The sequence below is a fragment of the Dermacentor albipictus genome, chromosome 1 (genome assembly GCF_038994185.2).
Source record: "Dermacentor albipictus isolate Rhodes 1998 colony chromosome 1, USDA_Dalb.pri_finalv2, whole genome shotgun sequence".
Taxonomy (NCBI): Eukaryota; Metazoa; Arthropoda; class Arachnida; order Ixodida; family Ixodidae; genus Dermacentor; species Dermacentor albipictus.
In genome coordinates this window covers 257,462,459-257,745,135 of record NC_091821.1, presented here as the reverse complement: position 1 = coordinate 257,745,135, position 282,677 = coordinate 257,462,459, and the positions used below count along the sequence as shown (strand labels likewise).

Sequence of the window (282,677 nt, the reverse complement as noted above, 5' to 3'; positions counted from 1 at the left end):
GCTGTTGTGCGTTACATTCGAAGGCAAATGGCTATTTAATCATTTTTAATGGCGAATTCTGAAGTCCAATACGATCTGAATGGCAAATACCATTCGATTAGACTATATGTTTCTACTTCATTTCGCCTGCTGGTACGTTGAAGGAGATCGCCAGACAAGCCATGGAGGTTACTTTGGTAACGGCTTCCCGGTATCCCCGATTCAGTCTGAGTGCATAGGCAATATCTCGTCCATAACACTGTTGCTCACATTAACGTCCAATAATTCCCTTGATTCCTGTTCGCGGAAAGTCAATTGGTCCACGTAGGGCTGGTGCAGCTTGTAAAAGAAACACGCTTATACCGGTCAGGAAATCTCACTTTTTCAGTCAGTGCAGTTAGAATATTTGATAATTGTTCTCTTACATATATGTCGTGGATATATATGTCTATGTGCCCTTAGATTTACCTAGAAGTGCATTGGTCATCTGCATCTCTTTGCGCCACGCCGTCAATAAACCTGGTTAATTTCACTATAATATTGTTATCTGTTACCATTCTCTCTGATCAATATTCCACCAACAAGAAGCGCGCGTAAAATGACACGAGTGTGTGAGCGAGAAAACTTTATTTCGAATCAGAACGATTCGCGTCCGGCTATTTAGTGGGCTGGGGCACCCGCCGAGGTTACGGCCAAGAGTTCTTTCTTTTCGGCGGCTTCCTTGGCCCGCAGGACTGCCCACAGTTGGTCTTCCAGGTTCGAGCTGAGCAGCGCGGCTTGCCATCGCGCGCGGAGGCTGTCGATGGAGGATTCGCTCGCATTGTCCTGTATTAGTTCCTGGCATTCCCGTAGCATATGTTCTAGCGTGGCTCTGATGCCACACACTTTGCATCTGTCTGTTGTGTATATGTCTGGATAAATAGCGTGCATTAGTATCGGGCTCTTGTATGATTTGGTTTGTAGTTGTCGCCACTAGACAGCTTGCGATCTAGTGAGTTGTGGATGGGGTGGAGGATAAGTGCATCTTTGCATCTTGTAATGGTTGGTGATGTCCTTGAACCTCGTCATTCTGTCTTCCCATTCCCATACTTCGTAGGGCCTCCTCGAGCTAAGTCAGTCCTCGAGCGACGTTGTGTGCCGCCACGTTAGCGGTGTCCTCTCCCGTTGAGTGGGTGGTGTGGGCTGGTATCCATAGGATTTGGACGCATCTGTCTTCCCTTGTTGGTTTGCCTTTTCTGAGTATGTTAAGCGCCTCAGCTGAGATCCGGCCGTTCGCGAAGTTGCGTACTGCCGTCAGGGAATCGCTGATTACATAGTATTTGCGTTGGTTTGCGCTATGGCTAACGCTATAGCCGCTTCCTCCGCCGTTTCGATGCGTGTCGTGTTTATAGTGAAGTTTGTGCAGCATTGCCTGCCGTGGTTAAGTACTTCTGCGACAAAGCTATGTTTGTGTTTGTAACGTGCAGCGTCTACAAAGACCACGTCTTTGTTCCTTCCGTAGTTCTTTGCCATGGTCTTTGCCCTGCTTTTTCTCCTGCCCTCGTGGTGTACAGGATGCATATTCTTGGGTAAGGGGGGTACCGCCAGTTTGGCCCTTTTTCCTTGGGTATGTCCCGTTTGTCTCCGTGCTGTGTGTGGCTAGCGGATCCCTAATTTATCTATAATGTGTCTGCCCGCCGTCGTCTTGGAGAGGCATTCGTATTGCGCTATACGTTGCGCTTCTATTAGTTCCTCTAACGTCTTGTGCAGACCCAGCTCTAGGAGTTTCGCCGTGCTCGTTCTTAGCATGAGTCCAATGACTTGTTTATATATCTTCCTAATCAGGCCGTCCAGCTTCTTCTTTTCTGCGGCATCCCATCTGTGGCATGCCGCCACTACGTGATCTGACTTATGACGAACGCCTGGCTGATTCTCATGACGCTTGCTTCTTTCATTCCCTCGTGCCGGTTGGCCATTCTTTTGATCAATCGCACCGTCTGAGATACTTTAGCTTCGATTTTGCGAATAGTTTCTGGATTCGTACCCTTGGCATCTATGATCATTCCCAACACCCTTATCTTCTCGACTTTGGGTATGGGTGTTCCATATTGGGTCATGAGTTGCACGTCTTTGTATGTTTGTGTGTTGTAGTTCTTGGGAGGTCTCCCCTTTAGCGTTGGTCTGTACAGCAACAGATCAGATTTTCCGGCCGAACATATTAGACGTACCGGTGCCTTCTAGGTATTTGTCGACTGTTTCAACAGCTTCTTGTAGCCTTTGTTCAATCGATCCATCACTGCCATCGTTTATCCATAGCGTGATCTCGTCTGCATAGATTGTGTGGTTTATTCCTTCGATTCTTTGTAATTTCCTAGGAAGACCAATCATAGCCAGGTTAAAGAGCATAGGCTATATAACCGATCCCTGCGGTGTGCCTGCACTGCCAGTAGGTACTTTCTCAGAACTCAGATCTCCTACCGTGATTGTTGCTTCTCTACCAGTTAAGAAGTTTCGTATATAGCTGTACGTCCGCTCGCCCAAGCCGAGGTTGCTGATTTGGTGCAGTATGGTTTGGTGTGCCACATTGTCGAATGCCTTCTCGAGATCTAGCCCGAGGATGGCTCGAGTCGATCTCCCTGGTTCGTCTATTACTTGGTGCTTCAGTTGCAGCATGGCGTCTTGTGTAGACAGGTTCCTTCGAAATCCTATCCTCGTGTTTGGGAGTAAGTCATTGTCTTCTGTGTAGTTGGTGAGCCTCGCGAGGAAGGCATGCTCCATTAGTTTGCCCACGCAGGAAGTTAAAGATATGGGTCTTAAATTCCCGAGTTGTAGTTGTTTGCCAGGCTTTGATATTAGGATGACTTGTGCCGTCTTCCACTGCTGCGGTATCTCTCCTTGTTTCCAGCGCTCGTTGATACATTCTGTTAGTTTTCCAATGTACGCGTCGTCCAGGTTTCTGAGTGTCTTGTTTGTAAGGGCGTCTGGGCCCGGCGCCGATTTGGTGTTGGGTTTGTGCAGCACTGCTGTTATTTCTGCTTCGCTAAACTCTTCATCGAGGTCGGAGTTCTGTTCCCCCTCGTATTCGGCATGAATACACGGCGATGCCTGTGATATGTACTTGAGTTCGACCTCTTTCAAACATTATTGCTCTGTTCCTTTATACCCGTATAGGATCTTGTGCATGTATTGCCTGTGCACCGTTTTTGTTTCCTCTGGGTTAAAGAGATATTTGAGAACCTCCATGTCATTCTTGCGGTAAGTTGCTGATCAATCTCCATGCATAGTTCCTCCCAGTGTCGTATTTGGAGCTGTTGTGCATATCGTTCTATTTATTTCTTTAGTAAGGCTATCTTCTTCCTTAGTCTCTTGTTATGTTTCTGCGCTTTCCATCGTTTCTGCAGGCCTTGTTTGACCTCTCACATGTGCGAGAGCCTGCTGTCTATCGCTTCTGGCTGAGCCTCTTGTGGGATCGCTTTCGTTGAGTTCGAGATGCCTTCCTTTAGGTTGGCTGTCCACTGGTCAATGTCTGTAATGGTTTCTATGTTCCTCTCTTCCCTTATTTTCCTCAATTTCACTCAATCAACTAACCTGAGTTGATAACCCGTGATATTAATAAAAATTTCTTAAGTAGCTTCATACGTAGCATTCTTTCTTATGTAGCTTTTTGTTGTTTGTTTCTAGGTTACCACTTTTACACGTGTTTGTATTGCCCCCCCTCCCCCCCCCCCCTGAGTAATGCCTTCGGGCCTTCAAGGTGATAATAAATGAAATGAAATGTTACAGATAGGCGGCTTCTGTGGAAAATAATGCCTTACTTTTAGAAAAGAGTGTTAAAAATAGCAGTTTACCTGGCTGAAACTACAATTGATACCGGCCGACAAGAGTCGCGGGCGCACCAACGCAAGTAAAACCATAAAAAATTTCACTGCACAGACTATTTGTGAGAAAAACTGGGCGTCCGCCAGCGTACGCGCAACGAAAGCGCGCTCGCTAGCAGACGACGCACTGACAGCAAAATTGAAGACTACATCTTCTGTAACCCATGCCTCAATGTGTACACGTAGCAAAAAGGTGTCAGCGAAATTGCGTTGAATATGCCACGAAGCGCGTCTCCGCCCCAATCCAGTTCGCTCGCAGCGGCCTCCCAAAAGTTGGCCACACGCGGTGCCTCAGCGAGAGAGCGCTGTTTGGCCCACACGACCATAGTCTAGTACTCTTTGATTAGGAGGCTAAAACGAAGACTCAAACAACAAAAAGAATACGGTTGATGGCACAGACGGCAGCGGCAGAAATAGCAGTAAAGGTCAACCAAGAAAACAAAGAAACAACCACGAAATCAAGCGAGCAAGGAGGAAGGAAAATCTAAGGAGTGGCTCTGACGTCAATCTTTGCGAAGTAAAGTAACGCCGGAAGTTGGCGTTACTCCGCCATCGTGTCGGATCTCTCTTGTTTACATTTCTCGCTTTCGGCGCGCTACCAAAGACGCAACTACGCCGGGCTGCGCGTCGTAGCAATCTCACCGACTGTTAAATCGCGGTGAATTCCATCGCGACACAACCTATGGCAAGTCCATCAGCAGTTTATGAGAACTAACGCGCATGCTGGTCGTGGCTTCATCGGAATCGTTTTGCTTTCTATGAACGCGCTTCGGGCGGCCGCTCACAGCGGAGGCCCGACGAGCCACAGCGCACCGACAAACACTCCGGCAGGGGACGTCGTTTATATACACCGACTGCGGCCTCAGATGTGATGTTTCACGGTAAGTGAAGCTTCACGGAAAGAAAGTTCCGCGGCGCCGAACAGTAAGCGCGTTTGTGCGCGGCTAGCGCGTTGACCGGGCCTACGTGCACGTTCTTCTATCGAGCCTTGTTTGCTCTTGCAACGCATCTGCCAACTTTCACTTCGCTACGCCTCTCGTGCACACAGATGTGATTACTGCAGTAAACGGGGTTCGTCCCTTCATTACTCACAGCAGCCGCTTCATTCCTATACTTCGACATGGCTATTTTACGCCCCACAAATGCATCGTCCGCTGTCAGAAGCAGGAAAACTGCACAGCCGTCACTGACGTGCAAGGTGTTTATATCAAACAATCTGAAGCACAGCGGTTTCAGTCTGTGATGACAAGTTAGCGTGAATCCACCGAAGACGGGACGAAATATCCCCACGTCGTCCTTCGTCCGTGGCGTGGTGTACGGCGTTGCATGCGCGCTCGTTTCACGCTTTTTACTTCTTCCAGTCCCACCTGGCCACGACTACAGTTGGGAGAGCACAATCTACATAACACAGCGCTGTTAAAACACACGAAGACCAACGCAATCCAGCACACGCGACGCCTTTGCCACCGTACTAAGCCCGCGGAGCAGCACGACACATTCATAACAAAGCCGCCATCGTGGCCCGAGAACGTGGCCGATACAGCGAAAGAAAAAAATAATAAAGCAGACAATTGAGAAAGACACCGCGTCACTTCCTCCACTATTTTCTCCTCGTGCGTGGAGGGGGTGGGCCTCAGTTTTTTTTCCTTCCTTCATGCAAAGAAGCAATTTGCAGAGTCCCTTTGATAAAACTCAAAAGTCACGATTTTGACTTTACAAATACACGACCTACGGAAAAGTATGATAAGCGATCAATGATCTTATTTAAAAGACTTACTCTACGCACCAAACTGCTTCACATGTTTTCGTAATTAGCAAATCTATATTGCGTTCTTAAAATAACATAGAAATATATAATTCGGAAATGCTGTTCAAGAACTCAGTTTGCTGAAGACAACATCCCAGCATAAGCCATTAGCTCCCATCTCTATACCAATAGGTGGTCTACCATGTTATTGACCCGTCACTGGGACTCAAGTCTTCGTGTCGTCTTTTGTTGAAATCAACTATTTCTAAGCTCATTCCACATATACGCACCGGTTGCGGTCGCGTTGCCCAGGGAACGGGTTCTGTGTTGTCCATGGTTGTTTGCCATGATCTAGCTTGTGTTAAAGGGGTCCTGTACCACCTTCACCGGCTTAGTGAAAAGACGTAGTCCGCGGATAGCATATACTGTTGCGAACATTTCAGCCAGCCACGTTTTGCAGCCGTTCGAGGCGCGTGGATCTCGCAAGTGCAGCGCGAAGTCACGTTTCTCTCAAACGCTCTCTTTTCGACCGAAGCCTCCTCGCTCTTTTCGGGTCGCTTAATTTCGTATTATAGCGTGTTCCCGTACGCGACTGCTGTTGGCCTACAGCTGACGTCAATCAAGCCGGGTATTCTAGGATCAGTGCGCGTCTTCCTATAGCGCTACTGTGTATATTTATTGGCGAAGTTTAGTCATCAGGAGTAAGCAACCAAAAATCTACTTTCGAATTTTGATAATAATTACGTAGTTCCTGAAGAAGCCGACTATCGATGCTCACGCTCGACAGCGACCGCCGACGTAGCAATTAAACTGTGGCCGCCCTGCATGTCGGTGTCGTAGCCGTCGGATCTCGCTAATTTCGGCTATCCTCAAACGGCGCGAAACTTAAGGCCAGAGAACACGCAGGCCTGCCAGCGCGGCGTGCTCTCTCCTGGCGGCTCCTGGTTAGATGCCTCGGCAGACTTATTGATAGCGCCTAAAAATGCAAAAGTTAGCTGTGGCTACAATCCGGCGGTGCAGCTGGCGAAGGACAAAGCCAGTCCGCACCACGTAGCACGGCCAGACGAGCGTATGAGCGTGAACACGCGCTCAAGCCCTGTCGTGCAACTGCGCATATGCCCTGCGGCAGTGTTGCCAGGTCGGACAATGCGGAATAGCCCAAAGCTAGAGAAATTCTAGCCCAAACGTGGCCAAACGCAATAAACAGCAAGAAAAAATTGTAGCCAAATATAGCCATTTTTATTTTCAGTTTTATTTGCATATATGTACTTTTTCACATTCGACTACGGCAATCCCTTTTAGCGAAACCCGTCGTAGCAAAAAGTTAGTGACGGTCGACTCTCGACATTAACAACGGCGACATCATATGCTTGCACAGAGAACATCTTTTGGTTGGCCCCGGAATGTCATGTTCCGGCGAATCGCTGCAGACGGCGAAGCTATCGAGATGAATCTTGAATGCAAGCACGAACAAAAAAAAAATCACAACCTTTCCACTCTCTGAAGATGGCATGGCAGCGAAACAGACGACACTCAAAGTTCTCAAACGTAAAGCAAACTGCTTTCGCTGCCATTCCATCTTTATAGAGTAAAATGGTCGTAATTTTTTGCCTTGCGAGTCTGGCGTAGTTGCTCGTTCGGAGGTTCCCGGCCTCGCGATTGCCGCTTTCGTTCAGCATTGCGGGAACGTTCTTCGTCGGCGGTCGTTTCGCGCCGGCGCCGTTTACATTCTCGTTGCTGTTCCATGCGGCGCTCCTCGCACGCATGTTGTTCTTCGGGTGTACGAACTATACGTGTCCGCCCCATTGATAACGCAGCTTTTAGCCTCGATACCTCTCCTACTTATATACTGCGATATCCTTGACGTCATGCTATTGTCCACGGCGAGCATTGTAATCTGTTCCGCATTTTGACATCTGCGCCGCCGCACTGCACCTGTATGGGTGTGTAAGAAATGACTAATTCCGTTTCTGTTGCCGGACGCAAAAAAAAATAATTACGAAAGGTTAGTCATGTGCAGCTTTCGCTGTAAAACTTGGAGGACGCTTCGTCTTTAACAGGGGAACGCGATAGCATTAAAAGATTCCTGACTGCTTCTCAAGCTTCCTGGCAACTGGAAATTAAAGGGACCCTGAGACGATTTTGACGATTTTCTACAAACGTACTGAGTCGTTAGAGTAGGTCCTTCTGATCATTAATTGACGCATCTAAGGGCTCCGCGTAAAGCGTGTAATTTATTATAAGGCTTTAAGAACGCACGTCGCTGCCGATCACAGCACACTGTGCGGCGGAATTTTAAGCCGCCCCCACCCATATGACGCAAATCACCCATATGACGTCAGTGGGGCGGGCTATCCGATTGGCTGACCAGGGCGCGTGATCGATAGTTTTTGCAACTTTATGGTAAACAAATGATGTTCGTAATAGTTGGAATGTTAGTTCATTTGTTTTTATGAAAACAAAGTGACAAATGGAATTCAGACGAACAATTTTTCAGTACACTTAGCACTTCCGGCACACAGCAAGGTGTCGTCTGCTCGTGTTACAACGTGCTCCGTCTTTGACGAGAACTCCGCCGTCAGTGTCGGTCTGTCTTTTCGCGAGCGCTATGATTCGACTTTGTTGCATTGTGGACTGCAAACGTAGCGACTGGCAATATGTCAAGCTGCAACATGGTGTCCTTCTGCAAGCCAGTAGACGAGCGGACTGGCTGCAGCGCATCGGACTGCCGCTATCCGATCGGCGCCAGGATTTGCGCGTTTCGGCCCCTCACTTTACACCGGAAGATTACTAATGTAATAGCGTTTCGCGAGTCCGGTATTAGAGAGATTTAGCCCAGCGGGTTTACGGCCAGCGGAGACGCGACTGCGCATGCGCACAACGCTGAGGTGGCCTGCGGTTTTGCGGAGCAGCGTTTACGCCCACTGGAAATCACTCCCGAGCGGAGGGTATGCACTCTAAAAACAGTTGCACCCTTTGGGGTGTATACTTATCCCACAATAATAATCGTCATCTGTCTTGCCCGCGTTTCCCTTCTTTAACGCTGCGAATCCGGTACTTCCCAGTCACGAACGGCATGGGCGTTATCAGTGTGACGCAGCATTCTCGACATATAATATTTATAATATTTGGGGTTTTACGTGCCAAAACCACTTTCTGATTATGAGGCACGCCGTAGTGGAGGACTCCGGAAATTTTGACCACCTGGGGTTCTTTAACGTGCACCTAAATCTAAGCACACGGGTGTTTTCGCATTTCGCCCCCATCGAAATGCGGCCGCCGTGGCCGGGATTCGATCCCGCGACCTCGTGCTCAGCAGCCCAACACCATAGCCACTGAGCAACCACGGCGGGTCAGCATTCTCGACAGGAAAGTAGCTAGCGCAGAGTTTTCAAGAAAGGAAACGCAAGCAAGACAGATGACGATTATTGTTGTGGGACAAATATACACCCCAAAGGGTGCAAACTGTTTTTAGATTGTGGGGAACCAGCGCTGGAGTTGTCACGACGCCTGCAGCGCCGCCCTGGCGGTTAGAACGTGCACAATGCAGCCTCCCCCGCGGACGAAAATTGCTACTGGTAGTGGCGTTGCGTGCTGTGAAAGTCGAAGGAAAACAAAAGGACGCCGACGATACTGTTGCGTATACAAGTGCCACAACTACGTCGGGATGAGGGAGGATGTATCCTACTGCGTCTCTCCATCTAAACCCTACGAACAAGAATAGAGGCGGCGTTGGATCCAAGCAGTCAGGCGAGCGGAGTAAGTTCGCGTCTTGTCGCGCGGTCAAGCGGCGCGCATCCGCTTGGAGACCATGGTCTCTAAATCGAATTTCGTGTGTTTGCTTGGTTTATTCGATAGTTAAGACGGTAAGCCGTGACAGACAGTACCAAACAGCAGAATCTGCAGTCGGCATTTCGTCGGAAACAAAATGAGCAATAGCATGCACCATCCGGCATATGTACCAACCATTTTTCCTTCGTAATACCACCGCCAAGCCCCTTCCAACGCCACCGCACCAAGCGAAAGATACGAAAGGTAAATATTATCCATTCATTGCCAAGAATTATGTGGGAGGGAAGCTGCCTTGTAATACGAGTTGTGTGCGCGTACTGCCGGCGCACGCGCGACTAAGCTGCCTATGTGTTTTTAAAAATGCGCATGCGGATGAGGACTCGGAGCTGAGATTCATCCGGTAAATTTATGTAATTAATGCTAAATGTTGCCAGCGTTGTTACGGATCCAGCAGCGCAGCACTCAAACCTTTGCTTGCGCGAGTCAGCTGATGCGATAAAGCTTTCATCTCCATTGCCACGTAATATATGCACCCCGAGCATGATAAAGGGCGGCGCAAAGCCCGTGTACGATACATTGGCTACATGCTTGCAAACATCCCGGAAACACACACTTTATACATGGACACATCACGCACTCAAGAGGGCTATACCTCGGTAGTTTTGGATGGCACTGAATCCCTGAGAGACTCTGCTGCAATGCGCGGAACAAATGCCGCTTACGGAGAAATTCTCGGTGTTGCTCTTGCAATTCGGTACGCCATCCGTGTTCCTGAGGAAGTGTATATATTGACGGACTCGCAACAGGCATGCCTGGCATTCCTATCAGGACATGGCATCCCGAGAGCGGCGCACCAAATTCTCAAACAGATCCCGCAAAATACACCAACTACAGCTCCCCGCATCCAATTACTCTGGACCCCTGGTCATACCTCGCTGCCGGGTAACGAACGCGCACATGCGGTTGCCCGAGAAATTTCCCTCCGGGCGACTCGGCGTGGTGAGGCGACTAGTTCAGAGTGGGGGGATCCCTTGCTCCGTTATAATGACATACTCAGTCATTATACACGCATTCGTCGCACCCACGCCGCACCACCGCCGTCCTTCTCGCGGGAGGAAGCAGTGGCATTACGCCAGTTACAAACCGCAACTTTTCCTAATCTCGTCTCTCTCAATAAATTCTACCCACACTGTTATGCAGATCGTTGCCCTGGCTGTGGCAGCTCGCCCACAATCTTCCACGTCACGATTGAGTGCACTGCAAACCTCTTTCCTCCCTTGCCAACTCTCCTTTACCCCCTACGCAACAAAGAGCTGTGGGACGATGCCCTCCGCGACGGACCTCCCGAGGTCCTCCGAGCAGTGATACAACGTGCTCGAAACATCGCCGGAATCATCTTAGGGACCCTGGACTGAGGGTTCCTCCCACACTGCTCTCGCCATTCAAATATTATTAATAAAGGTGTTTTACTCTCTCTCTTCTCCATTGACTGCTGTGGCGAAGTAACATTAGAATTTCTTATGTCTAGCCAGAGAAATATGGAATGTCTTCAGGCCAACTAATACTTCCGAAACCATAGCGCAGCACGACCGGAGCCGTAACTGCTAGATTTGCGAGGCAGCTAGGCGCAACCGTTAAAGAAACGCACGTGCTCGCCGCGACACACTGTGAAAAACATATAAAGCTTAAAAAGCTTCTTTCGTTATTTCTTCACTTGATGGCGCTAGCTTCTTTACGAAAACTGTCCACTTGAAGCGGCGCGAAAACGGAAATATACGAACTATAATACGGCCGCGCACGTGTGTGTCGTCTGGTCGGGAGGCTGGAATATGCCGCGTCTCGTCGCCAGGGCGGCGTGCTACGCACACTTTTCGACGCGCCGCCTATCCAGCGCTGGTTCCCCATACGCAGCGCGCGCGGGCGTGCATGGGAAATGCAAGATGGCAGCCGCGAACATGAACGCTGGCTAAGGAGAGGCCCTGACGTCACTCTTTGTGAAGCAAAAGTGAAGCCGGAAGTTGGCGTTGCTCATGGCGATGCTCCGCCTTTTGTGCCACCCTCCTCTCTTGTTTACATCTATCGCGAAACCACGCCGCGCTGCGCGTGGTTTCGCGCGCGGAGCGCGCGCGCTCGCGCAACATCCTGCAGAGCACGGTGTATGTAACACAGCGCAACAAGGCACGGTGACTAACGCAAACCTGCCCACACAGCGCCTTTTCCACGGCACGAAACCTACCAGAGCAACACGGGTGAGCGCTCAAAAAATCAGAACAACGCCGCCATTGTGGCCCAAAAGGCGTGGCCATGCAACAAAAAATAAAAATAAAAAAGCAGCAAAAAGAATAAGAACCTATACGTCATTTCCGCCACACTTTTCTCCTAGCGCGCGGAGGGGGTAGGGCCTCTCCTTAGTTTCCTTCCTCCGTGACGCCGGCAGTTCTACATCGACGACGGCGACTGCGGCGCTGACCTGTACATTAGTACTCAGTACATTATTAACAAATAATGTACGGAGAACATGTTATATATCTTTATTCAACATTTCTTGCATTATAAAAGCAAGCGTAATTCAAATTCATTTCTCAGTAACTCCTATTCGGACGACTAGGTGGGGCAGCAATGCACCCCGCCCTTTACCCCGCTCAAGCGGGTGAGTGATTCGCCGGGTTAAAATTCTTTTTTCGCGAGCCGCTCCGCTGGCGCAACGGTGGAGACCGCGAGCGGAGCGAAGCGTAAACCCGCTGAGCTAAAAGTCTCTATTAGGGTAAACGCAAACGCAAGGGGACAGGGCCTAAACTTATCCCCTTGCGTGTCGTTTCATGGGATGCACAGAAGCGCAAATGTGAATGGTCTGCACGATGCAGCCACCTGGTGGCATAGAGCGCAACCAGGCGCAGTAGCAGTAACAAAATGTATTCTTTGCTGCTGGTGTAAATTTTTCGCAGGAGTGTAATCGTTAACACGTCGTTTTTGTGAATATTTAAAATGTTTTACGCTTGGTTAGAGCAATATTAGCTCTTTCATAGGCTGGTTAAGCTCTGCGCCACGGGTGGCTGGACCGTGGCGACCGATCAGGCAGCTCACGTACGTCTACGCTAAGGTTCCTTCATTGGATTGTGTTTATGCCTCCGCCGTTGCGTCGAAACGTTCAGCCAATGTGTGGTTACCGGAATACCAAACACGTCGGCGCTGCGACAGAATGCTCGCAACGCACACTGCTTCGATAGCGCTCGCTTGGGTCAACGGCCAAGCGGCTAGCGGAGAGGTATCGCGCGGGCGGGGGCGGGCTCCAAAACAACCGGAAGTGGACGATGTGACGTCGCATCGTGACGTAGAACCAGTGAAGGCGGAGGTTAGCGTCGATCGTTCGGCGAACGAGTTGAGGAGGAAAAGCATGGCTAGGGAGGAAGGTAACTTGTAATCGCTTGTAGCTCCATTAATACGTAACGCTTCACTTAAATTGTGGTGCGAATTTTCTACTTAAGCTGAATAACCTACGCGTCTAGAAAATTTGTCCGAACCCTTTCAGGGGCCCTTTAAGCAACCGTAATGCTTACGTGCAAACGCCGGCGCCTCACCCTATGCACCGACGGCATGCTTTCTGCTACTTTTCGTTTTTTGTCTCTCGTCCACACGGCGGGCGCCGCCGCTGCCGCGGATGCGAGCGCCATCGGGAAGGTGTTGCAAGGAACCGAGCGCACGGTTCCCACTAATGGCGATTCGGCAAATCACACCGCTGCACACCGGGGCGCCCCAATGCACCATTTCATCCAGTCATCGTCGCCCCAGGGCGGCCCGGTGCGCGTCGGTGCGATTTGCCGAATTCGTCATCAGACAGACTTCAAACGGCAGCAGGAAAAGGGGTTGGTGTTGAGTTTCAGCGCATTGTCCTCCTTGCAAAACGAGTCGTCGCCGCAGCCATGGTGGCGCCGATGGGCTGGGGACTGACGTATTGCCGTCCTTTCAAAGCGAGTCGTCGCAGCATACATGGTGGCGCCTTTCCGGCGGTCGCTTCCCCAAAGATCGCCAGCCCCCACCGGTCGAATGTAACAGCGTGAACTTCCATGTGCCTGTTGCTTCCCTTTACTCGTATTAACTTTAGAAGACCCAGTTTTATGTAGTTATGTGCATCATCAAAGCATAAATTTGGCCTCGTAAGAGAAGTATGACAACAAGAAATAAAACGAGAAGCTTCACAGCTGCTTTAGCTAAAATCCATGAAATCTAGTACAAAGCGCGAGAAGGTTAGTGGGTGAACACGCGAACGCTTGGCTCGCGCGACTCCCACTCCGAAGCACCCTTACGAGGGAGGAGCTGCCTCGGGCCGCTATCACGTCGGGACGGGCGGGTCGTTCCTGACCGCCGCGCCTCGGGCCCCCTGGACGGCCCGTAGCCGAGCGGCTACGTTGGACCTCTTGAGCGCCTCCTCCCACACTTCTTCCGTGGTGAGTTGATCGCGGTCCCGTAACTAGGGACACCGTCGGAGCACGTGTTCTAAAGTGCAGTAGCCATCTCCGCAAACCGGACAATCGTGCCCGAACGACTCCGCGTACCTGCTGACCCTCGCTGGGCTGGGATATATGACCCGGTCTGCAGCACGCGAAGGCTAGAAGACAAGTCTGGAGAGCTTGGCACGGGGCGGGGCATGGACCCTACTGCCGAGCTGATAGTGCTTTGCAATCTCGTTGAACGTGTGGAGCGAGTCCTTCAGCCCCGCGTCCGCGCCCGCGAGCGGTGTTTCCCCGGCGCGGTGGGTAAGTTCGCGCGCGCGCGCGTGGGACAGCTCGTTGGCGTTGGGAACGACGGCGAAGATCCGAGGCTCCATGTGGGGCGGGAACCAAGCGATGACGTACGGGGCGACGCGTCTGCCGCAAAGCAGGGCGGCCGCCCCCTTCGAGACCGAACCCGTGGCGAAGGCCCTGACCGCCGCCCGGGAATCCGTGTAGACCTCTGAACCGGCGCATTCGAGCGGCTTATTAACGATCGTGAATTAAGAAGAATTATAAGTTTGCAAAACAACGTTTTCAAAGCCTCACTCACGAATTTGTTTGAGCGAAAGGAAGTTTATTTCGGCCCTTACGTGACGCAGACCGATGTACGAGGTCTTTCTCGAAAGTTTATGGAGTGAGTCAGCAAAATATTGGGCGAAAAAAAAAAACACACACAGGCTCAATGAAGGAAAAAAGAAAGCTAAGGTTGATGGCGGCAGCGGTAGCTAGAGCAGAAAAGGTAAAGCAAGAAAACAAAGAAACAACCAAGTAAACAAGCAATCAAGTTATAGGCACCTTTTGATAAACGCGAGATTAGTCATGATTTTGATTACAAATCAACGATCTCTGGAAAAGTGCTTAAAGTGTTGAACGCATTTATTTAAAAGACTTACTCTCCACACGAAATTATTTCCTTTATTTTCGTAGTTAGCAATGTTGTGATGTATTCTTAAAGATACATTGAAAACTATGATTTGAAAAAGCAGTCCAGGGACGCGGTTTGCTTACGACAACAACCAAGCATAAGCCACGGACTTTTGTTTCAATCAGCAATGTTGTAAGTTCGTTTGGCGATGTGGTCCTCACTTCAAATATGTGACAATTAGTTCATGTGTAACTGTGAACTGAACTGAACTCTGCTCAGAAAGTAACCGTCCTCATTTTACTGGTACAACAGCGTGGCGTTGTTGCTAAGTGCATGGAGCCTTTAAGTCAACATATGGTGATTCCATAAGAATACGTCTTACCTAAATGAAAGAGCCACAAAAGATTACATTACTCCTCGAAAGTGAATATAAATTATAGCAGAAAAGATGAACATTTTCCCTGTGCCGAATCGACACATCCCTTAAATGGTGGGTCGTAGGGAAAAAACACATTGCATTGCTTTGACGTGAATGTACCTAATTTCCGTCAATTTACACTGTAATCTTAAACGATATACAAAATTATTTGGACTACAACGATCTGCCATACGCGGTAGTGGGGCCTAAATTCCGATGTGGGCGGACGGCAAAAAGAGTGGTTAAGGTGCACAGTGAGAAACCCGCAGGTGCCCAAAATTAATCCGGTGCTTTCGCTTGCAGCGTTTTTTATAAGCCACTCTGCTGAATACGAATGTTCAACACCATATTTAGGTAATTTTGCCTCTTAGTCATCGGAATGCAAATGCACGAAGCGTATATTGATACTGCAGAATTCGTTGCGCGTGAACTTCGATGTGCCTGCGGTTTCCCTTTGCTGGTTTTAAATTTGGAAGACCCAGTTTTATGTGGTTATGTGCATCATGAAAGCATAAATTTTGCCTCGTAAGAGAAGTATGAGAACAAGAAATAAAACACGAAACTTCACAGCTGCTTTAGCTAAAATATATGATATCTGCTACAAAGCGCGATAAGTTTAGTTGGTGAACACGCGAACGCGTGGCTTGGCGGCGCTGGAGAAGTGGCGCATGCGCAGTAGGTGGGAAGCCGCCGGCAGTGCCCGGTTTCCTTACATGGCATCGGTGGACGCACTCTGTTGCGTCTCTACACCACAAAAGGCGTTAATTAGACGCTTGCCACGAAGCAAACACCCACCCATCCATCAGCGCCTGTCCAGATGTCAACGCTGCGTGGACACCGATTGTTGAGGGGTCCACAAAAGGCCACCATCCCCAGTACTACCTGATAGCCTAAACTAACGATGAGCGGAGCGAATATCAAATGCTACCGAATAACGACGGCGACCTTGGATTCGCAGGTTGCTATCCGGCCGCATATACCATCGGGCTTCGGAGGCGGGGTTACTGCACGTTGCGAGAGCATGGGCGTGGTAACGCAACGGATTCGACCATCGTGGTTTGCTGCTATAGACAGTGTTCAGATTCCCTAGTCTACTCGCCTAGGGACGAGGACGGTATTAAAATCGGAGACTTTCCGCGCCGAAGAGGCATAGGGCCCCGATGTGAACTCAGACGTTTAACTTGCTCCTGTATGGAGTGGGCTTCCGTAACTGGAGCAGTGTAACTAAGCCAATAAACCATTTTTCCTTCATTCCTACTGCTGGACGTACTTGTCAATGGGCTTGGTGGATTCCTTGCGTTAATGCCGCCCTGTACCTCAACAACTCGCCGCATACCTTATAGTAATGAATGAAGCCATCGGCGACCGGGTCACGGCGCGCGCTTACTACGGCGCCATCCAGGCACGTACGCATGATGTCTGTTCGGGGGGGGTGGGCAACCCAAGGTAACTTTTCTATGCAAATGAGGAGGGCGTGTACCATTACTAGTACAAGTGTGAATAACGCCCACCATTCACTGTAAACACGCGTAAATCCGAAAAAGAGAGATGAAATAAGGTGTATCTCACAGGTACGCCTCGAGGTACTCCTTTCCTTTACTTGGCGAACAAGGAACCACGTCAAATGGATTCACGAAGGAAAGAACGTAAAATAAAGATGACTATAGTAGAATACAGCTTTAAAAAACAGCATTTGGCAACCAAGGCACATGGACCGCGCGGGTATGGTGGCTTCTAGCCACCATAACACGGGGTTGTGTTACTCCGCAAGCCAATCACAGAAACAAACAAAATCATCGTGATGCAGCATTTTCAAAACAGCGACTTACTTGATACCCCCGGAGCGTCTGCTGTTCTTGAAGAGTCTTTTGATCGGCGCAAGCAATGAGTTGTGCAACAGACATTGACAACGTTTATGAAGTCTGAGCATTTCACTCTTCAAAAGTCTGCGATACAGTTCATTTCACTGCTGAACCCGTTTTACTCATGAAACTTCGCTGCCAACTGCACTGAAACTTGAAAATAAATAGTTGCAGTGAAGCAATAAGTTTATTTGAGTGCAATAAAGAATTACGCTTTCACATTCCGCTATAACAGGCGAGAGAAAACCTATAAACTTCCGCCCTAATAATTTTATTTTTGTGGTTACCGCCTTATTTGGGTAACAGGAAAAGCTTGAAGTACGAATTATTTGCAGCCTGCATGGCGGAGGAACAGTGGCTGACGGTTATGAGAGCGTGGGTGGGGCTTCACTGCAGACTTAAGTTGTATTCCGACTACAGTAGCGTTTTTTTTTTTTCAGTTAGCTCTGGAATAAATATTTAAAAATATATATTTGCGGAACTACCACAGTTCTTTTGAATCCCTCGTTCATTGCTTTACCAAGTGCCCAAACCAACTCGTATTATTGTTATTTGAGAAGTTGCGTAACGATGCGTGGACGCCAGTCCCGTACAACAGCGTAGAGCGCAGGAGGCTGCTGTTCTAGATGTACTGCGCCCAACACGGAAGGTTAGAAAACCACCGACATAATCACAGCAGAGACGTGGCTACGTCAGGCGGCTCGACTGATAACTGTAGAAGCGTCATTCAAAACACACGAAATTTTTTCCACTTCCGGCGGCGTTTTCTCTACTTACTTTTTAAATAAAATGATGATCCATAAATATTTTCATAAAGAAGAGTTAAATTTGTTAATTTTCGCTTTTCTTTTCTGTTTGGCTGGGCCTTGGCTCTCTCCCTCCAGTAGATCATTTAACATCTCAACTGCTTGCGACTCTTGTTTCCAGTTGACTATTTTGCACTAAAAGTGTTGTACAATTAGGGAAAAACCAGATGAGGCAACGGGCGACAGTCATATTGCTTATAGTTTTACCGGTTATTGCAGGGTCTGATGATGGACGCCGCTTCCCATTATCTTATTTTCCACCTTATCTAACCCATATCGCGGGTACATGGTTCCGGGGATCCGCCAGCGTCGCGGCGAGCCCTCACTCGTGGAAGTGATGGGGCAAAATGAAAAGTTAAAGGCAGCTGGCGTTTCCTCCGGCCGTATCTCGTTCTACGACGCACAGACCAACTGACCGCGAACCGAATTAGTTTCCTGGTCCCTGGATGAGTCCAAACAAAGAAGGTTGAACTAACGAAGAAACAGCGATGTGCGTGACCGTTGAATAGATGGTGACAACGCACCTCGAGTTTATCGCGCGGGCACCGAATCGATGAGAAAATTGCCCTTCACACCCCAGCAGAGGCCAATAACTACCATAACTACCGTACGAAAGGAGTGAAAAAGGCAGCAAAATGTTGACCGCCGAATAGCTGTCAAGTCTCAACATTGATTTGGCGGCACTTAAGGAATGTGTGTGAGGAGCGGTGGCGTGCGCGGGGGGCGGGGGGCGCATCCCGCTCCCCCCTTGGTTACGCGCCTGGTGCTATCTCACACCCGGTCTACGGCGTTGAGCACGTCTACTGTGGCACTTCAATTTCCTCCTCACCCTCTCGCCCTACTCTCCTCAGGCAGGCAGGCAGTGAACTTTGTTAAGGTCCTGAGGAGCGACTCCGAAAACCCCTTTATGACGGAGGAGCCGCCGCGGGCCGCTATCACGTCGGGACGGGCGGGTCGTGCCTGACCGCCGCACCTCGAGCCCTCTGGACGGGCCGTAGCCGAGCGGCGAAGTTGGACCTCTTGAGCGCCTCCTCCCACACTTCTTCCGTGGTGAGTTGATCGCGGTCCCGTAACTAGGGACACCGTCAGAGCACGTGTTCTAAAGTGCAGTAGGCATCTCCGCAAACCGGACAATCGTGCTCGAACGAGTACGCGTACCTGCTGACCCTCGCTAGGCTGGGATATATGACCCGGTCTGCAGCACGCGAAGGGTAGAAGACAAGTCTGGAGAGCTTGGCGCGGGGCGGGGCATGGACTCTCCTGCCGAGCTGACAGTGCTTTGCAATCTCGTTGAACGTGTGGAGCGAGTCCTTCAGCCCCGCGTCCGCGCCCGCGAGCGGCGTTTCCCCGGCGCGGTGGGTGAGTTCGCGCGCGCGCGCGTGGGACGAGTCGTTGGCGATGGGAACGACGGCGAAGATCCGAGGCCCCATGTGGGGCGGGAACCCAGCGATGACGTACGGGGCGACGCGCCTGCCGAAAGCAGGGCGGCCGCCCCCTTCGAGACCGAACCCGTGGCGAAGGCCCTGACCGCCGCCCGGGAAACCGTGTAGACCTCTTTGAAACGGCGCATTTGAGCGGCTTATTAACGATCGTGAATTAAGAAGAATTGTAAGTTTGCAAAACAACGTTTTCAAAGCCTCACTCACGAATTTGTTTGAGCGAAAGGACGTTTATTTCGACCCTTACGTGAAGCAGACCGATGTACGAGATCTTTCTCGAAAGTTGGCGTGAGTCAGCAAAATATTGGGCGAAAAAAAACCACACACAGGCTCAATGAAGGAAAAAAGAAAGCTGAGGTTGATGGCGGCAGCGGTAGCTAGAGCAGAAAAAGTAGAGCAAGAAAAGAAAGAAACAACCAAGTAAACAAGCGATCAAGTTATAGTCTCCTTTTGATAAACGCGAATTAGTCATTATTTTGATTACAAATCAACGATCTCTGGAAAAGTGCTTAAAGTGTTGAACGCATTTATTTAAAAGACTTAGTCTTCACACGAAATTATTTCGTATATTTTCGTAGTTAGCAATGTTTTGATGTATTCTTAAAGATGCATTGAAAACTATGATTTGAAAAAGCAGTGCAAGGACGCGGTTTGCTTAAGACAACATGCAAGCAAAAGCCATGATCGTTTGTTTCAATTAGCAAATTTAGCAACTGCATCGTGGTTGAGTCGTCATCAGTTCAAATATGTGATAATTATCTCGTTCGCTCAGCGCACGATTTAGCGCGCTGTGCAGAAGAAAACATGACTAGCGGTATAATTCAGTGCTACACGATTACTGAGGCAGAACAAGCGGATCGCAGAGGGTGATCACGCGCTAGAACACGGTAGATAATGGCACAGTTTCGGTACCTGCGCACCTGACCGCACGACCGTGGGAAGAAGTAGACGAAGCGGAAGTACATCTCTCTTGCTTCGGTGCGAAGTAAGACAAAAAACACGCAGACATTCTGTTTGTGTGCTTTATTATTTCCCTAAACTTCATTGCGTATATTCAAGCAACAGATCGCGCCGATAACAGATGCCTTGAATAATTCTCTAAGTCATGTGTGACCACGAGCGACGTCTCATTGCGGACATGACTCCGTAGGCGCAGGTTCACGACTACGTCACCGGCCGGCTTGGAGCGCGGCGGCCTCGAGGCGAAGGAAAAACGGCGTTCACTTCCCTTTCACTTCTCTGCGCCCCTCGAGCACACAGATATGGTTACTGCAGTAAACGGAGTTCGTTCCTTTATTACTCACAGCTACCGCTTCATTCCCATCCTTCTACATGGCTGTTTTACGTGCCACAAATGCATGGCCCGCTGTCAAAAGCAGGAAAACTACACAGCCGTCACTGACGTCCAAGGTGTTTACCGTACGTAATCTGAAGGACAGCGGCTTCAGTCTGTGATGACAAGTTAGCATGAATCCACCGAAGACGGGAAAAATATCCCCACGTCGTCCTTCGTCCGTGGCGTTATGTACGGCGTTGCATGCGCGCTCGTTTCACGCTTTTTACTTCTTCCAGTCCCACCTGGCCACAACTACAGTTGGGAGAGCACAATCTACATAACACAGCGCGGTACAACACAGGAAGACCAACGCAATCCAGCACTCGCGACGCCTTTGCCACCGTACTAAACCCACGGAGCACCACGTGTGAGCGCACACAACCATAACGATGCCGCCATTGTGACCCGAGAACATGGCTGATACAGCGAAAGAAAAAAATAATAAAGCAACAAATTGAGAAAGACACGCGTCACTTCTTCCACACTTTTCTCCTTGTGCGCGCGGCGGAGGGGGGGGGGGGGGGGGGCTCTCCTCAGTTTTATTCCTTCCATCATTCAAGCGAGTAATTTGCAGACTAGCTCCCTTTGGTAAAACTCAAATCCACGACCTACGGAAAAGTATGAAAATCGTTCAGTGAGTTTATTTAAAAGACTTACTCTTCGTGCCAAATAGTTTCACACGTTTTCGTAATTAGGAAATCTATAATGCATTCTTAAAGTTACATCAAAAAATATCATTCAGAAAAGCAGTCCAAGAAGGGAGATTGTTTAAGTTAAGCTCCAAGCATATGAGTGTGAGGGGTTGGGGCTCTTCTCAGTTTGATTCCTTCCATCGTACAAGCGAGTAATTTGCAGACTAGCTCCCTTTGGTAAAACTCAAATCCACGAAAAGTATGAAAAGCGTTCAGTGAGTTTATTTAAAAGACTTACTCTTCGTGCCAAACAGTTTCACACGTTTTCGTAATTAGGAAATCTATAATGCATTCTTGAAGTTACATCGAAAAATATCATTCAGAAAAGCAGTCCAAGAAGGGAGATTGTTTAAGTTAAGCTCCAAGCATATGAGTGTGAAGCGTGCCTACGTTTAGCAGTACGCAATTGCTTTGTGCGAACCAGATATACGCATGTGATTTCTGTGTCTGCGTGCTCTCCTATACACGATCCTTTTTGAATATACATATTCCAGAGTATCACTGCAAAATTATGTAACGCGTGTCTGTCCCATCATCATTGTACGTAACCACTGCGTACATTGTATATACTGTGTGGTTATGTTAGTGAATGAGGCCTCGGACACCTCCTTCAGAACGTGCCGTGTATACAATGCTTCATACTTTGTAAATGTTATCGTCCTGGTGGAATATGCCGTGATTGTGACTTAGTGTTCGTATCGTCTCTTCTTGAAATAAACTCTTTATAAACACAGATTGCGGTCGCGTTGCCCAGGGAACAGCTTCTGTGGTCCCCATGGTTGTTTGACATAATATATTTTTTGTTAAAGAAGTCCTGAACCACCCCACCGGCTTAGTCAAAGGACATAGTCCGCGGATAGCATATGCTGCTGCGAACATATCAGCCAGCCATGTTTTGCAGTCGTTCAAGGCGAGTGGATCCTGTAAGCGGAGCGCGGAGCCACCTTTCTCTCAAGCGCTCTCTCTTCGACAGAAGCCTCCTCCTCGCTCTTTTCAGGACGCTTAATTTGGTAATATAGCGTATCCCCGTATGCGGCTGCTATTGGCCAACAGATGACGTCAATCAAGACGGGTATTTTCGGACCAGTGTTCTTCTTCCCTACTGTTACTGTGTATATTTATTGACGAAGTTTAATCAACAGGAATAAGTAACCAAAAATCTACTATGTAATTTTGATAATAATTACGTATTTCCAGGAGGAATCCCACTATCGTTGCCGGAGGTGAAGCTGGCGAAGGACAAAACCAGTTCGCACCAGGTAGCACGGCCAGACGAGCGTATGAGCGTGAACACGCGCTCATGAAAGCCCTATCGTGCAACTGCGCATATACACTAGGGTTGCATGTAGCTGTGGTCTGCTACGTAGCGTTGATCCCACGCCGAGTCCACTGGCTAAGCGCACTGCGGCTCCAATGAACTCCCAACAAAGAAAAAGAGCAAGGGGACAATTTGAACTGTTCTGTAGCTCGAAAGCACTCAGGTCGACAACGTTCTCACAGTGAGGGACACGATCTTCAAAGAACGCTTCATCTTGCCCAGACATCTAGTCAAACTCGCAGACCTTCCAAGTTAGCTGGGACACCCTGTATATATATATATATATATATATATATATATATATATATATATATATATATATATATATATATATATATTGTGATGTCATAGTAAGGGCTGACTTTTATGAGCCCGATAGACGCGGTGAAGCACCCTCGGCGCAATCCACGCTGATGATGTTCCCACACGCGCGATGAAGATGAAGGGTACACACATGATAATAATATAAAGATGATTAAGAAGTGCGCAATAAATACCCTACATCTACTTAGGGCAGGTAGTGACCGCGGATCCGGATCATGAGACAAATAATCAGAAGAATAAGAATGGGCTGTGGTGCGTGTGGCAGACATTCTCAGATCATGAACAGCAGGTTGCCATTATCCCTCAAAAGAAAAGTGTAATACAGCTGTGTCTTACCAGTACTCAGATACTAGGCGAAAACCTGGAGGCTTACGAAAAGGGTTCTACTTAAATTGAGGACGACGCAACGAGCTATGGAAAGAAGAATGATGGGTGTAACGTTAAGGGATAAGAAAAGAGCAGATTGGGTGAGGGAACAAACGCGAGTTAATGACATCTTAGTTGAAATCAAGAAAAAGAAATGGACATGGGCAGGACATGTAATGAGGAGGGAAGATAACCGATGGTCATTTTAATGGTTGCGCACTGGACTCCAAGAGAAGGGAAGCGTAGCAGGGGGCGGCAGAAGGTTAGGTGGGCGTATGAGATTAAGAAGTTTGCAGGGACAACATAGACACAATTAGTACATGACCGAGGTAGTTGGAGAAGCATGGGAGAGGCCTTTGCCCTGCAGTGGGCGTAACCAGGGTGGTGGTGATGATGATGATGATTATGATGATGAATAAATGCCCTTACTAATTTTACCCGCTCAGGAGCGGCCATCCTGAACCTAGAGGAACGGGGAACGCCGCGTGAAGGGCTTCATGCTAGAAACGTGGACCACTTCGGTAGAAGGGCAACGACGTCAGTTGAGGTAACAACAAGGGTCACATGATAATTAACGGGAGAAGTCATTTCCAGGACCGTGAATAGGTCAATAAACCGAAACTGAAAGTTCTCACACAACCCGGGAGTGTTAACTGGTGTGCAGAGCAGCACTTCATCGCCGGGCTGGCAGAAAACTGCGCGATGAGATGCTTCATAATGATCTTTGCGGTCCTGTTGTCTCGCTTCGGTGTTGACGTGGGCACGCTGGCGATACTGGACGAGGCGGGAAACATATATTTCGCAAGAAGATGGAGATGGACTGGCAGGGGTAGAGAAAAAAGAAACGTTGAGAAAGGAACTGGGCGAACGGCTATAAACCTGGTAGAATGGCGAGTAACCGGCTGTGAGTTGAACGGCGGTGTTATACACGAAAGGGACGAATGGCAATATTGCGTTGCAATTTTTGTGATCTGGATGAATATAGGCGGCTATCATGTCACAGAGCGTACGATGAAACCGCTCTGTCAGTCCGTTGGTCTGAGGATGCATGGTAACTTGCAGTAGTCTTGTGAGTGATGCCAGAGGCTTTGGGAGCACTTCGCCTGCCAGTTGTGAAAGGAATGTCTTTCCGCGGTCGCTCAGAAGGACACATGATTATGCCTTGAAGAATGAAGGCGGCAACTTCGGAAGCAGATACGGAACTCACACAAGCTGTTTCGGCATAGTGCGTGGAGTGGTCGATGGGTGTCACTATGCATTGACTACCGGCGGGAGTCATGGGAAGTGGCCCATAGAGATGGATGCCAGCAACTAGGAACGGTTCCGCAGGACATGAGACTCGTAGTAGTTACCCACCAGGAGCTGATGTTAGCCGCTTTCGACGCAGACAAATGGCGCAGGAAGCGATGTATCTCGCCACAGTGGTAGACAGGCCAGGCCAGTACAAGCGACTGCTTATGCGGTCGTAAGTTTTCTGAATACCAAGGTATCTTGGGAGCGGCACTTAGAAGCTGTTCTGTATCGTGTTTTCATTGTGAGATGCAGATTACGACACTGTTTGTTCTTGTTGTTTTGATCCTTGGCAGCCGCTATTTATTCCTGTGTCAAGAAATAAAACGCTCAGTTGTTAGTGCGCCTGCGTGGTGTTGCGACGCCTGTTACTCGAACCTCGACCGGCGTTACTATTGGGTAGCGTGGCGTTGTCGGCAGGCTGCACGCGTCGGTAGAACGTGGCGACCAGGCAGGGGCGGGACGATTTCTAGAGCGAAACTTGCACTGTTTATTCCATGGTTGGGGATGGATATATAAGAAGAGAATGAATTAGAAATACATTTCGGGGCCGCTTAAATAGGCCCACTAAAATCGTAGGCTGAATTTTCCTCACTTCAACGTCACGTGACATGTACTGAGCCCCGTCGGTGCTTGGCGGCTGCTCCCTCTCTCCTAGGCGACGTTTCACGTGCTTGCCTCTGCTGGCGGCAACCCGTGGGTCCTGTTTGGTTCGTGGAAAGGGTCTCCCCCTGAGTCGTACAATTTGTGGAAAAAGGGGCCCGAAATCACTCCGGGGCGCCCGCCAGACCGGCAACCTCTCGAGACAACCATAGCAAATCAGGGATCCATCCGCCGTTTCGATTAGGCATGGGCTTTCGATCATAGTTTTTTCACGAGGTGTTACACGCCAATCGTAAAAGTGGTTGTCCCGTGTCGCCTTCCTTCCTCCGTTTTTTTGTTTTTTTTTTGCGCCTTTGTTGTAATCATGTATAACCAACTCGCCCACCAGCACGTGCTCAGTTATCTCATTGTTACACGTTGTTGACCTTTTAAGCAAGAGCTGGTTCTTGAAAGCGAGGTCTTTCATTTTACATGCCCGAGGGAACCGGCGAATGTACTCGGTATTCAGCCGAGTTGAGAGAGGGAACAAGTTGATCGATGTTTGCTTTTTTAAAGACATTGTCCTTCTTAACGAGTTATCCCCACTTTTCCGTATTGGGCATTCGAATTTCTAGTCTTCTTTCGTGGGCCGATCTCGAAGACAGTGCAGTTTAGAATGTGGGCTGATATTGAATATAGAGCAATAAAAAAAAACTGAAGCAGTTCAACGTTCCTATGTATATTTATTCATCTCACGTGAGGGGTGACGCGTTAGTGTGCCGTGCACAGTCACTCCGTGATTCCCAACTTTCTCGGAAAGACGTTATCTTTGATCGACTTTAACTAGAGCGGGGCCCGAACTGAAACTTTCCAGCTCGTGTGGAGATGCACAGCGTTCACGAAGCATCGGCAAAAAAGCATTCAGAAGTGGATAAGGCCCAGCGGGCAACTGCATCACGAGAAACACATCGTAGACTGCCTTCTGGAATATCTCCAAGAAGCAGACCTGTAGGTGACGGAACTCCCACCCTTAGAAGCTGTTATGAACTCCAACCGGTGCCACCAGTGTTACGACTTCCCAACCGGTGCCACCAGTGTTACGAACTTGCACCGCTGCACCACGAATACGGCTTTGTGGTCCCGTAGCGCTCGTCACCCGTTTCGTGACAGAGCGTTGGTAGCGAAGACTCCGAGCCTGGCGTCGATGAGAATAACAAAAGGGACTTTATACATTATATACAGGTTATCATACAGGACATGAACGGGTCGGCACTGGGGCCGAGTGCTCACAACAAACGCGACTGTTCTCGCACGACGACGTCCGGCGAAAACGCGTTACACATCTCACCCCAGTCGGGAGCGACACACTCTCCCGGTGGGGTCGGCAGATCCTGTTTTCGAGGCGGCCTGTCGCGGCTTTTATAATCCCCGAGGCCCATTGTCACTCAACCGGCCCAATACAAAGTCAGCACACGACGGTCGTCCGAGGGGTCCAACCAGCGACCGCGCTGGCCACCCGGTTCAAAGTTCGCGCGCGCGGTGACCTCCAGGCAAGGGAGGTGCGGCGCCGGGCCGTCTGGCACACGCGGACACGTCTAAACACGCTGCTCGCCGAGGCTTCTCCCGCACGACGGCGCAGCCTCTTGTCTTGTGAAGGGAGAATTATGGCGCTCGCAGGATAGATTCCGCATCCTGCAGCTTCGGAATCCGGGCTTGTGGTAATGGCACAACAGCATCCCCGCCCTCAGATAAGGCGCCGGGAAGACGAGCTGCCTCCACGTGGCTCGGATGCCAGGCGCGCACGTTCGTCAGGCTCGTCCAAGTTCACGTCCAGTGTCGGGACGCCAGGTAACATCACGTGCCCAGGTCCGACTCGCCAGGACAGGAGCTCTGCTCACCACGTCGTCGCCAAGGCACCTTGACCAGCTCCGCTCGGGTCGTTCCTAAGACCTTGCTTCTCGCCACTGGTCCCGCTTGGTCGTTCTGCAGCTTGCAAAATCGACCGGCAAAAGGCAACACCCAACACGAACAAGTGCCCTCTGTCTCCCGTCAAACACCAGACAAAGCCATAATTCAAATCAACCTAATTAATCGCTATCCCCTTTTGCTCCCGCTGCAACAAGAGGCAGGTGTACGATCTAGCACACAAGGCTCAAACAATCAGTTTTCAAATCAACAACACACCAAAATAGAAACAATTATTAATCAGCAATAATAATTACAAATAGAATGGTCCCCTTGAAATCGCTTTGGACCGAAAACATACTTCTGAGGAAGCAAATGAGGTCATTCATTTTTCCCGGCGATATTTTCGCGGAATCTGAAGCTGCTTATATTTGCGACCCTGCTTATCCGTGTAGCGGCGGTACAATAAGCCAGGTTCCTTGCCAAATGAAACCCCCTTTTTTTCCACTCCCCGTTTGACGCTCTTCCTCAGATCGGCTAATGAACAATCTTCCTGTTGCTCGCGAATCAGACTTTTTCTTTCAACTGCAGCCTGCTCCTGCCGGCTGGCGGAAACCGGAGCGAGTGTGGAGCCCGCGTCGCCTAATTGCGGCGTCGCGTCTATATCGCGGCTAGCACTGCACGCGTCACTCCCACTCACTTCCAGGACCCGCTCGTCTAGGCCAGCGTCCGAGCTCTGCCTCTCCCGTGACTGCTCGCCACTCAAGTTACCTTGATCAGTCCGTGTGCCGCACCGCCTTTCGCTCACCGACACTAAGTCAAGTTCCCTCGACAGCGGGCGCGCTTTGGATCGCGTGGGGGCCATGTACGCCACGTCGGCAAAGAATGATTTGCCCTGATCCCTCAGCAGCTGCTCCGAGTTATTTGAGAAGAGGTAGGAAAATTGCTCCGGGAGGGCGGCTGACACAGCGGCTTCGGTGTTAAGTTTTCCAAACTCTCCTTCAATGATAACCGTTGCGATCGGTAAACAGACACTCTGCTTCTCGGCCACTTGCCGTATCCTAACGCACTCTCCCGTAAAATCACTCGAGGAGACGAAAGACGGGTGAACAACGTCCATAGTTGCTGCAGAGTCCCGCAGTGCTCGGCACTTCTTGCCGTTTACCTTAATTTCCTGCACATAGGGCTCCAATAGTCGTATGTTTTTGTTAGTTTCCCGTATTGTCGCAAAAGCAATTTTCTCCGGGCAGCTCACTGCGATGTGCCCTTGCTTTTTGCAATTGTAGCAAGTTAACGGCTTCCGTTTTTCAAAAGAACGCGTCGTATCGTTTCGCTGCTTGGGACCATCGTTAGCATTCTGAGATGCATTCTGTCCTTCCCTTACAGTTTCTTTGGTAAGAGACTCATCTTTCCGAAACTCGCGACGCGTGATTTGCTTCCGTTCGTCGGACTTCCCGGAAAACACATCTCTTCTATCAGCTTTTTCTACGCGCACCGCCTTGCTGTGCAAGCTGCGGCGGGTGTAATACTCTTCCGCTAACTCTGCTGCCTTGTTTAGCTTAACCTCCTTTAGCCTATCTTGCAGCCAGAGCCGGACATCCTCATCAATGCAACGGTAGAACTGCTCCAACGCGATGCATTCGACAATTTTGTCGCGGTCGTCGTAAACCTCTTCGCCCTTCAGCCATTCCACCAAGTCGGCTTTTAGACGAAACGCGAAGTCAACATTCGACTCCTTACCCTTTTTTGCATACCGGAACCTCTGCCGGAAAGCTTCGGGCGACAATTTGTACTTCCGCAGTAGCGCTTCCTTCACATCACTGTAGCTCTCAAACGCCTCTTTCGATAAGCAAGTTATTACGTCTGATGCCTCCCCAGGAAGCAAGGCTAACAGATTCTGTGCCCAAAGGGATCGCTCAATGCTATTTCGTTCGCACACGTGCTCAAATTTTACGAGGTATTTGGCCATATCCTCTCCGACGACAAAGGGTGGAAGTTGATCGCGTATTCTTGGAACATTAGAAGTGAGTCTAGGCGCTGGCGAGCTATTTCGGGTCTCCAACTCTTTCATTTTAAGCTCGTGCTCACGAATCTCTCTCCTTTCCTCCTTTTCCTCCTCGCGACGTTGCTGTTCTCTCCTTTCCTCCTCGCGACGTTGCTGTTCTCTCCTTTCCTCCTCGCGACGTTGCTGTTCTCTCCTTTCCTCCTTTTCCTCTTCGCGACGTTCCTGTTCTCTCCTTTCCTCCTTTTCCCGTCGTTCATTTTCCTTCCTCTCCTGCTCGCAACGTTCCTTCTCCTCCCTTTCCCGACGTTCATTGATACCCGCCCAGGCCTCAGCGGCTTCCTCAGCCGTTACGTCCCCAGTCCTCATGACCTCAAGGATCGCATTCTTTCTTTTGGTTGAGCCCAACTCAATGCCCAACTCCTCACAAATTTCGAGAAGTTCCTTCACCTTGTACTTCTCCATCGTTCACACTGTCCTCCTGCTGTTTACCCTTTTTGAATATACCTGCCGTACGCTACTATAATGCTACTAGTAAGACATATGCAAGTATTTCACACACTGCCCTGTCTACCCCCTCAGCATCCCCTGGTTTTCAAAACACTCTTACTAGGCTTGAAACACACAAGGTTATCACAATGCAACACCAAGTCAATCCCTGAGCTACTATAACCTGTGTCAGAGAAAGTCTGGTGTTTGAGGTAAACTTCAGGCACTCACCGCGCCGAGGTAGCTGATGCCGGTCAATCCCGTAGCTGCCATCCAGTGTTATGAACTCCAACCGGTGCCACCAGTGTTACGACTTCCCAACCGGTGCCACCAGTGTTACGAACTTGCACCGCTGCACCACGAATACGGCTTTGTGGTCCCGTAGCGCTCGTCACCCGTTTCGTGACAGAGCGTTGGTAGCGAAGACTCCGAGCCTGGCGTCGATGAGAATAACAAAAGGGACTTTATACATTATATACAGGTTATCATACAGGACATGAACGGGTCGGCACTGGGGCCGAGTGCTCACAACAAACGCGACTGTTCTCGCACGACGACGTCCGGCGAAAACGCGTTACACATCTCACCCCAGTCGGGAGCGACACACTCTCCCGGTGGGGTCGGCAGATCCTGTTTTCGAGGCGGCCTGTCGCGGCTTTTATAATCCCCGAGGCCCATTGTCACTCAACCGGCCCAATACAAAGTCAGCACACGACGGTCGTCCGAGGGGTCCAACCAGCGACCGCGCTGGCCACCCGGTTCAAAGTTCGCGCGCGCGGTGACCTCCAGGCAAGGGAGGTGCGGCGCCGGGCCGTCTGGCACACGCGGACACGTCTAAACACGCTGCTCGCCGAGGCTTCTCCCGCACGACGGCGCAGCCTCTTGTCTTGTGAAGGGAGAATTATGGCGCTCGCAGGATAGATTCCGCATCCTGCAGCTTCGGAATCCGGGCTTGTGGTAATGGCACAACAAAGCCCATCTATTTCTCTTCTTCTTCAGATGGTAACGACAAATATGGAAAAGAGGTGTGTGGCTTGCGCCATTATTTATACTCCACCTCATTAACTCCGTGCAATGCAGTGAAGACTACGGCTAGCGTCAGCCTGTGAGTAAAGAAAACCGGCTACCTGTTCTCGGGAAGAAAGGAAGTCTCGCCCATTGTGCACTACGAATGCTTCCGTAACGCTTCCGTGGAGCCCTTCTTCTGGTTCTCTATATATCGTGTTCCGGTGAGGAGTAAATTCGTGAAGCATCACTTCTGCGGCAGCCCACGTCTGAATGCTACCGTTCTTTCTTTTCTTTTTCTTCGCAGTTACACGCACACTTTTTTCTTTAAAGCACAATTGTCGACAAAACAAGCCTGTGTTCTTTCTCCGTCAACCTAAGCATCCTAGCTTTGATCTCTGCTGTGAATAGGAAGTATAGTCTAATTTATTGTATATAGGGGGAGAAAAACAAAGGAAAGGCCGCAGACATCATAACTGTCTTACTTCTCGGTGAATACCTGAACTGTCTCGAGACCATCTAAAAAAAAAAAGCCGTGTAATAAACAGAAAGAACAGGAAAGTTACAAAGAAGTGGCTGTAGAAAAAAATTAATTAACATGCTACAAAAAAAAAACAGAGCTACAGCCTCCGCCATGCTTAACCGGGACACACCTCGAGTGCCTTTTTGCTTCTCTTGCGAAGGTGCTGGAAATTTCTGCCTTGGGTGACTTGAGTGTGCTAGCTCAACAATGCCTCTCCCTTCCAAAGCATTCGATGTCTGCTCCAGCTGGTGCTTTAAGCAGCTAGATGTGTTGCTTTCTTGCACGTTGAGACGCTAGTCGCCCAACGTTGTGAGCGTCAAGGCGAAAGGATGGAGAGGAGAACTAGAACTGGGAAATGCGATATACATCCTCCTCAACGATCGTCGCCCCTTCAGCAAATTCGCAACGGCCAGGTAGCGCTGAGTGCCAAACTCGTGCGCGAGCACAGTGTGTATGATTAAAGGGTGTGTCAGTCGATCGGTCTGCGGGTCTCAAGGTAGGGGGTGCGCGTTCTATTCTGTCTCAAGCCGGTGTACCGCCCGCAATCGCGGAGGAAATTCTTGTGCGGCCTTTGGCTCGGCGACGTCATCCGAGCCAAGGAGGCGGCGCAGAGATGCGTCGGGTTCCGCGCACTCTCGCACCACCGCCGCCAGCTTGTCGGCGGCCAATTGCGACGAGATGCCGGCGCCGCGGTTCCGAGCCCGCGGCTCACTCGAAATAGCAGCGCAGCGTCGTCGCCGCGCCAGCGCTCCCCCGGTCCCAGCGTTGCCGCACTGCAGTCGGAGAGCTGGCTGTTGACCGCGCGGTTCATGCCGAGTTCATTAATAGCCTGGACGGTGTAGGCTGCGCTGAATCGCCCAGTGTATGCGGCTGATTTCTCTGAAGGCACGTTTTCTCACGTAATGTGAACACAGCCTGTCGTTGCGGCCCTGGTTGTGAAGGCGGGTTCTATGCCATTCAGTGCTTGTTAGGCCTTGCAGCGCACGGGTACTCCAGCATGCACTGCGGCGGGATGCGATTTGATAGTTTGACAATCAACCGATACTGTCGCATCGATAAAATTGTGATCTCGGTCAAAAACGTATCAGGAGATCTTGATTTCTATAAGGTTTATTTCTGTACGTGTATGATTAGGATAAATGAATAAATAAGTAAAAAAATAAGTCATTGCAGTTCAACTTACGCATGTTCTGCCTCTGAGGTACCCAACTGAAGCATATATGGTCTCGGCTGAGCTCCTTGGTATCGGGGACGGGGGGCGCATTGTTACCCGAGGTACTCTAGGTGTGTCTTGCGCCGACTGCGACATACTTGACCACAGTGATTGTCCAGCGGAAGCGAACACAGCGAAAAAAAACTGATAGCCATGCCTTGATTTCACTGATTTGAAAACAACAAGCTTCGTAAAGGATGGTGTAAAAATATAACGTCATCCACTATTTGGGTATTTCCAATTTTTCTTCGTTAATCAGTATTTTTTTTTCTTTGGCTAATTGTCATCGCTCCTAGCACCTTAGCCACAAGTGAAATGGGGTAGCAGGAAGCGCGTGCTTTCAACCTCTATCTATATTAGATTAGATTATGGGGTTTTACGTGTGCCAAAACCACGATCTGAATATGAGGAACGCCCTAGTGGGGGACTCCGGATTAATTTTGACCACCTGGGGTTCGTTAACGTGCACCTAAATCTGAGTACACGGGTGTTTTTGCATTCGCCCCCATCGAAGTGCGGCCGCCACGGCCGAAATTTGATCCAGCGATCACGTGCTTAGCAGCGCAACACCAAAGCCACTAAGCAATCACGGCGGGTTCTAACATCTATCTTTTAGTAACGTCTGCTGCCGGACTAGTTGGTAAATTACTTTTAGAAATGGTTTTACGCGCAAAAAGTAAGACGCGGACAACAGAATAAAAGACACGGACAGGCGCGCCCTGTCCGTGTCTAAAACCGTTTGTAATAGTCTGTCTGTCTGTCTGTCTGTCTGCCTGCCTGCCTGCCTGCCTGTCTGTCTGTCTGTCTGTCTGTCTGTCTGTCTGTCTGTCTGTCTGTCTGTCTGTCTGTCTGTCTGTCTGCCTGCCTGCCTGCCTGTCTGTCTGTCTGTCTGTCTGTCTGTCTGTCTGTCTGTCTGTCCGTCCGTCCGTCCGTCCGTCCGTCCGTCCGTCTGTCTGTCCGTCCGTCCGTCCGTCCGCCTGTCTGTCTGTCTGTCTGTCTGTCTGTCTGTCTGTCTGTCTGTCTGTCTGTCTGTCTGTCTGTCTGTCTGTCTGTCCGTCCGTCCGTCCGTCCGTCCGTCCGTCCGTCCGTCCGTCCGTCTGTCTGTCTGTCTGTCTGTCTGTCTGTCTGTCTGTCTGTCTGTCTGTCTGTCTGTCTGTCTGTCTGTCTGTCTGTCTGTCCGTCCGTCTGTCTGTCTGTCTGTCTGTCTGTCTGTCTGTCTGTCTGTCTGTCTGTCTGTCTGTCTGTCTGTCTGTCTGTCTGTCTGTCCGTCCGCCTGTCTGTCTGTCTGTCTGTCTGTCTGTCTGTCCGTCCGCCTGTCTGTCTGTCCGTCCGCCTGTCTGTCTGTCTGTCTGTCTGTCTGTCTGTCTGTCTGTCTGTCTGTCTGTCTGTCTGTCTGTCTGTCTGTCTGTCCGCCTGTCTGTCTGTCTGTCTGTCTGTCTGTCTGTCTGTCTGTCTGTCTGTCTGTCTGTCTGTCTGTCTGTCTGTCTGTCCGTCCGCCTGTCTGTCTGTCTGTCTGTCTGTCTGTCTGTCTGTCCGTCCGTCCGTCTGTCTGTCTGTCTGTCTGTCTGTCTGTCTGTCTGTCTGTCTGTCTGTCTGTCTGTCTGTCTGTCTGTCTGTCCGTCCGTCCGTCCGTCCGCCTGTCTGTCTGTCTGTCTGTCTGTCTGTCTGTCTGTCTGTCTGTCTGTCTGTCTGTCTGTCTGTCTGTCTGTCTGTCTGTCTGTCTGTCTGTCAAATTTCCTCCTTCCTTACCTTTTCCTGCAGTTAAGTAAGATCAGTCCCACCCTTGTTTGACTCATGTATAGCTGTATATCGTGAGCCCTAGAGAACGATGTGTCATCAACGTCCGGACTGTCTGCAGTTATCGCTGCTTTTACATCACAAAGGAATCGGCATGCTGAACCTGAAGTTAACGAAACCTTCACTCTGTTTTTTTTTATTTATTTATTTGTTATTATTATTTTTTCCTTCAAATTATAGCAACGTGGATGAGTGATCGCCGTGGTAGCGGTAACAAAACGTCGTAATACCCCCCCCCCCCCAAAAAAAAGAGAAAAAGATACACTGGCTAACCAAAAAAAAAAAAACAAGAAAGAAACAGTCTGGAGATGACCAAAATAAACGCTGCCAGCTAGGCCGGTGTTTGTTTATGCCGGCCACAAATAGCCCCTAAGGCTATAGCCGCTCTGATCGTTCCGGCGTTGCCACTCGTTAGCCAGGCGAAAAGTAAACTCTGACTAACGCAGTCGGCAACAGGCGCGCTGTACCTGCTTTAGTTGCTACAGCCGAGTCTAGCGAGCCTGGCTGACCATCCCTCCCCGCCCCCCCCCTCCCTATTCGCCCTCTTGATTTCTCTCTTTAAAAATTGAGAGTGAAGAAATTAAGGAGGCGGGGAACCAGACTTCGTGTTGCCTCCTTCGCGCATAGCAGTGGCCACATATCTCAGGACAGTTCCTGCGAATCGAAACATGCGCAGCACTACGTTTGGCACATTCCTTAATTGAGATTATAAAGAGAGTAAAGGTGTTTCTTAATATTTCACCCGGCTGCCTATTCGTTTATATGCCAACGTAAGGTGCAAGGCTTGCTTCGTCTGTCTTTGGTAGTGTGCTTTGGAGAACCGACTTTTTTGCTCGAAAACGTTGTCTGTATTCTGTTGGATTATAAGTGGTACACGATGAAGCCAAAAAGTGACGCTCTTTGGTCATACTTAGCCCTTGCGCCACAAAACACTACATTCATGATTATCAAGCCAAAAAGAGTGTTTAATAATACCTCACTGTAAAGATGGGTGCACTTTCTACTCGGCAGCCACTGCAACTGGACGGCGAAGTAACTTTCTCTGTAGCTATATGGCCTCCTACGAGAATCTCCTCTCGGAGTCGCTCTGTACACTTGAAGCGTTCATTTTATGTATGAACACACAAAGCTGTTAACAATTAACTTGCCCTATAGCTTCCTCTGACTTCATTGTATATTACTTCTTACGGCTGTGACTACCAAAAATATCCGGCTGCTCGGATCCCCTTCGTGCTCGCTACACTTTTTATGGGCATTTTTGTGTCCAAATAACAACACCTGCCAACCTTCACAAGAATTCCTTAAATTCACCGACGGGAGATGAGTATGGCACGCATTTTTAAGAACTTTGCCCTTAGTACCAACTTTATCTAGCATACGTATGCACTTTTTTATTGATTTAACTTCAGGTGCAGCACAGAAGCAGAAGCAAACTTGGAACAGGAGAGACTGACAAGCAACACATTGTGTTTAGGTCTTAGATCGGACTGACTTTTTCAACGACCTTGCTGCTGCCGATTTCGCCTGCTTCAGAAACTATGCTGAATAAGCTAACTCAAAGCAAGTACTCCACTAGTATTCGGCGTCTTGCAATGCCTCAGTAAGGTGGGGCAAGTACCGCATTATTCGTTTCGTGCATGAATTTCTTTCTGAAATCTCGCGTCACCCCATCCATCAACTCCCTTAAAACTCTTTGTTTTTGCAAACGGAATTTATTTTTCGTAAAATAAGACGCAAACAATCGTAAAATCGCAGAACAAGCCCAAATTCGCAAACTTTACGAAAAATTCGGGATAGTTGCCAGGTATGCTATAGTTCACCCGTCGAAATCGGCGTTTTGCATGGCGGAACACCTTCATTGAAGGTGTAAATGACAGCATTACACACTTGTGGGCTTCACATTGGGATGTCCCGGATAAGGAAGGAGTCAAGGAAGAGGCGCATGTGCGGCTTTGTAACATGACACTTTTTAGAAAGCTGGCATTTCTTTTTAACAGAAAACGAAGAAACGTGGTTGACTTGCTGCTCATTCATAGAGGCAGGTCTGTACAAATATTACGCTCACATTCAACAACACGCGATGCTTTGTCGGGTAAAGTATATTCTGCCTGCAACTCCGCTGAGACACAACATAGTGCTTGTCGTAAATATAGTTGTCGATAAATTTGCAATGTAACAGCGCTTGGACTCCACAAGTTCTAGCCGCAAGAACCGCCTGATGAAATAAGCACCTCGCATGTGCCCTTTTTGTACCAGGCAGCCCTCAGACCACCTATCATTCATCACGTGTACACCGCCTTCCTTCCGCCAAAAGCAAAAGCGTCTCCCTTTGTTGGACCATTAAGACGACGACGCACTACGGCCGTGCGGTTAGAACGCGCGAACGTTCAAGGCGTACCGGTGTCGGAGTGTAAAGTATGGGGATCAGAAACTTCTTCACTCAAGCAGACCGCCGGCGATGGGCTCGATATGAGAACGCGGGGCACGCCGCAGACGCAGTTGGCTCGCAGCCCGCATCTTCGCGAGCGAGACGAGCGGGCAAGAGCGACGCCAGTCGATGACGTCACCGTCGTGGCTCCTCGCAAAAAAACGCAGGCGGGCCAAACGTTCGTTCAGACTTTGATGCTGCTTCTGCGTTGTGGCCCCTGTCAAAGGTGTACACGGTGAAAGTGGGAAAGGCGTTAGACCTTATATATGACGGCCGTCGAAGTATTAATGAACCCTGGTGTGAACTCCTTGAGTAAACAGTTGCAGGCAGACAGGCAGGCGGACAACATCCCTCGTGATGGAGCCCTGGCTATACCATGTAATAGAGCTCAAAGCGGCACTGTAGAAAGTGAACTCAAAGTGAAACTCCAGAGAAACGTGAAGGCGAATTTTACTCCTTCATTACAATTTGTATAGAAAAAAAATGTACATGCATAGTATGACATCGATATATTGGTACGTTAAGCATGCGAGACCGTATTAAAAACAGAATTAAATTCTGGAGTTTTACGTACCAAGACCATAATCCGATTATGAGGCACGCCGAATAGTAGGGGACTTGGAATGAATTTTTACCACCTGGGGATATTTAACAGGGACCCAATGCACGGCACACGCGCGTTTTGTCTCCACGCAGGTTGCTATATCCAATACTGCATCCATTGTGCATCTGTTTTTTTTAAATCCTGCTAATTAGTTGGACGGCACATTCGTTTCATTAGACCACCATTTAAGTCACATGTCAATAATTTTCTCCATTACTTTGCATGAAGAACTTGTCAAATTAACTGGGCGGAAGAATTCTAGGCACAATGGCGTTTTACCCGGTTTTAAAAGTGGGATGATTCGAGCGACTTGCCAACAGCCAGGTACAGTTTCATCTATCCATGGATTATTATAGCTGTATAAGAGAGCATTTGTACCTGTCGGCCCGATGTTTCTTACCTTATTGTACGCAGTGCCGTCCGGCCCAGCAGCACAGTTTTGACGACATGATGCAATTGCACATCGGAGCTCACTCAATATGAAAACATAGTCTAATTGCGGATGTTGTGCCCAATAGCAAGCAGTAATTTCCTGCTTAGCTAACACTACTGAATTATCAAATTCTGCACATTTGGATGAAAAAGCAGGTCTGGAAACAAGCTCTCACTCGTGTCCCAAGCTACAGCGAGAGCATGAAATGGGAAGCTCTGTGTTACAGGTCCGCTTAAAGAACGAATTATTGGAAGATTCGTGGGACAGACGTGTGACGAGACAGCGTGCCGCAGAAATTGCGCCAGCGCCGTTTGCCTAAATTTTCCATGCGTCTGCGCATTACATTGTGAATTAATTTTCTGAACGTTTTTGTATTCTTCTGAACTTCCGTTCCGTCGATACGCTCTTTCGGATCGGCGTCTCATGGCTCTTAGGTGTTCATAGTCTCCGTCAACTGCAGCCTAATCTTTTGGACTTGAGACCTTCATCGTGCACATGTTCACATTATCCTGCAAAAATTCAGTAACTCTTTCAACCGTTGTGTATTGATTAATTTGATCCGTTAAGCGGTACCGAAAAGCTTTCCAGTTGGTTAGTCTGCTGCAACGCCTGATATCATTGTGCATTGTTATGATCGACCTGTCAAGTGTTGCCCAAGTTTTCCAAGAAGCCATCGATTACCACATCTGGCGACGGGGGGATGCCCCACCAGCGACACGCAGCTGTCATGGTTGATGTTCACGCCTCATCATTCACTTCGCTTCAAGACAACAACGTCGCCCTTCTCGTCACGAAGTGGCCGTGCACTTATCGATGACAGGGTCCCCGTCGAGAACTCGTGGGGAAAAGCATCGACGGCAGGTGTTTGCCTCCTATTGTGACACGATGAAGACCGGTGCACAACGTATTCGAGGAGCACGCGATGAAGACAGGGGCACAACGTACCCGAGCAGCACGTGGAAGACCAGTGAGTGGCGATAGATGTGGTGAACGATTCGGCGATTGTGACTGGCCAGTGGATTCTCCTCAACGAGGCAAAAAGGGGTTATTTCAGACACTCCTGGCACCTTTTGCCTAAGCAGGTGATCAACCAGTTCGTGCTTCTTCTTGTCGAGTGCTCATATCAAGTCTGGTTGGCACGCTGTGAAGCGGTTTTCGGGAGACGGGCGCCGGGCCTTCACGAAGTGCCTGCGAAAGCACGGAAGGAGGTCTGGCTCCACCTCCCCCGGGAACGGCATCCCTTGGGCGACATCATCGTGCCGTGATTTTTTATGAGTCAGATGGAAAGCTCTCCATTAAGTTATGATGCATGCTCCTAAGGTCGCTCGACTTGGCCGGGCGTGCCAGTCGATCTACGGGGTTTTGTTTGGCTCAGTGGAACCCAGAGCCCGAACCGGTCCTGGCGCACCCCCGTGTGGTCACACTGCTCCGCAATGCGAGGGACTGTCAGGCTCGTGTCCCGTGAGACCGACATGGCTGTTTGTTTGTTGAGTGCAGTAGCTCAGTCGCGCTGCACCACAGCAGCCCCATGTCTGGGAAGGACTGTTGGCCCGAACCAAAGCCCCCCGCCTAGTCAACCCAGGTATAGGGGGAGTGCCGGGGTCAATGTACCGAATGATGTTGGGTTGGCGAGTACATGTAAGCTCTGGGACACGGCACTTCCGGGTGCCAAGTCCTCTTCCCATCTGACAATGGCACCAATGAAGTGAACACATTCTTTTCTACCTTTTTTCATCATCACGATGCCCGCCTTAGTCGTCGTTTCTTGATTCTTGCGGTTAAGAGCCACCTCACCCGGTGGAGATCGTATCAGCATGCTAGGATTATTTACAAGGATGGGAAATGATCACTTCCGCGCGTTTCCATATCCGTTGTCCATACAACACCATTCATTAGATTTTGTGAACACAGGGTAACATCTATGCAGCTTGATTAACTATATACACGAAGAAGTGTTGGCGATCCATCGTTTAAAACACTCAAGTCGCATTTATCTATGGCGTACTCAATAGCATATATGACCACGTGCATCACAGTGATCACTGCGTATTCAAGACCCATTCAAGAGCTAACGAGTAGCCGGCGCATTAAATTGTGCGTCAACATCTCCTTATATCTTATCAATTATAATAAAAAAAATACGGGCGTTTTTGCATTTTTGTCCACATCGGTAATTAGGGCGGCCTCCACGACCGGGTTCCGATAACGCGTCTTCGTGCTGCAGCGCAACGCCATGGCCGCTAAGCCACCACTGCGTGTGCGCCGTATTTTCAAACATTCCATTTCATTTTCCATTCTTTCGCCCTCCTGCATTTGCCCGGACATGATGCTGCCGCACCGCTGTTATCGCTGGGACCGGCCACTGGCCGCGCCGCGCGTATTAAGAAGAACGGATTCAATTGAAATGGAACGATTTAAAACACGGGCCCGAGACCCATATGTAAATCTTTGTTCACCTATACCGGAAGCTTGGGAAGCTTGATATATACCAGAAAGGCCGCTAATCTTAAGCATGCCGGAAGCGACGTACGCCACTTTCTCGCACCAGCCTGCGCCGATGTCGCGATTCTATTCCAATTCTCGTCCTTTTCGCGGTTAGTCAGTGTTCCGAGCTGCGCTCCGCCTGTGTTCAATCAATACGATTGCCCGTTCGTGACTGGTGGACGATAGGACAGGAGTCGAATCGAGCGAAAGGTTTCGCTACATTACTCCTGCCCTAGATCCTTACCCTTGACGTTGTATATAGCCGGAAGTCAGCAAATACTCGATGTGATAACTTTCGCCAAGTTTCGCTGTGCAAAAACAGAATGGCGTGAAATCCGTGATGTGGCACATATACGTATTCAGAACACGGTTAGGCCGTGAAAACGAAAAAAAAAGGAAAAAAATAGTGCCTTTCCACTCTGTGAAGAAGGATAACCAGCGAAGCTGTATACTGGGATGGCTATATTGACAACTACAATGATTTAAATGGTTATTGCTCGCCGTCGCCTCGTTAACCTCGCCGTCGCCTTGCGTTTACCAACTCACGGTACTCGGGATGCGCCCTCTCTCTCTCTCTCTCTCTCTCTCTCTCTCTATATATATATATATATATATATATATATATATATATATATATATATATATATATATATATATATATATATATATATATATATACCCCGGCTGTCAACGATTAGTGGGTATACTATGACGTTTTATTATCTCTGTCGATGCGACTCGTTAGAGCGACGCAAAAATGCTTCGCTGTAAAAAAAAAAGAGTTTGATTGGTTTAGCATTTCATTTATCTTCTCAGAAACAACTGCTTTCCCGCGATAGAAATACTAGTAGTTATTGGGTATTTCGCGTAAGTTGAACCAAATTTGAAAAACATACCGGCGCATCTTAGGCGAATGAAAGCGATGGCATATTTTCGTAGTCGTCTGGAGCTATACTAAGACAATATTTTTAAAGTGCTATTATTTAGCTAATTAGCTGCGTTTATTTACGCAAAATCTGAATGTACGTTTTCGTCCATTATTTATATTTAAAAAGTTGTATAGCGTGCCCAGAAACACCCTGTGAAGTTGGTTCTATGACGTTGCCTTTTGCGTATGGTTCTTTTTGTGCTATCAAGAAATAAGCAAAAATATGAAAAAAATTAATACTTTGGGCGCTTGCGTGTCTCGATTGCAAAGCCCTCAATAGCGTTCGCAAAGAACGAAGCCCGCATGCCAGAAATATAAAAAAGGAGAGAGAGAGAGAGAGAGCGACGAGAGAGAGTGCATCCGAGTTCAACGACTGCCCTATCATTTAGGACAGTGGCGGCGATCCCAAGAAATGTGACGACATATAGGCTGGACGCCGTATGTTATTTATTATTTTATTATTATTATTATTATTATCATTATTATTATTATTGCGACAGCAATTATATGGACACTGCCGGCGTATTTCCGCCCTCGGCGTCGCCGTCGCCGTGAAGTTCCGTATAAAGTCTAAGGGCGACAAAATCGTGGCAGCGCGCCGTATGCTGCTTGTGCGAGTGAAAGCGTGCGAGGGTGAGCCTGCGATCGCGACTCAATAGAGAGTTTTAGCTCAGCGGGTTTACGGCCAGCGGAGCGGAGCGGTCTCCACCGTTGCGCCAACGGAGCGGCTCGCGAAAAAAGAATTTTAGCTCAGCGGATCACACGCTCGAGCGGGGTAAAGAGCGGGCCGCTCTGCTGCCCCACCTAGTGGTTCGAATAGGAGTTACTGAGAAATGAAATTGAATTACGCTTGCTTTTATTATGCAAGAAATGCTGAATAAAAATATATTACATGTTCTCAGTGCATTATTTGTTAATAATGTACTGAGTACTAATGTGCGGGTCAACGCGGCAGTCGCCGTCTTCGATGCAGAACTGCCGGCGTTCATGTTCGCGGCTGCCGTCTTGCATTTCCCATACACGCCCGCGCGCCCTTACGCACGCTCGCGCGCTGCGTATACCCTCCGCTGGGGAGTGCTTTCCAGCGGGCGTAAACGCTGCTCCGTAAAACCGCTGGGCGCCTCAGCGTGGTGCGCATGCGCAGTCGCGTCTCCGCTCGCCCGCTCCGCTCCGCTGGCCGTAAACCCGCTGGGCTAAAACTCTCTAATCACGCCTACGCAAGAGAGGGAAGTGCGGAGGAAGCACGCCGTCCTCTGCCGCACGCAAGGCTCTGGATGGAGGGCAGGGAGGGGGGAGGGGGGGGTCGGGCGGCCGCGTGCGCCCGCCCGGGCGCATTTCTTCAACTGCTAGTAAGCACAGCGGGGCGTGGCACTTTCGGAGGTGCCCGACGTTTCTGCGCAGGCTCGAGTAAGAGCGGGTGCGATAGAGAAAGTCTGAGGGCTTTTGCTCCTTGAATGTTTGGCTTTGGCTCGGCACCACGTAGGAGATTTCTTTGCTAGTGTGGTATACGTTTGGTCCCCTAGGCGTGCCGGAATTGCGGAGCAGTATTTTTGCTCTTGGCAGGCTTTTATTTTTGCTCTTGGCAGGCTCTATTGGTACAACGGTTATCTAACCTGCGCATTACATGACTTCCCAGCGCCATTTTTTTTCTCTTAATGTAAACTGGAATGTCGGCTATACCCGTTTGCTCTCTTTTCCAAACCGCTCTTTCTGTCTCTCAACGTTATGCCTAGCATTCTTCGTTCCATCGCTCTTTGTGCGGTCCTTAACTTGTTCTCAAGCTTCTTTGTCAGTCTCCAAGCCTCTGCCCCATATGTCAGCATCGGTAAAATGCACTGATTGTACACCTTCCTTTTCAATGATAATGGTAAGCTCCCAGTTGACAATGTCTGCCGTATGCGATCCAACCAATTTTTATTCTTATCTGAATTTCATTCTCATGATCAGGTTCCCTATGATTAATTGACCTAGGTAATCTTACTCCTTCACAGACACTAGAGGCTGACTTGCGATCCTGAACTCTTGTTCCCTTGCCCGGCTATTCATCATTATCTTTGTCTTCTACATAATAATCTTCAACCCCACTCTTACACACCCTCTGTTAAGGTCCTCAATCATTTGTTGTAACTTGTCTGCAGTGCTGCTGAATAGAATGTCATCCGCAGGTATTCGCCGTCGATCCTTAGTCCTAAGCCTTCCCAGTTTAATAGCTTGAACATTTCTTCCAAGCACGCAGTGAATAGTATTGGAGAGATTGTGTCTCCTTGTTTGACCCCTTTCTTTATAGGTATCTGCCTACTTTTCTTGTGGAGAAATAAGGTCGCTGTGGAATCTCTGTAGATATTTTCCAAGATATTTAAGTAAACCGTCTCTACTCTTTGATTACGTAATGCCTCTATGACTGCTGGTATCTCTACTGAATCAAATGCATTTTCGTAATCTATGGAAGCCATATAGAGAGGCTGATTGTACTCTGCGGATTTCTCGATTACCTGATTGATTACATGGATGTGATCCATTGTAGAGTATCTGTGCTGATATAGCGCCTGTGCCCTGTGTCATGTGTGTGCGTTATAGGGCGCTCTCGCCCTGATGTCTGAAACGTTGCGTCTGTGACGTCACTTGTCACATGTGTGTTTGCTATATAGATGTGCTGCTTGCGTGAAATAAAGGGTTGTTGTTGTTATCATGCCGGGATCGGGGCCAGGCTCAGTTCCTTCCTGCCCGCTGCCCGGCTGCGCTAGGCGTGCGGCTAGGGCCGAAACACCACATTCCTGAAACCTGCCTGTTCCCTTGGTTGACTAAAGTCAAGTGTTGCCCTTATTCTATTGGAGATTATCTTGGTGAATATTTTGTATAATACATGGTAGTATTCTTTTCGGCGATAAGGTAGCCTCGCCACCTGCGGGATTATCTGAGCTATGTCGACTGCTCGGTTGGAATAATCGGATGTTCCAATCCCCCCCTTTTTTTAAATCTGACAATAGTGTGCCTGACTTTAACCTCCTCCAGTGCACAACATCTGCAGGCTTGGAGTGACGCCTGGCGCCGGCAAAAGATGCCGAGAGCGAGTGGGGCTATACTAATCCAGGTACAACCAAATTAGGAAGACCCACTAAGCTTCAAAAAACACACTCCTTCACCACCAGAACAGGAATTGGCCTCCCAGGTACAGTATTCGGCCACCCCTCCCTCACGATTCTTAGAATTAACCCGTGGCCTTCAGTCCCTAGCAGCTGCGGAGCACATGACCAAGGCGGCGGTTAGACCTGCAAGGTAGCAGAGGGTGCTAAGAATCTCTGGACCCGGACAGGCCGCCAATAGAAACTGACCCTGGCAACCTGTAACAGCCGAACTCTGCCGAGTGAGGCTAGCTTAGCAGGACTCTTTGAAGAACTATCAGATATTGCTTGGGATATCATTCGCCTTAGCGAGATTAGAACTGGTGAGGCTTATACAGTGCTGAATAACGGCCATGTCCTCTGCTATAGAGGTCTCCCAGATAAGAAGCAATACTGGGTAGGATTCCTAATCCATAAGGACATAGTGGGCAACATTGACGAATTCTACAGCTATAATGAGAGGGTAGCGGTAGTCGTAATCAAACTTAAGAAGTTTAGATTAAAGGTAATACAAGCCTATGCTCCAACATCCAGTCACGATGATGAGGAAGTAGAACAGTTTTATAAAGATCTTGAATTAGCGATGAGAAAAGTACAAACTTAGTATACTGTAGTAATGGGCGACTTTAATGCAAAAGTGGGGAAAACGCAGGCCGGTGAACAAGCAGTTGGCAACTACGGCGTCGATTCTAGGAACGCTAAAGGAGAGATGCTGGCAGAATTCGCAGAAAGGAATAAGCTGAGAATAATGAACACCTTTTTCGGGAAGCGTAGTAACAGAAAGGGGATCTGGAAAAGCCCTAATGGTGAAACAAGAAATGAAATTGATTTCATACTTTGTGCAGATCCCAGCTTAGTGCAGGATGTAGAAGTGATAGGTAGGGTTAAGTGCAGTCATCATAGGTTAGTTACGGCTAGGATTCACCTCAATTTGAAGAGAGAAACAGTAAAATTCGTCAAGAAACAGGTCATCCTAGAGGCAGCGGTCGTCAAATGGGGCGTCAGTGCCCGCTGCTTCACCCATTTCACCGCGCCGGCAGCCAGCGTCCGAGTGTAAAAAAACTCGACCCCACTCCGCAATGCCGGCACGCCTATGGACAAACGCATACAAAACGCGCTAAGAAACTTCTCTTCGATAGTGCTTAGGGAGAGTCATGTATTCAAGGAGCAAAATCCCCACATTTTCTCTCTCGTGCCCGCTATTACTAGCGCATGCGCACAAACGTCCGACGCATCCTGACGTTTATCTTGAAAGCGATCTGCGACGTGGACTGAGTCCGCCGCGCGCTGTGTTTTCGCGGCTTAGTTCGCGTTGATGCGAAAGGCAGCGCGAGGGTCAATTCGCTCGCTACTGCTGCCGTGCTTAGGCTACGTTCACACTTGGGAAACCGCAAGCGGACGGAAAAGCCAAAGCGGCCGGATAATGTTTTTCGCGCATGTACAAAACGTTCACATTTGTTTCGCCACTACAGCGGAAACCACTTCCGCTTTCGCCCACATCTATCTAGTTTGCGTACGTTTGTCCGCGCGGTGGCACTGTTCATCACACTATTTCAAGACATACGTTCATTCATTGACCCATCAGTTAGTAAAAGCTACCATTTCGCGCAACTGCGCGTGTTGTTTTTAACTTTCGTCTACCATGGAAGATAAACAAGACATAGTTTCAATAGCTTTAGCTAGTTGCTTTTCCTAAAAATAGACAATGAGCAACGGAAAATGTTAAATTTTACGACCGGATGTTTACATGCGATTGCAGCTTCCGGTAAAGCGGAACTTCTTTCCGCTTCGCCTGGGCGAAAAAATCGGTCCGAGACCGATTTTTTCGCCGCCTGGTTTTCCGCCCGTTTCTCCGCCTGGGCGGGCGGATTTTGTCAAGTTTTTTTCCGCTTCCGCCTGCTCCGAGACCAAGTGTGAACGCAGCCTTACTCACTCGAGCGTTTTTACAGCGGATTTCCGCGGTCATCGAATGAAATGCGTTCATGTTTGCTTGAGCGCGCGTGACACCATGCTTGTTAATTTAGTTAGTATACCAATGTTTACACGTTCATACGGCCAATAAAACTACTATCCTTTATTGCTGTCCACCATTTTGCTATCGCAATCAATGCTTCGCCTTTCGGGCGAGACTGCGACCTATTACTATTATTATTATTATTATTATTATTATTATTACTTAATTATTATTATTATTACATTTTGCAATTGCATGTGGGCTTTCTGTTCTTTGGAAATATGGTTTAAAGCGCTGCAGTCAACACGCAAGTGCGAAATGACGTCACTGGTACATGCAGTATGTCGTTATATTCTAGAATACCGGAGAGAAGTCAACACAAATCAACAGGGCCGAATTCTCAATTTTCGTTCGTAAGTTTTCTTTGCCATGGACCACCTGCCTTCGCTATATATATGCGATATCCAGCATCGTTATGGCTCGAATTTGCTACGAACAATTTAAGCGTATGTGCGCTTTTCGCGAACACGGGCCCAGAAACGACAATTTGATTCATTAACGAAGTCTTGCGAAAACTTAGAAAAAATTGATGTACTATTCATGATTCCCACTGTGGTCGAACGACTACGGCGTCACATTTCCTTTTTATATAGCACCCTTACATCGACACTGCACGAGGCCAGACACATCTCCAAAGACTCATTATAAGGTATGCTGCGAGAGAAAGTGGTTCAATGAAATAAACGGAAGCAAAGAGCACTTTTTTCGAACTGTTTAACGCAAGAACAGGTCGTCTTCATCATGTGAAAGCGGTCTATGGACCCTTTTATTCGTTATTTTGCCACAATGTGTTCATGTGACCCCATGGAACCTCCCGGTCATGCATTTTTAACCGCGAAGTTACCGAAGAGAATGTAAGTATTTTGTTCAATACTTTATTTGAAGGTTTTACCTGTTCAGATATGTAAGGACCGTGCACGTCGAGCTGACCCATGTAGCTTTCTCGGTGGACTTAGCGGCCAAATTAATTTGTCTTATACATTCTAACTATACGACAAAACTGCATGGTGCTAGATGGAGAGCTCTATACATACATTTATAGGCTACAGTGTATCTTGCATTGTTCTGAAGGGCTTAACCGGGAGTCTTTCGAGGCCTGGGTTTGTAAGCATACAAAGGGTCTGATGTTGCTTATCATCGAAGCCCGCAAGGTGGTCGAGTGGAGTTTCTTAAAAAGGAAATATTGTCATGCACCCATGAAGCCACAAAATAAACCTAATACAGGTCTCTTGGGAAGGAAGCTTCGCAGTTGAAGAAAAAAAAATACGTCTTGGTCTGTAGTTCCAACCCGGGACAGACGCCTTTCAGGGGTGGTCGCCCTATATACTATCTGACCAGGAGGCTAGTAGGTTGTACGGCGAGGCCCACTAGATCAGCAGCTCCAAGTACCGGGATAAAGAATATTGTTGTACCGGGATATATTGTACCGGGATATATTGTAGAATATATTGTACCGGGATAAGAATATTGCATGTAAGGTATGACACATACACGGGATTTCCCACAACTTGAAAAAGATTGCCCAAAGAGCGAATGTAAGAGTTGTTTTTTCTGCTCCCGACAAGCTCGGCAGGCTTTGCAGGCTGACGGATCCAAATGCCGTCCCTTCCGATAAATGCAGAAAGCATCACCGAAAAAAGTTTGTCGAGTGTGTACACCGGGTGGTGTACAGCCTTCCGCTTTCATGTGGCAAGAAATACATAGGACAAACTGGGCGTTGCCTCAATGATCGGCTCCGTGAGCACAGCAACAATGTTAAAAACGGCTCTGGCGGTTTCTTGGCGATCCACTGTCGCGATCATGGGTGCAAACCTCTTGAGGATCAATGTACGATTGTTTCCCGTGGCAGCACGCAGCTCATCCGTGAGATATCTGAAGCACAGATGATCGCAAAATTGGGTGATGCGTGTGTCAGCTTCCCGTCTCTAGCTCTCACAGAAAAAGTATTACGTTACTTGGACGCGGCATCACACGACACGTAACCATGTTACTTAATTTCGCACTTCATTTCCGTGTAAGCGCATGCGCGATCTACGTGCATGCCATGTATAAAATGACGCAGTGGCACAATAAACTTAGTTGAAAGTTTGCGCTTGGTGTGTCGTCTTCTTTCACGTCCGTGTCGTTTTTTATGTCGCGCAATATCATTTAAGCAATGGATTACCAACTTGCCCGGAATGCTGCTCTCATTACTTTCTACCATGTTTTCCCTCCACCCCTTCTGACTTTTCAAAATGGCTCCCGTAGAACCGCCCTTAGAGCTGAGTGTTAATATCACCCACAACTACATGTCTGTTCCGGACTTCAGCAGCCTGGTGGCACACGAAGGTCTGCAACTCCATCTTGCTCTCTGACCAATGAGTCAGCCCGCTCACTCGTATACATGGCACTTATAGACCATCAGATGATAAACTGCATTCTGTCATTCTGCTGAATTTGCTGCAAAGCATTCAACTTGTGCTCTCAGGGGAGATCACATCTGCCGGCTCGCCCGAAAAAATGCAATTAAGGGAGTGGCAGTGAAATGTTCACGTATTTGGAATCTGTGACGTACAGCAGGAATTTCTTTTTTTTCTTGCGCAAGCGATCATTGTCACTGCTTCGCAATTTGTGAATTTTTTCACCTCCCTGTGTTGACACGAACTGAATGGACTACAGAATCAAAATGAGTCACTATTTTGAATTATTGTTTTTCCATAACACGGTAAAGCGGTAGCTCCGTATGCCAAGTGGAAGTAACAATCTAAACAACTCGAATGATTGTAACGATTGCACAAGCTACTCTGTTCAAGTACGTCACATGCAAAATATTGCAGACGCTAGCTTAAACGTAGACGTATGCTTTCGAAAAAGCACGAGACAGAAAAATGATGACCCTGAGGCGTGACAAAACTTTTCTGCAAATTTTCTATCGCGTAGAAGTCGCCGTGGCATCAATAAATGTAGTCTTTTATTTTTTTAAAGAGTTCACGAAATTGCCAAAGATCGCCTGTGGCTGTAGCAGAATTCTGCTCTTTGAGCTAGACTACTCTAAGGGGCGGACATTATTTGCACGAGCAATTGAAATGCATAATAAAGAAATTACTGTTATGTCACTAGTTAACTTTTAAACTAATTACTTAACGACACGTGTTGCAGTTTACGAATTGTAACCGCTGCGTCCGGAAGGCATATTCATTTAGACGAATTTTGAGGATGGCGCCAGTTTCGAGATTTTCATTTCCAAATTGTGCGACAATATACAATGGCGTTCCAGTTGTTTTTGTGCTACAATGTAGAAAATGTCTTTTTAGTAAAAAAGTTTGTAGAGCAACAGTGCATTCTCACCGCAAGTTTGGCGGCGCTCATCTCAAAACTGGTACTGTAGCTTCAAAATTTCTTACAAGTGAATGTTCCTTTAGGGCTCACTGCTTTCAATTCGTGAATTGCAATATATGCCCTAAAGTAAATATAGTTAAAAATATTATTAGGGAAAATTTGTAATGTCCGCTTCTTCGAGTAATCCAGGTCAATTGGCTGATTTGTGCTTTATACGTACCGCTGGCTATACTTAAAGTTATGTTTACGTCTGGGGAAAAAGAAACGTAAGGATTATACCACGGGTACGCAGAGATATTGATAAAAATGGTTGGTACGCACGCTGAAACATGCAAGGGCGTCCCAACAGGGTTTTATGCTGGACGGCTGCGTATAGTAGAAAGGGTACGTATGCCTCCGTGAGACATCACCCAAACCCGAAAGACGTACTTCATACGGTGTCGTTACACATATGCAGCATAAACTAGGACATGTAAGAAACCTATGTATGTGAATAGTAATTTTCGGTACTGAATCAAACACGATTCGAATAGTGCCAGAAATGAATCGAACCGAATATCGAATGCTTTACGAATAGTTTTCGAATAATAAAAAGCCATCTTCACTATTAATAAAACACGGTCTTCACATCCTGGTATAATCCAACGTTAAGCAAGTTTTTGTCGTTACTTTGCATGTTATGAAACGTTATTTATTAATGTCACAAATGGAGCATTACGAGCAGAGAAGCAGCATATATATTCGCGCACTCAGGACTCGTTGTTGGGTGCGAACGATAACGATAACGGTTTAGTCGGAGAAATTTGGCTCCTTGAACGATGAACCATGTTGCACCAAGAAGTTCTGAGGTCTTGTCTTTACTGTGGTCGCCGGAATGAAATATCGCACTTTTGCTCAAATGTTACTCTTGTTTGCGCACAGTTGGCGATTTGAAATATTCGGAAACTATTCTAAGCATGTTCGTAGTTACTAACAGTAACTGTTCAAGACGAAGACCGAGTCGAGAAGGGTAACATTGAGTCGTTATTCGAAAGTTTCGAATAATCGCACACCCCTATCTGAAAGCAAGCAATGATGGTGCCGTGAAAACGAGCTTGCTACGTGGAGGGCACTGACACCGGAAATATGCAGCCACGTTTGTAGGAAGCATGAAGAGAGCTTGAGGGGTCTTCAGATTGAGGCTAATGGTTGGCTATAGACGTAGGCTTATTTCCTACGATTATTGAACATTTCTCTATGGAATAGGCCATGTGTCACTCAACGAGCTTCCTAGCACCCAGAAATGCATTTCTCGCTGCTATTTTATCAAACAGGGCTATCCCACGTAATGCTTTACATTGTGCAATTTGACCAGCACAGTTTTGCGTGTGACACGTGAACTGATGCGAAACGACTTAGTTTTTGTCGAGACCTGTGTCAAATTGCACATAGCCTCCTAATTACACATCTATCTATCGTATCCCTCTTTAGCCTAATCTCATTTCCCATCCTCCTATGCTGGCCACCGTTCAAGTGTCAGCCGCAATGCAAAGCAGCTGCAGTGCGGTCATCAGGAATTTCCTCGATTGCTCCTCTCTTGCATAATAAAGCAACCAACTACTAGAGTCGCCAGCCACCCAAAGGGTAAGCAAGGCGTTTATGGTTTGCACTGGCCAATGTGGCGGGATGACCTCTAGGCGCGCCCGGTGAACTGGACAGCGTGCCGAGTGCCTCAGCGTCGCGGGCAGTTGCTGGCGGCCGAGCCAAGTGTAGCGGCGGCCGCAGGTACAGAGCTCGGCTGAGGCAGGCGTTCGAGCACGCCCGAAGGGGCGAACCTGCTGCCGGCGGGACCATTGTGGAAGGCGAGTAATTTCCCCCGCGCCAAGCTAACTTTGGGCCGGGCCCAATATAGCCTCGGCCTCGGAGCAGAGGGGAGGAGGGCTGCGGGCTTGTTTGTTAATGCTCCGGCGGCTTGGCATTCCGCCATATATGTATATTTGAAGGCGGGCCAATGGCGCGCCGACCACGTGAGCCACGGCCCAGTACTTGAGCCCCGGTCGACCAGGAACGTCGGGCCTTTCCGCCGCTCGTCTTCGCTCGCACAGCCGCGCTCGCACTCACACACGCACCGGCAGCCATGGTGAGTAGCGGCCTGGAGAACGCACGCGCCCCACGCACCCCGGCCGGTTCCCTTCCCTGAGCCCGTGCTGCTGGACTGGGGCGGCCCGGTCGCGAAGTGTGGCTCTCCGCAGCGAGGCCGCGACCGACGGCTTCGGCTGGCTCGCTCGCGGCCGTCCGCTCTGGTTTGGCACCAAGGTGACCTTGTCCGCCCCAGGAGACGTCGCTTGTCGGCCCCGTATAGTGATCGAATTCGGTGCGGTGTGCTCTTGTGTGCAATGGGGAGCAGCGCTTCTGTAGAGGCATTTTATGCGCCAGGCCCAAGACACGTGCTGATTGGACTGTGATGGACGGGCGCACGGTCCTCGGGACGCCCGTCCACTTCATTCACGCTGCTAGGCCTGTCGCACAGCACCGTGTAGTAACCATGCCAGCGGCCTAAGAGCTCCCCTTCCAAAGATGTTTCACCTTCACGGTTCGCAAATGTTTCATCCTATATGCACGTGCACGTTATACGTGTATTCGATTGCACCCTGCAAAAGGTTAAGTGCACTATCACTGTCATTCGCGTTTGTAAAGGTCTATCTAGGCAACGTAAAATTTTGCATGTCTGTCCACGAGTTTCGAAGCTCGACGCGTTGCTCCTTTGGCATGTCCTGCAGTGTGCATTATTCCTTGTGGTAGCTGTGTTGGAGACAATGTGAAGTGCCTGCCGTTTTAATAGTTTCGCACGAAACATATTTCCAGATGCAGAAGTCACTGTATAGCAGTCCTTGTTTGTAAACCTTTACGTACACGTGGCTACCGAAGTCGTAAATGTGTCTATAAGCTGGCCAACACGCCGATTTTTGGCACTCGACAATAACGCTGGCGCGCTTGCTTCCTTCTTGGAATCGTGCCAACGGCGGGCCACTCGATCGTAACCTGAACAACAGTGTAGTGAAGACATGCCTCGCATTCATATGGTTTTGCTGTAGGCAATTAAAGACCGTGCGCCAGTCTGTTTTCAGGACATTTTTGTTTTGTTATTTCTAGATTCCAAGACGCTGGTAACTATTTCAGGAATGTTCTTCAGCTTACCTTTGTCTGATGTTGTAGTCTCCATAGCTTTTTCGTAATGTGGTTGGGTTGTTTTCTTGACTTCCGAAGAGCCAAAGTTATGAGTGAGGTATGCGCATAGCAGGACTTCGTACTGAACAAAAGTATGCACAAATGAGTTGTGTTCCGATGTCAGAATACCTCAAGCGTAATGTTAGCGCGGTTGTGGCTTTTCCTCGAAATTTGTGAAGCTGGAACAGTTCCAGAAGAAAATATATAGAGTCGAAACTTTTCCCGAAAGCACCATCCTGGGGCTGGATGCTAGTTCCAGGAAGATATATCGGCAAAAGGACCTTGTTTCGACCTTATTTCACCTACAAGATTGATGTTGGACCCTTCTTGCCTTTACATTTTCATGGAAGACGCATGAAGACAGGTAGAAACTTGTTTCGTGGTAGGCAGTTTTTATTTTTCCTGAAAAGAAGGTACAGGGTACGGATTCATTCGCTACAGAGGCTACATACCTGTGCTTGATCCAGATGCTTGAGAGCGCTGAGAGGTTAGAACTTAACGCGCTTGTGAAAGGGCCTTGCTTTTGTAGGCTGAACTGTACGTGACCTAGCAACACTTTGAAGTCTACTACACACTGGTGTACCTATCGCTTCACTGCAAACGCTAGAAAGGAGCCGCAAAAAGACAATGATAACATTGACCAGGTATCTCGTACATGCATGGGATGCGATCAATTCAGGGGGGGGGGGGTGCTTCTTCTGCGCACGGCACCAACCCTTGATAACTTTTAGGGTAGTTCCCGTAATACACGACTACACTGTTAGTATGCCTGCCTACTTCTCTGTCATGGATTTCTAGAAGTAGTCAGCTATACGCCAGTGGCAAATACTATGGGCTATTATGGCGAAACAGCGCAGACGACGGGACGTGTGAAAAATGGACAGGACAATGCGCTCAGCAGGACACAGCGCACTGTCCTGTCCAATTTTCAGACGTCTCGTCCTCTGCGCTGCTTGGGCATACTGTACGTAAACCTACAAGCCCAGCTAAGAGTCATCGTGTATCGGCCATGTTCGCGGTGTAGCGCGCAACCCCTCGAACTATAGTCCGTGGCGCGAGTGCGAGCGGGACAGATAGAGGCAACCGATGCGCTCTCTTTTCCACGAATATTGTTTCTGTATTGGTTTGGTCCCTGCTTTCCTTCTTTCATGCTACGTCTTTCCATTACGGCATTTCTGGCTTGTCAAACCTTCTGAACGTAGTGTAAAAGTCAGTTCTCTCCATGGCTTTCTTTTTTGTACGCTAACCGCAACTTGTTCTTATAATGTCTTAATTCGGCTCGTAAAATTGATTCCTAAGGCTGTAATTTATGAACTGTAGAAAGACTAGCGTTTTTCTTTACCGTCCTGAACTATATCTAACATTCTCACCTCTGCACTGTTTCAGAGGTATTAACCTCCTTGAATCAAACGCGTGTTTTTGCCACGTCTGAAAAGCCTTCAGCATCTGTACAAGGATTCCGCGTGAGGTCTCACTGTGCATGCTGCGTCGTTAGACACCATCTTGGTTCGTTACTGTTGACCCCGTCGGCTTCACGACCTAAAGCTTTGTAATCTCATACCAGCCAAAATGTTCATGCTTTCGTTTTCAAATCACTTGCATGCGCCTGTATTCATAAAGCCGCTCCCATGCGCATGAGCGGTTCGTGAGAACAAGCTCCGGCCATTCGTGAAAGCTGACTTGGTTATGGCGAAGTAGAAACAGAATTCCTATGTAAAGAGTAAATCCTGCCCCTGATTAGTGATGGGGCACCGTCTCAGCTATGAAATACCTTGTAGCTTCTTCCATTAAGAGGGCGCATGCTTCTCAAACGTTCTCAATCGTGCCGCAGAACCATAGAGAGAGAGAGAAAGTACATTTTATAGAAGACAGCACACGAGCGTAGGCTCTTCCACTGTGTAATGGGTGGCCCCCTCAGTCCAGGAGTCCAGCGGCCTTAGCTGCCCTTCTCGCTCGGTTGATTAGGTTGAGCTAGTCCGTCTAGACGGAGCTGGACAACGCTGCCTCCCATTGCCGTATGGGGTGTGTGTTATTGCTGGGGTGTGCTTGCGCAAGCCCATACCATGTGGTAAAGCGTCGCGCATTGATCGCAGCTTGGGCATTCATAGCAATAACAGCGCAAGGTGTATTGCGTGGTAGAGACTCAAATGTGAACATGTGTTTATTTGGAGTTTTCGCCATATTACGGTTTCCTCTCGCGTCAGAGCATTATGAGGGGGCGGTAGTGTTCTTCGCGAAAGGCATGTAGGTTAATGCTATGTGCATGTAGGTTAATGGTATGGGCTCGAGGTGAAGCTGCTCGGCTCATGGAGGAATGTGTCTATACGGTAAGCGATGAGGCAAAACGAGAACAAGGTGAAAGCAGGACTCAACGTTTCGACAAGCGGACTTGGCTTCTTCCTAGCAAAACGAGAACTAGGAAGAAGCCAAGTCCACTTGTTGAAACGTTGGCTCCTGCGTTCACCTTGTTCTCGTTTTGCTAGGAAGAAGCTAAGTCCACTTGCCGAAACGTTGGCGCCTGCTTTCACCTTGTTCTCGTTTTGCTCATCGTCTTGAATTTCCATCTCCCGCCATCCCCGTGTTTTCCCTGGATTTATACTGTAAGCGGCCACACACAGTGTTTCTCGACATTCGTTCCCAGTAAGGCCCCCGGTATGTCAGCAGCATTTGAGTTCTGACAAAATTTCTAAGTTCACACTACATTTAAGCTGTGTGCTTGTTGCAGGAACAACTTGACAGCCTACCCGCTACAGTGGTTAGTATACATATACGGCGTTCTGCTGAGCAAAAAATGGCGAGAGCGGTGCCTCTCGCTTGCGTGGGCGGAGTGTAAAAGCGTCCGCATACTACGTCGATTTGTGTGGTTAAAATTAATCCAGAGCACTGCATACACTGCGGGATCTCTCATTGGTCCCATGTTGAAGCTTCGGGGGAGTTAAATACAGCGCATTTTTCAGTTCGCCGTAACAGCACCACGCAGTGTAGGGAGAGACGTAGAATGGCAGTAAGGAATATGGTGAGAGGAATACCACGGGAAAAGCCGCTATCCCGAAATATAGCATGCCCTATCTGTGTATCGAATCGATGCTTCGCCTGCATATTTTCGCTGGACGTATTCGGCTGCACACGTTTGGATCTCTCAGAAATGCAATGCGCGACGAAGGTGGCGGTACAGGAGCAGCGCGCGCACATCGCCTTGGAGGCAAGAAGGGCCAGTGGTGCAAAGAAAAATTAACGAACGTGAAAAAAATATAATAAAAAGAGACACGGAAGGCTAGTAGCAGGTAACGTCAGAGCAATGAACTCGCAGACGAGGCTACAGCCAAAGCTTCGCGTCCGGGAGTTTCTGAGGCTGCGGGCACGCGTAACACTATTGAATGACGTAACCTTCATATTTTGCTGCTCGGATGGCGAGCGTAGTTGTCTTCTCTGCCAAGCAGCCAGACAATGCCGGGAGAGGGTGTGCAGAGCGCGCGCAGCATGCCGGCGACGGCAGGCGACTATTTTCGCCCCGCGGCAACCCTTCGTCAGCGGCCTCAGCTCCTCTGCAGTTCCGCGGAACGGAACGAGAATAGTAGTGCGACCGCCGACGGCGGGCTCAGTCTTATATGGCCGCGGAAACGGTGCTGCTCCCCTCGCCGGCCGCTATTTTTAGTGGGATCCCGGGATTCTGATGGAGGCCCCTCCCTCTACGGCTGCATTTGCCGCCTGGCCGGCTCCTATCCGGATGGACGCGGCGCCGCCGACAGCTGGCTGCCGCGGTTTCCGTTTGCTGCGCCGCCAACGTTGCGCATTTTTGAGGGTCTTCTCGATGCTCGTGTTACACGAGGCCGCAGCACGGCGTCGGGATAAGGGCACGGTGGTCGCCCGAAGTGCTCTCACTGCAAAGATGTAAAAACGAAATCGACAAAGTCAATACACGTGGGAGTAGGTTTCAGGTCTGGCCGGCGATGTTATTTCGCGGGCATGTTGCAACGTTGCGGTCACTGCAGCTACATACGGGAGAGCCGTACCGAAGCAAATAAACGAGCTTCGGTTACAAGCGTGCATGCAGAGCTAATAAGGCAAGTCCTTGTGAGGCTGCTCGCGTGACAGCTGTGAAGTACAGCTCGATGCAGAGACAGGGTCAAAAGTTGGCGAGATCTGAGAAAAAGCTGAATATTTCCTAAGCCTGGGCGCGCAGCTTGGATTTCAAGCGTGCCACGTGCACTGGTTTACGCGACCAACATATTGGTGTACTGTTTCATTGGCTGCAAGCTGAAACTAGGCTAACATTCCCTTCCCTTTTTCGCGGAACCCGCATTTCGTAAACTATTGGCCCTGCCTGTACATTGCCCGGCGACAGTGACACTTACGGGACCGCACACTATTTATACTCTCGTGAGGTGGTCTTAGCACGCCTAACAATATAACTGAGTCACAATAAGAGCATCGTATCTGTACCTTACATGCAACGCATATTTTCGGTAATTTTAAATTGCATGCCGGTCCTCACGGGTGGCCCCCAGCTGAGAAGTTAAATATTTACTTTCCAAAGCTTCCTCCGCATTTTACTTATGGTATGTTCCATTTGACTACGGCGCAGCAGTGACGTCACCAAAATCATAGGATTAATGCCTGCACTGTAAACGGGGCGTAAAGGCCTAAAATAATTATGTTCATGACCATACTGTTTAGGCCACTTCTAAACAAAGCGTTTCTAACAAGAAGCAACTTGCTAAGTGGCGTCAGCTGGCCATAGTCGTCTGAAGGTTATATTCGAGGATAAACCTTACCTAAGCATTGTCCTGACGGGCACCTTAAGGATGTTGCTTCGGGCATTTGAGCCTATATTACCACTCGTATTCTGAGCTTTTCGCTCACTGCTATCCAATTGTTCTCTCCGGATCGTTGAAATCATGCGCGAAACAAACTGATCGCGTGCTGGCCGCTCCTTCCAGTTAGCTGGCAAAGGTGCACTGTTATTCACAGCTGCTGTCTAGATCCAGGTTGATTTTTCGGTCGGAGGTGGAGAATACACCATACGTTCTTTTTTTTTTTCCTTTCTTTTTTTTGTATTTTTCCTTTTTGGTACCTCTTCAGCCCACGCGGTTGCTGCACCTTCGATTGCGCTCTCAGCGACTATTTCTTCGATCGTCAAACGTACTCGAGCATTTCGGGCATGAACATTTTGGCCTGTATTCAGAAAATGTTGTTGTTACGCTCAATCTGTTGGTAAGAGGTCATGCGAGCCAACCATGATGCTGGACATGTCGGCGAAGGCAGATGGCTAATGGCAAAGAGTACTCAGAACGAGCAGCTTTGTGAATGCAGTCCCTGGGCCCGTACAAAAAAAAAAAAAGTTCTTGCGCTAAAACTGTTCGTAAGATCCGATGCCAGCCAAGCGGGGTAGCGGGAAAGTTATTACCGAAATCGGTCGGGCAGCGGCAGAGAAGAGCTATAACGCATTCGGCCCACGGCCTGAAGGACGGCACAAATCCGGTCGCGTGTGCGCGTCAGCATGCGCCGCTGCTTGTGCTCGCGTGTGTGTGTCTGACGAGCCCACGCGCCTGCCGCAGGGAGACTCTGTGAAGGAGAAGAAGAAGAAGAGCAAGAAGGAGTCCGAGCCGGACAAGGCCCCCGCGGCGGCTCCAGCGGCCGCAGCGCCGGCCGCCGCGCCGGCCGCCGCGCCCGCCAAGAGTTCGACCAAGAAGCGGGCCCAGCGCAGCACCTCGAACGTGTTCGCCATGTTCACGCAGCACCAGGTGCAGGAGTTCAAGGAAGCCTTCCAGTTCATCGACCAGGACAAGGACGGATTCATCAGCAAGAACGACATCCGCGCCACCTTCGACTCGCTTGGCCGGCTCACCAACGACACCGAGCTCGAGTCCATGATCTCCGAGGCGCCAGGACCCATCAACTTCACCATGTTCCTCACGATCTTCGGTGACCGCATCACGGGCGTCGACGACGAGGAGGTCATCGTCAACGCCTTCAACCTCTTCGACCAGGGCAACGGCATGTGCAGCGAGGACAGGTGAGCCGCGTCCGCAGTTGGCGTATAGGCCCAATATTAACCAACTGCAATTGCGCTGCGGCCCAAAATAACTTGAAATTGCCTGAAACTATATTAGATCAAAAAGGCTCTTTTGTCGGAAATAGCTCCACCACAATGGTGTTGATAAAAAGTCACGTACGCAGATCACTTCGTAACGGTGCTTCGTTCAAGGCTGCCTTTCTCTCTCTCGTACATAGTGCGTTCAGGAAAACTCGATTGATTCTGGCAAGTAATATGACTCACTATACCTTCAAGCACGTGAAGTACATTTCCCACCAGGCAGAGCGCGCGAACCACTTTCGGCCGACTTTGTAGTTTATGTTATACTGGCATACGTACGCCTCGTGCAGGGATATTCGAGCAAACTCTCGTATGAGCTCATGAAATATGAATGGTCAGATTGGCTTAGTGGACTGCAGTTATATTGCTTTTGTAGCTGTTGCCTAAAAATTAGTAATAATAATAATAATAATAATAATAATAATAATAATAGCCTCAGAACCATATAAGGGCCCGCAATAAAAGTTAGCTTCCCGTACACTAAGTTGGCATGGCATTATCAATTCTGCTATCATATGTTCTTGCAATTCTCTCCAACAGACGACTTCATTACTAACGCCTTGCGGTTGTGCATTGTCTATTATATCCATATCTTAAGCTGAGTAGCTTAAGTCAAATAATTTATGACTCCAGTACACGTGGTACTACTTCTATGCTATACTACGGGATCATTCACTCCAGGGCAGCTAAACATCAGCTTGTACGTATAGCCCCAAAATGTAGGCCAGACCTATATCGTGCCACTCGAAAAGAGGTCTCTCGGGACAGACGATAACTCCTTCGCCTAGCTACTTGCGATATAAAGCCTTAGTGTCGTTCCAACCTTGCAGGCTCCGGCAGATGCTGACCACCTTCGGAGAGAAGCTCAACGAGCAGGAGGTAAGTGGCTCTGGCGTGCGCTGCAGCCGGGCCTCACCCTTCACTCACCACCTTCCGACTCGCAGGCCAACGACGCATTTGCCGAGGCTCCCATCGACAGCTCCGGCAACGTGGACCTCAAGAAGTTCGCGTCGATCCTCACCAAGGGCGTCGAGGAAGAAGAAGGCGCGTGAAGAGCCGTCACACTGGACGCACGTGGCCTGCCGGGGGTGGAACAATAAAATGAGGCACTGCTTGCATTTTTTAATGATATGAGAGGAGAAGATCGAGGGACGACGCTCACTTGGCTTGGCACTTCTCGAAGCTCCGGCTCGCAACACGGGGTCGGGAGCCGGCTCTCTGTGGCCCTCGTATAGCAGCGACCTGTTCAGGAACGGTTCCTTCGCCCCTTCCCACCGCTTTACACCCGATTCGTGGAATAATAAAATATAAGAAAGAAAATGCGCTGCTCTCTGGTCCAAGTGCAGCCTCGTCTATTCAGTCAGCAGTCCTCTCACCTGCGGCGAACGAGAAGAACCGTAAACTGGGCGAGTCGGTACCGATTCGTGATTGGAAGGGCGGCGCTATTGAGCTGACACGGATCGAAAGGAAGACGCAGTACGACACAACAACGCTTTGGCCGCCGTATTGTGTCTTGTTGCTTTCGTTCCGTGTCAGCTCCATAGCGCCGCCCTCCAAATCACCGAACGAGGCTCGCGGCTCCAAAGCACCGACATTAACGCTGAGCTACCAGATTGGAATTCTTGTTCTTCACGTGGAAGAAATACCTCGGAAGGCGTACAGTAATGCCTTAAGTCATGTTGCGTTTCGCGTTCAACAGCCTTCGAAGCGATGCTATCTGTACTGCCTCTGTGAGCTTCGCGACGCTGCGGCGGCTGGTGCAATATATTTGCATGCCTTCGCATTTAGGAGGCGCCTCGAAGTCATTTAAGGTCCCCTTTTGTCTAAGACCTCAAAGGTATTCTATAACACGTCCTGCGCCGGTATGGTACAGAGACGCTATTAATTGTAGGGATGCTGACATGAGCATAGCTTTGTTTCAGTGATAGCTGCTAAAGGTAAGGCTCTTAACTGCATATGCCAATGTTTTAATCGAAAATGAAAGGACAGAATAATTCTTTTTAAATAGTAAGATAATCTTCATCGACAACAAGTTGATGCTGCGTGTTGGTGTTGACCAATGAGCCCTGTGCCTACTCAACTGTAGCGCTCTGAGCATCTGCAATTTTATTCCACAGTGCCTGCAAATATTTCAGGGCAGATACAGCAGGGTAACAAATACGAAAACAAAGAACAAGACGTTAATATTAAATCTCCGTATACATAGCAAAGCCTCGTTTTGTGTTGTGTGTTTGTGTGTGTTCTTATTTTGCTGGCAACGGACCGAATAGCAGCACAACAAATTTTACTTGCGGACGTTCCCTGCGCACGCATGGAGGCGACACCTGATGGAAGGAAGAATTAAGATCCTGTAACGGGGACTTGACGAATTGCTGAGTCATTTCGCTACCCGCAGCTATTGTCCATATAACGCAATGCTAATATAGGCAAGTTAAATGCATAAGGTAAAAGCAACGAATCATTTTTGAAACTGCGCTCATGTCTACTTGTTTTGGCGTTGTTTGTAGTCAGAAAATAACGGAGCACCCAAACAGGCACTGATCTTAGATCCAAATGCTATGTGGCACAAGAGCACGCCGGGTTTGGCGATGCTCAGTATGAAATTCTAGGCAACCGTCAACGTGGCGCCGAAATTCCCCAGCTATAAAAGAAATAACTTCGGCAAAATTTGTGACACATATCTCCTTTTAACGAAACAAAATGTCACGATCGTCTCTGGCCGCACTTCCGTGCAATGCGCACATCCATTGCATGCGCAAGAGGAACACCGTGGCGACTAGCTGCAAACCAAGTTGGATATATGGTAGATGTCCTATTTGCCTCCAAAACGGTGCATTGATAATAGGACATGATTTGCATGTCCCACAGACGAAGTGTCCTCACTGGGCAGGGAGCAGCCTCCCGTAAAAGTGAAATGGGTTTAGTCCTATACACTCGATTCCCGTTCATTCAACCCTAACGAGACCGCTAGAGTCGGTCGAATTATACGCAAGGTCGAATTGGCAAACGGCAACTCAATTAACGAATTCAGATGTTTTTCAAGATAAAGAGAGAGATCCTGATGAATTGCGTTCTTGACCTCGATGCACAGCGCTGTGTAATTGCCACGCGGCGCCATGCTGAACGGACGATAGCAGACTGCTCAGTATTAAAAAAATTAAATTATGGGGTTTTTTGTGCCAAAACCACTTTCTGATTATGAGGCACGCCGTAGTGGAGGACTCCGGAAATTTCGACCACCTGGGCTTCTTTAACGTGCACCTAAATCTAAGTACACGGGTGTTTTCGCATTTCGCCCCCATCGAAATGCGGTCGCCATGGCCGGGATTCGATCCCGCGACTTCGTGCTCAGCAGCCTAACACCATAGCCACTGAGCTACCACGGCGGGTAAGACTGCTGAGTATGGAAGCGCGACACAAGTGGGAACGGATGGCTTCACGAGCGGAAGGAGCGCCGGCCATTAAAAGATAAAAATAAAACAGCTTCACGCCTAGGGAATCAGTAGCGCCCTTTGTTGAATTTATCGTGTCCAGCTTTTAGTAAGCCCTGTGGCACATGATGCAGCGCCAGGGGACAAACGAGGGGGGGGGGGGGAGGAGTGCATAAACAAAAGCGGCATGCTTTCGCTTTCTAAGTGAGTTTTCCTTCCATAGCAATGTATTTTCTCGCCGGGATATTGCGTGTGTTCGCATTAAACGAAAATTCGAATTACCCGAGGGGAAATTATCGGGATTCGACTGTCTAACAATTTCTTCGCTCCACCGCCAGTCTACATAGCGAGAGAAGAAGATTAAAAAAGAAAAAAAAGCCGGTAGATCCAACGCCCTGTGGGGATCGATGCTATGCGAAGCAGTGGGCGGAGCCTACCAAGTTAACGAAACGACCATGAGAGCACCAAGACGTAGGCGGCTGTTTCATGACCTACATGACACACAAGTCATGATTTTCATGTCATGACCGATCATTTATGTTTGTCATACACACTTGTCATACTATGCCAATTTTGGTACATACCAAGTTAACGAAGCGACCGTGAGAGCACCAAAAAGTATGCGGATAGATAGATAGATAGATAGATAGATAGATAGATAGATAGATAGATAGATAGATAGATAGATAGATAGATAGATAGATAGATAGATAGATAGATAGATAGATAGATAGATAGATAGATAGATAGATAGATACTGTCAAAGTGGCAAATATTTGCCAAGAAATATTTCGCATTTAAAAAGACAAAGAAACGCGAAGTGAGCGTTAAAGTGAGGAGTTGAGGTAGCGGATCACAGAAACAACAGCAAAGCCAAAGATCGCCATGTAGCTTTTCTGCGCACACAGCATTGTTAATAACTTACTCACTCACTCGTGCAACAGCTGTTACATTCAAGTATGTGTTATGTTCTCTCTCTCTCTCTTTCGCAGCATGTGTTTACGGCATATATTGTGCAAAGAGAGAAGCCGGATTCAATCTCCGTTCAGTAATTTGCGCGTCTCGGAGGAATGAAAGCCAACTAGATTTCATGCGTGGGCCCGTGAGTGACATTCAACTCTCACCAACTCCGTGCAGCGAATGCTAGTGCTCGTCTCAGCCAACCAGTAACAACAGCCGAGTGCATGTTCCAGAGCAGTACGCTGTCATCGCGCGCTAATCCTTACGTGACGCTTCCATTCAATCAGCGTTGTGCGGCGGGCGATCAGTCTACACCACTTATTCGAGGCGGATAACGGTCAAGTCCTTCAGGTTATGTTTGGCTAACGTCATGCAAAGCCACTACCATATTGATACCTCACACATCTTAACACCTTTAACTGGTTATACTACTCGTCATAAACACTCCCTAGCAGTAACCCCGTTAACACCGCACAACAACTGCTTCAAATACTCTTATTTTACAAGAACAATAGTTCATTGGAATAAACTTCCTAATAAAGTCGTTACAGAAAATTTTTTATCCCGTTTTCAGGCGCACCTGCACTCATGAATCAACTGCACATACTTTATTTGCTCCTTTTTCCATGCATTTTGTCCTTTTGCCATTTTCGAATTCAAGCGTCGGCATGATTGCTTAAACTGTATGTTTTTGTGGATGTACTTCTATGTTCCCACCCTGCTAAGATCTTGTAAAAGATCGCAGTATCTATAAATAAATAAATAAATAAATAAAAAATAAAAGCTGTCGCAGCACTGCAGAGAGTCGGTGACGAGAGCAGTGCGTTGGTTAATGTCCTTCCCGCCATGTGGCGCCACTATTTTGGATCATCCTTCCGGGTTTCCCTGTGAGGCCTCCGCTTGTGATACGTATCCCCTGCGCGCTGCACCCTAAAATAAGTTTACACCCTTTGGGGTGTATATCTGCCAAACAACAATAATCGTCATCTGCCTTGCTTGCGTTTCCTTTCTTGAAAAGCGCCGCGGACGCTACTTTCCTGTCGGCAATGCTATGTCATGCTGATAACGCGCATGCCGTTCGTTACTGGGAATTACCGGGTTCGCAGCGTTAGAGAAAGGAAATGCGGACAAGACAGATGATGTTTATCGTTCTGTGGCAAGATACGACTCAAAGGGTGTAAACTTTTCTTAGAGTGAGGAGACAGATCCCGCAAGAGGGAGGCGTGGAGGAACGCAGCGCCCGGAAGCATTGAGGAGTGGTATCGCGTATTTGGGTGAAGGGGCAGAAATTTCTACAAACAGCAGCGCTAAGAAAAATGCAACAAGAACCAGAGTAAATTACGTACTTTTTTAAGAGGAAGCTTTTGCCTTTCAGAACTACTGTCTAAATACGTAAGAAAAAAGAAAGCGTTTGGATTAGATTTGTTGCACTTTAGACAAAAAAGTTAGAATCTGCTTATGTTGGCAGCAAAATTTCGACTAGGCCATCTTTTTTTTTGCAAAAATTTTCAAAATTATCAAGCATCAAAATTAAGACCTCTCCCTCAACAATAGAAAACAACAACACAGTTTTGCAAACTGTATGTATTGGTACATACCGAGCAGATTTTCGAAGACTGCCAAAAATTCCTGACACTAGAGGGCTCAAGACAAAACCGCAATTCTTAAGCAAAGCTTTTTTTTTTTTTGCGGACCCTCTCGGACATTACTGAACATGGCTGCTGACTGGGTGCAATCTTAAACAAATTTACACCCTTTGGGGTGTATATTTGCCGCCCAACAATAATTGTCACCTGTCTCGCTTGCGTTTCATTTCTTGAAAACGCTGCTCTCGCTAGTTGCCTGTCGAGAATGCTCTGTTATGCTGATAACGGGCATGCTGTTCGTGACTGGGAAGTACCGGGCTCGCCGCGTTAGAGAAAGGAAATGCGGACAAGACGGATGACGATTATTGTTGTGTGGCAAGATAGGCCCCAAAGGATGTAATTTTGCTTAAGAGCATGCTGCTGCTGCCTTACCGAATAGCTGACGCAATAAAAAGAAAAGAAAATTTAATTACGTGTCCGATTTATCCTTCGCATTGGCTTCCGCCCACAGAGCCAGACAAACCAGGCGAAGGTCCTGTGGAATATAGGTGAATATTTTTACTCCCACAATGGAGGACTTGAAACACATAGTCGAAATGGCAGAGAAAAAAAACATATTTCAGACTGCTGCTCTTGCAAAAAATGGACGATTCTCTCCCGCCCCACGTCTTAGCTAGATGCCGAAGTTTGGTGCCGCAATCTGACCCATGTGAGCTACTGTTACAAAATTGATCAAGTCGTACACCAAGGTAACGCACAACCATTGCGCAGTCACTTCATCTCAGTTTGCCTTTATTCGATGGAATACTGGCACCGTAGGCCACAATCGGACTTATGCTTACATCGTACCAACGCCAACTAGCTATTAGAGGATTTCCGCGTATTCATGATGATTATCATTTCCATACTATTTCCCCACGTCGAAATGAGAACGTTGATTGGGCTCGCGTGTCGCAGGCCAGGTGACGTCAGAAGACGCCTGAGATAACCTCGAGCTACAAACTTTACATTGTCAGCAGCCACGTAACTGCGCTAATTAAATAGATTAATAATTGTATTTAACTAAATAGCGACAAAATTAACATACGTAACCTGTTTTCCGACGTTCGCCGTTCCCGATATAATCTGGTTTCGAAAAAAAATCACATTTTTATCTTGAGCGCTCTATATAAATTTAGGAATTTTCGGCAGTTTCTGAAAAAAAAACACCAGGTATAAAACAGACAGTACTTAGGTGTTAAACGCAGCTATATATTATACGAATAAATTGTGAATATGACAAAACCTAACATTGCAACAATTGAACGTAAGCTGCAAACTAATGCATCATGTCTGCCCGCTTTACGCGATATAATACGGTTTACATAAGTGCATCGTTTGCTTTTTGGTGTACAGTTATGAATGTTGTGATTGCGCTTCAAATATTTCATACACCCAGTTTGAGCAATTTTTTTTTATTTTAGGTCTCAAAAAAAATTCTGATTCAACCGACAATAAAAAATTTCTTTCTCTCTTAAAGTAAACATTTTTTTTTTCCAAATCGCTCCTGCAGTTGTTTAACGACAGCATTTTTTTTTTAAATTTAACGTGTATTCGAATAAGGAAATAAGAGTTGGCCCCGAGCTAAATCACAAGTGGCACTGAACCCAAGGAGAGCTTAGGGGAAGAACATTTATATTTGGTGTTATGCAAAAGCGTAAACAATTGTGTTCATTTCTTATTGAATACGAGATTTTGCGAATAAGGAGTTTTGTCAATTCGGTGCCTGGCATTTTATTATAGCCTGTTTGTAATACAATCTTTTTCTATACTAAAAACTACGTAGTCAGAATAACATTTTTTTTGATGTTGTTGTTACTCCAGCAGCGTCTCAAAACTCTAAAAATGCTAAATAGCGTCTTGCACATATAGTTCGCTTTGCATGTACTACAGCAAAGCTGTATACCTCTACCGCCCAAGGAAATGTTCGTGTCGTTGGCGTGGTAAGCAAAAAAACTCCCCATACGTGGGCCGATCCCGGAGATGGTGCGATGCCGGGCAGACCCGCGGCGGAGGTGCAGTTCGCCATCAAGGGACCGACATACACAGCTTCACTGGTCATCCTTCTTCACAGAGTGGAAGGGCACTGAGTTTTCGCTCCGGTTTGCGTTTAGCACTGTTGTACCCGGAATCCCTTCTCGACATAATAATGCTTCACCGGCGAGCGTGCAGCAATGAAAGCCCCTTCACGCTGCATCGTCGCTTTCTCAGGACCAGAGAGAGCTGGCGACTAAACCAGCGTCACCGGAGACTAACGGACAAGCAGTTACCTTCCTTATTTTCGGCTGTTCGACTGCCCAGAGCTGTCGGGCAAAACGAGCGCCCGTCCAGACACGGCTGAACCAGACATAGACTGTGACGCGCGCAAACAGAGGAGCTCATTCCGAGGCGACAAGAGCCGCCGCCCTCCGTGGGAGCAATAGCTGCCGTGAAGACCACTCTACCTGAACCTGACCATGACAAGCAGATCGTCACGAAAAGCCCGCTAATTGATAAAGGGGGCCAATGACGAGGACTTCCTACTGCGCTGCACTTAATCCTATATTTTCAATCTCCTTCTTTAGAATCTCTTTGTGGGAACGACGTCAACATAAAGTTCCCGTTTGCCCCGTCCTTGCCTCGTGTGAGGGGGCGATCGCGGATCATTGGTGGCGGAGTACGGTGGAACGGTGTGACGGCATGGGCGGGATTTTGCAAACGGGTCGACGATTGTGATTGGCCAAAAAGAAGCACAGTGAATTTTCCCGACGAGAAAAAGGGGGAAAGAAGTGCTTAAAGGGACTGAAAACCAATTTTCATGGTATCTTTTTTTTTTTAACGCAATCGAAAGCTTACCGATCAGGGTGTCTAATCATGAAGTGGTAACGCGGAAAACACCGTGGAACATTTTTTATCAGAATTTTTTTATCTGCAGTGAGGATTGTTGCGACTCGGGGTTCGAAGACGTGGGATCCTCTTTTCTCGTGGAGGAGAGAGTGAATGTGAGGCTGTGTCCGATATTCAGGACGTTTGACAAACACGTATATATTTACATATGTACAAGAAAATGAAAAGAAATACAGAAAAGTTGATGATGAAGTGGTAGTCGCCGATCACTCCCGCCATCCGTAGATCCTTTTATGCCTTGCGTAATCATTATTTAGTCCCTTCCCCTAATCTGGTGTCAGAAGGCCGATGACATCAGGTCCTAGCAATCCGGAGGTAGGTTGCCCTTTTCCTAAAAAGGGAACTTGGTCGGAAACATACACTCTTCCTGGAGACAAACAAGGAAAGGAGGGGAACGTACGCTGACTCCGATCCACGGTATAAGAAAATTCGTACACCGTGCTTGCCGCTTAGCAATGCTGCGCAGTGCTATTTTTATACTCTGCTTTCACTTTCTCCAACTCTCTCTCCCCCAGCTTGGCGAAGCTGCGGACGCAGAGAGAAACCCAGCGAATTTCTAACAGCTCCACTTTAAAAGCGGATCTTGAGTATTACGGCTGTGTGCTCGTGCTCGTGCTGGTGCTCGTGCTCGTACATGTAAACCATTATCCCGTAAATTTGTAAATAAACCCTTTTTCTCATCTTTTGGACGTCGCCCCGGACCTCTCGATCGCCCGACACCTGACACATCACCTGTCACGGAACCGTAATGGCCGCTCAGACACACGAATCGCAACAGTATGCATCATATGCTGCTTTCGTCTTGCAAGCTGGAGCATGGGCCGAATGAGAGCTAGAATTATATTTACTTATCTTGTTTACCTGCCTACATATCGCCCCGCGCACTTGTTCTCGACATTTTTCGACTTCGCTGTGGCCATGAATTTATCACACGTTTTTCTGTTAGTCATTGGTCCCAGCGGTTGCCCGAGACGCACTCGAGGCATCACTGACTGTATTTTGCGCGCATCCATTTCATTTTCTCTTCGTCTCTTCTTTTCCTATGTCGCGCGGTGTGGATAATCCTGGTGATATCGGCGGCATGGCCGACGGCGTCCAGTGCAACGACGAAGGGCTAAAAGAAATAGAAAACCAAATGAATTGCCACAACATATAGGCCCCGATTACTATCACGTCGCTAGTATTGTAGCTCGTATAGCTTGGTGTGCCTACCGTTATCACATGTGCAAACGATGCAGGAGACACATTCTGGAACTTTGCGGTGACCATCGGCCATGGTGTAGAATCGATGCGTACCTATGCGGTAAATGATGCTGGGACGGGTTCCATCTAATGATAGTCATCCCAACTTTTTTCCCCTTTCTTGCGCTTCTTCAGTAGTCGTAGTGGCGCTGTAGATTACATTATGACAAGGATCGGTCGGTTTTGGGTGGTGGGTGATTATTTATTTATTTATTTATTTATTTATTTATTTATTTATTTATTTACATTGCCCTCAGGGCCCAAAAGGGCGTTGCAGAGGGGGTGGACACAATAAATAATAACAATACAGCACCTTCAAACAATTATTAGTGTTTAAAGCGATGAACTCAAAATGCAATCAGTTATTAAAATTAAAAGATGATGCATCCTCGATGCAGACGATGGAAGGGGGAAGGAAGTTCTACTCTGCACTGGTATTTGGCAGAAAAGAATCTGAGTAAGCATTTGTGCGACAGGAACGAATGAAAACTTTAAACCGATGATTAAGACGCGACGACATGTACAAAGATTCTGAAATGAATTCTTGTTTAAGTGAGCTATCTTGGTAAAGACATTTGAAAAAGGCAGATATGAGAAATATTTCTTCGAAGCTGCAAATTATTAAGGTCAAGGTCTGATTTCATTAAAGTAATGCTAGCTGTGCGGGAATAATTTGAAAGGATGAAACCAGCTGACGTGTTCTGAACTCACTAAATGGTATCGGCTAATGTTTTTGACCAGGGTCTCAAATTGATGACGCATACTGTAGCTCGAGTCTAATTAGCGTTTTGTAAAGCAGTAACCTTAAATGGCGTGGGTCTTTATAGAATATCTGGGTATGTATCCAGGGGATCTGTTTGCATGTTTTATATCGTGATGTGTTCAACGTGCGCAGGCCACGAAAGTTTATTGTTTAGTTGGATTCCTAGATATTTCTATGAGAGAGAGAGAGCGCGCGCAAAAAAAAAAAAAGAAAGCTTTTATTGTTTAAAAGGATTTTCGAGAAATGGTCAGGGCCCCTTTAGTCCAGGACCCCTCTAACCTCGGCCGCGTATTTGACCTGTTTTATAAAGGACTGCTGTCCCCCAAGCCTGAGCTGGCTAGCCGTGCCTCTCATTGCTCCATTGTGCGGCTTGTTCTATCAAACGGTTATGATTCACAATCTCATGTAATGTGTTGTAGTGACTGCCGCCTCACCACGGGAGTCGGGCCAGTAGCGAGTGGGGAACATGGTATTTCGTAATTTAAGGTAGTGGAATACCTCGGTTTTAACTGTGCGCCAGCTGGCTGCTTCCTCCCCACTGAGTTGTGGGTGAGGGGGAGGTACCTTTTTCTGGTTGCACGCTGATGAGCGAGAATCTCTTGGACATTCGTTGGACTGGGGTTATTACGGTGGCTTCCCGGCACCGTCCCAGTCGAGCCTGCCCGGTTAATAATCCCTCGGCCTAGCGAGTCGACCAGTTCGTTCCCCTCCAGGCCCGTGTGTCCTGGACACCATACGATCCGGTTATGATGGGCGAATTTCGTCGGTATTATTGGGCGACTTGTTTTGTTCACGTAGTACCCTGAGAAGCGTGCGACATGCTTCTTGTGAGTCTGTGATTATGGTGATGCTCTTTTGCGTGCGTTCCGCGTGAGCGAGGGCCATTGCACGGCGAAAGTTTCGGTAGCCGCCGCAGTCCCTGCCCTGACGGATGCCGTAAATTGTTGCTGGGCTTTCGTGTCGACGATTGCCACTGCGTGACTCTTGTTCTTTTGTGCTCCGCTGCCGTTCGGGTGTACGTTCGGATACGCGGCAACGTCCGTGAACATTGCGTTGTACGTGGGATTTTTTTTTCAAACATTGTTATGTTGTGTGCGTGCTTTATGCCTTACTTTATTGTATTCCGCGGGCATGTTTCTGGGTATGGGGGCCACTGTTATTTGAGCTAGTGTTGAAGTCGGTAGCGGTGCTACGTGTTCGCTGATGAATTGTGGATGTGGGGGAATACGTGCCCTTGTCAGTAGGGCCTGTCCCGCGTGCGTGCAGCTCCGCCGGTCCCTCTGAGAGATTAGTGCGGCTTATCTAAGCTCTTCAAATGCGTTGTGTACCCCTAAGGATAGCAGGCAGTCTGTGGACGACTCCTTGGGTAGTCCGAGGGCAGCTTTATATGCTGATCTTATTATGATGTCGACCTGCCTCTCGATCCTCATTACTAAGGAGGTGGTAGGGCAGGCCGTACGTGCATGACTCGGCTTTTCACTAGTGCTTGGACGAGCCTTAGCGTGTCGTGGTCTTTCACGCCCGCTTTGCGATAAGTTACGCGGCGGATCATTTGTGCGACGTTATTTGTGATAGTTTTGAGTGTTTTGATGGTGTGGGATGTTTCCCCGCTACTTTGGAGCCACAAACCCAGGATCCGCGTTGTCGCGACTTCTTGGACCGTATGTAGTCTCTCGAGTGTAACCGAATGACCTGCGATTTTTCGGGGGCGCATCTGAGGCCACTGCTCCTCGATGATTTGTCTACTGCCTCTGCTGCATGGTTGTTGTAGTACGTGTTGTTTGTGTACCCGGGGGCCCCTTGCTGCCCACAGCGTTATGTCGTCTGCGTACAGAGTGTAACCCAAATCAGGAGTTTGGTCCAGTTGTTGCGCTAGACGACACATCGCTATGCTGAACAGCAAAGGTAAGATTATTGCCCCTTGTGGTGTACCTCCAGTGGGCATCTTTAACTCTTGGGGAGCGATTTGGCCAGTGCCTATTGTGGCGGTGCGGCTGGCGAGAAAAGCCCGCATGTAGTCGTACGTACGTTCGCCACATGCCGTCAATTCGAGTTCCTCCAGTATTATTTTGTGAGGAAGCCACGTGCTCAAGGTTGGTTCCATTGATGATGTAGCCGAAAGGAGTAGGTGAGATTGAGCGACGCGAGACAGACATAATTTTGCATTCAGTGGGATTTAAAAACAATATCCATTGTGAGCACCACCTTGAAATGTTATCTAGATACAACTGAAGAATAAAGTTATCATGCTGATTAGTTATTTCACGGTATAGGACACGATCGTCGTCAAATAGTTTAGTAGAACTATTAAAGTTACGGCAGGTAAGTCGTTAATGTAAATCAGGAATAGTAACAAACCCAATACAAAGCCTTGAGGAACACTTTTACGGAACAGTGTGGGGATGCAGAATCGTTGGCTGTTACAAAATATATTGGTACGGTTGGTTAGGAAACATTCTATTCATTTCAGAATATTAAGGTCAATACTAAGGGTACTAAGTTTAAGGAGTAGTAACTGATGAGACACGTCGTCAAACGCTTTACAAAAGCTTGAAAATTACATTTATTGCGTTGGCATTCGTCTAAAGAGGACGACATGTGTACATGCAATATTAGAGGGGGGGGGGGGGGGGGTTCGTTTCGCAGGAGTAGACGAGATTGGAAAATATGACGTATTCAAGGATTTTGCAAAGGACGCTGGTAAGTGAAATGGGTCTGCAGTTGAGAGAATTCGGGTTACCTGATTTCAACAGAGGAACCCCCTTTCCCCCTTCCAATCTGCGGGCAAAGTAGAGCACTCAACAGATGGGTGATAAAAAATATAGAGGAGTAACGCAGCAGTATTCCTCAAAAATTTCGAATTTCGTTAGCGCCACATGGAAGACGATAGTTTTAAATGTTGAATTAGCTTCAGAATCCCCGCAAAATTGACAGCAAGTCGAACCATGGGAAAGAAATCTTGTTTGCGCATGCACAGGACGATATGAACACAGCAAACAGAAAACGACGTCGCGAAGGTATCATTTAGGACCATGCAACATTCTACATTGCTCATGGTGTTACCATCGGTACCTGTAAGACATATGTTATTTTTATTTTTCAAATGCGTAAGAATTTCTATGGCTATCGAACGAGAATGCTGTTCGTCCGTCATGTAAGACGAATTCAGTGGCTTATGCCCCCTAAACAATGGCTCATACCCCCGTAAGCAAGCTAAAAAATGCAGTGGCTCATAGCCACGTAAGGCAGAGGCTACACAAGCGCGCAGCAAAGTGAAGCCAATAGTGCATACTTTCATTGAAATCACCCATACAACACACAGAAGAGCATACGTTTCAATAAAGAGCAATATAAATAAAGAGTACGTACGTCCACGTCCTGTCAATCACTTAAAATTGTCAGTGTAACACTAAGCGCAATATAATCATGAATAAAGAGCAAGCTCAAAACAAGCATCCAAACCATCAATAAGGCATTGCATGCCCCCCTCAGCAAATTTAGTGTCTGTGTACAAGAGCTTTTGGTTGGAAGACAGGCTTTCAGGGCAGTCAGCTTGCAGATATTTTCAAACGGTTTTTGAACAATATGCGGCATATTGAAAAGTCCGCAATCCAGAACGGGATAGACTACGGACTGGGGACATAACCTTTGTAAATCATCGACGACATAACTCGCGTATAACTGCAACAAGCGAACACGCTCAAACTAGACTACAAACGCTTCGCGCACGTACGGCCTGGAACACTCGTTTCCTAACTATAGCGGCGAGGCGAGGGGTTCCTCACTTTGACGTTAGAGGTCGCTACGAATTTCGCAAATGTATGCAAGTGGTCACTTGTTCGTGCGCGCGAGCGTGTGTGTGACCAGAGCAGCAGGGCGACTGATTTCTTGTACTCCTATAAAGAGATCTTGCAATCTGTTCGGTGCAACATGCGCCGATCCTTAAGGCAATGCCACATAGTGTCTCAAAGCATTGTCACAAGGGCCTTCAAGGATGGAGGACACTGGTGCACTGTTCTTTTTACAAGTAAATTATTGCTATGCAACACGACGCACGCGCAAAATATTTCAAAGCGCTAGCTTGCAAAGGAAAGAATGGCATGGCGCGGTTGGAATGCGAGCACAGCGCTCCCGTTCCAACCCGGTCATCGGTATGGCAAGATTGGTACGCCCTGCTTGCTTTCTTTTCTTTTTTTTGTACTCCTTTTCCCTTGTTTCGTACGCCTGACGGTTTGCGTACCAAAAAGCTAAAGCTCCCTAATGGGGAGTTTTAGATTTTAAGTACGCAAGCTGGTTTGTGTGCCCAAAGGGACTTTTGCGTACGGAAAGCGCCACGCCCCTAACTTCGCGTACGCAAAGCCTCTTCGGTACGCTATTGCGTCTGTGGCCCATTAGGCAGAGACTCGGGATATTACCCTGGATGATCCTGGTTGAAATCCCACCAGCGGATACTTAACTTTTATTGCGAGAGCAATTATATGGACACTCCAGGCGCATTTATGCCGCCGTCGCCGTGATGTTCCGTATAAAGTCCTGGGGCGATAACATCGCCGCTGCGCGCCGTATGCTGTTTGTGCGAGTGAAAGCGTACGATGGTGAGCCGACGATGGCGGATCAATTGCGCGCAAGGGAGGCGAGCGGCCAGGAAGCGCGCAGTCTTCCGTCGCGCGCAAGGCACAGAGGGGGAGGGCGGTCTACTCCCGCAGCAGCTGCCTATGGCGTGGCCGCCCGGGCGCCATCTTGAAAGCGATCTGCGAATAGTAAAGATCTAGGCGCACCGAGAACGAATGGCTTCGTGTGCGCTTTGTACTCGCCGTTTAGATCGCGTTGCAGCGAGAGCCAGCACGAATGTCAACTCGCTCGATCGCTGTTGCTGCCGCGCTTTCTCACTCCAGCGTTTTGAGAGCGAGTGTGCGCGGTCATCGAGTGCGATGCGTTCATGTTTGCTTGCGCGCGCGTGACACCATGCTTGTTAATTTAGTTAGTAAGCAAATGTTTACGAGTTTATACAGCCGATAAAACTACTATCCCTCCTTCGTACAGCTGCGTGCTAATTTGCTATCGCAATCGGCGTTTCGCCTGTCGGGTGAAACTGCGACCTTTTTTTTTTTTACTGATATTACACGCACACACTTTCAAGTGCGTTAAGTGCTGCAAGTTCAGCTCGAATATGTGTTCTCGTGTACACTGCTTTTGTGCAGGTGGGTTCTCTTGCTTCATTGGCTCAGTGTTTTTCATTATTTCTTTTATTTGCTTTTTCCTAACTGAGTGACGCTTACCGAAGCAAACTGAAGCCTATTTTAAAAATTAATATTGGCACGTGTACTTACATATCCTTTTCGGGTGACCGCTTATGAGCGTCTGAAAATTGTTATCGCTCAGCGCGGGACGCGCCTGCATTTATCCGAAGTTTCTCGAATGTTATCGACGGATCTTGCTACTGTCTGTTGTCACCGATTCTTGTGTAATCTGATTGTATGTGCGACAGGAATTGCGTAAAACATTCTGGAAGACACGCGGGCACCAGCGCTCGACGCACTCGACTATGAGGTCGAGTCAAGCCGTTCTACCAGCGCTATCGAACTTTGAGGCTTTGCATAGATGAACTTTGGACTTTTTTTTAATTGTATTACTTTCGACGTTGTTTCTTTGTTGTTGCTGTTTAATAGCTGTCATTTTTTTCCGCTATCCTGTTATGTTTGTAACATCAGGACGATGCTTCCTGAGAGGGGGGCATTGACACGTGTACTTGTATATCTTTTTCGGGTGACCGCTTTTCACCGTCTACAAGATGTTATCGCTCAGCGCGGGACGCGCCTGCATTTATCCGAAGTTTCTCGAATGTTATAGACGGTTTTTGCTGCTGTCTGTTGTCACGCGAATTGTGGAGAACTTTCTGGAAGACACGCGGGCACCAGCAATTACTCTGGAACCTTCGACGACTCATGTATAAAAGCCGATGGCTTGACCGGCAGATCAGATTTCGACGATAGCCGACTGTGTTCGCCATATATCGTTGTGCTTTAAGTGTAGCCTGTTTTTGTGGGCACAGGTTCGTCCAATAAAAGTTAGCTTCGTCATTCACAGTATTGCTACTGTGTTCCTTGCCGCCACTATTACGCGCAAATATTGTCGACTCCCGTTAATTTCACCTTAGTGGAACGGCAACATTTGGTGGAATTATCCGAAAGGTTGAATTTAGGAAAGGCGGCCAAATGAATGGATTCCGATCTTTTTTTTTTTCATGGCTTGAAGTAGCCTAACGTATTTTTGTTTCTTGGTTATGAAGCGGTGGGAGACCAACCAGCATGGGGCGAAGAGGAGCCGACATATTTAAAAGCTGTTTCAGCGTGACACGACGTGAAGCAATTAAGCAGGAACGAATGGCTTCACGGGCGGAAGGCGCGTTCGTCCCCAAAAGATAAAAAGTAATTTTGAATGAAAGAGGCTCACGCATAGAGAAGCAGTAGCACATTCCGCTGAATTTCTTGTTTTAAAGATTTTACCGTCTTTTGGTAACCGATATGCCCAGTGGATGTCGAATCAAGCGAAGCGGCAGGCTTTCGAACGAATTAAGCGAGTTTTCCTTCCCTAGCAATGTAAAATTCTTTGTAAGGTTTTCCGGTGCTTGTAAATTGAGCGAAAATCGAATTAACCGAGTCGAATTAACTCGAGCCGACTGTCCAGAGACTCAATTATAGATAGGTACAGAGAAATGGAGGTGATATAAGTGCAGTCCTTAAATATTAGGTAACAGCAACAGTCATCTCTTCTTTAAAATATTGATTAAAGCTCATATTACAATAGTTGACGACATCATGTGCATTCGCTGCATTCATTCATTCATTCATATCCCATTTAGTAATTCATTCCATTTTGTAATTCGGGTTTTGAATTTCTCACTGTGTCGCCTGGCCAACACCACCAACATTCACCCGACCAGCCATACGACGACCAGCTCAGGCGTATTAAAGATTGCCTTTCCGGACAAGTTCTCTACATCAAAGAACCGTCTTTATTCAGCATATCCGTTATCATATCCCAATGTAGAAGTTCAAAGCAGCTGTTACGGCGATTTTCTTTTGGCCAATTTTCGTCTCGTTGAATGCCAGAATTTTTGCAAAGCTTCTCGTATTGTCACGTTGCAACTTATGCCCCAAGAGATTGCGCGTTGCCTGACAGTACTGTACGTTAGCCTTCCCTTACCTCGTCAGGTTTGTCTTCGTGATGAGGCGTAGGCGCGGATGTGACATACGGGAGTGCTGCTACGAGTCCAAAACTGAAGGACACTTCTCGTCTTATCGTCGCTTTTTTATTAATTTGTTTATTCAACTTCCTGTCTGCGCGTACGTTCAGCATTTAGTGTAGACGAAAACTAAATACATTTCATTTACACTTACCAGGTTAGGACTGCGAAGCATCCACATGACAGCCTACTGATTGTACAGGGATAAAATTTCGTATCATCTTTACTGGCTATGTACACACAGACTTATTAATTCAGCGCGAAGACAACAGAAGACGGAGAGTTAAAAGAACTCGTCCTGTGCACTTCTAGCTCTGTGTCTTCCGTTGTTTATGTATGCATCCTTTCCAACTGGCCCATCTTTCTACCTTAGTGTATACGCAGCATCGAACGCTCGCTCCATTTTCTTCGCCTGGACCGAATGAACAACGTGCAGAAGAAAAAAGCCGAGCTCAGCCAGTCGTTCAATCTCGGCGAGCGTGTATCGCGCGACAGCGCGACGAATGGCGATAGGACGCGCCAAAGCCGCAACTCGGTTCGTCGCTGCGGAGGTATAGCTTAGCCGCCCTGCTTTTCTTGGCTCGGCGCCCCGAGGCGGCACCTCGGGACAATGCTGTGCGGATCACGGGAAGCTGGGGAGCGCGATTTGTTTTGATAGCGCCAACACGGATACGCGCTCGTTCAGCCGCGAGCAGGGCCCTTTCTGGGGTTCCGCGCAAATGCGTGTCGTGCTGCTTCTGTTAGTACGGTGCACGCGCGTGCGTTTGTGTGTTTTCACAAGCTTGCCTGTAAAACTACCGTATTTGCCTTTCACGTGGGGCATCAGTTATATATATATATATATATATATATATATATATATATATATATATATATATATATACATATATATATACATACATATATATATATATATATATATATATATATATATATATATATATATATATATATATATATATATATATATATATATATATATATATATATATATATATATATATATATATATATATATATATATATATTACGTGACATACAGTAAACGAGTTCTAGTGCTCAGCAAATAGCATACTATACAGGTTCTGTGTAATCGGCGATGGTGATATATGGGGTTTATAGGTGTAAGGGCCCGGGATGGCCAACGACCGTTAACGTGTAACAGAAAGGGACCTTCTTATGTACCATCGACCTTGTTCTTCGTGAATGCGCTGAGCGCTTATTAGTGTATAGCTAGCTGGCAATTCACCCGTAACGTGAAAGCATCGATCATCATCTCGCATTCAATCAGCGCGCGGAAGTGTAAATTTCGTTAGCATATATCGTTAAATGAACTAAGGAAACGAACCAAAAAGCACGACACGCTAATTATACTTTTTCTTTCTCGTAGCGCAGATTTCCAGACCAAAAACGTAATTAAATCTCGGTAGGCCAAGCCATCAAAGCGATAGCGATTAATCTCAGCTGACGGAGAAGGGTTGCGCCTAAATGAGGCGCTGACAAACGGCCTCGCTGGCAGCCGACGGCGCTTGAGAAGAGGCAGCCAAGGAGCGCTGCCACCGCCGCTCACCACGCGCCCCATCAATCAGGGGGAACAAAGCACGCGGCCTGTAGGCGCGCTGTCTTCTACGCGCTTCACTTGGACACGACAAGCAGCCACACCTTCCAAGCCAGGCCCGCCACCTGTCAAGTTCTCTGGGGCATGTTGACGCAACATCGACAAGCGACAGCAGGGGAACCGATGCGGTCCACTTCCTCGATAAACGTGCGTGTTCGCAGCCGACAAGCAGACGACAGTGTCGTCTGCGCGTCGGCCGTCACAACGCTGGCCTCGCGAGCCATGTCGCATAATGCGCGCAGGCGTCGAGTGCCCGACGCGAAAACAAGCCGTCTCTTTTTGTGTCCGCGGGTGACCGCGGTGTTTTGACCGGCGGCGCGAGACGCGGAAGCGGTCGGCGCGTACAGGACGCAGCTCACCCTTGACCCTGTAGTAGGTGGAGCAGCGGTGGCAGCGTCAGCAGCAGCAGCAGCAGCAGCAGCAGCCCTTGGCAGCACCCGGCGGCGCGCGCGGTGTGAAGTTTCGCGGGCCGGCTCCTCGCGACGGCGACTCAACGCGGCCGCGCGCCGAGCGCTTTTTAAGGGTCTCCCAGTCCGATACCGCGCCTCGGGAGCTTGCGGCAACGCGGGGCCGCCCGCTTGTCCACGCGCGGCGGTGGCGAGGGTGGAGTTTGAGCACTCCCGGGCCGGAAGCCGCGGCCGCGTGGGTGGAGAGTTGGCGAGCTTCCGGGAGCCCGGACCGGTTGCCCCTACAAGGAGCGCCCGGTGGGGGCGGACGGGCACTTGGGCCCCGGCGCACCAGTCCTGCTCGCACAGCCGTCCGCAGCAGCCGAGCGTTCTGACGCCTGCCTCTTGAGCCACCGAAACAGCCACCATGGTAAGTGGTCCGGTCGCTGAGGCTTTCTCACGCTGCGTCCACGTTTTGCAGGGTAGCCGACCATGTTGTTTCGTGCTCTCCGTCGGCCGCTGTCAAAGAATCGACAGCTTTTCTCATAGCTGGAAGCTAGAAGTAGTGTGCAGTATAGCAACGTATATTTGGCGCAAATCATTTTTTTTTCAATTATGAAACCACTTATGGCCCTACCTTGTGTTCTCTTAAAGACAACTGATGATTACAATTACGCAGAGTATTAATTAGTCACTGTTTCATTATTCATTTCAGTTTACGTCTTGCGTTATCTCGTCTTGTGTTTCAGTTACGTCTTGCGTCTAGAACCGTTGATTTCGCATAAGGAAATGTGGTTTGGACTTGGGTGCCTGAAACATTGGCTCACACCAGCGGTCTTTGCCTCCTGGTTCTGGATGTGACTTACAGTCATGGGCATTTAGCATCCTTGCGGTGGAAATCCAAGAGCAAACTTATTGTGAACGATGCGCGGACACTTTGAAAAAGTTACGGTGTATTCACGTTCGAAGATTACTTGTTCAGGAGCTTGCGATAATGCTTGCGTATCATGTGTCGGTATGTTTCTTGTATTCAACTTTTGAACCGTTTGTTTTAGCTATGACAGTTCAGCCTTGTGTATATTGCCTTGGAGGAATTTCAGTTCATACTTCTATGCGTTGTAGAAGGATTACGTTTTCTTTCTTTCTCTTTTTAGTTGCCTCACTCTAACGCAGGGGGATTAATCATGCATTAACCTGCTCCTCTTAAAGACTGGTGCGTTGGATATTGTGATCAGTCGGTCTCAGTCAGCTTGACCTTCGCGTGGCCCGCTTCGAGAGTCATGATATAATACCAAGTTACGAACCGTGCAGCTGGGTCGGTGCTTCTTGGCATTCGGAAGCCTCTCGCTCGCTTTCGGCCCCTTCAGAGTGCAGGACGGGTACAGGTGGGGACGAAAGCAGTGGATTGGATTGATTTGTCTTACTTAGCACGAGTGGCATGCAGTGCTCTAGAGGCGGAACGCTCATGGGGGGCCAAGCGAGCCAAGTTTGTTTCCATCGGAGAAGCCTCGCACAGGTGGAGACAAGCTCGGCTCCGTGACGGATGATTGAGATCCACCAGATTAGCGGCGCTGCGCGCCGGGAGGCATGCGCTGCCTTTGAAGTGCGGCGGCCGCCGTCGCCTCGGCGTTTAGAGGGGATTGTTTGCGCTCGAGTGTTGAGTGGCCTCTGCTGTCGTGCGCTGTCTCCGTTGCAGCGATGCCAGGCAACGGATATATAAATTGCGAAACAAAACAATCCGAGGCGGGTGGGGCGAGCAGAGATCAGTCAACTGTACCCTTGTTTGACTCTCACTGGTTTCGTGAGATTCCCGTAGGCAATCTCACGCACGTGCTTCTCCGGTGATAAAGGCCTGCAGAGGTTACGCGATCACTTGACTGCAATGAAAAAATCCAGAGAAAAACTACCCGTTTTCATTCAAAGTACACTGAATGGGACTAACTTATAGCGCTGGAATGCTCATGAGCCACACGAACTGTCTCGTAGCCTACTCAATGTTGATCGCGGTATTAGCGTGCGCAGATGGCTGTGCGAAGTTTTTTATTTATTTATTTATTTCTAGAAAACAAATTCAGTCACGTCCTTTGGCTGCAATTCACATAGGGGCCTAGTTAGCCGCAGAGAGTAAATAGAGAGAACGAGCGGGGGAAAAGACAGGTCTTTATAAATTCACGCTCTTGGTTGCGTACAAAACACACGGACGAAGTGAAGGGCTAGGCAACACAATCGCTCAAGCCGTATATAGTACTCCCTTCATCAGTGCTGTTTGTACGCAACGCAGAGCGTGAATAAGTACCAACCAACGCTGCTTTCATTTGGTCTGCTGTTTATTAAGTTCACGAGATGGGTACGCCCTCGTTCTATTTGTTCTATTGCACCTGGTGGCAGAAGCTGGTTTCATTACGGATAATATGTGTTCTTTCTTAAATGATAATGAAAATAAACACATTCACAGATTATTGATTTTGAACAGTCGACGCAGAAACGCTACACTGACTGCATACTCCGACATGCAGGAGGCCCTTACGCAAATGCGCAAAGGTATAATGCGAGCTAATTGCTTTGTGTTGGCTGACATGGCACGTTGATGAATGCGAGGTACTGGGCCCTTAATTTTGCTAGGGTGACTGCGGCTGCCGCAATTTGATACTATCTAGTCGCATTATATAAATAATGGTTGACTTACACAGAAGACTATATATATCGCCTTTCTGAATAATGATCGAACGCCATACTTCCAAAGCCAAAGAAGAAATTTAGAGCTCTCTGTCTGGAAGTTCTGGAAGCTTGGACACACAGACTGATATTCTACAAGTATCATATTACCAGCATTCTTAAATGTGTTTACTATTTGCATAAAATTGCATAAGGACTATTTGCATAAAACTGTGACTGAGAAAATACAATAGCCTGCACAGGTCTCTTTTGCATGCAGTGCCGCTGACGTTCATGTTCTTGGTTATAAATTACCGTTTCTCAGGCATACTTAAATTTGTGCGCAAAAACAAAAAACAGAGAGAGAAAGGACCACACTGGCGAGTACACAAACACAAGACACCTAGTACGTGTTTGTGCACTTGCTCCAGTCTGGTTCTATTGTTGTTTTGGCTCACAAATTTAACTATGCTCAACCAACTAGCCCACTGTCGATTTTTTCTTTTCTTTTTTTTTTACTTTACCCGCCGTGGTTGCTCAGTGGCTATGGTGTTAGGCTGCTGAGCACGAGGTCGCGGGATCGAATCCCGGCCACGGCGGCCGCATTTCGATGCGGGCGAAATGCGAAAACACCCGTGTGCTTAGATTTAGGTGCACGTTAAAGAACCCCAGGTGGTCGAAATTTCCGGAGTCCTCCACTACGGCGTGCCTCATAATCAGAAAGTGGTTTTGGCACGTAAAACCACATAAGTTTTTTATTTTTTACTTTATCATGCACGTTGACGAACTTGCGCCAGCAAAGATCAGAGCCTGCTTGTTGCGAAGTGGTATTTTGCACCACCTAAAGCACGTACTCCGCAAATGGCGTATGTTGCCTCCGAGACTACCATGCACAACTTTGCGCGTACACCAATCTCGGACGCACATATGACATTACAAGAGGCTTCAGACAAGTGGCTTCACGAACCAGCGCAAACATTAAGTATAAGTTGCTGTGGAAGTAAAAAGTGTAGCGGAAGAGATAAACGGCCATATATCACATATTGGTTCCGCGCCCATGACATCCATGTTTAGTGTTTCAAACAGACGGAATGCGTTACAAGCATCAAATTAAGTGATAGCGTTTATCTGTAATGTTGACAAGTTTACTTGGAATGGCATCGCCTTTGCAACCGATAGTGGCAGATGCATAGCGTGTTACAAGTGAACCGGCCGCTAGAGCGAGCGTGCTTCTCACGACATGCGAGTGGTGCAATGGCAGTGAGAATGTCTCTAAGCTTTGGTGTAAATACGCTTACATGAGGCTGGGAACTGGCTGTGATCCAATAAACGTGAAAACATCCCGTATCGAGCTTTGGACGATGGGGGTTGTTGTCTAGAATGCACTACGTGCGATATGATTTTAATGCGTTGGATCTGTCTTCGCATATCAGAACAGTATATGAGCGATCGACCCCAGCTTGGGTACGCATAATTTATTCGGTAAACTGCCGCATGAGTGGTTCAACCATCTCTTCCCGCATCAAATCAGCATCTGTTGAAGCGGCAGCTTGCAGGTGTTTTGTGACATGGCCTTAGTATTGGGAAAAATTATGTCATAAAGTGACATATATGTTTTTTTTTAAATGCGTAAGCATTTCTAATACTATCCAACGAGGAAACCCGTCCGTCCGTCCGTCCATTACGTAAGACAAGATCGCTTTCAAGATAGAGCTCGCTGCAGCGAGCGAGTTGACCTTCGCGCCGCCTCTCGCTTCAACGCGAACTAAGCGGCGAAAACACAGCGCACACGAAGCTATCAACACTCGGCGCACTCTGCCTCCATCGCAGATCGCTTTCAAGATGGGGCTCTCGCGGCCGCGCCATGCATAGCCGCCGCTGGAGTACGGTTAATCGTGGTTGATAATGGTTCTCATCGAGAGGAGGCAGCGTCATCGACAACGTCTATACGTATGAGGCCTACGAAACGTGACACTGTTCAGTGACATCACGTACTACAGCACGCATCGGCAAATGCTCACCTTCCAAAGCAGCAGCATCATTCAAACGCACCATCATATAAACATGAATGAGCATTGCTACTACTCGCCTCTTCTTTGTCTCCTCATGCTGGTCTCAGTTACGCTTCGGTGCTGCAACCGCGCTTCTCCTTTTCGCGATTCGTTCGCAGTGTTTCTCGCAATAATACCAAACGCAGCAGCATACGACGACGAAAGAGCAGGTGATTCGTAGCAAATGCTTACGCACCATTTAGGTAACTCCCACGGAAGGTTCTGCGTGTAATTTTTCTCCAGAGACTGAAACAGCTGTGGATTACGTAAATTGGGGGTGAGAAGGGAGAGGTCGAAGAAATGGGGACATGGATACTTGCCCGCCAGATGGCATACTGAGCTGTCTGACCGAGTATCTGCAGTGGCAGCCACCTCGGTGCCCACAAGGGGAAAGCAGGTGAGGGCGACCGTCTGCAGCACTATACACCGTCACTGCCTTCGGGATCGGCATGCAGGGGTGACATACTATGCATCGTTAAATAAGCTCACCCGATGATACGCACATATGTACAAGGTAATATATATAGTCCCGTTAGTCTTGAAAAGATCTGGGGGGGCGGGGGGAAGGGGGTACTCTTCAAGAAACCACTTAGTGGACTGTCCATTTCGGCCGCTGCCGAATGGATGCAGCTGTAGAAGCGAGGAGGAGACGAGCGGCCCTAGCCAATCAGCAGCGACCGAAATGGACAGTCCACGAGGTGGACTCTTACAGAATACCCCCCCCCCCCCTGATGTCACTTAAGGTTTCGTACCTGATAGATACGCAGAAAGTAACACACAGTTTATAAAAAAGTTGTTGCGTCAACTCATGCAAAGAGGGGAAGGTAGTATACTGGTATTCTATAGGCACCTTGTGCTAAGCTCATAATTTAGCATGAGAAATAAAGACTACTTTAAGAGTAACGAATCTTTCTCCTCCGTGGGGACTACTAGTGAACTGAATGGCACATAGAAAAAAATTGCAGGAGATCCAAGGAGTTGGAATACACATGAGTGAATCTGTGTGTGGTTGCATAGAGTCGAAACACGAGTACACATGCACACGAACACACAAACACACGCACGCACAGCGGAGTTGCTGACTACTACCGAATACGACGGACGCCTTGAATGCACCATGGTTTAAGAGGCAGCATGCGCATATGAACATAGCGCAATTCGAATTCAGCGCATAATGATTTCAGAGGCAGTATACAGATACGTACAGCGCAGTTCGAATTCATTCAATCCGCAGAAGCATTTATTTTCTCATCACCGTGCAGCCGTGGATTCGCGAAGGCGAGCTTTCTGGTTCGTTTTGTGCTCTTCCCCGCACGGCCGGCGCCGCCGCTGCCGCGGACGCGGGTAAGCGAGCGCCATCTGGTGGCACTGCAAGGAATCAAGCGACACGAGCGGCGCGTGTGCTCCGCTGGGATTGGTTGGCCTAATAGGCAAGGGAGCAGCCAGGCCTCAGGCACGGTCACGCAACTCGGCGATGTTCGCAAAGGAAAGCTTCGCTTTTAAAAACAGCCTTCAGATCAATATCTGCACTACCGAGGGTTCGACACCATACCGAACATCTGATACTATGCCTCTCCCGCACAGACGCCCCTATATCAGCACCAAAATTCGGCTCGCTATCTTCCTTTGAAATTTACTGTATTAATACGAAACATTTCTTGCCTCGTACCAAGCTATTTGCGATATGTAGGTTCCTGTGCAGCCTCGCGGACATCTTCAACAGAAAGAACATTCGCGCCCGATGGTGATTTCAATGAAGGTCGCCCACCGCAATAGCTCGATGTTTTATACCTATTAGGCCGCATATACTTACCTTGTCCCAACTAACTAGCAATTTGAGATTTGCGCGTGCGTCGTGTCACATATAGCAACAATTTGCTTTAATTAACGATAGTACGTGTAAGCTCGCGGCAATTTCCATTAGGTCAGTGCCGCAGGAATGCTATCCATGAATAACTGTCAACCTCACCAAGGTAATTCGCGCACGTCATGTTGCATAGCGTCAAGTTGCTTTTTACAGCGAGAGCGCGCCAGTTTTTCCCCATTCTTCCCTCGTGGAAGCTAGTGCCGCCTTCGGGACCGACTCTCTTTCCCCTGTCCTCTCCTTGTAGCAGCTAGTGCATTGAGCACTTTACCGCCTTCGGGATTGGCCCATGTCGTAGCGGAACGTGTAACGTTTCTTCGCAAGAGTTCGATAGATCAGTAGTAATGCTATCGTCATCGTTGTGCGCCGTTGTCGTCACACGCTCGCTCGCGTCACACAAAGTATTGCTCGAATTACACGGAAACGTTGCGCCATCTTGTAACGATTTGCAGAACCCCAGAAGATGCTAGAGAGCCAGCTGCCTGCAAAATGTTTCACATAACATTTAATTCCCATAGTGTCTAAAATTTGCATAATTTGATCAAGCAGAGTTTTTCTAATGAGAATGGAGTTTTAAATTGTTAAGTTGGCCTTCACCATAGATGGATGCACGAATTATTATGGCTGTACTCACCACTAATGCGGAAGTTGTGTTAAACAAGCGTTGATTACTGCGTAAAAGGTAAGTTTCGGCACTTGCAACACACATTTCACTACGAAAATCTAGCTGTAACATCACGTACATTTTCTCCAGTGGAACATTATATATATATAGGTAAACCAGCGAGGTTTTGGCACGGGGCAAGGCAGGAAAGTTGTCAGGCCGTCTATTATACAGTTCTATTATACGTGGTCGGCTATACATGTGCTCTAGCAACGCGACAAGCGCCCGTTTCAAACGCTGTCGTCTGTTCATATGAGGCGCTTCCCGTTGAAGACTCATCGCGGTTGGTACTGTTTGGCCTGTTTGAACATTCACGGTAGAATTGGCTTGAGCACCGTTTAATCCTTGCTTCAGGTACACGGGCTCTCTGGAAGAAAGAGACTCCAGCAAAGCATGGCCGATCTATTTTCTTGCGTCAAGTGCCACATTTATGTCAAAGATGGTTCGCAACCCCGGTAAACGAGGTCAACAGCGAGGACAGTTACGGCGAGGGAAAGGGGGATCCACCAAAGGCGCTTTTACTGCTGGCGATGTTTTGTACAAGCATATTTTGTAGAGACAAGAAATCCCTCTATTCTCCCAGGCACTGCTTCCCTCCCGGCCCTTCGGACCTTGCACTGAAAGTACTTTCTTCGCTCCTCCGTCACATTCGGGCAGCTGCAGCCATATACCTAGTCAAAGCCTGTCAGCAAGAATTCTTTGACTCTGTAAACAGTTGATTTTAGCAACGCTGCTCAGCATTCTCGTCCTGCTTCGCCTGTAACTACGATGGAAACTAATGTCCCAGGGCGTGGCAGCCAAGGCGCAAATGTCGGCGCTTGCTCCGAGAATACTGCCGCCGTTCCACGGTGCAAAAATATATCGCACCGCTGACGCGAAGGCGCGCGCCGTCTTGCACAAGCCCGGTTGTAAAACTCGCCATGTCTGTCCAGCATTTTGTGCCAAGCGGCCTTTCGTGCTGCTCGAGGAGAATAGTTGGCAGCCTGACAGACTTGTCCTCGTTGCGTCATTCTGGCAAAAAAACGCGACTGCAGCGGCTCTCGAGCGAGACACGCGTGCGAGACACGTTGATACTTTCGCGTGGAGAACCATGGGAGGGATTCGGGATCCCGTTTCACCCACGAAATTGAGCTCGCGGGAGGATTGCGAGCAAAAGGAGTCCTTGGTCGCGTTCCAACTATAGGATCGTCTGCAGTTTCCCCCCTCATCGGCGAGCGCTGCCTTAATGTAGAACTTGTTTTACTTTCGTTTAGGTACACATTACCGCACTGTATACGAAAGATGTATTAATATCCCCGTGGTGCGAACGGCCGTTATTAGAAATTGAGCTGGCTATATTCAGCCCGACGAAGAATGCGGCTAAAGTCGCGCGTCGGACGCGTGTGACATATCAAATATGCGCCACCCGGATGGAGCTTATAATAAATGTCCAGGATGTTATCGTCCTCGAGCAAATGATAAATATTAGAGCGTATACGCAAACCGTTCGCAAAGGCGGTGCAGCTTGACCTTCTTAATTTTTACTTTCAGTAAAGTCGCTCTCTTGCATTTTCTATTCGGCATACACACTAGCAGAATGGTTCTTTCTTTTTCTTTGATTAAGACAAATTGGATATTTTTCTGCACTGCCAGGTATATCCCACTGTGTCCGTCTGCTTCGTTATAGGCATGGTCGAGATTTGGCGACCGTTTTCGTTTCGCACCAAAAAGTTTCCGAGACAAGCATGACAAATAAAAGAACAGAAAAACGGCTTCCTTGCGGCAAGTTTTTTTTTTTCGTCTACACACCACTGTGCAGTTCATTAAATGTCGTGAACACAAGTAATAAGCGGCGCGGTACGAACATGTCAGGTTTTTCAGATAAGACATAAGTCATTTCTAAAAACTGCCCTGTATACGGATAAAAAGTTTATTTCTATGGCGGTGCGTGACGCACATTCAAGTCATAAGAAATTTTCCTATAACCGCTGATAATGCGTTTAAATAAACAACGTTCGCTACGTAAGTTTCAAAAATATTTATCTCATGCAACGTTGTTACAAGCACGCTATTGAACCCAATAAGTTTTCAAGGCGTGTGCTTTTTAAAGTAAGTACGTAGGTATAACCTCTAGTCTAGAACAGTTCTATCCGTCATCAGGACCTGAGGCGAAATGCACCGGCGTTCCACCTACCATACAAGCACCGCGGGCGAAAATTAATGTATTTCGCGGAGTATATTTAGAAGCTGATGGTAGTGACAGGATTCTAATAGGATATCGTATGTTTTAGAGAGACAATAAATAGAAAAAATTAGTTTAGATGCATCGCATCATTTATTCACGCTTTTACGATACAACAACAACAATAATAAACACTGTTACAGTCAGAGAAGGTTTGATAAGCCAGAAAAAGACGTGAAAACAAGAGACGGGTGGCGAAGCCGCATTCAAATTGCCTCACAAAAAAGCCCGCCATGAGGTCCTGAATTTCGGTAAGGTAGGGCTATAGTTGCAACGGACTCAGGCGGCGCTTTCCTAGCACGCGCTGATCTTGATAAACTCCAGTTAAGACAGCGCTCGTCTTGTGTTCTCGCGTTGCCGGCGATTTCCGCGCTTAATGCAAGTATGCGCAGTCTCCAAGTTTTACGACGTCTGCTGAGTAGGCTAGTTAATTCTGCACATTGTATTCCAAAAAATAGCAAAGGACTGCACTTGGAAAGTGTCGAGAACTTCTGCCGCGCCAAAAAGAATACTTTGAAATCCGTGACGTCACACCGAAGTAAACCGGCCCTGGAGTTTTGGCGAGAAATTCAAGAAACAGTCAACCTTTTACCGTGAAATTACCAAATGTAGAGTTTTACAAAATACCTTATTAGTCTAAGATTATTTCGTGGTCCTCTTTAGTGTCCCTTTAAAGGCTGACTATAACAAAAATTTACTTTGACTGAATTGGTCACCTGCAGAAGAGTAGTACACACCAATGAATCAATATTGGCAAAGATGCAGGGTTGATAATGCTATAATTGCCTTATTAAGAGCTTTTAAATAGCACCTAAGGTTAAGACGCGTTGTAGTTAGCTGGTATGACGCAAATATCAGACCATGGCCTCCGACATGTTTAGCACTCCGCTGGCACCGCTCGCGAGCTCGGAGGTTCCGCGCCCAGACAGCGCGCTGGGTCTCGCCCGCCGTTTTGGTTTCCGCTTCATTGACGCCGAGCAAAAATAGCGGCGTATCTTTCTTTCTGCCCCCCCCCCCCGCCCCACTCTCCCACCTCCTTCAATGCCAATATCAAAAACTTCCATTTTTTAGGTTTTTTTTTTTTGTGACGTACGCACTTGTGTTTCAAACGCAAAACTTTGTGCGGAGGCTGCTCTATATCTACATTATATCTGAAACTAGTACTATAGTAGTAGTGGTAAACTTTTTTTTTTTACTAGGCCCTTTCCACAGTTCAAAATGTTGTAGTTGGAATCGCGCTATCACAACAAGCACGATGAAGTAACTAATAATACGTTTGTGGGTTTATTCTAGTTTGTTAGAACTTCAAACTGTAATCATAACACAATTGATCATACCTGTCAGCGCAATTGTGGCAAAAAAAAAAAACGTGGCCCCTTTATCTTTGCACCATTGTTTTTTAGTGGCACTCTGAGATACCCGGCATAGCCTGTCGGAGAACCATAACTGTTGGTGAGCAATGTTCCCTACCTACGCCTAACAAATCATTAACGTGTAACTGTCCAAGAGTCCTTAGGTCCAGCAACGCAACAGGGAAAGCCTGTCCAGCAGCACCGATGGCATCGCTTCGATGGAGTGGTTTCATGTGATTCGTAGACAGGACGTGACATCAAAGAATGGTGCTATGATTCTTATAGTGAAAGAATAACAGTGCGAAATGACGAGGGCGAGACGAGAAGGCGACACACACATGCGCTGACTTGCAATTACTTTTGTTTTCGGCAGTGTACGAAATTTATAGCATACAACATGACACACGAAAAAAATAGAAACGCTATTATCATTGGTCAAAAATATAATTTGCGTTTAAGATCGCACGATATTCTCAAAAATGATACAGGCAGCATTTTTTTTTTCACGATGACATTTCAGAGAACCTCGAAACAGAGTTCTTGCCTAGGGCTGACAAGTAATAAACATGCTTCTTCATTTGGTGATCAGTGATTGTCAGAAGAGGAAAGAATGGCGAAGAAGATTTTGCCGGCCACACTGTACCTGCCTGCAGTCAACGGCTGACTCCTGAATTTTCCTTTTAAAAAATCATACATGATACTCAGTTGCATAAGAAAAGAAAGTCTATTGCAGTTAACAGACAGCCAGACGGACAGCGGAGTTTCTATAACAACTTTTGCGAGGGCTTGCCAGTAGGGGGAGAGCGGAGTAGAATAAAAAGTGCGCAGAATAAAAAGAAATTCTGAAGAGTGAACTAATAGGTGCAGCAGAACAAAAGTAAAGTGAATAAGCGATAGATGTTCTGGTAGAACGTGCCTGCTATCCAAACTATCGCTAAAAAGTGTTTACATTATTGTCTCGTCGGGCGTTATTGCGATAAAACCAACAATTTTTTTTCAATTGGCTTTACAAAGCGAACAGGTTTTTCACAATCTGTATTTCCTTCGTAAGTAAATAGAGAGCACTTAGCTTGTCCGTAAACGAAGTAAACCATTGCGGCCAAGTTGATGGCGTCACCTGTTGCCGCAGAGTTTAAGTAGAGAGGACACGGAGTTAGTATGGAGGAGTGTAGTTAGTAGTTAGCATGGAGGAAGGAAAAAAGTCGCAGTTTCGCCCGAAAGGCGAAGCATCGATTGCGATAGCAAATTAGTAGACAGCTATACGAAGTAAGGATAGTAGGTTTATCGGACGTATAAACTCGAAGTAAACATTCGCTTACTAAATTAACAAGCATGGTGTCATGTGCGCCCAAGCAAACATGAACACATCTCACTCGATGAGCGTGCAAACTGGCTGCCAAAACGCTGCAGGGAGAAAATGCGGCAGCAGCAGCAGCGAGCGAATTGACCTTCACGCTGCCTCTCGCTTCATCGCGAACTAAGCGGCGAGTACAGAGCGCACACAAAACTATAAACCCTCGGTGCACTCATCGCAGATCGCCTTCAATATAGCGTCCGGGGCGGCCGCCGGAGTAGAATGTTGAATTCTTGGTAGGAGTAGTAAACGCGTGAGTAAACGTACTGGCTTTGTCTAGGTCTGGCGGCTACCCCGTTAGGCCTAGGTGGTAGGAGGGACCTATTTGATAGGCTTAGTTAATTCTTTCAGCTAGCTCTTCGGATTCTTACATGGAGTAGGGAGTGATAATTGTTTATTTTTGTTTGGGATAGTGGTCGAGGTCGGCTTTGCGTGAGTGATTTGGCGAAATTGCTCGTTGGGCCTAGGGACGTAGGTCTAGCGATGAAATCGAAGAACGTGAAGGCCGCGGGGGACGGGGAGCAAGTGCAGTGCGACGAGTGCCTGCTATGGTGCTTCCTCGACGAAACTAAGTTCCAGAATTTAGCAGACGCGGAGGGGTCTAGCTTCACGTGCAGGTCGTGCGAGGGCGTCAGGGAAGCCGTCCCAAAACTGGAAGGGAATTGGGCGGCTAAGTTCGAAGAGCTTAAGGCAGACCTGAGGGAGGAACAGGAGAAGCGGGTAGCACTGCAGGCGAAAGTTGAAAATTCCGTCAAGGTGAAGGCGGCCCAGGCCGCGCAGTTAGTAAGGACTGTGGCCGAGTTTGAGGAAAAGAAAGAAAGGAGCGCCGAACTGAAAAAGCGGCTCGACGCACTTGAGACGCGGGCAGCGGAAAACGTCGGGTCAGGACATCAAAGCGGTGGCAAAGACTCAGAAAGTAGGGTAGACCCTACAGGCGAAGTGGGAGGCAGGGAGCCAAAGCAAGCGGTCGCCAGCTCGCCGCCGGTGAGTCGGCGTAGCTATAGTGAAGCAGCGCAACACGCCCCGAGTGAAGCGACGCTGCAGCCACAGGAAGCTGGAAAGAGCGGCACCTACCTTGAGGCCACGCGGAAAAAGCAGGAGCCCAGGGGACAATGCCCTTTGTCGAGTCAGAATCACGCGAAAAAGGACACAGGGAAGCAGGGAGAGGTAGGAGAGAGTGAAAGGGTGATTATCGCTGGCGACTCAAACATGGCTGGGTGTTCAAAAGCAATTGTGGAGAGGGTGAAAGGCGACAAAAGAGTGGCGGTAGGCACATTTCCAGGGTGGACACTGAGTTATGTCATGGAGCGAGCAAAAGAAAAGCTCACGAAAAATGCCCACGTGCGCAACCTTGTCGTAGCAGCAGGTGGGCTAAATGACGTCCTAAACAGGAAAGGGCCAGGACTAGCCCAGCGCTTGGCGAAGGGGGTGGACGACTTGCGCGAGCTATCCCCTCAGGTGCAGATCGTGGTGTGCACGGTGCCGGAGGTGCCTGTGCGTAACAGTAACGTACAAAGAGCCGTAATGGCTGCCAATGAGGCAATATGGAAAATGAGCCGAGAGAAGGGCTTCGAGGTTGTCGAAGTAAACAGGGAAGTGAGAAGTTGTGGTTTTAAACGAGATGGGATCCACTTCAATTACAGGCTAGCACGAGAAGTGGGCTGGCGACTTGGGCGTCGTGCTGTTGCTTTTTTAGGGGGCCCGCGGGCGCTCAGGAGGTCAGAGTAAGTAGTAATGAAGAAGGTCCCCTAGGGGAACATCAGAAGAGCATCGCCGCCGATAACAGAAAAAGGAGGAAAGCAAGAACAAGAGCTCGCCATGCAATAGGCTACATAAACATGCAGGGCGGCAGAAGAAAGGAAAAGTGGGCAGAGATTGAGGAGCAGTTACACAGAGAACAAATAGGGGTGTATGCGGTTACAGAAACGCACCTTAGAGACTCAGAAGAGCCGCCAGTTATTGATAATTATGTATGGGAAGGGTGCAACAGAACTAAGTCGGAAAGAAAGGGAGGGGGAGTCGGAATGCTCATCCATCAGGGAGCCAAATGAAAAAGAGTAAATTCACAATGTCATGAGCATCTTTGGTTATCAGGTACCATGAGTGGGAAAGAAACTTGGCTGGGAGTTACGTATTTGTGGACGGGAAAAAATTGCACAGAGAAGAATAAAGAGTTAGTGGAATGCATAAGCGCTGATATTAAGGGTTTCGGGAATGGTGCTGAGTTTGTCCTATTAGGTGACATGAATGCCCACATACAGGATTTAGATGGCTATACCGACAATAACGGGAAGTCAATGCTAGACCTTTGCGAGCAACATAACCTCGTGATCGTGAATACAGGGCCTAAGTGTGAAGGACAGATCACGTGGGAAATGGGAAACCGGCAATCGACCATTGATTACTGTCTGATGACAGAAGGAATTCATGATAAGTTGAGAGAAATGGTCATCGATGAGGAAGGGTTTAGCAGCATAGGGAGTGACCATAAACGCATCATTTTGAAAATGGGATATGTAGTTGGGAAAGAGAGCAAGGAAAGCACAATGGCTAGCCCAAATTTGAACGCTGAACAAATAGGAAATATAGTCACTAGAGTTGAAGAAGAACTTGGCAAGTGGCCAAGTAAGGAGTGGGAATATGGTGAGCTTCTAAGCGTAATAACGACAGAGATACGGAAAGAGAAACAACATGTTCGTTGGAAAGGAAAAAAGAAACCGAAAAGCTGGTGGAACAAGGAGATACGAGAAGCAATCGCCGAACGACAGAAAGCATCTCGAGAGCACAGGCAGGCAATGAAGGCGCAGTTGCCACAGGATGAAGTAACCAGTAAATGGGAAATATACCGGGAGAAAAAGCCTATGGTTCAAATACTCGTGCAGGCAAAATTAAAAGGTGAAAGTGAACGTTGGTTGTCAGAAATACGTGAGAAAAAGACGGCCGCACCTAGAATATTTTGGAATCACATAAAATTATTAGGCAGGAAGTCAACAACAATACAACAACATATCCTAGACGAAGATGAAAACAGACTGGAAGGAGAAGCGGCAATAAATTACATCCGGAACGCAACAGCCGAATCCTTCCAAGGCAATGACGAGGTTGTACTTGATGAAAAGAAGAGCATGAAAGAGACCCAAGTGGAAGAGGAGCTGGTGCTGACAAATTTAAACTGGAAGAAAGCGGAAGAGAAAATTCCTAAGCGCACAGCCACAGGGCTAGACGAGGTTCCCGTTAGGCTGATAAATGAACTGGGACCAAAAAGTAAGGAAGCTCTGGTGAAAGCAGTGGAAAAAACTTTAAAAAATAGATGAATACCAGACAGTTGGCGACAAAGTAGAATGAATTCAATTTATAAAGGTACGGGGGAGAAATACAGAATTCACTCGTATAGACCGTTGACCATTACATCGGTAATGTACAGGCTAGCAATGCAGGCAATCAAATTAAAGCTTCAAGCATGGGCAGAGAATAATGGCATTTTGGGAGAGCTTCAGAATGGCTTTAGAATAGGTAGGCGCTTGGATGATAACTTGTTTGTTCTTACTCAGTGTATCGAAATATCAAGAGCAGAAAGCAGACCGTTGTATGTGGCCTTTTTGGACATTACAGGAGCATACGACAACGTAGACCGGACCATTTTGTGGGATATTCTGGAAGGGGAAGGCTTAGGTAACGATTGTCTACAGCTTTTGGGAGAGATTTACCTAGAAAATACCGTTTGCGTTGAATGGGAAGGGATGAGGAGCGCGGAGAAAGTTCAAATCAACAAGGGACTGAGGCAGGGGTGCCCTTTATCCCCGCTGCTCTTTATGATGCACATGGTGAGGATGGAGAGGGCGCTAGAAGGAAGTAATATCGGGTTTAATCTCTCATACAAACAGGCAGGTGCAGTAATAGAGCAGCAACTCCCAGGTTTATTTTATGCGGACGACATTGTGTTGCTCGCTAACAAGCAAAGTGATTTGCAACGTCTGGTTAATATCTGTGAACAGGAAGGCAACAATTTAGGTTTGAAATTTAGTGTTAGAAAATCAGGTGTTATGGTATTCAATGAAAACAATGAACAGACAGTGGAGATACAGGGCCAAGAAATACCTCGGGTAACAGAATATCAATACCTTGGTATATGGATAAACGAAGGCAATGGATATATGGAAACACAGGAAAAAAACCATAACAGTCAAGGGGAAGAGAAATGCAGCCATAATGAAGCACAGAACGCTATGGGGATACAATAGGTACGAGGTCCTCCGAGGTATGTGGAAAGGGGTAATGGTTCCAGGACTTACTTTTGGAAATGCGGTTGTTTGCTTTAAATCAGGGGTACAATCAGGGCTCGACGGGAACCAAAGGTAAGTGGGTCGCCTCGCATTGGGCGCTCACGGGAAGACTACAAATGAAGCTGTGCAGGGGGATATGGGCTGGACTAGCTTTGAAGTGAGGGAAGCTCGCAGTAAAATTGAGTATGAAGAACGGCTGAGGAATATGGAAGAAAGTAAATGGGCTGGGAGAGTGTTCAAGTATCTGTACAGGCAAAAAATTGATTCACAGTGGAGGAAAAGAACTAGGAAGCTTACCAGCAAGTATGCGGCCTGTGGGGTGGGCAACACAGCAACAAAGAAGGTCAAGCGGAAATTCAGAGAGGCTGAATTAATCTCATGGGTGGCGGCAATGGAAAAGAAACCTGCCATGAGTAACTATACTTAAGAGGAAAAAACGAAATCAGGAAAAAAACCATTTATGATAACTCAAAGGGAAGCTCATTACTTTTCGAAGCGAGATCAGGATACCTTGAAACACGCACCTATAAAGCGAGATATAAGAAGGAAGAAGAAGCATGTGCTTGCTGCGGTAAAGCTAGGGAAACGACGGAGCATATTTTATTAAAATGTGAAGACGTCTAGCCAGCGGTCGATTTAGGCACCACTGGCCTCCTTCAAGCCCTTGGGTTCAGCGGGAGCAGTGGTAAAGCAAACATGTCCGCAATAGACATTAGTAAGAGGCGATTGGAGGATTGGTGGAAGAAAAGTAGGGAAACGACAAAAGACGGAGACGTACAAAAACACAAGCCCCGTTTACATGAATGCGACAGTGGCGCATCGCATTTCCAAGCGCATTTGGGAAAGGCGATGCGACGCCGTTTACATGTAGCGCCTTAACTCTCGCAAAAACGTAGCGTCATATGGTGTCGTATAAGTGAAGTGCAACCGACTTCCGGTGTAACTGGTTTCCGGTTGTGGGCCGAGTGCACGTTGGTGGTTGAATACCGATAAATAGACAGTTTTAGTTTAGCGTACGCAACTTATAGCGTACGCTCGACGCTATAGTGTAGCGGACGCGAAGCAGCGCACGTTTTTTGCAGCTTTAGCTGGCCAGCGAGATCTTCGGATCTCGGAGGCCATTAGTCGTCGTTGCGGCTATTTTCCGACTATACCGATAGGTAGCGCTGACATCTCGAATGTTTCTTTCGTTAGGCTTCGTCTTGTTCGAAACGAGAAGCGATCTCGAAAACACCACAAGGTTATCCATAATACCAAGTCGTCGAAGCGGCCTGAGACTAAGCGAAAGCCGTTTACACAATCATTTGCTGCGAACGAAGTGCATTTTACAAAAGCAACGCCAAATTCAATTTGAAGCGGGCAGCCGGGACCGCCGCCATGTTGGTGGCTAATTCCTTCCCAGCATTCCTAATGCGACGATCCTGCCGCGAGAGTCGACTCGCGCCCGTAAATCTACCCTCGCCTGACGCATTAATGCGATGCGCCTTCCTAGCGAATTACTGCTGTTTACATGAATGTGATGCGCTGGAAATGCAATGCGATGCCGCCGATGCGACACTGTCGCATTCATGTAAACGGGGCTATATAGGAAATGGGGGGTGGTGACATGAGAAGGCAAGGAAGCGGTTGCGGGCAAACAGGATAAGCTTAAGTTCAAGGTACAGTATAGTACGTTGCTGCTATTTCTGAAAAATAAGCGCCATGCAAGTATGTCAAGCGGACAAATTACGCAGGGCGTGCAGAAGCAGAGCCGCATTAATTAAAGCGCACCGCAGGGTCCAGGAGACACTACAGAAGCGGTCGACCGTCATATCAACACTTCTGCGCCCGCCGCGTAAGCTTTGCGGGTATGGCATTGGTACAGGTCGTGGATTTGATCCCAATCGCGGCAGCCACATTTCGACGGGGGCGAAATAGATAACGCACGTGCACTTACATTTTCGGGCACGTTAAAGAACACCACGGTGTCAAAATTAATCCGGAGTCCGCCACTACGGCATAATCCAATTCAAGTTTAATACTTCTGCCACAATGCGATGTGCAATGTGAGGAAATGACAACGCTCAACCCTCTCAGAGGTTATAAAATATGGTGCACAACAACGCCTCAAGCAAACACCTCTCCCTGTGTGTTCTGAGTACTGCGCAGACAAACGGCAGTGGTGCACGCAAGGTAACGTTTAACATCAAATCACCACTCTCGTGTTAGCACAAACGTTGAAGAAATTAAGCTTTAGCCGTCAACATCACCGCTAATTATCGTCAATCAAAGCATCCAGCACGGAAAGCTTCGCTTACATCGATTCCCACAGTGCGTGGTATCTGCATGTTTCTTATACCGCAATATGTCCAGGATCGGCCCACGAAAGAGGCTAGAAACGTACTAGATACGGAGAACTCGAGGCAACTCGTGAAGAACGGCATTGCCTTTAAATACTCTCGCCCACAGACTACATTTGTTTCTTTAATTTCGGTCCCCCTCCTCAAGGCGCAATTCGGCAAACCCAGACGCTTTCCTAGAAGAAAAAAGAAGGAATATATTGTTGTCATTCAGCAGCCTTTACTACCGATGAACCCTCGCAGGGTAGAGATTTGGCGGTGTTACAAGCGAAGCTGTTGAATGGGTAACCATACTATGTTGTACTAGTAGGTTGCTGACAGCATTTTTGTTGGAAAAGACCTTTCTAGCGCATCCGCAGAATATTTATGCAAGTTGACCATTGTATGATATTCAGAGAAAACAGACAGTGGTTTTGACATTAAACAGCTGACCAATAAAAAACATCAAGAAAAGATGTCAAAGATCGAGTGAGAAAAAAAAAACTGGAGGCAGCTACCAAACGCATTGCGCCACGTATACAAGAATGCATCTTGGTCCGCGTTCAAAATTCCGGTCGCATTATTCCGCCGTTTGGAGCGCCCAGAAAGTAGCGTTACTGTTCCCCAAGGGGAGCATATTAAGCACCCTTCCTAGAAGCTCCCAGTGCCAGGTCTCCGGCAACCGTTGTATCCGCGTCTTCTTGTCACCGCTGATCAGTATCTTATTTCCTTGTAATATTTCTCAAAGGCAGAAGTGGAATCGAAAACAGAGGGAATGATTTTGACAAAGAAAAACCTACACCGAGCAAGCAAAACTTAAACAAAAAAAAAAGCCGTTTCGTCTTGTTTACGTACCTCTTTCTTTGTCATGTTTCATGCTGACCAGACGGGCTTCCATCGAACTCTCGATTAAAGGGAACGATTTTGTTCGTCTTCTTTACGTACCTCTTTCTTTGTCATGTTTCATCCTGAACAGACGGGCTTCCATCGAACTCTCCATTAAAGGGAACGATTTTGTTCGCTACTGGCCAACTTCTTGTCAGAGCCTTTCGACGTTTTTTTTTTTTTTTAATCAAGGGAAGGCAAGGAAGCGACATCGTCCCGATAACCACAGTGTCTGTTCTGTTCTTCCGCAATGTGCAAAACAAAACTGTTTCTTTACACGAACGCAAAGCGCATTTAGTCCCAGTTTTCACCATTACTTCCCACTTGTAGATACGCTGCAGTAAAACATGTCGAGTTTTACAGCCCTCGTCCAACCTGAGCTGAACTACAGTTCAACCTCCAGGTTTTTTATTTTGCATTTTACTGGGCTGCATGCCTGATTATTTTGTGCGTTTTAATAAACTCCCATCAGTGCTTTCATGCTGCGAAGCGGAAGGCGTGCTGCGTTTGCAGTGTTTGCAATGTTATTGAAATTTTTCAGTTATGACAAAACTTTATCGCTTCACTGTCTACGAAATAAAATATATCCGAGAACACTGCGCAGCCTCATGCGAAGCCCCATACTTTGTTAAGCGTTATTGTGATGTTAGCCCGTGGCTTATCAAGATATGCACGTCCGCCACGCTCGATTGCGATGTTTTACCACTTTCCTTATTTTAATGTGTAATAAGCAACGCACCATCTATTAATAGTGTTGATTCATGAAATTTTAATTTATTCCTCCTCGGGGGCGGCCTAGGCCCAGGCCACGAATTTGCCGGATTGTGTTACGACTTTGCATCGCTGCACCACTATTACGACTTTGTGGTCCCGTAGCGCTCGTCACCCGTTTCGTGACAGAGCGTTGGTAGCGAAGACTCCGAGCCAGGCGTCGATGAGAATAACAAAAGGGACTTTATACACTATATACAGGTGTGAACAGGACATGAACGGGTCGGCACTGGGGCCGAGTGCTCACAGCAAACGCGACTGTTCCCGCACGGCGACGTCCGGCGAAAACGCGTGACACATCTCATTCCAGTCGAGAGCGGCACTGGCTCCCGGTGGGTCGGCGGATCCGGTTTTCGAGGCGGCCGCCTCGCCGCTTTATAATCCCCGAGAACCATTGTCACTCAAACGGCCCAATACAAAGTCAGCACTCGACGGTCGTCCGAGAGGTCCAACCAGCGACCGCGCTGGCCACCCGGTTCAAAGTTCGCGCGCGCGGTGACCTCCAGGCAAAAGGAGGTGCGGCGCCGGGCTGTCTGGCACGTGGTGACACGTTTGAACATGTTGCCCGCCGATGCTTCTCCGCAGGACACCGCTGCCTGACGGCTCAGCATCTTGACTTGTCAAGGGAGAATTGGGCGTTCGCAGGATAAATTCTGCATCTTGCAGATTCGGAATCCGGGCTTGTGGTAATGGCACAACAATTGTCAGTAAAGTTGCAACCACCACCATCACCATGAAGCATCAGGACTGTCATTTAATTTTTATCGCTTACTCGCCCCCCCCCCCCCCAACGACGACAAAAAAGAAAAGAAGATGAAAAACAATTTTGCATTGGCAAAGGCGTCCGACCAACTGTGGCGAACACACGTTGCAAATGAATGCGTAAATACTTGAGCGATTTTGCATGGTTGCATTTCTCAAGCAGGCCCCTTCGTCAGGATAAGTTGTTTAGAACCCACAAGGTGGGAGCCGCCACCAAAAGCTAAACCTTTTCCTATTCATCGAACGCGCGTGCACGAGCGTGTCCACCATGGACATGGAGATGGGGTGACGAGCCGCCCCGTCACCATCCCCCTAGTGATGCGTATTAGCGATGCCCGCGACCTACAGGTGGCGCGCGTGGTAAACCAAGATGGCTGTCCGTAAAAAGATCGCGAGCGAAGCGGAGGGCGCGGAAACGTATTGTGACAACTTTGCGGCACCACGGCACTTTTATTACTTGACATATTGGGCCGCATGGAAGCGGAACTGTGGTTATATAGCTAATTAAATATGAATAAGTACAAATGAAATCTATACTAATGCATTTTCTGTGCGGTTATGTAGCTTGTTCCACTCGCGTGCATGACAGTGCCACGGGAGAATTTTAAGGCCGCCCCAGTACATGCTCTACTTGACTCAAACATAAAAAAAAAGGGGGGGGGGGAAGCTGTCAGATGTAATTTGTGACAAGTAACACCATTTTATCTCTCAACTATTTGTGGCGTTCTTTAAGTATGAAGCAGTTCTTCAAACACTTACATATGCTCGCACTTTATGAACATTACATACGAAGGTAAGGAAATTCATTCGCCGATGTTCGTAGGGATCCTCAGTATCTGAACTATCAATATCTCACATACTTCATTGTTGCACATTTCCCTCCGGGCAAATGTTTTGCAATGCACATGCGACGTGAATAATATTAATAAATATACCGGGACTGCATATACCGGGACTGCATTGGAAGACATATTGCTGCGTGTTTTTGACAAATTGCTTCGACTTCTTGCAAGGTTACGGAAAAAGATCTTCTTCAGCCTAATTTATGTAGCGTTTCATATGCCGCGTAAACGTGAACGCGTCGATCATATAGTAACACATGAAAGAGTAATAAGCATACCCCAAAAATTTTAATTGCCTAATATTTCTGCCGGAAATCCTACAACCGGTGCGCTGAAGGTAAAAAAAAAAAACGAGTGAGAAAAAAAAGACTGAAGCAAGTGTACACATAGCCCATACGTGCAAGGGTCTTTTTGACCAGTTCACGCTTTTTTTATTCTTCTTAAAGGAAGTACTCGCTGCCCCTTTCTGTAATTGCACATAATCCTCTTCATCGGTGGGGACACGACCCTGCCTATCCGTAGCCTCACCACCCATTGTTTCTAGGCGGATTTTGCCGGAAAGAAGAAGACTTATTGAAGAAGGCTTATCTCGTTGAGGGAAATTCGGGTTATGCACTTCTTGGAGGGGATGGAGGGGGAAAGGGGGAGTAGGCGCCAGGCAGCATACAACAGCATCATCCAGGGGTGATGGCCGGCGAGCGAGGCAGATGCCCATGGGGAAACGCAGCACGTGCGATTCCTGTTGTTCTTGACCACCGTACGAGCGAAAGCGCTAAACAAAAGCCCGTGCCTGCACGGAAGGTGTTCGCACAGCACGGACTGGCCACGTGGCGAGTCCGCGTTGTCGGCTGTTCATTCTCTTCGTGTCGTTGCTCTCGTGCACCGCGGTGCGACAGTAAAACTGCGTGCCTTCAGTAAAACTGCTCAGCCACGAGTACCGCCCCCACGAGCAGTGGACAACACAGCGGTCACTCTCGCCCTCTTATTTTTCTCACGGGAAATAAGCGCCAGACAGGAATCCAGTTGCGCATTTCACGGGTGATAATGACCCTGCTTTCTCGAAAGTATGACTCGTGAAAGCAATGCCTAGGGGCGAGCCGGGAACTAATGACGCGAAATGAATCTTTAGGGAAATAAGGAAATGAAGACAGAAGTTTCCACGCAAAAGACACTGAACACACGCGTTGCCTATTAACAAGAAGAAAAAAAAAGTTCCGGTGGCGGAACAGGCGAACTAATGTGGGCGTTTCAAAACACGGTCATGAAAGCGGATCATAAGAACGTACACGCATATCCTCACGCGGTTTACCGCTCAGGCACAAAATGGAAACTTATCGCAAAACCTGAATTCGAAAATCGGGACGCTGACCTTATAGCGAGTTATTTCGCCGTCTAGTCTGACCCCGTGGTTTGGGAGGTTTGAGCAGAATATTTGCGCAAAATATGTGCACTTTACCCGTGTTCATACGCACGCTTTGCTCATTCCGGTGATGGCTGACGAAATGACCTCCGCAAGGTCACTTTTCTGTTGAACTTTAAACCATTCATTGTTATCATGCGCCCACTGAAATCAGTCAGACCAGCGTGTGTGGGGGTGCGAATTCAGTCGATGAATACATGTTCTCCTCGGTCGCATTAGTCGCGCCAATCCAGGCACCTTCGTGGCTGCGCTTTCCTGTGGGAAAAATAAGAGGGTGAGGATATGCGAAGGCGCACTGCACGTTGCAATCGTGAAATTGTACTGCAGCCCGTGCTCCCGCAAGGGCTGCAGAAAACAGCGTCAACCTTTCCTTACCCCTTCAAATTGTACTGGCGCTAAAGCTGGCTGTGCACTAGAGTTACTGTGGCGCGCCAGGTGATCCAAGGTGGCCGGCACAGAGGTTTCCAAGATCTCCGGCTGTACGTCCGGGTCAAAGCACGCCGAGCTCATTGCCATCGGCTGCGGAAAAAGGTAGCGATGACGCTACCTCTTTGCAAAGCAGGGGTCTTTAGCAGAAATGGTGGATCTCTTTCAAACCTATTCAAAAAAAAAAAAAACGCCTGTGCCTAATAGAAGACAAATCATGAGAAGCGAACAAACACTGACACCAAGGACAACATAGGGGAAATTACTTGTGTTTAACAAATGAAATAAAGAAACGATAAATTAACGGAAATTAAAGTGGATGAAAAAACAACTTGCCGCAGGTGGGAACCGAACCCACAACCTTCGCATCGCAACCGAATAGAAGACAAGAAGTTTCTGAACGCCGGCTACCTCATTTGTCCGGGCGTCCGTCAATGCATGCAGACTATTCAAGGGCTGTTTGTACAGTCGTTGCACGTCCAACATAGGAACTCGGAGTTTATTTTTGACAAAGAGAGTCTTATCAAAATGCATGATCTTTTTGTTGTATTTTTCAGTCGCGCTGTCCGCACGCATCGCCACGCCTTGCGCGCCGCGCGTGAATACATAAATAGCATTCTTGAATATAACGATTGACGCCTGCATATCGTGCATATCCAGCATGGCGTGCTTGCTTGTTGCACGGTACACGGGTGTTTTTTGCATTTCGCCCCGATCGACATGCGGCCGTCTTGGCCGGGAAAGAAAATAAAGTAGATTAGTTGCTTCTTTTGATCTAACAAAGACTAGTACTGCATAGTTCTTCAAACGCAATAGATTAAAACGTCATAAAACTACCGCGCGGAAAAGTAAGACCGGAAGAATACTTCAAAACACAGTACCGCGAACGTACGCAGCGTCGCATATGGCCTGTTAAAACTATCGACCGCCTCTCAAAATTAACGCCCCGTTCACTTTCCGCTGAAACTCGAAAACCAGACACAGCTGCCTAACGGGTATACAAATAATGAACTGTTGCAATGGCATTCGGACAGCCTTATAACGTTGTAGGGCATAGGCGCGGACTCGTTAGCTTGTCGTTTCATGCCGCCTTGAGCACGGACTATGCGTTGAGTAAGCTACAACCACAACGTCGTAAAAGCTTAATGCTTATACTTTTGTGATCGATGTTGACAATAAGCGCTTTGCTTGCCGATGCTGCTCCAGAAGGAGTCCTTGGCCCCAACAAAGTAGGGCACCCTGCAGTGAAGTTTGCCTGTACATGTCGCGCCACCTAGCAGCGGCGGTGCGCACCCGCGGGTAGGCCCTCACCGTCATTTCACCATTGTCTGTGTGCTAAGAAACAATGCACTGCGTCGAACACAACGGCTCTTGCAAAAAAAAAAAAAAAAGAAAGGAAAGAAAGCTAAGGTCTCCAGCTTTCAAAACCTAAATCCTTCGTGAAAGCTTCCTCAGACTAAAAAAAAATAGCCTCACCAACCGAAAGAGAAAAAAATGCGATTGCTCCTCTGCAAAGTTTTGGCGCACTGGCCTTGGCTAGCATCAACCTTAGGCACCCTTTTGTTCAGAAATCCGTACTTCAGTGTGCTGACTACACGTGACATTTTATTTTCAGTGTCAGTGAAATAAAGCAGCTATAAAGATTATGATAATGTTTACGATTATGTAACTAAGCAGGCTCTTTGCGTGCGCCGTTTGACAGCTGTCACTCATAAGTCAGTTCCACAGTTTGGTGTTTTTCAAGGTGCCTATTCATGTCTGATCGACGGTGAACTCCAGCACATTAAAATGGAGGTAAACTTCTTGGACGTAACAGCTAAAGGGATGCGATAAAGCCAACTGCTTCAGGCACTCAAGGCATGCTACAATCTTTTTTTTTTTCGCTTGTTTTGCACACGCAATAACGTAGTCTGCTTGGCGGCGAAAATATCTTACGTTGATGGATATTAATGACAACATTCCTTCGACATCACGTAATTTTAATGTTTAGAGTACGACGAGTGATCCTGCGAAGATCATCGCTAAGCAATAAGCGATGATCGAAATGCCGAGTGTCATTTATGGGCCAATAATGCGCGATTTTATGTTTGAAATGCGTTCAAGGCTAGCGCTTTCGACAAGAATACTAATTCTAGTATTCATCTAGAGTACATCCAGCTCATGGCGCACAAAAGAAATTCACGACGTGAGTACAAGCCATTTAATGAAAGGGCACGAACTGCCGCTTGAGATACGCACGTTGCCCTGTTTTGTGACGCACTTCCCCTTTGGTCGTCTCTGGGTTATCGCTATGGAACAACAAACATAATAATCTAGCGAAGTTTTCTTTACAGCATGCGCTGAAATATAAGCACGGAAAAGGAGACGGAAAGTTTACGCACTGAACTTGAATACGTTAAGTGTCACTGACCACAGGACTCGCGCGTCAACAGCTGGTTTTAACCGCCCCTCATCTTCTTGTGTGTCTCGTGCAAGGCTGAACAGACGCTGTGTCCATGTTCTGCTTCGCCTCGTCCTGCAGTGTCGAATTATGACTATTTAAGCCAGATCGCGTGTCAGAAATTATACCACGAGTCAGTGGCAGCGAAAATTCAGGCAGTTTCACTAGCCGCATATGCACGAAAATCATTATGGTCTCAGCCTTTGTTTAATTCGCGCGCTTCTTTTTGCGAAAGAACGCAGACGATGTAAGCGAGGGCTCCATTTGAAAGGTCGTCGGAGGGTTTCCGTGAGCTCGCGTGCCGCATCACCGTGAAGGCCAGAATAAGCGGGCTCAAAAAGCACCAGGTCGTAAGCGCGAGGTCTGACACTGCGCTTCTTGACAAAGGCAGCCCGAGCGCAGTGTTGCCTAACGCCCGTTTTTTTTTCTTTGCCCTTTCCACCTCCCTCTCTTTTTGCGGTGCAGTCCAAGCGAGGAAAGAGTGACTCCACCAAGAGGCGCGCCCAGCGGGCCACTTCCAACGTGTTCGCCATGTTCGAACAGAACCAGATCGCCGAGTTCAAAGAGGTGGGTGCAGAGTTTCTCGCGCTCCAAATTTGGCGCCCTCGCCGGAGTTTGGGCCCTTCTCGCCGGAGGAGGAGAGTGAATGGCGAGAGGGAGCCGCTCCGCGTGCCAACAGCCTGCTCGCGAGTCGGTCGAGGCCCAGCCAACCAGGGCTGTCGCACGCGGTTTTTGGGTCCCCGCGGTGGCGGGCTCGGCTTTCACGGCGCCCTCTGCACGGCGGCGTAGTAGCCCGCGGCTCGCACGTGTGTGTCAGCCAGCCCCGGTGCGTGACACGCGCGAGCCACCCCGAATGCCTGCTGTCATCTCGCTGCCTGCGTGCCGCTGCTCAGATGGCGGCACAAACGCCGCCGCCCCCGCTCAGTGGTTGCTAGCCGCCGCGACGCCAACATTGCGACACACATTTTCCCTTCTCGTCCTTATGACACCCTCCCATCCCTTTACCTCCGCCAATTTTATTTTCTCTCTTCTTTCGCTCGGTCTGAATCGAGTCGAAGCAACGCGTTATGGGAGTGCCCGCGCGCGCGTCTCTCTTTTTTTTTTTTTTTTTTTCCTGTTCCGAGTTGTGTCGTCGTCTTGTGTTTCGAGGTCAGTGTGCGCGGCTGGCGCTGTCTCCCGGTGCGCCACAGAAACGTGCAGGCACAAGGGAGAAGAAGAAGGACGACACGAAAGCTTTTTCGTCTACCGTGTGTCCATGTTTCTGGGTCCGATTTTAAATCACGAATTCGTGCCAGCGCACGAAGGCGCGAAATCAAGGTCGTGCTAGCTAGGCAATACGAGAAAAAACGAATCGGCATCAGCACATATTTCTGCGCGGAGTGTCCCAAATTAAAGCGGCCACGATTTGAAGACAATGGAAAACTCGTAGAACCAACGGCTTTAAGTACGAATTACGCACCTAGTCGTCATTCTCGATGCTTTCAATGCAACTACAGGGGGAAAAAGATGTTACAACATAATTGCTCTTTCTTTAAGGCCAGAGAAGTTGCACCACCGGTGATGGGAAAAAAAGAAAGGCACCTACCAAATGGACCATCGGTCACGTTTTCTTTTTTCTTTTTTTTTTGCAAGGCTGACTATACAGACTTAAAGCATTCTTACTGTTCTTTTATCATTCTTGTTTGTAGTTTTTTTTTTTCTTTTACTTCCTACTATACGATTATTGGCCTTGGTGGGCTTGTGCTACTTGGGACACCACGTAAAATTTAGCTTGTCAACAACTTCCTCAATGTCGTATCAACCATTTTATCACTCAATAAACTGATTATTTAATGCAAAACTATTTTTACACAATGAAAGAAATGGTCACTATACAAATTATGACAGCACACAATGGATTCCATGCATTTAGCGTCCTCCACTGTTTTTCTACCATTGCCTCTGCCGACTTTCTGCCGCGTTCTCGGTGGTAGTAACGGCCTGTTGAGGAGCGGGTAACAGCAAAGCTTTTCGTGCATGATAGAGGATTCAATATGCTACTATTGTGGCTTCAGTTACAAACTTACCTTTACATTGATTCTCTTCTGAAGCGGCTCTACGCAGTCCCAAGCGCGCTGCATGACATACTAGTGATCGAATTCTCACTCGAGGGCGCCTGGACGCCAAAAAAAAAAAAAAAGAAAGCGCACCATTAATGCCACCTCAGAGCACAGTTCGTCGTACGTCGGCCCATGGACGCTTCTAATCATTGGCAGTTGAATAAGAAAATAATAATAATAAATAAAAAGAAATCAGCAAACAAACAAACTAAAAGAAAGCCAACCGTCTCCTTTTTCTCCCAGCTGCTTCTAGGGATACGTATTAGCGGGCTTTGTGTAGGGGAGGGGGGGGGGGGGCGAGGGGGTGGCCCCCACCGCGAGATCCCTGGACGTACCGGTTTAACATTCATCCCAGCAAAGCATCTTGCCGCTATCTCGGCGTAGGCGCTGTGACATGCCGCGCCGAGTTGCTGATTGCTGTTAAGTTTGTGGCGACGGCGGTGAGTATATAGTACTCGCTCTGAAGGCCGCCGGGCCGGATGTCGCTTCCGAAAGAACAAAGCAGTCGCGGGCGCCGCTCGGAGATCTCGAAGTCGCGCCGACACGCTCGGCCTTTATTCCCGTCCCCGCCTTGAAGAGCCAGTGTGTACAGTACAGCTCGGGAATCGACCCCACTGGGTTCCGTGCCGGCCTCGCCGAAGCGCTGCTGCGCGCGTCTGTCGGCGCATGCGAAGTTCTGTGCACTGCTGCTGCCTGGGTGGCCTCAAAACTGCCTCCCCTGGAAGTCTCGAGGCCGAAGAGCTTTGCGAAAAGCGCGCTCTCAGTTTACGCGAGCATTCGCAGAACGGAACAGCGTGTGCATGCGCAAAAAAAAATGAGGAGAGGACAGACAGAGCGCTGTTTTTTTCCGCAAGTGTTTCCCTCTGTTTCAAGCATAAAGATCGAAGATGAAGCGACTAGCCCACATCAAAATGCCTGCTTTGTGTATTTCAACAAATAAGCTAGTGTTCGGCTGCCACAACATTATACCAGGATAGTAAATGCGCTTTTTGAAAGAAAAAAGAAAGCCCCGTCTTGCTCAACACACACACACACACACACACACACACACACACACACACACACACACACACACACACACACACACACACACACACACACACACACACACACACACAATTTTCAAGTGCTCAGTCCGTTTTTATAGCATTCGAACTGCGTAAAAAGAGAAATAAAAATGTATTTCGAACATTTCAAAGTAAATCTTAGTAACCAGATAGCGTCATCGGACAAATCGGCAAACAGTGGCTGAAGCGTGCCGACAGTTCCATGATTATTAGTCTAATGGGTTTTCCCTCTAATCTGATCGTCCTATTTTGCCACTTTTTCCCCCCTCTAATCTAATAATGGGTATTTCCCTCTAATCTAATCGTCCTATTTTGCCACTTTTCTCTCTCTCTCTCTCTCTCTCTCTCTCTCTCTGTCTATGCACAACTCATGTTTGACATCAACTGACCGCAGAACACAAAAGCGGGGTCAGGTCGCAGCATGTGCCGTGCGTAATGACAACTGTCATACGTCCTCCGTAATTAGCTAATAGACCATTTCTTGAAATAAATATGTATCTCTGAAGTTATCTGCTACCACAAATGTACCCGGTCTGGTTCCCCCCTCCTCCCTTCCCCCCTCTCTTTGTTGTGAGCAGAAAAAAAAATGATATAAGGACGCATTTGCATGTGCCTAATTTTTGGGCACCTGCTATGACCTTTCCTTCAATTTGACGGTCCTTCATGTGTGGAACCCGCACTGTAACGGTTTCGCCATCTGCAGTTGAAAGTGAGGCACGTCTGAAGAGCTTGCTGAAGGTTGTTGTCGCCGTTTCACAGGCATTCCAGATGATCGACTCCAACAAGGACGGCTTTGTCGACAAGAACGACTTGCGAGCAACCTGGGACTCACTCGGTAAGGATTTAAGGCTGCCCTCTAGCTGAGAGCGGCCTCAATTCTTTTCGTGGTTTCTGTAGAACTCGACCTAATTCGAGGAAAGCTGATGGGAAACTTTTTTTTTTTTGCACGCTTTGTTAGGTTACTTTTTCCCTGAAACTGTACCGACGCACACAAGTGACGCTGCAAGCTATAGCACTGTGAAGATGACATTGCATATCGGCGACGTTGAAGGAATACACGACTACCCCTTCTTTTTCTTTTTTTTTCGATTTGCACTTTCGGCAACTCGTTTACATTCCGTCAGACACTGCCTATGTGAGCGAGTGGGAAATTTTTGAAAAACGATGCAGTATAAGAATAAAAACGGGTAATATTTTTATATTGAATTCGATACATTGTTAGCGCTGCACAACTTTAAAAAGTGTGCGACACGCATTTGTAGATACGAGAATAATTAACTAACTTCTAAGTTTGTACGCCTAGTCCAAGTGGTTTAATTGGTAAAATAAAGCCACCCAGCATTCAAGCAACCCCTTTGCAGGAGTGACCGGTATTATCTATTGTAGGCTGTTTTGTTCTTGCCGAGTCGCTTGCAAAATTAACCGTTTGCCCCCAGGTGCGTTTTTTTTATGTGCAAGGAAGGAGGATGGAAGCTGATGGAGTGTTGGCTTGTGGGCATTCAAAAGCTGTTTTTTTCTCTTTTTTTTGAAAATAAGTTGATATGGCATTATCGTGGTTCTCATCGCATAAATTTGTCGAGTTACAAAATTCACAATGGATGATTCGTCTCTAAAACCTGACCGTCTTCAGATATCGTCAGTGACAAGTCAGTAGACTAGAAAACGTTTGCAGTAAGTCCGCAGTTCTTATTGCCATATTGCCGCGGCGATGCTTGCAAATGATTTTGTTTACTGGATACGGCCTCGCGAAAATTCCGTTGTTGCAAAGTTGGCTGACTTATGCGATCTAAGGTCCCAAGGGGACGCGGTGGCTACGAAATATCGTCATATGGGGGAAGGCTCCACATTAGTCTTTGATCAGCCATGGTTGTTTAACTCGCACTCAAAGCGCGCTTGCTGTACACGTGAGCTCTTTTGCATTCCGCCACCTATATATATATATATATATATATATATATATAGAATTTGGCCACTGCAGGTATGAATCGAATCCGGGACCTCATAATCAGCAGCAGAATGTCACAGCCACTGAGTCATGACGGCGGGTAATGGCTGCAAAGATAACTTGCAACTTTAGGTGCATTTGTGAATTTATGTCTGTATTTAGGCGTAGCAATAGAGCGCGGATTACTAACTTGCTACACGTGCGTGCTGTGACGCATTCTGTTTTCTGTAATAAGAGAATAGTTTTTATTTTTACATCTCGCTTCCACAACGACTACCCTCACGCATGACGTTCACCTGTGCCTTTGCGCACGCGCTACCTGCAGGCAGGATCATCCCCGAGAAGGACCTGGACGGCATGATCGCTGAGGCCACGGGCCCCATCAACTTCACCATGTTCCTCACCATCTTCGGCGAGCGTGTCTCGGGTACGAAAGCTCTGCGTATCTCGAGGATTGTCGTCACAAAAAAGTGTATCGAATGGCTTGAGTGTCGCGACACATTACCGGCGCAATTAATCGATAGTTTTATGAACTTCGGTTAAGCGTACTGGAGACTGGTGAGCGACACTGCGCGTGCGTAAAGCCTAACCTTTGGCTCCGGTTCCTTAGTGTGCAGGTCGGATAGCCTGCGCTAACTTTATCCGCTATTTCTAAAAATATGCACTGGTGATGTCAGCACACTTCTCTACACGTAAATGAGCTGGGATTTTCTTGTTTTCTTTTTTGCGCCGCAACCATACAGGCGACCGAACTTTAGGAATGATTCACAATTGTTAAAATTAAATTATGGGGTTTTACGTGCCAAAACCACAATCTGATTATGAGGCATCCGTAGTGAGGGACTCCGGAATAATTTGAACCACCAGTGGTTCTTTAACGTGCACCTGAATCTAAGTACACAGGTGTTTTCGCATTTCCCCCCATCGAAATGCTGCCGCCGTGGCTGGAATTTGACCTCGCGATCTCGTGCCTAGCAGCCCAACACAAGTCACAACTGTTCGCATAGGAAACGCGGTGAGCCGGTATACCAGTCTCCAGTCTCAACGGTTTCGACTACGATCCCTGCAGAAGTAACTTATGCTTCAACAGAGTTTTTTTTTTCTTTTTTTTTTCTGACGCCAACCGAACATATAGCATGCACATGTATAACTACGGAGAAATGGAAAGGGGATGTGCTTATAACAATTAAGCTGTTGTTCTTTCTCGTCAAGCTGAGAAGAAGAAAAAAAAGAAAGGAAGGAAGGAAATGAAAGAAAGGGAAAATAAAATCACACAGCTGAGGTTTGGAAAGTGAAAATTGCGCGAATATATGTTTTAGCAGCACAGAAGGAGACAGAACCCTCGTCTGCCGCACTCCCAAAATCAGCGCAATATTCGTAGTAATTAAATTTTGTTTTACGTGAAACGGCTATAACTTCATCAGCCTGCTTATTTTTGAAATACACAAAGGAACGCATAAATACAACGACAGAAATTTCGCACGCTAGAGGGACGCGCCCCGCAGGTAAGGCGAAGTGCCGCACGCATTCTTGCAAATATCTCCTGGTTCAGTTTTTCAGCCTTCTTCCAGCGCAATAACGCATACTGGGTCCTGTGTTTGTATATACCTGAGGCGCAGTAGCTTGTGTGTGCATGTTAATGCGAAAGCATTAAATGGCTCATGAGGCGAAAAATCCGGTGTTGGCGGCATGACCACACGATGGCACAAAAAGGCTACGAACCTTCGACCTTTGGTGGGAGCCGAACCCACGACCTTTGTTGTTAATTAAGGCGAATGTAATTAAGGCACCGTTAATTTAGATCTAACTAATTAAAACACTCGCGCCCACGACATTTGGGGGGAGTCGAGCCCTCGACCTTTGGTGTTAATTATGGCGAAGGTAATTATGGTACAGATAATTAATGTAGAGTTAATTAAGGCGCTCGAACCCACCACTGCTTGTTGGGAGTCTGCCCTCGACCTTTGATGAGAGTCGAACACACGACCTTGCGTTGTGGCATAATGTCTAAGCATCGCGTGATGGTCGCAATGTTTTCGCATTCATCCACGTTGGGTTAACTATGTGCTTCATAATTTTTTTTCATGAGGCTTATCCAAACAGCGCACTGGCTTTATGTATTGGACAATGCGATGTGTACACATTTCCCTATCCCGCTGTGCCACCGTGGCTTTTAGTGGCTCTGTGGTCCTTTGTACATACAGCATGCAGGCCAATTTTTAATCCGTTGTCCAAACTTGCAGGGACCGATCCGGAGGACGTCATAAGGAACGCCTTCAAGACATTCGACAAATCTGGCAGTGGAAAGATTAGCGAGAAAGAGTGAGTGCCAACTTTAGACCACGAGTCGCAATTTTGTGTAAGATCTGGAGTGCAGCAGCAATCCCCCCCCCCCCTTTTTATTATTATTATTATTTCTTCTCTCGTTGACATTGATGTCTCAACTTGGCAGTGTTTGGTGTCAGAGAGAAACAACTGTAGACGAAGTAGGAAGCGATTATATCACACGAAAGGATATGTGAGAGATTAAAGACAGAAAGAAGAATGTTATAGAATGGCGCGAGGGGACCAAGCTTATACGAATGGTTTTGATATATAACCGCTAGAAAACAATGTAAATCATCGAGGAAAGAACATGCATTGAGCTACTATTATGCTGCACCTAAATCCACGTACACCCGTGAGCAAAAGTATATGGACCAGGGATCACGGGATAAAACTACTTTTCTCCTTTGTCTGTGAATGCAATATGAAAGTAAAGATTGTAGTCCAAACTTGGCATTACGAATTTTCTAGTGCACTCGTCAGTTTCGCTTTATGCGTGCTATTTACGAAGAAATTCTGTTTCTTCGGCAATCCTGTGGTCCGTATACTTTTGCTCAGGGGTGTACGTGCACAGAAAAACGCAAGCACTGAGAACGGGACGTGACATCTCAGTGCGCCACTTCCAAATAAATCTGTTTGTAAAAAAAAAAAGCAAAGGTCTCACAAATGTAGCCACCAGTACCAAGACGCAGCCATCACACACGCACCCGGGCTCTAAAATCGATATAAGATCCCTGCGCGTTTTGGCATTTTCTACGCATGCATACAACTCAGCTAGACTAGAGTCGGCATTTAGTGAAGTATTCTGTTTATTGTCCTACTTTCCATGAGCTCAGCATCAGTAATCCTCCCGTGGGCATCACCGAGAAAAAGTTGAAGAAGCTCAAATCATCATCGTTTCCTTAATTTTGTTTGTTATAGATTTTTTTACTGCATCCCACTAGCGTTTGTGAGGACGGCAGTGATGACTAGCCCATATACGTAAACCCATGTCCCACGAAATGAAATTCTTAGAAGTAATGCCATGTGTGGCACCGTTCCTTTGCCCTTGCATATGTTTTGTAGGTCCACGTAGAAAAATTAATTCATTAATTTGTCATTCGTTGTACGTCTTGTTAGTATTTAGTCTTCAGCTACTCACGGTGTTTGTTGTGTTTTTCAGATTGAAGAAGGCACTCATGACTTGGGGAGAAAAGTTTCAGGAATCTGAGGTGAGTTGGCATGCCGTGTACCTGTACTCACAGAAGATAAAACCTGAGTAGGTGATTCGTTGGTGTTTTGTCTTTATCACTTGTTTACCGATGAGCACGGATCAGAGGCGTGGTTATAACTCCAGTTTCGGTGTCAGACGGCAGGGTACGGGCGTTACGCTTTGGTAAAAGAGGGAGACACGACAGGGAGAATGAATCATCTTGTTTACTATACCACCCTTCACTGGGGAACGGGCTAAGGAGGTGGAGAAATATAACAAGAGAGTAGCGAGAATGTACACACACGATCACAGCCGGTCACGATAACCGCACGCTATCACATCCCATGATCAGGTTCAGCACACGTATCGTCGGTGAAACTAGCGTGATTGCGTTGACACACGTTTGAAGTGCAGAAACAGTGCAAGTAACTTGTGCCTATCAATTTCTGCTTGGATTGCTAGCCGGAATAGTAATCAGACGTGGGGAGGGGTGTGTCGGCACTACTGAAGGGACGAAAACACGCAAAAGAACGAAAATAAGAAAAACGAAACCAGGAGTTGGAAGGGGGGGGGGGTGAAAGTCTCAGTTTGCTTTGATAAACTTCCAAATAAATCTTTCGATTACTTGTGATAACTTTTTGAGGGGTACAAGTACACAGCAAACACGCAATTTTTTTTTTTTAATCTGCGACGTCACGCTTACATACTGGCACTGCGCTTTAGCCCCAATATGAGAAAGGGAAAGCTTGACATTTGTTCCCTCTGTTAGTTATCACCCTTCTGCGAAATAAATTTCGTTAAAGAACTCCGAGTGGTCGAAATTGATCTGAAGCCTCCCAATACACATCATAACTACATCCGCGGTTTCTGGACGTTAAACCTCGCAATTTGATTTAATCTGCCTGGGAGTCTCACACAACCAGTTCGCCCAAATGGATTGATCGTGGTTTACGCGATGGCTGATTTTGGCACGTCGTGAAACTCGGTGAGCAGGTACTGTCAGCCGTAATGAAACTCGAACAAGGAACTATAGAAGGCGCATTTCCCTTTCCACACTCGCCGTTGCGTATGAAACGGAGCTGATTCGTTCACAGATGCTTAGTCTTTTGGCCAGAGCGCGCTTAACGTCTGGTCACGCTCCGATACCACATCTCCCTTTGAAGTAATCAGGTGTGTAAGAGGTGCACGTGATTTCCTCCCGTTTGCGTTTCATTGCGGCGTCATAATATATACACGCGAAACTGACTTGCGAAAACGCATCGACATCAAAACTTAAAACGACAGAAGGCTGAGCTAGTTGGTAAGAATTCATAGTGCAAAGAAGGGTTAAGGCGTGCAGAGGAGAGGACACAAGAGGAGAGAAGTGGACAACACGAACGCCGACTATCAACTGAAGAAGATGAGTTTTTTTACTTTCTTTTTTGCGCCTCAGTGTGCTTCCTTCAGTCGATAGTTGGCGATCGTGTTGTCCACTTCGCGCCTCTTGTGTCCGTGTCTGCACGCCTTACCCCTCCTTCGCATTATGAATCGACATCAAAATTTTGTGCGAGGACTCCCGCGCGCTCACTTCTTCGACGACATTTTTCACGAGCGCTCGGCACCGACAATCTCTGTTCCCTGGCCCTCGCAGGTGGACGAGGTGCTGAAGGAGGCGCCCATCGACCGGGACGGCAACATCGACATCAACTCGTACGTGAAGATCATCTGCGGCGGCACGGACGACGAGGAATGAGTCGTCGTGCGTTGGGCGCCGTCCCGCCGTCGCTGGTGCTCGGACGCTGCGGCCCGAAGCTCCGGCTGAGGCCGCGTCTCTGCAAGAGCCGAGGAGGCCGCGTGCTCTGCGCTCGCAGCGATGCTCGCTTCGTCTTCAATACACGCGGCCGCACCTGATGCGTGCCGCTTGCCATCCGACCTGTCTGTGTGTCTGTCATTCGCGCGGTAGAGAGGCTAAAATCGAAAAAAATATAGCGATTACTATATATAGTATATTCAAAGATTTTGCTTGCGCGATTTCAAGATACACCGACGACAAGGCAGGCGACAACCCTCAGCGACACTTACAACTGATGTTTCTTCAAGAAACACGAGACATATAGATTTCAGTTCGTATTCGCTTCTTACCGAAGGAAGAAGTCAAAACCACCATTATAGTTTCGAAATCAAAGATGAAGGAACTATTTGGACGCTTTTTTTTTCGTTCAAGAATAAGGAATGAATGCAGATGTTTATGGCCTGTGTTTTTTGAAGAACCATCAGAAGTAACGCTCGTGGTTGCCACCTTGTCATCTGTGTGACATGAATTCGTGCCTACAAAAGGTAAGCGCAAGCAGTGTTATCGACATCGAGCGCCACTGCCGACCATAAGAAGGAATAAACTTGGAGGGAGTCTCACGTGACAATCTTGAAGCCTGTATGGTGAGTTCCAATTCTGGCCAGCATAGGAGACAGTCTACGTAGACAGCTAGAGAGAGCTTCGTGGCGAAGTAATGGAACGCGTTTCAAGCCGTCTGGAAGACGCTTCTGCGACGTGACGCCACCTCGCGGCGACAAAGAAATCTTGAAAAAAGTATACATTATTTCTATATTTCAAGTCTTCGCGCTTGCGAACCTATAAAAACCTCGACGTGACTTAGATTAAGAGCATAGGAAAGCGTGTCTACGTTTCCTTGTGCGCAGACGACATTTATGTCGGGTTTCCAAGCGTCCTGCTCAGTCGTCATTTTGTTTGGACAGGAAAATAGTCTGAATTGCTTTTGACTTCGCTGCTGTCTTCGCGAAGATGTCTACTTTGACGTCTTCGTGAGAACCGGAACGGCACTTAAGATGGCCGCTGTCCGCTTAGCCGTCTACTTTGCCATCTACGGCGAGTACTGCAACACAGCCTTAGTCATAAAAAATATAGGGGAAAGTAGGCCCTGGTCACGTGATACGCAAGCGGCAGATTCTAGTCGGCTCGCTTTGGTTGCGTCTGCTGCGGTGGTTTCGCAATAGGTGCATATATGACAGGCGTGACGAGCGCCCGCTTAGTGAACGTCCAAGCAGTTCAAGCGTGTAAGCAGTCGAGTCTGTGTTATGTCCAGTAGGGTAACGCACCGAACCACCACACATTAAGTAGACACGACTCGCCCCTCAGAAGGCCCATCACCACGCCACAAAACAAATTTTGGTTATGCGCTGGAAGTTGCTACGTGCCTTCTAAGGAGTGCTCTACCGCAAGCATTTTTCAAACTAATTCATTATTGCCGAGTCAGGAATGTTTGAAGTGCCGCAAACCTATTATTTCAGGAGGCGAGTGTCAGCGCCAATTAACATACACTCTCTCTACTTGTCCCGTCTAGCCTTCGCACTCGAAATCGCTTCCCTGCGTTCTCCCATACCGGAGCCAAAGGATCGCGTGACGCATGCATCACGGCGCCCGCCTTCAAAGCGAAGCTTCCTTTGCCTCCTCTCTCGACTTTTCCCCTGTTGCTGTCGCTGTCTTGCACACCGTGTCTGGGGGTGGTAGAGAACGGAGAGGCGTCTGTGAGCCCTGTGAGAACTTCGGGGGCGTCTCCACAATGCCCTCTGGAGTAGGGTGCCTGAACGGCGCTGAAATGGAAGCACCCTACTCTGGAGCTCCGTAATCGTTGTCACACTGTCCTCTGGAACTACACCGCTTACTTTTGTACTCACGTACAACAGCCCAGAGGAGACATAGTATGGTAGAAAGAGAAGACAGAGAATGCGTAAAATTAGCGCCCAGACGAATTGGGTGAATAATAGCCACTCTTCGCTCGCGGCAGCTTACATACATAGAACAATCACGAGAGAAGGGAAAGCCTCATTCAACAAGCATGCTTCATTTGGGGTGTCTTCACACGTAAAACCCCAGAATTACATAAAAAAAAGCTACCAACTAGATATGGCAACAGTTGTGGACAAACAAAAAATAATGCAAGGTATGATACCGCATGTTTCGGCTATTTCTGAAAAATAAACACGTTTCAATTTTGTACATGCGGACAACTGACGCAGCGCGTGCAGACGCAAAGCCGCACTAAAGCACCGCAGCATCAAGACGACAACACGTAAGCGGCTGTCCAGCAAGTCAACACTTCATCCATGATGCGATGCGGCCGTGTGAAGGATTGACAATGCTAATGCAGGTTGCGAACAATCGCGCTCAACAACCTCTCGAGAAAACACGTTTCGCAGTGTGTTCTGGGTACTGCGTTGATAAACACAAGTGGTGCACGACGCAAAGTAACATTTAACATCACATCACGACTGTCGTAGGCTGTCACCATCACCAGATATGTGGACGCAAAGAGCCCAGAAAGCTTCGCGCACATCAATTCCCACAGTGCGTGGGATCTGCATAACTTTTTTTCTCTCCCTCTCTCTTTCTCGCACGTTTTTGTCGAGTGGCGTACTTCCGGAAACAGCCTCGCGCGCGATCTCTTGGCTTTGTCTCGTTTCATGCAGCGGACTATTTTGCGCCCTCTGCAAAGAACACCTGATAAGCGGTATACGTCAGTGCCACAATGACGAGCGCTTAGGCAGACGCGAGAAGACGAAAGAGCAGGATCGCGGCGCAGAAACACGGTAGAAAATGACATAGAGTTTTCTTCACTGCGCACGCGACTGTACGACGTGGGAACAAGCAGACGAAACGGAAGTACATATCTCTTTCTACTGTACGAAGTAAAACAAAGACGCGCAGACATTCGGTTTGTAGGTTCTATTATTTCTCTAAACTTTAATTCGTCTATGAAGCATAAGATTAGACAAATAAATTATGTTGTCTTGAATAATTCTCGAAGTCACGTGTCACTGAGAGTGACGTCACAACACTGCCATGTAAGTAGGCGCACTTGTGCGATTGCGGTCGACTCTCCGGCTGGGAGCGTGGCGCCCGCGAGGAGACAGGCAAACTGCGTTTAGTTTAAAATTTAAAGGGACACTAAAGGTTACTAGTAAGTCTACGTGGACTGTTGAAATACCATCACAGAAACCTCGAAACGCTTGTTTCGTGGCAAGGAGAGACTTATTTTAAGAGAAAATGCGTTCTGAAGCGTCCGCGTACCTCTAGCGCAGTTCAAATCACCCGCCCTCCGATCGAGGAGAACTGACATCATGGTCTCATAGTGACGTTGCGCCATCGGTGAGTAGAACGGCGTCCGCAGACGGCGCTACGGCTTTTCTGCGCAAAACGCAAGCGCGCGGCCAGAAACAGAGCCAAGACAGAGCCGACAGCAGAGCGAAAGCGGGAGTATGGTGGCTAGCGGAAGGAGAAACTAATTACGTCCCACATTACGTCCCACGGCACACGGAAAGTCCGTTTTCGTTAAACTATACACCAGAACACCGTGAATTCAAAGGGCGCCGCCATATTGATGAGCGCCGGTCGCGCCATCTATCCCAAGCGCCGCGAAGTAGCAGGCCTGGGCTGCCACGCCGGGAGATGCGACCCGGCGCGAAAGCGAAACTTGGGCTTTTTAGCTGGGCGGAAGGCGTGTTTCACGTTTTTTCTAACCTGTCATTTTCGCTGTCTGGATTCAATCAAACTTCAAGACCTCGTGCAACTCCACAATGGACACACTGAGTGCTGTGCAGACTGCAGAAGCGAATACATCGGGTAGGTACGCTATTACGTTTGTACAAACCGCGCGCTATATGCTAGAACACCTGTGAGCTTTTTGGCACGTAACATGTGAAGGAATTTACAGCACTGTGTTGGTGCCATATATTATTAAAGCACGCAGAACACTGTCATCTGCACTTTCAGTTTGGTCTTGTTTGTAATGGTCTCTACTGGGTTGGCCGCGCTTGGCAACCAACTGGCGAGGTCGTTTGACTGCCTGGTTAGCAGACGCCTGCCCTTCACCACCTGCACACTGAAAACAAAATAGATGTTATAGTAAGAGGGGCTGTAGTTCTTTCCCATGCCACCACTTTTGCGAAGATATAAAGTCCTCTCAAAATGAAATAGAAAATACACCAGGCCAATTGTATCGTGCAACCACTTAAGAGTACAACATTCAGAACAAAAGCCTACAGCACTCGAACAAGGAGCATATGACGCTAAACCTGCACTCATTGGAAAATGAGGTACTACAGTAGTTCTAATGTTCAACTACATGTGCAGTCAAAGCCCGTATAACAGGGCGAGCATGACAGATGCAGGTGTTGTACAGTTGCACAAACCATGACAGGGCACGTAAAATTACCAGCCCTACTTAAAGCTGCATCATCAGGACCCCTTTGGTACAAGACAACAACCGCACCTGCATTCCGAGAAATTAGCCCCACCAACTGCAGCTACCTGCTACCAGACCTGTTTCGCTTGTGCGAGGCCATCGGATTGTTGGCGCTCCCTTAGAAAAGAAAACAGTAAAAAAAAACTAGTGAGAACGATCAAAATCTTGTTACAAAATACAAGAATAATTAAGCACCTTATTTTCCTCGCCATATGAACGGAAATATTTTGCGCTTTGCCCCGCATAACAGCCCGCACGCAGTTTAGAGCTCAGGAGGCTCAAATGAATTCGTTACGAATGACACCTGCAACACCAGCTCGTAAAGGTAGGTGCGCTGCAAGAACACCTTCGGCGACGAGTAGTCGTCGTTTACGTTTTTGTGGACGCATGCTACGTAACGAGCAGACTTCGGTTTACTTTCATTAGCAATAACGCTCACCAGCAAGGCCTACAACTTGTCGTTCACGCTTAATGGTCATTCCGTGCACCAGCTGCAAGTATCGCTAACCGCAAACTCAACTGTTCCGCTTAACCGTCGGGAGCTCTGCCTGAATGAAAACACGAAAAGGCTTGCCTTTTTGTTATAGCCAAGGCGAAGCACCGGCGCGGGATTCTGCTCTGTAGGCTTGTTGCCCAGAAAGTGCTCGGAGCAAACCTGCGTATTACGTTTGTAGGGCGCAAAGTTGAACGTGGCACCAAAATATACACAGATCGAATACTCACTCGTGCATTTTCACTGGGTTGGTAGTTCTTCCTATTCACTGCAGCTATCCACCGGTGGCGCAGCTTGGCATTCTTCGTTGCGGATGGAAATCGGCGCAGGCTGAAAACACCGCACCGGCACGATTCCCTACGTGTGTTGTGCTCTTCGCAAACAGCGCTAAGCACCCTGCTCCTTTTCCGCTGGTTGTTTTGGCATCCAAACACGACGCAATGATGCCCAGATGACTTCTTCTACTTTGGATCCGTGTGAACGGGCACATTTCCGCACTTTGGAGCCCTAGAGCTGGCGCTTGCCATGTCTACTGGTCGCCGGCGAACACACCATAGAATAAAGAACAACTTTAGAGAAGGGAAACTGTACCTTCCACAGTGGTTCGAAAATAAGAAGCGGCAGCGCATGGAACTTAGTGGGGAACCCGACAGATGGCGCTACTTAAACAGGAAGCGGAAATGCTTTTTTTTTAGTACACTATTCAATATGGCCGCTTTACACCGGTGCCGTACGCTGGGTACGCGCCGTGTTCGCCTCGCTGGCTTTGCGGCATGCCTCAGCTGCCGCGTTTTAATGGCCAGGAGACTAAAGAGCCTCTACTGACGCCCATACAAACAAGCCACAAGTGAGTGAACAGGACGTGCGACTTTATTGGCAGAATAAAACCAGTGCACCTTCTCATACAAGATCAGAAATAAAATTTGCATGTCGAGATGCGCTGAAACCATTAACGCGAGCTCGTAAACTGCTCACTTTCGTTGCCGCACATGGCGATCTGGTAACGAGCGACAATCAGCAGCGCAAGCAAATTGGGCAGTGCACCACCTGTTTGCATTGACAGTCGCCGTAACTTGCATTGCGAAGCAATCCGGTGACGCAAGGCATCTGCTGCCGCAACCAACACAGCGACATGGACTAAACAGCTTTTTAGCGTTCCCGCCTTTCCAACCTGCACGTTTCTTTTTGTTCTTCCGGGGGCCGCTAATGTGTAACTCATAGTTGGTGCGCCACATTCTCCATGTGGGCATCACCATTTTGCAGCCACTTTTGCAGGCCTTTCCACCCATGTGGCTATCAACTTCGGACCATGTAATAACGTGTGCTGTCTCCGTTCACGCCACATCACGGCCGATGAAGGCCCACAAGCATACTTGGCCGGCGGCTGCAGCAAGAAATGTCGAATGGGGAGAGCACCAATTACGGTGCATGTAAATTGGGAGTCTTTGTCGCTGTGTGGACTCCAGGAGCAGATGGTTACCTCGGGAGACTGTTGCCCATGCAGCTAACCAGGTCGCCACATCGAAGAAACATAACACGGCGACCATTATCAAATTAGACTCTGCATTCAATCACCGCATAAGGTTCAGGCAATACACTGTACATTGGCTAAGATCCACATGACAACAGTGGGCATTCACGCACTACAAGTTGCATACAGCACATTCAGCTATCCGACTTCAGGCACAGTGCTTGCCTACGTCGCACATGGTCGTCTAGTAACGAGTGACAACCAGTAGCACAAGCAGATTGGACAGTGCCCCACCTGTTTGCAATGACAGTCACCGTAACTTGCACTGCGAATCAATCGGGTGACGCAGGCACCTGCTGCCATAGCCAACACAGCGACATGAACTACCTGGCATCCTAGTGTTACCTCCTTTCCTACATGCACGTTTCTTTTTGTTCTTTCAGTGGCCACTAATGTGTCGCTCACACTTGGTGCCCCACCTGCTCTCAATATCGATGTGGTCTGTTTTGTGGTAATCGCCAATTCGCAGCCACTTTTGCAGGCCTTTCCACCCATGTGGATATCAACTTCATACACTTCAAACCATGTAATCATGTATGATAGTCTCTGTTCACGCCAAATCATGTACAAATAAGGCCACAAGCACACTTTACCCATGGCTGCAGCAGGAAAGGACAAACAGGGAGCACCAATCACAGTACATGTAAACAAGGAGTTCGTGTCACTGTGTGGACTGCAGGAGCAGGTGCTTACCTCGAGAGGCTGTTGGCCAATACAACTAAACAGGCTGCCACATCCCAGAAATGTAACACGGCAACCATGACCAAGTGGGACAACATTGAAACAAGATTATGTAATCAAATCACTTCAGCATACTCTAACATAACGCTCAATCTATACATTGGCACTATGCATTGGCTGCGATCTACATGACAACAGTGAGCATACACGCACATGGGCTGCTTGCGGCACATTCAACCGTCCGACTGTAGGCATAGCGCTTGCCTTCGTCGCCCACTGCAGTCTGGTAACAAGCAACAACCAGCAGCACAAGCAGATTGGACAGTGTGTCCCACGTGTTTGCACCGACAGTCGGCGTTGAATGTGAGCAACTTGCATCGCGAAACAATCGGGTGACGCAAGCATCTGCTGCCACAGCCAACAGCGACATGGAGTGCCCGGCATATTAGCGTTACCGCCTTTCCAACCTGCATGTTTCTTTTTGTTCTATTGCATGCCACTAATGTGTAACTCACACTTGGTCCGCCACATTCTCTATATATGGACATGGTCGGTTTTGTGGACATAACTATTTTGCAGGCCTTTCCACAAATGTGGATATCAACTTCATACACTTAGAACCATGTAATTATGTACGAGAGTCTCCGTTGATGCCAAATCATGGCTGAGGAAGGCCACAAGCAAAATTTGCACACGGCAGCAGCAGGAAAGGACGGAACGGGGAGCACCAACCACGGTGCGTGTAAATTCGCAGTCTATGTCAATGTGCAGACTGTAGGAGCAGGTGCTTGCCTCGAGAGACTGTTTCCCAATGCAACTGACCAGGCTCCCACATATGAGAAACGTAACACGGTGACAAGTACCAAGTCGCACAGCGCCGAAACCATATTCTGCAATCAATCTCTTCAATGTAGCTTGCACAAAAACACAGGCTGTCGAGCAAGAATAGCAATCCTGAATGAGACTAGGAATTCAATATGGGAATGAGAAAGCTTGCATTCAAGAAAGAAGCCACTCTACCTTGCAAGCATTGAAAGCCAAAAACATTAACAAAAGTTAAATGCTAGATAGCACACAGTGTAAAGGTTAATGCAAGACACACGCCAATGCCACATCAGCTATTTCAGGAGAGGAATTGGACATGGCAACATACACTAGAAAGAACTGCTACACATATGTTATGCTACTAGACAGTGACTGGCATTAAGTATGAGCAAAGAATCGGTTGACCTTTAATGTTTGTATGAGGAATAGGAATGATCTCTAACAAAAGTGTGGAATGAAGAAGCGTGCATTCATTGAAACAAAATTATACTTGGCAAGAACTGGCAAGGCCAGGGAGCTCCCTAAGGAAGGGCAAGCTGACAGAACACTCTTAGCCAGCGTCGTCTGTGCTTGTTCAGAGGTTGCAGGTACATCTGAAGACAAATACTTTTTGTTGTTGAGGTACCTGGATGACTCGGCCAATATCCGTGCTGGTGGAATGATGGCGTAGGCTCTTTTCACTCTTGAAACAGTCGTCCGTAGACTTGATATCTCATCCAAATAATTCTGGAATGGCTTCTTTGTTCGTGGTCTTGTGAATTCAGCTCCAGCCCCTTCCTGTTGGTGTAGATGGGGGCTCCCGTGATGACCAAGATGTACTTGGCACAGACTCTGTTGGGGCAGAACAATGGCACATGAGATACAGCAAAGATTATCCAAACTCATGTTCTTTTATGTTCGAACTAATTATGCTGAACTGTAAACATGAACAAATGTTCATATCGTCTGCTACAAAGAAATGACATGTATCTCAAGACTAGCAAGCCAATACAGCATATATCAGGCATATTTATTTCTGAACCAGGTGTTGTTTACCTTGTAGTAGCAGCCAAAGTCCACACAATGACCTTGTTGTAGCAGGCAGCAGCTTCTGTTTAGTGCATGGAGTGTGTTGCTTTATACTGGTGCCATCCTCATTACTGCATGTCTGGAACAGAAATTTTGACTGCATCAGAAATTGAATAAGCACAATTTTGCAATATAAAATGCGAAAAGGTGCGACATATACATTGCAATGGTTTGTGACGACAGAACACATGCAAATGTACACTGTTTGTTCTAGGGCGCTTAAGCAGCATAGTAAATAAATATGGTTACTCCCCGTAAAATCGATGTCTGCGTAACTACAATGCATGTCAACAGCTTAAGTATTATTAAGATCACAAATAAGAACATTTGTGCGCTCGGTTATACACTAGAAGAGATCACACTGCTGATTTCACAAGCAAATAGATGAAAGACGTGAAGCTATTAGAATTGATGCATTCTTTTTGTGCATGAACGTGATGGACAGCTTCACTACTGCAAAAATAGATGTCCTGAGGTAAGCCAAACTGAACAGCAAGAACATTTGGAACCAACAGGTACTAAATATGGGTGAATTATCATGTGTGCAACTGTTTAATACATTAAATTCAAGCTTCAGTTTATCAAAAGGTTATTCAGTTCTGTGAACGAAAGAAGTTGCCGGCGGACTCGAAAAAAAATATATATATTGATAAGGCAACTCAGTCACTTATGGCTACGGCTAAAACGAGATGAAAAATGTGACGCGCGTTCCGATATCGTTTCTCTTTCGTGAATGTATGCATAATGATGGCCTCGCAACTGAAAGTTTATTTCGGAAACAGCAACGGAGGGTCCCGACTGCCCTTATGTAATGCAGCATCTAGTTCGTTAACTTACCTCCGCCTGTAAGTTAACGAGACGAATAAATTACATAGCGATTGAAGCAGTGATGTTAAACGACTCACCGGTATTGCTGTCCCCAGTCGCAGCAGGACCCGGCTCCCATTTCGATGCAGACGTGTTCCACATGGCTCACGACTGAAACCTAGCTTTCAGGCTTACACTCCAAGTTAAATAACGCGAGATATCGAAGCGCAATAAACTGGTGTTCGCACAAATTAACCAACCAATGTACGAATTAATGAATCCGTACCTGCCGTGCACGCGAATATACCGGTAAAAATTTTAAATCCAGGACAGAGGTCACGTGGGAGGTCGATGATGCTGAACGCTATTTTGCGTTTAAAATGACAAAAAACAACAAAGTTGGTAATGAAAAGTACAATGTAAAATTAGGAATTATACTTTTGTAGTCTTTATCATGCAATAAAAACGCTTCGTTTACTGTTGAAGAAAGTTTGAAGGTTAAAATTGCGCTTACTACGGCGCCTCTAGCGGGAGATATAGCGCTCAACGGGGAACCTTTTTCATTGGCGTACTATGCCTGTTTCTTTAGCAGCGCCGCGCGGTCGATTTTTTCGCCCTCTGTGGCCATTTGTTGAACTTGAGAGTGTGCCACCCCTGAACACACTTTGGCAGCCCAGTACAAAATAGCGCCGGTCGACCGGGCAACCCGGGTGCGAGAGTATGCGTTCGGTTAGTCTGGGTGCGAGACTAGCGTGTTCTGGTCTATGGGGCTCTTGCATTGCCCAGGGGGCGCTGCGAAAAAGGTGCTAAAAAGCGCCCTCTGTCCTAAAATGGGTCGTACCAAGCTCCGTCGTCTGCTTCGGAAAGCACGTTTACAATATGGACCCGCCACTTTCGGTTCTGTTGTATCACGGCCTGCAGCGAATATCCGGTGCCGAAGATTTTTTCAGGGGTGGCACGCTGCGTAAAGGCAAGAAATTATGCAGTGCCGAATACCTGTATGCCGTTCAAGAATTAAGCGGCGAAGTTTTAGCGCGGTGTCAATCGCAAGTGAAGCGAGTCGCGTACGAAGTGGAACTTCAGGTTAGGTTTGCACGTTGCTAGATTCAGGCGCACAAACGCGAGGAAATGCTTGATATAAATGAATCCACAGCAGCGATAAGCAGACATCATGTGTACGGAACTGCTCGAGCACACGATCGTACGCGCCGCGAAGGCAGCGGTCTTTCGACATGCCGCGAAACGGCGGGCCTCCTGCAATATTTGTTGACTGCATGCCGCTAAACAAGTAGTTATGCCTGCGTTGTCGTAGCGGCCATCTGTCCCTTTTAGTAACTGCTAATAACTGATGCAATGCATATGAGCTCGCACGTCCGTGCGAATCGCGCTGCAGCGCGAGCTCGTAGCTGCTCGCTTGACGTAGCTTTTAATGACAGCGCTCGAACATCGATCTGCTGTAATCAATACTACCTTGCTGCGCTGCCTCAACATGCTGACTTGAGGTCAAGTATGAGCACATTTAACTCTCTAACCTGTGCTGCTCGTAGTGGGGTAGTGAATCGTCACCGAATCAGCCCGGCCATTTGTGGTCATTTGCACACACCTGGTCACATAACCACTTCGCATCGGTCGAATGGTTAATTGTCGCTGTGGCCGGGTCTCGAATCGTGAATTACCAGCCATGCCTGCTGCTATGTCGGTGTGCTGTCGGGACTGTAGGTGCAAAAGACCGAAATTTAGAACGCAGATAATCAAGCAAGCTTCAAGACAGGCGAAACAGTCAGCATGGCGCGAAGTTTCGCTTACTCAGCGCGACGAACTGCAGCTATGCAGCGTGTCCGACGCTCCACTTCGTGAGGCCTTGAAGGAAAACGGTAGAATCTGATGTTGGGATTCAGGCCTTCTTGCTCATGGCAGCCCACGACGCAGAAGTAATGACGGTGACGCCTTCTCGAGGCTGGGCTAGGTCTTTCCGGATCGGCGTCACCGATTCCGTCTGCTCCCAGCATTACATCCCACGGCACACGGAGAGCCCGTTATCGTTAAACTACAGGCTGCGGCGAGCTCGCAGCGTGGTCGACATGGTCTACGAGAAGTGACGAGCTTTTTCGCACTCGCAACAGGGCAGAAAAAAGTGCGAATCGACGCAAAACTCGGCCGAGAAACGTGCTTCGCCACAGCCAGGGCTCAATACGACCCAAGCTGGTACGACCCAGATGTCGTTTCCCGCGCCGCCACCAGGCGCCGCTACTATACCTCAAACTCAAGCGCAAGACGCCCATAGGCTGCGGCGAGCTCACAGCGTGGTCTGTGAGAAGTGACGAGCCTTTCCGCACTCGCAACAGGGCATAAAAAAGTGCGAATCGACGCAAAACTCGGCCCAGAAACGTGCTTCGCCACAGCCGACCCAGATGTCGTTTCCCGCACCGCCACCAGGCGCCGCTACTATACCTCAAGCATAGAGAAAGAAATCTCCAGCGCAAGACGCCCATAAGCTGGTACTTCATTCTATGACGCAAACTTCGACGCTCGTCGCAATGGACCCTGACACCGACAGATTGTCTCGCGATGGTGGGCTCAACTTCAGCGATTTGAGCACCGACGAGCGCGACCTGCTGCTGAGGGCTCGCACTGCCGGCGTCGTTGCGTACTACGACGGCGGCCTCGACACCGGCTCTCCGGAGCGGGAAAGCAACGAGGGCTTCCCACGACATCACATGGACGTGGCATTCTCGCTGCTTGTTCCAAATGAAAGTTTCGCGAGCCAGCAGAACCCTCACAGCACGACGCGATAATGAAAGTACTGAAACTCCAAAGCGTGCGCGGCGCAGAGTCGTGCGCGCAGAGTCGAGCGAAAACGAAACCTTTCGACCACCCATACTACTGAAAGGTAACGTCAAAATCTTATTTTTTGTTAGAATCGAGTAGACGTAGACAAGTGGCATTTTCTTCCGTCTTATAATCGAATGAGATGATATTTTTAATACGAGTAGTTGAGTATTAGTAACATAAATTATGGGGAGACCTTTCGTCATCGGTTTAGTACCGGAATGTCGCTGGGGGGTCTCAAATCGTGTCATGCATTTACCTCAATTTCTCGGTTACTAAAGCTCTGTTCGTGATTATATTGACGCCTTAGACGTTCTAGGACATTGCTCTACCACTTTAACTTGACTTTCTGGTAACCTTTAGTGTCCCTTTAAGCTCTTTCCGTGGCGCGTAGGGATGTAATACTTAGCATACATGATCCTTAGCCCGAATTGTATGCACTGCGCTTGTCAGCTCGAAAAGGCCAGGCCTGAAGAGGGGCCCCATTAAGAAGCAGGCAGGCGACAAGGCTGAAGCGAACGAAGGCCTCGGGTAAGCGGCATTGTGCCCAACAGCTCGATGACCACCTCAAGGACGACTGGTCGCGTTTCAGGGCGGTTTAGGTGAAGCGAGGAAACCTTTCACCCTGCAAAAACATGTGCAGGCAACCGAGCAACCCTTCCAAAGGCGATTCGTCGCGTTTGGGGACGACCATGCTTCGGTGTTCTGGACGGCTTTTGAGGCGACAGTGGTTGCAACTCCACTAATCGCGGTAATAAGCGCAAGTGACACCTTGAAAATTTTGTAGCCATGGATCAGGCACCCCAGCGTTCCTCCACGCTTCATGGCAGCAGATTTGAAGCAAAGAACGACGCACGCGGTAGCAGAAAACTACTAGGGTGCCTCGATAGCAGCGCCGCCGTACTATCGAAATACCCTAAAAAAACCACCCGTTACTTCCTACGTGCCTCCATACGTGTGACGGCAGGTGTCACTAGAGGTTACCACGTACCAAACAATCTCGAATAGTCCGCCAGTCATGTGGGCCGAAATATACCCAAGAGGAATCGCGCACGTTGTCCCCGGGGAGTGGGAGGGGAGAGAGAGAGATGGAGATTCTTGTTGAAAGAGGAGGCGAAGTTGGGGTAAAGTGCAGAGCAGTTGTCTCTCCGGAGAGGAGAGAGAGAGAGGTTCTTGTTGGGGAAGGAAATAATTGGGGTAAAGTGCAGTGCAGTAACTGTCTCTCAGATGAGGAGAGGGGCGACCTCAGAGGTGGTTGGCTTGCCGAGACCTGCGGAATCACGTGACCCTCCCTCAATTTTTTTTTCTTTCACTGCACCATGACCATAACCGTACGCTGCCGGCGAACTGAGGCGCGCACAACTCGAGGCGAGTTTTCGAGTCGATCTGTTCACCAAGGCCCGTATTCACAAAACGTTCTTACGCTTAAAGCGGTCGTGCGAGCCAGTAGTAATGTAGGACGTATCATTAGCGAAGGCGATCAGCCAATGAAAAACAGCACTTACGAATGAAAAGCTTTGCAAATTCGGTCCCAGATCTGTTGCATAGTGCCTCGAGCACCACATTATCACACAACAGTTTCGATTACCAGATTCAGTGCGCAGCGTCTCAGTGGTTATGCCGTTCAGTTGCTGAACACGAGGTCGCGAGTTCGGCTATACCGGCCGCGGCGGCCCAATTTCAGTGGAAACGAAGAGAGAGAGAAAAAAAAAAAACTCTGGAGTATGCGTCGATCAGTGCAAGTTAAAAAAATGAACAACCAACTTGACCAGTGTCCCTCATGCCCTCAAAAAACATAAATGAATCGGTCCATCGCACTTTCATCTTATTCTTATGATCTTATTCCGATTGGCGCGATGCGCAACTCTAGGTTAGACGGAAAGTCACTTCAGCAGCAGAGGCGAGGTATCGCGAAGCTTCATTTTACCCCGCCTTACTGCGTCACAGACGAGTGGCACCGCAAGCCGCGCTTCGCGCTGCAGCGGGCGTATTCACGGGTAAATTGAACGAATAATTTGACATCAAATATTTCAGTCTACATAACAATTTTGAAATGTAGAAGCACTAAACTAGATTTCTATGACGATTGTTTTCAGCTTTCTAATATAAAAATGTGCCATAAAGTTTGTAATTACGAAGTTATTTATTTTAAATATGTTATTTAGTGAATTAATCACTTTGGTTTTTCCTGTAAATGATGTCCGCATGGGTACATAATCTATCTGTAGTGAGGTAATATAATAAATGTTGAAGGCTTTAAGAAAACGACCAACCCTTCCCGTACCGGAAAATGGGGTAAGCCAAGCTTGGCCTGCGTGCACCTGACCTTTGTCACGGTTAATTAGCCCACGGGTAACGGTGCGGGATTGCTTCGGCCTCCCGTTCCATTAGCTCGGGATCTTCTATTCGTGGCAGTCCGGTTGCCTGGGCTCGGGCGGCTCTAAATGCTGGATGGGCTGTTAGAAATGGCGAGAACTCGCCCTTTCACGGGCGAGTTCTCGCCGCTTCTCGTCAATGGCTGCTTGTTCCTCAAGGGAACGCACAACGCGTGGCTGTCCCATCCGTTTTCGAAGACTGAACGGAACGGAAACGAAGCTGGCGGCAGCGCGTGCGAAACCCTTTCCTGTCCTTTCCCTCCCCGTTGGAAGCGAAACGTCGGTGGCGTGAGCGCGCGCCTATGCAGCTGGAATCCTTGCTAATGACTCACGTTCCGGCCCCGGCGCAGCTGTCAACTCATGAAATCACCCTTTCCCGCAACTGCTCTCCTCTGGGAGCAACTGTTTTTTTTTTTTGCGTGACCACGAAAACGCCACCGAAACTTGTGAGCCAATACAAGCTTCGCTTGAAAACGGAGCTCGAAGTAAAAGAAAGACATACGCTGTATGTTGTAATGGCCTCAGACTAATGTTCCAGTACGGAAACAGCAGCAAACAGCAGATAACAATCCTGCAGTATTTTCTGACCATTGAGGGCTATGCAACCTTTTCAGGGTTTTGCAATTTACATACTGCATAATACAAAATTTGTAGTAAAAAGACAGGAGCGATTCCTTCGTCTGAACTCATCTACTGCGACAGAAACATTCTCGTACAGTGAAGAGTTCTTGCTTGCTTGAGTTTTCTTCGTATAACTGCGCTAACTCGCTACGGGGGAATTGACAAGATGTCAGCAGTTATAAGAGTGTTGGTTGAGGAAGGGAGGGGGGATGTATAAAAATTGTAATTATAAATCCTGTGATAGTAGAGGAATAACTTTACCTTCTTTGTGATACGCAACTGCCTACTTTATGGTATAGTATAATGCACGTCGTGGAATTCGAAATACAGGAAAAAAATACTTTCACTCAAATCTCGTAGTTGGCACTGAGTCATTTTGCACGTGACATGAGTTGTATAAGTTTTGGCCTCAAGATAAATAATCCCTAGACGAAACAACTAATCGAGCCTGAAAATCAAGACGCCTTTAGCACAGCAACTGCCTCGTTCCTTGCGGCTCAAGCATCAATTTACACTCGCAACTATAGCACTTGAAGATCGCAGAGCAGAAACACAGCACTGGAGGTGTGTACTTATTTCTCCTAGCTTTTCATGGCATTTCTGCGCTACGTCTTGTTTATTAATAAAGCTAGCACAGGCTTAACTCGGCAACGTATGCCACGTTGCAATCCTGCTAGGACTACACCCGTACGTGTTGGAAGGAGAGCTCTGGTTCGGTGCGGTCTTTAGGCCACGCGTCTTCCTGGATGAGACGGCCCGGCCCCATCACGGTGATGTATAAGTGAATGCATGCAGGCATGACAGCACTGCGGCAGGTACATACGCAGAAACCAAGTGCCTTCCCTACCCCATGACACACTCGAAAAAAGGCGCAGTCGGAACTGGATTGAGGGTCGCTAGAACCTAACTCCGGAAGGCTCTCGAATATCTAAATGATGTCACCGAGAGGCTTCCCTTTAGTCTCTGGAATGCACGTGTAGACGAAGGTGACCTGCACAACAGTGACCAACGTGAACGTCCGGAAGAGACCGGAGAAGTTGAATAGACGGACCAGGTCCAGGAACTCCTTGCTGATAAGGAACTCGCAGAAGAAGCAGAAGGCAGTGCTGACGCCAGTAGGGAGAGCACGGGCTCTGGGTGATAGAATCTCCCCCATAACGACCCAGGGCACTGGCCAATGCCGAGGCAGAAGGCGGCAATATACGCGAGCGGCACATACCGATAGCGATGGTGGAATTCTCCATTGTCCATGTCCTTGTAGTAGTAGAATTAGGAACCCCAACACTGCCAGGCTGGCAGTCACAATTAGACATGAGACAAGCTCGAGGCAGCGGCGGCCCGCGCGGTCGACGAGCAGGGATGCTGCGTGCGACAAGATTACTTGCCCACCTCCTAGCATAAACGTGCAGTCGGCGGCCAAGATCTCAACTGGACGACTCGATTATCTTGACCGCGCAGAAGGTGATAACGTCGATGCCGTGGAACATGCTGGAAAAACGTGAGCAGGAGCGTGCAGGCGAGCGGCAGCGACTAGCTGCGCTGTATAGCAAGTCTCCGACGGCAGCCAGCTGACGCAGCAAGCTTTCCACGATGGCCAGGCACTCGGCCTCGGCGCAGAACTTCGGCCCGTACAGGAACCACAGAGCGTCGAGCGCCTTGTCACGTCGGCCGTGGGCCACCAGCCAGCGGGGGACTCGACGGCGAACGCCAATGCGACGGCCATAGGCACGGGACGGCACATGATACACAGTAGAGCAAGCGTCATCCAGTCGAGTCACTTAATTGCCGCCTACGAAGACGGTCAGCGTGCACGCCTAGCGTCATGGCCAACTGGACGCCAGAGCCGAGGAGGCCGCGAACGGGCGGCGGGCTGATCTCGGCCACAAACACGGGAACGCGACCCGCGAACATCCACGTAAGGCTGGCGATTTTAGGAGCTACCCAACTATTGATTTCGAGAATTAACATGGTAGCCTTCTTGTGTCACACATAGAGTTGCGAATGGCCATTCAGGTGTTCCTGTGGCGAAACACCAATGAAAAAGCCACGAATGGGATGATATTTTGAGCATTTAAAAAGATACGTAATTTTCAGAATGAAAGTTCGAATTTCTTCTTGTGATTTCTGAATCAATAGCATCTTATAGAAAGCAGTCAAGGTATTCACGTTCCTGACAGGTACACAGAGGGGACGATGCCAGACCGGACCTGTACAGGTAAAGATTTAGGGGTGGGATGCGTAATTTTGTTATGGAGATTTCTAATTCACGTGTGTGCCGCTATTTATTGTCCCATGGAAAAAGCAAACGATTATATCCCGACGTTGAGATTTCAATTTTTGTATAATCTTAGAATAGATAATTTTTTTAAAACTTAGCCCCAGTGACATAAGCCGAAGTAGGCATAACGGACATGAGTGGTCCAACAAGATATTGAATACACCTACATAACCAGGCCAAATGGCCACGACACTCACGATTTCAAGTGCGCGAATGATGTAATTAGAAAAAGGAAGAAATCCTTTCTCGAAACACACAGCTCACATTATTGACGAGCGTGCGTGCATTGCGACGCAGCCGAAATCACGAAAGCGTAATAACAAAAGTTGAGAGTCCTAACCCCGACACAAATAGAACAAAATAATTACACGCCACGATATGTACGGAGAGTATTCGGTTGGTTATGATACTAACGTACGATTGAAAGTAACAACCGGTATAGTTGAGAAAAGAAGCCAAGTACACGTACATTACTAGATGGACAGACACCGCCTTTTTATGCATGCAAACCTATTAATATCTGCAAAGCAAATGAAAAGTGTAGTTCATGTAATTCGAGACAGTAAATATGATGATTAAATATACAGACGGCTTTAAAGCAAGGCAACTTAGTTTCATGACGGCAAGTTATCGTGCAAAATAAATGTGCAGGTGCACGTGCTCACACCATTCTTCCGCTGCGCGAATGTCACGTGTCATTCGGCAGTGGCGATCGCCCGAGTTGTATTAACGCAGGGAACTGAGAGCGGCCAGAATGCACACAGGCACTTGCACAATCCTTTCTCCCTGCAGGTTCCGATCGCAATCGTCTTCCCGTATATATTTATTTAGCGACAAACGAATGCTCGGGGTTTCTGAATCAGAAGTTCTCGGATCGAATAGGATTCTCAAGACAAGATTATTGTGCTAGTATTAAAAATTGCAGAGGTTTGTCCACCACATTAAATAGCTGTCACCTGCTTTTACTTGCCTTGTTGCTTTTCCTCAATGTTCTAAAATCAATTATATGCAATGTTTCTGCTCATCGTCCAATAGATTTTAATATATGCGAGCTTCATTGTAGAAAACGCGAGAAGAACGACAACTGTGAGGTCGCCAGGAGTCTGACGATAGGTTATGGGCACTGGCTACAAGCATTCCGTCGAGATTATTGGCACAAGACATGCGTGCATGTTTATATAAATGGCAGAGAAGCTTTGCGAGGTTTCATTAACGTGGTGGAATTGAGTGCAGACGGTGCAAAGATGAACCTCCAGCTTACCTGATTTGCATCTTGGTGTACTTTTGTGAGGAAGCGCCCATGCAGTCGGCCGAGCCGGGGCATCCCGCTAGCAGCAGCAGCGAGGAAAATCTGTTAGGAAAAGTAAAAAATCGAGACGTCGTGAAAGGCGGTGGACGAGACCACACAAGACTGCGTGGACAGTGCAGAATAGAATTTCAGCCCTTGCAATGCCTGACCATTTGTTGCAAATCTCCAGAAGTAAAAATAAGGCACATTATTTAAGAGCATGGGCAGGACATGTAATGAGGAGGGAAGATAACCGATGGTCATTAAGGGTTACGGACTGGATCCCAAGGGAAGGGAAGCGTAGCAGGGGGTGGCAGAAAGTTAGGTGGGCGGATGAGATTAAGAAGTTTGCAGGGACGGCATGGCCACAATTAGTACATGACCGGGGTTGTTGGAGAAATATGGGAGAGGCCTTTGCCCTGCAGTGGGCGTAAACAGACTGATGATGACGATGATGATGATGATGATGATATTTAAGAGCAACGACAGCATATCCAGTCGTATGCGGCGTAGCGTGAAATGGCGATAGCGAATAAAAACATTTCGCGTGCATTCACTGCTCAACGCAGTAAAATCCATGCAGTAATTCTGCTGGTTACTTTACCTACTATAGAGCGACCAACGAAAAAAAAAACGCGCTGTCCCCTCCCCCCCCTCCCCTCCTCCCTCTCCTCAGACCAGGACATATTTTTATTCAAGTGCGAAGTTTTCTTTGTGAGAAAGTGTTATGGGACTCATTTGTGGCTACTCTCACGTGCACGGCGACGTTTCTCTTTCAAGGTGCCATCTTTAAGGTATACGCGGCTTCAATCGGGTTTTATTCTTGGGTTAATAATATATCACAATTTCTTCACAGCGAGATGCCATAAACAAAGAGAAAACGGAACACAGCAACGACCAGCCTGGCACCAACACACAAAGAGTAGCAAACAGTATGTTCACCCAAAAGCGCAGCAGAAGATGGCATGACTTCGTTGTGTGCGCGAAGCGTGATTCGCAGCATGGCGACACGTGGTGCATCACGTACGATGCTCACGACTACGCATCATGAGCATCGCTTGATGGTGGGCTAAAGATGCAACCGCCGGGTGCCGAGTGCCGTCGCTGGTGGCATCTTTACTATCCGCTCACCGTTAAATGGGCATCATCCATCGCTATCGTTGCCCACACTTCACTCCTAAGCACTCTAACCGAGACTCCATGCATAGCGCCTACGTTTTGTTGAGGCCGAAGCACGGGAACATTCTTCTCGATCCCCTGGTTCAACTCATTGCTCGACAGCCGTCCTCTGATATCCAGCCTGCTGACTTTTAACGTCAAATGCCTCATATGAGTACACGCCCGCGGTGCGTCTTCTCTCGCAGCGTTTTGTTCGTACAACGTTTCGTGCTGCATAAAAAAAAATTTATCGCTTGTCCTCTTTCTCTCGAGCAGCCGAGAGCAACGAAACAAATACCTATATCGCATGAAAAAGGCTTGGAGAGTTCGTTCGAGCTACCTTTTATTTATTATCTTTTGCAAGAAAGTTGGTGTGTTACATTCAGAAGTTAGGTGAACAATATCTCTGGAATAGATTTTTATCTGAAGCTTCTTTTCCTGTCACCAAGTACTATTGCTATCGCTCAAAACACACTTCGCTAAACTATGGGGGTGTAATACAGCAAACAGCGCAAAAAGAGAAATAAGGATAGTGAAACGAACGACACGAGCGCTTTCCTGGCATTAGGCCCATTGCTTCTTTGTTTTGCCGTATTATGTCGTGATACGAACAAGCCTGGGTGACAACCACATTGTAATAAATTGTGGGGTTTCGCGACCGAGAGCAACATGCGGCCTGTAGGGGCTGTGGAATGGTTCGTACGACCTGTCGTTCTTAAGGCGTTCTTGCCATGCTAGCTTTTCTGCATTTTGCCCTAATTGAAATGCGGTCTCCGGTAGCTGAACCCGCGACCTGGTGCTCAGCAACAGGGCGTCATAGAGATTGAGCCGCCTTTAGCCTTCAGAATAGCCTGCTGTGCGGGCAAGTCATGCGGCTGCCTAGCTTGAGAAACGCAGCTTTGAGTACAATAACGAGCTCACGAGCAACCAATTCCGAAATGTTTTAGTGTGAAAGAGGCTAATTAAACAGAACCGATCCCTTCAATAGCGCTTCTCTGCGTCCGCGCAGCTAACCTCCCTTTTACGAAGACGCGCTAAGCCAGATAAGCGCCGCACCATTCGGGCCACACACGGGATCTTGAATGACGCGAGCGAAAAAGCGCGAGTCGAGGGATGAGATACAGCCGCGGTGAAAGGCACGCCTCGCGACTTCGGCATCGAATGGAGACGACGGAGAGGGGAACGCAGGATGTGTCACGAGAGCGAAGAGCCGAGCACCGGTGAAGTGCGCATCTCCAAGTCATTTCGCTCTGACGGCGACTGACACCGTCCGCTGTGAGCGTGATCATGCCCCGACGGTGATAAGGGGAGCGCGATATCTTTTTTTTCCAGCAATTGACCACGAGCCGCTGCGCGATCCCCGACGAGGAAAAAAACATGAAAAAGCTCGAGGCCCGTCCGGCTCTCGTCAGAGCTGCGGTGAGCTTCCCTGTGGAAGCGATGCGGAAGAAGCGTCGTCCCTGCTCGAGCTTGGCTCCGAGCGAAGACGGCGGTATCACGCCGGGTTTGCCCGACGGTGCCGACGGCTCGATGCACCAGTGCTCCAGTACCGCCACTCTGTCCGGGGGCGCCGGGCAGCGGCTGGCGACGGTCAAGCCTACCCACAGCGACGAGTCACTGGCCGAGCTGTTCGCCCTCATTGAGAGCAACCCCTGCCTGTGGAAGAACGACTCGAGGAGCTTCAAAAACCTGCGACTCAAGCGTCGCCTTTGGGAGCGCTTCGCCGTTCACCTCCAGAAGCATTTCCCCATGCTGGGACCGTTCACTGGTGGTGAGTTCAACCTTCTCTTAGTGCGATATATATACTTGTACCCATCCCTATATGTCGGATAATCTACGCCTCTAAGTGAGCGTGACCGCTGGCATGGATATTGGCAGTGCCTGTTGGCACCACGAGCGTCTGAGAAGCACGCGAATTTGGCTTTCTGCCTCCTTGCGTCGTCTCTACTTTCCGTCTTCCGCGAGGCGTCATTCTGTATCCGTATTGTGTTAGGCAATTTTTTCGCAGTCGTACTATTACGCCGTCCATTAAAGGGCCTACAAACGGACTCCTGCCAGTGTGCGTTAAATCTTGGTGTATCTCCTAAGAACATGTAGCCACAATATTGCTACAGGGCTTCTATAATAAGCATCCTTTTTTTCTTTTTTCGAACGACGAGTGGTCGCGCAACTCGTGGCAGCCTGCTAAACGCGTGAACAAGCGTTTGCCAATAGCACTCGCATCTTCACGGGACACACGCCTAGGTGACATCTGGATGTAACTCTCCACGGCACGTGTTTAAGTCAGAACGCGGTTCGCTAGCGGTGCATTGCCTCCAACTCTTGCGTATTTTCCGCAAACGAAATATGAAATGTCGCGTACCATGTTCACAACACGACGGAACAGCAGTTCTACTTGGGCGCCTATAATCAACTAATTTACAGCATTATTTTGCCTAAACGGAACAAAAACAAAGCCGGATGCTCGGCGAACTGTTTATTGGCCCGTGTTCTGCTTGAGGTCTACTTGGAAACTAAATTCGTATCTACATATTCCAAATGTCCTAGTGCTCTATCCGCTCCTTCCATTGCAGACAACCTACGATATGTGTACAGCATCAAGAGGCGGCAGTACTACGATGAGTTGAAAGACAAGACTGGGCGGGCAAAAAACGGAGAGCTCGAATACACCGGTCGGTGGAAGTTCTTCGACTGCCTCAGCTTCCTGCGGGTTCACTCGGAGCCCTTCCGGGCTGCCGTCATTAGTCCACTACTTCACTTCGAGAAAGAGCTGCTGGTGAGTGGCGCCTGCTCTTGATGTTACCGGTTACCTACGCCCTCGCGGCAGTCCAAGACTAGTTCACAGCAGTAGCAAGGCAACGTTAGACGCGCATACTCTATCTGTACGCCAGCAAGTGTTCCTGGGCGCAGCAAGCAGAGCCGAAATCCGTCACGTAATCTCGAGTCAGACCGGAAAACGACGAACATGCGCGATGTTAATCGCTCGAGTCGTTCGCGCTCGTCATGGTTCTCCATCGAAGGTTTACACGTTGTTCATCTTTTGTTTATCAGCGGGCTTCTTTATCGTAACTGTTTGGCGTATATGAAGTTCTCCAATTACATTCCCTCCTATCACTTTGTTTCCTTTATATTGTGTGACGTCCGCGAAATTAGTATTTCTGCGCTTTGCAACAACGTATTTTTTGCAGATCGAGCTGGAGGAAGAGAGTGACGATGCGCTGTTGGACGACGGTGACGGGGTCATAATGGAAGCGGACGAGCCTAGCATCTTGCCCGACAGCGTCTCGGCGCCTCCTGCACAGCCGGGGGTTGCCAACGATGAGGTCGCCACTGAAGACTGCGCCGAATACACCAACCGCCTTGAGTCTCCTTCGGCTCCACAGCCCGCAAAGAAGGTCCGGCTTTCCCCTGACAGCGTTGATGTAACGCCACTTCTCCCTTTAGCCACGTGCAGCAGCAGCGGCGGCAGCAACACCGGGCCGCATGTCGAGAGTGTGCAGTCGCTCAGTGCCGGCGGCTACTACGACGAGTGCGACCAGTTCGGCAATATAATTGCTAATTACATGCGCCGGCTGTCGGATGAGGACAGGCTCGAGTTCCATTGCCACATCATGAGCTGTACGAAGGACTTCTTCAAGTGCTTCACGCGTTTCAGCGAAAGACGGCGCCCTTAACTGATGTGGACATTGCGTGGCTTCACCGAGTCAGCTGCTCTGCATAATTAAAAAGTTGCACCATGCATTCACCCTTGTCGTCACTTTCCTCACTTGTGGATGTGAATCACTCCGCACCGTCTTCGTTCTCGTCAGTAAAGATACCTAGGTTGTAATGGCAACTAGTCTAGGAATATATAACCAAAAAATTATGCAGATCCCACGCCCTGTGGGAATCGATGTACGCGAAGCTTTCTGTGCTGATTACTCTGATTGACGATGATTAGCGGTGATGTTGACGGCGAACGTTCAGTCTTCAACGTTTAGTCTAACACGAGAGCGGTGAGTTGACGTTAAACGTTACCTTGTGTGTACCACTGCTGTTTTCCTGCGTAGTACACAGAACAAACAGGGAGAGGTATTTGCTTGAGCCGTTGTTGTGCGCCATATTTCATAACCTCCGAGAGGATTGAGCATTGTCATTGCCTGAAATGGCACATCACACTGATGCAGAAGTATTTAACTTGAATTACATAACGGGGCTGTGCGTGCCGAAAGCACAGTCGGGTAATGAGGCACGCCGTAGTGGTGGACTCCGGATTAAAATTTTGACGCCGTTGTGTTCATTAACGTGTCCCTAAATCAAACTGCATGAGTGTTTTTTTTTTATTTCGCCCCCGTCAAAATGCGGCTGCCTCGGTCAAATCTATGACCTCGAGCAATGCCAGAGCAGCAACAGAAGTGTCGACGTGCGACCGCTTCCTTTGTGTCGCCTAGACCCTGCGGTGCGCTTTCATGCGGCTCTGCTTCTGCACGCACTGCGTAAGTTGTCCGCTTGACAAATCTGCATGGTGTTTATTTTCAGCAGAAACGCACCGTACCGTACCTTGAACTTAAGTTTATCCAGCGTTTCCTTGCCTAATCAAGTCACCTTTTCTCTATCCCCCCATCCCCCCCCCCCCTTGTATTTGAATGGGGACTGCGAGCGAAGAGTGGCAATCCTGTTTATTCACTCGTTTCCCGACTGCATCGGTTCTACCCATTCCCTGACCCCTCTCTCCAATCCTCTTCCATTCTCTCTAGCTTCCCTCTGGACTTGCACTTTGGTAGAAAGGTAAGCGCTTGCGGGGGGTCACGGATTATTACAGCTGTCTAGAGGCTAATGGGGCGACGACCCGGGAGCTCCAGAGGACATTGTGCACATTCGACGCGGTGCACAATGTCGCGTCTCCTCGCGTCTCTTCTCTGCCACGCTCTTTCCATGTATATACACGCTCTGAACGCCCCCCCCCCCCTCCCCCCCTCGGCGCGGTGTGCCGGACAGCAGCAGCAGTGGGAAAGTCGAAGGAAGAGGCAAAGAAAGCTTCGCTTTAAAATATCAACGCTAACAGACTATGCCTATTGGCGCCCATCGTTCGTGTCTTTTATTTAGCCTATGTGCTGATTGCATGCAATAACCAGGGTGCGGAAACTCCTTATGCCCACTTTGGGACACTCGGTCCCATGCCGATACGCGGCGGCAGCGATGTTTCCGCCACTGGCGCTTGCCGCATATCCAACTGGAAATTATTGACGAACACAACAGTGCCTCCATGACGTCACTGATGAGCTCAGAAGATAGAGGGAGAGGTTGCGCCGCCGAGAGGAGGAGTGTTGCCGCGAAGCCCTCCTTTCCCACTTCGCATGCAAGCGGGCTGCGTTCGTGTTCTCTTGCACGTCCGCTGCACGGTGTACAGGGTCGTCCTTTTTGAAAGGGAACACGCGAGCGCGTGGCCTGTGCTCTGCGGCGGCTTCGTAGAGCGCCGGTCAGTGGCAGCCAGAGGAAGCACGTCCGCTTTTGGCGTCATCTATTGACGGTCAGAATGACTAGGCATGGCCGATTGGAAGCGCCTACTGGACTCCCCTCCCCGTTTTACTGATGCGCAAGGAGCGGGGCCTGCAGCTAGCAAATCGCGCTCGCACTGCTGGCCCCACTCCTTGCGCATCAGTAATACGGGGAAGGGAAGTCTAGTAGGCGCTTCCAATCGGCCATGCCTAGTCATTCTGACCGTCAATAGATGACGCCAAAAGCGGACGTGCTTCCTCTGGCTGCCACTGACCGGCGCTCTAGGCAGCCGCCGCAGAGCACAGGCCACGCGCTCGCGTGTTCCCTTTCAAAAAGGACGACCCTGTACATTGGCCAAATCGCGGAGCAGATTCGTGGCAGAATCGCGTGGCTACGAAGCGCTTGTTTTCTGCCGCGTTTGCTTGCAAGCTTCTATTCGTTGTTCCAAGCACTGGGACAGCGCTCGTACACACCAGTACCAAGCAATTATTATGAAAATATATTTATATTGCAAACCGTCCTTAACTACCAATATTCGCAGGTAATAATTACATTTCGTGAAAGCAGTCGCTATGAAATTCCTAACTTGTGGTTAAGTTTAGGGCTACAGTATAAAGAAAATAACTTAATGGCACCTGCAATCGTTAATTTGGTTCATGTGCTGTGAAGGGTACAAACTAAAGCTGGCCGATTTCTCAGTCGGCCAAAACTCAACACAAGTAAAAGTTGAACGTTCTTGTTTTTATTCACACATTCCGTACTGGGAAAAGACTGACCTCCACGCAGTGGAAAAGTGTCAATCTGCAGAAGCAACTTTAATTCACAACTGAAATTTGTACATAATGAGCGAACATAGATTCCAGAAGATCCAAGCCAATGCGAAAATTAACCACCACGGACTGGTCACACGGAACTTGACTATCACGTATTTTATGACGACGATACATTTTGTGGCTTGCAGAAAGAAGGTGGAGTACAATACATGTATTTCATTGACAGTATGAGAAGTAAGGGCATGCTTTCTAATTAAAAAAAAAAGTAGGGACCCACAGAATTTAAAGCTGTCTACATGCATCTGCATGAACAGGAAGTAGCCTATAATTGCTGCAATTATTTAAACTACGTGCCAAATTCGGGTACAGATTTCTAAAGCGCATTTAACTGCCTGTCGTCATACTTCGCGTCGTATTCATATATACAGAAGAGCACAGTGAATATTAGGACACTATTTTTACACAACAGCAACGCAAGGAAGCATGAAACCATTCATTAGAAAACTAAATAGCACTCTTCATCGAAAGGGGATTAAATAGTCTGTACTTGTATTACTGGTATCATTAAATACATTTCGCCAGCAAAACCAATAACATTGCGCCTTGTCTAAATACAGATGCTCAAAAACTTGCACAGGTGCACCGAAGCTGAGCCATGTGCAACGTAGCAGAGCAATAAAAACGAACCCGCACTCAAGCCCTTCAGTACAAGTATTTCACCGACAGCAGATGGGCTGCCGTCATGACGAATGGGTCGAGCGACACTGCTCCTACGTCAGTCCACTCGGGCTTGCATAGAACTGATTTACTCATGCAATATGAATACCTGCTCAGAAAACGAAGTGAAGTACTTGTGCTTACCAGCTGTCATTAGGAAACCTGAAAAACTTCGCATAACTGGAATTCCCGGTGTTGGAACACCACAGAGCCGCGCAACACACGTGACGCCCCGATTTAGCCATCTTCGTCTAATGCTTGGTTGACCTGGTTTCCTGCGTCTTCCGTTCCTTGCACGCCTGATCAAGCTTCTCTGTCTTATCTTTCCCATCTTCACACTTGGGACGGCAACCGAGGCAGATGACCAAGCGCCATCCTACTTTTGATATCGCTGAGCGAGTGGCAAGGGTGAGCGGAGGTAAGTTCGACGGACGCACGAGGACAACCACTTGCCGCGCTTCGCCCGATTTAAAATTCACAAAAAGAGAAATAAAAGATAACGATGTCCGGCAACCACTTGGAGCGCGCACGTTCCTTGAAACCGAAACTAGCACTCGCCTTCCGGGGGTTGCCATAACTTTGATGTTCCCAGTTGCCCAAATTGGTACCACATTAAACAATTGACCTATGCCAGAACGATATTAGCGCTTCAATCGTCATTCCTTGCGTGCTATCGCCTTCCACGATTCTGGCGCATTCCACCGATTTCTCTCATGTTTGGAATTCTTATATTGCACATCACTACCTCGCCAAGACATGTCTCTTTCTGGTTGTCGTCAATACGTGAAAGAAACCGTCCGCACATTCGTGAACTTTTTACAGTAACCATCATATCTCTACTATACCCGCAGGTCAGCGTTCCTCCGCGCAATCGCCATTTTTGTGCGTGTTGACATTCGCCGCCTACCGGATGGCGTTTAGGCTCCTAACCGCTAGTGATTCTCCGAACAGTACAAACAGTACAAAAGCCGGCCTGGAACCGTGAAAACCATTTGCAACCAGCACAACATCATTTCGAAGTCCATGCATGTGCTCTTTCTCCGTTTTCTGAGCTGCGCTGTGCAGCTTCCGCGGGATCGAATCCCGGCCACGGCGGCCGCATTTCGATGGGGGCGAAATGCGAAAACACCTGTGTACTTAGATTTAGGTGCACGTTAAAGAACCCCAGGTGGTCGAAATTTCCGGAGTCCTCCACTACGGTGTGCTTCATAATCAGAAAGTGGTTTTGGCTCGTAAAACCCCATACTTTTTTGTGCAGCTTCATTCCTCGGAGCGCGAGCGTGACGCGGCACCAAAACGCGCCTTAAACGCGGGCGCCCCGGGCAATGGCTGCTCGCGGCACTGTTCCGTGCCAGTGAGCCACGCACGGGTCCCTGAATGAATCAGCGATTTTTGTCGTCGTGCGAGCCTAGCTTTCTCAATGATTCTGGGTGGCGGAACGCTGCCAGAAACCGCATTCGATATTCCCGTAACACTTCTATTATCTAGCGCGTGCACTGCAGAAACAACCCCGGCAGCGAAGCCACTTTCAACTTCTATCATTTATTCGTCGGCAAAGTCTGCGCAAGCCCTTTCGTCGTTTTTGATCGTGGAAACGCATCTGCATAAACTAGTTCCTAAATCGCCCAAATGCAGTACATGTTTCAGTGTTTAAAGCCTTCAAGTTGCATGCAACCTTATACACCTGTCATTGCATCTTCGACTTCTGTGGTGTTTTCATTATTCTGTATCTCGACAGTACATTCGCCTACGTAGTACGTCCGTACGTGCAATTATGTATCAGTGGCGTGCTTGTCCGTCCCAAAAATTTACCTGCTAGAATTTCAGCACCCGTGCATTTACATGTTTCGATTGATCGGCCAACTACGAGAAAAAATCAATATATGTTCAATATCTCTCCTAATTTCTCTGAGCTCCCCGTCCTGCTAGGCGTACTTTATGATTACAAGTTTAAAATGAAATGGCCTCGATGTTCTTTCGTGGCTAAGACTAATGGCTGGTTGTTGGGGCTCACGTGCGTGCTTAGTGTCACTGACGAATTCTGTTGCATTTAAATCCGTCTTTTTAAAAGGGCTTCTCTTTAGCTCCAGAGATGAAGGGTACCGACTGTCATGCTCGTATTCAATAGTTTCATTAGCTGCCCACCGCCGCCCAGAAATATACGAGCACGTGACTTCAGTTTTCTTTCATTCTTTAGGAGGGAGGGGTTCTGATGTGAACCGGTTTTCAGTCCGGTCAGCATAGAGGCTCGTTTGCTAAAACCGCATGTAACGAAATCGTGTTATCGATTTTATATCTTTGCAGTGGTACTACACACGCGCCCTATACTTTGATAATGCTTTGTATAGAGGAAAGGAGCCATTACTGGATCATGCATGTGTCGTGTGCGCAGATGCTCCTGTTATTCCTCCATGCATGATGCAATCAGGGCTAAATCTAGCTTCTCGCTCGGCGTTCAGAGAGGCATAGCTCAGCAGTACGTTTGTCGATCCGAGCGCGTGTGCCCGCGTTTCAGAGAGCTCATTCTACCACAGTAGGTATTATGCATCAAAATCAAACCTGTGCTTACCGGGAATTATAAGGCTTACACATCTGCATTTTGTTGGAGAAATTTCACGCTTGCTCAGTTATGGCGCCCCGGCGTTCGACACGTATACTATAGGTCCAGAAATAGCATGAAGAGTCTCAGGTATACGAAGACAGAGTGATCTTAATCCGCTACCACCGTCTATGATTACGACGGGCATACTATCTGATCAGGGAGCGAGTGCGATTGCTATATTCGAACGTAGAACCTCCCCCATCTGTATCATAATGTAAGCATGCAAAATTTGTAATACGTGAACAAATGTCGCCTGTGTTTTTGTGCTCTGGTACCAAAACAGCCTCAGCAACACGCACAAGATGTTTCACGTTCTCCACTGCGGCTGCGTCCCCGATACCCCCCGTCTATACCCAATTTTTTCATTGCGAAAGCACTACTAGCCTATCAACCTGGATTTTGCCTCTGGCTGTGTGAGGCCTCTTCAGTAGCGCGTTTCTTCACACGCGTTTCGTGTGCACAGCCTCTTCTTCTTCTTCTTTTAACACATACGCCCTCGTGCGTATACGTGTGAAATAAACATGTAAAATGAATCGGGATTGTCCTCGGAAACCTCTAAAGAAGAGCTTCGTCGCGCAAAGTGCAGCGAACAACGAGCTCGGCGACAGGGGCAGCGGGAGTCGACCGACGAAGAAGATGCGGCCAAGCGATTGCGACTGCAGCAACAAATGTGCCACGGCCACTCAGGACAACAACAACAGCAACAACAACAACAACAAAGAAGACAAGTCATGGCGTTGAAACGTGCCATAAAAAAAGAATTGCATGTTAAAATTGTTCTTTTTTTATTTCTTATGCTCCCATACTTCTTACTGTGAAACTTAGATATTTGATCATGCGTATCTGTAACAGTAGAGATTTCAATTAAAATTTACAAGATGCTTGTTTCATTTCACCTCATCTTCCTAAAAAATTGCTAATAACAGTTTTTTCACCACCCGATCCCCCCACAGTGCGTTTAATTTATTTTCATTTATTCATTTATCATACCTTCAAGACCGCAAATGTATTATAGAGGGAGTGAGGTAAAAAAAGAAAACGTTACAAAGCAATAAACAATAAAGGAAGGCAGCAAGTGACGTAGCGATAGTCATGTGAAGCCCGAAGTGAAGGTGTTAATTATGGCCATGCGAAATTGTGCGTGGTGTTCAATGGAAATTATCGCGCCGGGAAAGTGGTTCCATTCTTGCTGAGGCCCGGGAACAAAAGACACACGACAAACTCCAGTGCGACACTGAAAAACTCCAACTTTGTGGTGAGGATCAATGCGAGGAGATATGTAGGTTGGGGATGAAATAAGATTATCTTGCCGATATAAATTCTGGAAGCAATTTTATGAAACAGAGCTAAGCGAAAGCATTTGCGACGAGCAGAAAGCGGTGGAAGTTGCAGGATATTTTTCATAGAAGTTACGCTTGCCGCGCGGTTATAATTGCTTAAGATGAAGCGCGAGGTATTATTTTGAACGCGTTCGAGACTGGGTTAGTGTTTCAGCATGCGAGTCCCAAATTGATGAAGCATATTCCATTTTACTTCCAATTAACGTCTTGTACAAAGCTAACTTTAGTGATGACGGAGCAGAAATTTCGACGGATATAACTTAACATGCGATTACTTTTATTGATAACGCTGTCGATGTGTAAAGAACAGGAAGGTGTAGAGGTTAAATGCACACCTATGTATCTGTAAGATGTAACGGCTTCCATGGTAGTATTGTTAAGGTAATAGGTCGAAAGAGGAAGTTAACGGTGGGTTACATGCATGGTTTTGCACTTAGATGGGTTTAGTTGCATTAACCACAAGTCGCACCACTTACAGACAGCGTTTATGTCATTTTGCAAGACGTTAGTATCAGCAGTGCAGAAATTTTATGAAGAATAACGCAGGCGTCGGCAAGGAGATAAATGTTAGAAGAAATTTCGTTGGGTAAGTCGCGAATGTAAATTAGAAAGAGGGGAGGGCCTAGAACTGATCCTTGATCGAGGAACGCCAGATTCAACACGGCTAAATGGAGACAAGTGGTTATTAGATGAAACTAACTGTGATTGAATAAGAAGAAAGTTCTCTAGCCATGCAAAGAGATTATGATCAAGATTCAGTTTATTAAGCTTAAAAATGAGTAGTTTGTTACATACCTTGTCGAAATCCTTTGCAAAGTCGAAGAGAACAGCCTGCGTATGAGCCTTTATCCAGAATAGGATGAAGATCGTGAGTGAAAGATGGCAGTTGTGTTTCACAGGACAAACGTTTGCGAGAACAATGCTGTGCGCGTGTGAAGAAAGAGTTATCGTGTAAGTGCTTGACTAAATGTGAAACAAGATATGTTCGAGTACTTTGCAAGGAATGCTAGCGAGGGAAATGGGGCGGGAGTTATGAGCTGAGCTTTTGTTGCCAGACTTGTGAAAAGGAACCAACTTCCAAATTTTCCAGTCTCTAGGGAGCTGATGGGCGTCCAAATATTGCTGGAATATATTTTGAAAGTATTAAAGATGAGTAAACAGCAGTGTTTTTCAAAAACTTTGCGTTAACCAAGTCTGCGCCAGGGTTTGACGACACCTTGAGATTTTTATTTTCTACAAGTGACTCGATCGTAATAAAATCCATAGCCGGGTAATTGCAACTCTCTATGGTTGGAAGCACAGGATCAGGACATAGAACGAAATTCCTGCAGAATAGGGAGTTCAGGATTCGAGAACATTCAGCGTCGGGTATTGTTGATCCACTACAATCAAAAATAACGTACAGCGCGAAGGACAAGGACTGCGATAGACGACATACACAGCGCTGATTGATCGCCTTTCTTGGGCTGGCTACCCTTTGGCCTTAACTTCAGCCATAGCGGAACAGCTTCTGAGGCGCGCAAAACGTGATGAGCCCGCTCAATCAGGGAACCAGCTGGCTGAAAGACGCAGGTTTGCAGTGCTACAGTATGTGCATGATGTCTCCCATAAGCTAAAGAAAATTGGGCAGCGTGCAGGGATCACAGTCGTTTTCTCAGCCCCGCAAAAGTTGGCAAGGCTCTGTAAGCGTGTAAACGCGCCTAAATCGCATCAGAGTTGTTGCTCTGTCGGGCACAGAAAACGTTTTGTGACGTGCACAACGAATGTAGTCTACCAAATTCCCTGTCTTGCGGCAGTAAATATGTTGGACAGACTGGCAGGTGCTTAAACGATCGACTAAGAGAACACTGTAACAACGTCCACAGCACTGTACAAGGCCACTTGGGCATCCATTGCCGGGACTGCGGCTGCATGCCCCTCTTTGAAGATACTGAAGATTTAGCGAGACGCAGCTCACAGCTCACCCGGGAAATTGTGGAAGCTGATTTCATCAGAAAACTGGGTAGTGTGTGCGTTAGTGCCCCCTCTATCGCGCTGACCCCTGGTGAAGTGACGTATCTAAACAGATAGAAATCGTAACGTTTTTTTTTAATTTTTTTTCAGGTGACCATGCTCTTAGTACAGTGACTTGCTGTTAGAACACCCCATGCGACTACCTTTAATTTTCTGCGCATGCCCCCTCTTGTATATATACACACGATGTGGCAACGCAATAAAATATTGTTGGAAGTCAGCGCTGTGTATGCCGTCTATCGCAGTCCTTGTCCTTCGCGCTGTACGTTATTTTTGATCATGAATTACCGACTAGCTCAAGCAACCACCCTAGTTCACTGTAATCAGTTGAGGTTATCATCTTTGTAAGGGTTAATAATGCACCAAAACTTTTTTGGGTCATTTGTAAGTACTTCAGGGAAACTTTTCTTGAAATAGACTTTTAGCAAGTTTCTTTAGTTGCTATGTAGCTTTGTTCACGTTCTGGTAAGCATCCCACTCAGATACCAAAGTACTTCTTTTTGCGAGGTGGTACAGGCGCTTTTTCCGACTGCAAAGCTGCTTTAGGTGGGTATAAAACCAAGATACCGTAGACTTTGTGATATTGTACGCGACGGAATTTATCTCGCATTGTCGTTGCAGAAAGGACGTGACCAGCGCACGCCTTTGTTACGGCATGAAAAAGTCACGAGACAAGTTGCAAAACTCGGCTGGTGCAGATGCGCGGTGTCCATACTTTGATGTTACCGTATTAACATAATACTGTAAAAGTAAGCACGAATCGACTGCACGAACAACAAATAACATGAATGGTTGTGCCTAACAATGATCGGGCTCCTTCGTTCCCATTTTCGTTCAAATGACAAACTTGGCTTTTTTTAATGGGAAACTCGAAAATGGTCCCATTTTGGAGATGTTTTAAATCTCCCATTTCACTCAGTTTCACTCGCGATTTTCTGAATAAGGAGCTAAACATGATCAGCATCTCTCGTGTACCGATAGACAATTTTATCGACTGCACTGCAGGAGCCCACAAAAACATTTCCGTTGCCCATCCCGTCAAAGAAAATTCCAGACACAAAAGAAAGGATTGAACAATGATTGCTGTGTTCGGCGACTCTCAACCTCCGTTTTAGAGCATCGCGTCGCTTTCACAAACACAGCACATGGCCGTGTTTACCCCGTTTATAATCTGACTGTTTCATCACAGAAAAAAACAAGAATGTCAAAAAAATGTTCAGCCTTGTGCGATCCGAGGCGCTAAAACGTTACGCATCGTCCGATAGAAGACTTTTATATTCGCTGTTATATTCGGTTATATTCGCTATCAGGCGAGTCGAGTCGCACATGCTCATAGTAGCTGTTTCAATCGCGTTTGCCGCAAGCGTTTTCCGCCAACGGACGCGGTTGCGAGGAACATGTGTGATCGCATACGAGAAGCTGGGGTGGGTGATGACTGGTCGGACACGGAGACAGAAGGCCACGTTTTTTTCACGAGGGACTAGGAGATTTATTTCCGAGTTGCGCGCAAGAGCGCATATGCCGGTAGAGATTGCCGGACTGGGTGAATCCCTTGTTGCAGGCGATGCAGACGTAGGGCCGCTCGCCGCTGTGCACGCGCATGTGCTTGTTGTAGCACGACACGTCCCCGAAGGAGGCATTGCAGTGCCGGCAGCGGTAGGGACGCTCCCCCGTGTGGATCCGCGCGTGCGTCACCAGCGACGATTTCTGCACGAAGCACTTGGAGCACTTGTCGCACCGGTACCGACCGAGCATCTTGCTCCGGTGGCGCAGCTCGTGCGAGCGGTACTTGCGCGCGGAGGCGAACCGCTTGTGGCACACCAGGCACGTGCGCCGCTGGTTGGTTTCCACCGCCGCCACCACCGCTGCTGCAGGCGAGAAAATCGAGCAATACAGCGCGAGTGTTATACAGTCATTCAGAATTCAGATGGACTGCGCGGGAGAGTTTGCTGTCCCTTACAAAGAAGGAAACAAATTACGATAGTGCTCGACAATGCAGAATGGCGGGACTAAGTTAACACGAGAAAAGCAACCTCAGAACAAAGGTGACAAGGCACTATTATTGCTCATAGTACCTTGCTGGTGAAGCAGCGCACAAACACGGACACAGTGAAGACAAGCAGGAATAGACGACACTCGCCAGCAAGGTACTATGATCACTCACCAACTAGCCCAACTTTCCACGTTACTGAACGATTATTGCATTTTACGTACGACAGGAATCGCCGAGTCCGTATTCCCTCGCCAGATCAGGATTCTGTTGGACGCGCAGCAGAATTCGCTTCCGGAGTGGCAGGTGTTCAAAGGGCTGCCTGCAATGCGATTATGTGTACACATAAGGACTACGAAGAAGAAAAAGTACACTGGGAGCAATAAATTCTGGGGTTTCACGAGCCAAAACAACGATATGATCTACGAAACAGGCTGTACTGGGGAAGTTTGACCACCCGGGGTTCCTTATTGTGCACCTAAATGTAAGTAAGTACACAGGTGCGTGAACGAGAGAGAGAGAGAGAAGAAAGACATATTAACCAGAGATTATCTCTGGTTGGCTGCCTTGTATCGGAGGTGGGGGAACGATGCAATAGATGAGAGAAAAATGACACGAAGAAAAGAAAAACGCACAAACGAAATGCTGCCGCTGCGGCCAGGATCCAACCCGCGTCTTCATAATAATCATGCTCCGATATCTCTTTCTGTATCTTCAATTACGTATTACACTCAATAAGTAATAAAACATTATTCCGATTCTGAGCCGAGTAGCGCAACGCTATAGCCACTGGGCTACCACGGGGTGAACAAGTTCCCGTAAATACAAACTGTCTATAATAAATAGCAGCGTCCAGGGATAAATGTTTTCACAGTACGCACTATTGTTTCGACGCTTCTTTGATGCCGGTAGCACAATGCTCGCAAAAGTAAAAATACAATACAAATACAAAGTGCACAAGTTGAGTTGTTGTAGGCTACTGGTGGGATTAGCCTTGCAGTTGCTGCCGGCAATTGCTCCACCGTAGCGACACTTAAAATAATTAAATCACGTAATCCGACACAGACCTCCCAATTACAAATGTTCACTCCTCAGTTCACCGTGTGGAAGGTCAGGTCCTTGTCATATGGCGCTATGATGTTCACTTCGTTAGGATCAAACTAGTCGTAGAAAACGGATTTTGCGTGCGCGCGCGCGCACGCACGCACGCACGCACGCACGCACGCACGCACACACACACACACACACACACACACACACACACACACACATACAACCTCTTTTACAGGTTGTTTGCGCACTGCTTTTCGCCGCGTTGTAGCTGTCTCCTTATTAGCGATCCGACCGCGTTGCTTCAAACCGAGGGTCAGTCGCAAAAATATGCTAGGTCAAAACGTGCCACAATACAACATAGGCGTACTTGCCAACCTCGGAATTTGAACAACCATACAATCAAAGGTAAAAAAAATACATACATACATACATACATACATACATACATACATACATACATACATACATACATACATACATACATACATACATACATACATAGAGTAGGGGAGGAATACTAGAATTGATCACTCAAGATTTGCAGACGTTCTGCACGCAGCCTGCAGTTAACAGGGCTCCATACCCGCAGCAGGAGTGATCTGCGCCCCAGACAAATGTTTATGATGCTTATTCATTAAATATTCCCACCCGCCGCAGTGGTTTAGCGGCTATGGTGTTGCGCTGCTAAGCACGAGGTCGCGTGATCAAATCCTGGGCGCGGCGGCCTCATTTCGATGGGTGCGAAACGCAAAAACGCCCACGCTCCGTGCGTTGGGGCCACGTTAGGTGGTCAAAATTAATGCGGAGTCCCCACCACGGCGCGACTCATAATCAAATCGTGGTTTTGGCACGTAAGAACCCCGCAATTCAGTCATTATATATTCCCGTAACGACGCGCGCAATTTCAGCAAGTGCGTTCAGCAATCGCTGCAGAGCGTTGGATCCATATAATCGACGGTTCCGGAAAATCGGTCTGCGAGAAATTGGCCAGCGAGTTTACTTGCATTGTTTTGGAATAAATTTTGTCTTAAGTGCAAGCAAATTTGAAATCGTAAAATAATTGGTTTCAGTAATACCAATTGCGAAGCTCCAATAATCGGACATTTTACGATAAAATCGTAAAGGTCGGCCAGGCATGTTAAATTACACAATCATCGCATCGCTGTCAGAACAGTCGGAAACGACAAGATGCGCGAAAATGTAGAAAAAATGGCTGTATTACCTTGGGAGCTGTTGGTCGAGGCCCATCGCGTGTGACGGAGGCATTGGCGACGTTGTCAAGATGGGAAGCGTTCCGGCTCGCGTATGACCACCGAGTGACGAGTGTATGTGGCGGTTGGCAGGAAGGAAGGAAGCGCCTCTTTGTGGGGACTGCCCTAGGTTTTGGGGAAAGCGAAAGGCGCGTGGTTCCTCAGAGAGAGAAGTGGTTCTTGAAGGGGGGGATGGAAAGGTTGACGCTGTTTAACCTTGAGCGCGGCTCGGCACCTTGAGGGAGGGAAGAGAGAGGCGTAACTAACGCAGAGTAGCGATGCGTCCAAGGTGGCCCACTGGGCCTAGGGAACTCTGGATCGGTGCGCTGCGTCCTCATAGGCAGTGCACCTCAAGGAGGCGCTGTCATAGGCCGGAGAGGGGATGACGTCGACCAACCCTTTTCCTTTCTACGGCGTTGAAGAAGAAGCACTGGCGACTGTGTCGGCGTCCTCTCCTCCTCGAGATCTCCGTGTTTTGTGAAAGAATAAAAAAAAAAGGAAACGTTAGCGTTTGTGGTTTCGCGAGCGCTTGTGCGAATCCATCGAAGAAACCAAGCGCTTAATAACATTGTGATATAAACGGCGGTTTTGCACTGTTCCCTATCGCGTGGATTTTTGTACGTCCGCGTAAGTAGCATTGTTTGCGTTCATTCATTTGCATTTTGTGGAGTGCCGCTATACGCAATTCCTAGTATCGCTCGTGCTTATCTGCTCACTCAATTTCTTTCCTTTTTTTTTTACCTCTTTCTAAGCTTTCATTCTGTCGCACGTGGAATAAACTATCAGTTGCCAGCCAGCGGACGCCGTGGGCAGAAATCCAACCAGCAACCTCGTGCTGTGACGCGGAACGCCATGGCCACTGAGCTTTCCAAAACTTTCACAGCTGCAACGCATTTCCTAGTGAAGTGATTTTTTTATATGTACAGGGTGTTCCAATTATCATGCACCAAGATTTAGAAATATGCAAATACCACGTAGCTGGCCAGAGCCAAGGTAATGTTGTTTGCCGTCGCTTGGAGACATTCAGTTTATTAATTTTTAATTCCGCCTAATTTTATAGTTAGTCTTAATTAATTAATGAACTTCTCAATTATTGTAACTAGATGGAAAGTGTCTATGAGAACATTGGAGAGCTACACTCCCGGTGCAGCTTTCTGTTGCTTAATACGTGCTTCATAAAATTGTCTTTCCGAACGTGAAAGAAGCCCGCGCGACTGGCCGCTCGAGGCCCTTTGCGTATATTCGCAGGCTTTTTTCACGCTCAGAAAAACACTTTTATGAAGCACGTATTAAGCAACAGAAAGCTGCACCGGGAGTTTTCCGTGTAGCTCTCTATCCATCTGGCCTGTTTAGTATGACCGCATAGGGGATATATATATATATATATATATATATATATATATATCCCCTATGCGGTTCCCATGCGGTTCCCGCAGGTGGGAACCTCATGGTTGTGGGTTCGGTTCCCACCTGCGGCAAGTTGTTTTTTCATCCACTTTAATTTCCATTAATTTATTGTCTTTTTATTTCATTTATTAAGCACAAGTAATTTCCCCTATGTTGTGCTTGGTGTCAGTGTTTGTTGGCTTCTTATGATATGACTATATATATATATATATATATATATATATATATATATATATATATATATATATATATATATATACGGTTACTGCGAGTTCTCAGTTTTACTGACCTAATCCATTCAATTACGGGGCGGTCAGCCGGTTTTTGCGTTTGCGTTCAACCAATCTCCTGCTGACCACTACAAAGCTGAAGGTGGTGGGTCTTGGAATCATGCGTTCTTTTTTTTTTTTTGACAGAATTCCGATTAAAATGCAGATATTCGTTTTCGCAGGCAAAACACCGGAATTTCATTTAATTTCATTGCCAGCGCGATTGTGAAAAGGTTGGGCGCCCAGGTGTAGCAGCGCACAGGCGGCCGTACAGCTGGCTGAAGTGGCAATGAGCTCAGCTAATCGCCCCGTCTACCCAAAGCGTGGGAACGACGCTCGACGGCTATGCCGGCGACGGCCTTAAAGCTCCGCGGATAATTGCCCTATTGACCCAGAGCGTGGGGGCGAGCCTTGGCGGAAAACGACAGGTCAGTCAAAGTTGCGGCGACAAAAGCTGGGCTGGCGCCGACGGGGGCATTTCTTCGCCGGAGACAGTACAGACCGTTTTTTCGTAGGCGCCGCCATATCGTGAGCGCAGTGGCGCCGCCTATGAGCAGCGCCATACTGGCTTGGGTGAAAGCGGTCTTTTGCATGGCAGGTATACGCTCGGCGGCAGGTTCTGGCGTTTGTTTTCGCCGTCGTGCGGCCTGTTTAGTATGACGTGCGTCTTCTACATGGTAAACGGTTCTGTGAGACGTGCTAAGTGGGTTAAGGCGTCATGGCCGGAATTTCTGCCGGCGTTGAGGTGGACGGAACACGCAGTGCGATGTGCGCGCGCATATTCGAGTCTACAATCGGCCTCGGAGATGAATTGTGTATTTCTGAATGTTCCAGTCACTAATGTGACCTTATTGCAGTATTACCCTCTATTTCTAAGCTGCGGTTTAGGAGCCACGAAACATACGCCACGATCGTAACAGCGTGAGCGTGGGTACCGTTCTGCTACGATAGGAGCTGTGATGTTATACTTTGACAAGCGTTCAAACTGTTCGCTGCAGGTTACATTGCGTGACTACTTGGTTCGATGGATGAGGTTTCCACCCCTGAATAAAATAGTTTTGGCAAGTGATAGCAGCATACCTTACAGTCTGAATTACGCTTGTCCAGCAAAGGGACTGTTTACGAACTGCGCGAGCGTCCTAAGCAGTGGTAGGTGCTGGATTACATATATCTTTGTTCTATATACCGCATGGACCAAGCATAACGCATCAGCGGTTATATATTTATAAACGTTGTGCGGCGTGACTATGCGAGGCCCTGTTGCGGCGTTAGCCCGTTTTCTCTTGATTTTTCTAGAAAGAGGATGATAACCGAATTTCTTTTTCGGTTGCGTTCGTTCCGTTCTCTACGACGCACTCACACGCATTACGGAAATTTTGTCCTCAAAAATAGGCATCGCATTCTTTTTATGCGATACCTCATATATTATGGCTGTATGCAGGCCAAAAAGGCAATGCCGAAGCGCACAGCTTACATATGTACCGTGCTGGATCACCAACCGCAGCGATCGCTGTGTTGAGCAGCGCCATCGGCCTCATGCAGGAAGGCTAGCGTAGACATATGGTAATTTCAAGCCTACTAGACTTGAAATGCGCGAGAACGATGCCGGTGCATCACAAATATTTGATTGCGCCTGCCGCTTAGATGTTTCGTGGTTGCCTTAGGTTGGCCGTGCACGAGCATGCGCTCTTATGCTTTATGTTTTACTCCCCACTCCAAGCGATCAGATATTGAGCAGATTTACTATTTGATGCTGCTAATACAGAGACACTGGTTTTCTTTGTTGAATTAAAACCGATATAAGCAAAATAGTTCACAACACATACACACACCGCGACTGATAATGTGCGTACACCGCGGCTCATAAAACGCGTCACATTTTTGCGCCCCCAAGAGATATTTCCGCCTACTGTAGTTACCGATGCACCGATAGGCTTCCCTGACGACCTTATATGAACGGACACGGCGTAAATTTCACAGAGTACGATCTAAAACATCAAGAAATCGTTCCGCAGCACGCGACAGCAATACTTTCAAGCAGCGCCGCGCCGGATCGCCCAAGCCAGCCAGAAAGGCTCTCCGCGCGCCCTATCCTCCTCGCCCGATGAAACGGTCTCCCCATCCATACCTCGGGAGCTACGCAGAAATGTAAGTGCACCCTTCCCAGCTCCCCTCTGCCTGTGGCGGGACAGTTCGGGTAGTATTCTAGTACACTGTAGTTCGGGTGAGGCAGGTGCAATGTCTGCCGCTTTTCCCTGCCCCGCCTGAACTCTTCCTAAAGAAAGAGAGAGAGAGAACCTGCCGTATGCGCGTGGATGAAATTTTGAGCGAACGGTCGTCAACGAACGCGGGTGTTTACTTGACCAATCGTGCGTTTATTATTATTATTATTATTATTATAATTATTATTGTTGTTGTTGTTGTTCACGATGAAGCAAGCACAAATTTTTTTTAACAATGTTTTTTTGTGTGTGTGAATGCTTGAAAGCAGTAATGATTAAGTCGAGGCACTTGTAGAAGATCTTTTTTTCTTTCCTTTTTTATCCTTTCGTTCATTGATCTCTCTCTCTCTCCTCTTCTTATTTGTTTTTTTTTTTAAGGATCGCAAAGAACAATGAAGTAGACGTCTTCCGTCGCCGATATTTCTTGTTTCTCTGTCTCTTTCTTTCTAATCTTCTATATCATTATTTTTGAACGCTTGCAAAGTAGGCTGTAGCACAGGTTCTTTTGCCGACATATCGTTTTCAAAGCTTGCAAATGCGATGCAACACCGGTTTCTTTAGGCTTACTTTATTTTCTTTTATTAATTATTATTTTTCTCACAATTTCGAAGCTCAATGATGCCCACGATCTCGCGGCCTGTTGCGGATCGAGGTGGCGTTCGAGCCAGAAATTTACCAAGCCCGTCGAAGACGGAAGAAAGGGTTTATTTCACATTATTTACACTGGCTCCAAATACGGAAGCCCACTCCATGCGCCGTTGTCAGATGGGAAGAGGACTTGGCACGCGGAAGTACCGTTGTCAGATGGGAGGAGGACTTGGCACCTTTGAAGGCACCGCGTCCATGAGCATACATATCTCATCAACCCATCATCATCCGATACATTGACCCCGGTACTCCCCCACAACCCGGGTTGACTGGGTGGGGGGACTTGGTTCGGGCCAACGGTCCTTCCCGGACAAGGGGGCTGTTGTGGTGCAGCAACACAAAGTTACCGCACGCAACACACAAACAGCCGTGCTGGTCGTACAGGACTCGAGCCTGACTGACCTTCGGACTGCCTCGGCGCAAAAGAGGCCAAGGCATACAACCATGCACAGCACCAAAGCCGTCCGCGGGGCAGCGCGACCAACCAAGGGTGCGCCGCCACCGGTTCTAGCTCTGGGTTCCACTGAACCAAACAAAACCCCGTAGATCGACTGGCGCACACGGCCGAGTCGAGCGACCTTAGGAGCATGCATCATAACTTAATGGAAAGCTTTCCGCCTGACTCATCAAAAATTACCGCAGGACGGGCCCACACTTCGAGAAACTTCGTCTCGCCCAAGCGGTGCCGCTCCCGGGTGAGATGGAACCAGACCTCCTTCCGTGCTTTCGCAAGCACTTCGTGAAGGCCCGGCGCCCTCCCCCCGAAAACTGCATCGCGGCGTGCCAACCAAACTTGGTAGGAGCACTCAGCGAGGAGAAGCACGAACTGGTTGACCGCCTGATTAGGCAAAGGGTGCAAAAATCGGACTGTCTGATAAGGAATGCCTGGGAGATTAAAAAGACTAGCAATCCTACGGAAAAGAGCTGCAGGAAGCAAACACTGCGCAAACGCATGAACCGTGTCCTCACGAGCGCCACAGAACGGGCACACTCCACGAACCGGGACGGCTGTGAAGGGCCTGTAGCCCAACGGCAGGCACCCTCGCGCCAGGCGATACATGAAAGTGGCACGCCTAGCGTCGAGGAAACTGGCCGTGATGAGCTTCCAGTTTGGCCCCTCGTTTCACTGCACGAAAGGTCTCCGCCTTTAATACCGTCGTCTTCCCTAGGCGACTAGACTAGGGAACCTGATGTCTGTATCGCCGCCAGTCACAATCGTCGAATCCGACAAGATAAAGGTTGACAATCAAACGTGCCGATAGGACAGCGCTCAGAGGAAACGCATACCTGTCACCTTCCGTCGAGAAAACCCTAAAAGGCTGCAATGACCCCGTTCCTGTGTTAAAAAAGAAAAAAAAATGTTGCGGCGTCTAAACATAAATGCTCGGAGCATAGCAAACAAGATCGCCGAATTAGAGAGCATTGTAACTGCCGACAAACCCCATGTTGTAATAATAACATAAACCTGGTTGCATAGTGATATCACCGACTCTGAAATAACACCTCGCGGTTACGGAATCTACAGACATGACAGGGGGGATTCCCGCGGCGGCGACGTTGCAAATCTCCTCCAAGAAACATTGAGTGCTGCTAAGATGCCTGATATTACAGGAATTGAATGTGTTGTTGTAAAAATTTTTCTTGACGAGTGTAATCTAATCGTAGAACAAATACTTGGGAGTAGTAATAACATCATATCTTAGGTGGAATGAACATGTAACATACATTTATAATAAAGCAATGAAGAAACTAGGCTTTTTGAGGCGATCAATAGGAAACGCTTCAGCTGAAATAAAACTCTTAGCACATAAAACTTTCATCCGACCCATTCTAGAATACGCTGCGATTGTCTGGGATCCGCACACACAAACCAACATCGCTATAATTGATAAAGTCCAAAGAAAGTCAGCCAGGTTTATTTTCAATTCGTACAGCTGGCGCACATCCCCATCATCTCTTCTAGAAGCTGCAGAACTGGAAAACCTTGCAATAAGGCGTTACCGGGGCAGAATGACAATTTTCTTCTTACTGTATCACAATCAATTAGGAGTAGATAACCGGCTAGTCACCGCTACACGTGCTCTTATCACAACAAGAATGTTAGAGATTTTACCTGCAGGACCAACGTATTTAAAAATTATTTTTTCCCGCGCACGATTTCCGAATGGAACGCACTACCTGCCACAACTGTCGAATGTCCAACGGTTTCATCCTTTCTTTCTGCACTTTGTGAATAAACCATAGCGTTCATCCCTCGTTTTTACCAGTCAAATCATGATTGTGAAAGGTTTCTCTTATGTTGTTTGTTATGCAGATTCTTGTGCAGTGTCAGTTATGTTGTATATTTGTTTTTTTTTTTCAAATGCCTACTCCTGCCTAAGGCCTGGTAAAAAGGCTGGCAGTACTTGTAAAATAAATCGCACCGTTCGCACCGTTCCGATGAATCCCGCTTTCGATGTTGTACCTTCGCCCCCGCATATTTAGCAAGCGCGTAGCAATCTGGGAATCTGAAGTCGAAGCTGTTCCCACGGTATACCAAAAGGGCCAACGTGGCCCTTTTCACCAAATGATTAGTTCAGGTTGGCAGGTGCAGGTAGAGGTGCGCCTCTTGTGGACCCGTCAACCGTCGGTGTCAAGGACCCGCCGCGGTTGCTCAGTGGCTATGGTGTTAGGCTGCTGAGCACGAGGTCGCGGGATCGAATCCCGGCCACGGCGGCCGCATTTCGATGGGGGCGAAATGCGAAAACACCCGTGTACTTAGATATAGGTGCACGTTAAAGAACCCCAGGTGGTCAAAATTTCCGGAGTCCCCCACTACGGCGTGCCTCATAATCAGAAAGTGGTTTTGGCACGTAAAACCCCATATATTATTATTATTATTATTCGGTGTCAAGGCTGCGTTGACTTCTCGATAGGATTCAAGGAATGGGCGAGGATGCCTCGTGGCAAACGTCTAAATAATGTCATTGACCTTGTTGAGACGTAACAGGCCCATATCTCTTTCTCACTCTCTTTTCGTAAAGGTCGCAAGGGTTGAGAAATGGCAGCCTTAAGAAAACTGCGGATTTGTGCGAAGAAACAAACTAAACAGGAATTCTGGAGTCTTAATTACGTACCAATACACGATCTAACTAAAGAGGGAAAAAAGCGGGAACCCTTGTTGCTGTCGTATATCCAGTTCACTATCTCAAAAAACCCACAATGACCTTCGTGGCCTCGTGCGTGGTTGTATTTTGTCCATGGACGTAAAAGAAAGCTTTCAAGAAGTGGCCGGTTGTCGACGCGTGCCCAAGGTCCGCTCATCGATTGTCCTGCTCGCATGTCCGGACTGCCCGCACGGCCAATAAAAATGTTGATAGTTCCGGCTAGAGGTCGCACGAAGTGGCAATTTATGTAGATGGCTCGAGCAATTTCTTTAGATGTTGCGGGGGTGTGGGGGAGGGGTATCCTGGAGGGAAGCTCGGGAGCACGAAAATGAAGGGGGCCGACGACACGGGGTCTGGCTGAGACCAGTAACTTGCCTTAGCGAAAGCCTGCGCTCTGACGAGACATTCATTAAATTACTAGACACTCTCATTGGGATGCGTTGTTACATGATATTACTTGTTTTCTCCCACCAAAGGCCGGGGGTTCGAGTGCCTTAATTGACAACTCGTATATCTTAATTACCTGTGCCTAATTAACTTCGCCTTAATTAGCGCCAAAGGTCGTGGGTACGACTATCAATAGTAGCACCATCAATTTTGGTGCCATTGAATTTCGGTCCCACCAAAGGTCGCTGGTTCGAGTGCCTTAATTAACACCAAATGTTGCGGGTTCGACTCCGACCAAAGGACGTGGGTGGCATCATTCTGTTGGCTGCAGGGGGTTTTACGTAGACTCCCATCGCGGGCTTTCTTTTTTTTTCTTTTTTCTGACCACGAAAAAGACGGATGTGCGTTACAATCGAGGGCGTGTTAGAATCTAGTACAAATACGTATCCTCACGCCAAGAAACGCCTGACCGCACATGGTCGGACGGTTTTGCGCTCGCCCAGCAAGCTCCGCAGACCATTCCAGCTGCGGGTAAGCTTTCCTTTCTTTTATTTATTATTATTATTTCTTTTTTTTTGCTTTTTCGCGTGAGTGAGAAGTGCGTTGTATGCCATCGCTCACGTCATCGCGAGAACATGGGATTTTATAATCTTAGAAGTGATAGCAAAGATCACGTACGCCACGTGATTACGGATCGGGCAAATAGAATCAAAATGCGTCGAATTTTATAGCAGGTGTCGCCAGGTCATTTATGCAAGTAATGAAACCAAACTAGCTAGAAGTACATGTTGCTGGGCTAGTCGGTTCATATTGATGAGCAGACAATAAATGTGATCGCTTTGTTTCTTGTCCTTCCTTGTTTGCGCCAAAGCGATCATATTTATCGTCTACTCAACAATATAAACTAACTAGAGTGGTGTCGACAAGTTGTTTACAAACGTTGTCTCGAGTATACCGTCTTTGTGCTATTGCATACGATTTCTTCCGTTGGTTTACGTCCACCGCTTTCCGACGGGGGTTTCAGCTCCCCTATTTTTGTGCCATGGTCTCTGCCGACTTTCTGCCGCGTTCTCAGCGGCAGTAACGGCCTGTTGAAGAGCGGGTGGCAGCAAAGGTTTTCGTGCATGATTGAGGATTCAATATGCTACTACTGTGGCGTCAGTTACAAAATTACATTTATTTTCATTCTTTTCCGAACCGACTCTCTGTAGGTCCGAGTACTCTGCATGACATTCAGGCTGTCGAATCTTCACTCCAGGGCGCCTGGCCGCACAAAAACGCACCGTTGGTAATAAAGTCGGTCCTTGGACGCTTCAAGTCATTCGCAGCTGAAAAAATAATAATAAAATAAGTCATACCATTACACGTTTAACATTCCAACAAAGAAGTCAGCAAACAAAGAAACAAAGCCAACCGTCTCCTTTTTCTCCCAGCTGCTTCTAGGGGTACGTATTAGCGGGCTTTGTGTCCGGGGGGGGGGGGGGGGGGTCGCCGCGAGATCCCTGGACGTACCGGTTTCACATTCATCCCTGCAAAGCATCTTGCCGCTATCTCGGCGTAGGCGCTGTGACATGCCGCGCCGAGTTGCTGATTGCTGTTAAGTTTGTGGCGACGGCGGTGAGTATAGACTCGCTCTGAAGGTCGCCGGGCCGGATGTCGCTTCCGAAAGAACAAAGCAGTCGCGGGCGCCGCTCGGAGATGTTAAAGTCGCGCCGACACGCTCGGCCTTTCCCGTCCCCGCCTTGAACAGCCAGCGTGTACAGCACAGCTCGGGAATCGACCCCACTGGTTTCCGTGCCGGCGTCGCCGAAGTGCTGCTGTAAGTTCTGTGCACTGCTGCTACCGGGGGCGGCCTCAAAATAAAGCCTCCCCTGGAAGCCTCAAGGCCGGAGAGCTTTGCGAAAAGCGCGCTCTCAGTTTGCGCGAGCATTCGCAGAACGGAACAGCCTGTGCATGCGCAAAAAAAAAAAAAAGGAGGAGAGGACAGACAGAGCGCTGTTTTTTCCACAAATGTTTCGCTCTGTTACAAAGTACAACGATTCCTCCGCGACTCGCGGCTGCGGCGGAATGCTACGACCACGAAAGCCAAACCTGGGCCGTCCAGCAGGTCCCGGCGGCTCTTGAAAGACAAAGGCCGAGCGAAACCGACGGAACGTTGCCCCTCAGGGCGACCGACCGCAGGAGCAACACGCGCTGGAGTTAAGTAGAGACCACCCGCTGAGAAGACGTCTGGGCCCGCGTCACGGCGCCATTTAGTCATGGTGTCGTTCTGCAGGTGACTACATGAAGTTGTCTCTCTCTCTCGCTCCGTTTCAAGCATAAAGATCGAAGATGAAGCGACTAGTCCACATCAGAATGCCTGCTTCGTGTATTTCAACAAATAAGCTAGTGTTCGGCTGCCACAGAATTATACCAGAACAGTAAATGAGCTTCATTATATATATATATATATATATATATATATATATATATATATATATATATATATATATATATATATATATATATATATATATATATATATCAGTAACGGGGAAGAAAATGACATACATCACCACTAAAATTGCAGCGTCACGTGCTGGATAAGTACATGACTAAATTGCGATGTAGTGAAAGCGAAGGCACGATGGCATTGTTTTCACCACTTTGATGGGTGGCGAAGGTTCCGAAAATTTTGCATTCGCGTTGCTCATGGAATGTGTTCGATCTCTTTCTGATGCGAGCGCTTTCTTTACACATCGTAGTAACTTTCCTGTATCTTTATTGCCTTGCTTTTCTCATACTGCATCTTTTCGTACTTAAAATCAGAGCGGAAAACGACGGCAAGACGAAGACACAGGACAGCGCTGTGTCCTTAAGTCGTGTTGTTTTCCGTGCTGCTTTCAATTAGACATCCATACTAACTAGCCCAACTTTCTACCTTTCTGTAATCACATCGTTTCCATGGCCGTGCGACACTGCTGGTTTTCATTGAAGAGTGAAACAGTTGGAACACTCGCCGCCTTTCCATTTGCTGTTTTCCTTCCTACCTACAACAAATGAACTTACTGCCAATTACTTCTACTACTACTACTACTACTACTACTACTACTACTACTACTACTACTACTACTACTACTGCTACTACTACTACTACTACTACTACTACTACTTTGTTGTAGTTGTCCTCCCTGCTTTTCGCTTATCGTTATCTCTCTCCTTCTCTACTACTACTACTTCTCTAAACGGGCGACAGCAAGTGCACAAAGTGGTATACGTAGTCATAGGGGTGTGCGAATAACGGAAACTTTCAAATAATGAGTGAACTTATGTACAATTTGTTTGGGCCTTCGAATGGAATAGTCGATATTGGTAGAAACGAATATTTCTCAAATAATTGTCGAAAATATTATATCGTTAGCTATGCGCGACCAAACATAAAATTGGTGCAAAATGTGTTAAATTTCGTTCCGGCAGCTATGTACCGTAGCAGACAAAAAAAAACTATATACAAGTTACATATATTCAAACACCATATACGTCGCCCAGGGAGCCACACTTTTCCAGTTAAGCCATTATATATCCTTCGCAGTCACCGGAGGGTCAACAGCCTGTTTGCTCTTAATGCTCCATCTGTGCGTTTAATATAGAACACTTCCTAACGCACAGTGTGATGACAGACGCTTACTAACTTTGTGAATATGCGAGGATGTGAATTTAGTTTTCTTATTCGTGAAAACGGGGGCTTTCTATTATTCGAAAACTATTTGAAATGTATTCGATTCGATTCGCTCATGGCACTGTTGAACTCGCACTCGATTCGGTCTCTGAAATTAATACTCGCATCGCCCATAGCGGTAGTCGCAAGCGGAGCTTGCTGGCGTGCGAAATACGCGACGTCGCTTGCCGGTGTTTATAGACCGTTTTTTCTTAGGCGCCGCCATATTGTGAACGCAGTGGCGCCGCCTATGAGCAGCGCCATACTGGCTTGGGTGAAAGCGGTCTTTTGCATGGCAGGTATACGCTCGGCGGCAGGTTCTGGCGTTTGTTTTCGCGGTCGTGCGGTCTGTTTAGTATGACGTGCGTCTTCTGCGTGGTAAACGGTTCTGTGAGACGTGCTGAAGTGGTTTAAGGCGTCATGGCCGGAATTTCTGCTGGCGTTGAGGTAGACAGAACACGCACGCGATGTGTGCGTGCATATTCGAGTATACATTCAGCCTCGGAGATTAATTGTGTATTTCTGAATGTTCCAGTCACTAATGTGACCTTATTGCAGTATTATCCTCTATTTCTAACCTGAGGAAACATACGCGACGATCGTAACAGCGTGATCGTGCGTACCGTTCTGCTACGATAGGAGCTGTGATGTTATCCTTTGGCAAGCGTTCAAACTGTTCGCTTCAGGTTACATTGCGTGACTACTTGGTTCGATGGGTGAGGTTTCCGCACCTGAAGAAAATAATTTTGGCAAGTCATAGCAGCATACCTTACAGTCTGAATTACGCTTGTCGAGCGTAATTACAAAGTAAGACTGTTTAGAACTGCGCGAGCGTCCTAAGCAGTGGTAAGTGCTGGATAAGTGATAGCAGCATACCTTACAGTCTGAATTACGCTTGTCGAGCGTAATTACAAAGTAAGACTGTTTAGAACTGCGCGAGCGTCCTAAGCAGTGGTAAGTGCTGGATTACATATATCTTTGTTCTATATATATATACTGCATGGTCCAAGCATACCACATCAGCGGTTATGTATTTATAAACGTTGTGCGGCGTGACTATGCGAGGCCCTATTGCGGCGTTAGCCAGTTTTCTCTTGCTTTTTCGAGAAAGAGGATGATAACCGAATTTCTTTTTCGGTGTGTTCGTTCCGTTCTCTACGACGCACTCACACGTATTACGAAAATGTTCTCCTCAAAAATAGGCATCGCATTCTTTTTATGCGATCCCTCATATATTATGGCTGTATGGAGCCCAAAAAGGCAATGCCGAAGCGCACAGCTTACATATGTACCGTGCTGGTTCACAAACCGCAGTGATCGCTGTGTTGAGCAGCGCCATCGGCCTCATGCAAGAAGGCTAGCGTAGACATATGGTAATTTGAAGCCTGCTAGACTTGAGATGCGCGAGAACGATGCCGGTGAATCACAAATATTTGATTGCGCCTGCCGCTTAGATGTTTCGTGGTTGCCTTAGGTTGGCCGTGCACGAGCATGCGCTCTTATGTTTGTTTTGCTCCCTACGCCAAGCGATCAGTTATTGAGCAGATTTACCATTTCATGCTGCTAATACAGAGACACCTGGTTTCTTTGTTGAATTAAAACCGATATAAGTAAAATAGTTCACAACACATACACACACCGCGACTGATAATGTGCGTACACCGCGGCATATAAAACGCGTCACATTTTTGCGCTCCCAAAAGATATTTCCGCCTACTGTAGTTACCGATGCACCGAAAGGCTTCCCTGACGACCTTATATGAACGGACACGGCGTAAATTTCACAAAGTAAGATCTAAAACATCTCGAAGTCGTTCCGCAGCACACGACAGCAACTTTCAAGCAGCGCCGCGCCGGATCGCCCAAGCCAGAGAGGAGGAAAGGCTCCCCGCGCGCCCTATCCTCCTCGCCCGATGAAACGGTCTATAGGAACGCGTGTGTTCCATATCGCTCACGTTTGCGATTCCGGAGGGTACAGTTGCTCACGCGCCACCGCGAATCTAGACAAGGGTGTACAATCAAGTTTTAGAACAGAAGTGAATCCAAACATTGTTCGGAGTTGAGCGACCATGCACGCAACAACACCAAACGCTATCCCCCCCCCCCCCCCGCCCCTCCTCTACCCACCTCGGCTTCCCGAAAGACGCAAACCCGGGTATTCGGCACGGAGAACGGCGTAAAACTTACCTCGTGAAATCATAAGGAATAAATAAATTGCAACCAAATGTCTATCCATTAAAATTATTTACCTTTGTGAACAAGACACAACGGCGACAAACTACGGAGAGCGCGAAATCAAGTGCTTACAAGAGCATTAACGACATAGTTGAAAACGGGATAATAACGTACATTAATAAATGTCGATAGGCAGTAAACGTCCGTGTGCAAGGAAGCCATTTTTAGCGAAATAAATGAGACATATAGGGCAGGAAATCATACAATGGCAAGACAGCTTGCCATGCCGTAAGTAAATAAATGGGGGAATTGCTAAGAGCAAAACAGAAATACCCGCCAACATTATAATGACACTTGTAAAGATGAGGGAACAAAACTAAAGACAATATGCATGCTTTGTGTGTCTTCAACAATCTGTATTCGTGGTTAAGGACGTATGTTTTACCTTAGCCAAAGTTCCTGCCGAGAGACTTTCTAGTGTAGGCCTGTCCTAATCAAATAAAGTCGAGCTTCTTTAGAACGAAGTGAACTGCATAACAAATGACTTCGTAGACCCCAAGCACTCCGTCACAAAGGCGTCCGACTGTAGAATGATATAGGGCGCGTTCCAATTTTGGCCAGCATTAGACACTTGGATAAACTTTGTAGCGTTCCAGGTACCACTCCTATCTGGCAAGGATCAGACGTTCCATCTCCTCCCCTACGCAACCAGCCAGCGCGATGGGCCGGTATGACGTGAGCTCTAGTGGTAACTTGCCAGGTTTGAGGAGTGCTACCAGACGGCTTGCCTTGCATTCTTGAGGAACGTTTCCATCCCGCCAGGATTAATTCATTGGATATATACAGCAACGCATGCATTTCGTGCTCGCTCTCGCAGATGTGACAAGATCCGGTACGATATGCTATCTGGCCCAGGCGACGACGACCGATTACATAAAGAGCCGCATCGAGCTCCTCGGTAGTGAAAGGCAGGTCTATGCGTGAATCTTGTGAATGTGGCATGATGCTATCCGTACCAAGGCAGGTCCATGCGTGAATCCTGCGAATACAGCATGATGCTATATCCGTACCAAGGGAGCCAACGTGTACATTGATTTACCTGCAATCTTCCTGCAGAAATATTCCGCTTCCTAACGGCGGGCAAAATTGTGTGAATCCTATAGACCACCGAAAACCTCTCTCTCACATATGGAGAACCGTGCGAGGCCTACGTGTACTTCCAGAACAATGCGTGACATTCAAAGCCCGGGCGCTTTTCCAATGCCGAGAGGACATCGAGATACCATCAGTAAGCATTCTCAGTGCAGAAAACACCATACTGCCAGGTTTCGCAAGAACGTCCTGTCAATACCGGCGATAAAATCTACGTCACGAAGCTGGAACCTTTGCGTCTGTTTGCTTCTGAAATTAAACGCAAAAAAATATTTCCAACAGTTGTTATAGGTTGGTAATCAACTATTAAAAAAAAGTCGAGATTTCTTGGTCAATATAGAAATAATAATGCAATGTAGAGCCAAACGATTGGAAGTCTCATTGTAGAAAGACGTAGCCGGGGCGGTAGCGGTAAGGGGCCGGGGCATCGCCACTGCGCTAAATCTGTTGAAAAACATGAGCACCCATATTTTGAAGGAAAGTAAAAAGAAGTGTAAAAGAAAGTGGCCCCGTGGAATGCAGACATCACCACGTGAGTGATGTAATCGAAGCGATAGTAATAACGCGTAAGTTTTAATGTTTCTGGGAGGCAATCAACTACAATGTCAATATAAATTCAATAATTAATACGCAATAATATGAACAGCAGTAAATATAGCGTTCTGTCGTATTGCTGCCGCTCTTCTGTTAGCACGACGGCAGGCATGCGCCTACGGCGGCTTAGGGCGCGCAAAGCTGGTCGCTGGGGTTCTAGACAGAGATAATGGGCACGCCTTGTAGTGTCTAATGGTAAAGCACACTAATGATGCAGTGTGAGTTGTGAGATTTTTATCAATAAACAGTAAAGCCCTAACCTTGGCTGCAAATTTTCCTTGGCCTGAGCGCATGCCTGTATTTTTTTACTACGTTTTTTCCCCCCAGGTTGTAGTTTTGCTGTTCGTTGGCACCTGGTTACCTGCTTATTGCCTGACTTTATGTAGCAGCAGCTGTACCGATTGCCATGGTTCGGAAAATGCATCGTGCGTTTTCTTTTTTTTTTCCTTTAATTTTTCTTCACCCATTTCCGAAACACGTTTTCTTTTCTTTTCTTTTCTTTTTTTTTTTCGTGACAGTTTTTTCTTTGGAGCTTGAGCCCGCAAACAATCGCAAGGCTTCAATACGTCATAACATCCACAGTTCCAAAATAGATCGATGGCTCGCTTGAAACAATTTGACACGGTTTCAGCAACCGTCATTTGACTTTATCGGCGAGCGTGAAATTGGCATATAGAAGCGTGACATCAATATTTAACCATAAAACTTTAGCATTATCGCATTACGTTAGTGGGACGCACGATAAATGAACACAGCAAAAAGGGCTGTCCAAACCGACACTACTTTCTACCAAGTACCATGGCTTTTGTAAGGTGCAACTGAGGTTCAATTGACCACTTGCAGAAGTACGACTGCGCATGCGCAAAAACCGGCCGCGGGGCGGCGCTTCGTGAGCGCCGTCTCCGTGGTTGGAAAGCAAACTGCGCTGCTCGGGCGTGACATGCCGGCCAACTGAGTCGCTTTCGGCTGCACGAGCTATTATTATGAAAATGGAAATAGTAACTTCTTCAGATTTCCGCCCGCGAAGGTTAATGTGGAGAAGTTTGCGGACGGCAGCGGTGAAGCGGTCGAACCCGGACGGCACGCCGTGGCAGCTAACACTGCATTCTAGGATCTGTGGCTTATGCAGGCAACTTCTATTCCCTTGTCATCTCCTGCCAGTTCTGCAACGCTGAACAGAAGGCCAGCGACGTGCTGGCAGGGCCCATTGAGGCTTTTAAATATAAAGAATGCAGTTTTCCTTCGCGCTCGTCACTGAGTGACCCTGAGTAGATGCGAGTACGATTAAGCGATTTGTGGAGAACGGCGCAAACAGATGCGGCCAGTCTATGTACGTCATGTCATTTGTGAGTCTGCGCTCGTCTTTTTTTTTCCGTACATGTCAGTTGTGTTGCGCTCTCTTCCAACATGACTTCGAACCCATTCGTCAAACTATCTGCCTTGATGAGTATTCGCGAGTGAGCGGGAGCGTACAGGCCTGCGGACGCACGCGCTGCCCATATTTAAGCTAATATAACATATAATAAAATAGGTTGGCGTAAGCTTTGAGACCTTAGCGCTCGCAAAAACAAACTGAATAACCTACCGCATGCGAAATTTGGGATACGGCTTCGTAAACCACAAGCATGCAACACAGCAGTTTGGCGAAACAGCACGAGATGAATATCAAATTTGCAAGCTAGAACGTGTACACCTGTTGTTCCATGCAACAACTAAGAGTTCGGGGAATGCGACAGGCATAAAGCACTCATCCGGCCACACATTCACAGTGCTCTCCGGCAATGTCGACAATGGCTTTTGTGAACCATGCTGTAACCACGTAGATGCCCGACTTCATGGATGGTGTGTACGTAGCTCCTATGAGGCCAAGTGGAAGGTCCACGGTGTTTACGTTAAGTTTTATGTGCTTAACTTTACCCTCTTTTTTTAAAGCCCATCGGCGGTGTGCTTGACAAACGCACGAAGTGTTGGCATGAAGATAACCCCACGCATTGTCGCTCATTATCCAGCGCTCTGAGAAGTCAGCTGTCCGTCCCATTTGCAAAAACGGCAAGAGAATGAAGTCCTCTTCAATCATATTTAAGGCAGGTCATATATGGCAAGTACCAAAGAACGTCGACGCTTTCACAAAACGTGAAAGAAGCTCTGCAAACACAACGTCGCCACTCGATGCCGCCGTACCAAAGCAAGGCTGGAGCCGGGATGTTTTCCAACCAAGCGGCGAGGCGCAAGCTTCCCGTTTTTCGCGCTAGGTGGCGCTCCGACTTCTGCAAGTGGTCAATTTCCTGTTTGGATAGCACAGTGTTCTGTAACACTCATCACTGAAGACAGTCATTAAAAAAAGCAAACGACAAAGCAGATAGAACTGCAAAGGCTCCAATAACGATAACAGACCTCCTTTTCTTTCTTTTTTTCTTTAGAAAGTGGCATAAATTAACAAGTAGCAACAGTGCAGCAACTTAGCCGAAACATTTGAAAATGCTCGAAGCAATCTGCGGGACGTACGCACTATACGTACTCGGGTTCAAGAGTGAAAGGGCTTATAAACTGAAGCTCGCATTGTTTTTTTGCGGATATGCTTCGGACACCACTCACCGGAGAGGACAATTGCATCCACCAGCCGCAAAAAAAAAAGGGGGGGGGGGGGTGGGAACAAAGGGGCGCCGCGAATAATCATTCCGCACAGGCTTCCAGCATCGGAGGTTAGCTGCGCGCATGCTGTAAGCGTGGAGTTGCTTTCATTTACCCCCGGTAAGAGCTGCGCACCGCTCGTGTTCTCCCCCCCCCCCCCCCCGTGCCTTCTTTCAATCTTTTTTCTTCGGGACTGCGTGACTAACCGGCACGAGTATGACGCCGTGTATCAAGTGGCGGTCCTTTCAGGTCCGCACCAACACGAGGAAAGAGAAAAGGCGCAGGTGTCGGTCGGATCTGTTTGTGCGCGCTTCGGCTTCGCAACGGGAAAGCGCGGCGAGTCGAGATAGGCGGAGTAGCGATAGACATCTCCATTAGCTTGTATCGGTCCGCCGAAGCAGGTGCGGCTCGCTGCCGCGGATTTTCAGCGCCGACGAGCACGCGGTTCCGAGCGGGCCGTGACCGCCGGGATCGAGTCTTCTGGTGGCGCCAAGCAACCCCCACCCCCCACCCCCCCCCCCCCATCCTCCACGTCCCCACTCTCACAGTGCTTTGCGAGGCACGAGCATAGGTCGCATTATCTCTTTCTACCCTCGCGGCAGAGGCTCCCTGCTTTCCCCTTCCTGAGTGCGCCACAAGTGGAGTCAGGGATGCCAAGCCTGGGGATCTTTCCCTGGATTTAGACATTTGAAAGTCTATTTGGGGAAACGAATAAATCAGTTGGCATCTATGGAAATGTCACACTTTTTACGACAAGATTTCCAGATTTTGCTGCTATTCGCCGAAGTTGTAGTTTTTCTGAGATGCTGCCCTGGCCTGCGCAGTCCGGCCTTCTAAAATAATATTACTGCACTCGCACGCAATCCGCGTTCTTCATTTCAGCCATACCCTAAACTCTGTCCACCATATATTTGAACATGCAATCTGTCCATTTAATTATAAAACTAAGAATTCTTATAGGCGACATAAGCATTAACATAGTATGCATTGCTGGCGATTATCGTCGATGCACTTTGGGATGTAATGTTTGCTTGCTGCGACGCCTCGTAGCGCTCCTCCTAGGACTGACGCACTCGTTCACGTTGCATTTGATACCGCGTGCCTTGCCTCAATATGCCAGGTGTTACTTATTTCACTGACCATCATTCTGTCTTTTCGCTGCACTAAAAAAAAAAAGAAACTATATAGTAGATATAGTCCCAAACGGGTAACAGAAGTGTTTGACGGCGACCTTTTCTCGCATTGTTGCTCAGTCTGAGAGAAGTGACGTGCTTAACCGTAGCGGGGCCATACGACATTCACAAACGCGCAAAAGAAAATTATCTAGAGCGTAAAAGGGGATTGGAGCACGCTTTTGTATTATGTGAAAGAGCCTTTCATTCTTACGAGAGTCATGGATGGGATGATGACCTCTGGAGTTGCATATCCGCGTGACGAAAACAGCTCGCACGAAGAGTAAATCGAGGCACTTTTAGCTGCCTTAAGTCTATCATGCGCCGTCCGCTACACTGAAGTACGGAAAGGAAAGCCGTTATTGTAATAAAAACATTACTGGCAGAAATAAAAATCTCAAAAGCTCGTAATTATTAAGTAAATTTATGAGCTGACGCATGCCATAGAGCCCCATTACTCAGACAGAATTAACATATTGCCAAATCGTGCTGACCTATAGCTATGACTCAACTCCTTGCCGTTGTCAGATGGAAAGGTCATGCGAAAGTACCTCCTCCGATCGCCAGGTTTCCCCTCCAGGATTCCTCCACCGATCGATCTATGGCACGAGTCTGCTTGCCTTCTCTCCGAACTTAGGATGCCGACTCGAGCACCTATTTGTTATCATAATGTGGCATCCGCTCTCATTCTAAGCACAGTCGGAGGAGAGAGAACAGAGATAAGGAGAAACAGGGATAGCGCACCAGGGAAAATCGGCTCGGCTGGTCCGCGCGAAGGAACATAGCACAGATAGAGGGGTAAACAAAAGTGGTGGGAGAGGGCGAAGGCATGTATAACACGGGCTAATGCATAATTGCAGGGCCGAGCAATACACAATTTTTCACGGGGTCACGTTGTCTATAGAAAAAAAAATAAAAAGGAAAGAAGGCAAGAAAGAAACGCAGCGGCGCTCTTAGAGCCTGCAGCGTGAAGGCGGTCGCGACTTAGCTCCTAAAACTCCTGCTTCAGCCAAACGCAAAACTTGGAACACGTAGTGCATAGCTGAGTGCAATGAAAGAAACGTGCCTCGTGTGCGTCTAGTCTTTCGTCCGGTTCAGGAGCGTCCGTATCTTTCATCACATCGTCTCTCGTCTGACAGCCGTGCGCTTGTCCAAGTAGACTCTTCCCTGTCATGGAGGGAGAAAGAAACAGGAAGGTGAATTAGGTAGCGCAATTGAAGCCAAGAAAAGTCGGTCCAACACGTGATCGCGTCGCGTAAAGTTTTCTGTGTGCCATCCACCGCCGCGATGGGCGTGCCCAGCGCACGCTCTTCCGCCAAAGACAACAGGCATGCGACGGCAACGTGCAGCTGGCCGCACACGCACGTTGCAGCGAAGACGATAAATGCGTTCGCTGTAATAAATTATTGAAGATGCACGAGCACATCGGGAGGGCGCAGAGGCGTTGGTAAAGCATCCCAACAAGAGCGCGTCGATTGAAACCTATATTGGCGGCGAGGAGTTACGGAGTCGCCATCTATCGGAAGCGCCTCGCTGGCGTAGTATGAGGGATCACGTGGCGCGCTCCTCATAGGTTTTGCTGTCAGCGCTCACTGAAAACACCACGCGCGAGCTCTCCCGGACATTTCTGTAAGTACTTTCGAAACGAGAGAAATTTCTTACTGTCTAAATAATAATCTTGGACAAACTGAAAGCACGCAATCACTTACAGACGCTATCTCTTTACCGAATACGTACAGTCAACGCCACTGCGCGCGGTCACCGCGATAGAGTCTCCCGAACCGGCTTCTTGCGTGTGAGGTAGGTAAACACTGAGAGCAAACTATGTGAAATATGTTCTCATAGTGTTTGTATAACTAAATGGAGCGTTTTAGAACGAAGCCTCAATGCAGCGATCGCGCAGATTCGCAGCGACCGACTGCGCGTCTGCTTGCTTGTCCGCGCACTGTTTCGCTTTCTCCGCGCGCACGTTTTCGCACCATGTCATGAGCTTTAGGCCGCAGAATATGAGCATTTGACAGTATACAAGCAACCATTGTTGCGTGGGCGCTATCAGAGCTGTTCAAAAATAATTTCATTGTAGAGACTTCGACGCCTACGGGGACTGTGATGTGCCGTCGCGACGATTCAATCTTTTTTTTTCTTCTGAATTCTTTGACCTTTCAATACTATTTCTCGAGTTGCGTCGCACTGCATGTTTATCGGTGCACTCAGTGTGCAATTTCCCTCTGCTCCTTTTTTGTAATCCAGTGCATTAATTCATAGCACAAACATGACCATATGCCATGCTTTTTTTTAAATGTGCTTCTTACCGCTGCCTTTCCACTCCACTGAACTTGCCAGTATCTATAGCATCGACAAGTTCATACACCAAACCGTCATGACATTAGTCGGGCAGCGGATTCGGGCGAGCGTCTCAGTGCGCGTTTTCAGAACATCGCAGACCGGGCGCCATAGCAGAAATCTTCCTCGCGTCTGTGCTTGCTGCATACCCAAGTTGCAGCCGATGACTGTTTGCCGGTTTTATGTTTCGCGAGCCAAGCTTCACGCAGTTTCTTGTCCTGCGGCTACGTGTGAATAAGGCTGACACCGGCCTACGTTACGTGCGTCCGGCCCTGCGGCACCGAGCAGTAGCCTACCATGTTGCGCGCCTTCAAAGGCACCCACTACCTATTGTAGTGCTTACAAGCGTTGTAAAGGAGACAATCGAAGCGGGAAAATTTCGCCACTAAATGGGGACCGCAGCGTTCGAGGGAATTTAAACTCGTTTTCAGCTCCCTTCGGCGCGCCCGAAGCAGCCGACGCGGCCACTATGTCCACGTGATCCCTCCTAGCACGTCACGCCGACGGTGGCGCCAGCTTTTCCAGTGGTGGAGCTCGAGGCCAATACCGGGAATCAAGTACACTGGCCCGAGCAGGTCTGTCGAGCAGGGTCACGTACGAAGGGGGGATGACTTCACGGAGAGTTGGCTTGCGAATGCTGGCTGCCGTGCCGTAATGCTCCCTCCTGGTTTATTTCCTTCCTCCGTGGTCCATGCTGCATGACGCGGCGCATGCGCTGCGCGCTTCTGTTGTTTCTCTCCTTCACTCCCATATCCTTCCCCCTGTTGGGTGTTGGCTGAGCCGCGCTCCCGCAAGGGTTGCAGAAGATAGTGCCAGCCTTTCCTCCTTTCCCTACAAGAACCGCCTCTCTCTCTCTCTGGCTGACTATTACATCAGCTGTGTAAGCCCAGCGCTCGCCTCGTGTACTTCTTCGACGTGTTACGCTTGTTGTTTTCGTTTTCGTCGTGCACCCGACAGGTTCACCAAGAAGCTTTAACGCCAGACACTTGCACAGCGCGAGGGAGGCAGCAATTACCTGCACACACTAGACCACGACACTCAACAAGAGCGCATTCGTCCGAAGGGCTATACAGACTTGCATTTATTAAAAGCGCGTGTAAACTCATTAGAATAGCAACAAATATCGTGCATCAGATATACTTGTTTCCCTCAGGAAATTCGCTAAATATAGTTCATCGGAATCCGCTTAACACAAACGCTGGACGAATATAATATATTGATGCCCGTCGACGTGATATTACGTCTAATTATCCTGTATACCGATACGGCGCTAATAGGATTCGGAGAATACACGAAACGATGTACAGGTACAGACGTCGTTATTTTACTTTCCTTCTTTTTTATGTTACCGCATTTCTTGGGCTGACGAAAGCTTTTGGTATACCACAAACTAACTAGTCTTCTTTATTGTTCTACGCGTACCGTACGGCATCTGAGGTAAATGTACTATTTCTCAGAATACCAGCTTTCGCCTATCTATTAATTTATATCTCTGTATGTGGGGTAATGCTTACACTAATGCGGATACGTGCAATTATCCTTAAGGCAGCTATGTTACAGGTAATTCAAGTTCGAAAGTTTCACTTTGAATCGAAAGTTTACGGCACCCCTCAATACCTCAATCTGGGGTCATTGCCTTTTATGTTACGTATGAATGCCTTGTTTAATTCTCTTCACAATTCTAAATACATCCCAGACGCAGATAACATCACAATATTATCATCTAATCATTATTTGCACAATAGCGGCGAAACTCTGTAAGGATCTTGCTAAAGATGGCACACGGTGTCGTTAGAGCTGGCAAAATACTACTGCCGGAAAAATGCCTTCATGACTATCGGTGGACACCAAAGATTGGATCTCTATACGAGACATTGCCTCGGTGTGAAATAATCACGCATGTCCAACTCTCGATGCATCCGCGTTTCTTGAAGCCTCGCTCGAGATTTGACAAATGCATTAAATGTCCAAAATCTCCTTAGGAGTCATTGCACCATTTTCTCGTGTGCGAGTTCCGAGTTAAGTATACCAGTCGTTGACTACCAGTCATACAACTTTCGTTCAACATCTTGGTGCCTACCTGTCTGGAATTCAGCATTTGCAAGATCCAAGTACTTCGCCTAATTACTTTCCGTCAAGTAAATATCCGTCTGGGCGTTGGCGGTAACATGCGAGTCTTATGACAGAACGTCCGTTTGACCTGTTTATATTAACCTCGACATCCTTTCGTACCTCCCGTAAGACCTGCTTTAATGCGCGTGAAGAAGGAATGAACTTCACTCTACTTGAGGGCAATATTGCACTTAAATCCCAGTTTTTGCACCTACGTCTCTTCCAATACCCACAACTAATCAAAATTTCGCAGGAGGTTCTCCCGACAGTTTTACCTTGGGACCTCCTCTTTGTTTCACTTCTAGCTTGCACATTTACGCGCTTTTATGCAAAAAAAAAAAGCTCGTCTGACCATCCGGCCGCGAACTCCGCAGAGCAGGTCACCGCCTCGAGTCACAGAGGTGAACAACGTGACTACCGAGAGACTTTAGCGCAGTCAAAACTCGCGAAGACGCAGCAGAGGCGAGTTCGGAGGAGCGCCGGCAATAATAATATTCCAGCCCCACCGCACGGTCCCGATAGAGCACCGGTCACGCGCCCAGTGACAACTTATGACAAAGGCGGGCAGGACGGCCTCGGCGCCTTCCCGCCGCGGTCCGTGCGGTTCGTGAAGACGGGAGGTCGCGCACCGGTCGTGCTTTCCGCGCCGTCTCCGCGAGAATGAGCGTGAAGGTAGGCCGCCCTTGGCCCCCCCAGAGAGCGACCTAATCGGCGTCGCTCGTGGGGCGCTAATAGGCGACCCGCACGACAGGAGCTCTCTCTGCTTGTCGCGCCAGCGCCACTGATCGCCGCTGGGTCGTAAACGGTCGCGCTCGAAGAACGCGTGCGGTGACCGCGAGTGGCCGGCAGCGGTTGGTCGTCAGCCAGCCGAGGAGGAGCGCTGCGGTTGACGGCAGCCTGCGCGCGCGCCGAGTCAGCAGGGTCTGTTCGGCTGAGAAAGCTGAATGAATTTGCACCCACGCCGGTCGGATTTTCATAGTTTCGGAATCGGGGGCCGAATCGACGAAGATTGGTGTTCGTAATTGCTGTTGGCCATTGGCCGGGCGCATTCTCCGATAATATGTGCAGTATCATTATTGGCTTGAATATGCTCTCGCGAACAATTTTAGCGTAATATCTTTTTGTGAATACGCGCTCAGGACCTCTATTAAAAAGTTCTTACGTAGGTTCTTAGAAAAAAGAAAGCCAAGAGCTTAGAGAAATTGTATCAACTGCGTATTAGCGGTTGTCGTGTGTACTTACAACCAGTATAGTTTCATCACAAAATATAAATAATCGCTCTTATTTGGTCAGCTTTTTAACTATTGCTGCTCTCCCTCTCTCGTCTGGATGAGTTCCGACGTAGAAAGTTATCGGGTCATATTTACCAAACGGGCAAATTACTGTAGCAGTCATCGCCTTCCATCATTCTCACGGTATTCACTCTTTCCTTCCTCCAAACAGAATAGAAAGCAATCTTCTCCTCTTTCGCACTGTCGAACGCCTCATCGCTTCGTCAGCGCTCGGCCACTATCATGCATTTGCGCCGTTGTGCGACAAGAGCCGGATGCCCGGAGGCCTACAACCGGCGCAACGCCCCGTCACTTCGCCGCGACCACAGCCGAGCGTGTTCACCCTTTGCGCGCTTGAGCGCAGCACAATAGCGGTCGCGCAAGCGCCCCATCACGTGTTCTTTTATTATTATTATTTTTTTCAGTCTTTCGCAGGATCTTTCATTTGTCTCGGCACAAATGACCAGGCAAACTTTACCATGCCAAAAATGTTCGAATACGAGGTTATTTGAGGCGCTCCGTAACTTTGTAATTGATGTGTTAGAGATTCAAGGAATAAGGAAAAAGTTAAGTAATAGTTAGGTAATAAAGGCAATAAAGTTAAGGTTGGGTAATAATAATAAATGTTAGGTAATAAAGTTAAGTAATTAATATTTAGTCATGTAAAAATGCTAGTTATAAGTACCCACGACTATCGCGAAGATGCAGCTGGTACGATTTCTCTAGAGCGTCCCTTTATTTCTCTTTCTTTCTCTTTATCTTTAAATCTTGGTCCAAGTTAGCTTGGACACGGCCGGTATAGGCAGTCATATAGTTGGGTATTCCATCGCTGTGAATCTGTTTTTCCTCGTCTTTGAACTGCTCGTGATATTCGTATATGTGAGATTCTTTTCACAGCCGCCATTCCAGCCACTCATTTAGTTTCACAAGGCTGAGTTCTCAAAGTGACAGCGTAATCGCCTTTGGAAATATTAGAATACCGAACTGATTGACACTGTGGAGGAACTAAATGCTGTACTCTATATGACCAACACCTAAGTGTCGATAAGTGTTTACATCTTAATCTTCTCCGTAGAGTCCTAAACCAATGGCGATAAACATGCAAGCAGCAGAACAACGAATGTGAGAAAAAAAAAAAACTGCGATTCACGCATGTCTCGGCGAATATTTCGGCAAGGCACATTTCATTCAAACGCTTGTCTTTCGGCTGAATGGTCCGTACTACCGAGGATGCGCGTAGCCCGCGAAAATCTCGAGCGGCCGACAGCGCGTAGGCGCCCTGCAGGAAGCGCACAGGGGCATTCCAGCGTCGTGGCTCCCGCGGCGGCGGCGACGACGTCACGCCGCTTTACGCCACGTTTGGGGACTCACGCAATCCCGATTAGCCCGTGGCGCGTTTCCTCGTCCGGGTAATGGTTCCGGCGACACCGCGGGACACTGGTCCCCGGCGTCGCTGCTGCTGCCGGCGGCCAGCTGCAGAGCGGTGCGCCACCACCCGACACGACGACGGCCGCTGCGCGAGGGACCAGGGGTGCGGACACCGACGGGAGGAGCCAGGCGGCGGCCGCCGGCGCACGTGCGCCCGGCCCGCGGGGATCGGGTTTCGCTGACGCCCAGGTAGCGGGGGGCCCGCGAGGCTGAAACAAAGCGGAGCTGCCTCCGCGCATCTGCACGGCCGGGAGGACCAGGCGGACGGTCGCTCGGCGGACGCTCCTCGGTGGCCACCGAAGTGCGCCACGCCGACACCTTCGGTGCGACGGACGCTCGAGCGGCCCGGAGAGACGATGCGCCGGCGTGCACCCGTTGCCGCAAGACGGCTGGAATAAGGTATGGGATCCGCTGTCTTCTAGCTTAACGCACTCGTGCAGCCTGCTGTTTTGTGTCTGTGCGAGTGGTAGCGAGCTCTCGTCGTCGGCACCGAAGCCTGCCTTCGGCTCGCGCTCTGTCCGCGGGCGGCGTCGGGGCCGGGGGCGGGGGCTCGGGTTGCGGGCGGCGTATAGCGAGCTCGCTCTTTGTGCACCCCCGCGCAGCCGTGGCCGTCCAAAAGGAATCCCCAGCGAGTGCCGAAGCCCCGCCGCGACCGGAGGAAGCCACATCACTGCCTCCTGCGCCCGGCCGGGGCTTCTCGGCGCAATCGTGCGCTCGCGGCCACGAGCGCTGCACGTGCCCTAAGGATTCGGAACCCCGAGGTTCTGGTTCCAGAATCCTTAGAGGATTCTGGAAGCCCTCCCTATGGAGTTCTGGGACGACGACGAGGCGTGGAAGTGCTCACAGTCGGACTTGGCCGACCTTGTCAACGCCGAGCCGGACCCCCTGGCCGGCTTGCTCTGCCATTCACCCAGGTGAGAGACGGTGGCGCGCCTCCGGACCCGCGCCTTCGCCACGTGCACCGCGACATGGCTGCATGCACATGCGCCAAGGCGCGGTGGTCGTCGCGCTGCAGCAGTGCGTGTCGCCGCGAGCCGCAGTCGTGCACCGCCCGACAACGTCCACCCACGGGCACGAAACCCCCGCGCAGAGTGGCGCCATACCCAAGGAATACACAGCGAGCTGCTTCGAGCCGCCCTGCGCGCGACCGTTGCAGTCGCGCGTTATTCTTTGGTGTGATCGCGCAATAACCCAGCTGTGCTATGTACCTAACCACAGTTTAACACTGGTAGGTTTTCGACGTGGGGACAACTGTAATGGCGCTATGACCACTGTCTCTGACTTCGCATTCCATCGTGTTGGTCGCACGTACCCCATGTGAACGCACAGCCTTTTGCTAAAAAAAAAAATACGTGCGAACAGGCATTCGTTGCGCTGAGGACGGTTGCTATCCTGCGGCGATTTTCTGTGCTTGCATTCTGTGTGAAGAATACAAAATAATCACGATCACGCTCAAGTGTATCGGCTAATTTTAAGGGGTCAAGTGAACAAATTAGATGGGTTATCTACTCTCGTATTGTCTACTAAGACGAAGCAAGTTCTTGTTCTCTGCGGTGCTTAGTTGGCGCTTCAGTCTCTGAGATACAGCGCAATGACCATGACTATACATACATGAATACAAGAACTCGCATTCGTGCACCCTCACGAACGTAAAACGCACACATGCCCTGACAGAAAAGTGAGAATCAAGAGTTGCAAGTGCCGCCCTCGGTTTCTCACGATTAAGTGTGCCAAATTCACGTGTTTTCTATAGCCTAAACTGTGAAATTTTGATGTTCGTACGCTTGTGTCTTTACGACCTTTGTGTTTTGCATTTGTCTTTCTCGCGTGGAAGTTCGGCGAGAGCCAAGCCGAAGCATCGTTGGGGAGTTTCACCGCGTGAAATTGGGCGTCCCTCTAAGTATTTCCTTTAACTGAAGAAACTGATGCTAATGCGCTCGGGTGAAATTAAAAAGCGGTGTTCCATTGGTCTGCTCTTACAAACTATTGCCAGATCTTTATCATGCCTTGTTTTCTCGCGCGATTGGTGAATGTGTTGCTCTCGCTAATTTAATAAGCTGAAGGCGACCGAGTACGTTTCCCTTACAAAAACGTACTTTGAGTTTCATTTTACTGCGCACCAAGTTCATTTTGAGTCCATAGAAAATTAATTCAACGAAATTGCTAATGAGTACGCTCAGTAGAGATTTAATTGCCTGAAAATAAGAAAGCGTCAGTTGACTGGCAGTCGATACGCATTTAATTGACTAAAGTAAAGAAAACGTCAATTGGCTCACACTCGATAGACATTTACTCGACTTTAGTTAAGAAAGCGTCAAATGAGACACACTCAATACGCATTTAATTACTGAACACTCGCAAAATTTGAAAATCGGAAGGCATTCATTATAATAAGATATTATATTAACAGGGTTGTGGTGCTGTTGAGTTGTCTATTAGGTTGCCATAAACATACAAGAGTAAACATACAAGCAATGTAGAGTAAGGCGTTTTACCCAACGTTTGACTAAGCATGAGACATTTCACGAGCCTTCCAAAGCAGCGAAAACGCCCAAACGTGTAAAAAAAGAAAAAAAAATACCACGTGACGACGAAAACCGTTGTATACAAATTATCCAAGCGCTTCGTTACTGTTAACACTTTGCTAACCTTGTGAGAAAACTGTTGTCTTGCCCTGCACTCGCCATAAAAAGAAAACTTATTTTTCTGGTCTGCCGTTTTCTTCTTTTTTTTCTATTTTCTTTGTTTACCTATACATATCCGAGACGTCTGCCCTTGTCTCCAGTGCGGCTGAGATATAACATCAATCCGAAAGGGAAGAGGAGAGGTGGGGGTGGAATCGGCGGAAAGGCTTCGAGTCTAAAATTATTAAACCTTTTTCTTTCTGCGTAACATAACATTGCTTTTTCCTTCTTGCATCTGCGTTTGCTGTGCATGCTGTTCCCTCATGAAATATCCCTTGCTTCCCCCTGTCTTGCCAAAGTACAAATGACCTGAGTCAATGTTACTAGATACGCACCTCATCTAGTAGCGTTGGGCTTGAGTCGCATTTATTTCGCACGGCACTACGAGAGGCTGAGAACGACAATTCCTCATTGATGTGACCATTCGTTCTTATACAGCATCGAGCGCTATAGCTGGCAAATGAACAGCGGTTGAAAGGGACGTGTCTGTCACGTGTTTCCTCGACCCTTATGTGGCCGAAGTATTCTTCCGGGGAAATTCCACTGATGTGATGCTACAGTTGGAGCTGGTTCATGCGCATTTCATGCTATCTTTTATGCTGCGTAAATGCCTGGAAACTTAAAAAGCAGCATGCGAGTGCATTACTATTGACGGATACATGGTGCATCCAATAGAATAAACGCCATGGATGCACCATGTTTTACATGGTGCATCCATAGATCCGTAGATCTTATAACCGTAGATCTTATAACTGCATCTTGCACCGTGGTCTTAATTTTTTTTTGTTTTCTTTGAACAGCTTGGCTAACGGTAGCTGGGACACACGCTGTACTGCCTACGTCAGTGCACACTGTTTCATGTATAATTTGACTCAATGGCCCTGAGCCGAAGGAAACAGCGTGCACAGTGGGCAGCACTGCTAGAAACTCGGATACGTGAAAATTCTGAGGCACTCGAAACGGAAACTTGGCAAGAAAACGCAAACCACTGTTGTTACTTACCATGGCAACGTTATAGAAGCACGAGCGCAGTATTTCTGTTCTTAGAGAAAATTCACTTTAGCAATGGAACCGTATGCAAATCACAACGAGCGCAGTGCGAGAATGGAGCAGCCTTCATCAAGGGCAGCCGGTTTTGGAACCGTTTTTCAGGTGTGCGCTCGACTTCGCACACACACACATATATATATATATATATATATATATATATATATATATATATATATATATATATATATATATATATATATATATATATATATATATATATATATATATATATGTGTGTGTGTGTGTGTGTGTGTGTGTGTGTGTGTGTGTGTGTGTGTGTGTGTGTGCGTGTGTGTGTGTGTGTGTGTGTGGATACCTTGCACATGGTCGCGAGCAGTTAATCATGTTTCTACGTAGGAAGACACCGACGAAAAGCTATTTACAAGTATATTTACAAGGCAATATGGCGCAGTTGGCCAAGAGGCAACAGCCCGCGCTAGCTTCCAATCGTCGTCGTCGTCTTCCTACTGCTCGGCTCTTCATCATTGGGAATACTATCCCGTAGCAATATCAAAGTTCTATAGGCCTATACTCCAAGTTCACTTCCCGCGTAGTTTTCCTCCATTCTTAGCCTGAGCTATACTTCATAGGGATTGGGCTGGCTGGAGATTCGTGGCGTATGACTGCAGCGTTCTCGCGTCCATTTGCTTTCATGTCAGCCTGTTTATATCTTCCAACTTGCGTCACTAAACTTGGGCGTCACTATTTGTACACCGTAAGCACGATGACGTCATAGCAGGATTGCACCGGTCTTGCGATAGAATCAGCACTCAATCCTCCACGCTCGTGAGCAATCTACACGCGTCTGCGCCTTGACAGCACAAACTCCTAATTTTATCTTCATGCTCGATGGGCATTAGCGTTACCCACATATGCTCAACCATACAGAGACGCCAATTGGCGTTCTTGCTTTGAACTGGCAGCTTCGACCGACGAGCACACGCCTTCCCTTTCTGTTCCCGATCCCCTTCCATGTTAAGGAGAGTGTAACATGCATAACGCTATACGTATACGCCGGCAGAATTCTCTGCATTTTAATCGCGAGATTTCTCTCTCTCTTAACAAAAACGGTTGTAAAAAAAGTTAGTATCCACGGCAGTTACTACCTCCCATGGACATTCATTAACTTTTTACTGCTTATTTATTAACATAAGTGATCCCCGCAAGTGCACGCAGGCTAAGTTAATGAAGCCTACAGTACTCTTAAGCAAAATTACACCCTTTGGCCTTTGGGGTGTATGTATATTTGCCACACAACGATAATCGTCATCTGTCTTGTCCGCATTTCCTTTCTTTAACGCTGCGAGCCCGCTACTTCCAAGTTACGGAGGCATGCGCGTTATAAGCATGACAGAGCATTCTCGACAGGAAAGTAGCGAGGGCAGCGTTTTCAAGAAAGGCAACGCAAGCAAGACATGTGACGATTATTGTTGTGCGGCAAATATACACCCGAAAGGGTGCACATTTGTTCAAGAGCGCACCTCGTCCTGGTCTTTGTGTATTACGCCTTGTTGTGACAGTTTTATACAATATATAGATAAGCACTTTAACAGTTATGTGCTACGTCGTCGCGCACGCATGTGTAGACAGTACAATACAGAAATTTAGGTACATAACTAGACCCGTATTCAGAAAACGTTCTTACGCTAAAAGCGTTCATGTCAGCCAATAGTGATGTAGGACATACTATTAATGAAAGCGATCAGCCAATGAAAAACAGCACTTACGAACAAAAAGCTTTGTGAATTCGGGCCCTGATTATCTATCCTATCATACATGGGCGCTCACCGGTACTAATGCTCCGCCAAGCTAGGTATACCGCTATAAATACCCCTGAAATCGGTCATAAATTACATGTCGCGTAGTCACTTTGTTGTTCTGTACGTGTGCTGTTCTTGTTTACCATTTGTTCATGACTTTCTGTACATACAGTTACTCGAAGTTGTATCACGATATGTGTACCATAACGAATGAATGGGACAAAAATAATATAAGCTACGTGGTTCTCGTTTTCATTCGCTTACCCTGTTACGCTTTTACAATGGCAACGACCGAATATGACATTGGAAATGGCTCTGATAACCAAACAGTCCCCGTTATATTAAATTTGAAATTAAAATTCAGTTGTGCTGGTTAGCGGTTTCTTCGTTTCGTGTTTGGCAAGTGAGTACGTTAGTAACGGTCACTACCTTTTTTAGTTAATAAATCTACTACCACTTGTGTTACGGCCACTATACCGTTACTAACCTGAAGTAAACTACAACCATCTTTTTTTAAGAGTACGTTATGGAATATCCAACGACAGCTTTCTTATTAACGGCCATTTCAGCTAATGTAGAGATATTTCAGTCGTGTTTTCGTATCAGCGAACACGTACTGCGCATGTATAAGACAACAAAATTCTCGCGGAATTTCTAACGTTTCGCCCCCTCACACGACGGTCCTCCTCGCGCCCCAGGGCAGCCTATTCTAGAAAGCATGCTCATTTTTGCGCAGCCACTGTTGCAGCATATACAGTGCATGGGAAGTCACGAGGATGCACCCACGTCGGCAAATTGTTCACAAACCGCACGTCCGCCCAGTCTGCTTCCCATGTCAGTGCGCCACGACTTCGGGGTCATCGTGCAATCCGATTCGCCATTCTTTTTTACGCCCGCACTTTGTTCCTAATGGCGACGGGCGCTCGGTTTCATGAATCACTCTGTCCGCTGCCATCTTGTTCTCGCGTCTCCATCCATCCTCTCGTTTACAGCAGTCTAAGAGCGCGTGTGTTTGCTTCCCCCGCGGATCCATTGAAGGCATTATTGCGGCACAGCCCAAGGCAGCCCGGTCGCTGAATCCCCACCAAGACGGCCCTCGGTGAGAAAGGGAACCGCGGGCGCCCTCCATTCAAGCCGCTTCGATCGGCCAGGTCGAGTCACCGCGGATTCAGGGGCGGGGCTTCTGCGCCGGGGGCGGTGCAACCTGATCGGTACATGCCTGCTGGACTGAGAGCCAAGCCCTTGCTGGATAAGCGCGCTGTTTTAATTACGAGCCACCGCGGAGATACACGGGGTGCTTGTGAGGCCTGCACGAGGGCCGCCGACCGATTTACGTGCTGTTATATCGTTGTGCCTCGCAGTAACCACTCGGCTCCAGCGTCGCGAAAGGCTCGCGTCCGAACCGATGCTACTTAACGAGAGCTCAACCGAACGTGCATACGCGCTTCTCGAAAACTGATGCCTCTTTCATTTGTTTAGCGCGCTCAACTTTCGCCAGCCGAAAATGCACGAAACGACGGCATTCGCGTCAAACCAAGAATTTAGGCAGGGTTAGCGAGAGAAATTGAGTTTGAATGAAATGGGAACCAGCCACGTATTCAATGTGTACGCGAAATAAGTCGCGACACATTTGTGTACGGGACTTACTTTTGCTATTTCTGTGGAGTTGTGGAAAGGAATACACCGCAAACTATGGGCTTCAAGGGTAAATTGAACATTCTGCTTACCAAAAGCGCATTTATTTTACTCTTGGGTGAAATCTATCGCTACTGACGACCGGTATGGTGAAGGCAATAAGCGTGTTTGACGGGACGTTTGACGTGGGGCGTTTCCGTAGCAATTGTGAAACATATATTCTAGGGGTGTGCGAATATTCGAAATTTCGAATACGAATCGAATATTTTCTTTAGTCGAAGCGTATTCGGTTCGAGAAATGCATATTCGTAAATTCCCGAATATTTGAGGACGGCCGAATAATGGTCGAAACAGCGAATATTCGGACAGACTGTGAATAATTTAGCAATTAACGAATTATATGCTTGCTCCACATTCTCCTAAAAACATCTTTATTCACTCAGAACTTCACATGATCCGCTCATTATCTGTATGCTCTGCATCAAGATGGCAAATTGGGCCAGTTTGTTGGGATTCATAGTAAGGTTCGTTACAGCGCAACACAAAACAGGGACAAAAGAAGGTACAAAACGACGACACAGCGTTACAGCACTGTGATCTTAAGTGCTGTAACGAACCTTACAATGAATGTGTACGCTCTGTTCCAGTCTATCTGCATCAGGCCCGTGAGACATGATCAGTTTGAGTTTTTTTTTACCAAGCTATATTCCAGGGCTCTTTCATAACTATATTGATGTACTTTCGGACTTTGTAAGTATGCGCAATAAAACATGCACCTGGAAAATGTTACCAGGACAAATGTTGTCACAGTGCACAGAGAGCCATTACTTTCTGAACATGTTGAGCAGTGAATTTTCCTTCGCGATAATCTGTAAGAAGCGTTTACCTGACAGAGTATTACCTGACATTACCTGAGTGCATTGCCTATAATGAGTGCCTCTTTAACCTGAAGCAGCCTCGTAAAATGCAATATTATTTTTAAAAGGGTAATAAAGCTATTGTTGCCTCGTTTTGCAATTTTTTAATACTACACATATATTCGATATTCGATTTGATATTCGAAGACAGTTTTTCTCCTTATTCGTATTCGATTCGTATTCGAAAATTTCAATATTCGCACACCCCTAGTGATAACTAACAGAGGGAACAAATGTCAAGCTTTCCCTTTCTCATATTCGGGCTAAAGCGCAGTGCCAGTATGTAAGCGTGACGTCGCAGACTTCAAAAGAAGAATATATTTCCGTGTTTGCTGTGTACTTGTACCCCTCAAAAAGTTATCAAAAGTAATCGAAAGAGTTATTTGGAAGTTTATCAAAGCAAACTGAGACTTTCACCCCAGCCCCCTTCCAACTCCTGGCTTCGTTTTTCTTATTTTCGTTATTTTGCGTTTTTTCGTCCCTTCAGTGGTGCCGCCACACCCCTCCCCACGTCTGATTACTATTCCGGCTAGCAATCCAAGCAGAAATTGATAGGCACAAGTTACTTGCAGTGTTTCTGCACTGCAAACGTGTGGCAACGCAATCACGCTAGTTTCGCCGACGATACGTGTTCTGAACCTGATCATGGGCTGTGACAGCGTGCGGTTATCGTGACCGGCTGTGATCGTGTGTGTACGTTCTCGCTACTCTCTTGTTATATTTCTCCACCTCCCTAGCCCTTTCCCCAGTGAAGGGTGGTATAGCAAACAAGATGATTCATTCTTCCTGTCGTGTCTCGCTCCTTTACCAAAGCGTAACGCCCGTACCCTGCCGTCTGACACCGAAACTGGCGTTATAACCACGTCTGTGATCCGTGCTCGTCGGTAAACAAGTGATAAAGACAAAACACCAACGAATCACCTACTCAGGTTTTATCTTCTGTGATTACAGGTACACAGCATGCCACTCACTTCAGATTCCTGAAACTTTTCTCCCCAAAAAGTCATGAGTGCCTTCTTCAATCTGAAAAACACCACAAACACAATGAGTAGCTGAAGACGAAATACAGACAAGATGTACAACGAATGACAAATTAATTAAATAAAGGGCGAAGGAACGGTACCACACATCGCATTACTTCCAAGAATTTAATTTCGTGGGACATGGGTTTACGTATATAGGCTAGTCATCACTGCCGTCCTCAGAAACGCTAGTGGGATGCAGTAATCAATCTATAAGAAAAAAAAATTAAGGAAACGATGATGATTTGAGCTTCTTCAACTTTTTCTCGGTGATGCCCACGAAAGGATTACTGACGCTGAGCTCATGGAAAGAAGCAAAATAAACTGAATACTTCATTAAATGCCGACTCTAGCTGAGTTGTATGCGTAGAAAATGCCAAAACGCACAGGGATCTTATATCGATTGTTAGAGCCCGGGTGCGTGTGTGATGGCTGTGTCTTGGTACTGGTGTCTACATTTGTGAGACCTTTGCTTTTTTTTTTACAAATATATTTATTTGGAAGTGGCGCACTGAGATGTCCCGTTCCGTTCTCAGTGCTTGCGTTTTCCTGTGCACGAACTATCAGCGTCAAATGAAAGTTGAACAGCAGAGCGCGTGGCCCAAGCATAAGTGAAGATATAGTGTGCGCCGTCCAGTCATCACCATTGACAGGCGCGCAAATCCGCTTTGGCCGCACTGCCCGATCCCCCTCTAGTGAGATAATTTCGCTTCTGTTCTGGTTCTTACATTTGAAAGGGAGAAAATAAAAATGAAGCTAAAATATTGCAGTTTACGGCGAGTCTTGTCGCACAGATCGCCGAAACCACAAGTGCTGTGAGAGCGAATAGGGGTGCGCGTGGTGCAGTTTGCACCGTCATCGCAAGGTAGATTCGCCCGCGCGGTGCGTCGATGACGGTGCAAACTGCACCACGCGCGCCATTGTTCGCGCCGACAGCACTTGTGGTTTCGGCGATCTGTGCGACAAGACTCGCCGTAAACTGCAATATTTTAGCTTCATTTTTATTTTCTCCCTTTCAAATGTAAGAACCAGAACAGAAGCGAAATTAGGCGAAAAGGTTGTTGAGCAACGACTACCGGGTTTAATGTATGCGGACGATATTGTACTGTTAGCAGATAGCCAGGAAGATTTGCAAACTCTGGTTAATTACTGTGGGGACGAAGGAGACAGTTTAGGTTTCAGTTTTAGTGCAGCTAAGTCCGGTGGGATGTTTTTCAACGATACAACTGATCAGGAGCTTACAATACAAGGCCACGAAATACCCCGAGTGGCCGAATACAAGTATCTCGGGGTATGGATAAACAAAGGGCAGATGTACGCGGAAAAGCATGAACAGTCTCTAATAGCAAAAGGGCGAAGAGACGCCGGGATAATGACACATAAGGCATTGTGGGGTTACAACAGGTATGAGGTACTGAGAGGCATTTGAAAGGGAGTAATGGTGCCGGGGCTTACTTTCGGGAATGCGGTCCTGTGTTTAAGGGCAGAGGTTCAGTCGAGACTAGAAGTAAATCAGAGAGCTGTGGGAAGGTTAGCACTAGGTGCCCACGGGAAAACCACAAACGAACTTAAAGTAAGGCCGAAAGCTGGGCGAGATGGCACTGATGCATTATTTGTTAGCGCGGACAACGACGGCAACACAAGAAGGAAGGACGCAGGACGAGCGCTGTCTAACTCCAATTTATTATTGAAAAACGCAAAAAATAAAGACACCATCTGCGTGCGTATGTCATTAAGTGACATGTAATATATCCTCAAGACTTCCGTCTCACAATGTAACAAAGAGATACGCGGCTCCGACATGCAATCGTCGCGCACCTTTTTGTATGTGAAAGGCTTCAGCAAGTTTGAGCTCTTTTGTCTCATGATAGTTTCATCATAGAAAGGCTTACAACCGCATGCCTTACAGTTTGCCGAAGAATGGAAGGCAGGCGTTCCCTTTAAATTAATATTGTCAGAATAATGCGCTAATGTATTACTGCGCCTGGCGCATGCCCTTATTCACGCAGTTTCCTCCGGTAAGTCCAATGTACGCTTTTCCGCAAGACAGTGTGATCTTGTAAACGGCGCAAGAGAGAAAAGATATTTCGATGCTTTGCAGAGAATCCGCAAGTGCTTGACCTAAATGCCTTCCTCTCAATCGCTGCGCAAGCCTTCATGTACTTACGCTAGTGAGAGCGACGTCATATTATCGGTAATATATATTGTCAGCTAATTAGTGGTTGTCGGCTTATTCACGAATACGTATAGCGCGTTCACTAATACGCATCATTCTGTTTTTAAACGCACAGAGGAACTCCGTTTGTTGGGAAAAATCTGTCTTCGCTGCGAAGTTAGGTTGTAACGACTGCTGTACGTAATGATTTCTGCGCCATTTTAACGTTACTCTGCCACGTGGCTCAACGGAAGTGGTATGCCCCATTACAGTACGCATTAAGGATAACGCGAGCATTTCTTTTATTTGCTTTTATATCTATACCCTGTTGCGAGGACAGAAAAAACACTGGTCAGCGCTCCACCACAAAGTTATGTCTCTTTTTCCGCTTCTTAAATATAAGGCGAACGCTGTCACTGTTCGAAAACGTCGAATGGTACACATTAAAAGCAATTAATATTTCTCCCAGAGTGAGCGGTTTTCTAATGTAAAGCAAATTTACATGAAAATAAAGTAGTGCCAGCGCTGCAAATCAGTCGCAACGGCACACGTACGTGCTGCATTTCTTGTGTGAAAGAAATTGCAATAAGCGTCTCAAATTGTACGTGTTGAGACGTAGAATCAGATCAAAAGAGAGAAAGGAGAACAGTTCTCAACGAACTTAAAAGGAATGGCCACACAAAGCACTTCATTGGAAAAACCGCCCGACAGCAAAAAAGGAACAAACTACCGTTTTGACCTTCAACCGTTGACTTCCCTGCGCCCCTACCTCGGAAACGAGTGTCCTTCAACATACGTCAAAGATGCCAGCGAAGCTCTCAGCCGAATATTGGAAAAAGGCTCCGCAGTCGCGCACGAACCAATAAACATAAACAATAAATCAAAAATGAAATGTCCCGACTGCCCGGAGACGTACATCTGGGCGATCGGGGAAACCAAAAACATAAAATAATCTGCCAACATGAGAATGACGTCAGAACATCCAAGCGAATACGCAGCACCGTCGCCGAGCGTTCTGAAGACGCCGACCACAACATTGCTTTCCAAGAAACCGAAATCCTTCAAGCAGAGACGAACTAGCGAAAAAGACTGCCACTGGAGTCGTGGAAGAATACGGCGGGCAAAATAAACCGCGTGAAGGACAGCCCACCATCTGTGTATATCCATGGCCTTGGCGACACGACGAAAAGACGTCCAGCGGGGTAGATGTCGCCACTATGCCGCCTACAACAAAACGTCTGCGCCCCCCCCTCCTCTTCAACGGCATTCCGCGGGTCAAGGGGCCCCAGCATCGGTCATACCAGACACGCCGCAGCCATCCCACCCTTTCGCTACAGTGGCTAGATTCTTTCGCGCTTCCCGTCTGTTAAGGAAAGGTAAAGTGTCTCCCCAGCCTCCGCGCTCTCCCCTCCTTTTTTTACCAAGAACCGTTTAGAAACTGCACGCCGCCACCTTAGATGAATACACCCTGAAGGAGCCGAATGGGCTCCTAGAGGTCGGGTTAATAAACTCGCTTAGTTGGTTGGAGTCACTCTTTAAGTCCTAATTAACTTTCCCAACCAGACAGGCGATTCTGTCACAATGTTTAGCTTTATGTGTATAGATGAAGCATGCTCACGTATATATCCCGGCAAATGTAAACATTATCTAAGCTGCCAGGAAAACCACCCATTTTTTTTCTCAAATGAATTTGTAAAGTGGGTGAACGTTACCATGTTGGTGAGTTTATAAAACGCCGTAACGACACATGACGTTATTCATCCGTGCGGTTTCATCGCTACAATATATATATATATATATATATATATATATAATATACGCGCGCACACACACAGGTGTTTCACGTAACATGAACCAAGGATTTTAAAGTGGTTAACAGCAACTTAATGAAACCAATGACGTGTGGTTTGCCGTCATGTGGCGTTGCTTATGGTAATATTTATATTGCGCTAAATTAGTTAATAACTAAGATCAATTATGCAGAGTATTTAATAATTACGTTAGGGTCAAGTTCGTTTCGTTACATATTGGAAAGCCCTCTACAACCTAACGAAACGCACTTGACACTAAAGTAATTAATAAAGACTGGGCATAATTGATTTTAGTTAAAGAAGTAATTAAGCGCAATATAAATAACGTCCTAAGGAGCGCCACATGACAGCAAACCATATGTCGTCGGTTTCATTAAGGTGCGCTTAACCACTTATTTTAAATCCTTGGTTCATGTTACGTGAAACAAGCTGTATATATATTGAAGAATCGACATTTGCGCAAGTTGGTCCTGTGCGTTTCCTGCCTTCGTGTGTCCTGGCTTGTCTTTGTCGTGTTGCGCTACCCCTTCAAGATGTTCACCCTGTGTATATATCACACTTGTAAACCTGACCACGCTTTTGTGTTCATCGGTCAGTTGATGTCAAACGTGAGTTGTGCATAGAGAGAGAGAGAGAGAGAGAGAGAGAAAAGTGGCAAAATAGGACGATCAGATTAGAGGGAAAGCCCATTTAATAATCATGGAACTGTCGACACGCTCCAGCCACTGTTTGCCGATTTGTCCGGTGACGCTATCTGGATACTAAAATTTACTTTGAAAGGTTCGAAATACATTTTTATTTCTTTTTTTCCGCAATTCGAATTCCGCAAACGGACTGAGCACTTGAAAATGTGTGTGTGTGTGTGTGTTTGTGTGTGTGTTGAGCAAGACGGGGCTTTCTTTTTTCTTTCAAAAAGTGTATTTACTATCCTGGTATAATGTTGTGGCAGCCGAACACTAGCTTATTTGTTGAAATACACAAAGCAGGCATTTTGATTTGGGCTAGTCGCTTCATCTTCGATCTTTATGCTTGAAACAGAGGGAAACACTTGCGGAAAAAAACAGCGCTCTGTCTGTCCTCTCCTCATTTTTTTGCGCATGCACACGCTGTTTCGTTCTGCGAATGCTCGCGCAAACTGAGAGCGCGCTTTTCGCAAAGCTCTTCGGCCTCGAGGCTTCCAGGGGAGGCTTTGTTTTGAGGCCGCCCCCGGTAGCAGCAGCAGTGCACAGAACTTCGCATGCGCCGACAGACGCGCGCAGCAGCGCTTCGCCGAGGCCGGCACGGAACCCAGTGGGGTCGATTCCCGAGCTGTACTGTACACGCTGGCTGTTCAAGGCGGGGACGGGAATAAAGGCCGAGCGTGTCGGCGCGACTTCGAGATCTCCGAGCGGCGCCCGCGACTGCTTTGTTCTTTCGGAAGCGACATCCGGCCCGGCGGCCTTCAGAGCGAGTCTATACTCACCGCCGTCGCCACAAACTTAACAACAATCAGCAACTCGGCGCGGCATGTCACAGCGCCTCCGACGAGATAGCGGCAAGATGCTTTGCTGGGATGAATGTGAGACCGGTACGTCCAGGGATATGGCGGCGGGGGCCGCCCCCCGTACACAGAGCCCGCTAATACGTATCCCTAGAAGCAGCTGGGAGCAAAAGGAGACGGTTGGCTTTCTTTTTGTTTGTTTGTTTGCTGATTTCTTTTTTATTTATTATTATTATTTTTTTTCAGCTGCCAATGATTTGAAGCGTCCATGGGCTGACGAACTGTGCTCTGAGGTCGCATTAATGGTGCGCTTTTTTTTTTTTTGGCGTCCAGGCGCGTTCGAGTGAGAATTCGATCACTAGTATGTCATGCAGCGCGCTTCGGCCTCCGTAAAGCGGCTTCAGAATAGAATCGATGTAAAGGTAGGTTTGTAAATGAAGCCACAGTAGTAGCATATTGAATCCTCAATCATGCGCGAAAACCTTTGTTGTTACCCGCTCCTCAACAGGCCGTTACTACCACCGAGAACGCGGCAGAAAGTCGGCAGAGGCCTTGGTACAAAAACAGTGGAGGACGCTAAATGTAAAGTCAGCCTTGCAAAAAAAACGTGACCGATGGTCCATTTGGTAGGTGCCTTTCTTTCTTCCCGATCATCGGTGGTACAACTTCTCTGGCCTTAAAGAAAGCGCAATTATGTTGTAACATCCTTTTCCCCCTGTAGTTGCATTGAAAGCATCGAGAATGCCGTTGGTTCTACGAGTTTTCCATTGTCTTCAAATCGTGGCCGCTTTAATTTGGGACCCTCCGCGCAGAAATATGCGCTGATGCCGATTCGTTTTGTCTCGTATTGCCCCGCTAGCGCGACCTTGATTTCGCGCCTTCGTGCGCTGGCACGAATTCGTGATTTAAAATCGGTCCCAGAAACATGGACACACGGTAGACGAAAAAGCTTTCGTGTCGTCTTTTTTCTTCTCCCTTGCGCCATGTATTGCGAATTGCTGACGTCACCATGAAGTAGCGACAAAGCTGTCTGCGAGTCACAAAGGATGACTCATTGCTTCCCTTTTTGCATTGAATTTGTGCATCGTAAGAAAGGCAATATTGCAAGAAGCTCTGCTGTAGTCGATGATGTCGTCTGAGACAAACGTCTGTATTGGTTCCATCACGGAATGACGAAGGCAGCTGTAGAATAATTTGTATGACAATAACCATCTGTATACGCTTGAATATAGCCAGCGTATCGAAACTATATTTGGTATAACGCTAGTTGTGCTGCTAGCATAAACATGCCTCGTTTGCGAGTAATTCTTTCAGCCGAAAGTTCAAATTTTGGAGCGACTAGTCGCCATGGAGGGAAGGAGATACCTGAGATCCGAAATTCGTGATGTGGTAGTAGGTTTCTGTGCATGCACCTGAATCACCGAATTGATGTTCGCCCCGTCTCTCTCAATAAGTGCACTCGCTAATGGGTGCCTTTTGTGCTGCACAGTGTCGACAGGTTTCAACCGTCCCCATAATAGGAAATGGAGGATGACACGCAATTACTAAGGAACCTGAGGTTGCTCGAGGAACGCCTAAGCGTGCTCAAAGGCTCCTACCTATTTTTCATTGGAGCATATATCTTCAGGTTAACGGGAGATTCCATGCAGAACATGTGAAGAATATGCTATATTTTGCTTTATGAGTGCATTATGTACTTTTAGTAAGGACGAAACCGACCTTCCCCATGTCGTGCCTGCTACGCGGCGAAGAACATTCATTATTGAGTTTATTTGTTCTTCGAGGGCTTTAATGTGAGAATTCCGAGGAGTGCAACCCCCTCATATTTGTATTGTTTCACTATGTCTACAGGTTGTCCCTCAAGGCACTGGTGAAAATCCTTTAGATATCTTCTGGTGAAAGGCAACACAGCTGTCTTACTGCAAGGCAGTTCCATTCCTTTTTCCTTTACGAATTTGTCCACAATGCTTAGGCCTCCCTGCAAAGATGATTGAACAAGGCTGGTACTTGAACTAGAGGCCCAAACACAAGCATCATCCGCATATATAGTGTAGTGTAGGTGGAAATCTCCGCGGTAAATCCACCATCACACAATTAAAGAGAAACGGACTTAAGACACTGCCTTGTGGGACTTCTTGAATAATATTATGAGAGGAACTTCTTCCTTCGCTTGTTTGAATAAATATTGATCTGGCATTCAAGAAGCTGGATATCCACCACAGCGCTCTTCCAGAGACTCCCAGTTCTAGCAAGCCACACAATATATGAGCATGGCTGACTGTAGAAGGCTTGTTTAATGTCTAAAAAATCGCTATCGTGACATTTCCCCTGGCTCGTTCGTGTCCAATACAATTAACGATATCCAAAATTGCATCCATGGTGCATCACTGCCTTGTCACTGTCAGACTGTCTGTCAGCTCGTCAGACTTACAGGGCGTAAAGATTCAAGAAAAGAGGTGTTTTGCCAGGCTTCAATATTTATAAGTATCGCACGTGCCGTTTTCCACGAGTCAGGGACAGACTTCTTTTTCCACAAGTCATTGAGTAATTCCAAAAGTGGCAATCGACCATTGATTACGTCCTATGTTTTGCAACATACCGTATGTAATGAAATCTGGACTTGTAGCAGCTCTTTGTCTTACAAGACGCGAGCGCACATTTTAGCTCAATCATAGAGAATTCGTAGTCTGATTGTACATGGTGCGACTGAAAACATGCAAGAACATTTTGTTTCGTCATTTCAACTAAACATTGAAACTCAGCACTAGTAATATTTACGCTTGTTCTATTTGTAACCTTGCAGAATTCCTCAGCAATTACTAATTCTGAAGTATCCTTGGCTATTGCGAGAGCACGAACTGGTTGTGTTTGAACGACAAAGCCGCTTAATGCACAAATAGTCATCCATACTCGTGGAACTGATGTCAGGGACGACAGCGCATCGCAAAATTCACGCCATCTTTTTTTCCTTATTTTTTGTCGTCATTTCCGCATGACTGATTCAATTTACTGCGAATTTCTATATGCTTCTATATTTCCACTCCGGCGATAAGTTCTTTCTGCTCTTCTTCTTAGAGCTCTCAAATGTTCATATTCTCCATCAACTGATTTGTACCTGGTCAGGAAGGGACACTTGCTTCGTGCACAATGTCATTGTTTCTTGTATCACTGATGCGAGTTTCTCTACGCCAGCTCCAGAGTCCACTCGACTGGACAAGCGTTGACAAAAGAGCTGCCAGTTTGTTATATCCACTTATCTTCGTTTCGCAGTAGTTTTTAATCGCGGATGTGATATAAGAATTGGGAAGTGATCGCTTGCACGCGTTTCTGCGTCTAGCATCGGTAACAAGGTCATTATAGCACAGTGTTACGTCTATGCAACTGGCGTAGCAATATCCACGCATAAATATCACAGATCCATCATTCAATACTGACAGACTGCATCTTTCCGCGGACTGAACGATATTCTCATGGGCATCACAATGATTACTCCCCCATGTTACGTTGTGCGTGTTAAAGTCCCCACATATGATAATGTTTGATCTTGTGATGCTAAAAATATTTACCAAATTATCAATCGTAATACGTCTCGACGCTTGCAGGTATATGCTTACGACTGTTAGGCATTTTAGCTGGATATAATTTGCAGGCTACATATTCAGAAAAATGTGGATTGAATGATGTGAGAGCGCAAATATTTTCGGACGCAGATCATTGTTCTACTGTTTCCAACTGGACGAGAGGATTTGTATACTATGTAATTAGCAAGACGAAAGTCGTCACGTACTCCAGCCTGTTGTATGCACAGCGCAGGGTAGCTGTATTGTGCAACTAACTTGCGAAAATCAGCAAATTCAGATGGAAGGCTATTAGCGTTCCACTGAAATACTACGACATTTTCGTAACGACTATTCAGGATTGCCATCCGGTAGCAGTGATGTGGTCAGCTAGCTCATTATTGGCTCCATAGACAACAGTGCCTTCACCTCTGGGAGCTTGTTGGCCTGAGGTAGAGTTCTGACAATTGCTCGAACTGCAGCAAACAGCATGGGTAGTATCATCTGTACAACACTGAGTGGCGTGGTGTTATCCTGGAGTACCGATGTTTCGGTCGCCGTCTGCGGCGATCGCTGATCAATTCTGAGATAATTCTGAGAAGTTCACTGAAGTTTCGATGCTTCTTTTCAATTTTGTTCAGTTTCTGTAAACTGGCGATTTTTCGCTGGGCTTATTGCACCAAGGTTCGGAAGAGGCTCGTTGTGCCGTGGTTGCTTCCCATGAATTAATTCATGTTTGCGTAGCGTGTATGCGACCTTGTTCTGTGGACATCCTGAGAAGGAAGCCACATGATTACCCGCACAATTTGCACAATTAGGCTGTCACACAGACTTGCATTCAGTATGCTCATGGTTTTCAGAGCAGATTTTGCATCGACATGATCCACGACATTTATGTTCACGTGGTCTTAAATATGGTTTTATCCCGGACAGTAGCTCACCGACTGCTCACTGACAAACTATTTTCGGTGTTGTAATGCACGTAAACTTTATATGTCCCCTTCGAGGTCATGTGAATGTTCACGCTTTTGAATAAGAACCGGGTATCTTTGGCCTTCGAGTATATATATATATATATATATATATATATATATATATATATATATTGTATTGACTTAGATGACTTATAGTTACTATTTTTGGATAATCGCACTCGTTATTACTGCGCCCCGTTCATTGTCGCACACAGACCGTCACAGCCTGCAAGGGGGCACACGGCCGCTATGCTGGTCGCTAAATAGAAGCGCCAAACGGGACGAAAATTTCTCAGCTGTCTCGGGCGTAACATTATCTCCTTGCTGCAGGTGGCATCGGGGCTGCACAAAAAGAAGGACTGACTGGTCGTGCAGAAATTATAATTTCTTCTTCTTCAACTTACGGTGACCTAATTATATGCATGCTTAATTTTTCTGCTGCCTGCGTATACTGTAAACCACCCAACGTTATTTTTAGACTTTGGTGAGGGTTACAACGTTTGTAAACCGCTGAAGTAAATAATGATAGTTTTCGTTCAATGACCCAAAGCTGTGGTGTAGTCTCTGCGGGACGTCTTATAATGGAGGGAATAAATAACTTTCGCCGCGCAAGGCTCTTTAATGTGCCCTTTAGTCCGAGTTCACCAGAGTATAGAGTATGGCAAAGCGCCTTGGCACTGCAATGAGGCCCCACGATACAACTGAAGATGTCGCGAAGTGTTGCATAGTTATAGGGCCCTACCACACGGAGCACGGGACATGCGTCTCGCTAAACGTATACGTTAGCGTACGCGTCTCCAAATCCGTACGCGTGTGACAAAGGGAAGGGCGAGTAGCCACGCGATACGCGCACAAGTGAGCACTTCACTTCACTGCGCGTAGCACAGTGCTGTTAGATCACCTTCGGGGGAAGCGGTTGGGTTTGAGGAAAGTTTATTCTTAACTTGTGCGAAAAAGTCAATCGCGATCGAGAAATCTGATCGCTATAGGGCTCGATCGCAATTGAAAGTATCCCGTGTATGACACCTGTGTAAACTCGCCTGTTACGGCAGCGTTGGGCATCATATTGCTCGCCACCTCGGCCCGCAAGCACTTCGTCACGTGCTCATTCTTATGGTGCTTGCACTTCGCCGGCCAACGCAGGCAACCAACGGTTCATTAGAGACTTCCGCTATTCCGGTAAACGGGAGCGGTTTGGGTGGATCGCCGGATTTGCGGGGGCGTAAACGTGAGTGGCCAGAGCGGTGCAGCCGCCTGGTGGCGTAGAGTTCAACCAGACAAACATGGAGCTAAAACTGCAGTAACCCACTATATCCTGCTTCGCTGCTGGTGCAAATTTTCGGCAGCGGCGTAATTGTGAACACGATTACGCCGCTGTCGAAAACTTACCCCAGCAGCTAAGCAGAATATAGTAATTAGCTTTCTGTTTGTGTGGTTGAGCTTTACGCCACCAGCTGGCGCCACCAATCTGGCCGCTTTACGCTCCCGCTAAACCGGCAAAGCGTCCGCGCTTGCCGGAATAGCGGACGCGCTAAAATTCTCTATTATTAGAGCGTTTTAGATTAGGGCGACGCAAGCGTTGCCCCCCCCCCTTCCCCCAGCGCTTGGGACCATGGTACGGCGCATGCGCAGACCCTTACGTAGGGGTCTACACATGCGCAGTAGCGTGGCCCCAAGCGCTAGCGGGCCCCAACGCTTGCGTCCCTAATATATAAAGCTCTCTATTGATGGCGTCCATCGTCTTTGTGCGACACAGAACCAGCAGTGACTCCCAGCGTGTGAGCACGATTCCGAAACAACCACCACCAAACTCCCTCCGAAAGCTTATATGCCGGCCACGTGACGACGGCGCACAGACTGCCACTTCCGTCGCGTACGCTCAAAATTGTAGACGCGCGCGGCCTGCGCGTCTACCCTCTCTATAGACGCGCAGGACAAGCTGGCAAGGAAGTTGTACCCAGACGCGTACGAATAGCCGCGCGTGGTTAGGCCTTTAAGTTCGTTTTGTGCGTGACAGTCAAATATAGTATACGTCAGTGCGCATAACGAACGCAATGAACTATACCCACGTGCACCACGTCTGGTGATGTGGGAGGTCACAGCAGGGTGTTTTAGCTGCGCAATCCATGCACTTCCGCGACGCACTGCTTCGCAGAACCATGGGCGCCCCATGTTCCGGCGCAAGATCCAAACCTATGGCGTCACAGCGCAGCTTTCATAACGCTCTAAAGCTCCACGGAAATGGGCACACAAACTCGATCAGATCATCTTTGGCCTGTTGCTCATTAGCAGAGTTACAATGTGAACCCGAGTTCAACTCGAAAGCGATTTTATATGTTTTTGAAAACATAAATCGACTTTGCTAGCACTTTGCCCCTGACCTCGTTCTTTTACAGAAAGACGAAATAATCATATTTCATTCCATAATCGTGGACTCTGTTCCTATACCTTATTTTCTTATTTGCTTGGGAAATTTCACTATTTGCGTACCCCTGGTGAAAAGTAGACATCTGTCAACCTACATGTCAATATGTTCTATTCAATTCAATTCAGCTTTATTCAACACCTCTCAGACGCTTGGAGCACGGACAAAAAATCCTGAAAATGCTTGACTGGGTCCGCATGATTGACGTGCCATCATGGTGCATAGGAATAAAGTTATCCTGAAGGTCGAACTCATGACCTTCTGGCAATGTGCATTTCAGGGACGAACGCGCTGCCTTTGCGCTGTGCAGGTTGTCGTGCAGATTCCCAGAGCGCGATGGCGTCTGTGCGGGTACTTTGGAGACTGTTGCTGGAGAGGACGAAGACAACGTTGTCTGAATCGATAAGAAGGAGTTAACTGTTCTTGAGAAGATGGCGCTCTTTGCTGTGAGAACTTGTTAGTTTCGCAGTAAAGGAGTTGGGAGCCGCAGGAATGACTGGCATCCAGATATTTTTATATTAACTTGAGCATTACAGTACGGCCTGTGTTCCAGTACAGCGTGATTCAGTGATGTAAAGTATCACCATGAAATCAAAAATTTTATTGCATGGGCTAAGACAGTGGCGTACCAACTATTTCTTGAGTCGGAGTCGGAGGCGCCCGAAAGGCGAAGCATTGCAAATTAGTCGAGAGCCATAATAAGTAAGGACAACAGGGCAGCTATCTTGTGCACGTTCGAAAAGCCGACGTTCGATTTCGCCTCACGCGATTGGACTAGATCATCCTAGGCCACATTATCGGTGCAGCCTGTACAATCGCGCGAGGCGAAATCGAACGTCGGCTTTTCGAACGTGTACAAGATAGCGGCCCAGTTTTATCGGCCGTATAAACTTGTAAACACTCGCTTAGTAACTAAACTACCAAGCATGGTGTCAGCGCGCACAGGCAACCCGACTCAATTCCCGCTTGATTTGATATCGGTTGGGTTCACACTTCCATAAGGCAACGGCATAAATTCTTTGTTCGCCAACTCACGAAGTTCCAGATCGCTTGCATGCGTAATTTACTGCAAATGTCGTAATTAGTCCCCTGTCTTTGAAGTTTGCCTACATATTGCTCATAACGCGCCCTTTAATTTCGCCAAATATAAGCAAAATTCCTTGTTTAGTTCAATGAGGACATCGCTCGAACCAAGACGGAACGTGTTCTGACGCCTGAGAATAGGGAAAGAAAAACGATGGCTAAGTAGTTATTTCCAACAATTCTAAGATGGTCCAAGAACGTAAAAATCTTGTCACATATTGCAGTTACCATGCCCCCCATCCCTTTTACACACTATGTAAACCTGTTGTTGTACCCAACAGCTATGTCGAGACATTAGGTAGCATAGCTGATAGCGGCCATATCACACGCTCTAACAATTGAATAATTTTTTTGCAAAGGTGGGGGGGGGGGGGGGGTTGATCCAACCGCATTTATCTTCGCACAGAGAGTTCCCATAGCATACCACCAATTTTCTCTAAATTTGATCTTTGTGGTTTTTGTAGTTCTGCCAGGGCAGCGGGCTCAACTCTTGCCTACTCTTTAGACACGCTCATAACACCCTATACACCAGAACACCGTGAATTCAAAGGGCGCCGCCATATTGATGAGCGCCGGTCGCGCCATCTATCCCAAGCGCCGCGAAATAGCAGGCCTGGGCTGCCACGCCGGGAGATGCGACCCGGCGCGAAAGCGAAACTTGGGCTTTTTAGCTGGGCGGAAGGCGTTTCACGTTTTTTTCTAACCTGTTATTTTCGCTGTCTGGATTCAATCAAACTTCAAGACCTCGTGCAAGTCCACAATGGACACACTGAGTGCTGTGCAGACTGCAGAAGCGAATACATCGGGTAGGTACGCTATTACGTTTGTACAAAACGCGCGCTATATGCTAGAACACCTGTGAGCTTTTTGGCACGTAACCTGTGAAGGAATTTACAGCTCTGTGTTGGTGCCATATATTATTAAAGCACGCAGAACACTGTCATCTGCACTTTCAGTTTGGTCTTGTTTGTAATGGTCTCTACTGGGTTGGCCGCGCTTGGCAACCAACTGGCGAGGTCGTTTGACTGCCTGGTTAGCAGACGCCTGCCCTTCACCACCTGCACACTGAAAACAAAATAGATGTTATAGTAAGAAGGGCTGTAGTTCTTTCCCATGCCATCACTTTTGCGAAGATATAAAGTCCTCTCAAAATGAAATAGAAAATACACCAGGCCAATTGTATCGTGCAACCGCTTAAGAGTACAACATTCAGAACAAAAGCCTACAGCACTCGAACAAGCAGCATATGATGCTAAACCTGCACTCATTGGAAAATGAGGTACTACAGTAGTTATAATGCTCAACTACATGTGCAGTCAAAGCCCGTATAACAGGGAGAGCATGACAGATGCAGGTGTTGTACAGTTGCACAAACCATGACAGGGCACGTAAAATTACCATCCCTACTTAAAGCTGCATCATCAGGACCCCTTTGGTACAAGACAACAACCGCACCTGCATTCCAAGAAATTAGCCCCACCAACTGCAGCTACCTGGTACCAGACCTGTTTCGCTTGTGCGAGGCCATCGGATTGTTGGCGCTCCCTTAGAAAAGAAAACAGTAAAAAAAAACTAGTGAGAATGATCAAAATTTTGTTACAAAATACAAGAATAATTAAACACCTTATTTTCCTCGCCATATGAACGGAAATATTTTGCGCTTTGCCCCGCATAACAGCCCGCACGCAGTTTAGAGCTCAGGAGGCTCAAATGAATTCGTTACGAATGACACCTGCAACACCAGCTCGTAAAGGTAGGTGCGCTGCAAGAACACCTTCGGCGACGAGTAGTCGTCGTTTACGTTTTTGTGGACGCATGCTACGTGACGAGCAGATTTCGGTTTACTTTCGTTAGCAATAACTCTCACCAGCAAGGCCTACAACTTGTCGTTCACGCTTAATGGTCATTCCGTGCACCAGCTGCAAGTATCGCTAACCGCAAACTCAACTGTTCCGCTTAACCGTCGGGAGCTCTGCCTGAATGAAAACACGAAAATGCTTGCCTTTTTGTTATAGCCAAGGCGAAGCACCGGCGCGGGATTCTGCTCTGTAGGCTTGTTGCCCAGAAAGTGCTCGGAGCAAACCTGCGTATTACGTTTGTAGGGCGCAAAGTTGAACGTGGCACCAAAATATACACAGATCGAATACTCACTCGTGCATTTTCACTGGGTTGGTAGTTCTTCCTATTCACTGCAGCTATCCACCGGTGGCGCAGCTTGGCATTCTTCGTTGCGAATGGAAATCGGCGCAGGCTGAAAACACCGCACCGGCACGATTCCCTACGTGTGTTGTGCTCTTCGCAAACAGCGCTAAGCAACCTGCTCCTTTTCCGCTGGTTATTTTGGCATCCAAACACGACGCAATGATGCCCAGATGACTTCTTCTACTTTGGATCCGTGTGAACGGGCACATTTCCGCACTTTGGAGCCCTAGAGCTGGCGCTTGCCATGTCTACTGGTCGCCGGCGAACACACTTTGGCAGCCCAGTACAAAATAGCGCCGGTCGACCGGGCAACCCGGGTGCGAGAGTATGCGTTCGGTTAGTCTGGGTGCGAGACTAGCGTGTTCTGGTCTATAGAGTGCTTGCATACGTAATGTATTGCGAAAGCCCCAATTGCTTATCTATTTTGAGCCACACCTGCACATCCCCCCTTAACTTGTTTTTAGTCACAAAACATAGCGAAGCAGCCTCCTTTTGTTTAGTGAGGACACCAGACGAAACGCATGTATCACGCAGGAAAAGTAAAAAGAAAAAGAGATGAAGGTTCAATAGTTATTCGTATCATTTCTAAATAAACCAGAAAGACCAAAACTGCTCGGCACATTGCACTTGAAATGCTGCCTATTCCTTCAAAGAATAAAATATCTGAAACGCAGAGTTCTCTTGAGACATTGGAAACCTAGATGATATCAGCAGCGTAATACTTTCAAACACTTGCTTACAATTTTTTTAACCTTGTAGTTGTTCAACTTTATATTCCCCTTTCCCTCACCCCCAGTGTAGGGTAGCAAACCGTATGCTCTTCTGGTTGACCTCCCTGCCTTTTCTATCTTTGCTTTTTTTTCTCTCTCTCTCTTGTAGTTGTTCAACACTCATTTACCATCGCAAATAAAGTTGGCGTTTTGTTCCCCTTATGTTCGCAAAATTTCAACTCAGTTGTAGTTGTAATTATGCATCGCAGCCGTCTAAGGTTTACAGCTTTCGTAAAACAGACTAATAACACTATGGACTACTTGCATACATATTCTGCTAGAAAATGCGCATTTAATCCACCCATTTGGAACATTGCCTACACATTGGCCATACTATTCTCCTAATTTTCCAGAGATGTAAACAAGATGTCTTGTTTAGCTCACCGAGGATACCAGAGAAACAAACTACGAATCTTGTAATATACATGAAAAAACGAGGGATGAGTAATTATCTGCAACACTTGCATTTAAAGCAGGAAAGTGGAAGTTTCGCAACGGATTGCGCTTAAAATTCTCTCTATATGTTCACGGGAATTCAACTGTCTTTCATGCTGTTGTTTTAGGAGTCTGGGAAACATTTCTATTAGCGGCAGTATGACACCCTGGAACGCTTCAATGGGTAACTTTCTACAAAGGCTGTAATGAACCTACACAGAACAAACAGATCTTGCTGGTCTATCAGAACATTGCTTCATACTTCGAATACACTGTGCCCGGCACATTTTACTCAGGATACCGGAGGAGAAAACTAAATGACATGTATAACGCATAAAAATTGGTAGAAAGTGAAGATTCAGTAACTGTTTTCAGAGCACATAAGCAACCTACACAGTGCAAATTTTCAGTACACGTACCCAAAAAGTGGCCTTCATTTTTTTCAAAATACTAAATATCTGCTTTTTCTCCTCCTGCCGGGAAACATGCAACAGTGTAACTCTTATTTAGAAACAGTGGGAAAATTAAATCGTCAACGTAAGAAGTGACACTTCCCTTTAGTTAAAATTGGTACAGAAACGGTTTTGCACGTTAGACCAACGTCATTTCCACGAGCATATCTATGATAAATGGGGATAACACAATTAAGTTCGACAGTTATACCTGTAAGAGATTGATTAGACCTTTCATAATGATAACATACTGAGACTTCAACGCTTTGTAGGCTATCTCTGGACAGAGATAAATAGTTCTGACATTTGATAACCCTACGATTTCATGCTGTAAGGCACACAATCACTGGGCGGGGCTAATTATAATGCTTTATCCGAACCTCCCCTTCGCCCGCAGGTTAAATGTAGCAAGCCGATTCGAATACGGATATAGCGTTCCCAAAAACTGGGCATGGTGCAAGTATACTTCGCAAGCTGACTATTTGTTACGGCGGGAACCAGGCGTTCTCCGCAACGCGAACGTGTATGGTCAATCCCGCGCGTCGTCCGCCGTACAGGGCGTCCCGAGAAGTCACAAAAGACAATCCTCGTTCTTCAAGCAGGGATATGCGTAGTAAAGAAAAGCATTACTTAAGTGGTGGCTCTTCTGCCTTTCCCTTATGGCCTCTCTCTCTCTCTCTCTCTCTCTATTAAGAAAGAAAATTTAACTTCAGCTGTATTTTTGTTGCACTTTTCAGCACGCAGGCGAAAGTGGCCGCTTTCAAAAGTGGGGGGGTTGGGAGCAGATGACATACTTTGCCCCCCCCCCCACTTTTGGCAGTGACAAGTGCCCCCCTTGCCCCCCGGTAGATACGCCTATGGGCTAAGATAACGTGCGGGCCATCAGCAGAACAATGCCCGCTTCTCATAGGTAAGATTTCGTGTGGCCAGCTTTTTTCGGGTCGTTTACGACCCGAAAAAACGAGTCATCGAGTCATCGAAAAAACGGGTCATCGTTTACTTCTGAGCTGCCGGAGTACACCGTTCTCATGGGTTGTGCTTTGTATACTGTTATGCGCTATTATGTTCAACACACGTTATCCTGTTTTACTCGGACCGCACCTCAGTGCTCTGGGATTTTTTATACAAGACAAAAATGTCAGTAAATCAAATTGCACATGGTAGCGTGCTCCTGCTAGGCGAACATGGCATCGCCAACTACTTCAGTGACTATTTTCGCAGTGGTTTCAATGGTGCGGTTGCGGCTCGACGTGGCGTTTGGGCCAGGAATCCACCAGGCCCATTAACGAGTACGTCCGGCAGTAGGAGTGAAAGAAGGGTTTATTTTACATTATTTAAACTGGCTCCAGGTATGGAAGCCCACTCCGTGCAGGAGCATATATTACCCGCCTGAGTTCGCATCAGGACACGTCAGCACCTCTCCCACTGCACCAAAAGTATCCGCCTTTAATACCATTGTCTTCCCTGGGGGACTAGACTAGGGGATCTGATTACTGTATCGCGGCGAATCACAATAGGTCGCAATATCCGGCCCATGATATCGCACCATTCCGCCGAGCTCCACCTCCAATAGTGTACCTTCGCCCCCGCATATTTAGCAGGTGCGTAGCAATCTGGGAATCCGAGGTCGAAGCCGTCCCCCTGGTATACCATTCGACGTGGACCCTTTTCATCATTAGTTCAGATTGTGTCAGGTGCAGGTAGAGGGGTCTTTTGTGGACCCGTCGACCGTCGGTGTCAACGCTGCGTTGACTTCTGGGTAGGCGCTGATGGGTGGGTTGGATTGCTTCGTGGTAAACGTCTAATTAAGGCCCTTGGTCATGTTGATCGAGAGTTAACAATGCTTATGGATATGAAAGTGTATATCTAACAATGATCTGGAATTTCGTATGGATTCTGATTTTGTGTCAAAACCTAGCATTTTCCGATTGCTATCCAGCCTAAAAACAAGACCCAGCCCTGATAATACTCCAAACATTTTTTCTTCAACGTTATGCAGAAATGCTAAGTTTCTTATCATTTTTTTTGTACATCTATATCGACTGACATCGGTTAGTCGGATTGGCGAACGGCACGCCTCGATCCAGGCTTATTATTCAGCGCTAATGACGATCCCATAAGACGTAACCCATAAGGCGCAACCAATAAGACGTAAGCTGCCCGAGCATACCACACCGAAATATGTAATAAACTTAAATGAGGGGCGACTGCTCATCCCCTCAGCAACACGGCTTAAAAAGAAAACAGAAAAAAAAACAACTTCCAATAATGACACGGTTAGTAATGGTCGTTCTTTTTCACTCGAAGAATACAGGTCACGTTTCATTAAAGCTTATGACCTCTTTTCGCATGTTAAGCTTATCATAAACATGAATATATATGTTTTTCCACATTCATTATTAGTCGGGCATCCGCTTATTTAAGTAACTCAGTTCGATGACTACGGGTCACTTCTGGCGCCCCAAACAGGAACATTTTCGGGGCATGATTACCCTTATTATATACAATGTTGATGTAGTAGTTAGATAGCCAGTTCGCATGAGTTTATTCACTAATCATTCTATTTCGCTCACTCGAGTCACTTCTACACCAATGACCAGTTACTGCTAAGTTAGAACCTAAATTGCGTTCTTGATAGTGCAACAGAAACACTAAACTCAACGCTGATAAAACATGTTTTATTGAAATAATAAAAAAAAGACCAAAGCCTTTTATTTCAGCGCAGTCTGTACTTTCATAAACTTACACAAGTTGACGAATGTAAAAATCGATGTGTTACGATAACCAAGAATCGCAGCTGGAATTCACATGTATCCTTAATATACGCGACTGCGCATTTCGTAAACTTTGTCTCCCTAGGCATGTACGTTCCTGCCGAAAATAAGCTTTTAGCGTACTCACTCATCGATTATCAGACGATTATAACCAGAATGGAACACGCATGCTGTATCTGCAAACCCTATACGAAGACTATAATGTTGACAGACTGAAGATGATAAAGCACTAACTTGTTCGTTTAGTTTTATTTCTTCTTCGAAATATCGGTGTACCGGCATTCCTACAACCTCAGGGAATTATACAATCGAAATAAATTTAATGGAGCCCGAGCCATCCTGCACCGACGCTTCGTTAGTGTGGAGCTGCTATTACGAGATTCGTTCCAATACAAGAATGCTGATTAACGTAACAGAAACGGCACTGAAAGCTGAAGCAAGTAATACAGGGAGCCTCGTTTAGTGAGCATCTGCTTTTCACGGTGTGCTCCCGTGCAAATAATTAAATCTGGTGAGGTTTGCGCACATTTATAACGCGGCCCTGCCGGAGCTGTATTCAGGTTTTTGTTACCACACGATGAAACTTGGTAGTATTCAGGTATGTTAGAGATCATGAACATATATCCTTACCGCATATCGCTACCGTCCAGATCACCTGGAAGTCATCGCGCATGCTATACTTAATCCATGCACCGCGTCGACGTATAATATCTTCCCGAGAGAGAGAGAATAAACTTTTATTTGGTAAACAAGTAGGAAATTTTCTTCAATGAGTAGGGCCCTCAATCCAGGGTTCCATTGTCATGCGTGCCTTCGCGAGCCCGCTGGATCAGCCGTTGCTGTTCCTGCCGGCTTGTGCTGAGCAACGCAGACTCCCAAGAAGAAAGGGTAGGGTTGGGTACAGGATGGACACCCGAAGGGTTAGGGCATTCCCATGTGGGTTTAGCTGTAGGTTTAACACCGTGGGTTTAGCCCCATAATAGGGACAACAGGAAGGGTATAGGGTGACATGAAGGATATGTAGCATGTGGAGACAAGGAAATGAATTGGTCTGCAGTTGCCGCCAGGCAGCGGCATCTGCCCTATTAAACGAAGGATGAGGAGGGGGATAGTTATGACGGCCTTGTCAGTAGTACTCGAGCATCGCGATGTAGTGTAGGGGCTCTGCTAGTGCGTCGTCTGGGTTGGACACCTCTACCGATGGTGCCCGTCCAGTCAGACCTCGGGCTACCGCATTAACGCCTTCATTACCATGGAGAAAGGAGTGCCCAGGAGTCCAGACGATACGCACTCTGCGTAACGCGGGAGGGGGGACAGAGGAGAGGATTCAATGTGTGTGTGTGTGTAGTAACAAGTCCTTGCGCGAAGGCCCGGCAGGCAGCCTGCGAGTCCGTCACTATGCTGATCAGAGAGTCATGTGTGGGCAGGGTCGAGGCGTGGACAATGGCCGCGGCGATAGCTCCCTCCTCTGCTAAGCAGCCGTCCGTTGTGAGAACCGTGGTACACACCCTAAGCGCGTCTGTGTTGTCAATTACAGCTTGCAAGGTAATAGCTTGCAAGGTAATACTTGCTAATGCTAACGCTAATGTTTGCAAGTGGCGTGTGCAAGGTAATGCTTAAGATTAACTAACTGCTCTCTTATTAAATAAACGCTGAATGACTTAAACATTCTCTAGCAAAGTATAACATATATTGTATGTGTACACATAATGTTCAAAAAAGTAATGCATCAATGTCCCATTTGCCTTCAAATTTATAATCAAGTTTATTATCAAGTTCAAGTTTATTGAAGTTTACTATCAGCATATGTACAACAGGAATCTGCTGACACACCCGCAGTCAAGGTGGCTGTTCGAAGTGTGCTGGCTGCCTAAAGGCAAGAAAAGGAAAGAAATTGGATGAATGTTAATACCAGTGCCAATACTTCTTGCCTCCTACCTATGGCGTCTTGGCTTGCAGAGACTGCATGAGGGATCTGCTGTGGCTAGGCGTAGGCATTGTCTAAGCGAGAAGAAAAGGCTATTCAAATGGGGAATTATGGAAATAAATGCAGTTCTTATGTGCGCTTCTTGCACTGTTGCCTAAAAGTTTTCAAACACAGTGTCCAGAATACACCAGCACTTTTGACTGCTTTTACTTTTTACCTGCAGGTGTTGCTGTGAGATCCTTGGTATGGCAGTATTGTAGCACGTAGTGGAGGCATTTGAAGTGGTAGCCAAAAATATAAAGAATCATCCTTGTCTGCATGAATCCTTTCAATCTTTAAATGCAGTGGTAACTATCACTATTCGTGCAATTCCCTCCACATCCATGTGGCAAGTGCCATACCTTGAAATTGAATTTTTCCTTTATTGTTTCACAAGGCGTCTGATATGTACACATTAGATGTGATCCGGTTTTTTTGTTGTTTTTTTGTTTACCCCAGTGTGAAGAGGGCATCATTAAATTGTTTTTCTTTTCCTTTGCGTGGCTTGTTTTTTGTTTTGTTTCTGAATTTATCAAGTGGCAGTCTCATGGTACTAAAGTGACTCATGTATTGACAAACATCAGCTTTTGTTTTGCAGAAAAACAACGCATTTCCTGACCTATTGTTTGCTATTCCATTACTCGCATAATTTTGCAGAGTAGTCTACCTATATTGGCTTGCTTGACCTCCACTAAAGAGTCTTGCATCTTCAGATACCCTTCCTTCCTTAAAATCATTGGACACTTACTCTCATAAGTTCTGTACCTTGGGCTTCTGATACTATGCATTTATTATTGTTAGTTGTTGTTTTTGTCTAGAAATGACTTCTTTAATTTAGGGTTTAAATTTTACCTTTAACACACAGGAGGGCTTGCCATTGCACCTGAATAACAGGGAAACATGTTTCATTGAACATTTGCAAATCCAACAGGATTGATGACTGCAGCTTGCAATGTGGTTTGACTGAATGAGCCACGAAAATAATTTACGCTTGGTAAAATCAAGCACATGTTAGCATGGTGTGCAACATATGTTACACTAATGTGGTAGGTTCTCTTGCTTATACAGCAAAATAATCGGTGTGCGAGAAAAAAGTTATTTTTGCATACCCCTTGAAGACATTGATTTAAAGAAAAGGAGGTGGAGCTGTTCACATGATCTACTTATTTTACCTGCGAGTATACTCAACACAAGTTTGTGCCCCAGCTGCTTAGTGGTACTTAAGATTATGTCAGTATTGCATATGTGCGTGTTGTCTAAAATTATTAAATTTTGAAAATGCTTGTAGGGCTCTGATGTGCAGTAGTTTATGGATACATGTAAAAGACTCAGCAACAAGTGCAAGTGAATGGTCACACAGGCCCGGAGTCGATCATGCAAATAGATTCCCTGCACACATTTGTGACCAGAAAAGATGTCACATGAAATGGCATGCAAGGAAGTGTTGAAAATATCGCACAGTTAATAAAACGCCTACGCTATTAATATGTTGATTCATGCACTCGATTTCATTCTTATTAGGCACTCACCTGTTGGTTGCTTGTTGGCACAGAAATACTCAGCACAACATCAGGCTTCACTGTCTTTCTACTGTGTCCTTTGTAGAAGCATGATTGTTCAAAGTGCAATAATTAAACATATTCTATGACTTGCTTGTAGATTCGCCAGTGTAATTCCGGTTGCGCTAATCCACCTATCCAGCAATTCCCTATTACTGAAGGAAAGCCTGCAAATAAAAACACCGCTCCCCATGTTCGCTGTCTTATTTCTTTATAGCTTTGCAGACAGAGCGATAGGTAAAAAAAATGCTCTACTGTGACGCTTCTCAAACGATCGTGGTGCATCACGAGAGCTGTCTATTCGTGTGATGTTCTGAACAAGAAGATACATTAGTTTACTCACATGTGAAGGTGAATACCAGAGCCCTTCGGGGCTTGAGGGTAGCGCAATAGGCACGAAGGTGCCATAGCGTCCGATGTCGTCGCGCGGTCGCATGTCAAACCTAAACTGTACGAAACTACTACGCATCCAAGAATACAGATTCGAAACCGAAATTCGCGCCATGCTTTATGAATGAATGCGTACATCGTGATTTACATAAATTGCGCACCTAGCAAGCGCTTTTTGTAAACTTAATATTCACACATCACCTTCATAAAGCCATCAGGTATTCGTCTTTTAATGACAAAGCATAAGGTGACCTGTATTTGTTTTCAGCTCTTTCAATAGTAATTGCGCTGGCCACACTAACAAGTAGCAACAGGGCGGTGCCCTGGTGGTTCCCCCTTTTCTCTAGAGTTGATTTTCTCTAGAGCTGGTTATATCAGAGTCAGGACTCTGGTTAAATTAACGCTATGGCACAATGCCCTCTGGAGCCCCCGGGTCGTCGCCACATTAGCCTCTTGACAGCTGTAATTACCCATGACCCTCCCCCCCCTCCCCCACCCCGCAAGCGCTTACTTTTCTACCAACGTGCAAGTCCAGAGGCAAGCTAGATAGAATGGAAGAGGATGGGGGGAGATAAGGGGGAGGGAATGGGTAGAACCGACGCAGTCGCGAAACGAGTGAATAACAGCCTTGCCACTCTTCGCTCGCAGTCCCCATACAAATACAGGGGGAGGGAGGAGGGGGGGGGAGGTGACGTGAGAAGGCAAGAAACGCTGATTAAACTTAAGTTCATATACAGAACAGAAACTTGTATGGAAAGTTTATTTGATATGTAATCTTGTACCCTGTATAGTGTAAGCTAGGCGCATTCAAGAGCTAAGGAGTAGCCGGCGCCTTAAATTGTGCGTCCCCAACATCTCCTTATAACATATCAATAAAGAAAGGTTCAAGTGCGGTACGGTGCGTTTCTGCTATTTCTGAAAAATAAAACCGTGCAAATATGTCTAGCGGACAACTTACGCAGGGCGTGCAGAAGCAGAGCCACATTAATTAAAGAGCACCGCAGGGTCTAGGCGACACAACGGAAGCGGTCGCACGTCAAATCAACACTTCTGTGCCCGCCGCGATAGCTTTGCTTCTTTGGGATAGCTCGATGTCGCGTATTTGACCGAGGCAGCCGCATTTCGACGGGGGTGAAATAAAAAACGCTCGTGCACTTTGATTTAGGAACATGTACCACGGTGCCAAAATTAATCCGGAGTGCGCCACTACGACATGCCTCATAATTCGATTGTGGTTTTGGCACCTACAGCCCCGTAATCCAATTCCAACGGATGTCACATGGGGCCGCAAATTGCACCGAGACGAGCCCTTTCTTGCCTGTTCCTTTCGGGACAAGAAAAGCGTCTTGCTTGCGAACCCACGAAGGTGTGGAATGAATGCGCTCTCAGTAGGTGTTGCAAAAGTGTATTCAGTGCACCAACCGGCGTGGGACAAATAAAACGGCGAGGTGGAAGCATGCTTGTTAGGGGGCAATGCTCTGAGACCAGCAGGCAGAGCACAGCTTTGTGCCTTGGCCTAGGCCATGCCGCGACGACAGAATCTTCTGAGAGTCTCCTCCCATTGCATGGATGTTTGCAACGTGAAAAACTGCCGATACAGCTTTCATCCCTTTAAATGCTTCCACCCGCTTTAAATCCCAGCGTTTCTGGAACGTGAACGTTTCCTGCGGGTCTCACTGGGGGAATACCTTCGCATTCCATTAAGATGTGCTGAGTTGTCTCCAGATTGTTACTGCAGCATGCACATGCCTCATGCTGTTGCGAATATTTTCCCCGGTATGTTTTTGTCCTTAGGCAACCAGCTCTAGGCTCAAATAGCGAGGCACTGCCTTTGTGTTATCATGCAGACTTTCCCTTCTAATTTCTTTCTTCCCATTGTTGTAAATCTCCATGGTGTTCTTTGTTTCTATCCTTTGCATTCAATCTACTGTATCTGTTTCGCTCCCTTTCTTCTTTATTAGTCCTGGTTGTCTATTTACACATTGAATTATCCTGGACCTGATTGCCAACTTTTTTTACCTCTTCCTCCGTTTATGTGTCCACGCTTTTGAGGTAGAGATATCTGTGCATTTTAGCCGTCCATTCATTTTTATCTATGTACCCGAGTCTTTCTTCAAAACTAATTGTGCTCTGCGCTTCTGACTCTAAAAGAGGCCTAACACATGTCTCAATGCACTGACTCATTTGTGGCTTTTCCGTGCGCCTCCAATGCAAACCAGCACCGACCTTTGGTTAACTTCCAACCGCGACACGATGTCTGATTTTAAGCGCAGGATGACATTTTTGAACATTACCGCCGGCACCATTACTCCTTTCCATATTCCTCGCACCATCTCGTATTTACTGTAGCCCCAAAGTGCTCTTTGTTTCATTTTTACTGCATTGCCCTTCCCTTCATTCTTAGATTATCTTGGTGGATGCTTGAGTAGGTCTTTCCTTTGTTTATGTATACACCAAGGCATTTATATTGCTTGACTATGGGTACGACTTGCTGTGGAATTGATACCACGTCACTGCTTGTCTCTTCATTAAACATCATAAATCCATAATTATCTGTGCTAAACGTAGGGCCCAGATTTGTCGCCGCATTGCCACACGTTTTCTCAAGTCTCTGTAAATCTATTGCATTGTAGCACTATGTCGTCCGCACACATTAGCCCAGGGACCTTCTGTTGGACCCTTTGCCCATTACGAATGTCGCAATGCCCTGCTCCCACGTGACCATCTGCGTCATGGCATCACGACGCGGTAACCTTCTGGGAAAGTAAACAGAAAGTGGTTACAGAAAATTTTAGGGTGCCTTGGTGGCTTGCTACTATTTATTCTGGAGTTTAGAGGTCTAGGACCTTCATTTAAGGCGAAGAAATTGAGAATCGAATGTACGCCAGGCGCTCCTTTAAACGCAAAGCGGCCCGGCCCTTTTTAAGTAAATGATCTCTGCACACTCATATTCGTGCAATGGAAGCACTTTTATGTTAAATCTTGCTTGAAAGACGGCAGTTCTTTTGCAGTGTGCTTTGCAGATTTAGTCTACCTGTCGTTGCCTTGCTTGCTTCCATCAGATCTAGTTTACAAAATAGCTGTGCACACTTCATGAGTTTGCGGGTGAGCGATAATCGCGTAAAATGCAAATGCGAAAAAGTGCAATTGTACATGCATTAAATTCGCATGTAAATGACACTGCGAAAACTTTTTTTTTTCTCCAAATCTCAGCGTCTCTGCGGAATGAAGAAAAATTTGACACGTGCTGAGTGCAAGTCTTGGTGATTACGCTAGTAAAATGATTTGAGGTGATGAAGCGTTTCTGCGATATCACCTTTCTAAACACGAAGCTATAGGATTTCAATGCGCACACAAAAATAGCTGTTCCAATGCGTCGTGAGTTCTACTCGAGATGACGTTACGTTTTCTACTACACATGACGTTTGCGAGGTTCACGTCTCTGTCGTAATGTGCAAAACCGGTATATTTTAAGAATATGCATAATTCTTCTTCTAATGGGCCTTAAGCGACTCCCAACCGCATAAGTAAAGTATACACACAAACCGAAACGTTAAACATTTCATCACATGCGCTGTGCGGCAAATGCTTCGTATTCAAAGAGATACCACACAGTACTTGGAAAGTCTGCGTAACATTTTATCTTGAGTAAGTTTATATTACCTTGAGTGTTTGCATTTGTATACTTTTATAGAATCGTGTGCCTATCTGAGGATATTTTAAGAGTTTGATTTGTTGCGGCTATTTGCCCCGATATTCTCGTACATCGAACATTTATTGTGCCATTGTCATCGATTTCAGTCGAAAAGACAAGAGGAGGAGGAGGAGCAACATTTATTAAAAAGAAAGGACAAGCAGGTGTTTTTCTGCTTGTGCGGGAGGCGCCCTTAGTCCAGGGCTCCTGCGGCTCTTGCTGTCTCCCGGGCCCGCCGCACCAGTTGCTGCTGGTTACGAGGGTCTGAACTAGTCAGCACGTACATTATCTATTGCATTGCTACGACTGGACGATCGGCCGTTGTATGTACAGGTGCTACTTGAAGACCGTCCCCATCGCTCGTCGGTCCACAAAGCTATGAAGGCACTTTTGTCTTTCTTGAGGGCGACTCACCTATGTGAACGCCTTTTACTCGCTCAAGGCCTCCGCATGCGTGCGCGAGCTCACCGCAGCTTTCCTTCCCCTACACTCCCTCTATCTGTCGTATCCCTCTATTCCTTATTTCCCGTGTCTCAGAGTAGCGCAGCCAATCAGACGCATTTCTGGTTAACATCCCTGCCTTCTGTATTTCCTCCTCGTTTCTTCCCCTTGTAAGCTTTTTTCACGGCATTCACACTATACTTGCGGAAAAGCAAATCCTTGGCCTTATAGATCAAACTATCCGGCAACAAATTTATAATACGCCCCCTAATCAATGGGGGCTTCATTTGAATGTGAGCTGCACAGATAAAAAGAAAACATCCTCACTATTATTTCAGAGGTCCTCCCCTCTACAGAGGCTCACTACAGAGAGAGGCGCAGCAGGGCACCGCGTTCCGTGTTATTGGTATTAGGCGGGTTCAGTTGCGGTAACACTGATGGCTCGTCTCATTCGCAGGGGCGACACCATCGCGGACGTGCTGCTGTCGCTCAAGCACGCCGTGGTACACCCGAGCTCGCCGGCGGGGGGCACCGGGCCCTACGGGGCCGGGCCGGCCGAAGCCCCGCCGCCGCCGCCACCGCCGCACATGTTCCCCACCTCGATGAGCGTCAACCTGTCCATGAACATGACCATGGGTGTGGCCGGATGGGAGCCCAGCTACGCCGCGCAGTGGGCGCCTCCGCCCTACCACCACCACCCGCAGGAAGAGCTGTACGCGAGTACGGGCTACGCGACGGACGTGGCCGCACCCCCACCCCCGCCGCCGCCCGCGCCGCACCAGGTCTCTGCGGGCCAGGTCGCCGGCGGCGTCCTGGGTCAGGGCGGCGTCGCTGGCGTACCGGGCGCGGCGCGCGGCTCCGACGGTCGTGTCAACCTGTGCGGCATCTGCGGCAAGGCGTACGCGCGGCCGAGCACGCTCAAGACGCACCTGCGCACCCACTCGGGCGAGCGGCCCTACCGCTGCCTGCAGTGCAGCAAGTGCTTCTCGCAGGCGGCCAACCTGACGGCGCACCTGCGCACGCACTCCGGCGAGAAGCCGTTCCGCTGCCCGGTGTGCGAGCGCCGCTTCTCGCAGAGCTCGTCGGTGACGACGCACATGCGCACCCACTCGGGCGAACGGCCCTACCGCTGCTGCCTCTGCAAGAAGGCCTTCTCGGACAGCTCCACGCTGACCAAGCACCTGCGCACTCACTCGGGCGAGAAGCCCTACCAGTGCCGGCTCTGTCTGCTTCGCTTCTCGCAGTCGGGCAACCTGAACCGGCACATGCGCGTCCACGCCAACGCCTCCTGAGCCCCCTTTAATTTAAGAACCCGCCCCCCCTTTTTTTACGCTGACGCACAGAGGTCTCGCTTCAGGCAGACGGACCGAGCTGGCCCGAGAAGTGCTACTGCAGTATGAGAGGTACAAAATAAAGTATATTGCTGCACCTGACCTCGGCGTTTCATCTGTGGGCCACACGACCTACATGTGCCTCCATTAGGTGAAGCCGTGCTGACAACAGCACGTCCCAAGATAATTTTTTTTTAAATCGCAGTTTAGTGCGAAGGGCATTGATAACGATAGGAAAGTATTAGGCTATTACGCCAAGTATAATTGTTTTATGAGCAGTATAAATAGCAGTAAACACTTGCTGCAACTCAGTAGATCGCGTGACCTCCGACACGGAGTGGCGCGGGCGCCGTCGCACATATTTCTAATGAGACACACACGAATAAAACAGGATCAAACGCACAGGATGACGCGCAAACTAACAACTGTTTTAATCACATTCAGGTGTATGTTCACAGAGAACAAACAAAGAAATTTGGGAATATTTGATTTCTGAATCAAAGTAGGTTACCGCAGAGGTGGCCGCCTCTGTGTGCTCTAGAAACAGTCAAAGTAGTCACGAAGTGTTATATTTCCTTCTTGTATGTTGATCTATAGGCGCATGCCTCCCCCCCCCCCCCTCCTTTTTTTACGTTTTTATATACGCCCACTGTACCCCCCCTGCAATAATGCCTTTCTTCAAACAGGTTTTTCAAACAAATAAAATAAATAAATAGATTTGCAATCATGTGACACTGAAATGCGTATCACCCATGGAAGAAGACTTGGGCGCATCTGGAAAAGAGACGCGCAGCTGATTCCGCCGAGAAACACGACCTGGAGCCGTAAGCCCAAGCAGCGAAGAAACGCGATGCAGCTACTTCTAGTACACTGTAACACAGCGCTACCACCGACCCCAGCGTCTAAACCTTTAGATGCCGCAAAAGTCTCGCACGACAACACGTTCTGCGACGAGCGCACCCCACAACTCGGTTGCACGATGTATAGTGGAGGGAGTGCGGGGGAAAAGAGCCAATGGAATCTAGTCGCTTTAAAACAAGAGAGAGTCAAAGGAGTAATCAATGCGGTTTATTAAGCAATGAAGTGGCTTGGCGGCATATATTTCTTGTGGAGAGGTGGCGTTTGTTGTTTCGTTGCGCAATTGCGTATAGAGAACAGAGCCGGCGACCAGAGCATTCGTGGCGGTGGACTGTAGTACAGATGCGTATATACATACACGCCTGCTCGATATATGCGTACCGTCCCGTGTTGAGCCATGTCGGGCGATGACGTAGTTTCCGTCGGAAGTCAGCAGGAGGCCTCGAGTACTGTACCTCGAGAACAACTGCTCCTGCGGTAAAACCGATTTGATGCGACCGAGCGTTGATGCAGGAGCGAGGGGAACATGTGTGCTGGCGCATGCTGCCTGAGGCAACGCCAACCCAAGGCAATGACAGGTGCCATACCAACGTTGGTGTATCCAACATGGCTCAAAATATGTCGATTTCCATGCAATGGTGGCGGCGCCATCTCCCTCTGTCACCGCGCGGTGCGCTACGCTGCGTTTTCCCGTGACAGATGGCACCACCGTTGCGTTGCAGTGACATCGCGCAGGCCCGAACTTCGCTGGCGATGGAATATAAAGCGTATTACGTCGACAGCGCATACTCCTTAATCCATGCATATTCCGTTCGCCGGCACCACTGTGAGCCAGGTCATGGCGGGGCACGAGAGAAAGTGAGCAGCTCAACTTCAGCGGGGCAGGCACAACGCGGTGTAGGCGTTATGCTTTTGCCCGCCTAGTGCGCGCCGTCCGTTTTCTGAGGCGTAGACACAACGGTGCTCGCGGCTGTGTGCTGCTTCTGAGCCTGCACAGCTTCTCTGCACCGAGCCGGCACAGTCAGTAGGGAGGGCGCAGGAAAATCGTGAACCAGCCCTGCACTTCTCATGCACATTTATTTATTTATTTATTTATTTATTTATTTATTTATTTATTTATTTATCCTCAAGGCCCGAGAGTATTACAGAGCGGAGTGGTAATATGGGAAGCGTGACGATTAAATATGACAAGTAAATAATGTAACATATTAGTAATTCCAAATTATACAATGTCAGGCAATGTGTCTCTTGCTTAATAGTTTGCAAGTATGGCAAATAAAGTAAACGAAAAATCACGTTAATCACACCTGTTAATAATGCCTTGCGAAAGAGTTTGTTATCGACAATGGCGGCAATGTCACCGGGATGGGGCTTCCATCGCTGCAATGATCTTGGGATGACTCCCTGCATGATCTTGTAGGCTCCCTGTAGTGAGAGACTCCGGATTAATTTTGATCGCCTGGGGTTCTTTGACGTGCACCCAGCGTGCGGTACACAAGCGTTTTTGCTTGTCACCCCCATCAAAATGCGGTCGCTAGCTGCAGCCGGGATTCGATCCCGTTCCCTCGAGCTTACTAGCGCAGCAGTGTACTATTAGCCCCGAGAAAGAGGAATGGCGCCCTCTCGCGAGTGACGTCACGGCCAGGACGCCGCTCGCTCCGGCTCGCTCGGCTGCCGCGCGCGTTCGTTCCCTTCGTGTATGCTTGGGGTATAGGTGGCTCGAGCCGTACGTATTGAAGAATAAGTCGGCTTCTTTCAGCTGCAATACCTTAACCACAGTTTCATCTTCAAAAGCGTGTGAGTCGAGAAACTTTGCGGCTTGGATATCGCAAGCTAAGCAGCGTTAAAGGGGTCTACTAGGTTTTGCAATGCATATATGCGCCGTGTATATCGGTAAATTTTGACTAAATAAAGAATATCTGCAAATTCAACGGGCGAAGTTGTGTATGATGCTTCGCTAAACACTTAACATTCCTTTAGTATTTAGCTATGAGAGGTATTGCATTTTACGTGGAAGAAAAATTTGGTAATTGGTGTCAATATTTTATCCGATGTTAGAAAGACACTGCCCAGCGAAGCTGTCATCATGATTCCTATTACTCTGGTGTGTTGTTCTATTCAAATATGGCCATTCATTAATGCGTAAAAAAATAGTTAGGCGCGCATTTCTTATGAAAATGTTTGCTGCTACTTTCATCCCCCTCTGACAGGCCTCCAAAAAACGAATTGCTCATGGCTGCTAACACGACGGCATGTCATGTAGAGTATTTACATAGTTAATTCATTAACACCATAGTAGCAATCACCTGAGAGAAAAGTTTCGTTGTTTAGATGGACAGCCACTCAATTGAAAGTGATGAAATGTATCATACTGGCCCTCAGTAGCCTTTATCGACAATATGGCACACCCCTGATCACGTAACGGTAGCAATCGACTGTCCGTATGGCGAGGCACGCTATGTTCGCGAAACCCATCAGTTCACTTCAACTTCGAATTAAAACCATAAAGCATTTTTTTTTACAGCGCCAACTGGAATGGCTAAAGTATTCTCGAGCTACTACTACGCAGCTTAGATTGCCTACAAAAGGAAAATTCAAGCACCTTTTGTCTCACCATGTCTCGATCCAGCGTTATTTAATTATACAAACGGATAACTATTCGCTTCGTCGGTACTTAAAAGAGAACCTTGCAGGCTAATTTAAGTTTGCTCCAATCCAATCGCAAACATTCATAAAGAAAGCACCACAAGCCTTGCATATACTTTCACTTGATTTCTGACCCTCCACAGGGGGAATTTCGATATCTTCAATATGTCCCATACTACTAGTCATTGACGCTTCGACTGCTTTCTGGCTGCAGCTATGTGGTCCAGCAGGCATACTTCACTAAAAAAATTGGGCCGAGCAGCCTGTGTCAGTTTGCCAAACAGATTCGTCATGTATATTCCTCAAGCAACAAGCACCAGTAAATTTCTCAAGTGAGCTTGATTTGATTTGATTTATTAATTTCCATTTACACACACACATGTACAGAGGAGTGGTAAATGGAGGTGGATGAGGGAAAAAAGCCGGACAGACGCGGCTTGAGGTAATCTCACCCTCTTAGGTACAATATGGCTGCATGGGGTAACACATCAAGCGCCATATAAATTACATTTATATAGTGGCCATAAAACATTGCAGTTATACAATATATGAAAGCACAGTGAAATATTTCCACGATAACAATGCAAAACACACTGCGGCATTGAAATAAATAAATGATATGCACTTGGTAACATAGACAAAAAAAAGAGGAACATAACATGCATTATTAATCATTAACAAACGCGGTCTAAAGAGGTGAGTTGAACGTGTAGCACGGAAAAGGGAATATATATTGGTACATTCCTATTTGTACTCTGTAAATAGCTGTAAGCCTTCATTAAATTTACTTCAAATTTCCGCCGCTTAAAAAAAATAAACACGTGAAGAACCGCCTAATGTTGACAAGCAGTTAAAGAAGCAAGTGAGGCGTGTAGAATCTAAGCTCCAGTATTAAGTCACCGTGCTACTGCCGAGCGTTTCTGTGAGGAAATGCAAAAATTCGATATTATACCATGAACTACTCGTCGTGAGCAAACCTGTTTTAGCGGAATAAAATCAACGTAACTGCTGTAGAAGTCATATATAGCCAGCTTTGTGACATACTTGTTGCAACGCGGCAGGTATGGTATCATAACTGGATTCTTATAGGCTATGCTTTTGCGATTGTCTATCCGCGTATGAAAAACCCACAATGGGCTGGTCTGCGTCGCTTCGGCTGGCACTGTAGCGTTGCCTTCGAGAGCTGCATTGTTGTCTAAGAAATTAGCTCTTTGAATAAATGTTCGCAAAGGAAGACGTCGTAAAAATATATTTGAGACGACCACCATAAGTATACAAGCAGAGAGAACGAGGGCGAACAAACGAAAACACCGCAGAAAGCGCCCGTACAACACACGAACTGTAGCAGACGACAGGCGCGAGTCCGTGCCCTGACGTCACGCAAGCGGCGCTCGCAGCGCCGCTCGTGTTCGTTCTCGGGGCTAATAGCGCAACGCCACAACCACTACGCCACAACAGTGGGTAGTGTCAGTGTTGCCAACCCGCCGTGGTTGCTCAGTGGCTATGGTGTTGGGCTGCTGAACACGTGGTCGCGGGATCGAATCCCGGCCACGGCGGCCGCATTTCGATGGGGGCCAAATGCGAAAACACCCGTGTTCTTAGATTTAGGTGGACGTTAAAGAACCCCAGGTAGTCCAAATTTCCGGAGTCCCCCACATACGGCGTGCCTCATAATCAGAAAATGGTTTTGGCACGTAAAACCCCATAATTAATTTTTTTTCAGTGTTGTATGTTGGAATTCCTACTTTCTGGCGATAATTGACGTGACGCGACTGACAATGAGGCTGAAAAATGCACTGTGAAATGAAGGATATCGCACTAAAATTTGTGAAACAGGGTCAACCGTGCTATTGTTTTATGATATGCAACTGACAGAAGGGATAGATTGGCTTTTATTGATGCTGTGCTAGCGGTACGGTTATAACTCAAAAATATTAATTGCACTGAATTGTCTTAAACAAAATCGTGCGAGAAAATAAGGTTTTCATGGTATGGGTCCCACACAGCAGATGCGTATTCTAACTTAGGACGCGCTGATAACTTGTAAAGTAGTAATTTTAAAGATGATGGTGCCTTGGGAAAGATAGTGACGTAAGTAATCAAGTGTATTAGCTTTATTTATTATGTTCTCAGTGTGAAGTGTACAAGTTAGATTTGCACTTATATGAACACCTAAGTATTTGTATGAGTTAACAGGTTCTAAAGGAATCTTATTCAGATAGCAAGTATACTAAGGGCATTGGTGTTGCTGTGCAAACGCATAACTTAACATTTATTAATATTGAGTTCCATAAGCCAGGTGTTACACCAATCAATCCCATAGGCCAAATCAGATAGAAGATCACTAATGTTGTCGTTAGTAATTATGTCACGATCTATATCACGCAATCGTCGACAAACAAGCGAATGTGAGACGTCATTGAAGACGGTAGCTCGTTAATGTAAATCAAGAAAAGTAGGGGCCCTAACTGATCCTCAGAAAAAGCAGCTTGCGGCAATCCTTGTCAAACACCTTGCTAAAATCTAAACACACACACACACACACACACACACACACACACACACACACACACACACACACACATGCATGCATGCATGCATACATACACACAGCTAGCACCGGAAGCACGATCTAAAATACAGTGTAATGCATGAGTAAATGATATTAGTTGGGTTTCACATGAGTATGTTTTGCGAAAACCATGTTGAGCTGAAGTGAAAAATGAGCCTGAGTCAAGAGAGTTAACGGGGTTTCTAAATTGAATTGAAATGAATCTTGATTACCATGTGCTGTACACGAAGGATGGCGGGATTAAAAGCTCACTCACAAGTTCAAGAAGTTCATGTTCAAGAAGTTTGCAGCATGTGTTGGTAAACTAAATCGGACGGTAATCCAGGGGTGAGTTTTTGTTACCAAGCTTATGCAACGGAACCACCTTTCCCATTTTCCATTGTTTATAGGCAGAGTAGATGTGTTGATTGCTGGAAAATATTAGCTACAATACCAGAACTAAAGGCCGTTAGTTCTTTTTTTTAAGTTTGCTATTAATACTATCATAACCGGGAGTTCAGTTAAAAGGCAAATCATCAGTGAGCTTAGCAACACAAGAGGAAGGAATAGTTATGGGATGCATAATGAGTTGTGTTGCGCGTATGGTAGATGAATGTTCGATGAACTGTAAAAACTCTTTGGAAATTATTCGTTAAGAGCGATTGCACAAGCGTCACTTGCAACGACGTCATCTAAAAAAACTGAATTATGGAGTTTTACGTGGCAAAACCACGATCTGATTAGGAGGCACGCCGTAGTGGGGTACTCCAGAAATTCGACCACCTGGGGACCACCTGGGGACCGTGCATTTAAACCTAAATACACGGTTGTTTTCGCATTTCGCCCCCATCGAAATGCGGCCGTCGTGGCCAACGACGTCATATGATTTATCTTTCAAGGTGATAGAGCTATAGCAAGAGGGCCAAAACTTTCGGACATCTGGTTCAAACATTTCAGGTAAGGTATGGGATAAGCAATTGTCTTTAGCATTTTTTAGTGCAGTTGAGTACACTTGATTAGCATCGGTATAGGATTTTCAACATTTATTACTCGCAGATGATTTAGCTAAGTGATAGAAAAGCTTTTTTTTTATCGTAGATAGGCGCTTGATATAAGAGTTGTACCAGTGTGTTTGCGGATTAGAAGTGATGACGTGATTAGGAATGTATATTTCTGTTAATAGGCGTACGTGGTCTACAAGTATATCCCAGTTAGATTGGACCGTTTATCGTGTATGATTCTTAACTCTTGTCTTAGTGTGTTATAGCAGAAGCTATATCTGGCTGGTATTGCAGTTGAGGGTCCCAAGACGTGGAATATACTTTGCTCGGGGAGGAGTAAGGGAACGTGGGGCTGGTCCCGATATCCAGGACTTTTTACATACAAGATTATATTCCATATTGGCAATAAATTCCAAGTAGTACAGCAAAATGAGTTCATGAAGAAGTTACAGCAGCCAATCACTCCAGGCGTCCATCGCTCTTTTTATCCCCTGCCTGCAGGGGCGTAGCCAGGGTGGGGGTGGGGGTGGGGGGGGCTTATGGGGCTTCAGCTTCCCCTCCCCCGAAATTTTTTCGTGCTGTCATGCGCCGCCGACTAAAGCAACCCCCGGCGCCCGAAATCATGCTCGATTTCGTCTAGAACGTCCTTTTCATGCTCGAAAAGACATTTTAGCGCGAACATTGCGAAATTGGGCTGGATTTCGCGGCAACGCCAATGCACAGAGAGCCACATATCGTAACGCCCCCAAGGAGCTCCATCCGAGCACAAAGTTTCAAAGGCGTTTTGATGGCGAGCGGGCTTGTCGCGGCATCTCGCAGAGGCCGCGGAGTCTAGGGAGCGCTTGGATTTCAATTCTGAAACTTTGTGGGCATAAAGTTCTCATAATCTTTTGATGCGAAAGGTGCATTGCAATTTCCAAAGTCGAGCTTCAGATTTTTAATTTCGAAACTTTGCGGGTTTAATGTTATCGGACCATACAATGAGACAAAGGAAATCAACACAATATCAGACAAGTTCGCAGCGAGGTCCGATGAGTCGAAGCGTTGTGGTGGTTCATTTGTGCCGTCATGTCACAGAAAAGAATATCAACATATTTTTCGCCTGCGCCAAAGCATCCATGTCAAGACACTAAAGCCAGCAACGGTAACTACGTTCTTATTCATTTTTAGACTTTGACTTTTATTCGCTAGTACACATTGAGCCTCTTCAGTTTTCTTGTTCTCGCTACCCGCGGGCTGCCAGAGCCAGCCAGAGCGCATGCCTTTTTCTCGTGTTGCCCCGACTACCGTGCGGCGCACTTCGGTGCGCGTTCGTTGGTCTGAGCGAGTGGATTTTTGCCTGGCAGAGTTTTGGACGCTTTCTGGCTATTAGACGAGTAAAATAAACAATGGTCACTCGCCGCCATCCCTGTGGGGACTCGACGGATTGCAACGCGTTCGCCTGAGCGCAATCTGTCCGGAAAGTCTTGTCTCGCCCGTGTAGGATGCCGAGGAGTATGCGTATGGTTCTATGTGGGCAAAGTGTCTCACGCTTTCTTCGATATTCTTTCCGTAGTTACATGAAGTGCCCGAAGTAGGCATTCGATTGTGGCCAACATGCTTTCACTTGCGTCTTTTTTTTTCATTTCGGTGCTCCGGCCCCACAAAGGAAAAAAAAAAGACATTGTTGCGGCGCAGCGAATTGCCGCATGGTGAAAGTTCGATTTCCTTACTTCTTTTGCGGAGGGTAAAGGGCCACGGGACGTTTCAGTTGCCGGGCGCTATTATTATATTATTGCGATAGCAGTTATATGGACACTCCAAGCGCATTCCTGCCGTCGCTTTCATGTTCCGTATGGAGTCCAAGGGCGATAACATCGCGACCGCGCTCCGCATGTGGTGAACCGACGATGCTCAGTCTTGTGTGCGCAAGGGAGAAAGTCGGGGAGGAAGCGCAGCGCCTTCCGTCGCGCGCGATACATCAGGGGGGGGGGGGGGGGAGGGAGGAGCGTGCTGTGATATGTGAAACTGTGGCTGCGCGACATGTTTATTTGCTTTGTTTGACGCATCATATATAGTGACGTTTCCTTAGATACGCATATTTATTGGAGACCTACACGTATATTTAAATATCTTGTTGCGAGTTTTTGTGTACATGCACAATGAACTTTGTTTCTAGTGACACTTTTTTGTCCATTATCAAGCTGTATCATCGCATTTGTATATTCCATTGTGTCTTCGCATTTCTAATGTACGAAGGCGAGTCAAATGAAAGTGAGCCAACCCACCCTACGCAATAATGGCTCGGTTCCTTATCTGCAAGGCATGCAGATAATGATAAGATTTTGGAGGACACTCCAAAAGTTGAACAGCGGGGTGTCGTGAGGTTTCTGACAGATGAAGATAAGAAATTAGTCGCTGTATGGCTGCCGTGTACGTTGAACATTGCATTTCATTGGCCACTGTGAAGCGTTCGAGCAAACGGTTCAAAGAAGGACGTGAAAGTTGCGAAGACGATCCAAGACCAGGCCAAAGCTACCGTGCAATCACCCCCAACACAATTGAAGAGGCTGATTAGACAAGAACGGAGGATAAGCATCGATGAATTGGCAGGGCGCGTGAACATGAGTCACGGTTCGGGTCCCACCATAATTCATGAGCATCTGTTATCGGCTCTTGTGAGCGCAATGGATGGCAGAGATATTGATCCACCGGCAGAGTACGAAGATGTTCGGCGCTGCCGAACCTCTCCGTACTCTGCAAGTTGTCACCCTTTTTATAAGGGTGACAACTTTTTTTCTGCAATTGTGACCCGGGATGAATCATGGTGCCACTACTACGAGCCTGAAACACGACGGCAAAGCTTACAGTGGAAACATTTCAATTCACCACCCCTAAGGAAAGCAAATAGGCCGCCATTTCTGCCGGAAAGGCGTTGACTTATCGATCGAATTTTCTCAACTTATTATTGATCAAATTTGCTAAACCTGGAGAGACTATCAATCGTTTCCGACATTGTGAAACGTCGGATCGGCTGCGTGTCGCATTCAAGAACAAACAACGTGGAAAATTGAGAAATGGGGTCATCTTGCTCCACGACAATGCCCGTTTCCACGTCGCTGGTGTGGTTAATACAAAACTGGCAAAGTTCAAGTGGGAAGTGCTGCAACATCCGCCATACAGCCCAGACCTGTCACCTTGAAACTTCCACATTTTGAGCATTTGAAAAAACAGCTCATGGGAACCAGATTCGTGTCGGACAATGACGTGAAAGAATCAGTTGCAGACTTTTTGAAGCAGCAACCCAAGGAGTCTTATGAGACGGGAAAGACGGGAGGGAGTTTTATGAGACGGGACAGTGGCTCAAATGTCTAAATGCTCATGGATACTATCTTTTAAAAAAAGTACCCCGTTTGTCATATATTCGCATTGGCTCACTTTCATTTGACTCGCCCTCGTACATTTTGCAGAACTCCTATTTTTTATAGTACCTTCTGTTGCGACTATAATTTCGGAGCAATTACAAAACACGACCGGTGACAGCTGCCCCTGCGCAGTACATTCTTACAAAGGACAGCATCATTGAGATTTTTCCCTGGTCGTTGCATATATGTACAAAAATGCAAACAAGGTTCTTGAATGACAGAGAGAGAGAGAGAGAGAGAGAGAGAGAGAGAGAGAGAGATGCAACTGAAACAAAGGCAGGGAGGCTAACAAAGTTCTATAAAAATATTTGTCCTCAACTTGTTCATCTCATGGCCTTTACATTTTTCATATCAGCGGCATGCACTGCTTTGCTGGTTTCAAACTGATATAGTTCTAAAGTTCGTGTGATATTTGCTTCACGTGTTAAATATACAGAAACATGGAAGCATTGATATCAGTTATTTCGGGCATAATTTTTTAGACATACATGTATATTCTCTTATGAACAAATACATATTTCACTTGTCTTGACAGTGCGTAGCGTTCAAGAATTCGTTTGCAGCATCTCTGGCAATGGCAACGCACTTATTATTAATGTTTAATGTATTTGATCCCTGGACAATTTGGAGGAGGCCGAGCTGCAAAGTGAGCATCTCTGGCAATGGCAACGCACTTATTATTAATGTTTAATGTATGTGATCCCTGGACAATTTGGAGGAGGCCAAGCTGCAAAGTGAGCCCCTCCTCGCCCCCTCCCCCACCCCACCCCCCCGAACGAAATTTCATTGTTCAGCCGCCTCACCCAACCCGGCGCCAGGAGACCGATGACCTCAGGTCCCACCAATCCGGAGGTTTGTTGCCCTTTCCCTCCGAAGGGAGCTTTTTCGGAAACACACGCTCATCACTGGGCACAAACAGGGGATGGGAGTAGCACACTGACCCCGTCTCCGGCGTGGACGCGCCAATTTGGGCGGCTGACAGGTAAAGGACAGTCGCCTCGCTAATTGCCCAAACCTCCCCTGACAGTGGCACTCCAGTGGTGGTCATAAATCATCCCATTTGGGTACAGTTTTGACGAGGCCGTCGGCCCGTTTCCCATAATCGCGCTATCCGTCACTGGAGGTTGTCGCGAGGTGAAAGGTCGATCCCAAGAGTGGTTAGTTGTGTTGGATAATAATCTGGTACGCTGGGCCATAAGTGGGCAAATGAAAACAGGGAACACAATTCACAGAAATCTTTAGCCTAGCTGAACACGAAAAGGCTTTAAGCTGGGTGGATGTGTTTTTCATTTGAGATTGGGAAAATTAAACTCGCTGTGTAAGGATAACGGTGAAGTGAGGAAACTCGAAAAGAAAAATGGATTAATAGCATCGTGTAACTCTTCAATGAAAGTGGCAAATGACGAGGGTGAGCGGAAGCAAAAGCCAAGGATTATCTTTGCATGACTGACTCCCGTATGCTCCAAAAATCCTGGGCTCGAAGCTCGTCCTCCACTCCACTGCGTGTGGTGGGCGCTCTCTTTACATGATGATGATGATGATGATGATTTATTGGCGTCCCCTTTGAAACGGGGCGGTCACAAGTAGTCACCTAGCCTACTTGAGCTAATCAGATATGATATACATAATTTTCAGTCTAACAATTTGTCTACATCTCCTTAATATGTTATCCCTTCCTTAAAACTTCTATATCGGTCATGTATCGTTAAATATGCCTGAAACGGATCCGATTCTATCAGTCTCTTCCCCGCATTTTTTTCCACCATTACTCTAAACGTTTCTTGTTTATCTCGACAGCTGACCGGTTAATGCTTCCGTCCACTTTAAATCTAAGCGATTCTGTAAAGTGTGCGTTACCTACGTGTCTCATTGGGTTAATCCCTTCCCATTCCATATTGGGATGTGCTGCGTGGTCTCCGCATTTTTGCTGCAGCATACACACGCCTCATCTTGTTGCGAGCGTTTGCTCCGGTATGTTCTTGTTCAAGAAACCAGTTCGAGCCTCAAATAGCAAGGCGCTGCACTTCATGTTATCGTACAAATTTTCTTATATACCTAATAGTCCTACGAAAATTAGATTACAGAAACAATTCAGATTTTCCTTGTATTTCCCCTGTCACAGAGATTTTCCCAGATCTTTCCTTTATATGATTTTCCTATATATATATATATATATATATATATATATATATATATATCACTATATGAAATGATTGCACATTTTTAGAGAAGTGGCGAGAAGGGCGCCGCCTTGTCGACGTGCAGTTTGGTCACAGTAGCCGAAATTCCGGGCGCCACAGAAGGTATTATAATCGCGCACCAGTGCAGGAAGTCAAGTTTCCGCCAAGGCAATGATTCTCGCACTGCATGTGTCGATCTCCGAAGATGAAGAATTGAATTTACTCACACGACTTCTGATATCCGTGAAAATAGGCAAGTAAGGTAAACCTGTGCTTGACACGTTCGGCCACTGCCTCCTTCGCATCCCTGTAATGTGTCGCACGTAGTGGAAACATACCGTTCTGTAATGTTCCAGGCGCCCTCTGCTCTCGTTCACGGATTCGGTCCGTAGACGCATCACAAGTATAGCATTTACTGTTTACAGACAATTTATTGTAGCGGAGTTTAATGTTGAGGAAACCGGAGTGGCTGGTGCCGACTTAATTAGCTTCCTTGCCAGCAAGGCGAGTGGGTATACCGAGAAGTCTTGAATAATTGTAAAGGTATTTTTTGTGAATTGGTTGCGCAGCACGAGCACTTTTGCCCTTGCTGTGAAATGTGGAAATATTGAAATTACGGGGCGACACTTGTTGGGTTAGAAAGAGCCGAGGCGATGTGCGCGATGGATTGCGCCATCTAGAAATGAATCGCAGGCTGATTTTGTCGTCGATATTAGCATAGTCTTGGTTTAAAACATTAAATTATGGGGTTTTACGTGCCAAAACCACTTTCTGATTATGAGGCGCGTCGTAGTGGGAGACTCCGGAAATTTCGACCACCTGGGGTTCTTTAACGTGCACCTAAATCTAAGTACACCGGAGTTTTCGCATTTCGCCCCCGCCGAAATGCCGCCGCCGTGACCAGGATTCGATCCCGCGACCTCCGTGTTTGGCAGCCCAACACCATAGCCACTAACAACCAGGATGGGTTAGTCTCGGTGTCTTCACATGACTGTGTGGTGCCATGAATGCCGCGAAATATTAGGTTATCACTCCGTGAGCTGCAGAAATCTGCAAGAAAAGGCATAAGATTAGATCAAGTAACGTGTCCAAATAGTTATGGATTCCTCCTGTACATATGAACTGCATACGGCTACAGCTACAACAGAATTTGCAATGAAAGCAGTCCGCACAACAAAATATAGCCGTGGAAAGTCACATTGGTATACTTTCGGAATAATAAGAACTATGACAGAACAATTCAATCACTGTTGTAAACATTCCACCACTACAGAAAAATCTGGTAAATTCTTGAAGTCAGTTCTACATGAAACTTATTTGCGATACAGAACTATAAAACTGGCTGTTTAGCAGTTATATTTATGCACAAATTATGCATAAATTATAAACTTACCTGCAGTTTAATGGATGCCAAACACGCTGTGCTGCTGGTCCCAGCGTGTGGAAAAAGTCGATTCGTCCGTGAAGATGACCTCGCCTCATTCTTCTGCTGTCCAATCTATTATAGCGAACATAGGCCTTTCCGGCAGCTGCCTCTCAGCCTTCTCATTGTGTCGGACGCCGCCGTGAATGAGAGCGCTCCGCAGATATCCTCCGCGCTTTGAAAGGGATCATCCACGACGGCGGCATAACCAGGCGGTCCTCGTCCTTAGTTGTGGCCCTTGAACGCCCATTGCGGGCCGCAACTGTACGTGAATCTACCGACTTCGCGGAAAGCTTTAATTATCCAATTCACAGCAGTTCGACTCCTATTGGTTTTGCGGCAAATTTCCCGTTGAGGTGCGCCTTTTATAAGTTAGCACACAACGTGTATTCGTTCGTCTAATAGAACTCGAGGTGCCATCTTCCCTTACTAAACTAATCCATGCCACCAGTAGGTGTACGACACCGGTTTTTTTTAGGAACAGAGAATTTCTGCTTGATGCCACTCTGCGACACGTCACGCTACTTGTACGCAGATGCGTCTATCGTGCGTAATAAAAATTTTGTACCTACATCCGTCTTTTTCTTTTCTTTTTTTCTTTTTTTTTGATAACGGTAAAACGTCATTTTACCCTTTCTCTTTCCATGGACACAGCAGCAACACTCTTCAGAACAAGATGCGATCAAAACACGCTGTCGTAGTAAAGGTTGCGTAACAAATAAGTATCGTCGCAATAACCCTTGGCACAAACTAATATCCACCCATCGGCACACCGCTCGAGGCACTCCGTGATTGCTATGCGATACTGCTATCAAGACAGAAACATGACATCCTCACTGCAGATGAGAGCATTTTGCATGAAAACAATCAAATAACAATGCGCTCCTCGGCAGTCGAATAACAAAAGGACCCATTTGGTCGAGGCAGTGCTCGACCGCAGCGCTAGGCCGAATATGCGGTCGACGGCAGGTGGCGCACTGCTAGGTGGCGCGGGCAGGCAAGTTAGGCACGCGCTCGCGTGGTCCGTAAACTTTTGGGGTCGACATCCACGGCATATGTACCCATGGCAGCGAACGGAAGCCAATACGTCTTGCAATGGCAGCTTGATGATGATGCTGGTGATGTGGATGTTGTTGCGCCCACCCGACACCCCTTGTGTCGGGTGGGCGCAAGTTTTGCGCCCTAGCCGGTACCAGTTGTGGAGGCACGGCAGCGCTATCTACATTTCGCGGGGCTAATTTCTCGGTGAAAAATTATCAACGTTTGTCGTTCGAGGCTTCTTCTGCCAAGTCGTCTACTGCGCTAGCTCACATTACATCGCATATATACAAAGCACGCAAGTGTAGAAATGAAGCACATGTGAGAATATTCGCCACAATATCGCCGTCACAATATAACCTGAATACACTCATCTGTATTCATAGCCCTCATTCTATAACGGAACTCATTACACTGGTGAGCACTGAGAGCTTTGCACGAATTCAGAGCAACGGCTTCAACGGAGATCTTGAACTAAGTACCATATGCATGTACCCTTAGTACCAACACATATCCGTTATTTCGGTGTTAACAAAAAATGAACATTGCATTGATATAGTTCCCAAAAACCGCACTTCAATATTCACTGAAACAGTACGCGTGTCACCTGTAGTTTTTCGCTGACATAGCTGAAATATACTAATTAATGAAAAGGCAATTCGAGTCACTTCGCGAGTATTCGCGGGCTTCTTTCATGCTCGGAAAAACGCTTTTATGCAGCAAGTACCGAGCAACAGAAAGATGTATGGGGAGTGTTTCATGTTGCTTTGCAATTTTCTCATTGGCACTTTCCATCTAATTATAGTAATTGAAAAGTTGATTAATTAATTAAGACTGGTTATTTAGTTAGACTGAATCCAAACAATTACCTGAGTATCTCCAAGGGACGGCAAACAACATTACCTTTTGGTTCTGTCCAACTATGTCGCATTTGCATATTTTTAAAGTTTGGCAGAAGTTAAGTGAAATACCCTGTATGCCTCGTTATATCGCCTAACACTCAAGCGAAACAAGACATGTCTGAAGATATAATACAGGGCTAGCATAGATGATTCATTCGTTTTGAAAAGGCTATATTTTCAAAAGTATTACGCGTACACACATGAAAGTTATATGAAAAGAATCACGAACTCACCAAATGTTCAATGTGCCCCTTTGGTGACACGACACACGTCCAGACGATAATCGAGCTCATTCCATACATTTTGTAGCACAGCCCTGTCAATTGTCTGCACTGCAGCATTGATGCGTTCATTGAGCTCGACTAAGGATTGCGGTAGTGGGGTAATGCGGCACATAAATAAGGTACGATGTATAAATAAGGTAATGGGGTACGTAAATAAGGTACGTAAACACAATACAAATTTGGTGAGTTTGTGGTTGTTTTCACGTATGCCCCACTACCATAATCGCCATCTGCCTTGCTTGCGTTTCCTTTCTTGAAAACGCCGCGCCCGCTAGTTTCCTGTGGGGAATGCTATGTCATGCTGATAACGCGCATGCCGTTCGTTATTGGGAAGTCACGGACTCACCGCGTTAAGAGGAAGCTTTAGCTCGGACCCAACTCCGACGCGGCCTATTCAAATGCACGTAAAACGCAATTTGAGAGAGAACGTTAAATTCTAATGACTGTTGGAAGCGGAATTCTGATTTAGGGCCTGAATTTTATGAAGAGGATCTTCAAAAATTCGAAAGCCTTAAAGAAATAGACGCATGAAGTTTATAAATGAATAGCTCTGCATCAGAAACAGATATCGCGGTTCTGTAAACGGCGTCCATTAGGTTATTCAAAGCGGAAAAATTCGATATACCAATTTGTATCTTACGTTAATTTGTTACGTTGTGTACAGGGTTCTGCAAAAGCTGTATTTCTATATTACTCATTTTTAGATTAATGTGTAACATATCAATTTTGACCGCTTTAGGTGTACTATCAGATGCAATCCACAGAATTATTATATCATTTTCCCTTGCGGAGTTACCGAGTTGTAAACTTGATAGTTTCGTTTTCTGGGAATTTTTTTTTTATTTTTGTCAATATTTAATAAAAAAATTGGCAACCTAAATTTAAAATTCGAAACAACAGTCCCTAGATTTTAAGCTTTTCTTTTAAATGCAACAAGTGGTTGCCGAGAAAGACGAATTCTTCTTTTACGTGTATTTAGATAGGAGCACCCGAGCTAAAGCTTCCTCTTACACTCTTGGGCAAAGTTACACCCGTTGGAGTGTATCTCTGCCACACAAAGATAATCGCCATCTGCCTTGCTTGCATTTCCTGACTGGAAAACGCCGCGCCCGCTACTTTTCTGTCGGGAATGCTATGTAATGCTGATAACCCACATGCCGTTCGTTACTACACTCTAAGAACAGTTTACACCCTTTGGCTTGCCCCTTCTGCCACACAAAAATAATCGTCATCTGCCTTGATGCGTTTCCTTTCTTTATCGCTGCGAGCCTGGAACTTTCCAGTAACGAACGGCACGCGCGTTATCAGCATAGAACAGTTTACACCCTTTGGAGTGCCTCTTCTGATAACGCGCGTGCCGTTCGTCACTGGAAAGTTCCGGGCTTGCAGCGATAAAGAAAGGAAACGCATCAAGGCAGATGACGATTATTTTTGTGTGGCAGAAAGGGCAAGCCAAAGGGTGTAAACTGTTCTTAGAGTGTAGGAAGTACCGGGCTCGCCGCGTTACAGGGAGGAAATGCGGACAAGACAGATGACGCTTATCATTGTGTGGCAAATGGGTGTAATTTTTCTTAAGAATGTACACTCTCATAAAAGTTTACACCCTTTGGAGTGTATATTTGCCACACAACAACAATCGTCATCTGTCTAGCCCGCATTTGCTTTCTTGAAAACGCTGCGCTCGTTACTTTCCTGTCGGGAATGCTATGTCATGCTGATAACGCGCATGCTGTTCGTTACTGGAAAGTACGTACCGGGCTCACCGCGTTAAAGAAAGGAAATGCGGACAAGAGAGGTGACGATTATCGTCGTGTGGCAGATATACACACCAAAGGGTGCAAACGTTTTTAGAGTGCACTCTAAAAACACACTCTTAGAAAAATTTACACCCTTTGGGGCTTATCTTGTCCCACAACAATAATCGCCATCCGTGTTGCCCGCGTTTCCTTTCTTTAACGCTGCGAGCCCGGTACTTCCCAGTCACGAACGACATGCGAGTTATCAGTGTGACGCAGCATTCTCGACAGGAAAGTAGCGAGCGCCGAGCTTTCAGGAAAGGAAACGCAAGCAAGGCAGATGACGATTATTGTTGTGGGACAAATATACACCCCAAAGGGTGCAACCGTTTTAAGAGTGCAGTTGCATCCTTTGGGGTGTATATTTGCCACACAACGATAATCGTCATCTGTCTTGTCCGCATTTCCTTTCTTTAACGCGGTGAGCCCGGTACGTACTTTCCAGTAACGAACAGCATGCGCGTTATCAGCATGACATAGCATTCCCGACAGGAAAGTAACGAGCGCAGCGTTTTCAAGAAAGGAAATGCGGGCAAGATAGATGACGATTGTTGTTGTGTGGCAAATATACACTCCAAAGGGTGTAAACTTTTATGAGAGTGTACATTCTTAAGAAAAATTACACCCATTTGCCACACAACGATAAGCGTCATCTGTCTTGTCCGCATTTCCTTTCTTTAACGCGGTGAGCCCGGTACGTACTTTCCAGTAACGAACAGCATGCGCGTTATCAGCATGACATAGCATTCCCGACAGGAAAGTAACGAGCGCAGCGTTTTCAAGAAAGGAAATGCGGGCAAGACAGATGACGATTATCGTTGTGTGGCAAAAAAATTGGAGGACGCTTAAGCTTCGCCTTCAAGAGTGGGACGCGACAGCGTTCCCGTCGACCCGCCAAGGGGTATAAGACAATGCGCTACGGCACAGCAATCACTTACGATGCGCCCCGCATCGGACTTAGCGCCCATTTATCACGCGGTGAGCGTCGAGCAACGCAGCGTTCGGCGCGGCAACGAAACGTGCGCCTGAGCGAACGAAACGAACCAAAGAACTCGGTGTCTCGGAGGGGAAACGATCTACGCCAGCCAAACGTCGTGATCGGCACGGGCAGAGAGATAGATAGTAATCTAAACCGGGAGCACGGCGAAGCGTCGTCAGGGGAGAGGGAGTCCCGCGACGCGCCTGGCAGCGGTCCCAATGCGCGCGCGGCGCGCCTCCTGTCGGGGCAGCGCCGTACATTGAGAGGAGGGGGTCTTCTGTGTTTGCCGCAAGATGGCTCTGCGTGTGCGGAAAGCGCAGAAGAAATGCAGCGGAAACGCACTTCGCAACTCGTGTAATTGTGACTTCTGTACGTTACATGTTCATAATTACCGATATACACCGCAGTATAACTTTCCACGGCTCGTTTCGAAGGCAACACCGCATTCACTAGAGGCGCGTTTGCACCGCTTGGAAGCATCGAACTCGTGGCTGAGTGGTAGCGTCTCCGTCTCACACTCCGGAGACCCGGGTTCGATTCCCACCGGGCCAATCTTGGAAGTTGCTTTTTATTTATGAAGCGCCTGCCGTGATTTATCGCTCACGGTCAACGCCGCCGACGCCGACACCGACGCCGACGACACCGGCTTTTCTGCGACACGAGCTCCTTAACGCTATCGCGTTAATATACAACCCAAAGGATGCAACTGCACTCTTAAAACTGTTGCACCCTTTGGGGTGTACATTTGTCCCACAACAATAATCGTCATCTGCCTTGCTTGCGTTTTCTTTCCTGAAAACTCGGCGCTCGCTACTTTCCTGTCGAGAATGCTGCGTCACACTGTTAAGGCGCATGCCGTTCGTGGGTGGAAAGTACCGGGCTCGCAGCGTTAAAGAAAGGAAACGCGGGCAGCACGGATGACGATTATTGTTGTGGGACAAGATACGCCCCAAAGGGTGTAAACTTTTCTAAGAGTGTACACTCTAAAAACAGTTGCACCCTTTGGGGTGTATATTTGTCCCACAACGATAATCGTCGTGTCTTGCCCACGTTTCCTTTATTTAACGCTGCGAGCCCGGTACTTCCCAGTCACGAACCGCATGCGCGTTATCAGTGTGACGCAGCATTCTCGACAGGAAAGTAGCGAGCGCCGAGTTTTCAAGAAAGGAAACTCGGGCAAGACAGATGACGATTATTGTTGTGGGACAAGATAAGCCCCAAAGGGTGTAAATTTTTTAAAGAGTGTACACTCTAAAAACAGTTGCACCCTTTGGGGTGTATATTTGTCCCACAACGATAATCGTCGTCTGTCTTGCCCGCGTTTCCTTTATTTAACGCTGCGAGCCCGGTACTTCCCAGTCACGAACCGCATGCGCGTTATCAGTGTGACACAGCATTCTCGACAGGAAAGTAGCGAGCGCCGAGTTTTCAAGAAAGGAAACGCAAGCAAGGCAGATGACGATTATTGTTGCGGGACAAATATACACCCCAAAGGGTGCAAACTGTTTTTACACTCTTAAAACGGTTGCACCCTTTGGGGTGCATATTTGTCCCACAAAATAATCGTCATCTGCCTTGCTTGCGTTTCCCTTCCTGAAAACTCGCCGCTCGCTACTTTCCTGTCGAGAATGCTGCGTCACACTGATAAGGCGCATGCCGTTCGTGATTGAAAAGTACCGTGCTCACAGCGTTAAAGAACACTCTTAAAACGGTTGCACCCTTTGGGGTGTATATTTGTTCCACAACAATAATCGTCATCGGCCTTGCTTGCGTTTCCTTTCTTGAAAACTCGGCGCTCGCTACTTTCCTGTCAAGAACGCTGCGTCACAGTGATAACGCGCATGCCGTTCGTGACTGGGAAGTACCGGGCTCGCAGCGTTAAAGAAAGGAAACGCGGGCAAGACAGATGACGATTATTGTTGTGGGACAAGATACGCCCCAAAGGGTGTAAATTTTTCTAAGAGTGAAAGGAAACGCGGGCAGCACGGATGGCAATTATTGTTGTGGGACAAGATACGCCCCAGAGGGTGTAAATTTTTCTAAGAGTGTAGAGTGTACACTCTTAGAAAAATGTACACCCTTTGCGGCGTATCTTGTCCCACAACAATAATCGTCATCCGTGCTGCGCGCGTTTCCTTTCTTTAACGCTGCGAGCCCGGTACTTTCCACCCACGAACGGCATGCGCCTTAACAGTGTGACGCAGCATTCTCGACAGGAAAGTAGCGAGCGCTGAGTTTTCAGGAAAGGAAACGCAAGCAAGGCAGATGACGATTATTGTTGTGGGACAAATATACACCCCAAAGGGTGCAACCGTTTTAAGAGTGTAGAGTGTATAGAGTGTACTATAGAGTGAGACTCGAGCGCAGCGTTTTCAAGAAAGGAAATACGGGCAAGACGGATGACGATTATAGTTGTGTGGCAAATATACACTCAAAAGTGTATGTGTACACTCTCAAAGGAAAAGTTTACACACTTTGTAGTGAGACGTTTACACCCTTTTGGGTGTATATTTGCCACACAACGATAATCATCATCTGTATTGCCCGCATTTCCTTTCTTAAAAACGCTGCGCTCGTTACTTTCCTGTCGGGAATGCTATGTCATGCTGATAACGCGCATGCCGTTCGTTATTGGAAAGTACCGGGCTCGCCGCGTTAAAGAAAGGAAATGCGGACAAGACAGATGACGATTATCGCTGTGTGGCAAATATACACCCCAAGGGTGCAACTATTTTTTTAGTGTACGTGTTTCATCATCATCATCAGCTTGGGTACGCCCACTGCAGGGCAAAGGCCTCTGCCATACTTCTCCAACTACCCCGGTCATGTACTAATTGTGGCCATGTTGTCCCTGCAAACTTCTTAATCTCATCCGCCCACCTAACTTTCTGCCGCCCCCTGCTACGCTTCCCTTCCCTTGGAATCCAGTCCGTAACCCTTAATGACCATCGGTTATCTTCTCTCCTCATTACATGTCCTGCCCATTTCTTTTTCTTGATTTCAACTAAGGTGTGAATAACTCGCGTTTGTTCGCTCACCCAATCTGCTCTTTTCTTATCCCTTAACGTTACACCTATATATACGTGTATATACGAATAACTTGCCCAACTTGACGTTTTCATCTACCGGACCATACAAATTGATTTCGCGCTTTTCATCGTTCACATATTTGAATTTTGGCGGGAATATGTCTATTTTCACGGTCCCGCCTCGAGCGCGCACGTTCGCATGTGTACTTTGGAGCGCTTTTGTCCCGTTCATCCGGACTTTCTCCTTTGGCCACCCTCCAGCCTTTGCGATCTGGCCGATCTGGCCACTATGGGCAGGCCTCTCCGGGACGAAGGTAGTCATGGCATGCTGCAGGTTTGTCTCCAGGGCGTCTGCAAGTAAGTTATTATGCATGGTTCCTCATTCCGTCGCCCTGCTCCGCGGAGAAACTCGGATTTTATTCACACTGCATTGTGTAGCTGCCCGAGTTTGAGTTCTTTTTCTTAGCGAGACACAAGGGATTACGCACACATTTGTGGTGTGGTGAGCTGTGCTCACTGATTTGGATAATTATGTAGTTTTTAATTGCCTTTGGGGGACAAAAAAAATACCCGTGAGACATACTGGCAATGCAAAAAGACTTGTGTTGGAGGAGAAAAGTACGCAACGTTAACACGTGGAAGCCCGATGACCGGACGCTCAGGGCAAAGACAGTTTGTGATAGTACTACCGTACTGTAATATATGTGACTGTTACCAGTGTTTCACCCTCAGATGTGTTTAGCCGCTACGTTACCGTGGTGTTACTAGTTGAGGCACCATGCTTTAGCCGTTCACGTTTTCGTATCGATCACATTAGCGCAAGCAACGACGCATTTGACCTCTCTGCATCCGTGAAGTAGATCTTGCCGCAGTTGCAAAGCGAAACAGAGCGCGTTTATTACCGCAAGATAAATCGAGACTGTTACACGGCTTCGCTCGTACATGTGTGAAACGTCGATGGGACTAATAAAAAGTACTTGTAATTGTCACTAGATGCCGAATTAACATCCTCTGATTAAAACGTACGCCAATTGCCGTGCGTCCGGTTGGTCCGATTTCAGGAAGTCAATTGCAATGACTTGAGCAGTCGATAAATGTCACAGTGTATTTACGCATGTTTTCTGCGTTAACTTTGTTGAAAAGTCGGCATTGTGACCTCATTACTGCTAGGAGGTCAAGAGGCAGGACAGATGCTGCCATAAAGACACGGGCCGTGTTATCTTTGTCACCACGTTACGTGAGACTTCGCTTCTGACGAACATTGCCTTGTCATAAAAAGAACATTTAAATGTACTGTCGATTCCCAGTACTGCCTTCCAAGCACCTAGTTTGCCTTCTTGCGTGTGTGTGTGCAACCGTATTTGCCAGCGAAAAAAAAAGCAAAATAAAAAACGCCTTCTGTGATTGGATTATTGTCATCCGTAAGCTCCTTCGCAGGTTACTTGCCAAGCTCTTAGTTTGGTCCTGCTGCAAATGCTGGTACTAATAGGCTTTCTCTCTGTTGCAGCCTTCCCCTTAGGTGTTCGAACTTGCTATACAAATACACGGAATGCCTTAAAAATCAACAAAGATACTAAGGTTATATGTCAAGGGTTTACTGGCAAACAGGTAAGCTTGTCCTAATGGGCACACATCTATCCCTGCATGGTGAAGAAAATTGTGAGATGCTTAAAACACCCATCTGCATTCTAACTTTATGACACTTCGCTTGTGCTTGTGTGTGGGCACATACATGCATGAGTGAATTGTATTTAATATACCTCTGTGCTTTGCGTTCCTGCAATGTGCAACATGTAAACCCAATAACGCCATTGCACTCCTGTGGTGGAGTAATTCCCTTAGTGCACAAAGGTGTACAAACACAAATTTTCACAGCTGCTGAAGTTAACAGCCTTCCAGCAGCAATTTTTACAGGTATTGCTTGCATTAATGCGTGGCTGATGTGGAAAAGTCAGAGCACATTGTAGGTTGATTTTGAAATCTGTACTGGCTCAGACTTCCAGACTCGGGGACATAACTACCATTTAGATATTGCTCGTAATTGCAAAGTAGTGGCGTGTTTGTGTGCTTCATATGTGGAGCTGAGCAGGTAACAGATCATATCACTCTTCACAAACAAATCTCTTATGTGCATACCTGTGGTTGATTATGGCGAGTGCTTACGAATGTTAAGCTTAACTTTATGCTCGTAGGTTGTTGTTGAGAGGTATTCTAACACATTTTCCTCTCCTCTTGACTATTGTCATCGGGGGACTGAAAGAAAAACTTGTCTCCTAAGCTGACTTGTACGGATTGCACTGCCACATGTAGTGTCCATGACTATGCCTCTCCAAGGTCATGGGATATCCAGGGACAAACAAAACGAAATAATGAAATCTCTATCCCACTTTGCAGTGACGGGAATTTGTAACAGTAAAGAGCCACTTCTGCTGGTTGATTGCCACTAATTTATCTTCAAACACTACCATGAATCTTTCTAGCTGGGCCATCCCAATGGCAACCGCATGCTTCTATTTGTTCATTGTGCCCTACTTTGTCTTTTACTTTTCCTTCCTCTTTCTCTTTTGCTACACTGTTTGTTTCTTCATCCTGTGCTGCATTGCACATCAGCAACATCAGTTTTACAAGGATAGGCAGCATGAGCTATGTTGCATGAGCGTATTGCTTGCTGTTACCTCTGAAATATAGTTTTGCCTTGTTAATGGGATTCATTAAGATGAAGCTATAGCTCAAGGCTCCCATCTAAATACATTGGAAAGGAGAAATGATTTTTCTCTGCAACCACTGCATCAAATTTGATGAGGTTTGTTGCATTTAAAAGAAAAAGGTAAAATCTAGTGATAGTTGGCAGCAAATTTTTCGATCTAAGTCATAAATTTTTTAATAACGATTGATGAATATCCCAAATGTTCAATAAATATACTATCTAGTTTACAGCAATGAAAAATGATATCACAATTCTGTTAACTGTATCTAATAATATGTCTAACGAAGACAAAATTAATGCATTTATACATGGCCCTCACATATACCAATAATACATGAGTAGGACATTTGCAAAACTCTTATAAACATTGTGGCAAATTCATGTAAGATATAAATTCATGTATCAAATTTGTCTGCTTTGGATGCTCTCACGGATGCTGTTTGCAGAACTAAGATATCTGTTCTTGGTACAGAGCTGCAAGTTTGTAAACTTGTTCCTTCTATTTTTTGAAACGTACAAACTGTTGAGGATTCCTTTTAAAAAATTCAGGATCTAAATTAAAATTTCGCTTCCAACAGTCGCTAGAATTTAACTGTGTCTCTCAAATGCAACAAATTTCACCAAAATTGGCAGAGTTATCTCATGAAAGCATTTCTGCATTTTACATGTATTTGAATAGGTTGCATTGAAGTTGAGCCCGAGCTAAAGCTTCCTCTTAATATCAATGCCTCAAAATATAGATAATTTTTGTGGGCACTAAACTTTTCCAATAAATTTGCTCCTTGTTAATATGGAAGCTTGTTGTGTGGACAGTGGACAGGGCAGAAACATGTTGTAAGGCCTTTAGAAGCTGGTGTCGTTTTTCTCATCAATATAGACAGAATCATTGTGAACAAGTGCTCCTCTGAAAGAAATAAACCAAAAGCCCCTCGCCTACTGGTGGCAAAATGCAGGCGGTGTGTCGCCTTCACCACAATGGCTCTGGCCAGTGTCTCTTCCATCGTGGCAGTTGCATGGTAGCTTAGATACTCATGTGTTCTTTCACGTGTACATACTAAGACAAAAACCGGACCTTCTAGATTCTTAATCTGGTCTACTGGCACCTCATGTGCAGAAGCCAGTGAAGACACAGCAGCTTTTTCTCTTACATGCTAGCTTTGTCAACACGCTGTAGCTCTCACTGCTTTTCTGTTGGTCTCACTTTGAGTCAAAGCTATGTTGCTGAGAATTCCATTAACATGAAGCTTGCCATCATAGTCCTCATTATCCACTCGGTGCTTCTAACTGCATTGCAGTTTTGTTAATATAGTGGTGACAAGCATAATGGTCTTCAAGTTGCTCAGATTATATCAAATTTCTTTCCAGTGCATCAGTGCCATGCACTGAAACCACCATTTTTTCTCAGTAAATGTTGTCTGTTTTCCCATTAAAATTTACTATTACAGATGACTCACTTTATGGACAGTATTGGTCTCTGGTGTATGTGGCACTGGTTTTCATTTTGATGCAAAAGCATTAAATGGCCCGTTGAGTGAAAAAGTTGGCCTGTGTTGCAGCAAAATGGCATCTAAATTCCCATTGGCTACAATGTGACATCATATGCGCACCTGGACAGAGCAGAGCAGGCAAAAGGACACACCTGCTGGTGTCGTTTCGTTCACCTCATTTATTTTCTCCATCATAAAATGTGAACGAAATTGCGGGACTGTCTCCAGCAGTGGTTCCACACATGCACTTCAGTTTGTAGCCTTCACTTTGTAGTCAAGAAAATTCATGAGTGTAGTCAGATCCATAGGTTCCACTTGAGAAGTGGCAAGCACACCATTTTTACCAAGAGCTGAAGTTTGGGTCTCTGGACAGACAAGTAAAAATCTAAAGACAGATCGCAGTGCCACGATTCAATTCCCGAAGCATCTGCAAGAGTTTCATATTTTGGCGGTGATTGGATAAGGATAGGCCATTTTTTAATTGTGATATTCATAAACAAACAGCAAATTCAACCTGCCATCTTTATAAAGTTTTATTTCCCTACAGGTGAGGAGCAGAAATCAACGAAAAGACTGCAAAATTTATATTGTTGGCAATGAGTTTGTCACTGCCGTAGTGTGAGTGTGGTACAGATTGAGCAAAAATAGTTTTGACTTCAAGTGCAGCTTGTTCTGCTTATAAGTCATCCTGTTTTGTTGCGCAGGCATTTAATTTAGTTTCTGAACAGCTATATAACGGTAGTTTGCTTTTTCTTTCTTTTATGAAGACTTGTATAATGCTACTGTAAAAAGAGAATGGACTTGGTATACTGACTTCCTGCTGCCTTTCTTGTGTATTGTTAATTTCACAGGGTACATTCCACAGTAAACAGGCACTAGAGTATGGCACTCGGCTCGTTGCTGGAGTGTCCCCTGGTAAAGGTGGCCAGACTCATTTGGGCCTCCCAGTCTTCAACAGTGTCAAAGAGGTAAGTGGTAGGAATATGTGCAGCACAGATTCGCAAGCAAGAAGCAGCACATACCATAGTTGTATTGTGTTCTGTATTGCATCCAGCATTAGTGCAAGTGATGATGACCAACAAGCATAGGAACCAATACTTAATTAGGAAAGGGTATGGGAATAGTTATATTATTAGGCCAAACGTGAACAATCAGAAGATGCAAGCTTTCCATACTGAGTTGAATACTGTGCCTTTGTTTATTTCTTTAAGCCAAAGAAGGACAGAGTGTAGGGACAAAAGGCAGTAAAAGCGCAGCGCATACAAGCATGCTATTGATTGTGTCTCCAAAGTATTACAGCGCTGCATGCCATGAAAACAGCTGAAATTTCAAACCAAACGACGGTGCACACCCTCCCTCTCAAGGAAGCACTGCAATCAAGAGAGTTCAGGTAACACACACAAACACCATGGCCTAAATTGCATTCCTAGCAATGCCGCTCGTCATGACACGTTACATCCAATGTGGAACACGCAACGCCGCCACCGGAAATGCGCTGTTCGGCTAAGAAAAGTACGAGGAAAAGAAAGCAAGCTGGTACCCGTCAGTGGGCGTAACCAGGCTGATGATGATGATTGTACTCGTCGCGTGAACTCGGTGCGACCCCTCGGCTGCAGTATGAGAGAAGGCAGGGAAGGAATGTCGCTCGTGGATGCTGCTTGAGGCACAGGGAGAGAGTGTGTATGTTGGCAGTCATGCTCACCTCCTGGTGGTATGGGAACAGGCACTTGCTGTTTACAGCAGGGACGCTTCTTGCAGCAAAATATACTCCCCCACTTTTAACAAAGTTCCGATAATAGACGAGTATTTTCTGGGTGACATTAAAGCAGATACTCTTGCCTGCATTGGATAGTAGACAGTAACAAATTATGCCAGGTTTTGTTCCATGGAGACTGAAATAGCAGTGAAAACGCAGAATAATTCTCAAATAAAGTATTAAATACTGAACTTGTACTCGAATTCTGAAATATCTTCACAGGCCTGAAAATTGGAAAGCCCTGCTGCTATTTTCCAGTCATCTTTTCTACTGCGTGGGATACATTGATTGCATTCATGTGTACACTAATTTGATGTGCATGTTGAGATTCTTAGAAGCTTTTATGTCAAATGGCAGTCCAAAATCATACTGTATTTAGTGGCATTATGGGTAGCTCAAAGCCAACTCCACTTTGCACTATATGCTGTTAGGTGTAAGTGGTCTGTGCCAAAAATGCAAGCAGTACATTAAAGAAAAGTCGATTTCACAGTCTTTCAGATACATCAATGCGGTCACATTCAGAGTACTTGCTATTAGACACAATGCAATGGTTCCAACTCTTCTTCCATTGCTGGAAGCACGCTTGGAAGTCCTTTTCTGTTGAGCGCCTCAGCAGCAATGTCATTTCCTTTTGAATTGTCGTCATATCCTTGAAATGCCAACCCTGGAGCAGCACTTTGCACTTGGGGAACAAAAAAAAAGTTGCGGGGAGCCAAATCTGGCAAATAGGGAGGGTGTTCTAGCACAGTGATGGGAATTGCATCCTAAAAACTTACACACTATCCAGAGTTTACTAATAAATGCAACATTCTCTTAGTTGCAACTTTTGTCAGGAGTCTGCAGTTTTGCCACTATCTTGGTGTAAACATTAATTTCCAAATTCTAAGTCATAATCCAGTGAACAGATGGCTTTCCCAAACCAAGTGCTTCTTCGATCATTCTAACAGTCATTCAGCAGTCATTGAGCACAACAGAATGCGTGTGATCAATGTTCTCATTTTAGCACGAGGTGAAGGAGCGTCCTGATCTTGTGTTGTCCTTGCTATCTTCACGGCATTCCGAAAACGCTGAACCCACTTGAAACCATTTCTTTCCTTTAGGGCATCCTTTCCATGGGCCTTTTTTGATGTTTGATAAATTTCTGCACCATTCTTGCCCAACTTTACAAGAAATTTGATATTCCAATCCTTTGTTCCGTCTGTTCGTCAATCTCCATTTCTATAGACTAAAGATAGGTTGCATTAAAAGTGCACATATAAAATTCCGACTTGTCATACAGCAGTCCGGCTCTAGTAGAGGTCAACCGGGTCCTTTCAAGTTGAGAGAGTGGTGCCGCTACACCGTCTTCCACTTTTTGCTGATTCACTCATGAACTTTTGGGACACGTCGTAGGCACATCTGCTTGATTATATGGTGTCAGTCTATGGCAGCTGCCTACTGGGGTACAAATGTGAGTATTGTCATGAAACATGGTTACTGCACTAAGGAAGACAGAGACCTAAACAAGAGTTGCACGGGACAGGCACTGGACATAACTGGCTTTTACTACGCCAATGCTTACGTTCATGAAAGACACACTTTGGTCCATCAAAATTTAAGTGTACATGTAATAGTAAGTTTAAGTGTACATGTAATGTAAAGTAAACTATCTTTTACTTGCCAAAAAAAGGTGTGTTAATGCAGCTCTTGACTTGTATGCAAAATTCCTGTCATATAAATTAACTTTTCAGCCTTAAACACACCCAGTACACATGTACCATCAAACTTCTGTGCACAAGAAGCCTAACTGCATTAGCACATCTATTGGGATCTTGAGTAAAGAAATTGATTACTTGGCCAAGAGAATGCATGATGGACGATTTAGAAGATATAACGTCCGTTGTCAAATTTTCGTGTCAGTGTGTCTTTCATGCGTGTATGCATTGGTCTAAAAAAAAAATATTATGGGGTTTTACGTGCCAAAACCACTTTCTGATTGTGAGGTGCATCGTAGTGGGAGACTCCGGAAATTTCGACCACTTGGGGTTCCTTAACATGCACCTAAATCTAAGTGCACGGGTGTTTTCGCATTTCGCCTCCATCGAAATGCGACCGTCGTGGCCGGAATTCAATCCCACGACCTCGCGCTCAGCAGCCCAACACCATAGCCACTGAGCAACCACGGCGGGTATAAGCATTAGTCTGTTAGTAAAGCCAGTGAATGTCATCGAGCAACTGTGCTGTGCAGCTCATGTTTGTGTCTTCCCTAGTGCTGCAACCATGTTTCATAATACCAGTACCAACTAACTCGGCTTTCAACATCAGTGAATATTTCTTCCTTTGAGAAAAAACATCAGTTTAAGGGGTGACAGGGATTTGAAAGATATATTTTTTTATTTTTTGACCAAATCTGATAAAACTTGGCAGGTTTGTTTAGTTTCTTGTTCTGATTCTAAAGATACAATTACTTTTTGTGTAAGTTCATTACTTCATGATACAATTTTTTAATGCATTTTGTTTTGGGAACAATTGACTAATAACTACTGCACAAGAATATACAAATGGCACGTGAATAAATGCTAGAAAGCATATGGCACACAATGTTAGCAGCACTTTTATGATTAGGTCAGGATTTCTTATGTTATAGCACACTGAAGTCCAGTGTGTTGAATATAGTTCTGCTGTGGTAAACAAAAGACAAATTTTAGAAACTTTAATAAGACAAAAATGTTTAACATCTGTTTCCAACATTGTGTGCTCTAAACATCTAGTTTCGTGCTGCAAAAAGAATTATTCGTCCACCCGCAATAGGTGTACTGAGATATCACAGTAACAAAGTTGCTGAATATGCAAACTTAGTAGGATCAAAGGTAACCATTCAGCAGATGAAGGACCACTAAAAGTGTCCGTGTGCCTGTCAGAGCATTAAGATATGTGTATGAGCTGCTATGCCTCACGCCATCTCACCCATGAAGAAGGAGCCGGTCGGGTTTTGAAATGTTAGGTACTTAAAAGTCGAATAACTTTTGGTTGGAGCTTCTTCGTTTTGAAATTCGTAAAATATTTTGGGAAAATGAAGAAAACAAACAAATGTCACATCTAATCAAGATTGTTCAGAAATAACACACACACACACAAAGCTTTAGTAGGATCCAGAAGCATGGGTCAAGACTGCAGCATACGAAGCTACAGGATGCGAACACTGTGTCAAGCAAATATGTGCCATTTTAGCAATCGACGCAGGCAAAAAATCACCTGCCCTATATGTTCTAAGATTGCCATCATGGCTGAAAGATCAACATGCAAGGTAACAAACTTGTCAGATAAAGAGAATTAATAGATGTTGATGCAAAAATCAATTTTTTTATAATCTTTCGGCAAACCGCTGTCACTCCTTAAAGGTCAAATCATACAACTCGTAAGGTGCATAAAAGGGTAGCTGTAATTTGCCATAATTACAATATAACAATCTATATTAAATGCCAAGTTTAGATTGTACCAGAAACATTATGTGTTTGTTTACTGTAGCCTGATTCTGTTTACTGGATTACTGTGAAATCTTTTGAGCTGTATTTTGATTGGTATTGCATAATTCACTCACAGGCTCAGGCAGAAACAGGGGCTGATGCAAGTGTCATCTACGTACCTGCCCCCGGCGCTGCCAAGGCCATCTTGGAGGCCATGGAAGCTGAAATTCCATTGGTGGTTTGCATCACTGAGGGAATCCCGCAGCAAGACATGGTGCGTGTCAAGAACCAGCTTGTTCAACAGAGCAAGACACGCCTTGTTGGGCCAAACTGCCCCGGCATCATAAAGGTAAGATTACACGCAAAATTTTTACTCTTGTTGGAGTTGAAGTAACTTAGGTGGAGTAGAATTCTATGCTTTAGGCCATTATATCTAATGCTTCTAGCGCCTTCACAGGAGACTTATGGTGTTCTTTCTGCCTCATTACAAGCTTAATCTGGCAATATTTTTGCCTTGAATAATGCCCTTTGTGCCCAAGAACTCTGGTGAAGAAGCGTACATCACACAAAGGAACTATAGTGTCTTATGCTTGTTCTTAAATAATGTGAAGCCCAACCAATGGACACTTTTGCTACCAATGGCTAGCTGGCTGGCTGTAAACAGTTGTCTTACTGATGGCATAGGCCAGGGATCTTGGTCTCATGGCAGTTTCTAAGCCACCTGCAGAGCACATAGCTTATGGCAGGCCACACTGTGGCATGTTCAGGTCATGCCTCATGATGAGATCATGGTTTTGGCACGTGAAACCCCAGAATTTAATTTCCTTCATGGCTTGTTCATTGGCTATGGTAAACAGGGATAGGAACAGCAACTTAACAATCAGGCTGCATTTGGAGCCTTTAAATAAGCGAACAAACAAACAATTGACTAAATCTAAAAGTCACATGTGTTCTTGAGCCCTGTGCAAAAGCACATGCTTAAAAAAGTTTGCACCCTTTGTGGCGTATCTTGTCCCACAACAATAATTGTCATTTGTCTTGCCCATGTTTCCTTTCTTTAACACTGAGAGCTTGGTACTTCCAAGTCACTAATGGAATGCACATTATGAGTGTGACGTAGCATTATCGACAGGAAAGTAGCGGGTGCAGCGTTTTTAAGGAAGGAAATGCAAGCAAGACAGGTGACGATTATTGTTGTGGGACAAATATACACCCCAAAGGGTGCAGCTGTTTTAAGACTGTAGCACATTATATGTGCCCCATATGCATTATTGAGTTTTTAATTGCGAACAATATATTCTAAAATGTCAGTCTTCTTTTTAATAAGTGACATTTGTGATAAGACCATTTCCACTGCTCATAAGAAAAACTTCAGTTGTTTGGATCTGGTTAGCACATGACGTTGGTGGTGTTTCAGCCTGAGGAGTGCAAGATTGGCATCATGCCTGGCCACATTCACCAGAAGGGCAAGATTGGCATTGTGTCAAGATCGGGCACTTTGACTTATGAGGCGGTGCATCAGACAACACAAGTGGGCCTTGGCCAGTCACTGTGTGTTGGCATTGGTGGAGACCCCTTTAATGGGACCAACTTCATTGACTGCATCGAAATCTTCTTAAAAGACCCAGACACAAAGGGTGAGTGGTGACTTACTGTCTTCAAATGGTGTGTTTAATCATTAGTTGCGTGCGACAACCTTCAGTGCTTCATGAACCATGCCTTGGTGAACGCACGTGTATATATATATAGAAGGAGCGGGGCAGAGAGGAGACGTGAGAAACTCGTTTGAACCCTTGCACCACGTTGAATGTACACAATGCCCTCTGGAGCTCCCTGGGCATCGCCACTTTAGCCTCTTGACAGCTGTAATTATCCATGATCCCCTGCAAAAGCGCTGCAGAAATTGCAGCGCTTTCTGCTAATGTGCAAGTCCAGAGGGAAGCTAGATAGAATGGCAGAGAGGAGGGGCAGAGGAGGCAGAGAATGGGTAGAACCAGAGTCCTTCAATGCTTTTCTGGTAACGAAACTCCGCCGTAACGCTGTGGGAGAGCTTGCTATATTGTCGCAGCTGGAAAAAAGGCAGCTGGACACCAATGCCAGAAAGCATCTATAGCGCTCCATTTCATAATGCGAACCTTCGCATGCAGTTGAGCGCATGGTAAAAGGACATTTCCTCAATAATCTGATAGACCACACTGTATTGGATGTGATTGTTCATCTTGGAAGGGTAAAAAATCAGCCCGTGTATCAGGCTGAAGGTTGCACTGGCAACCATTCACATGGTTGCCAGTGCAACCACGTGAACGCCAAAACAAAACAAGCAAACAATTTTTTTAAATTACAATAAAGCCATAAAGTCTTGTTTAATGTGTGCAGTTTATAGTTCTTGTCATCTGCTAAAGCATGGAGCACTCCCACGCTTTAGCAGACGGAACAAAGCCCCACCTCCAACCTTCTGTGTGCCTGCGCTGCTTATCTTCAATGTGTGGCCACACCATGTGCGCTGGCGCTTTGCGGAGCGTGTCCACGCTGCGCCGTGTTGTAACTGACAGTGGACGGCCCTGTACATGGATAAACTAGTATAACCCATTTCTTTACAAATGTAATAAAATTCATGCAAATTTATGTTTTAAATAGGTGTTACAGAACTAGGGCCTGTATTTTAAGATGTTCTATCGCATTTTCCTCTTTCATCACATGTCATGGCAAGGGTGTGCACCGATCCCAGCATAGACGGCAGCGCAGCTGTCTCTGAGCCTCGTCCAAACCAATGAACAAGGCCAGAAGACTGGAAAATGAAGTGGATCATTAAAAAATATGGCCCCATGATTATAGTGAAAGTGAGGCATGCCGTACGAGAGCCTGCAAGCAAACTCAGTTGTGCTCACTGGTCAGAAAAGTGAAGCCAGTGTGAAACTTGCAGTAATCAGTTGTTAGATTGATAGACAAGATTCCATCAGTTCTTGCATATTGAAAGCAGACGCGGCAGTGCCGCCTGTTTGTGAGCTCCTGCTTCTAAATAAAGTAATTGTTAAAAGGCCTACGGGAGATCCACGCAGGTGGGCATTTCATGTTAACACTTACAGTTATGAGAAACAAGATAGAAATCAGTTATCCCGACGGCCGTAACTAAGAACAATGCGCACAAGAATGTTGAAATTAAAGTGCACAAGCGCAGGTGTAAGCATGCAGCAGTAAAATAGGTGAAACAGGAATAACTGCAATGGCAGCCACCATAGAGCAAAGTAAAATATTAGTTTGGGAAAAAGCTGAGGAGCGGCAGCACACTAAAAATTTTTTCTAGAAGCCACGGAAGGTTGCAGCACCTTCGTAGAGAAAAGTGCATTCAGTTACCGCTGCACATGTACAGCCGTGATCACTTGGGACTTGTTTCCACTGTTGTGCATGCATGGTGTGACCCTCGTAGGATGAAAAAGCTCATGCTGCTTTGCGACTTTCAGTTCAACTTATCTTATGTTCGCTTTCTCTGCAGTGCTTTTGTGTGAGTTGTTCACACCTTCATCGACTTCCTGTTTTTCTTCAACCTTTGTCTTGCCATCGTGTACAACTCGCGAGGCAATAGTTGCTTTAAAAAACTTGGAAGGAAGCTGTGAAATTACAGTGGCGGGAAGGAGAATAGGAGGTGATACAATCACTTAAATGTACTTTGTGTCACTCTTCCATGCTGTCAGATGTACTGAACAGCACAAAGGTTGGCACTCACGTCTTATTAAAGATTTTCAGATGCAAGATTTTTTTTTTTTTGAATGCCATTGTGTTATTATGCTGGTCATTTGAAAAGTGTTTTATGTGAAATATAGTCATGTCTGTACAGGGCTGTGTGCAATAATCATTAAAGTACTTTTGTCTCCTCTTGTCTTTTGAATTATAGGTATTATACTCATAGGAGAAATTGGTGGGAATGCCGAGGAAAGTGCTGCTGAATATCTTGAAAAGCACAATTCGGTGAGTAGTGATTTATCATTTTACCAAATATATCCAATGACATTCGATTGTAAAATGTTGGAGGTGTAGAATATTTTAAAGCAAAGTTTTGTTTGCTTTAACTTCATGCACTTCATGAATGCTTCATTTCACATAGATTCCAAAATGTGCATTGGATATGTGCAATTTTTAAGCAGCGAACGCTCCCGCATTGTCCTGATTCTGGCTGGCTGGGTGCTGCTGCTGTCTCACCGAATAGCTCACACTTAAAGAAAATTTAATTACGTGCTCAATTCTGGGATCGAACCTCGGCCCCCCAGCACAGCCCAATACTCTAACCATTATGCCACAATCATATGTATACATACTTCCATCGTTTCAACACCAACTAGTTCTTTGAGATGATTGCTATGTATTCATGATGAAGATTTCCATACTGTCACAAATGCTTACAGTGGGGGATTGGCCAAGAAGCAGCTGGTACATTTAAAATAAATGAGAAGAAATGAAGAAATACACACCAATATTAGAGTTGTCACAATTGTCTAGCACGGTTGTGTGATAGCACATGAGCACGCCAGTTTCCTTTACACGAAACACGCAGGAATGAAATGGCCAAATTTATAGCATTTAATTAAGCACTTCATGAATGCTTCATTTCACATAGATTCCAAAATGTGCATTGGATATGTGCAATTTTTTTCATTGTCTTGCACCGATAACTCCAATTTGCTTTCTTCTTTTTTCGCAATACAGTCAATGCTCATTACAAGGCACTTTAATAGTAATCCAACAAGAAAGGTCCGTTATACTGAAGTTTGCTCTGTCCTAAATTAGGGCTGTAGTATGTTGTGTAATGGCAGAACTTTGCATACAGGGTCTGTCCCAAAACTTCCCAGAATTATTTTTGTAGCCGGCAATGCCGCCTGGTGGGATGGGGCTTCGGACGGAGAAGTTAGTGGGGGATCTAAGCTTCGAAACGAGACTGGTCTCAATTTCCTGCGGGTAGTTGTTGAGGCAGGTCACGCTCTGCTTACAGGTATATACTGCACCCTCACCGAGAAAAAAAAAATGAACCAGTTTTTGGAGCAGCGTTATGCCATCAAGTTTTGTGTGAAACTGGGTAAAAACGGGGCGGAGACGTTTGAAATGCTTCGGAAAGCCTACGGTGACGACGCGACGAAACAAAGCCAAACTTTCATGTAGCACGAGAGGTTCCGGAAAGGTCGGGAATCCGTCAACAACGACGACCGCTCGGGACGCCTGTTGACATCGCAAACCAACGTCTCGGTGCAAAAAGTGCGTCAAAGGACCGGCGATTAAGTGTTCGAATGTTCGCAGAGAAGTGTGGCATACCTAAAACAATTGTTCATCGCATTTTAACGGAGGATCTTGAAATGAGGAAAGTCTGCACGAAAATGCTGCCAAAAGTCCTGACGAGTGAGATGAAGGAAGAGCGTTTGTTGAAGTGTCAGGAATTGCATGAATGCTATGAAACGGATCCCAGAATTTTTGGACAGAGTCATCACAGGGGACAAGATGTGGATTTTCGAGTACGATCCCGAATCAAAGCGTCAGAGCAGCGAGTGGCACACCACACAGTCTCCTTGCCCAAAAAAAGCAAGGATGAACAAATCGTGAATCAAGCCATTTCTCATTCTGTTTGTTGACAGAAATGGTGTGAATTTGTGAAAAAGTGACAGAAAAAGTGAATTCATGCCACAGGGACAAACAGTCAACAAGGAGTTTTACTGTGAAGTGCTCAAACGGTTGCACAAGAGGGTTCGACTCGTCCTAAAAGAAATTCGCAACAGTTGGATCTTGCACCATGACAACACATCAAGCCACACCGTGCTCATTGTCTCTGAGTTGATAACCAAAATGGGTGTGGCAACGCTGCCCCAGCCACCGTACAGCCCCGATCTGGCACCACTGGACTTCTTTTTGTTCCCAAGGATCAAAAGAACCCTGAAAGGAACTTGGCATGGGATGCTGGAGGCGGTAGAACCAGCTGTGACGACCTCACTGAAGGAGGTTCCCATTGACGGCTTACAGGGCGCCTTCAATGATTGGGTGATGCGGTGGCAACGGTGCATCGAAGCAGAGGGAGAATACGTTGAAAAGTTCTGAAAAGATTGTAAACTGATATTGAATAAATGATTTATAAAAAAAATTCCTGTAAGTTTTGGGATAGACCCTGTAAACAGTGCAGTCCACTTATAACAATATCAAGAAGAATGAAAAATCCAATCATTATAACTGATCATTGCTATATCTGGACTGCCGTAAAAGAAAGCTGTCAAACATACCTTTGTAGCTATGAAACCAAATTTGCCACTTTAAGATATAGACATTGTACAGTCTAAGCTCGTTACAACAGACCTGCGTACAACAGACTTTCGGATACAACGGACCATATTTCAGCCTTAGTTTGTTCTGCCTATTTTATCAATGCAACGAAGTTCGCTTTTAGCGGACCACGCTACGACAGACTATCGGCTACAGCGGACGAAATTAGTGATTTTTTTTTTCAAAATCGGCCATATAAAGTGTATTTTTGCCATGTCCACACGGGCCGACAACAGACTTGCGAGGGTCAGCCGATGATCGCAGCTCAATATTGCGTGCGTGAGGGAGGAAGGCCGGGCGGAAAATGAGCCGTCTTCTTTCACGCACAAGGCACAAAGGGGGTGGAGGCAAGAGAGAGGGGGGGGTTCTACTCTGGTGCCTGCTGCGTACAGAGCGGCCGTCGTATATTGAAAGCGATCTGCAATGTGGACAAGGCAAAGTGCTCGCCCGTGCGGGCGCCGTATCTTGAAAGCAATCAGCGATGTGGACAAAGTGCGCCCAGTGCCAGTAGCTTTGTATGAGCTGTGTTTTCGATGTTTAGTTATCATTGAAGCGAGAGACAACATGAAAGTGAATTCGCTCGCTGCTGCTACCGCGCTTATTTTGCTTAATTTGATATCGCAATCGATGCTTCGCCTTTCAGGCGAAACTGCGACTTTTTTTGTTTGTTTCTTACTTTGGACATTCGTTACTGACTCTTTGCAATAAAGTTGTTAGACACCACGACAAAAGTTCCGGAAGTGAGGCGTTTCAGATATTACTGACTTCACGAATAATATGGACGTTTTTTGTCAGATTATCAGGGTCCGCTGTAACAAGAGTCGACTGTATAAACTAGCCTGTGAAAAATAAATCATTTATTTATGCCCCTAAACAGCATGTTCATTAAAAGAAAAAATTGTTACATGAATAAGATATGCATATCAAACTACTACTAAGTGAAGAAATGGTCTGTTATATGTGAAATTATGTTGTATATATTAGATCCATTGTAACATGTGCAGGCTCTTCTCTGCCTTGTTCTTTTATTTTTTTGGAATTTTCACAGGTAGCGGCTCATTTAGAACATACAGTAAAAGCTTGTTACTTCAACACCCTTTAATTAGAAAATCGGATGACCTGCCACCTGGTCCCGGCAAATGTGTGGATTGTTTACTGGTATAAGGTGTCTGTTAATTTGGAAGTATTTGGCTGATGATGATTTGGACAAACCTTAGAATGCAGTAGGTGTGGAGCGCCACAATGTGCAAAGAAATGGCAATGCTAACTTGCAACCGAAACACAGTAACAATGTACATACCACTGGTATAATACGAGAATAGGAAGCTTGCTGGAATGCTTTGTGGGTTTCGTTTTTTTATTTTTTTACTTTTTGTGTTGTGCACCATGCATGACACTTCATTGGCCCTGTATTTCCACGACTGTTTCAACGATGAATTCTTCAGTTGAGGATACGGCAGGCCTTTGCATTTTTATTTAGTGCAAGGCATGCAATGTGACAAACCTTGTAAAAGCCATTGGCCTATTGCAATTAAAGGCACTTGGAATGCAGCCCACTTGTGTTGAACATTGTGGCTTGATCACACGAGTGATAAAATAATTGGAGATGTACACAGTAATGACAAACACCTTTGTCCAGATGAGAACGTATGTCTTGCACACATTCTGATAGTACCACATTGTGAAAGAAGTCGCACAATCCTCCTCAGAGGTTGCGGCCCACATCGTTTGCACCAGATATAGAAAAATTGCAGTTTCTGCGCGGGTTTCATGCAAAATAGAAATGAAGGTAATAGATTTCTTCAGTGAATAAAGGCATGTTGATGCAGTAAACATCTGTTTTTTTGTTTTCTCAGTTTGATAATTCAACATGCAGATAAGTCACATTTTTTTACAGTCCTGTGAAATCCAAAACAACAAGGTTTTACTGATTATCTTTGTGAAGATGTGTGGTGTTTGTGTTACCACTTTTCATAGTAATGTAGTGTAGATGAGTAGCTTTATTTTCTTCCTGTGCTTTGAACATGTAGTTAATATGCTGCGACATTTGTGTGCAGGGCACAAATGCCAAGCCTGTGGTGTCCTTCATTGCGGGCCTGACAGCACCACCAGGTCGGCGAATGGGGCATGCAGGTGCCATCATAGCTGGTGGCAAAGGAGGTGCAAAGGAAAAAATAGAAGCCCTCAAGGCAGCCGGCGTTACCGTCACCAAATCACCTGCCCAGATGGGGGCTGCCATGCTGCAGGTGTGCATGCTCTTCTTATACATGAAGCAGGTTTACAGATATAAGTGTATGTGTGAGGCTCACTGAAGTGAAAGCTAGTTGGGCCCATAATTAACTTATGTACAGTCGCCAACCGATTTTCCGGACTCCAAAAATTCGGACATGCCCGATTATTCGGTCAGCTTCGCGGCACCGCCATTCTCCCCATAGACCATAATGTATAACAACTGCCGAAAGTTCGGACACCTTGCAACCTCTCGTCTGATTTTTCGGACACTCCTTGAGCCAACTCGGTCGAGAGCACCATGCACCGACTCTGACCGGTGCATGGTTCCATACATTGTTCGACTTGCTGAACGCCATGTTTGTTTTGAACAGAGCTTCCTTGCTGCCCCTGCCCCACGAAGTGGCGCTACTGGAAATCCCCGCTCATCATCATCGTTTCTGCCTGGTTAGAGTGGCTCTGCAGCAGTTCCGGTTTCAGCTTAGTAAGCCATGTCAAGACAATCCAGCAGCTTATTTGTTTCTTCGCGCACGACGCTGCGAGCAGGCCACGTTTTTCGTTTGTGCGCTGTGTCGAGGTTTCGGTGATCCAATGCGGTGTACGGAAACATCGCGTCAAGTGTCTAATGGCGCCGACAGTGCTCGCACAGACTTCGCTGGGGAATGCCGGCTAGCGGGTGCCGAGAGGCCTAAGTCGCCTTCCGATGTGCGCCCCACCTGACGCGGAAAATGTTCTTCCGAGACCTACGCAGTGGTTGCATTGCGGTTCCGGACACCGTCTCATTTGACAGTTTCATAGGTGCTGACACTGCTGTATTGACATGCGCAGAACTCGACGACGGCAAGATCATTCGTCAGGTTTCTGCTGCACCGCCGGACGATGACTCAGAGTCGGAAGATTACTCACCATGTGCTACGCTGCCGTCGCAAGTGGAGCGTGTACAAGCAGTGACTGTGCTATCAGCCGCTAATAGTGACCGTACGACCCTCTCCGAGATTCAGGCTTATCTGATTGCGCGTAAACGGAACAGCGTGCAACGGCGCATTCACGCTTTCTTCCAAGCCTACTGCCAAGCCCAAATAAGTGCGTGGAAATAAAGGATTTCATTTTTTTTTCTTAATCTGCTTTTTCGGACACCTGTTTATTCGGACATTTTCGCAGTCCCCGTGAGGTCCGAATAAACGGTCGGCGACTGTATGTCATTAAAAGCAGATGCTTACATAGAAAATGAACTCAGCTCTGTTATAGCTTCTATTCTGTGTGGTTTCATCATAGCAGCTTTCACTATAAACACAGCACTGGTTTAGAAAACTCGCTGCACTACATTTGTCCAACAGAGCAGCCATATTTTCTTGGAATCCTTGTACCGTAAAGGTAGGAAAGTATATACCGTATTTACTTGATTGTAACATGCACCCGTTTTCCGTCACCAAAAAATAAACAAATGATAACCTCAATTGTAACGTGCACCCATTTTCCATGGCAAAAAAAAAAAAGAAAGAAAGAAGAAGAGTACAATACTGCACACCTAGTGCTTTCATATAGAAATACTATTTTCTCTCATTTGGAAAAAACAGATTTATTCCCAATACACAAAAGTTGCGATGAATAAAACACAAATGGAAGCGGTGCACCTTGCCACCAAGATTTTCACTGCGCCGGTACGAGTCGCATGGGGCAATAGATATCACTCGTCGCTGTCAGACAACTCCTTATTGCTATCAACAGACCAAAGCATTTCATCCTCAGTGCCATCCATGGCATTCGAAATCCCGCCCTTTTTAAAGGCCTTGTTGACCATGGCAAATGGGATTGTGCACCATGCATCTTTCACCCATCCAGCGAAGTCCTGCAGTGAGGCACGCTTCATTTTATTGGCGGTCGTGAATTTGTGGTAGCCACTGACAAGCCATTCGGTGTAGAGCGCCCAAATTTTATCTTTCACTGGCTTGTTCAAACAAAGATGCGTGGCTGGAGCTGCGATATCATGCCGCCGGGTATCACTACAAGGTCGGTGTTGCATGCAGCCAGCTTGTCCTTAATGCGCTGGTCAAGGTGGCACATGAATGCGTTGAGCACAAGCATCCCACGCAGACCCAAACTGCCGCCGGGTCTCTTCTGCCAAACATTATCAATCCAGTCAGCGACCAAGTCCGTGGTCATTTTGATTTCTGTGTACAATCATGCCACTCGGAAACACGATTCCTTTCGGGAGCATCTTCCGTCTGAAGATAAGATATGGGGGCAGCTTGTGCCCATCCACAGTGCAACAAAGCATTGCAACGACTAGTTTTTTCGTGGCCGAAAGACATGGGCACTTGCTTCGCCCCCTTCTTTTCAACGGTTGTGGTGGCAGGCATGTCAAAGTAGAGCGGCATCTGATCGGCATTTCCAATCTGTCTGAAGTGGTAGCCATTTCTATGGCACAACTACAAAACGTATGGCTGAAAACTGTGCAATTTCTCTTCATATTCTTCACGCAATTTTTGGCATATCCCTGTCCACCTTCGAAGAGAAAAGCCTTTTCTTTTCATAAAATTTGATAGGCAGCACCTGCTCGCTTTGAAGTCACTCCGCATTAGCCTTTTCTGTAGGGCTAACTGCATCGCCTGTACTTTGAGCAAATCGGTCGTCACAGGCCGCTGTGCCGCTCACTGCTCTTGCACGTATTCCATGAGCAGCTCTTCTATTTTGGCAAAGCGGCCCTGCTTCGGTCCACTAAAACCCTTCCTTGTTGCTTTGCTGGTGAAAATATTCTTCTTCTGTTTGCGCCTGTCCTGCATGCAAGTTTTGGGAACTCCGAACGCCCATAATGCGGCCCGATTTCCGTCCGTCTCCGCGCACATGATAACTTTCCTTTTAAATACGGCATCATGGTGGACTCAGAGTGTCTTAACAGTTGGCGCTTCCATGCTGATTGAATAAACGCAGAAAACGCAACAACATGAAGGTATGAACATGGAGGAAGCTACGGCAGCTAGGTTAGAAGCGCATACGAGGCAGCCATTTTTCGGATGCCGATGGCGATATGGTAATGCGGATTTAGGGTCGTACTCGATTCTAACACGCATGCAATTTTTAAACCTGTTTTACCGTAAAAAAGGTGTGCGTTAGATTCGAGTAAATACGGTAAGCTTGAATCGGAAGGATTGAATGATAGTGTAAAGAGTTGGATTTAAACATTGTATTTTGTCAGAAGAATGCATTCATTATACACTCAGGTACGAGATGTTATTGAGGGGCTTGTGTGTTTGGAACAAGTATGTCAAAAAGAAAACAAAATCAAAAACGAAAACACTGTAGTTGCTGCAAACTTAGTATCACTTTAAAGAGGTTAAAGCATAAGTAAAATATGGCTTGTGCTTAGAGAGAGTGGTGGTGAAGGGTAATGACTGAACATGCAAAATTGTTTCCAGAACTTTTCTTTGTACTGATAAAGGCCCAACCACACACCATGTCTTCATCAGCATGCCCATCTGATTGTGGAAAAAGCAACTATTAATTGAGGTTGTTAGAAGAAAGAAAGGAAAAGGAGTGACCACATTATAACTTTCCCTTGCTTCCCCCCACCTCCCAGGCACATATCTAATATCTGGCATCTACAGATCTGTGCAACACTTTGGCATACTCCCTCGTGAGGTGCGTGCGAGAGGCATGTACCGATTTTTCAAGAGAAGAGAGAAAAACTTCATATTGTATGAAGGGGTTCGGTTGTCAGAGGCTCTCACCCCCGTATGCAGAAATGCAACTTAAGTCGAAGCCCGTGCTTGACTTGATTTAGATGACGCCTGGCGTTAACGTGCCCAAAGACGCTCACTGCGTTTCCTTCAGCGCGTTCCCGATAGGCGTCACATAGATCAAGTCAAGCATGGGCTTCAACTTAAGTTGCATTTCTGAATACGGGGGTCAGTCCAGAGCCTTGAAGTCTAACTGACACGGAGACATGTAAGCTGATGCTTAGCCAGGCGTTTAAGCTGTGCTCCGTACAGCTTGGCCTCAATTGTGTGGGGTTGTTCATATAAATATTCAAGAGTTGTATATGGTTGCTTGTGGTCTTGTTTTTTCCTCCCTTTGCCTCGAGATGGGAGTTATGATTATGGCAAAAAAAAAAAAAATGAGAACACTGGAAGAACATGTAAAGGTTTTCATGTGCCTTGTGGTTATTTGTAAAATGCATGCTAGGTGATGCGTTTTCATGGCACCACTCATCATTAGTTTCTTGCTAAAAACGTGAGCAGTGGCAGTGCGCCTATACCACTAACATTGACAGTTCATGATTTACAGAAATTGGCTGCTGCTGCTGCTGCTGCTGTTGTTGTGCATAGGTGACACTTCAGCACACAGAAATTTGCATTGGTTAAAGGGCTTCGACATCAGCAGCAGCAGCAGCAGCAGCAGCAGCTGCTGCTGCTGCTGCTGCTGATGGTGATGATGTGGAAGCCTTTTAACCAATGCAAATTTCTGTGTGCTGAGGTGTCACCTATGCACTTCGGTCTATAATTTCTACATGTAATTAAAAAATGCTTTTATGGTGCTTTATTTACCTCAATGTGATATCTTTCAAGCACCAGTTAGGTGTTATGTGATGCATCATACTAGAAACTTCGCATTCACATGCCATGTGCAGCAGTAGCAGTGGTGATGATGGTCCCCCGTACCATGGGAGGTTTCAGCTGTTCTTCCTTTAAAGAAAGAAGACAGAATTAATGCAAATCTTGTAAACATTGCTGCAGTACTGTAACTTTCTAACTTTGTGATGCACTCCTATGTGCAACTGGAAGGATCATGGTTTGGGGTTATCTTTGAGATTGTATCAATTATTCGTGATTCAAGGTATTCCGGTTTTGAGAAGGGTTTGTTCAAGAGTTAAAGGAAGTTGGTCTAGATTTCAAATTGAGGAGTCCATTAGCCCATGCACCCTCACTTGAGAAGGCACCTTACCTCTTTCTTTAGAGATTCTTGGAAAATGAAAACGTTGGACATTGTAAGTATGTGAAGCTGGCTGCATGCCACTGATTTCATTGGGAGTTGCATTGAATGAGCTCTGTGCACTATTGCAGGCTGTGGTGCACAATTTGTTTGTTTTGCTGATTTTATAGCACTGTCCAACGAGGCCACTATCTTTCTTTTCCTGCGTGTAAGCAGTACTTGGCTGTGTATCTGAACAAGCCCCATCAAAACCGTAGATGGCTTCTCCATGATGCATAATTAATTGCCTTGGAACATGGCAGCCAGCACATAGCACAAACACACTTACACAGAAAGCACAAAAACAACGAAAAGTTTACACTTGTAAACTGATGCAAAAAAAATATGCAGATGATAATTCTTCATTCCTAACAGTTAACTTTACCTGCTTAACAGATGTTCTGTTGTGCTGTTGCACCATCATTATGTCAGGAAACAAACTCAAATGTTTAAAAAGCAGTGTGCTGACATTCCATCTTGAATTCCAACTAAAGCAGTCATGTTTTATTGCACCAGAGGACAAAGTTTTATTTTTGCTGTGTTCCACATAGTGCTCCTGGTTGCATAAGTTTACAAAACATGTCAGTTCACCTTTAGCCAATACATGAATTATGGAACTGAAAAGTGCAGCCTGTTGTTCTTTGCTTGAGCTCTGCACTGAACAATTTTAAGCTACTGAGCCTGACCACAAGGAAAAAATGTTTGGTGACTTCCGTGTACCAAAAACTTTGTTTAGCTGTGCATTCGACCAAATATAATACATCCATACTGTCAAACTCTGGTAAGCATAATTCTGGTCACCCCACACAAATATCAAAGCTTTGGTCGGTCCCTTATGTTTTTAAAGCAACACTATAAAAACAAATACTAAGTTGAGCAATATCACTAGAGTACACTTCTGCAATTGCAAATAAGTTAGTCTTAACTTTTTTACTAGCACTCGCTATTTAGTTGCCATCAATCGCTTCATCGTAATGACCTGTAACAAAAAGCCTTCACTTCATCCTGCATCAGCACATTGCATTGCCTGCTGGACTGGCCCATCAAGGAATGATGTGCACTGTTGAATAAGCTTACCCAATGGCATACACATTTCTACCTCATAAATATATACCCACATTAGTCTTTCAAATATGGGCTCTCATTAATTGTTTTTATGTGGAATGTACACACAGAGAATTACAGTTTTATAAACAAAGATGTCAAAGCACATTAGCTTTGCTTTCACCAGCATATTTTTTTTGAAAACAGTCACTTTCATCTCAAATGAGACTTACGTAGCTGCATCTGCTTGTGTACAGAGGAGGGCAGCATAGACCAATAATAAATGTACTTGTTAAAGTAAACAAGGCCACCAGTATGTGCCAGATATTGCCACATTGTCCACATAGTGCCATAACACCTTTACCACGAGTCTTCAGGCCCAACAGTGTGAAGAACCATGTTTTCTTCCTTTCTTCCTTCCTTTCTTTCTTTCTTTCACATTAAAGAATTAAAGTGCTTGCCACATGCGCAATATTGTTTACTTCATGTAATGATAACCAATTGACATCTTTTTTTTTTCTTTTTCTGTTTTTTTTTACAGGAGATGCAAAAGCGTGGTCTGGCATAGTCTCCAACGAAAAACACGTAGATGTAGGTAGAACTGGTGTTAACATTTTATTGTACAGGTGGGCTGTGCCATTGTTTCTGCCATGTGAAATAATAAAAGGCTTGTTCCATGGATACAAGAAAATGCATTCTTTTCTGGATCCTATACTTAACAACTTCAACCTTTTTGTTATGTACTGCCTCCTAAATGCCACCTGAGAACCTGTTCTGTGCCCATACTGCATTTCGTACTTAGCAGGCAAAGGTGCAGAAGCCGCACCCGCCGTGGTTGCTCAGTGGCTATGGTGTTGGGCTGCTGAGCACGAGGTCGCGGGATCAAATCCCGGCATCAGCGGCCGCATTTCGATTGGGGCGAGATGCGAAAACACCTGTGTACTTAGATTTAGGCGCACGTTAAAGAACCCCAGGTGGTCGAAATTTCCGGAGCCCTCTACTACGGCGTGCCTCATAATCAGAAAGTGGTTTTGGCACGTTAAACCCCATAAATTAATTAGTGCAGAAGCCACACACAAATAGCGCAGTCATGTTTCATGGTGAAGTGGTTTTTGACATGTGATGGCCTTCTGCAAAATAGTCTTTCTATATTACAGCTATAACTTGTGGAGCCAGTGTCATGTCAAATCCTATTTCTTGTGCATCTTTGTGCTTTATATATGTGGCACTTCGTTTGGTCGTGAGTGTATGTGCAAGTTGTGCAAACTGCGCAGTCATATAAACGTGTTGCTCCACTCATTCTGTTGGGCAGACTAGCTTCATTAAAAAAAAAAGAAAGTGGTTTTTCTGCTATACAATGTGGGCATTGCTTTTCAGTTACAGTCAGTACGGAGGCCACTATGTTACATGTACCTAGCATAGAATGAAGTGAATGACACTTGTGAGCTGATGAAGTGAATGACACTGTACTTGTTTTGATATACAGACTTCATGTTGCTTGTTCTTTTGGTGGGGGGGGGGGGCATCCGTTAGGTGTAAAGTACTGCCCTCTGTAGACATAGTGCCCTCTTTGTATAGTGGAAAAACCTTTCTTTTTTTTTATTTTAAGGCAGTCTGCCCAAGTTTTGTAGTGCATAGGTTCGAATCTGTGACATGTACTATTACATAATTTCTGCACACATTATGACTAATGTATAAAATTAACGTTGCTCCAAATTACATAACACATTCCTATTTCTTGCTTTTATATGTAGAGCACTAGTTTATAGTCACAAATGCTGGCAATGAGAAAAAAGTTGCTCTGGCATTCGCAGTGTTGCTTTATATGTGTGAAACGGAGTATACAGTCGACTTCAATTAATTCGACCCTGACGGGACCAATGAAAGTGATCTAATTATCTGGCGGGGCTAATTAAAAAAGATCCAAAAGAAAGGCTAAAACACACTGCTGATTCATATGGCAGTATTTGCTTGAGTTTAATATGCCCCCGAATCAAATACACACCAGCTTTCTATGTGTCCCAAGTAGAAAACTAATGAAGAATTAAAGCTTCCAACCAAGGTAAAGATCTAATGCACTCCCAATGGCCAGTTTTCTAAAGTCGGCTTAACTGCAATCGTAGAGTTTCTCACTACATTACCTAGAGGAAAATCTGGCGCTGCTGTGCTGTGGTATGCATGGGAATGCCGGTATATTGCGACTTCGGATTGGCATCATTCTCCGAGAGACGGGACACCTTGAAGACGCGCTTGCCAAGCACCGTTCCGTCTGTCACAATGATTCATCTTCTACTAAAACAGCACATGAAAAGCTGTTTTAGCTTTATTATTACACAAAAACATGTTTTGTTTATCTATGAGAACTTGTTATTGCGTGTACGACTATATGTTACGCAAGAAGTATCAGCGGGCCGCTAAAGTTGGAGGACAGACGACAAGGTTTGCGCTCGCCTTGAAACAGTTTGTCGTCTATTCTTGCTTTTCTTCTCTTGGTCATGCATTGTAGGTGAGTAAAGACGTAATATGCGTGAATGGAAACATTTTATGAAGATTTTACTTTGAGAACGCGTTATTTGTGTAGCCATATCCACGTTTTAGATGAAGCCTCTTACAACACCAGCTAACGCGAGCCTCGCAGACACATATACCGTCATTCCCATGCCGCACGGTGCCCCCTTAAGAAACTCCCATAGACGGTGGCGCCAGATTTCCCTCTAGGTGTTATAGTGAGAAACTCTATGACTGCAATACAGCCATGTTAAGGCCAACCTCCATGGAGCGGAAAAGCGACAAACTTTCTGTGTCCGCTGCTGGGCAACGGCTGCCCGACATCCAAAAGCTAACTGTTCACCGCCAAGCAAATGCCGCCACCGGAAGTGGTCATGCGCGATGGAGAGCGCGTGTCAATAAGATCGTAGCACAGCCGTTAGCTTCCATCAGTTGCCCAAGCCGAGCTCGTCTGGCCACGATGACTCGTCCTGGGCTTCGTCGGCCAGCGTTAGCAGCATAGTCGGCGGCGTTCGCCCACTTTTGCTTGTATGAAGTGCGGAGTGATGAATACGCTGTGGCACTTCGTACTAGATTTTCCGCCACAAAAGTTCGCACCATTGAGGTTGGCCTTCATACAGTAAAGCATATGAATGCTGCGAAGGAGGTTTAGCTTTCACATACGATTTTACCACGGAAGCAATTTTTAGCCCAATTTCCTTGTAAACCAAAGGCACCCATTTAAATTGGGTAAATACTGCAATCAGACGTGAGCTACAGTTATTCCTTGAAGATCTTCCTAGGGCAGGCCGGAGATATGTCCGCTAAGCTCTGCCAAAACAGGCCCTGCCACTGAAGAGGTCGTTATTGGGGTCACCATATGAGACGGGTGCATGCATGCAGACTGGTCAAGTTCAAATTATCTGGTGAATGCCAATTTTAGGATCGAAGTAATGAACGTTTGGGCCCATAGAAATGCATGGGCACCAGCCGGGAACTTCGGTCAGTATCGAATTAACCAAAACATCTAATTAACAGAAGTTTACTATGGTTGGTGTGCAGTCTAGAAAATTATCTGTGGTGGATTTTTCGCAGCCTAAATTTTTACGTGCAATCATGCTAGAAACGATGTTCACTGTGAAATGTAATCGGACAATAACAGACTTTGGCACAAAAATACGTATGCTCTATATGCAGTAATAAAAAAGGTGATGTCTTCTGATGAAATGGAAAGCTGGCGTCCACCCGAAAGTAGCGCTAGATTATAAAGGAAACTTGTGCATTCGGAAAGGTACCAGAGTGAAAATTTGAGATGTGAAGATTATTGTATCTATTATGGGTGATGCTACATTTATGCTAATGTTTTTTTCGTTTCGTTTTTCAAAGAAGAGGCTTCCGTAACTGGAGAAGACTACAAATTTGCTGATTAATTGGATGGTCATTCTGCTTGAAATTGAACAAATGAATGAAAACATCAAAACAACACATAGTTGCCCCGAGCAAAGAACAGAATAACTCCCTTGTGATTTTTGGCTCATGTACAAACAAAAACCCTCCAATCTGCGTCAGCTCTCCAATTATTTTAGTGCATTTACGCTCAGTTTAAAGGTTCTTTATTTTGCTTAATGATATGGTTACAAATGGGGATTATGCATAGATACAGAGGGAGGTCCCATTGTCGAGAGACTGTACACAGGACCTACCATTAGAAATGAGTAGGATGTGTAAATACAAAGCAGCTATATGCAAGCACACAAGGCACTGTACTAAATGAGTCGCTAGCTGACACTAAAATATTTCAGTAACGCAAAGCAATCAATGAAATGGTAACAATTAAATTATTATATTGAGTGCAAAAATTAATGGAGGTTTAATTTGAATGTGTAAAAATGAGATAGTATCTTAATATGACACAGCAGTGAGTTCCAAAGTGGTGCGGCTGAAAAATTAGTAATAAATTTACCGTAATTAGTTGTAGATTTTGGTAGTAAATGGCTGTTGGTAGAAGCGAATCAAGTAGAAGTGGAGTGTAGATACTGGCTGTTAGTTGCAACACATTTATGAACAAGTATTTCAAGTGAGTATTTAGTTTCTGTAATGATAAAATACCGTTAGAGCTGAGCAATGGAGATGCTTTTGATGTGTAGGTGCCACATGTGATGATGCAAATTGCTTGATTTTGTGTATGGTGCCGTGGGGATAAATGTGTGAGATACGTGTTCCCCCCATGATGATATGCAATAATTAATCTGCATATGAATAAAAGCTTAGTAAAGTGAGATGAGTGTATTCACATTAAAGAAATTGCAAACTTTAATTACCAGTTAATCCCATAAGCTACCTTCTTTGTTAAACATGCTCTTCAAATTTTAAGTGTTTATCTAATATAATACCAAGAAACACTACACTGTCGATAGGCTAAAGTGTGCTGGAAGCAAAGGTTAGCGATGGAGACCCTGAGATAAGCTTCTGTTCAGCTGAGAAAATGAAGTTAGATTTTGTAGTATTGATGTGGAGTCTGTTTAGTCGGCACCAGGTTACAATGTTTGCCCCGTCATGGTTAAGCTTGCACATTCATGAATCAAGACATTTATCTGAGGAGAAGATAGTAGTGTTGTCAGTTTAAAGGATACAGTCGGATGACTTTAGGTGGTGTGAAAGGTTTAAAGAAAAGCTTTCTTTGCCTCTCCCTTTTACTTTCCCACTGCTGCTGCTGCTCTCTGGCACACCGCATCAGGAGGTGTTACAAAGCGTGTGTATACATGACAGGAGCGCGGAAGATAGAAAAGGCAATGCGAGGAACTCATTTGAAGCTTTGGACCACACCGAATGTGCGCAATGCCCTCTCGAGCTTCCTCCATGTCGCCACAATAGCCTCTTGACAGCTGTAATTATTCATGACCCCCCGCAAAAGCATTGCAGAAACTGCAGTGCTTACCTTTCTACTAACGTGCAACTGTCCAGAGGGAAGTACAGTTAAACCTCGATGTAACGATGTAGGCAAAATCTGCAATTTGCTTCGTTACAACGAAATTTTGTTGTATTGAAATTCAACCTTTTATGCAAATAAGTACAGTCACCGATTGATTTTTCTTAGACAGAAAGGGGCCGCAGATTTTTTTTAATTTTCCAGCAATCGAAAAAAGCAAATTTGAATGAGAAAACAATTCATTTTGATAAATTTGGGAGTCTGCAACGAATGATACGGTCTCATACCACGTCGACAATATTTTCACGTAGGTGGTACAAATAAAAAGAAGCCAGCCATGCTTTCGCGTGCACTCCATTCCCGCGGCCGATAGTGTCGCCCGAGCTGGGATGAGGCCATCAGGAAAAGTGCCGGCAGTGGGGAGCAAATGCTTGGTCTGCCTCTCGCTGCGACGGGTCACCCAAACTCAAGGTTACGCAACCTCCAATACAAAACGCATGGCAAGACAATTTACATGATGCCACGCCATCTTGACATGCCCACTCTTAGCACACGCGGCAGATTACCTCTAAAACAGCGTGCATGGCTGTGTACGCGCTCATCCGCGCTCACAGCCATGCGCAGCCTCAGCCGAGATGCGTCCAACTTACCCACCACTTCGCCCCCCGATCAAGCGTGCGCTTGATCGCATTACCTCGAGCTCGCTCCCCTCCCTCTTTCTCTTTGCTTGCGTGTAAAGGCGTCGCTCCTGAAGCCACCATCTTTCTTTCTCACCCTTGTACACTTTCACTCGACCTAAAGCACAAAGTGCACAGGGTGTGATAGGGTCTTGTAACACTTGGACTTAATACAGGGAAAACACGGGGAAGGCAGGAGACGGAAATTCAAGACAATGAGCAAAATGGACTTATTACAGAACATGTTGCGGTTTCACTTCGGCAGTCGCTCTTGTTGCAACGCGCACGATTTGTGAGGTGCGTTTACAAGCAGCCGCTTGTAATTCAATCATTTGACCATCTGCGTCTGCGGAAGCTTCCATTTATTGTCTCGGCATTCCTTTGCAACGGAAGCGAAATTTCGTCATATTGAAATCACAGACAAACACTTCGTTATATTGAGGTTCTAAATACACGGTGTTCTATAGACAAGAGGTTATGAAAAATCAAATACTTCGTTATATCGAGGTTTAACTGTATATAAATTGGTAGGGAGGAGGGGCAGAGGAGGCAGAAAATGGGAAGGGCCGACATAGCCACGAAACGAGTGAAAGACAGCCTTGGCACTCTTCGCTGGCAACTCGCATACATGGGGGGAGGGTGGAAGAGGGAGAAGGCTAGGAAACACTACTACTAGACACAGCAGTGGTTGTGGAAAAACTGAATTTAAGTTCAATGTACGGTGTGGCACGTTTCTGCTATTTATGAAAAATAAACACCATGCAAATTTGTCAAGTTGACAACATACGCTGGGCATGCAGAAGCAAAGCCACATTAAAATGCACCATAGTGCCTAGGTGGCACAACGGAAGCGGTCGCACGTGAAATCAACACTTCTGTGCCTGCCGCGGTAGCATTGTAACTATGGCATTGCTCAAGGATTGGGGTTTGTTCCCGACCGTGGCAGCCGCATTTCAACGGGGGTGAAATAAAAAACGCTTCTGCACTTAGATTTAAGAACACATTAAAGAACACCACGGTGTCAAAATTAATCCGCAGTCCGCCACTGTGGCGCGCATCATAATCTGATGGTGGTTTTGGCATGTACAGCCCCATAATTCAATTAAAATTTAATATTTCTGCCACGATGGCACGTGCCATCTGAGGTAATGATAATGCTCAACCCTCTCAGAGATTATGAACAATGGCGCACACACCTGAAGCAATGACATTTACTTGTGTTCTGTGTACTACACAGACAAAAAGCAGTAGTGCACGCAAGGTAACGTTTAAGTAACATCAACTCATCACTCTCGTGTTGGACTAAAGCTTGAAGTAATTGTACATTCGCCATCAATCACTGCCAGTTATCGTCAATCGAAGAAAACACTACAGAAAGCTTCGCTTACATTGATGCTTACATCGCTTACATTTGCATATTTTAAAAACATAGAGGTCCTAATATAGATTGTTGCGGTGCAGAAATGTTAGTTAATTTAGGGTGTAAGTGCTAGATATATTGATACAGTATATTCTCTATCAGAATAGTTGCGTAATATTCATTGTGCCGGGCCTTGTTATACCTATAGTGTCTAATTTAGGAAAAAAGTATGTTACGAACAACTGAATCGAAGGCTTTAGAAAGATCAATAAATAATGCACCAGCAAAATTTCCAGTTTCAATTGCTTGCTGAATCTTATCTGTTAGAAATATTAAGGCTAAATTAGTTGAGTATCCCTCCCTAAACCCAAATTGATTTGGCGATACAATATTAAATTTTGACAGATAACTTGATAAGCATATTACGATTCGGCTGAACACATGGCCATACATAGAAGTCTATGTTTGCCCAAATTTGTTCAGTTGAACCTGATTCGACTGAACAAACTACTGGTAACAGCCTTGCTATCACTGACGACCGACCCTGCACTGCCATGACCCGCCAGTCTGTATGTGCAACAATGAAATTTCTGCAGTCCTACCATGTCGCGATTTACAAAAAGAAGCGGTAGTTGCCTGGTTAACACAGCTACCAATACAGATAGAGGTACTGTAAACGGTTAGGGCCTACAATAGGACTAGAATGACAACTATGACGAAACCACTTTTGTGTTTATGACAGTGCAACAGGAGACAAGAATGTGCAACCATATGCATGCTGTCAGGCATTGTAAGAAGGAAATCTGGTTTACTGAGTAGCAAAGAGGAAAAGTCAGGACATTTGGCCATCCCGAGTGGGTCAAGTCTGTACTCTGAACATTTATTCTAAATTCGGGACGGTTGGCAACCTTGGGTGTGATGGGATCTTCTCTCACTTGGAATTTATGTGGAACATGAAGCTGTTCCACTTCAATGGTTTCTCTCGGTCGCGTGGCACGCGATTTGAGAGGTTCATTTGCAAGCAGCCGTATGCATTTAATTTGACCATCTGCATTCGCAGAAGTTTCCGTTTATTGCATTGGTATTCTTTCACAACTATGTGGTGGTGGCAGTGAAAATTCCTTATATTGAAGTCATGTGTAAACACACTTTGTTATATTGAGGTTCAATATACATGATGGTCAGTAGACAAGAAATTAAAAGGTTAAATACTTTGTTATATCGAGAATTTCGTTATATCGAGGTTTAACTGTACAAGCACATTGTGGTTACTGATATTAGCAAGAAAAATTTCAGTTTTACTTTGTTATATCTAGGTATGGCTGTATACTTATACCCTCACAGTGAAGTTACACCTCTAGTTTTTAAATCGCCCCCCACATAGGCACAAACCACTGTGGTGGCTTCATGTTATGCTAGGCATCTAGGCACGAGACATCCAGGATCGATCCTTGGCCACATCGGCTACATTTCACTTGGAGTGGAATGCACAAATGCTTACGCATTTACGTTTATGTGTACATGAAAGGAAGCAGAGTGGTGGAAATTATCCTGAGCCTTCCACTATAGCATCCCTCTTGGCTGAGTGAGAGGCTTTTGGATGTCATATTTGAGTACACTTACATTACTGTTTGCTTGTTTGGGACCCAACCATATTGCAAGCATACTCAAGCTACAGAAGAGCACAGCGCAAGCGATTGGCAATGTCATTAAGTGAGTCAACTGAAGAACATTTTTTTAAACATGGCTTACTTAGGATTATGAACTCTGCAATGAGATACGCAATCTACTTATGACACCTGATAACGGAAGGCAAGTGTATGAACAGTGGCGTATCAACAGGGGGGGGGGGGGGGGGGGGTCATATACGTCCGGAGACGTTAATTCCTTTTTCCGCCAGCTACACCAGCGGGGGGTGACAGAAGACCTATGGGCCCCGGGTACCAGACGACCTAGCTAGCTAAGCCACTGTGTATGAATACATATTGCACCACCAGTCAACACACAATTTGAGGCATTCCCTTTTTTATGTTTCAAAATCTAATACCTATTGCTGCATCCAAAGGTATACTCCGCACATACTCACTTGGAAATACTTTAACACCAGAAAAAAAAGCATTGGCTAGGTATCGAAAAAGCTTCTATACGTGATTTTGTAAATGCAGTTCAACCTCGATGTAACGAACTTTAATATAAAGAAATACTCGATATAACAAAGAATAACTTTTCATAACCTCTTGTCCGTAGAACACCATGTATTTAGAACCTCAATGTAACAAAGTGTGTTTAACCATTTCTATCTAATGAAATTTCGCTTCCATCGCAAGGGAATGCCGCGTCAATAAATGGAAACTTCCATATGCATGGACGCCGATGGTCAAATGATTGAATTACAATTGCTTGCAAACGCACCTCTCAAATCGCGCGCGGCGCGACAAGAGCGACCGCTGCAGTGGAGCCACATCATGTTCCGCAAAAGTCCAAGTACGATGAGATCTTATCGCGGCCTGCGCACTTTGGGCTTCAGGTGCGAGTGAAAGTATGCGAGGGTGAGACACGAAAGAGGGTTGCTTCACGAGTGCCGCATTCCCGCGTGAGCAAAGGAAAAGAGCGGAAGGGGAGCTCGCTCCCGGTAGATCAAGCGCGCGTGACCAGCGGTGGAGTGAGGGTGTTGGCGCGCGTCTCGGCCGTGGCTGCGCATGGCTCTCAGCGCAGCTGCTTGCTTTAATGGTAATCTGCCGCATGTGCAAAGAGTGCGTGTGCCGAGACGGCGTGGCATCATGTTAGCTGTCTTCCCGCGCGTTTAGTATTGGAGATTGCGTAATCTCGGGTTTCGGACCCGTTGGAGCGATCGAGAGGCAGACCAAGCATTCGCTCCCCGCTGCCGGTGCTTTTCCTGATAGCGTCATCCCAAGGCGGGCGACGCTATATGCTGCGGGGGCGGAGTGTACGCGAAAGCGTGGCTGGCTTCGCTTAGTTGGTACCGCTGAGGTGAAGGTACTGTCCACGTGGCATGAAACCGTATCATTCGTCGCCGGCTACCTAATTCATCAAAATAAACTGTTTTCTCATTAAAATTTGATGTTTTCGATTACCCGATAATTCGCAAAATTTTGCAGCCCCTTGTAAGAAAGATCAATCAGCGACTGTGCTTATTTGCATAAAAGGTGGAATTTCTATGCTACGAAATTTCGATATAACGAAGCAAATTGTCGATTTTACCTATAGTTCGTCATATAGCCACAGCTGCCGCCACAGCTGCTGCTGTGGCTGCTGCTACGTGCTACTTGAAGATGTAGATGCTTGGATTTAGTGGGACATACCCGCAAGCCTCCCCTGTGTGAACTGATGGCAACAATGTGTCTTGTTTGATGGTGGCTGGCTTCCATCTAAGCCAGTGCTTACTAACCTTGTAAGCACGTACACCCTGTAGATAGTCTCCCACCTACTGTATTTCTACGTAACAATATACCACAGGGCAGACTGTTTGAAATGAAAAGGGAAAAGGCATAATGCGGTCTGCTATTTACAGTTTGTGTTGTTTACACTGTTTGCTTTCTATTGGTGTTCTGTATGTATTACATTTATCTTCTGTAGTCAAGGTACTGTTGCTTTTTTAATGCTTATAGTCACCAAAAGTTGTCCGTTCTTTAATGGGGAAGGCAAGTGTTCTATCAGGAGTCTAAAGAAACTCGATGGTATGTCACAACAACCTGTTGTCACGTGTAGGTAACGCCTGCCTGCTCTCCTCCTGATCACTAAGGCTTATATGCTCCCACCACTGATCCGTCACTGTGTGCAATGGTCCTCATAATCATACAAGAAGAGCTGCAGTCTCTTGGCTTCTTGACAGGTCCCATTTCTTCCCACGTCTCCAGTACCATTCTGCATGACTTTGTCAAGGAGGAGTTGGTGTCCGTGGCAGGTACTTCGTATGCGGGCACTCTAGCCCCTAGGCCCCCACCAATATGTGCACACGTAGCTGCAGTTACCCCAGCCATCGTTACATCGATGCCTCCAACACTGGTGCCGGGCCACTTGGCTTCAATTTCTCTCAACGCACCTAACCAAGCTTACTATTTGCCGTGGCGTACAATTCAAGCTATCTGCTACTACTGTGGATATCGTGGGCCACATTGCACGTTTCTGTCACAAGTGTCGGCAAGCCAAGCATCATGGATTTGACATATACGAATGGGATGACTTTTCTGCTGGGGCTACTTTCCAGCGCCATCCTTGTGCTCCGCATCCTGGCCACTCTCCATTGCCAACTGCAGCATCCGAGACAGCTTCTAGCTGTCGTCCTGCCAGACGCCGTTCACCATTATCCCTTTGTCGCTCTACGTCGTCACTTCGACCAGCCTCTCAATTCACCAACCATCGTCCAGAAAACAAAATTAGGCAGCTTTTGGAGGAAAAGCTGCATTGCACGACAGGATAGAAATTCCTCCAGCGCGTCTGCATAATAAGCTATCTGTTTTAGTAGAAGGAGTACACGTGGAAGCATTAATAGACACTGGTTATTATTATTCACTGTGATTTGTGTTTGCGTCAACAGAAAGTTTCCACTGCCTATGATGGACCTACACTATTCGCTGCTCAAGGGGACGCTATTCGACCATCTGTCATGTGCACTGCTCGTTTCTACATTGATGGACTTCTACATTATGTACAATTTGCAGTGCTAAGTTTATGTGCCCAGCAGCTGATATTGGGATGGGATCTTCTTTCTATGGTGTCTGCTTCCATCTGCTGCCAGCAACGTTTTCTCCACATGACCGACACCGCTTATTCACTTCATGCAGATGACGCACCACCTCGCTTGCTTGTTGCAGAAAACACTAAGCTACCTCCTTGCCATCAACGCATTGTTGCAATCGTGTCGGATGTCACTGGCTGTAGTGACATGCTCATACAACCATCTGCATGCCGTCTCAAAAGAGGGATAGCCTTTGCATTAGGGCTGGTCTGGTTTGACAATGTCTCTGCATTTGTCTGCACTACTAATCCAACATCTGAAAAAATTGTCATTCCTTGCTTGTGTCACTAAATCAGAGCCTCTCTCTGTCGTTTTCGTTGTAGCAGCTTTCTCCGAAGCTCTTTCTGTTGGATGTTCCACATCTCCCTCTGCCCTTGCAGCTGTCATTAGTTTCGACCTGACCCTTTTGCAGTCACAACAGTTGCTTGCTTTGCTGAAAAAGCATGAAGCTTCATTTGACGGGCATTCGACTTCGTTGGGACAGATTTCCATCACAATGCATTGGATAGAGACAGATGGCAGGTTCATCGTTCGCCGTCGACCATATCGCACATCTCTAGACGAGCAGAAAGTCATTGAAAAAAACAGCGACGACATGCTGCAACTGAAGATAATACACCGCTCCACTAGTCCTTAATCATTTCCTGTCGTTCTAGTTTGGAAAAAAAAGACGGCTCTGTGCGGTTTTGCGTAGATTACCAGGCACTCAACAAGATCACGCGCAAGGGTTTATACCCTATGCCGCGCATATACAATGCCTTGGATTCGTTGCAGGATGCCGAGTACTTCTTGAGCCTCAATCTGCATTCGGGCTACTGGCAGATACCTATGCATGAGGCCAATAAAGAAAAAACAGTGTTTTCAACACCAGATGGGCTGTACCAGTTCAATGTAATGCCATTCGACCTCTGCATGGCCTGAAGTGGAAGACTTGATTGTGCTATCTGGGCGATAATGTTGTTTTCTCTTCAACCTTCCCCCAACACCTGCAACGTCTGGACGAAGTTTTCACGTGCCTTGCCAATGCTGGCTTACAGCTGAACATGAAAAGTGCCATTTTGCCAGCAAGACAAAGTCTTGGGTGACATTGTGAGCAAGGACAGAGTTCATCCTGATCCCGACTGGGTTTCTGCAGTTTTTGACTTCCCTCACCCCGAAAGGGCCAAAGATTTGCACAGTTTTCTTGGCATCACTTCCTATTTTCACCGATTCATGCGAGACTTCGCCTCAAAAGCTGTACCTTTGCACAAATTACTTGGTTCTGGTGTTCCCTTCGAGTGGTCTCCTGAATGCAAACCAGTGTTTACCCATGCGAAAACCCCCCTACATCTGAGCCAGTACTTCGCCATTTCGATGAAAACGCACCCACACTTCTGCATACAGATACTAGTGGTCACGGCATCGGTGGTATTCTCCTACCTACAGTGAGATAAGTCTTTACGTGAGAGGGTTATCATGTACGCAAGCCACATACTCACAAACATCGAGAAGAACTATACCATCACTGAGCAGGAATGTCTAGCTGTTATTTGGTTGGTACAGAAGTTTCGACCTTATCTTCATGACCGCCATTTTACCATCGTTACAGATCACTATGCCTTATGTTGGCTTTCCACGCTCAAGAATTTGTCTGGATGCCTTGGTCGCTGGATTATCTGTCTGCAAGAATACAATTTCACTATTATCTACAAGTGTGGTAAACAGCACCAGGACGCAGATACGCTTTCTTGCTGCCTGCCTTCCTACGGCACCATGCAATGGTTCCGCTGCTACCTACATTTTACACCGACCTTTCAATGGTCCTTTCACACATGTGTTGTCCTTAACTGCTATTGACCACATTCCTTCTGATGACCATGGATCACTCAAATCACACCAACTCACTGACTCTTATTGTCAATGCATCATAGACCGCCTTCAGAGAACTTTGCGCATGCTCAGCACCCACCTTCGTTGACAACTGCAACCTGTACCGCCATATCTATCACCCTGATGGTCTACGCTGGGTGCCTGTCTTGCTTCGCTCTCTCCGCGCTCATGTTCTTAAGGCCTATCACGATGACATGACTGTTGGTCACCTTGGTTTCCAGAGAACATACGCATCAAAGGTCACTTCTACTGGCCTGGCTTATCCGCTAGTGCAGTGAGGTACATCGCTTCCTGCACCCTTTGTCAGCGCCAAAAGCTCCCAACATCAGTTCAAAGTGGAGAGCTGCAACCAGTCTCATGTCCGTCGGCACCATTTGAAGTCATTGGCATTGACCTGTATGGTCCCCTTCCCACGACTCTTACCGGTAATTGATGGATAGTGACAGCCACCAACCACTTGACACATCACGCTGAAACAGATTGTGTGACTTCGGCATCGGCTTCTGAAGTGGCTGCATTTCTACTTCAGGCATTAATCCTGCATAATGGTGCTCCTCGCATCATCCTGAGCAACCATGGAAATGCATTCTTTTTTAAAACTGTAAATGAATTGCTCAGCACCTCTGGCACCACCCATAAGACAGCCTCCAGTTACCACCCTTAAACCAATGGCCTGACTGAGCGCTTTCATCGCACGCTTTCTGACATGATAGCCATGTACATTCAACCAGACCACATAAACTTGGATGCAATTTTGCCATTCGTGACTTTTCCGTATAATACCGCCACACAATGCGCAACTGGTTATTTGCCATTCTACCTTGTCTATGGCTGTTTGCCCTCTTCTTTCCTTAACGTCTATTTCTTCTCCGCCCCTGTCACTCCAGCTGCATCCTCTTGTGGGCAATATATATCCCGCCTCCTCCATTGTCACAAGCTTGCCAGCATCAAAACTGAAGCAAGGCAACAGCACCACAAGAACCTCTATGATGCATCTCATTGCGCAGTGTTCTACTGCCCTGGCGATGAAGTGCTACTCCAGACACCAGTTCACACTCCTGGCTTGTGCAACAAGTTTCAGTTTCGGTTCATAGGCCCATACACAGTCTTGCAGCAGACTTCTCCAGTTAATTATCGCATGCAACCTGTTGTTGTTCCAACCGACCACGACTGCAGAGCAGCCAAGATTGTCCACGTCTCTTGTATGAAGCCTTTCACAAGGCGTTCTCCATCCCTTTAAGTTGCGGCAAGCCTGGCTGCTCGCATGCAGGGGGAAAATAGTGTGGGCATTTCTTAGGCACTTCTTCATTGTCTGCACATGATCATCATCACATCTGGTTCTTCGTCTTCGTCACTTGTGGGGACTCGTCTTGAGATTGATCTGTGCCTTGAGTGTGATCGGTTCGCCACATCGTCGGGGCTCATGGCTTATTAAAGGTTGTGCTAACTGCTACATCACAATATATCAAAACCATTAAATCAAGATTCAGGGAGATATGTGCAACTTTCAGCAGCATATCGTAGACTACAGACGGCTATTATGCCACAGGATGCAGTAATGACACATTGGTGATTACATCATAACATTCTGGGCCAACATCATTGCAAGCCTAGACTACTTTAACAAGATGTAGGCAGGGTTATCAGCAGCACTAAGTGATCAAACTTCAGTTTAATAAACTAATGCTTTAGTCTCGATTATTTCTTTTTATAGAAATTAAGTGGTTGAGACCATGTGAGCAAAAATATGCATGCATTGGCACTTACATCACTACTTCGCATGCTCGACAGCAAGGAAGGGAACCACAAACTCTGTCCGCATTGCTCCTACTAAGATGGCACCTACGTGCACGTCTCTCAGGAGTTGGGACAAAGCCCACTTGCGTGCGCTGCACTTCAAGCCAGCAGGACAAGTGATCAAGTGAATACCATCACTGCAGCTGGACTTATGGTTGCGTCTATGCGAGGTTGATATGCTTAATCTATACGTCTACTCAAGCAAAGTGTTTAGGTACAAAAAAATATTAGTTTTCTTATTTTTAGCTTGGGTATACAGATCTACAAATCAAATACTTGATTAAAAGGTGTCAATTAATCTAGTTCACATTTTTCATTGATGCCCAGCCCTAGTATCCAAGATTGATGCTTCACTACACTTCTGTGACAACACTTCACTATTTCTTTTACTTCCCATCTATCGCTTTGCTGCTGGTTTAATGCTGTGTCATGAACTGTGGTGCAAACCAGAATAGGTGCCCCGTGAGTCAGTGCTGCTTTTAACACTTGCACTTCATCGCTGTACTTGTGACTTGGTTGGCATGATGAATTAATTTTAGAGGACTATTGAGATGACATTTCTGACTTTTCTATTTTCTTGCATTAAATAATTATAAGTATTTGCATCATTGCAGAGCTTACAGGGTACTGGAGTCCACCAGAAAATGCTGTCAGTTCAACAGCTTGACAAGGCCACAGAACCCCGCATTGGCAGTTTGAACACAGTTGCGAGTACGAAATACACACAGGGTTCTTCATCTTTTAGTGTCCTACTTTTGAAATTTGGGGGGTAAAGTTTAGGTGTTACCCGGGAAGAAATCGAGGATTTTGTGGTCTGGAACAAAAACCAGGGGGAATAGGGGGGTTTTGTTGCATGGCAGCAAAACAGAATTGTAGTGCGCAGCTCTTAGGCACCTGTTCCTGTGGTGAGCTTCGCCGTCAGTGTAATTGAGTGAACGCACACAGCGAAGGATCAAAGAGCGAACGCGGAGTGCAGCAGGGGAAAAAAGACACGAGGAGAAAAGAGGAGGAGGAGGGTGTGGCAAAAGGATGAGAAGGAAAGCATAGTGTGGCAACGATGGCTACGAGATGGCACCAGAGCAGCGCACCCACACACCCACACATATTACCCACGTGATACCTCTCACGATCTCCAGATTAGCGAGGCAGTCGCGCCACACTTCGCTTCGTTTGCAACGTGCCACGTGAGGCAGATTGTCCGCACCAGCCAATATATTATGAAATAAAAACATGTATAGAACTGCGCTCAAATTTCACATTGGAAAGTATCGTAATCGTCACTGAATTTTTTTGTTCAGGATATTTTTGGTAAGTGTAAACAATTAACATAAGCAATGGTCTCCTTTTGGACACAAATGCTCTATTTAAAGAAGCAATCTCACTCACAGGAACATGTAATGGCAAAGAGATCTAGCTGCTCACAAATCATCTGATGAACTAATCTCTACAAATCCTCATCATGTTCTATCAAGACATTTAAAAGAAACCATATTAATGAAAAGAACAAATAAAAATGGGTTTGGTGATTTCTTTTTTACAATTTTCTTATCTTACAAGGCCTTTTGACGTATATTATTAGTAGAGGCATTGTGGACCTTTATTTGTCCATCCTAGACCAGTTGGGTCTTTTATCCTTATCTGTTGTCATCCTGCTTTACTGGTTCCGAATACATGCACTTGCAACAAAATTAATGGTATGCCAAATAGACAAATCGGCCACCTTTTTTAGAACATAACGCAGTTCGGTAAACATCCTCTCAATGTCAAAGCAACCATTTGCAATGCAGAGCAACATCAGTACTGTGTTAATTGGCTAACGCATTACCACTGTTGGCATGTGCATGACATACCGATGTAATGTGTTATTGTTGTATTCATGTAAACATGGCTACTAAAACGGCAACAAGCTTTCGTTCGTACAAGGCCGGCAGGTGTTGAATATATTATATCTTCATATATGATGGTTTTCGCTTTAGTGGGAAGTGAAAACGAGGCATATACCATTATTCATATATTAATAATACTATTATGATATATTTTGACCACCTGCTCACGAAAGGTGAGAAACATTCATTACTTCTGTAGCACTTGCATTTATTATAGTAATTTACGAAAGGGCATATTTGGGGAAAATCAGGTTTAACCGATTTTCGTAAATTTTATTTGGGGTGCAAAATTAGAGAATTATTGTGTTTTACCTAAAAACGAAGAAACTTAAATATATGCAATAGAAAACACAGCATTGTACCAGCTGGTCTAGAGGGTTTTTTTAGAGTGGCACATAAATAAATGCTTTCATGCGCATGAAAGAATCTCGACATA

At 46.8% G+C, this 282,677-nt stretch overlaps 6 protein-coding genes and 3 long non-coding RNA genes across 10 annotated transcripts; 5 read left to right on the top strand and 4 right to left on the bottom strand.

The window, feature by feature from the left end:
- Positions 1–51,398: 51,398 nt before the first annotated feature.
- LOC139054340 (myosin regulatory light chain 12B-like) lies at positions 51,399–60,052 on the top strand. Its single transcript, XM_070531198.1, has 4 exons — positions 51,399–51,547; positions 58,194–58,651; positions 59,563–59,611; positions 59,677–60,052. The coding sequence occupies exons 1-4, from the start codon at positions 51,545–51,547 to the stop codon at positions 59,782–59,784; spliced, it is 618 nt and encodes a 205-aa protein (XP_070387299.1). The 5' UTR covers positions 51,399–51,544; the 3' UTR covers positions 59,785–60,052.
- Positions 60,053–79,170: 19,118 nt separating this feature from the next.
- On the top strand, positions 79,171–115,734 carry LOC139054341 (myosin regulatory light polypeptide 9-like). The gene is made up of 7 exons (XM_070531199.1): positions 79,171–79,319; positions 105,663–105,764; positions 109,123–109,198; positions 110,634–110,735; positions 112,552–112,630; positions 113,796–113,844; positions 115,456–115,734. The coding sequence occupies exons 1-7, from the start codon at positions 79,317–79,319 to the stop codon at positions 115,555–115,557; spliced, it is 513 nt and encodes a 170-aa protein (XP_070387300.1). The 5' UTR covers positions 79,171–79,316; the 3' UTR covers positions 115,558–115,734.
- On the bottom strand, positions 101,380–115,494 carry LOC139054342 (uncharacterized). The gene is made up of 3 exons (XR_011511149.1): positions 115,393–115,494; positions 102,707–102,850; positions 101,380–102,586 (listed from the first exon to the last, which is right to left on the bottom strand). It is a non-coding gene; the product is annotated as an uncharacterized lncRNA (long non-coding RNA).
- A 5,675-nt stretch (positions 115,735–121,409) lies between the features above and the next one.
- On the bottom strand, positions 121,410–125,720 carry LOC139054339 (uncharacterized). The gene is made up of 3 exons (XR_011511148.1): positions 125,568–125,720; positions 124,630–124,741; positions 121,410–124,425 (listed from the first exon to the last, which is right to left on the bottom strand). It is a non-coding gene; the product is annotated as an uncharacterized lncRNA (long non-coding RNA).
- An 11,472-nt stretch (positions 125,721–137,192) lies between these two features.
- LOC135902924 (uncharacterized) lies at positions 137,193–139,759 on the top strand. Its single transcript, XM_065433249.2, has 3 exons — positions 137,193–137,789; positions 138,592–138,794; positions 139,207–139,759. Exons 1-3 carry the CDS (start codon positions 137,396–137,398, stop codon positions 139,690–139,692), a joined length of 1,083 nt encoding a protein of 360 aa, XP_065289321.2. The 5' UTR covers positions 137,193–137,395; the 3' UTR covers positions 139,693–139,759.
- Positions 139,760–150,411: 10,652 nt separating this feature from the next.
- On the bottom strand, positions 150,412–153,306 carry LOC139048399 (transcription factor che-1-like). The gene is made up of 3 exons (XM_070522788.1): positions 153,207–153,306; positions 151,156–151,253; positions 150,412–150,809 (listed from the first exon to the last, which is right to left on the bottom strand). Exons 1-3 carry the CDS (start codon positions 153,248–153,250, stop codon positions 150,412–150,414), a joined length of 540 nt encoding a protein of 179 aa, XP_070378889.1. The 5' UTR covers positions 153,251–153,306.
- Positions 153,307–173,712: 20,406 nt separating this feature from the next.
- On the bottom strand, positions 173,713–234,842 carry LOC139056700 (uncharacterized). The gene is made up of 3 exons (XR_011512460.1): positions 234,692–234,842; positions 188,906–188,957; positions 173,713–173,901 (listed from the first exon to the last, which is right to left on the bottom strand). It is a non-coding gene; the product is annotated as an uncharacterized lncRNA (long non-coding RNA).
- On the top strand, positions 179,606–218,552 carry LOC139056685 (protein glass-like). The gene is made up of 3 exons (XM_070534727.1): positions 179,606–180,287; positions 180,491–180,802; positions 217,582–218,552. The coding sequence occupies exons 2-3, from the start codon at positions 180,693–180,695 to the stop codon at positions 218,414–218,416; spliced, it is 945 nt and encodes a 314-aa protein (XP_070390828.1). The 5' UTR covers positions 179,606–180,287; positions 180,491–180,692; the 3' UTR covers positions 218,417–218,552.
- A 5,901-nt stretch (positions 234,843–240,743) lies between the features above and the next one.
- Positions 240,744–265,168, top strand: Scsalpha1 (Succinyl-coenzyme A synthetase alpha subunit 1). Of its 2 annotated transcripts, XM_070531196.1 has the most exons (9): positions 240,744–240,903; positions 242,054–242,154; positions 245,592–245,708; positions 250,079–250,291; positions 251,360–251,579; positions 253,835–253,908; positions 258,294–258,482; positions 263,419–263,449; positions 265,019–265,168. In XM_070531196.1, coding segments are annotated over exons 1-9 (984 nt in total). In that variant the 5' UTR covers positions 240,744–240,866; the 3' UTR covers positions 265,021–265,168. The 2 variants fall into 2 exon arrangements, with proteins under 2 accessions (XP_070387297.1, XP_070387298.1); XM_070531197.1 differs by lacking the exon at positions 263,419–263,449 and having other exon boundaries at positions 240,745–240,903.
- Positions 265,169–282,677: the final 17,509 nt, after the last annotated feature.

Bases quoted from the DNA above. Each gene is read 5' to 3' on its own strand.
- LOC139054340 (XM_070531198.1), top strand. The intron at 58,652-59,562 runs GTGAGCCGCGTC...CCAACCTTGCAG, and splicing joins GGCATGTGCAGCGAGGACAG to GCTCCGGCAGATGCTGACCA. The intron at 59,612-59,676 runs GTAAGTGGCTCT...TCCGACTCGCAG, and splicing joins AGAAGCTCAACGAGCAGGAG to GCCAACGACGCATTTGCCGA.
- LOC139054341 (XM_070531199.1), top strand. The intron at 109,199-110,633 runs GTAAGGATTTAA...CGCTACCTGCAG, and splicing joins AGCAACCTGGGACTCACTCG to GCAGGATCATCCCCGAGAAG. The intron at 110,736-112,551 runs GTACGAAAGCTC...CCAAACTTGCAG, and splicing joins CTTCGGCGAGCGTGTCTCGG to GGACCGATCCGGAGGACGTC.
- LOC135902924 (XM_065433249.2), top strand. From the start codon at position 137,396: ATGAAAAAGCTCGAGGCCCGTCCGGCTCTCGTCAGAGCTGCGGTGAGC. The intron at 137,790-138,591 runs GTGAGTTCAACC...CTTCCATTGCAG, and splicing joins GCTGGGACCGTTCACTGGTG to ACAACCTACGATATGTGTAC. The intron at 138,795-139,206 runs GTGAGTGGCGCC...TATTTTTTGCAG, and splicing joins ACTTCGAGAAAGAGCTGCTG to ATCGAGCTGGAGGAAGAGAG.
- LOC139048399 (XM_070522788.1), bottom strand. From the start codon at position 153,250: ATGCCTCCGTCACACGCGATGGGCCTCGACCAACAGCTCCCAAG. The intron at 151,254-153,206 runs GTAATACAGCCA...ATCGCATTGCAG, and splicing joins CTCGACCAACAGCTCCCAAG to GCAGCCCTTTGAACACCTGC. The intron at 150,810-151,155 runs GTACGTAAAATG...TCTCGCCTGCAG, and splicing joins CGGACTCGGCGATTCCTGTC to CAGCGGTGGTGGCGGCGGTG.
- LOC139056685 (XM_070534727.1), top strand. From the start codon at position 180,693: ATGGAGTTCTGGGACGACGACGAGGCGTGGAAGTGCTCACAGTCGGAC. The intron at 180,803-217,581 runs GTGAGAGACGGT...TCTCATTCGCAG, and splicing joins TTGCTCTGCCATTCACCCAG to GGGCGACACCATCGCGGACG.
- Scsalpha1 (XM_070531196.1), top strand. From the start codon at position 240,867: ATGGCATGCTGCAGGTTTGTCTCCAGGGCGTCTGCAA. The intron at 240,904-242,053 runs GTAAGTTATTAT...TCTCTGTTGCAG, and splicing joins TGTCTCCAGGGCGTCTGCAA to CCTTCCCCTTAGGTGTTCGA. The intron at 250,292-251,359 runs GTAAGATTACAC...GTGGTGTTTCAG, and splicing joins ACTGCCCCGGCATCATAAAG to CCTGAGGAGTGCAAGATTGG.